We start from the raw sequence: 232,247 nt of genomic DNA on the forward strand, positions 1-232,247 counted from the left end.
CAAAATCACCAGCCTTTACCAGCATAAACCACAAAGGGGCAGCCAGGCTGATGAATAATATAAGACCATTGAAAGAGTAGCTAATGCAGAGTGTTAGACAAGGCCACTTCCACCACACACATTCAGCTTTAACAATTCACACACTTTCCTGTTATAAAGTCATTCTAGCCCTGTTTCAGACATAGTCACCTAGTCTTGTTCTCTGCCATATAATCATTTCTAACTCTCTTGTGAGGTGATCTCTTAGCTCCATATGATTGCATAGCAGTGGAACATAACAGTAAATTTCTTTCTAAAACGAACACAGTAAAAAATATGGTCTCTGTTAAATACCCATCTTGCAGTTCAGCATTACGGATTCTGGAAATGATCTTCATTTATTGCACCACTTGCTAGTAACAGTTCTTTTGCACTATTGTTTCCTGTAGCACCAAATATCAAATGAACAAGCTAATTTTTCTGCTCTAACAGTGTTAGAGAGGATATCAAGAGAGATTAGAAAAGTTATCACACATCCAGATCATAAATCAGTGCTGATTACAAAAATCCTTTGCAACACTGAAGACAGAAAGTTTTTTGTTCATGGAAAAAGCTGCCTTATGTTGTTAACACGTAACATCCAACCCCTGTAAAACTTCAAGTGTGCTTGTATATGTGAGCATTGTCGGCCTTAAAATTATCACTCTCTGAGCCTATGAAGAGATGGAGAAACTAATGACCAATTATCTGAAGCTTTCCATGTAGCCAAAGGAGACTGATAATGTCCATGGCGTCCCTCTACCTCTCTGGTGGTAATTGCCCTTATCACTGGAGCAAACCCGTGATAAAAAAAATCAATTTTTTAGAACAGAGACCAGAAAAATATACTCAAAGGGGTGGCAAGATCTTCCTAATGTCTACTGCTGGGAAACGGTACAGTGTGTAACCCCTTTCTTTTCCAACACAGGACAAAGATTTATGGAAAACATATGTCCCAGCAGCAATTCAAAAGTTAAGTCCATAATATAAACCTCTTTAAGCTGCACCAACAAAGCAATGTAAAGCCAGGTCTACAGTAGACCTTAAAGTCGATTGTAGTTATGCAATTCCAGCTACAGCAATTGCATATCTGGAATTGACTTATCTACAATCGACTTACCTGGCTGTTCTCACAGAGGGAGGCCGATGGGAGAAACTCTCCCCTTGACCTCCCCTACTCCTTGTGATAACAAGGAGTACAGAGGCCGACTGTCACCCCGATAGTTCGATTTCGTGTGTCTACTAGGTGTGTGAAATCGAATCCCGGAAGATTGACCCTGACAGGTCTGATCTTCCAGGTAGGGAAGGCATAAGAATGTTGAAAATATGTGACAGTTAGTTAGTTGTCTAATATCCCCAGCACTGCACCACAGCTCCCTGGGATAACTATTTGTTTCACAGCAGAACCCAGAGCTCCAGCCAGCATTCGAGCCCCACTGTGCTCCGAGCTGCACACGCACTTTGTCAGAGACAGGCACTCCCTGAAGAGCTCATCTATTTAGGCAAATAGGGGAAAGCATGGGAGAAAGACAATTTCATCTCATCCACTTGATGTCTAAAAGGCCTCTGCTGGAAAGGCATCATTAACAAAACACAGCAGCTGCTTTTGGTGGTGGTTCAAAGTCCAGTCAAGATGGGGATGAATACAAGTCAGTCCTCGTCCCTAAGAGAGTAAATAACTGACGAAATTTAACAGTTCTGAACCTTTTGTGCTGCTGGGAAAACTGACAGTCTAGCTGGATGCTCAGAGCAGGGCGCAAGGAGTGGGAGGGGTGGAAATTTCATTCAAATCCTTGTTTGCAGGAAGTAGCTTTGTAAAATATGTTTAAAAATCTGTTTTCAATGAAAAAAATCACAAAAAGTGTTGCTTTAAGTCAACCCTAGATGTATGCTAATTTCAGTTATGGACAGCAGCAACGTACCAGCGTGCACATACACCTAAAAGCCAGCCATGCGAGATACCCAGCTGATTTACTGTCTAACAAAAAAGCAATGAAAAGCGATCATGTTATACGGAACAACAACTCCAGGCTATAATTTTAATAAAATATGAAGACTGGGAATGTGTGACTGAAAACAGGACTAGTTATTTTGGAAGAAGCAATAAATGGGAGCATAAATTTAATGAAACCTAAACACAGGAAAAGTATTTATGTCATACAGGAAAACTTGTAGTCACAGTGGGGATTCCAATAGAGGAAGTGTAACTGTAGCATGTAATGTGCCGGAGAACTGTTGTGACAAAATCTTCACCAATGAGACAGTAAGAGTAGTGCAATGTGGTCACTGGGGAAGGGGTTAAGTCCTACCTGAGCTCTGGATACAGAGCTTACACCATCCAGCTCCTCTTCTGGAGCCACAGGTGATATTTCCCCCAAGCTCCGAAGGGGAGCTGAGCGCTGGCCTCACATGGACACTCCCAACACCAAGGTGTTCCAGAAAATCCCACCCTGAGCCATTAGAAAGCAGTGCTGGCTGAAGAAGTCCTGCCAAAGTGACCTGGCTCAGATTTCAAGACCAGTTTCAAACCTGTGTCAGATGTTGGATCTCTATATCAGCCCCTTCTGTTGATTGTCTCTCAAAGGCTGTGTCTACACAGCAACCTTATTTCCAAATAAACTATTCCAGAGAAGATTCTCCAGATTAGCTTATTTCAAAATAGCATAGCTACACACAAAGGCTATGTCTACACTAGCCCAAAGCTTCGAAATGGCCATACAAATGGCCATTTCGAAGATTACTAATGAGGTGCTGAAATACATATTCAGCACCTCATTAGCATGCCGGCAGCCGCGGCTCTTCGAAATAGCTGCATCTCGCTGTCATGCGGCTCATCCAGACGGGGGTCCTTTTCGAAAGGACCCTCCAACTTCAAAATCCCCGTGAACAGAAAGGAATAAGGAGATTTCGAGTTGGAATGTCCTTTCGAAAAGGACCCCCATCTGGACGAGTCACGCGACAGCAAGACGCAGCAATTTCGAAGAGCCGCGGCTGCCGGCATGCTAATGAGGTGCTGAATATGTATTTCAGCGTCTCATTAGTAATCTTCAAAATTGACATGGCCATTTCGAAGATTTGGGCTAGCGTAGACAGAGCCAAAGTGTGTTTTGAAATAGCTCTCAGCCTATTTTGAAATGGAGCCATCGAATGCACTTTGGCTTATTTTGAAATAGGCTGTTCTGAATCTAGAGTCTGTTATGGAATCTGGTATTCCCTGTCTACACAGCCCCTATTTCAAAATAAGCACTACTTCTTGTAGAATGATGTTTACCAATTTTGAAATAAGCTGGCCACTATTTAGAAATTATTTCAAAACAGTGGTTGCATTGGGTAGATGCTTGCAAAGTTATTCCAAAATAACTTTGCTGTGTAGATACACTGAAAAACTCCAGATTCATATCTGAAGCTTAGACATTTTTCTCTATGTATCATTCCTGCATTGTCTTAGAGGGTCAGGCATCTTCCTGCAATCTACACACACACACACACTGGTAAAGTTGTTCTGTTCAGTGTGACTAGTGCTGCCCCTTTCCAAGTTAGGCAGGAGGATGCTCTTGTAATGGAGTCTCTGGGAGAACAAAGGAGAGGCCCCAGACTCGACACTTCCCCTCTGCGCTCCTCAGACTTAACTTGAGGCTAATACCACCTTTCTCCCAGGGTTTGTCTTTCCTGTTTTTGAAGCCAGAAGGAGTCATTAGCTCCCTGCTCTGACCTGCATGCGACAGGCTGCTATATTTCACCCAAGTCCTCCTGCATTAAGCCCAGGCATTTGTGGGACTCAAGAAAGGCATATACAGCATGATCAAGAATCTCCTCGGCTGCATACCTCCACACTTTTGCAAACGCTCCTGTGAAGTTGTCCAGAAGACCCCAAAACTACAGGAGTGGTAAATAAAGAACAGAAGAGGTCCCTGAGCCAGGGCACTCGAGATCACTTGATGAACAGAGCACAAGAAATGCTATGCGTATTAATACAGCTCCATGTAAACACGTATATCTAGGAGCAAAGAAAGTCAGACACCCTTACAGGCCAGGGAGCAGGGACTTGGAACAAGACTGAGCGCTCATTGCGGAAGAGAAGCACCTGTGTGATGCTGTGGCCAAAGGGGCAAATGTGACCCTGGGATGCAGAAACACAGGAATCTCAGACAGGAGCAGAGAAGTTATGTCACTTTTGTATTTGGCGCTCAGGCCCACTGACGGGGAGGTGGAAGCGGGATGGGGAGAGGAGGCAGCTGCTTCAGGACCCGGGACTCCCAGCCTCCACCACGACTGCAGCAGCTACAGAGGCCAAAGCCCCAGGCCCTTTAAATCTCTACCGGACCCCTGTGCGTGTGCTCCAGGCGGCTCTCAGGGCTGACTGGAGGGTAGGGAACACCAGCGCACTGCGCTCCAGGTGGTGCTGAGGTCAGGCTGCCCCAGCCATGCCCCTTCCACTCAAAGCTCCACCTCTCTCACCTGAGGCCCCGCCTCTTCTGGAAGCGCAGAGCTGCCTCCTATCCCAACCCTCCCCTCCCCGCTACACGCACACCTTGCCCAGGAGCCCAGAAAGTCTGTCAGCCCTCTGTTGGCCCTGGTGCAACCACTCCTGGCATCCGCAATCCAAGAAGGATGTTGATAAAGTGGCCTGGGCTCAGAGAAGAGCCACAAAAACAATAAAATGATTAGAAACCCTGCCTTACAGTGAGAGGTTCAAAGAGTTCAAGCCATTTAACTTCACAAAGAGACAGCTAAGCCCTGGCTGGGTTGCAGTGCAAGTACCTATGTAAGGCACAAATATTTCACAACGGGCTCTTCAATCTAGCTGAGAAAGGTGGAAGACAATCTACTGGCTGGAAACTGAAGCTTGACTAATTCAGACAAGAAATAAGCTGTACATTTTTAACATGGACCCATTAACCACGAGTGATGAATTCTCCACCACTGACAATTTTAAAGCCAAGATTTAAAGAGGTTTCTCTAATAGCTCTGCTCTGGGAATATATGGGAGGGTGTTACGGCCTGCGCTTAGCAGGAGGTCGGTGACTGCAATGGTTCCTTCTGGGTTTAGGATCCATGAATTGAAATTGTTCCGACTGTACCTTAAGTCAAGTGTGCACAAAGTGGGGTGCGGGCCCCCTCAGGGAGGGTGTGAAATTTAGTAGGAAGGGGCACAGCATGATTGGCTGCTGGGTCTAAGGCTCATCCATCTCATTAAAATGTTGAAATATGTTGCTGTTTTTATGTCTGTGTAGTCACATTTACACACAGATTAATAAAGTTTTTACACTACAGACTTATTTTCGTACACATGCTGAAAGGGTTTTTGAGGGGTTTTTTTCGCTCACGTGACCATAACTGAAATGTGCGTTGCTTTGGATTACATTAGACAGCTTGTGGCGGGGGGGGGGAAGGTTGCTAATTGCAGGGACAAAAAGTGGGGCCTACATAAAAAGTTCTCTTACCCCTGCCTTGAGTCACTCCCTTGCTACCTATCCCTGGGCTGAGATTTACACATTCCCCAGCATGGTTAAGCATCTCCAGAACCCAATCTTTACATATTCAAGGCTGGGTTACTAGGCTCCTCAGATAAGGTCTGTGCATTCTGCCATTAGCATACCACAATGCCTTCTGGTTCATTTTCCAAGTGCCACTGCACTTACATCAGCTTCCTCTCTGGTGCCATTTTGTGTTTCGCTGTCTTGTCACGGCACGCTGCAACCTCGCTACTCTAGGAACTGAGCATTTGGAGAAAATAGATGGAGTTGGTCATTCCTCTCTGCACGCACCGCTGAGCTGAAGAGCACAGAGCAGAAATGATAAACCTGGAGGCTAGAGACAATACAGTAAAACTGCTACTACTGATTCAGTCAGGGGCCACTTAGTATAGGAAAAGCTTTACTAAATCATACCCTGAAGGCACAGTAGATCATTCATGCCAATGATCTAAATATGACCCAGACTAAGAAATCCTCAGTAGAATCTCACATTGGACTCCTGGGAGCCATTTTTCACACAATCCCCTAACTCCCAACAGTTCAATTCAATGACACATATTGGCCTGACAAGCTATTCACAGACTAGCAAAGGGTTCTGGGTTTGTTCATTGGTTTTACTTCTCAGGAAGGAACTGTTTTTTTGGTAATTCTATCGTATGCCTGATAAATTTCTCACCCTACTTCAGGTAAGAGCACCCAGGGTGATAAACCTCTGAGTGAGAAACTAATCATAGAATCTTATGGCTGGAAGAGACCTCAGGAGGTCATCAAATCCAGCTCCCTGCCTAAGGCAGGGCCAACCCCAACTAAATCATCCCAGCCAGAACTTTGTCAAGCAGGGACTTAAAAACCTCTAGGGATGGAAAGTAGAAACTAGATAATGCATTCCAGGCCTTTACCACCCGCCTGGTGAAATAGTTTTTCCTAATATCCAACCTATATTTCCCCCACTGTAACTTGTGACCATTGCTCCCTACTGAGAACAGCCTCTCTCCATCCTGTTTAGAGCCCCCTTTCAGGAGGTTGCAGGCTGCTATCAAGTCACCCCTCAGTTTTCTCTTCTGCAAATTAAATAAGCCCAAATCCATCAGCCTCTCCTCCTCGCTCACATGCTCCAGCCGCCTACTCATTTTGGTTGCCCTACACTGGGCCCTTTCCAATGCATCCACATCTTTTCTACACAGGGGTCCGAGAACTGGACACAAAACTCCAACATGTGGACTCACCAGTTCCTAAGAGGGAAATATCTTCTCTAGATCTGCTGAAAATGTCCCGCCTAATGCACCCCAGTATGCTGTTAGCCTTCTTGACTACAAGGGCACACTGTTAACTCATATCCAGCCTCTCATCCTTGGTAATTCCCAGCTCCTTTTCTGATGCACTGCTACTTAGCCAGTCAGTCCCCAAACAAAACTAAACAGAATGAACTCCAAACAAACTATGAATCACATCTCTGTGCCCACACTACTGCTTAAAAATTGAAAAAAGTAACTTCAAAACACAGGGAGCTGATCAGCTGATGTCTCTGAAATACAAACGTGTTTTGTTTCTAGAAGACAATCACTAAAGTAACATACTCCTCCATCCTCTCTCATAAATCACTCACACAAACACATGGTAAAGAGTCAAGTCTGCCCAGAGGAACCACAAGCTATTGTACAACCAGGACAGTGAATTCTCTTGCCAGCTCTTGGACAGGGCGGGATCTGCTCTTGCTGATTGGTTATCACGCACACCACAGCAGAGCCCTGTCTGGACTGGGACCACAGAACACAGTTGTAAATCTGACAAACAGCAGACGCAAAGAAGCCCAGAGATGACCATGTAGACGGCCACCCCTCCCATAGCATGGTGACTCAAGCAGCCCATAGGAGCCTGGGGCTGGTCTGAAACAGCTACTCAGTCAAACCTCTCAAGTGCCCATGCCCTGCAACAAATGATATTGAGTTCTACATGTTCCGGCACCTGAAAAATTACACCCAGCAGGGCCGGCCTGAGGGAAAATTGCACCTGGGTGGACTTATACGGGCACCCACATCAGCTCTGGTCACCAAGGGCTCCCAGGGCTTCTCCCACCGCAGCACCTCTGGGCCCTGCTGCCTGCCCCGGCACTAATTCTACTTGATAACAGTGGGTGCTGGCTGAGGGCCCAGCTCTAAAGGCAACACCAGCAGCAGCAGCGTAGAGCTAAGACTGGCCAGGTCTATGGCGTATTGTCAGCATTACTGTTGCACTGTGGCTTGTGCTTGGAGTTCAGTATGCTTGGGTCACTGGAGGGGCCTTTGCCGATTGAAGGGGGCAACATTTTGTCCTAATTCTAGAGGACACTTAAGCACTTGAAACTCTAGATGATGGGGTTTTGTTTTGTTCTCTTTTTCATTTTTCTTTTTTTTTTTGCAGATAACTTAGAAATTATTTCCATCAGTAATAACTGAACTTTACACATAAGGAAAGCAAGAAAAATGCTGCTTGTGAACTTGTTAGAGCCCAAATTCAGTGATCAAAACTCCCAAACTGGGCTGGTTACAAAGGGACTAATGAATCAATAGTTATATCAGCAAATCTTGCCTGGTTTTAGGCTAGCTATTCATTGGACCTAAAACAGCTGGGGAAAGAGACATGGTTTGGAAGACCCTTCCCCCACCAAGCATTCCTGCAGGTCTGTGGTGCTCCAAAGGCTGACCTCTCTCACCAACCGAAGTTGGTCTACAACCAAAAGATATTCCCTCACCCTGCTGGTCTCTGTGGTTTAACAGCTTGGACTCTTTGAGCCTCAGCTTCCAGAGTCACAAACAAATGATGTGACCTCCACCCAGAGGTCCCACGGCTGTGAAAATGAAAAATTCTAAAAATACAAAAAGGCTTTAAAATAAACAAGTTATACCACACATCCAAGCTATAAAACATACAAAGCACATTCTCCTAAGGCTGTTCATAAACCAGAGCAGCAGGGGTGAAGCGTGGGGAGTGAGGATGGGGCACAGCCTATACCCCCACTAGAGTTGTTGCTCAGCTTAAGGGGCATTATCCTCGGTTCCTCACACTACCACAGGAACCTCAGTGACTCTCAGTGGGGAATGAGGTTTGCAGGAAATGGGATTAAGCTGGAAGCAAAGAAAAGCCTTTCCTCGTTCTTAATCCTGCGCACATCTCCTTATTTCACCAATGCTGTGCCCAGCAGATTAGAACAGGCCCTTGTGCACTCCCTGCCTGGCTTTGGGACCAAGGGAGGGAAGCATATTAGTTCGGGTGCTGTTTGTTTACCACTCCCAGCTGGTTCCAGACTGCCTCCAGCAAGCAGGAGGGGAGGCGAGAGCGCTCAGCAGGCACACCCCGGCTGAACACTGGGCTGGGGCGCCTTGCGAGGCAGTGCAGGCCCCCAGCCCACGAGGGGCTCTCAGAGGTGGCCCAGATCTGCTCTATACAAACACACGCCCAGAGAGCAGGGCTGCTTCCGCCCCCCTGCCTCTACCCCCCCTTGCCAGAGCACAGACCAGCTGCACAGACATACTTCTCCCACCTCACCACCCACCTCAGTTGCCCAAACCTGCCCGTCCCCTCAGCCACCTGGCCCCGCCCCTTGCGTCAGCCACCCTACCCTTCCCCTTACCTCAGCTACCAGCCCCCCGCCTCCTGCGTCAGCCCCCCAGCCCCCACCTCGCCTGCTCCCCACGCAGCTTCGGTGTGGGCACTCTGTTCTGGGACAGCAAGCGCCACCCCAGGAACCCCCTGCTGCTGCCCCCCGAGGAGTTACCGGAGACAGCGCGTGCCCTGGCGATGCGTGTGTGTTTTCTCCCTGCCCCTGGCTGCAGAATCCCCTCTCCTTAAGCCCAGCCAGCTGCCCCAGGTAACATCACCTGGGCCGTATCAACTGTGCCCCCATCAGCACGTTGCCCTGGGCTACAGTCCAAGTCAGAGACCAATCGTGGACCCAGGGACTCTGGAACATGCCGGCTGACACGAGGACTCCAGTGCAATGCGTCCATCTCCAGGTTCGCTTGCAGAATTTGGGGAATCCCCCATTCCTCCACAAGCTGCTGCTGCTCCCAGACCCAAGTCCCTCCGGGTTCGGTGGCAGCAAGATCTGGCCCGCTTCAAGGACAGGGCACTATGCAGCACCAGCAGTGCCAGGTCTGGGGCTGCCTCATGAAGGCCCAGGCAGCGCCAGGGCATGCTCATTCTGCAGTGAGAGGGACAGGCAATGAGCCACACCAGCAGAGCAGTCACCTTAATTAGCCTCTGATTAAAATTAATGTGGCTTGTTCATGGAATGCTCTCCGATTTGCATTGGAGTCATTAGGATTTTTCACTCCATTTGCCTCACAGAATCCATTCAGACAAACAATGCAGTTATTAAATGCACAGCTGCACCGGCACTCACTGGAAATGTGATTTGGAAAACCATACTCCAGCCGAGAGAGAGGTGAACTAATGTATCCCTGCAACAAAGGCCGGCTGCAGGCAGTGCAGGGGGGTCAGCGGGCAGATCCTGGCTAGCGTGTGCTGGCTCTGAGGTGGAACAACGTCCCCGCCATTCACAGGTAATTCTGTAAAACTTCTTTCCCTTCCCAATGCATTGCTCTTTTGCCAGGCACAACCCACGGCAGATTTGCAGACAACTTGTTCAGGTGAATCAGGCCTCTCTTTGGTGGTGTTATTCGATGGTGCCCCGAAGCATGCAAAGGGACTTCCCAGAATTCAAAGAAAAAAAAATCCTGCCCCAAAGAGTTTCCAGTTCTAGAGCTCTGGCCTATGAGCACTTTGCTCTGGTGCCGGGAGGCCTTTCCCAGACCTAAGGAAGTGTTCTGTGTGGTTCCAAAACTTGTCTCCCTCACCCCCAGGCTTTGATCCAATGCAAGACAGATCCTCATCCACCTTGTTTTAATATGAACACTGAGGAACCAGAGGACATTTATTCAGGTCCCAATGAACCAGAACCTGCATTTTAGGTGTGACTGGGGACAGGATGACAAATGATCAGAAGTGAGCGTAGCTCCAAAGAAGAAGGGTTACAGCAGTATAAAATCATAAGCACCCCATACACTATCCTGATCTCATTTAGCTCGTTTAGGTTAGGTTTGATTGGTGTGTTAAATATGAAAGGAAGTGAGCTCAGAGCACAGTGTAGCACACATATCTGTGATTCCCTTATCGTGGGTACCACAGAAAGGCTGAGTCTTTGGGAAAGATTTCAGCAGGAAGACCGGAGAAGGGAGTGCATGTCACATCCCGGGAGTGGCATGACAAGGTAAAATGGGGTCTTGAGGATGCCATTATGAATGAGCTGAGTAAAGGGAGGGGCAGGATTGTGAAGGCAAAGACAGGAAGTTTACGTGTAAAGGCTGATGGAGAAGGAGGAGCCCAGCTCTGGTCCCCAGCACTTCCTGATGTAATGGCTACAGCTTGTATTGCAAACAATCTCGTTAACACACAGCCATCATCCAAAGCCCACCCTGCCCTGAGGGCTTGGTCCTGCAGTCACTTGATGTTAATGTTTACAAGAGCAGGAAGATTCTCAGCTGGCTGGCATCAGTTCATGGGACCAGATAGATTTGCAGGCCCTCACACCCGACCGCTTCCCTGCAGGGAAGTATTGAACCCTTGTGTTTGCCTAAGGAGGCACACTCCTGTGTCACAGAGTGGCGGGGAGCCTCTTACTCACATGAGCAGCTGTAGCCCAGCATTCGATCTGCTGTGCTCCCTTATAATTCAGAGGACGTTTTCCTGTGGTTTGTTTCTTCCAATCAGCTGTAGTATAACTGGGACAGTTTCACTCCTAACGTAGTGCCAATTGAATTCAGAGGAATTGCCCAAGAAATAATCTAGTCCCTTATGCAGGTCTGACTGTGGTTTTCCACCTGGTCTTAGCAGCTTTCTTGTTTGGAGTACTAATGAGGGGAGGTAAACAGTATTCACCATATAGATTCTTAAACCAAATCCATTGAAGTCGATAAGTCCAATGCAGAGCCCACTGATGCCAATGGGAACATTTCCATTGACTTCAATGGGCCTAGGATCAGGCCCATGTGCTGGTTTCAAGTGGCAGCAAAGGCTCATACAGAATAAAGAACAATGAGCAAAAAACCGGTCCATTCCTCCACAACTGTCCATACATCTGTTGTAGAAATTTTTGATGAAACAAAGCTGGAAACTGCTGATCTGAAAATAAATAAATAAATCAATCTCGTCTCTCCAGGGGGACCTGGGTATTTTTTTAAGTTAAAACTAATATTTTTCTTCTTAAGAGTTTGGTATATGGTTTTTCATATGAGTGGATTGTGTGCACCCACAAAGCAGAAAATCTGAGTGACATTTGAAAGAAGTGAACATTTGTTCCATTTTTTTGTCTAAATTACACAGAAGTCCTCACTGCCTTGATGTGGTTCACTTAAAAGATCATTACGCCTGCTGCTGAGTGGGTTGCAGGGTGATTCATGCCTACACAATCTTCTGTCTTTGATTGACAAGAAGAGAAGCCTTCCAAATCAATAAAGACATCTGCAGTTTTGTATGTACTTCAATTAACAGAGTAAACTTTTGATGCCTCAGATCTATATAAATCAAGACATTTGGAACTGAAGATATTTTTAAAATGCAGAATTAAGGCAAAAATTAAAGGCTTTAATTACAAATTTTAAACCCAGAAGACCAGCTACAGAACACCAGGGGATAATTTTAATAAGTTTATTAATTATAATATAGTTTAACCTTTCATAGTGCATTTACTACCTAGCACAATATGGTAGTTAAACCATCAAACTAAAATATTGCTTATCAAAACAATTTACTTTTTAACATGTCTTCTCTGCTTACCTGCTGTTTGACATCTCCAAAAAAAGTCATTTGATTCTCTGCCACACACACACACACACACACACACACACAGACAGAGAGAGAGAAAACTAATTGTACATTTTTCTTTGTTTAAAGCAGTTCAGAATAACAGTGGCCTGAACATGACAATAAACAAGTGATAGGAAAGAATGAAATAAAAACTCAAATAAAATCTCTTTCTATCCCAGAAAATTCCCACAAGGAATTTCTAAGACTTGAATTTGCTTCCTTCGTTATCTCCTGAAGGACAGTCTACGAAGTCTCCTAGTCCATTCTGATAAAGACATTGGAAAAGTGAGTGGATTTGTATCTCCAACAGATAGGGATTGCTTCCACTTTCCTGGGGTCTTAGTTATTGGCACGACTTTGCCAGATTGTAAGCAGTAATTATGGAAGGGAACAGGCTGGATATCATAGGAAAGCCTTTTTAAAACCTCCTTGCAACAAATAGGGCTTTATTCTCAATTTGCTGGGCACACGTCACACTCACTCTCCCATTAGGGCTTTCACGGCCAAATTGGGGTCAGATGTAGCCCAGGACAAGGTCTCAGGAAGTTGGTTTGCTACAATGACACGCGCCTCTGATTTAAGATTTCTGGTTGCAACTATCATTAACAACATGACTTCTTCTGACCTGCGATTATTGGCAGCCACACACAGTACCCTGGGCGCAAAGTGCTGAACACTGTGGCCTGATCCAGAAAAGCACTGACGTGTGCTTGATTTTAAGCAGACTAATTCACATACTTGCTGAAATGCTTTGCTGGGCCAGGAGAGAGTGGTCAGCATCCTGAAGGTTTGAATCCCATTTCCTTGGTGGGGGAAGTCAGTTGTCCTAATGGGACACCCTCATAAGTAACACCTAACCCAACCCAGGATAGTTCCCAGAACACTGTTCCAGGCCTCTCAGACCCAGCTGGTTGTCCCACTCTGAATACTGGGATAGGGCATGTACAGTTAATCCAACTGCCTTTTTCACAGGAGCACCAGCTATCAAGCTGACCGCTCAAAAGACTCCCACATTCGGGGCAGCCCTATTGCTGCACTGTGACAACCTGGGGTGCAGGGAGGCATTACCAATGGCTTTCTGGGTCTGGAGTGGTCTAGAACCAACAGCCTAACCTAGAACCTCTTTGAGGCACAAGTGAGTCCACACCAGGATCCTGCTTAAACATTTCGGGCCAGAGCCCCAGTTGGTGACCATCCCAAGCAGAGCAAGCTGGGACATAAATTTTATGTGACTGAGGCCCAGTAACTTTGGGTCCTTGTCCAAGGTGAAGTTTGAACTCATGGCCAGTGTTTAGTACCTTGGCAGCCCCAGCCATGGGACTGGGGGAGGAAGGGGAGGTGGCTGAGAACTCTCTCTCTTCCCCCCGTCCGTGTGTGTGTGTGTATTTGCCTCTTGGCTGTTCACACCAGTGGGTGCGGAACAGAGTTAACCGATGACTGTTACCGTGAAGGAATGTTTTACTTGTCAGTTATGGACTGGTGCATGTTTTCCCCAGGCAAAGCTGTGTGCCCTCCGTCCCCAATACAGGCTGACAATTAAATAATCACCTTCTCTAACTCCTACTAGAATTTTCTTTTTGTCAAACTTCTGCCAAGTCCTGCACTGATAGCGGAATGAATTCAGATTTGCTGCCAGCCACACTTGCTGAAATTGGAAATTACAGTTCTGCAGGTGCTGTGCTATATTCTGAGAAATAAGAACTATTTTTAAGATGCAGATCCACAGATTTTGAAGTTTATTAATGTTCTATAATGGTGGCTCTGAATTCCGCCTGATCAGCTAATTACGACAATCGCTTTGTGAAGCTCAACAAGCACAAATGGTGTTTGGCGCAGAGGCACTCAAGTGACGCAAGGCTGAGCTCTCCTCCCTGTTGCACCACTGAGGCTCTGACATAAGCTACGTCTGCTCTACCTGATAAATTTGAACTGAAGGCAGTTAGCTTGATTGGGCCATGTAACTGTCTTCCCTCAATTTAGGGAGCACCAATATCAATATTATAATATCATTGGTACCTCCTGGGTGTAGCATAAAATTCGAATTTAAAATTTCGAATGAAGGCGAATGTGGAAGCACCATGTCTTCCAATCAAATTCATGAGCCTCCAGAGGCTGACTGGCACTGCTGCACCTGGCTCCCCACCACTCGCAGGAGCCAGGAAACTGACCAGCATGACTTGCGGGGAGCCAGGAAACCAGCTGGCACTGCTGCAATTGGCTGCTGGCTACCATGAGCCAGATCATAGAATCATAGAACACTAGGACTGGAAGGGACCTCAAGAGGCCATCGAGTCCAGCCCCCTGCCCCAATGGCAGGACCAAGTACTGTCTAAACCATCCCTGATAGACATCTATCTAACCTGTTCTTAAATATCTCCAGGGATGGAGATTCCACAACATCCCTTGGCAATTTATTCCACTGTTTCACCACCCTGACAGTTAGGAACTTTTTCCTAATATCCAACCTAAACCTCCCTTGCTGCAGTTTAAGCCCGTTGCCTCTTGCTCTATCCTCAGAGGCCAAGAAGAACAAGTTTTCTCCCTCCTCCTTATGACTCCCTTTCAGATACCTGAAAACTGCTGTCATGTCTCCCCCCAGTCTAAACAAACCCAATTCTTTCAGCCTTTCTTCATAGCTCACATTCTCTAGACCTTTAATCATTCTTGTCGCTCTTTTCTGGACCCTCTCTAGTTTCTCCACATCTTTTTTGAACTGCGGTGCCCAGAACTGGACATAATACTCCACCTGAGGCCTAACCAGCACAGAGTAGAGCGGAAGAATGACTTCTCGTGTCTTGTTCACAACACACCTGTTAATGCATCCCAGACTCATGTTTGCTTTTTTTGCAACAGCATCACACTGTTGACTCATGTTTAGCTTGTGGTCCACTATAATTCCTAGAAACCTTTCTGCTGTACTCATTCCTAGACAGTCTCTCCCCATTCTGTATGTGTGACACTGATTGTTCCTTCCCAAGTGGAGCACTTTGCATTTGTCCTTATTAAACTTCATCCTGTTTACCTCAGACCTTTCCCCAGTTTATCCAAATCATTTTGAATTATGACCCTATCCTCCAAAGCAGTTGGAACCCCTCCCAGCTTCGTATCATCTGAAAACTTAATAAGCGTACTTTCTATGCCAATATCTGAATCGTTGATGAAGACATTGAACAGATGCAGCAGCTCTGGTCAGTTTCCCAGCTCCCCAGGAACCAGGCAGTAGGGTGAGGGCTGCCCGTGGCAAGGGGTGTAGCAGGGGCTGAGGGAAGGATGCAGAATGCAGGGCTGAGGGAACTGTGAGATAGATTCCCACAATGCACTGATGCAACAGTCAGTGTTTGGCCATTCAGTGTGGCAGCACTAACCTGACTGCATGCACTTTGTGGGGAAGTGAGGATACTCAAAATCCAATTGATAAAACCCAGCATTATAAAAATCATTTATCTGGTAGCGTAGATGTAGCCATAGTCCCTCTGGCCCCAATGGGCTTACACCTGGGAGACTGGGATCATTGTCTGGCCCACTGTGCACAAATTGCAGACTGGAGTGTGGAAATTCCAAGCTGTAAGAGCTCTGAATTATGTGACCCCAGAGCTGGGTTCATGGCAAAGAACTAGGAGAAGCCAAGGACAGACAAAGTGCTGTCAAGGGATGCTGGGAACTTTATGCCCATGTTAGTAATGACAGAAAAGTGCCAGCTAAAACAGCTGAAAGGCAGGTGTGCCAAGAGGGCTGTAGACTATAAATCTATTGGCTCCCTGTGCTGGACTCAGACCACAAGTCTACTGGTGCAATGTTAGCACTCACCAACATCTAATTTTATCTATAGCATAGCATCTACTTACACCTTTCCATCCGCATAGCGCAAAGTGGTTTATACGAGTCCACTGATGCATGGGATTATACCAGAAAGTGAGGAGTCACAGAAACACAAGATTGGCTCAGTAGTCTAGTACTTGTCCCTCTCTCTGAAAGGGGCCAGCATTAGCACTTTCTGCATAAGGTGTAAAGGGACCTTCTGTAATAAACTGCCCACAGGGATAGCTTTGCCATACTCCCAACAGCTGCCTTGTGCCTCAAAGCATGCAGCTCTTCTTTTGTCCAGAGTGCACACAACAAAAACAGATAAAAAAAAACACTACTCTTTCTAAAATGTTGCCAAAAGAACAAAACTTGATTTCTTGGAAGCCAGAACCCTGAACCACCACCATCCTCCACCTCCCCTCAAAAAAACAGAAAGTGACAAAGCAGGCTGCTCCCGCAGGCTCATCTTATCCCCCCAGGCCCTTTCCAGGCTGATCCCATGGACCTACATAAAACAAGATCTTTCAGAGCCCCCTATTTTCAATACACCACAGCTATGTACCCTTCTTTTTACCTTATGTTGTGCAACTGCAGATATTCCCTTTTTTAACCCCATATAAAACTCCAGTTCCTTTATAAATCTTCCCACAATGTGACAAGTTCTGTGCATTAAGCATATTTTGTGTAAATCCCGCGGCATTTCACTTTAATTGAATGTTCCCTTGTTCTTGTACTAGAGTTAGCAGGTGCATCACATTTATCTTCATTGTTCTACAAACCTCCATCAGATATTGCATGGTTCTTGTATGCCCCAAATGACAAATCTCAGTCTCTCTCAGGAAGGTGACTTCCAAGACTGTAGCAGTTATTGCCAGGAGACCTCCTCCCTTTCTATGGTCTCTCTCTGCAGAAAGGTGGCCAGATGTGGACAGGTTGGTAAAGATCAGAGCAGCCAACCACATCATACGCTGGCAGTTTAATACTCTCCGAACCATTGACTATCCTTTCCTATATGCTAATTTATTTTCAATGGATTGTCCCTCATGAAGTTCTGCTCTTTTCCCAAGGGATGACAGGCAGTTTAGGACACAGTAATATGTGCAAATGGTTCTAACAATTCCTCTCCTTGGGCTTGAGCTTGCACTTGTCACTACTTTCATCTGTCATCCTGCTGCCCATTAATCTACCTTGACTAGGTCCCAGGTGACTTCTTCAGCCATCTCTGATCTTCCTAAATCTACTTTATTTGGCATCATCTGTGTTACCAACTCACTGCCCTGCCTTATTAGTAAGGCTGTTAACCACCGGTGGGAGGCAAGTTTTCCTTCTCTTTTTTCAGGTGGGGAAACTGTGACACAACAGTTCTGTGATTTTCCCAAGAGTACACAGCCATAGCCATGCCAGAAACAGAGCCCAGGTCAATGAGGTCCCTGTCTCCCACTTGCACAACTGTTTCAATGTTTGGAGGGAGAGAAAAGATCTCCAGTAATTCTCTTCCATGTCTCCTGCCCCACAACTTACACACCCTGTCTGGGAAACCAGCCCTCCTGTGTTCACAGATACACTCATTAACAGGGAAAATGTTCCCTCCCCACCCAGCCGAAACATTTCAGACAGCCTCATGTCACATGCCGCACTCTGCTGCCCCAGGAGGTAATGCTCCAATGTGAGCCCAGCATCCTGCTCTCCCCTGACCTAAGCATGAGGGAGGCTGGAAAAGGAGCAGGGTAACAGCATGGATTAGACCCTCAGATGCACACACCCTATGTCTTCTAGCAGCTCAGAAACAAAGTGGGGAGAAATCTGGTCTGCAGGTCTGTCCTGCAATGCTACTCAAGTGTTTCCGTCTGCTCCGCCCTACACCTGAACTTGCGCCTGGGAGAGCTGCTGTCCAACACTGGCCGATCTGCTGGGCATTGCTCACGCAGGCGTTTGATAGGATTCTGTCCTTTAGAAGTACCAAACCCGCTCACCAGCATCCTCACTGCCTTGCAGCCCCTCCGGTTATTTTCTTCTTTCAGTGAAGCCACAGATTGTATCCATACTGTCAAATGCCAGCTAATGGCCTGTTTGTTTTCATAGCTAGTAAATAACACTGAGTGATGGAATTCGCTAGCAATTATAAAAACAAACTTGTGCCTCGGGGAACCACTCAAGTTATTTAGAATCCAACCAGAGTGACTTTGGGTCCTCTGCTTCCATGAATACCAAATGTGCCCAGAATACTCCATCCTGGGGAGGAAGTGCAAGCCTGCGGTCACGGTCTGGGCGTTCGCATTTTGAGCTAGCAGCCAGTGGCGGGGGGCGCGGCGTGGTTAGATAGCGAGGCATTAACAACCACAAAGTTAGAAAGAGCCGTTCACTGTGTCTGAGTGGGACGTCCCATTTGTGATTAAAAAAAAAAAAAAAATCACAGCTCTAAAAAAACTCATCCCCCTCCCTTCCCCAAAGTCGCTGTTGGATCTATGGCACCAGTTTAAGAGTAAGGCGTAAGGCTCCATAAACCCTAAGGATGGCCCCAGCTGGCTTAGGGCCAGGCTGAGGTTGCTGGCACCTTCTTCCCTCCCTGGCACAGCCAGGCAGGCTGTGGAGAGCTTTGATGTGGATGGCACCAGTTTGGAGGGACTTCCCCCCGCCCAAGGTTTCGGGCCCAAACACAGAGCTGCTCTGCCAGACGAGAGGCAGCACTTTAGGGCTGGGACCCTGGGGAGATGGACATTAGCTAAGGAGACAACAACTTTACAAAACGGCCCCTAGTTTTGGTAGTGCAAATCAATACCCCCTCCCTCTGCCCTGTCCCCATCAACGCCTGCTTTGCAGAAGTGCTGCTCACCCACACCCCAACCAGTCAGTCACAGTCCAACCCCTCCGCTGGGACACCCGAAAGAAGTGGTTGCTTTGGGAAAACAGAGGGAAAGCAGGGAGAAAAGTGGCTCTCCTGCGATCACAGCTACTGCAGACATCTAGTGCAGAGCACCCAGCATGCTCCTGCCTCCTCTGGAGCTGCCAGTAGGTGCTGCTCAAGATGTTTGGGAAAGACCCAATTGGGAGCCGAACCCTCGGATAACCTGCAGCTGAAGTCAGACACCATAACCTCTGTGCCCCTGACCCCGCCAAGGCACTTTTGGCTCGGCAAGCCTGCTGCCTACGCTGAATAGCGCAGCTCTGGCAGGCAGAACCAGGAGCATGTGAGGGGCCCTCAGCTGCTTTGGGTTGAAAGAGGAAGCAGTTGGCTTCGTTACTTCCCAATTGCCTGTTGCAGATGAGCAGCAGCTTTCTGAGCTGTTTTGCTGCCTGCAGGAGTGGGCAGGCGTCTCTCCAAGCAAACGGAGGACTCTGAGCAGCCTGTGTGGCACAAAACTGAAAACTACCCCAGTGCCTCACTCTGCCCGCCTAATCACAGCAAACCGCTTGTGACTGCTGCCTGGTCATCCACAGCACCACAGCCAGAAAGCCCAGACACAGGGAACACGAGCCCCTCATTTCAGCCAACCGCAGAGCTGTGTTTAGAGGCTGCAAGCAATGCTCCAGCCGTGTAATGGGCCTGGCGGCCGGGGTTCAGTGAATGGGAAAATGGAGACGCTTTTCTGCGGTTAGCCCATACAAGAACCATTACACACAGCCACAGACAGAGGGGACTGCAGAAAAGAGCAATGACCAAAACCAGCGCTGCCTGCACTGCATCATAGGAGCACACACAGGATTTGCAGAATATTGTACCACTGTCTCTGGTGGCCACGGAGCTGCATGAACAGCTCTTTCCCAGGACCCGGATTGGTGCTGTTACACTAAGTCGCTCTCCAGGATCAAGGCTCAGCAAAGAGCTCAGCACAAGACTGGACAACTGGAGGGAGGACCTGGTGCAGGACACCCCTGATACAACCTGCCCCAGTCAGTTCACTGGCTGGGAATAAGGGAGACCGAAGCTCTCCATTCCTTGAGTAGCATATAGGGCTGTGCAGTGAAAGCTGCTTCACTGGGCTGGGCTGTAAAAACCAGCAGGCCAACAAGGAGCTGCTACCCGTTAGATGCCAGATGTTACCTGACAAATTAAGACTTTTGTTCCTCTTGAATCATTAAAAGCTCAGCAGAGATCTGAGCCCCACTTCCCCCCATGCCAGCTGAGGGGCAGGTGCAGGACAGCTTGCGTATGCTCCTGCTGGGGGCAGCATGCCGGCTCTGCTAGCCACCCCCCCGCAGACAGCTCAGCACGCCAGGCGCAGATGGAGGAGAGGAGGCTGGCCGCCTGCAGGCAGATGCAACTGAATGCCCAGCATTTGCCTTCACACACCAGCATCTCCTGAGCGATGAGGCTGATGCTGCAGAACTGAATGCTCTGCTCAGCACAAGGCTTTCAGGCACTGACTCAACTCCCGTTGCCTGACTGGGTGGAGAGCGTGTGCTGGGATTGACACTCATGCTGCACTTACGGGCCAAAGTGCAGCATGGACCGGCCGTGCTTGGCGGGGATATTGGGTTGCAGCTCTCAACCCCTCAGGGGCCTATCTAAATCGCACGAGACCCCTGGGAGCTTCCAATGGGCCCCCCTGCAGCTTCTGCAAACTAGAGTGCTGCATCTCATCCACTCCCGGCTCTTGTGTCCCCAGCCCAGCCCGGGCCTGTCGGATACAACTCCTCTCTGCACAGCGGGGCCTTTCAGAGCCCTTTGCTCTGCCCCAGCTGTTGTGCAGGAGAGCAGGGAAAACGCTCCTCACAGCCACAGCGGCCTGGATGTGCAGCTGAGCTCCAGTCCTATTTGTGTGCATTAGAGTCGCACCTAAAGGCCCAGTGCTGGATGGGGTCCTTGTCCTAATCCAACCACAGCCTGAGGGGGCCGACGTGTGTGCACAGGCCTCAGCTAAGGAATGGGAAGAGCCAGCTCAGGTTCAAGCCCCGGCTGCCGAGAGGCTGGAACTGTGGCTCCTAGCTCAAGTGAAGACAGGACAATAGGGCCCCAGTCTCGGGCACCCTGGGTTTGAATCTGTGCAGCTAACCCACATTGCTGTGTCCTCCCAGCAATTGTAATACCCCTTTCTTTACAGTGTGGGCAGACACCCCCTGCCCTATCTTTTGCTTCTCACCTCCAGGGCTGTTGCCAATGCCTTGCAGGGTACTGACCCTGGGGCATCCTGCATACTGGGTGGGGAGGGGACATCTAAAGTCAGAGACAAAGAGGGTGAGATAAGTGGGTTTTTGTTTGTTTGTTTGTTTTTTAAATGGCCCAGCTTCTGCTGGTGAGACAGCAAATCTCTGGGGCTTTCCCAGAGCCCCTCAGGTCTGGGAATGCTACCCAGCATCACAGCCAGCCGCAGGGTGGAACAGATTGTTTAGCAGCATTAGTAGCTAACACATATTTTGAGGGACCATGCAGGGTGTAGTGGCTTGTTAACCCCGCTCCAGTCCCAGGAGAAAAGGGGGGGGGGGCACTACTAGGGAGGGGTTAGTGGGTTACAGCTCATGGTAACAACAAGAAGTCCTACGGCACCGGCTGGGGACATTTTGGAACAAAAAGCAGTCAAGTAGCACTTTAAAGACTAGCACAATAGTTTATTAGGTGAGCTTTCGTGGGACAGACCCACTTCTTCAGACCACAGCCAGAGCAGAACAGACTCAATATTTAAGACACAGAGAACCAAAGACAGTAAGCAAGGAGGACAAATCAGAAAAAGATAATCAAGGTGAGCAAATCAGAGAGTGGAGAGGTGGGGGTGGAAGGTCAAGAATTAGATTAAGCCAAGTATGCAGACGAGCCCCTACAGTGACTCAGAAAGTTCCCGTCCCGGTTTAAACCACGTGTTAATGTGCCAAATTTGAATATAAAAGCCAGCTCAGCCGCTTCTCTTTCCAAAACGGTGTGATAAGTCCTCTTCAGTAACACACGTACCTTTAGGTCATTGACGGAATGCCCCATTCCATTAAAATGTTGACTAACTGGTTTGTGGATCTGGAGTGTTTTGATGTCTATTTTGTGCCCGTTGACCCTTTGTCTAAGGGAGTTAGAAGTCTGTCCAATATACAAAGCATCTGGGCATTGTTGGCACATGATGGCATATATGATGTTAGTAGAGGAGCATGAGAAAGTGCCCGTGATTCTGTGAGTAACCTGGTTAGGTCCAGTGATGGTATTTCCAGAGAAGATATGTGGACAAAGCTGGCAGGAGGCTTTGTTGCAGGGAAAGGTTCCAGGACTGGTGTTCCTGGGATATAGACTGTGGCTGTTAGTGAGGATCCTCATGAGGTTGGGAGGTTGTCTGTAGGAGAGAACAGGCATGTCACCCAGGGCCTTCTGGAGTGTGGCATCCTGATTAAGAATAGGTTGTAGGTCTTTAATAATTCGTTGCAGTGGTCTGAGTTGGGGGCTGTAGGTGGTGAGCAGTGGTGTTCTGTTCTTGGCTTTTTTGGGCCGATCTTGGAGTAGCTGGTCTCTGGGTATTCGTCTGGCCCTGTCGATTCGTTTTTTTACTTCTCCTGGTGGGTAATTCAGGTTTATGAATATCTGGTAAAGTTCTTGTAGTTTTTGGTCTCTGTCAGTTGGATCAGAGCAAATGTGATTGTACATAAGAGCTTGACTGTAAACAATGGATCTAGTCACGTGTGCAGGATGGAAACTAGAAGGGTGTAGATAAGTATAGCGATCAGTAGGTTTTCGGTACAGCGTGGTACTGATCAGGCCATCCTTGATTAGTACTGTAGTGTCCAGGAAATGTATCTCTTGCATGTTGTAATTGAGGCATAAGTTGATGGTGGGGTGTAAATTGTTAAAGTCTCTGTGGAATTCTTCTAGAGCCTCTGTACCAGGGGTCCAAATCATAAAGATGTCATCAATGTATCTTAAGTAGAGGAGCGCATAAACTTTCGTGGGCAAAGACCTGCTTTGTCAGATGCATCTGATGAAGCAGGTCTTTGCCCACGAAAGCTTATGCTCCAAAATATCTGTTAGTCTATAAGGTGACACAGGACTTCTTGTTGTTCTCAAAGATACAGACTAACTCGGCTACCTCTCTGATACTTGAAATCACAGTAAGTCATGAATCCAGTCTCTGTTCTGTCCAGGAATTTTAGTACCAGCAAAGGGCTGAACTTAGGCTGTCAGGCTCCTCTTCCAAAGGAGCTGTGCTGGATCCTTTCAGGATGAGGATGTAGAGGTGAGATATGGATCCAGGCTCTCGGAGAGGTGCACATGCTCACGCACACACACGGAGCAGTCACTCACCCTTCCTACCCAGCAGACTAACAGTCCTTGTGAGCATCGCCAACCCGGTCTGGGAGAATCCTCTGCATTGGGTGTCTTACAGTTTCCTTGCTGCCCTTTCATTTCTTTATCTGTCTGTGCATGCTTCACTTACAAAGTAAGTAAGGGCAAGAGGACTTTTCATGGTCCTGTACTAATTCTTTTCACAGGGTTTAGGACGTGCACGTCTTCCTTAAAACAGAAAACTCCGGCACTGCCCCACAGCGCCCAGCCATGACTCCCTCCGTGCATGCCCCATCTAGTGCTCACGCCTCCATTTGTTGCTGCACAGCTTCAGGTGTAGGCACGAGGGCAAACCCAGGTTACTGGCATGAATGGGAAGCTACACAGGAAGCTGGGCTGATGCAAAGGGAAACGTTGCTTTGTGTGTACGTGGCTAGAAATTGCAGCCTGGTCTGTTTATTTGAACAGAAATGGGCTGTTTCCATATGTGTGGCAAAAGTAAACTTCCTTCCCTTTCTTCTGAGCTCATCCTATTAATACTAGATTTGACTAAAAGCCATTCTCAGCTTTTATCCAGCCTCAGACAATAAATAATTATCTATCTAGAATGTTTGATCAGAACCTGTTTCTGTGAATGATGTATTAATTACTAATACTGTCTAGTGCATGTAATTCTAGTAAATGTATTCATGCACTGCACCCCACCATCAACTTATGCCTCGATTCCTCCACGCGAGAGATACATTTCCTGGACACGACAGTACAAATCAAGGATGGCCTGATCAATACCACACTGTACCGGAAACCCACTGATCGCTACACTTCCCTACACGGTTCTAGCTTCCATCCTGCACACATAACTAGATCCATTGTTTACAGTCAAGCTCTTAGGTACAGTCGCATTTGCTCTGATCCTACTGACAGAGACCAAAAACTACAAGAGCTCTACCAAACATCCATAAACCTGAATTACCCACCAAGAGAAATAAGAAAAAAAAAAAAAAAGAAATGGACAGGGCCAGATGAATACCCAGAAACCAGCTATTTCAAGATAGGCCCAAAAAACAGCCAAGAACAGAACACCACTGCTCATCACCTACAGCCCCCAACTCAAACCAGTGCAATGAATTTTAAAGACCTACAACCTATCCTTAATCAGGATGCCACACTCCAAAAGGCCCTAGGTGACAGGCCTGTTCTCTCCTACAGACAACCTCCCAACCTTATGAGGATTCTCACCAACAGCCACAGTCTATAGCGCAGGAACACCAGTCCTGGGACTTTTCCTTGCAACAAAGCCCACTGCCAGCTTTGTCCACATATCTATTCTGGGGATACCATTACTGGACCTAACCAGGTTAGTCAGAGAATCACGGGCACATTTTCATGTTCCTCAACTAACTAATATTTATGCCATCATGTGCCAACAATGCCCAGATGCTTTGTATATTGGACAGACTTCAAACTCTCAGACAAAGAATTAATGGGCACAAAACACACACAAAAACTTCCCTGATCGACAAACCGGTCAAATGACATTTTAATGGAGTGGGCCATTCTGTTAATGACTTTAGAGTTTGCATGTTACTGAAGACGAATTTTCACACTACTTTGGAAAGAGAAGCTGCTGAATTCTCTTTTATATTCAAATTTGACACATTAACATGTGGTTTGAACCAGGATGTGAATTTTCTGGGTCATTATAGGGGCTCTTTTGCAAACTTGGCTTAATCTAATTCTTGACTCCCCCCTCACTCTCCGATTTGCTCACCTTGATAATTTTTTTTCTGATTTGTCAACCTTGATTACTATTTTTGGTTCTCTGTGCCTTAAATATTGAGTCTGTTCTGGTATGGCTATGGTCTGAAGAAGTGGGTCTGTCCCACGAAAAGCTCATTATCTAATAAATTATTTTGTTAGTCTTTGAAGTGCTACTGGACTGCTTTTTTATTTTGAACATCTGAAAGTGTTCATCCTGCTTTGAATATGCACCCTAGAGTGGTGACTGTGTCAGTTAGGCATGCATTGTTTGCACCCTGAATTGCAATATTCACAGAAAACGTGTATGTCTGGCCTTTCCTGTTAGTCCACGCTCTTGCTTAAGTACTCCTACTTTGTCCCTCTGAGGACTGTAGTATTCTCTAGAAAACCATGATTATTCTGATCCAATAGAGCAACAAAAGCTGTGGAAAATGAATCAAAAGGAACAAGAGGATCAGTTTATGGCTCAGTGATTGGAAGAAACAGCCAAAATGTGCTGTTTTGTTATTTACTTTGACAATGTAATGGCCAAAAAACCCCAGCTCTGACAGCTAGTGATGATAATATGCATGTATAAATTATAATGTGCATTGTATTATGTTCAGCCATGTATCATACTGACAATTATGTCCTCATTTTCTTTCAAATGCCTCTTGGAACTCCCCAAAGCAACTCTGACTGAGCCTGGTGCTGGCATGATTACATGTCAGTTGGAAATAACCTATATACTTCTTAAGTGGTCTAATTACCAGTCCATTTCTGCTTGGTTTCTTAACCTGTGCCTCTCCTTACGTCCCCCTAGGGCTCTTGTATGCACAGGAGCCAAGGACCCGGTAGAATTTGCTGGTTGAATTTCTCCAAGTCAGGCATTTCTTTTTCTTCCGGCGGCATGTCACTCCTGTAGAGTCCCTGTAGCCTGGGGAAGTGAATTTTGCTTTGTTTTTCCAGATGAGAGGCTAATTCAGGAAAACAAACTTTCTGAAGAGCTGTTGTATTAACAGGGAGCAGCAATTAGTCATTGTTAGACCCCAACACACCCTTCACAAAGAGGGCTGCTGCAGGGGCCACCTCCTCTATGCCTAGGCTTTGATCTTGGGTAGTTTTAAATATTATTCGCACATTTCTTTTTCTTCTCTCTCTCCTCTGGTTTTCTGACACATTTTTTAATCAGCTTAGCCATCCAAACATAAAAATCACGTTGCTGGCAGGGGAGAGTTTTTCCAGCTCCAGTAAGAGTGGAGCTGTGAAACCAAGTCAAGGATTCTGCAAAGTGCTGCTTGCTGTGACTGGATGTAGGGAAGACCAGACGATTCGAACGGATTTCAGGGTAAGCAGAAAGTAACTGCACCATTCACTAGACTTAGAGATGTTTTCTGAAGCATGGGACAGCTTCCACTTTGCCTAGTAATGAAAAACAATGCAGCTGAACTAGATGGACACCTGGTTACGTGCAGGTGCCGTATCTGTTAAATGGAGCAGCCTCAGGTGTCCTCATCTGCCCCTGCAAGAGCCACAGACAGACCTCCTATTGAGGATCCTTGCAAACAGGCCTGTTGGGTGGAATTTCAAAAGAACTGTTGGCTTTACAGAGGCACAGAGAAGAGGTGCTGGGTTCTGTTCCCTACAGTAGAGAACATTTTAGTAGAGATCCCACCACTGTTACCAGAAATGTAACTAGTCTCTTAATTACATGGTGTTAAATATGTCAGAAGCCATCAGAGCATCATCTAGATGGTGGCTCCCAGCCACGGCAGCACAATGGGATTTTGGCAAAAAAATTCCCTTCTGTAGACTGAGCTAGGGCTAGATACTGCAAGTCATCCACCAGAGTAACTGGCATCAGCCTGTCTCTCCACCATTCTGATGACAGTTGTTGTATTCCCGGTCAGGTTGATAAGCAGTCTGAATCTCTCATGGCAGCAGTCCAGGAACCACAAGTATCCCTCTCATAGAAAATCCATGTCGAGAACATTCAGCTAGCAGTTTGGCATCCAAGTCTTGTAACAGACCTATCAGCATGCTGGCTCATGGGAAACCTGGCTCTCCAATTCATCTGACATGGAGTAGCTGAAGGAGTCTCCTGAACTAGAAGTTCCTGTAGAACAGGAGAAGTTGCAAGAGGACAAGAGGAAGATGGATCCCTATCCCCCATTCCATAAGAACATCCATGATGAGGCAGAACACCTTACACACTACCCTGTCTTCTGACAGTGCCCAATGCAAGATGCCTCAGAGGGAATGAACACAACAGGGATCATCAAGTGATCCATCCCAGCACCCATTCACAGCTTCTGGAAGTCAGACATTTAGGAACTCCCAGCGCATGAGGCTGCATCCTTGACCATCTTGACTAACAGCCATAGATGGAACTATCCTCCACAAACAGGGGTCTGCAACCAAAATAGTGAGAAGAGCCATCTTTTCAAACTCGGTTTCAAAATCAATACTTCAAGAGCCACAATGGATGTGAATACGAGACAGTCCTTAATAAATAATGCCAACCCATACTTTTTGTCACCTATGTTTTTACAAACAGTGCACACACAATGATTTGTAATATGATCCGTGCAAATATTTAACCCTTTTCTGAGTCCTAGTAAGGTCCAAGATCAGTCCTGTCTAGTGACAATGACTACCAGAAATTAATTGGCAATCCAAAGGGAGCCAATTTAGAAGCACACAGTATAGCAGGGGTCAGCAAGCCTTTTTATGTCATGCCCCACTTTTTGCTCCTGCAGTTAGCAGAGCCCCTCCCCCCAGATTGTCCAATGCCCTGTAAGTTATGTGCCATGCTCCACTGGCAATGGCGGGGGTGAGGAGGGGAGCCAGCAGAGGCCCTGAGGGGGAGGCTGATTGCACTGTGCCCGTTATGAAATTTCATGCCCCCTGCCTATACTTAGAGCAGAAGCTGAGGCATCAGGAGATGAATTCTTTTTCCAGCATTTCATTGGTTCATCTTAAGCAGAAGTCCATGAGTGGCACACCAAAACAGAGTGGCTTTCCAAGGTGCATCTTCACCATGTTTACGCACATTTTGGAAATGAGATGCTGGCTTCTAACCCATCATTCCTCCCCTGAAGGGCAGGCCAGCATTCCCTTCCAGGCCTTCACAAACGTCCTGCTCAGTAGCTTGAGGGGAGGAGAGGTTTAGTTAAAAGATGTCCCAACCCCTCTTGATAACCATCGGTTTGTGTCTATGAACAGCTGCTGGTCCTGAACTAGGGCTTCTGGGAGCCTGGTGGTACAGATAAATAACTGAGAATATCAAAGCTGGGCCTGTTGTGTATTGATGAAGCTTTGCTGCAATTACTTGTTAAGCCACAGGAACACAGCTACAGCCAACACCGTTATCTGTAATGACACATTCACAAGCGAAGCACAGCGGCTATGATGAATATGTAAGTAAGACCTTTTCCCTGATAATTCACATACCTTGCTGGAGAGAGGACAGGAGTTAGGAGCAAGAGGCAGAAACCACTGGGTACATGTCTGCTGTAAGGCTGGGTCTACACTAGAGAGTTTTGTCGACAGAAGGGGTCTTCTGTTGACATGACCCAGGGAGCGTCCACACCCTTAAAGCATTTTGTCAACAGAACTCTGCACTTGCCTCGACAGAAGCATCCCTCAAAAATTTGAGGCATAATACTCTGTCACCAGAGCACAGTGCCACGCAGACGCTTCGGTCAACAGAAAGGGCTTCCAGTTGCCGGGCAGCCCTCTTTGAAGAGCTGACATTCTGTGTTCTGGCACCAGAGGGCAATGCAGTCTGGCAGTTCCCTGTCGACAGAGCAAGTTGGGTGCAGATGCAATCTGTTGACAGAGGTTCTGTAGAGATTTCCCTGCCGACAGATGCTTCTAGTGTAGACAAAGCCTAACAGTACAAAAAAGCAGTAAAGTAGCACTTTAAAGACTAACAAAATAAATTTATTATGTGAGCTTTTGTGGGACAGACCCACTTCTTCAGACCACAGCCAAACTAGAACAGACTCAATATTTAAGGCACAGAGAACCAAAAACAGTAATCAAGGTTGACAAATCAGAAAAAAAATTATCAAGGTGAGCAACAGTGAATCTGTAGAACCAGTGTAGTCTCAGTGCTCCCAACCTCAGAGCCCCCGTGCTCACTCCTGCTTGCGGACATCACATCTGAAACTTAAACACAAATCTAACTCCTCCCAGAAAACAAAGCAGCATTTGCAGGCAAGCAACTGGACAGCCTTTTGGGTTTGCACTGGCACAGGATGCTACCTGACTACACTGCTTTAACTGTATCTCAAAAGAACAAGAACTTAAAGGAGCAATTGAAAGTTTTGCAAACAAGGCCACAGAGGGAGGTGTTGCTGAGATATTTCTATGAGGTCCGTTAGCAGCTCTACATGAAGCCAGACAGATCCAGATCTCTCAGCAGTCCCAGGTTTTATGGGACGGCCCTGCTTTGACCCGCCAACCCTTCCACATCAGACTCAAATATAACACTTACCGCATTCAGCAGCTCTTGCATCTGTGTGCATGTTACACACGGTGCATGTCCATTGCCAGAGGCAGAGCTAGAGAGGGCAGCTGCCTCCAGGATGACCACACATGAAGTTATGCAGAAGGGACACATCCAGAGTCTTGGCTGAAGCACAAACTGCAGAGAGGAGTGTCTCTTAGCTGAGATGCCACAAGCTCCTTAAGATGCAGCACGCCTCATCCTGCACAGTGCAATGTTAATCCATCACCTGACTGCAGACATGCACACACTAGATAACAAAATGCCCACACAAGTCACAGAGCTAACAAGGTACACACACAGCCTCCCCTCCTCTGCCCACCTAGAGCACCAGGCCAAAAGGAACCGCCAGACCCATTAATTTGAACTCTGTGTAAGACAGGACATAGAATTTCGTCCAGTTAGACCTGGATGCAGCCTGATCACTTGTATTTATTTAGGCATTTTTTCTGTAAGCAGCAAATACTTTGTAGCATCAAGTCTAAAACCTCCCAGCAGCTTGACACTACCACCAACTGCCACGGCATTGCCTTCACCAGGTCTAAACGTGTCCAGCTGGCCACCTCCCATGAAATCTGGAGTTTAAATGCCAGTGTGATACCCCTGCTCCTCAGTGACAGAGGTACCCAGACACCGTAAAAGGACTAGAAACGAGAATATGGTTTCAGTGGCATGGCAGAGGATCTCCTGTTACAGAATTAAAGTAAAGGTCAATGTAAAATTAACAAGCTGCAACTTAGACTTGCTTCCTACCTAATGGGCTGATTTCATACTGTTAAAACAGTAACTGCCAGTAAGCAACGAATGCAGAACAGCAAGGGGCCCACCCAGCACCTGCTGTAGCTGTTTTCTTGGACATAGTGCCTGAGTAACTGGGCGTATCAAAGTCTGGCTTGCGGTGTTCCCTAAGCAATGATGATGGCACTCACACATCTCCAGCCCCTTATATTTCTGGCTCTGTCCCAGGAAGTGCCAATTAAGCAAGGTGTCACACGGTTGCACCAATATTTATGTTACCCACGTTCCAGGGCCAGAAGGGGAGAATGACTGCTGAGCTCCAAGTGAAAATCCACTAGCAGAGCTTTGCAATGACAACAGCAGTGACAAAAAGGGCTTCCAGGAGGGAAGGGATTGCACTATCAATGCAGGGCTCCTTAGGGTAGAAACGATCATCTCTTACAGTTGTGCAGCCCCTCGCACAATAGGGCACAACCAGGCTGTGCTCTTCAGGCCCTACGGCACTATAAATATTACATAGGAACTGATAACAGACTCACCTCGAGGGATTCTCAGCACTGGTTTTAGAATACCGTAGCATAGGAAGCTCTCAGCCTTCATGTATGTGTTACCGTACTCACACTGGCCATAATACAAATGTACAAGGTGCAAACACAACATCTCTTCCACACTGAGTGGGAGGAGAGGACAGACAACCTTTTCACAACCCACCAGCACACCTACAAAGGAGGCAGCCAGCCTGGTTTGCAAATGAGTCTGTAGCCAGCAGTGCCAATCACATTTATTAGCCTAGATGGGGACATGCTCTGCTCTCCCACCCTCAGGATAGCAGCAGGAATGAGATGGAGCATAAAATAGGCAGAGACCAAGATGTACCACTCATTAAGATTAAGCTCTTCAGGATGAGAATCATGTCTCCAAGTAATAGAGAGAAAGCTGTGCTAGCCTATATATTATCAAAACAAAAAAGCAGTAAAGTAGCACTTTAAAGACTAACAAAATAATATATTAGGTGAGCTTTCGTGGGACAGACCCACTTGGTAAAGTGCTACTTTACTGCTTTTTTGTTCTGATGTCTCCAAGTGTAACTACAGCACCCTACTCAGCCACTGGGAGCTTTGGGAACTACAAATTATAATTACCACTGCATGCAGTAGGATTAGACTACCACTCACCTGATCAGGATGGTGATGGTGAAATGCTAAGGGAGATTACTGAGTTTTCTATTTTTATAGCCTCTCTAATTGTGCAGGACTTCATCTATCCCCATAGTCACTAGGGTAGGGTAGGATAACCAGATGAAGCTTTAGACACCATTAATCAATACTGCTTCTCGGAACAGCTATTCCTGGAACCCAAAAGGGGAGAGACAATTCTTGACATAGTCCTAAGTGGAACACAGGGTCTGTTCCAAGTGACAAATATAGCTGAACAACTTGGTAATAGTGACTGCAGCACAATTACATTTAACATCTGGGGCAGAGGGACCATCAAAGAAGCCCATCATAGTAGCATTTAACTTCAGAAAGGGGAACTACACCTTACAGAAAGGCCAGGAGCTACTAATATGGTTCAAGGTCTGTGGAAAACTATGGTTGGTAGAAACAGGCTCAGAACTGGAGATTAGTGGCCAAAGGCTGGGATATCTGTTGGGCCTGATTGATGGATAGAATACTGTTTCCTTTGGTAGTGAGATGGCACTTCTTCTACTGCCCTTCATTGGTAAAGATGATCTACCTCCTACAGTCATGAGAAAATTTTGTCAGTCTCGGAAGAGCAGCCAGGAAAGTTGAGGAACTCTACACAGTAACCATAAAGATTTCTTGTACCAACCTATCTATTGTGATTGTCTCCCAACAGCATCAGCTGGCAGTGTGGGTTAACAAACAAACACTCATTGCATTCAGCTTCAGCTTCCTGGTGCTATCAGCCAGAGCTTCAGCTGGGGAATATAGAGTAACGACATCACCAGTATTGGGATGCTAGTCTCTCTGATGGAGAGACAGGAGTACAGAGACAGAATTTCAGTTTTCCTGCCTCGAAGGCAAATGCTGATATTTTAAAATACACAACAAGCCACAGATCTTGGAGGAATTCAAAGATGTTGGCATTTGCTCTCAGCACTGTTACTGCAAGCCGAATGGAGACCTTCTGTGTTATTAAGCAATGAATTTAACACAGAGAAAAATCTTATAATTGAACAACTACAAAATCTATTCACTGATAAAAGGCTATATTAAAAACCCCTCTCCCACCCCATGGCAAGTTTTAGAAGAAAAAACTTACCACAGCTTTAAAAATGCTACGCAGAGACAAAAAGGGGGCAATGTGCAAAATCAGTAATAAGCCAAGCACTGACACAGGACCATCTCTGCCAGTTAGTCTAACCCCAACGGACCTGTAACAGCCACTTGCAGAAACTCACTTGAAAAGACAGTCATGAAACTATGGAAAGCACGTCACTTTCAGCAGTATCTGACATATAAGCACATTACTTTGATTTATGTTAACTTGTGGAACAGTTTTCTTGAACCATTAAAATTACATAAAATATGTAACAAGAGAAGCTAGGTGTTGCTTCTGCCTACAAACTCTTGTCAGATACTTGTAAATGTACTCTTGTAAAGGAATTTAATAGCATTGCATACAGTCCTGGAAGTCATCTGCTTTGGTTCTTATAGCTACAGAATCTATGCCAGAAATATTTCACTTAAAACTCAGTTAAATGAAATGCAGTATTTGAATAATCACTGAAAAAAGTGAGATGTGTAACCCTATTCACTAGAAATTCACAAGCACCCAGAGGAAACTGTCCCTGTCAGTAAATATATAGGCCAAGAATGTGTTTGTGTGTACATATGTAGTGGGCAGGAGGGATGTCACCCTTATGTCTTGCATTGGTTTGATATTTCGAAGCCACATTTGAGAGGCAAATTTCTGAAAGTGTGTGTCAGGCAAAAAACACTAGGACAGATCTGTATTGTATAATACAGTCCCATCTACGGTAGAATTTCCGAGTTACTAACAGCAGAATTCCAAACTGGCCACTCAACTCCACACCTCATTTGGAACCAGAAGTACACAACCAAGCAGCAGACAATGAAGCTGTATGGTGTGCACACATTCACACAAGCAAATACCATGTAGCACTGCATTAAACGGAAACTACTACAAAAATGAAGGGAAAGTCACGCTTTTCTTCTTCACAGTTCAAAGCTGTGCTAAGTCAATATTCAGTTGTAAACTTTTGAAAGGCAACCAGAACATTTTGTTCAGAGTTACAAACTGTCTCCATGCCTAAAGGCTTTTGCAATGCTGAGGTTCTGCTGTAAAGGAGGTTATAGTAAAGATGCAAGCTGGGTCTTAGAGCAAAGGACTGAACCCTCGTCTCGCGCTACAGACTTCCTGGGCAATATTGGGCAAGTCACTTAGTCTGCATTTCCTGTCCTCAGAAAGGGATAATACTACGTCCCTCCTTTCATGCTGTATTATTATATATTGTATAGTACACTGTATATTACTATAGTGATGTATATTAGTAGATATATAGAGGCATATAAGATCATGTGTGTCCGTCACATTATCCAGGGCATTTTCACAGTGATATCCCAAAGATAAGGGTCATAACTGTTTCTATCTACTTTAAAACATTAACTGATGTACTGAACAGCACAGCATTGAACTTGAGTAAGCATCACTTTAAACTTGGTATCCAGCCGGCTTTGTTATGGCATGCCCACAGGATATTTGAAATAACCTCATCTTAAGACGTCATCTTTCCCACTCTGCACTTGTTGGCCTAGACTTTTCAGAAATCACCAGTGCATAATGTGGCTTACATGCATTACGTTGCCTGCCTATATACAGCTACTAACCAGACTGTGTTTATGTAGTGACGTATTTAGCCCCACAGCACAGAGGAAAGGGAAATGAACCTCAGACCTCACACAGGGGGCTGACATTTGCAAAGAACAGTTGAACAACGCCCTCTGAAAAGCCAGGCTCCTTTAAGATGCATCAAGTTCGGCATCCAAAGTCACTAGCTGCTTGTGAATATCTTGGCCATGATGGTAGTCACCGTCTATCTTAATGTACAAGGGATGCATCCAGAGAGTCTTATGCACTGCTTGTATCTGCAAGACTCACGCAGCAAGGACACTTTTCCAAAGAGCCCTTGTGCTTGGCCCGTGGAACCCTCGCTAGACTACACTGAAAAAACTCATTGTCGAAGTTTGCAAACACATGAATGCTCCGATACGTCTAGATCAGAAAGAACCACCAGCAGCTTCCAGGCCAACCAGAGATTGTGGGGGAAGGAAAAAAAACAAAAACCCCACAACAATGGTTGACTTCTGAAAAACAAAAAGCAGCAACAGATTTAGTATGATATCCAGGTCAAGAACCACAGAAGCAAAGACCAGCCATGCTTCTATTAAAAAAGCAAACTCCATCCCAGGCCTACTGCACACTGACAGCAAGTTGCCCAGCTCGGGTACACAGACATGACCTAGTGTGTTAAAAATAGCAGTGTTGACATTGTAGACTGGGGTAGAATTCAACATACAAGCCTGTCAGGCTCCATACTCGAGCTCTTGCCTAGGTTGCCACCAATGCTCCACCTGATTTTTTATTATCCATGTGCAAAATAAATGTTGTCACATACACTGACACACATGGATGTGCACCACCAGAAGAAACATGCTGCCGAAAGAAAAAGACGGGAACACGTATGATTCTTTCATTTTCCAAAGTTTGTTCCTATGAAAATACTGAGCTGCTACTTACCAGTAATGGTGTATTTAGTCCTTTCTAAATTAGGTAAGTAATTACATTTTTACAAATGCTGTTGCACCTTCCAGAACAGAAGACATAAAAGTATTGAGTGTATTATAAATATACAGAAGGTCGGACGTAACTCAAACAAGACTGACTGTCACTTGGATACAGGTTAACTTCTCCAAGCAAAGGACACTTCCCATATGAAATCAGTCACCGGGCTTGAACAAAGGGAAGACACAGTCAGTGGAATACAGGGTGCCTATTTAGAATAAGGTGGGAAGAAGGAACACAATCAATCAACTAGTAAGCATACATCTTCAAAAAGAACTTTCAGCTGTAAAGATAGGACAGCAACGGAATTTATCCACTGCACCAAATGAACTCCTTAATGGCCGTTGGACAATGGATATTTCTTAAGAGGCACATCTATTCAGCTGGGAAAGAAGAACCTCAAGAAAATTAATATATTAATGGTAACATTAAAACAAACAATGTAAGTCGCACAATCCTTTCCCATAAAAGACTAAGAAGGTACTACAAGTTAAAATGCACATTTAAAGTCTAACAGAATGTAATAAACAAGCCACTAATTTGTTGCTGCCACAAAACATTAGTGATGTGAATTGGTCAGTGAGAAATGTTTTAAAGGCACAAACAACAGAAGTAGCATATCAAAGATGCAAGACTAAAATTATCAAGACGAGCATCTTCATAAAACACGCACGGGCCTCTATGCCTCTAAAGAGTCTTCGGAAACTTCAGCTGCTCCAGAATGTGTCTGCTCGAGTTTTAACTAATACTCGTTATGCAGAGCACATTATGCCAGTGCTCTGGCAGATGCAATATTAACTTCCCTTGGCTGGGCAAATTCTCTCATTCAGCACCAGTCCGGTCCTGACAGTGTCGACTAGACAGGTTCAACCTGTGCTTAACTCATCAATGCGATACTGTACTGTTTCACAGATTTCTATAGGTCTACCACCCAGTCCCACTGTATAATCTGGGAAAGGGATTTTCATCACACATGATAACAGTGACTAAGCCACTAGTACCACAACTATTAACTAGGGCTGCTAAAGGCTACCACAACACAACATCCAACCAGCCAGTCAAATCAACACTGATATTTGGAATTTTTTCTTCCACTTCCCAGGCAGGATGGGAGATTTTTATTGCTTTTGCCGTGAGAAGGCTATGACCAAGACAAGATTCTTGTAGTTTGTCCTTTGAAAGCAGGGTGCTACAGAGTCGCTAATCTCTTGCGAAAGGGAACTCTTTGGGGCCAGCCAATGGAAGTTCTGTCTCAAGCAGTTATAAATTTCATGCTTGCAGCCGACAATTCCATTATCCTAAGTAACGCCATTGTTAAGAAATGTCATGGAACAGAGCTATATGCTGACACAGCTTAGCACCACCTATCAATGGCTTAGAAAATTAGGGCCAGAATAATAATTTCACTATGGTTTTCCATGGGGAAGGTGAGTAACTCAGGAGCACTGCAGGTGATCTTCTCCTGTTGCCTTATACTATGGGAAGGGTGCAGTAACTTGAAGCAGTTGGATTTATTTTAAGGCTGTTGTCTTTAGTATAGTAGGCAGTAGGCATCCTTCGATCCCGAGGGATCATGGGTTTGCGCCCCGGTTGGACTGATTCGAGCAGCATCTTCTGTGGCTGTGCAATCCAATCCAGGAGTGGCCGTCCTTTCCGCACTGTGAGCAGCAGTACACAGATGTCACTCTGGTATATCGGGCACGGATCTTCCTGAGGGCTCTCCTGTCTTCCGCTTCCTTCACCAAGGTAGTTTCATACATAACAAGAGCTTCCTTCACTCCCTGTTTCCAGGCATGCCTGTCTGAGGTGAGCGAATGCCAGGTGTTCACACTGATAGAGAGCGCGCTGAGGTCACGCTTGCACATGTCCTTGTAGCACAATTTATGTCGCCCTTTTGGCCTCTTTCCAGACGCCAGTTCACCGAAGAGGAGGTCCTTCGGTATTCAGCCATCCGTCATGCGTGAGACATGGCCCAGCCAGCGCATACGCCTCTGTTTGAGAAGGGTGAACATGGAGGCGGTGCCTGCCCTCTCAAGCACTGCGCTATTGGGGACCTTGTCCTGCCATGAGATACCGAGTATGCGCCTAAGGCAGCGCACGTGGAATGTGTTGAGCTGCTGCTCTTGTTTTGAGTGCAAAGTCCATGTTTCACTGGCGTACAGCAGTGTGCTCAAAGCACAGGCTGTGTAGACCTGCACCTTGGTGCGTACAGTTAGCTTATTGTTAGCCCATACTCTCTTTGTCAGCCTGGAGAACGTTGTGGTGGCTTTTCCAGTGCCTTTGTTGATCTCGCTATCAAGTGACAAGTTGTCCGAGATCGTCGAGCCTACGTACAAACACTCATGGACGACTTCCAGTTCGTAGTCTAGCACGTTGATAGATGGCTCGTTACCCACATTCTGGCCCATCACCTGGGTCTTCTTTAAGCTGATGTCTTTAGTATCTAGTGCACTGAAATAGTCAAGCCTGGAAGTCAAACATGTGGCATCCAAGAGGACAGCAACATTCTCCTGACCAACTGTAAATGGACAAAAGCAACAGCTGCTAAGAATGTTGTTTGGGAACCAAGAAAGGAGAGTTCAGGTGGACCCTGAGATTACAAACTGACTTAATGGTTGGAAGACAGATACCTCTGGCCTTTGAGGATTGGAGATTACCATGGCTCTTCCAGCTGTCTCCTTGACATCCCTTGTACCTTGCTGAGGGTTAAGAGTTAGCTTTGCATTCAGTTACTGCTCTTGCTTTGCACTGCGACAATTGGGAGATGATGCTATTAACATTTGATATAAAGGGGCTGGGCATCATCTGTGTACTGTGAGTGTTTAATGCCCAGATGGCTCACAACCTTTCCATGAAAGCAACCTTGCTAAAAGTGGAGGGTTAACATCCCTCTCCTGGAGCTAGCTTTCCATTATTCCTTCTAGAAAGGCTGAGGTTCTCTCAGGCTGTCATGAAAAGAGATGCAATCCCTACCAACTTATACAACTGCACAGCAGGAAAGAAAACAACTTGCCATTGAGTCTTTCGTTCTTCAATCCTGGTGAACTGATCTGAAATTATTTCATGTGCAGTGGAATTCTTTAGACATAAAAACAATAGTAAAAGAAATAAAAAAGAGAAGTGTTTTGTTTAAGCATAAATCTAATCCATTACCCATAGATATCCAGCTTTGGTGCAGAAATTCAGAACAAGCACATCACATTTAAGGAGCATAACTAAGATTATGCAATGAAAACGAATGCCTAAAGCTGAAAGTGTTACCAAGTGTTACCTGGCTGCTCTCAGTGACATGATGCTCCTAGATTGCCTTTCAATGATATTTTTCTGAAGATTTGAAGAGGGTCTTTCCACTATTAGCATCTTCAGTATGCAGAGCAAGTAGACCCTAATGATTCAGAAATCAAAGTCATATTTGAACAATCTGCAATGAGTTGCTGTTTCTTTTTGTAGGGGGAAAAATTACCTTTCTAGTGAGAAACAAAAGTGAATATAATAGACTTCCAGGTTTTTATATTCACTACACAGTTCATTCAGGTTGGCATGCAAGCTAAAAAAGACGTAAAGTGTACGTTAAATACCTGCATTAGTGATGCAATATTTTCCTCATCTTGTTTTCTGCGTGCAGAACAAACTATCTATACTCACTTGGACTTGGATAGGTCAAATATTTCCCAAGAGCAATCTTCCCCTCCTATACTGAAAAACCTGTGATAACTCAACAAAGTTGTCCACAGTTCAAACACATTTTAGGAAGAACAACTTGTGTTTTAAAAATAAAATATCAAAATATGAAACCTGTGATAACAGTACATTTCAATAATGAGTAAAGGACACTTGGCCAATTAAATTCCATCAGTGAAAAACAAATGCTAGCCATTAGAAGATCTGGTGGTCCAAACTCAATATTGTTGTAGTGGGAAAACAGGCTACTAAGACTTATCTTGTAACTCGTAGTAGACACCATAATAAAATAGGTTAAATAATATAAGCACCCATCTCCACATGCCTGTAAAAGCAAATAAAACAAATTCAGGTGTTCTCTTTATGATGGAAATCCAAAAAACAATAAGGATTCTGTGTTTATGTAATCAAAATTGACAAACATTTGTGATTATTTGCTCTTCATTTTAATTTAATTTGATTTAAAACCAGAACTTTAAAAAAAATCTATATTCCCAAGCAAATTACTATGCTGGAACCAATAGAGATCACTGCATAGTACATTTGTACTGCTGAACATTTTAAATATTAGCTCATTCTGTACACAAATTGTTCAGACATTATTTCCACATTTTTAGTCCTTAAAATTACAATAGAAAAGTATGTCCAAAATAGTTTCTTGAAAGTAGGTCAAAGTACTCATTTGCAACCACTTATTCATTAGTTTCCTAGCAAATTAATCTACCCACACAGATATACGCAATGGGTGTCCCTGGCAACAGTGAGGCTGAAGAATAAAATCCAAACAACATTAATGAGCATCTTAGGCTGAATAGTTGCAATTTAAAGTTTTATTGAACAAAAGAAGGTAAAACATGGTAGTCTGAGTTCACTGAGCAAAAAGCAGCTCTCCTGCTGAAGCTGCATTTTGTGCTAAATAACCTTATTAACCGAGACTGTACAGAGGACATGTAATATGTAAGTTGTCTCAACAGCAAAGGAGAAAAGTTAGATTAAATTTGATCTGAAAGAACAATCTGGTCAAATTCAGTGGCTTGAATTAACTTTTCTAGCCCTTATCTATATAACAGAGTACAGGCATACAACAGACCATACAACTGTACTGAATTCGCCCTTATTAATAGCTTATGCTCCCTTGCAAATGGAAGCCCATTCCTGGGGAAGGGGAACAGATCAAAACTTAAAAAGCCCAAACATTTTAAGTCTTCTGTTTGAACTGTCACTTAACTGAGCCAGGAAAAAAACCCTCTTGTTATTAAAAATGCTGGGCCTACACGGGTCCACCTCTTGTACAATGTTCTTTAAATTAATAATTTAATTTCTCCTATCTGCTTAAGAAACTCCATATGCTCTTAAAGCACCTACCCAGCGAGGTGGGTAGAGAGATATGTCAAAAATACTCTGTGAAAAGTGGGAGGTAGCTTAGGCCTGCTGGCAACCGTTTCTTATCACTCACTTGGGTGCAGGCTACCTCCCTTTAAAATCTGCAAAGATGAAAGGAAGAAAGACTTTCAGATCTGAAGGTTAGTGAACACAGTTACATGTTCACTATGGCCTCTTCCAATTTGACTTACTGGGCTTCCTAATGAAAGTTGTAAGGTACCTCACAAACCCAATACACAACATTAAAAACGTACCTAATTCATATATTTCATAGGCAAAGTCTTGTTTCTCACTTGTTAACATTTGGCTCTGCTGAGTACATTTTTCTGTATTCTTTATTAACCACTCGATAAACATTCCAGGCCAAACAAACAGCACAAGTAATGTCAAAGTCTTTTTTCCCCCTCCCTTAGTAACTGTACCAATTGCTGTAGGCTAAGCCTAACAGATACTACTGAAGAAAAATGACACACTCCATGATGCAGTGCAAAGGTATTACCACAACACCGTAAGTCAAAGGATTTTTAAGGTGCTGAAAGAGGTGACTCTCTAGAAGGTGACCCTGTATTGTCTTCTGGTGGGAAAACTGTAAGAGTGCAGGCGCGAATACCACCAAGCGATTCTGGGAGGTCAAAGACCTTGTGCCACTCATCCTTTTCCGGGTCATATTTCTGGACTATTTCCACCATACAACGATTATTCCAAGAGTACCCTCCAACAACATAGATTTTATTTTCGAAGACAGCTACCCCAACATCACTTTGGCCACGCAACATGGCAGCAATTGGAGTCCACTGGTCTAGGGTCGGTGAATAATATTCACAGCTTAGAACATCATCATAATCACTTGTTCCTCTGAAGTGATTTCCGCCAATAACATAAAGCTTGTCTCCAACAGTACACATGCAGTGCAACCCTCTGACTGTTGTCATTGGAGCCTTTTGTATCCATTTGTCTGTGTCAGGGTCAAAGCACATGAGTTCTTTTTGGAAAGTATCGTGGGTAATTCCACCTATAGAATGAAAAAAAAAAACAAAAACACAAAGTAGTATTGACCTTGGGGTAAACACAAGTCATGACCAGTGTTCTCTGTAAGCTGGCTACTTGTATGGCCACTCAGAAGAAATTCAAATGCTGCCCAGCTGACTAGCAGAGCACCCACAGCTAGGTTTTGTATTTCTATTTCACAGTGCACATTTGCACAGGTCTTGGTGCAGATAAAATATTTATTCTGCAAGTGGATAGAAAAAAATCCACACACAGATGGAAGACTAGAGGGAGCACTGGCCTTGACAAAAAAGGCAGCAGTATTTCAACCAACTCTAGAAGATCCCCAATGACAGGGGCTCTCAGCCGTCCTGGAATACTGTACTTCTTTCAAGAAGCTGATTTGCTTTCCATGCCCCAAGTTTCACTTCATTTAAAGACTATTTGCTTATAAAGTGACACATCGTTGTCAAACTCTTGCATACTTTGCCATTTTTACCATGTGTTTATAAAATAAATCAGCTGAAATATAAGCACGCTACTTACATTTCAGTATACAGAGAAATAAACATGTCACTGTGTGAAATTTAAGTTTGTACTGACTTTTTCCAATGATTTTTACTTAACCTATTCTAAAACCAGCTAAATACCTAGATGACTTGGCATACCTTCTGGAAGAACTCTGTGCACACCTGGGGTACAGGTGCACCTAGGTGGAAAACATAGCCCAAGGATATTGGGGACCAGAACCTTTTGTGTGGAGCGTGTGTATCTGCAACTGTGTTAGTAGGGGCACGCCCAAGGGTGACTGCACCTAGGAATTCTGGGGAATGGTTCAATCAAGAAAACAACATAGTCCAAGGTTGTATTCTCTTTTCTCAATAACCTCCATGGACCCATAAATGGCTCCATCTATTTCCTGTCTATTCCTTATTATGGAGCAGCAGTTTCCACCTCTTCCCCCAAAACAGAACTTGGATTCATGAAGAGGATTCTGAGGGGTCCTGGAGAGGGGAAAGAACTGTTCCTAGGAAGCGGCTGAGCCCTCCCTCTGAACTGCTGAGCTATACATGTGCAAAGTCCACCTTCCCCGCACTTCTCCCCCCAGCCCTATCCCCGCAGTTGTGGGTCTGAATGTGGAAACATGGCTCCAACTAATCCACAACTGAATCTTGGGAAAGAGAAAATAGTTGCATTGATTTCCCATTTTACATATTCATTTGGCAAATCTTCTGTCACTTTGATTTATTTCAAGAGCTTGAAATTAATGAACCAGCAAGAGTTCTGAGAAAACTCATGCCCTGCTCATGGTCCCAATCCAACTACTATTTACAAGTGCAAATTAGTGCCCCTTTTACCTGCTCAGTAGTGACAGACAATTGGCCAAGTGTGAGTAAGCTTCTGAAGTCTGCCCAGAATCGTTGGAGTGGTTGTAGAATATATATTGGATGCACACATTTCAGCCGCGCTATTGCTATGCAGAGGAAGTCTCCTTTGAAGTCAGTGGAAATTCTGAGCCAAGTGTTATTTAGAGCAAACACAAGGAAAAAATGTGGGCATGTAGCCTACTATATGCCGTTACTCATGGAAAAACTTGTGAGGTCAGCGCAGGCCAGGCAGGACCATTTAGTGCCTTGTCACAGAATTCCCTTCAAAGGAGAACAATTTTCTGGGAGATTGGAGAACTTGGGCTGCATCTACACAATGAGATAAATTCAAATTTAATTCAGTTAGTTGATATTACCCCGTGACTGTCTCCACTGTAAATACCATTAGCTCCATTTAGGGAGCACTATCTCGAGATTACAAAAATCGCAGTTGCCTGATGGGTGTAGTGTCAAGTTCGAATTCAGAAGTTTGATTAAAGGCCAGTGTGGAAGCAACATGTCTTAAAATTAAATTTATTCGCCTCCACAGGTATCCCCTATGTTACCCAAAATGCCCCTCAGTGCTCTGCTCTGGCCACTGCTCTCCTTTAACAGGAAGACCATGAATTTCCAAGTGGGAGCAGTGAGCCTTTATCTTTGGGCTCATGTTACTACAAGAGCCTTAGAAATGTCTGTCTGTCTTTGCTATTAGCACTGTGAGTGCATCTCCCAATCAAATAGCCTCTCCAGGGAGTTCATAGCTCTGTCTGTACATTGTTATTTTCTTCTGCACTGCTGGCGCCAGCCCGTGCCCTGCCGGCGCCAGCCTGCGCCCTGCCATACCACATGTCAACAAGGTTGTGCTGGGGGTCATGCTTGCATAACACGTCAAGAAACTTCATCACAGCAGTTTACCTTTGTGTGTGACCCCCCCACCCCACAGGCGCCACACAGTCTGGGTCTTTCCCACTCTGTGCCACATCACGTGGGTAGCCCCCACCCCAATGTAGTAAAAGGATGTGCCTGCTGTTCGGTGTCAACCATGCTGCCAGTCACACATTTAGGGCTCCAAGGACAGGAAAGATACTGGGGGTTTTGCTGCAGCAATGGGAAAGGACCACTTCAACTGCTCACCCCACCCTTTGCCCACACTGTACTTTCCTGCCGCCGAGGAAAAGTCTCCCACAGCAGCTACGTATCGGCATGGGAATGAGAAAAATGCAACATGGGAAGATGATGTCAAGACCAGCAAGCACACCCTGAATGCTACAGGGATGAGAGAACTGTGGGATAGCTTCCCACAATGCACTACTGCAACAGTCAATGTTAGCCAGTTTGCATGTGGCCGCAACAAATCAACTTTGTGGGGAGCATGTGGCAAATGAGGATGGTCAAATTCCAACTCAAATTCCAGAATTAGAAAATCAATATAAATAAATTTGAATTTCTCTCATAGTGTAGATGCAGCCTTGCTTTGTCAGAGTAATTGTGGCTCCTGATCTGAAAAGCACACATTAAATTATTGCTTTTCAGAGGCACAGAAGCAACCAAAGTTGCAGCAACAAAGAAGCAGTGAAAGCAGTAAAGACACCACTCACATACTGTGCTTAACCTTAATAAGCCTTCAAACTTTGTCTTATGTCAGTAGATAATTTTAAGTCAACATTTGGGGCATTAGCTAACCTTCCCAATCCTTAGTGAAGTAACTATTTATCTAAAGGCAAAATGACAAGTTCTGTTTGACTATACTATGTAAATGTTTGCGTTCATAAAAATGCAGCACCCACAGCTAAGATGTAGTAGAGAGTATAACAAATTAAAGATGTTTAAAGTAAGTACCTACCAACAGTGGTATTTTGATCTAAAATGGTTCTTTGAGAGAGAGTTTTTTCAAGTATGTTATTTGACTGTGTCTGAAGCCATGAGTCATTGATTGAAACAAGACATTTCATATCTAAAGTAAGAACTATTCTTTGAATCTTCCTTCACCCACCAGAATAAGAAAAAATGTGGCAGATTTTGTTCATAAATTTATTAGAGCAATTTACCTGAAATATACATTAATCCTCCATAGACAGTTCCAGCATGACCATAATGGGGCTCATTCATTTTTGCGACATAACTCCATTCATTCATTCTTGGATTGTAACATTCCACAGTGGCTGTTTTTTTTAAAAAAAAAAAAAAAAAAAAAAAAGTCCTTGAATTTAGTATAATTTGATTTTGAATACACTAGTACTGACATGAATACATTCATAAATAGACAATACAGCAATGAAAAATGTGATTCACATAAAGAAAGTTTCAATCATATATTCAGATATTCCATGTAGTTAAAAAGACATCGTGGAATAGCCTATAAGCTATCTGCCCCCTAGGAGCTGCAGGAAAAAACTCTTATACACCTGTTTCCACTAGTTCACATTCAATACAGTTGATGGTTAACCTGCCATAGCTTTCATTTATCTTGCTCTGTATACACTGTGGTGCACTCAAATGAAGCAAAAATGAAATTAGGTAATATCTGCTTTTCTAATTCTTCTCATAGAATGCTCCTGCATCTATTACAAAGTGACACAGAGCAAACTTTAAACAAGTCTAACAGGATGAAAGCATTAGGAAAGTCAGAGGAAAATGAGTTAGTTTCATTTCCTTAACGTGTCCCACCCAGACACATATGGATATAGAGAGAGTTCATGTTCCACCTACTGTATTAGAATCCTACCATACCACCCAAAGAAAGAAAACGAATTCTTGATTTGGGAATGGGATACCACTATTTGCAGTGACTGCCATTTACTATTATAAAGCACCAAAGAACCGTGTGTCACTTCACAAAAAAGGATAGGGGTCAAACCCAAAGTGTTTTCAGGAGCCACATCTGCAAAGAAAACTGAAGGGTGTTACTGGCTAAAAACAGGTCTGTGTAGGAACAGTGCTCTGTTCACACAAGTTTGTTTGGAAGACAGAGGACTAGAGTAGATAATTTAAAAAAAAATTCTTTTTAAAAATTAAACCTATTTAAAATTAAGACTGTGGTGACTGTGTTAAGGCCTAAACTTAATAAACTACAGTAAGATAATGTAAATAAAAATATTCAAGAACTATATTTTGTTGCTGAAGTTTTAAAGAAATTTAAAACCACTGAGTGGGAGGGAAGTCACTGGCCAAGGACCTAGAATCAGAAGCTGCTGAAGTGATAAAAACAAACCTTTGGTGGCGGCAGCAGCCTCTCTGCATTTGCAGTGGAAAATATTTGATTCATCTTAGTTTATTCAACTAGTTGAGTCAAATTATTAGTTCATTAACAGTCAAGGGGAAAAAAACTGAAAAAAAGCCTGAAAGCATGTTTCCTTTGACTAGGACTAAAATGAAGTGAGAGGATGAGCTCCAATATCTCTAAAATCTTTAATGACTTGTCTGTTTTACTAATTATTGACAATATTTCCGTTGTTTAATAAATCAGTTTAAAGGCAAAACATGTTTTCATAAACTCACTTTTTGCCTTATGTATCCAGTACATTTAGGATAATTTTAAATAAATACTTCAATATTTTTGCGCATTTTAACTGAATTTCAGTGTCCATCCAAATGCAGTTTGACACAAATTACAAATTTTTTTTTTCAAAAAGTCAGTCTAGGAGGAAATGCTTAATTCACTATTTTTTCACATAATGTAAAAATTACAATGGAATAAGAATGTACCAAGTTATACAACCGCTAACCTGTACCCTGCTGGTAAGCAAAAAGTAGCACCAAAATAAATAAAAACAAACAAACAAACCAATGAGAATCAACAAGTGTTTAAAAAAAATTAGTAAAATGACTAATGCATGGTGTAGTGAATTATAAATGCTGCTGTCCTGAAGGAAAATTAAGCCTCTCAAATAATCAAGTCAGGGTAGTAAAACTCTGTTTTCAGAGACTGAATCATCACATTTCATACACACTGACTACAAACGTCTTCAGTTTCCAGAGACTAAACATTACCCTGGGACTTGCTTTTACTCAGTCTTACACAAGAACTGAAACTCCCGCTAGTGTGACAGGCCAGGGTTAGTTTCCAAGTCTGTCATCTCCGACTGTCACCGTGACATACCAGTCAAACTGAAAAGCCATGAATTTTGACATTCTAAAGGTACAGCTGTTGCTTTGCTAGTAGTAATCCACTGCATAACTTGGTACCTTGGTACCATGACACACAGGCTATTTAATTCGATTATGATTTTTAAAACTAGCACACAGATTATTTTTAAGTGTCTCAGAAAACTCTTAAGGACAATTTCCATGGACAAGATAACCTGTAGCAGTAAATCGGAATCTGAGAGCACTTCCAAAGTGCACTTTAGGAGGGGGAATCCAGCAAAAAAGGACATCTCTGTATCACACAACTACATGCAGCACACACTGCAGCTCCCTAAGCAAAAACCCAACCCTACCTCTGCATTTATGACACTTCCAACACCACAGTACCCTGTGCAGCTGTAGCACAGCTGGTGTGGGATATTTGGCAGGGTCCCAAATTCATATGCGTGGATAATTATTAGGGGAGGGAGGATAGGAGGAATGGGGGGCCCTGTCGAGGGTAATGGATGGACCCTCTGGCCAGGGGCTCTCTGGGACCCCAGGATCACACTCAATTTTAGAGGATACACTGTTCCCCAGTGCACATGGCTCCTAGCTCCCTTCCAGTTCCATGCAGGAAAAGCCTACCTTTTTTAAAGACCTCCTCTTTCACTGCCAGCCAGCAGGTCACTCATTCCCCCACACCCCGACAGAATAACCACTAAGCCAACACAGGCCCCAGAAATATGGGCTCACATGTCCCCACCTGCTCCACCCACCAACTCCCACACCTCAACCCCATTCCTCGGCTGAAGTGCTGGATGGGTGGGCAAACAGAAAAGAACAAGTCCTCACACACTGACTGTGTTGCTCACTTGGCATGTCAGGCAGGCAGGCAGAGCAGAGCAAGCCCCCATACCTCAAACCTGCTCTCTCCCGTGAGCACCAGGTGGATGGAGCTGGGCAAGCCCCTCCAACAGAGCAGAGCCATAATGGGGAATGGCCACTGAACAATGGCTATAGTAGGAAATCAGAAGGAAAGTGCCAGCTCTTTATACCCACCCTAATCCCAGCTTCCATGGTAGCCTGGAATTTCCTTGGACACTTTTCACCCAAGTACCAGCCAAGCCAAGTCTGCATAATAGGTGAGGTCTAACAAGGCTATAGGGCAATAGGTTGCTGCTGCAGGACATAAGGACAAAATCTATCCTGCTTCCACTTCTTTCACAAGCTGTCCACTTAATTTATGGGTATAATTTTTGAGATAGTTTAATGTTTATGAACATAAAGAAATAAACAATTTTGACCTGAAATACACCTATTTTAAGATAAATCTCGTGAATAGATGCTGCCAGTTAAGCCAAATATTTCAGTGTCTTTGTGAAAAGTAGGCAAAAGATTAGCATAATTAATACTTAATTTATGAACTATAGTGCTTCACAATTTATTAAAAATTGTGATAAAGAACTGAATTAAGTGGCTTTTTGGATAGTTAAATAATATTTTGGTAAAGCCAAGTCTTTGAAATACACTGTCACCAATTATTAACAGATGCAGCAATACAGATGTTTTGTGTGCATGAAACTAAAGTGATAAAACTGTTTCTGGAACCAAAAATATTTTGGTTCTTTTACATTTACTTTTTGCTAAGGAGTTCCAAGCCTGGACGTGAAATATTGCAACTTCTTGATTCTTATGTAGGTAATTCCTCCTCCTACTTACTGCAAGGTAGACATCCTCCTGTTCTCCACAGGCAACAACAAGTTAATTTGCGGGAAGATAAAAATCAATTGCTTTTTAAAAACCAAATTTAAATCAGACTTTATTTAAATTAAATGCAACCTTCTCTCTAAAAAGAATAATTTTACTTAATTTAAAATTTGCAGTTGACACATCTGCATTAAGACTTAAACTTACTTAAATCATTAAAGTGACAATTCACATTAATAAAAAAAATTAAGTAGTACATTTTTTGCAACCAAAGTTTTAAAGAAAGTTGAACCACTGTATTGGTGGAAGCCCCTGGCTAAACACGTGGATCCAGACATTCCTGACACCCTACATCAGTTTTTGAGAGCAGAAATCTCATTGGCAGATTCAAGAATATTTTCATTTCAGTTCAATTATTGGTTCAATCACAGTTAAAAATTAATAGCAAGCTGGGGGAAAAAATTGGTGCAGCTTGTTTTCTTCTTTCAACCTGTGTTACTGTAGGTTCAACCTCACTAGTCTGGCATTCACTCGTTTGGCAACATCTGTAATCCAGCATGATTTTAGTTAGCTGGACAACCACTCATCATGGCCAAGATTCCAGTGGTCACCAGACAGTTTGTTTACAGCCATCAGTCCTGGCTCTCAGTGTTCTGTGCTTATTTATTTGTAGTTTATTCCTAAATGTCTGCTAAGAGCCCAGTAACCAGTGGACATGTTGGTAATGCTGCTAGACAATATTGACCACTGGTGGTCTAGTAAATTCGCTCATTTAGCATTGGCCAGACCCCTACGGTGCAGGGTTAGAGAGGCTTAACCTTTTCTAAAGCCTGGAAGTACAGGGCGACAAGAAAAAAAAAATCACTGATTCACTAACTGTAGATAATAATAATTCTTTTACATAAGAAATCAGTTTTAAACACAAAACATGTTTTGATCACCCTGCTTAACTTTTTTCTTATGCATCCAGGACATTTAAGGTTGTTTTATTTAATAACTATAACTTCAAAATGCAGTAAACTCTTTCATATCTAGCAGCCCCAGGACCGAGAGGTTACAAGATATTACAATATGACTGATATGTGCGAGGTTCCAATAAATGTTGGGTGCGGCACTGCATGGCATGGGGAGTCGCTTTGGGCAGCTTGTGTATCACTGCGAGCTGCTCAGGGCAGGGTGGGTTGCTGCATGGGGAACTACTCTGGATGGCTCATGCATGGCTGCTTCACATGGGGAGTCAGTCTGGGCAGCGGGCACTGGGCAAGAGAGAGCAGAGGAGTCACAAGCCGCATACACATGGGATAGAATGCCAGTTCAATGAGAACAAGAAGTCTTGTGGCACCTTATAGGCTAACAGATATTTTGGAGCATAAGCTTTTGTGGGCAGATACGCTTCATCAGATGCATGAGTGGGGGGTGGTTTCAAAGGGGTCTTTAAAGAGTGGGGTCCCAGTAAAAGGGAGGGCCAGAGCTGACAAGGTCTATTCAGCAAGGTGAAAATGGCCCAGTATCAATAGTACTTATCAAAAGAGGAAAAAACAAGTCAGATCAGACAGGGTTTGAAAGGGTGAGCCTGTGTCAGGGTCTAATGGGGAGACACTAACGCCCAGGGCAGAGAAGCTAGTTTTGTAAACCGCAAGCCACTCCCAGTCTCTGTTTAATCCTTGATTAATGGAGTCAAATTTGCAAATGAATTGCAGCTCAGAGAAGTCTAGTTGTTTGAAAACCATTTAAAACAGAGAGTTTACTGTACTGCGTTTTAATTGTGTATGAATTCCCACTCAAATAGAATTTGACATCATGCATAAGAATTAATCTAGTAAATTAGAAACGCATTATTTGCTATTTTCTAGCATAATGTGTAGAAATTAAGGATCTAAATAAATGAATTATGCTACATAACTACTTAAATAAAAGTCCATAGATACAGCAAATCTTCCTGGTTTCTAAAAAGCGACACCACGTCAGCATAAAGGCTATATTTAGTTGCAATGCAGCATGTTTTAATGGTTACCCCCAACGAGAATCATCTTTCTTTAGGAAAATAAGTACAAATGTAAAATATAATTAAAGCTGATTATTTAAATCAAGGCTTATTGCTTGCTGATTTAAATCATGATTAAAATAGGTGACAAATCACTGATTTAAATCAATTCACCCCTCTGTTAGTTTGACAATTTATTTCCTAGGAGTGGACCAGGACCAACAATCTCACAAGTCCAGCAATGTGAATATTTTGACAATATATGAAGCTCTCTCCTGGCAGCTCTTGGCGTTCAGAAAACACTCCAAAGTCACAGATCCATCAATCTGTGCTAGCAGCAGGCCTGCCAATGGGGAAGGCAAAGGGGGAAAATGTCCCAGAGCCTGTTTCTTCAAAAGGGCCTGGAGCTCTGGCCACCCCTGCTGCTACTTTGGAAGTGGCCACAGCAGTGGCCAGAGCTCTGAACCCCTTTGAAATACAGTGGCAGTCCAGCTGCGCCACTGCGTGCAGGTGTGAGGGAATGGGGAGTGGGGCAGCACTGGGGTCAGGGCAGTGTGAGGGCTAACTACCCCTTCAGCAGCACAGAGCCAGGCCCCCCTCCCACCTTGACCAAGGGCCTGTGGTGGCTGTCAGCCCTGCTGGCTTACAGCAACCAAAAGTCCAACTGATGGCAACTTCACTTTGTTCTTTCATCCCACACCAACAGGAGAGAGGCTCTGCAAATGAGGATTCATAGGCAAGCAAGAGCAGGCGACAACAGATACAGCAGGAGAAACTAGTGTATAATATTATGGCTCACATAAAGTTTTAATACAATTGCCTGTTTGAGAAAGGAGTATTGTCAGTTCCATATTCCTTACTCTTTGAACATCAGCTATGCAGCAGCAGAGCTAATTTTTTAGATGAATTCTATCATCCTGAAGATCACTATTTTGACTTAAAGTCTTGTGGATGCTACACTCACTATTAAACTTCTAAAATTATTAGACCCAAAAGAAGTAAGCTATTTTTCAGAATTTTTCACATTGCCTATAGTCAATTTCACAATTTTCCAGGAATAACTGGCCAGTTTCTCCCTCAATAACAAGTCCTATATAAACTCTCACTGGGGCATCAGAAAAAATATTTTTAAATAATTATAGCACCACTATTTAAAGGTGTTTGTCAAAACCAGGATTTTTTTTAACAAGTTAGTCTATCGACACTCTCCTTCCTCTCTCCCCTGTAAGATAACAGTCTCTTTTTAAAGCAAATATAGTATATACCAGACATGAGAGAACCTCTCAACTGTAGTTTATTACTGAGTCTGGTTCATTTTCAATAGAACGATAAGGTTCCCCTTTCAAGAGCATGAATGACCCCTGAAGACTCTGTTATATTGGGGCAGAACTTCTGCCCTGCACATATCCCATACAACAGCTCAGGAATACATACTTTGAAAAGCACACCTAGAGCAATCCCAAATTAAACAATTCTGCTTGTATTTTCACGTGTCCACCAGTGGTGGTGGTTTGTCACACGTGTCGACACTGATCAGTTTTGTCCCAAAAGCATCTATGAGTCTTGAGATGAATTACCATTGGTGACTTGTATTAGATGAGCCCCCAGAGCATGTCTACTGTGTATCTGGCAGCGAGATCCCCAGCCCAGAGCAAGAGTAGGGTCACTGGGACTCATGCTAGCATGCTAAAAATAGCTGTACAGACACTGCAGCTCAGGCTACAGTTCTTGTTCTCAAGTCTAGTGGTTTGTGTGAGACTAAGGCCAGGTCTACGCTAGACCTTAAAGTCAACTATAGATAAGCAATTCCAGCTATGGCAATTATGTAGCTGAAATCAACTTATCTACAGTTGACTTATCTGGCCGTTCTCACTGAGGGAGATTGATGGGAGAAACTTTCCTGTCAACCTCCCTTACTCCTCACAAGATTGAGGAGTACAGCTGATGTGATAGTTGGATTTTGTGCATGCTCAGTAGGTGCGCAAACTTGAACTGAGGAAGATCAACCCTTACACCAGGTCGATTTTCTGGGTAGTGAAGACATGCTCTCGGAGAGCAAAGTCCCTCCCAAGTCAAAACATGCACATTACCACTTTTAGCATATGGTCTGCTAGCATGAGTTGGTGGACCTCGGCAGGGAGGCTCATCCCTAGATGTACTATAGGCATACAGAGGTTGTTTATGGTTGGGCATTCCAGCACTGGAAAACTGAATTCTACTCTGTGCCAACTGTACATATGATCATGCAACAGAGAGGGGAGCATAAGGTTTGTTTTTATAAAGTGCTGCGTCTTTCCAACAAGCATAGTATAGTGATGGATCCCTTATAAATACTAGCAGACTGACAGGACTTGTCAGACAGCATTCTCACTGTACTAAAGTTACGGTCTCAGTCTGACACAGCCGGATATTTTATAGCTGTTACCACCATTTAGAAGTTTCACAAGGGCAATTCTGTGAACAAACAAATCTCTTCACTGTCACAGAGCTGGTTTTCTGTTTCTATTTTGGTGAATTATTTTATTTTTGTATGAATCTCTTTCATTAAACTAGGCTGTACTTTAATTTCCAATCTGCTCTAATATTCTCTAACAAAAATTCAATATTATTCACCCCCATGTGTTGTATCAAAACTTGATATCAATAAGAGATGTTTTATAATAGTTTACTTAAAATACAGAAGGAAGCACACAAGTTCCCACCTCACAAGACTACATCTAAAACGCGCTATTGGAGAACCTGGAATTTCTGTAGTTTTGGGTATGTTGAGATTGACCATTGAAATTTCAGATGTTTATGACCACTCCAAGCCCAGTAAGGCCACGCGAATCTCACAAACAACATCTTCTCTTCAACAAGCTATGACCAGGAAAGGGAGCCTACTATCAATATACCAGCACGTATTGTGATTGGAGATTGTCCATATACCTCTCATCCCCCAGGCTTTTCTGCAGGGCACTTCCCAGCTTGTCTTCCACGCCTTTCTTTAAGAGAGTCTCCCTTGTTCTCAGTCACCACCTCTGTTCAAACAGGCTAGCCCCCTGAAGAGTTCTCCTTTGATTCTGTATCCATTAACCATCCCCACTTAATCAGCCACATCTAATTTCCAACCACAACAGGGATAATTATGCGCTCAAATTAGATGTAAAACTGTTCAGAGCCCTGGACTTCTGATGTCTTGAAAATGAGGCCTTAAAGAAAACCATTACAATTTAGAATACACAAGATATTTGAGATCTTTGCAAAAGTCCAATTCTGATAATTTCCCTTGAAAGGTTTCAAATGGGTACTACTGTGCATTGTTAAATTACTCTTATTATCAAATCACTAGTGAAAAACAGACATTTTTATGGTGAAAAGTAATACTACACAGTTTTGATAAAATTAAAATATTTGAGAAGTGTTTTGGATACCCTGGCTGAAGGATCTCACAAAAGTATAAAATATTACCGATTAAAGGAGACTTTTAGTAATTTTGACCCTTAGATCTTGGTTTGCCTCAAATGGATGGCAAATTAATCTGAACAAATGAATTAACTAGAAGTAGTTTAACATCTAGATAGCCAGTATTTAAATCCAATCTCCTTGGAAACTTTTCAGAAATTGATAACTCATAAATATAACAACTATCAAGTTGAAATCAGTTTTGACTCCAACAAGGGCAAATTCTGCAATGGTTTTCCAAAGATGTTTAATCTGCTTTTGTATGTAAAGTTAGGATTTTTATTTGTGGTCGAGAGAGAGCTAAACTGGATTCTGTATCTCTACACTGCCTGTTTTTATTCAAGGAAAAATTAAAGTGAAACATGATTTGCATAGCAATCGGTGTGGGAGGAAAAAGGAGGGGTATTTCAGTCCCCAAACCAAAACCCTACACAGCCAGAGTCCCTAGCATTTATACAGAGCTTTTTACGCAGACAGACTGAAGTCACTTTGCCAGCTCAAAATTAAGGTCACTGCAGCCGTTTAACACTATCCTCCAAACAAAAGTTAAATACAATGTTTCTTCGTTTCCGGTCAAACCAACTGCAGAGAAATTTTTGACCAAAACACTGTTATTGCTTGACGTAGGTTGAGTGCTCTCCATATCTTCAAAGACTGGTTCACACATAAAATTTCATGAGTTTAACAGAAGATGTGATCCAATACTGGGCACACACAAAACTACTAAAAAACCCTGAACATTTGTCCTTAAGTAGGCTCAGAAGGGTAGTCGTGTTAGTCTGTAGCTTCACAAACAACAAACCATCCTGTAGCACCTTAAACACTAACACTTTTATGGATTGGGTAATGAACTTTTGTGGGTATTAGCCATGAAAGCGCATTACCGAATAAACTCCATCCCTTCCACACCACACCCTGTGCCACTGCATGGTGGCAGTAAGCGCGGGAGGCAGGAGAGAGGGAGCTACAGAGGAATCCGGGCATCATCGAGGTCAGGGCTTCAGACAAGGGGCTGTGCAAGGATGTTTGCTTTTGTGCAATCAGAAAGTTGTCAACCCCATTACAAAGGGAAAGGACACTTACAAACTCTTTAATCTGGGGTGGCAGAGAGAAAAATATTATACTACAGGAACAGCTAAGGAACTCCTTAAGCATCTGCTGGAACTCAAAGTCAGGGTTTAGGAACAGAAGAGACCATCAAGTCTGCCCTGTACGTAAACAGGCCATTAAGCACACACAGATATCCTGAACTCAGTCACATCAGTTAAACCAAGGCATACTAGCTACCACGAGACTTAACTGTTATATGCCACAGGCAGAGAACGAGAGAGTAAGGTGCTCCCCATCCACAAGTAACAAGCAGGATGGTTAAACCATTAACATAGGTCCTCCACTAAAGAGCAGGTGCTGTGACACTAGGTCCTACAAATGAATCTTGGTGAGTGTTAATTAATTAATTATAAAATAGATGCACTCACATGGCTTCATGTTGCACCATGAGGCAGAGGAAGTGAAAAAAGTTACCAATCATGACCTTTTTTTTTTTTTTTTTTTTTTTTTTTTTTTTTGCTACAAATGTATTTAGATATAAAATAATACAACCATTATAATTTCAGGTTGTTTCAAAAACACAACATATTATACCACCAAAAAGAACACACACACACACACACACACACACACACACACACACAATCCTATTACTAAGAACTCTCCTAAAAACTAAAAATCTACAACTGCAGCACTAAGTGCGTCACAAAAAAGCTACTGTAGATTATCTGAAGTTTGCAAATTTGTAGATGAACAAAACAGGTGAAGGAATCAAGTGCTATTTCACAGAATGATTAGTTCATTTTTTCTTATTAGTTTTAAGACAGTACGTCACTGTATACTTGCAAAATACTCTGCAGTATATTCACAAAAGTAATGAACAGGAGATTTCGCTACAAAGCCAGGTTTGCTGCCAAGTCTCTGCTGCGAATGTAGATGAGACAGAGACTGAAGCTTAAACAACATATCTGTGTATGCTTTTTGTGACTTACGTGACGTTATATTACATAGTAAGAAATGTGAAGTATAACTGTATCATTACTGTACACCCAATGTAAAGAGATAAAATTCTACAAATGGGTACATATTGTCAATTCTGTCTATACACTCTGACACAACCTGATGTAATCACCTTACATTTATGCTGGTTTGTGCTAAATTCAAAGCCACTGGCTACTGCCTATAGTAGGCTGCCTTCCCCGCCCCCATTCCTTCTAGTTTTTATTTAGCATTTCGGGGCTTTTGTCATGTAAAATGAATCACAATTTTTGGCAAAGAGGGAATTAAAGAAAGGAGGATCAATAGGGAGAAATACACTTAAGTATGAGATGCAGAGACTAAGGAGAACAAGTTATTTTTAATGACATGTGGAGAGTATGAAGTCCCAAAGACATTCTTATCCAAACACAAGTGAGTTAAATTATTTTGGCTCATGTAATAGCCAAAGTTACTACAATCCTGATGTATTTGAAAAGCAACTGTTCTATAAAGCCAGAACCGGAAAAGGTTAATCTATTTGAACGGAAACATTTCTTCAGCCCAAGTGTGAAGCTCATTCTAAATAAACTTTCAAACACTCCGTAGAATTTCCACAAGCATTTAAATAAATGGCAGAGAGTGTTTTTTAAAAGTAAGTTTGATGCTAAAGATGAAAACACTGTATGTTACATATCTAAAACAGTCAGCAACTTGTCACTTTGTTCTACAAGTTTATTTTTATCTTCCTTCATAAACATGTACCTGAAATCCACTGATAATGTCCAAATTAATTTCTCTAGATGGCGCCAGAAAAGAATAGTTTGGGAACAAATTACATTAGGATACTTCTTCCCCCCCCCCGCCCCCGCCTTTTCACAGAACGTCATTTTAACCCCAAAAACAAAAGAGAAAACAAGACAAAAACAAACAAAAAAACCCACCACATACTTCCAATCTAAAATATACTTACCTAGCTCACCCGCTGCATTTCGACCACCGACAGCATATAAATGTCCTTTGAGGGCACTTAGGTGGAAGAAGGTACGCTTTTCATTTAAAGATGCCACTTGCATCCACTTATTATAGCGAGGATCAAATCTGAAGACTGTGTCAACTGCTGTTTTTCCTTTTGTGTCATAATTGCTCTGCCCACCAACTACGTAAAGAAAGTTTCCAATCACAGCAATACCATGCTGATATCTTGGTGCATCCATGGGAGCTAATGATTTCCATTCATGTGCCTTTTCATCATACAGCCGTAATTCTTTGCTGACAACCAACTGCTGCCTTAACACTCCCCCCAATGTTACTAAGTGAGTATTATCTGATCGAATGGCAGTTCTCTCTGACTGCATGACCGGCTGCATATACGGCATCATTTGGTAATTGCTGGCTTCCAAAAGCAAATTCACACACGTATTGTCAGTTCTCATGAAATCCACTGTTTGTACATAATTAATAAGATCCTGGGGTGTCATCAGGGGAAATCGGATGTTCTTCATTAGTTTTGCAGCATACTCCATTCGAGGCTCCTCATACCTTAGCCAGCGACAAGCAGCCTTGAAGAGTTCAAGCTCAGTGCAGTGCTTAAGGCTATTGCTTGAAAGCACAAAGGCAAGACGTTCATAGGGGAGTTTCACAAACTCACCAGTACTTAATAACGCCGGAAAGTTCTTCAGGATGAAGTTATTAACATATTTATCCACTTCTGTGAGATTGTATGTATTGGCAATCCGCCCAACCTCAACACAATTTTCTAAAGAAACCTATTAAGTGAATAGAAAGAGGAATCAAAACACTTTTTCCCAATTTATTGTTCATTTAGCCACATTTGGATAATAGGCAATTTAAGAAATCCTATGGAACCAGCACTATTAGCCTCATTTTGCAATACCCATGGTGATATGCCCATATGAGCAAATAAATATTTGGTCAGATACGTATACTCATGATTGCAAGAAAAGAGCCAGTAAGATATTTGTTGTTCGAAGAAAGCAATAATTGTACTGGAGAACAGACTGCATATATTAATTATGTCAGATTTGCTATCATAAAATGATACAAAATGTGGCACGTTACCATCAAAGTTCTCTGCAAACATCCTAGTAATTTTGGAATGGGGAAAGTGTGGTAAGAAGACAGATGCATTGCTCTGTCAGAGTGACTTATGCAAACTCAGGTTTGTCTTTATATTCCTAACATACTCCCACACTTAAAGAGTTACACTATGACCCCCCTTCCAATTATTTTTTAACCACAAAGACATAGTATTTTGTGATCACTCTCCATAATCAGCACCCATACAACATATAATTTTTCACTATGCAAGATGTTCTCTAAGAAACATTCACTTGCACATGGCAGTACACTTATACAGAGCAACAGAACGAAAATAACTAAGAATAATGAATAAACCTGCCCAGAAATATCTCAACTTTCTTCAGGAGATTTTGAAGTATACAGTAGCAAAACCAGAAATGTTCGAAAGAAACACTACCTGCTTCTCCAATACTACATACTTCGTACAGTCAACCTTTACTCTGAATTTTTAGCTCCTTTGGTATGTTCTTTATAAAAGATTACTTGTGCATCAAAACCATGCCCTGAATGATTAGATTTTTATTGGTATATATGGATAAATGTCAAGTTTACCATGCAAAACTGTTATTGATGGAAATATTTTTCAAATCAAAATTTACTGAAACAGAGAAAAAAATACTGCTTGAAAGATCACTAGTGTTAAAGGATATTTATTACACATTTGACATGGGATGTAAACAGTGTGTATTTTAAAGTTACATGGCTTTAGCTTTTTGAATCTGCTGTTAAATAATCATCTGACCCCCTCCCAAACTTTTGTGCAACTGGCAATATTTAAATATTTTTAAAAAAAGCACATTAATACTATGCGTCAAAATTACCAAATAAAAACTGAACCCCACCAAACCCAAACATACCTAATATATAAAAAAGCTGCTAATTTTAAAGCTTTGTTTCAATAACGAGCAAGTGGTGTACTCAAAGGCTAATACACAGTGACTGGACATCCATGGCTGGGCTCTACCAGCTGATTTGGGCTCGCAAAGCTCAGGCTACAGACCCCAAGCACTATGGCCTAATGAGGGGAATCTCACTGTACTTGTTTTTCCTTTAAAAGTCCCAGCTCTGGGAGTCATGGGAATGTATTTGGAGTGTTTTTTAAGAAGGAAGTTTTTACACCTTTATAGTCATGACAAAAAGCTAGAAATCATCATCATCTGAGAACAGAAAGCAAAGAACTTTTGACATGTTGAAGCTTGACTCATGGCTGTTTAATGCTTGGACCTAGCAGTACTGCAATGCCCATTAGAACCTGAACACTTGGGTAAATTTCTAAGGACTCCATCCAAGGAAAGGGCAGATGTTTAGTTAGCAACATAAGCTGCCCTTTCAGTACTTGTTTGGGTTCATTACATGGAATCTTACCACTATCACATCACTGCATAACGCACCTAAGCATGGAACTGCCCTGCAACATCTGACCACTCTACAAATCAGTACAGCTTGTAATTTTGATGACTGTTCTTCTTCCTCAGGAACTTGGCCTAAGAACACTTACAGAGGCCACTGAAGAGCAACCAAACAACAACCCTCCTTCAAAGATGGCCTGCAGTACCCTCAAACAAGTGAGAGGTGAAAGGTTCCTTAGTCCACTGTTAATCTTCTGTAAAACCAAACCCCTGTAATTTTTTTTTAAAAAGACAAAGCAGGGGGGAACATTAACATGTAGCAGCTTATACACATCAGATACTTGGATTAATATAGTTTACAGCTGTTAGGAAAGGAGTGCAAAGCTGTTGATATCAAAAGATAGACAATGAATGAACTAATCGTCACTTAGAGTATTCTGTGAAACCTGACAAATTTTATTTTTCCTTTAAAATTTGTATTAACCGTATTTCTGTGTATTTTCTCATAAGCTTCATAATCACTGAAGTAAGTGGCAAACTGAGGTGAACTACGCACTAAATTATCACTAGTGTAATCGGGAGTAATCTCATTTCTAAATCCATTTCAAGTTATATCAAAAAATTAAACAAAACAAATGGGAGAACCATATTCTGTCTCTAATAAGCAGCCAATTCATGGAGTTCTGCAACTAAATTAACTGGTAACTACGGCAAGCGTTACTTATATTTAAAGGAATATGCTAAAAACACAGCTTTCCAAATGAGACAACTTGCATGCAAATAGAAAGATGCAGGATTATTTCCAAAGGAGGGCAGGGTAGAGAGAAAATGGTGCTATGTCAGGCTTCAATGGTATGGGAAACCCTTAAATCAAAGGCAAGGCAAAAAGAGCTAGAGGTAGGTATTCAGGGAATTTAAGTGGTACTGAAACATCCAAAGTACAATACATGTCTGTTAGAAAGGATTTGACATGTACATTTAAGACACTATATCTGTTTTGAAATGAGAATATTTAAATTGTGTGTCTGTGTTTGATCTAATAAATATCCAAATACACTTGCAACTTTCAGATATGAATTTTATCACAATTTTATCATCCATTTGCAAGTGGCTACTGTTTGTCCAATACTCTGCTAAACACTAACTGCAGATCTTATAGTCTATCTCAAATGTATTCTGAAAAATATTTACTTTTTAAATGTAAATAGCTGTAATGATTTAATTGATTACCTAAGCCAAATCTGACCTATTGCAACTTTATTGTGCATCACAGTCCTTTTAAGCATCAGCATCAGTTATTCTCCAGATGCATTAATGGGGCTGTGCCTGTTCTATGATTAACTTGATAAGAAATTAATTTCCATTAATATTTTAGTGAAAATCGAAGTTGTGTTTTCTTGCAAGACACCTTTCCACTAATCAAATGAGTAACTTTTGGTTGGCTTTACTAAGCACTAGACAGCTCCCAGGCTACATTATATTGTATAGACTAATCCTAGTTTGATTTACAATTATTTTTAAAATATGTATCTAATATATTTGGTTTTCAGCTGGGAAAACCCCTGACAAACAGCACAATGTCTAATAATCACTCTCACTGAAATAGTCAAGACTGGACAAGATACAGAATGCAGATACGATATTTTCCAAATACTGCTTAGCTACAGATCATCTTATTTTATGGAGTTTCTTTTACATAATAATTTAAGTTCCTTCTAATTTTCATGGTTTTTGTTGTAACACCTCTGGTAGATGCTGAAGCTGCCTCTACTGTATGGAGCCCAGGAATACAAAGTCTCATTAATAGGCAACAGAATGGCTCAATCTCCATAGCTGAAATGAATGGGAAAGCTTTATGACTTAAAGGAAGAGCCTAAGGCAAAATGTAAGATTTCTCTTGCAAAAAGGTTATGAAATATTTGCACAGTAAAGACATTTTATACACAAACAGACAAAGGCTATAAAATTGGACAAACATTAGCAAGTCTACCTACAGGAGCTCTGGGAAAGTTCATTCAAAGAAAGGATTTTTTTTTTACTTTGGGTGGTTTTGCTTAATTGGCAAAACAGTTTAGGATAATTCGCCCAACCAACCCCAAAGCTAAAACTTTTAACTGAAAGGATCAAATGAAGGGAGCAAACAGCTAGGTTGTGTCTACACAGACACAAATCTTCGAAATAGCCATGCTAATGGCTATTTCAAAGATTATGAATGAGGTGCTGAACTGAATATTCAGTGCCTCATTAGCTTTCGCAGTGCCGCAGCCGGAAGCGTCCTAATGCTAATGAGGTGCTGAATATTCAGTTCAGCGTCTCATTCATAATCTTTGAAATGGTCATTAGCATGGCTATCTCAAAGATTTGTGTCCGTGTAGACACAGCCCTAGAGAGCTGCAATATATTACTGAGAAGAGTGGTAAAAAAAATATCTTTTCCCACTGAAGCAATAAGAATTTCTTCTTTTCCAAGTTCCACAGCATGGAAAATGAATGGATGGCAGAAAGCGCCACAGAAAATTATTGAAAATAGAACAACAGAGTCAAAAATAAGTAATTGATGATAGCAATCCAAAAAAAAAAAACAAAAAACAAACCCCTAATGAAAAATGTAACATTGAGGGCTCTTAGGAGATCAAAGGATAATGACTTTACAGACACAACTTGTACAGAAAATCTTAATTCCTCAGTGCTGAACTTGGAAGCAAAAATCTTTTACCCACCTTTTGTCTGGGCTCCCATAAAAGGCAGATCATAATGCACATGCCTTTTTCAGGCCAGCTCAAAGTTGGACTGATCCACCTTAACCAGTTTTACAGCTGGGTGAACCCAGAAGGCACATTGGAGAGGTACTTCCCAATGAGCTACTAACCTCAGGAAACAGGATTTTTAGTGTGAGGCTTCTTAAGCAACTGTGCAACAGTTGGATATCACAGTCCCACCAAACCACTCAACATGCTTGTCATGCTTTGTACTGCTTTGGGCTTTCTCGCCAAGCGTTCTAGTTGTCATGAGAAGAGGTATGCTCTTAGGTAGCTTCCTGAGATCACTATTGCTGGAAAGTTATTCTAGCAATCCATAACATTTAAGAAGCACTCACTGCTCCTCCTCTCCCTCCCGCCCCCCAACACACACCCACGATATTCTCCCCTGATTTGGAGATACAGGGTCACATACTAACCAATTTCCCAGTCCACACTAAGGAACAACCATGAGACATGTAAACTATATCACAATTAGTAGCATGGCTGATACTTCATAGAATCGTAAGACCGGAAGGGACCTCAAGAAGTCACGTGGTCCAGTTCCCATGTCAGGACTAAGTATTACCTTGACCACTCCCGATATTTGTTTGCCTAACCTGCTCTTCCACCATCTGTTTATATGCGATTTATTCCAGTGTTTAACCCTCCCAGCAGTTAGGAAGCTTTTCTTAATGTCCAACCTAAGCCTATGTTGCTGAAATTTCAGCCCTTTCTTTCTTGCCTTCTCCTTAGACATTACAGACAAGTTTTTCTCCCACCTTCCTGTAACAATTGTTACGTACTTGACAATGGCTACCATATCCCCTTCTCAGTCTTCTCCTTCCCAGACTAAGCAAACCTCCTTTGTTCAGTCTTCCCTCACAGTTCATGTTTTCTAGACGCTTTAATCATTTTTGTTGTTCTTCTCTGGACAGTCTCCAATTTTTTGTCCATATCTTTCCTGAAATGTGCCTCGCAGAAATGGACACAACACTCTTTCCTAGACAGTCATTTCCCATTGTGTACATGTGTCTATGTTAGCCAGCTGCTTATGAAATCTACTTGTCTTATCCACATTAGGATTTTTAAACACATTAATACATGGAAGCAATTAAAAACAAAACATTTTCCCTAGAGTAGACATGGACAGTGCATTTTCCAAGATACTTAATTCTTCCACACACGTAGACACTGCTACACTGAGGAAAAGCATTTAAAATTGTGGTCACTGGTCACAGTCAATCCTAGGATTCCTTTCCTCCTCCTTTTTTACCACTCTTGTATATCCAGGTACACTGAGCACTCAGAAATGCTGTAAAATATGTGAGTTTTTCCAATTACTGGAAAAAAAACCTGCTTATACTACTGTAACAAACCCTTTACGCATTCTCTCAGGTTACAACTAAGTAATAAGCTTAAGATACTCAGAAGTTAAGTCTCTCCAGATCAACTACTGTGTATACTAGCACACATCTCCCTCACCTTGTAATGTTGTGATTTATTTCAAAAAACACCTTTCCTTTAGTAATGAAAACATATGCTCTGCTGTGTGGAACCTTACTTATGGCAACTCACAACCAAATAAGAACAGTGGGATAATTTTGCGAAGCCCTGTATTATATATGGTCTGCATTTTATATTAAAAATCTATAAAGGTGATCACGCTGTCCAGTTTTTAGACAAGCCTTTGTTAATGGGGGGGAGAGAATAGAGACTACTAACTGAGTTTTGTCCCTTACAAATCCTATTGAAGGGCTGTGTGATGAAACACTTAAAAATGACATTAAGTATATATTCAAGGTAATTTTGTTTATTTGTTTTGTGTACTGCAGACATAAACAGTAGTCACCATTAAAATCCTTGTAAATACCTTCTCACATAATTAACATTACTGATGCGTCCCCTGTATCCAAGTAAACTATACTTTGTTTAAAGAACATTATTGTAACCTCATCAACTCTACAATAAGAAGAAGTGAGAAATCCATAACGATCTAATGAATTGTGACACCAGTTTATTGGAATAAAATTTTCTAGTTTATGCAGTAATATTAAAAATTGCAACAACTTTTTACAGTTTTTAATGTACCATGATACTTAAGTCACAAGCTTAGTGTGATCAGAGTTAGGTACAGTAAATAAGATTTAATTTTATGTTTCTTTCGAAGCCAGAAGAACTTACTGTATGTGAACTAGTAACCAGAGTCATGCTGAAGTCCTTGCCTATGGATATTACACAATCACTATGCTTTCTTAAAAAAAGTCAGAATGTGAAACTCATATCAAAATACTTTACCCCAGATATCAGAAACACTTTACAGAAGTCCAAGACAGGTAAAATCTGCAAAAAGCTGGCAGCTTCTAGAGTGTCCTGCAGGTTGTCCATATTAAGAGAAAGCTTCGCAGTATAAATGAAATCAATAATCTTCTTTAGACCTATTTTGTTCACACCATGAAGCTTAATGCACATTAAATCTTGTTCCTTCATTCCACCTAAGAAAGAAATTTAAATAAATTAAGCGTTCAGTTGATTTGAAAAATTCACTCTAATCAAAAGTGTATTATTACACAACTACAAAGCTAATTCAATTTGCTCAAACTTTAATTTCAATTAAATAAATAATTTTGATTGTTTATGATAACGTGGAAGAAAGTGTTTGATCTAGTTCATATGTAAAAGTGACACTGAAAACATGCTTAAATGCAGCTTAATGACCAAATTTATTACAGAAACAAAAGCAATACCTGTGAACATAGCCTTGAAGTAATCACTAGCTGATGCCATCATAGCTCTGTGAACGGGAAATACTTCATCACCATCACCAGGTACTAGTGTAACGTCGCAAAGTAAACCTTCTATCCGTAGCTGGTCAAAACCCTACAACAAGATTGCAACTTGAACTGTTCAGTTACCTCAAAGTGGGAAGTAAAACTTGGTTTAGTTTTATTTAAGGAGCGGTAGTTATTTACTTTAGGATATCTATACTCCCTGACAATTGCTTGAAACTTAAGTGTGAGTAGTGGTCTTCAATCCCATAACAATCATGTGCTAGGACTTTAAAATATAATCAACTCATTCAAAAGCTTAAATAATCTCCATGAGTTACAGAGGAGTACGAAGTATAGTCTAAAGAAGTAAGTATTCTTAATCATAAGATGAAGATTTGTTCAGAAAGGGTGTAATTCTCCATTCTCCAGATGTAAAAGATTTTACGGAAGAACTAACATTTGCCTATTTGAATCAGAATTATTTCTCAGAAAATATACTAGCCCTGAACACATGTACAGGATATATTTATGTTCCATAATAGTCCTTCAAAGTACTCTGCATCTGGAAGGCTGAAAGATATTGAAACCTAAGGAAGAGCGTCACTGAACTACAAATTTTGTCAGTTACCAGTTTTGGCTTTGTAAAACGTTCCAGAAGGCTCATGTTGCATTATACTTATTATGTCATCTCCTCCTCCAAAGAAGTCTGAGGGCAAACAACAACCACCTGGGTTCAGATAACAATGGCTCTTTTAAAGAAAGGTTTGCATACAGGGAAAAGCCTACATTGGGAATATTTACAAAGAATGTCTCCTTTCAAGCACTACAAGAAGATGGGAAGAACTTGCATCAATTTAATTAGTCTTACAGGTCACCTAACCCATCATTACTGATAAGACTGGTTGGGGGATGTAAACAGCTGTACAGATTTAACACTTAGAGTGTCAGATCCAAATTCCAGAATTTACTATTCAACTATTGCTGCTGCTGCTGCTGCTGCTGCTGCTGCTGCTGCTGCTGCTGCTGCTATTAAAAGTAGGAAGCCTGGACTTTCAAGCTGTGGTGAACCAATACAGGGAAAACTCAAATTCATCCTAAAGAATGAACACAATCGGAATACTGAAAAAAGAACGAGTGGAAAGGCGTAACTACTGACATAGCTGAATTCACCATAAACCTTCATAACATCCTTTCAACAGACAACATCTTGACAGAGCCCAATTCTGAACCCCACACAGTTACACAGAGACAACAGACTCCTGCTTTGAACAAAAATTTACGGCTCCAGTTATAACCAATGTGGCTAGTCAGTGCCCTGGCAAACCTGATTACCACTGCACTGCACTTGGACGTCCACAGATGGCCTGTGCCACGTGATCTGGGCTCGTGAAGCTTGAACTGTGGAGCTGTCCAGGCATGGTGGAGACAATCTGACCAGGCTGCAGCTCAAGCTGTGGGACCCTCCCACCTTGCACATCCCTAGAGCTGTCCAAGAATGGACACATCTAAATAGCAATCAAACAGCCCCACAGGCCAGGCCAACACAGGTGGTCTAGACACAGGTTTTTAACTGTAGTGCAGACATACCCAAAGAGGGCAGTGCACTCCCCTATGTAGTCTATGTTTTGGACTACATAGAAATATGGGAACGTTCCCATCAAATCCAGACTCTGTCTAAGGACAGGACCAAATATTTGGCACCTAACTCTAGTTTAATTTTTTGATCATGTAATACAAATTCTATAAACCAATCCATCCACTCATTTTTAGCTACGCGCCAAAATGAAGCATTTCAGTTCAAAAGACCTCTGCTGGTGTATTTTAAGCAAGTCTTCTGAAACCAACCCTTATAAAAAAAGGAGATACCTACTAATCCTCCAATATATCTTGAAAAAATAGCTATTAACATGTTCAATGTCTATTTGCCACAGTCTTCCAACAGTGCTATTTGCTACTGTACTAGCTGCTAGGATGAAACATAAAGCAAAAACCTCTCCGCTGCAGTACTTACTGGAGTCACTTTCTGATAAGCTATGAACCGAACAGATGGCAACCAGCCACTGTTTTTTAGCTTCTGTGAAAGCACAGAATCTATTATATACCCATGGAAATCCTTGCAGCCTAAGAATTTACTATTCTGTGGGACAGTAATCAATTTATCCACACAGTGACCTTGGTTCTACCTTGAGGGAAATTTCTCCATAAGGTTAACTCCAGCTTTGCAAAGGCTGCAGGTCCAGACCATTTTCAAACATACAGAAAAAGAATCAGTGAAAAAGTTCCCAGCAAGGGAAGAAGTGCTCTGTGGGGACCTGGGAACAAAGCTCAACCTGTGATAAGATTTGGTGCAAGGGCACCATTTCAAGAGGGCAGGGTGGTCAGTGGCTCTGTACTTTCCCCTCGCTCCCTGACAATCAAGGGAACGAGAAGAAAACCCAGGTGCATCTCTGTACATAGGGCTGCTGCTGTCCCCCTCCCCCCCAAAATGGTACCCTTAATTTGGAGGAGAAGGAATACCAAGTAGATGCCCAAGAATTAGAAACTAGGAGACCACTAGTACTTTCACCCCAAGCTAAAGTTAGAAATAAAAAACTCTGCCTTGTTGCTATTCCGAAAACCCATTGTGACCCACTTAAGCTACAGTAGCAGCAAGTCTTAAGACTTAAATTTTAGAGAACCAACATTCTGTATAAGAAAACACGCTGAACTTCTGCGTAAACTCCTAGAAGGTGGTAACAAAAAGACTGTATAGGTTATAGGCTTGAATCCAGGAAGAATTCTATTCATGCCTACACAATTCAAACAGAAACTAGAACACAGAAGCACTAATTTTTCAAGTTTATAATGTTTTAAAGCTTCATGAGCTTCCGTGAGATGATGACATTGTAATCTGCCAGAAGAGAGCAATGTCACCTGACAGCATCCCACATAGATGCTGAAAAAGAGAACCTACTTCAGGATGGGCTAGATGATGATTTTGGAATATTATCACCAGCAGAATATAGAGATATGACTAGATGGTTTTGCCTTATGGAAAAAAGATGCAACAGAGAATATATACTAGGGGTTGCCAAACTATATATTTTTTAAATTCATCTGCACCCTTTAGCACATGTATAAACTTTGCCTCTTAATGACAGTTACTGTAGAGAAAAATTGATCAAGTAAAAAACACTCCTCTGCTTAAAAACTAATAGCTGCACAGCTTTGGTATATATTACAAACATAATATTTTGAAGAAAAAAGTGGCTTAATATGTTTCGAAATGTAGTTAGCTATATGAAAATACTGTACTCTGATCTTTTTTAAAAAAAAAAAAAAAAATCCAGAATATAGGCATCCTAATTTCTCTGATGAGAGATGCCCCAGCTATTGTAACCACAGGGAAAAGATTGGATGGTTCTTCCATCAGCCTCTGTGGGGGTGGGGTAGGGCTGAAGGTGAAGGTGAAGGACCATCTCCCTGGCAATTCAGCACATATCATCTGACCTTTTCTCTAGTGGGTTTTAGAAGATCGCCACTCTTAACAATAGCATTTGACTCATTTAAACTTACATGCACAGTGCTGCTGACCCTGACTGATTCCACGATTCAAAGCCCCCCACCACCGCATTCCACCGGCTGAAACAACAGAGGTGTAATTCTCTGATCTGTAGCTCTCTCTCTGCTGCAGGGAGCATAAACAGACATCTGCTGGCAGTGAGAACATTTTTTCAAGTTATACGTGTTGAGCTATAGTTACCAACCAGCTTTAGAAACCAATGACATCTATAACCATCTCTACTCTTTTCTGCTTTGGGTTTATTTTAAAAAAATCCCCCAAATTGTTAAAGTATTGGAACAATGATGTAAGTTTATCTTACAACAAGTATTTATGTACTTCTGAAAACCAGCTGGCAAGTTTAAGGTCAATGTGATAAGTGGTTTACATGAGCAAGTATTTGCAATAAAATAATCTTACATTTCAAGGTTTATATAGAATACTAGGACTGGAAGGGACCTCAAGAGGCCATCGAGTCCAGCCCCCTGCCCTCATGGCAGGACCAAGTCCTGTCTAAACCATCCTGATAGACATCTATCTAACCTGTTCTTAAATATCTCCAGAGATGGAGATTCCACAACCTTCCTCGGCAATTTATTCCACTGCTTCACCACCCTGACCGTTAGGAACTTTTTCCTAATGTCCAGCCTAAACCTCCCTTGCTGCAGTTTAAGTCCATTGCCTCTTGTTCTATCCTCATAGGCCAAGAAGAACAAGTTTTCTCCCTCCTCCTTATGACACCCTTTTAGGTGCCTGAAAACCGCTATCACGTCCCCCCTCAATCTTCTCTTTTCCAAACTAAACAAGCCCAGTTCTTTCAGCCTTTCTTCATAGGTCACATTCTCTAGACCTTTAATCATTCTTGTTGCTCTTTTCTTGTTCGCTTTAGATAGAAAGTATAGGAAACTGACAAGGTGAGGCCACCATTTTAGTATGCTTGAATTAAAATGGGAAAAATTATGAGAAAATACAATGTGAATGTTACTGTACAGTGATGCAGTTTTGCTGGGCTAACAGAGAGTCTCAGACCAAAAAAATCAGACTGCAACACCTACATGTGTAGTTGAGAAAACAAGGGTGAAGGTTTAAAGTAACGTTCTGCTTTCAACAATTACACTTCAAAAGCAGCCTTTGGAATTCTAAATTTGTCCCCCCACCTCATTTCACGTGTGTCCAGCTTACAAGCAAAAAAGATTTCTCCCTACCTGCTGGACCTTGCACCTGCATTCTCTCTATCCTGGACATCATCACTAGTGATAAAATACTCTATTCTTCATATTTGGTCTTCATTTACACTCGTGCACCTTCATTTACACACTTACCTATTTACTTACCTATTTATTCACCTGAAAAAGTTGCTTGACTGCATGAAATAGCAGTCCCTTACTTTAGCAAGCCTTATTTACCTATTTCAAGTTAATATCGAACAAGTCCATAATTAGAAAGGTCAAGTTTTTCAAATTGTTTCAAAATGTGATTTGAACATTTATCTTGGGGGGAAAAAGGTCTGATTTTCAAAGATGACTTAAGTTCTCCAAGAGAATAAAGAACACAAATAAACAAACACAAAGCCTGTTCAACAAGGGTATTGTCAACATGACACAAACAAATGTTTAATAAGGTCTTTGGGGTACTATTCCAGGTTTAAAAACTTCCTTATATACACATATGGTTCAATGCCTTAAAAATCTTCAGGTATGGCAGGCATAAAAATTATAAAACACTGTGTGAGATTACCTGTAATACCACAGAACTATGAGTGTTGCTGGTGAAAAATCGTGTGGTCCCTGTCTTTGAGGACTGTAGATGGGCAGACACGCCCATATCGCTTCCACCAAGAGATACTTTCATATGAGGATCTTCCTCTTCCACTAGAGATCTAAGAAACAGGAGAGAGGAAGAAAAAAGCAGTTCAGCACAGTTGTTTAAATTCATTATTAATAAACACTGAACCATAGTAATTTAGGCTCCAAGCCAACGAAGACATGAGGCTGTTTCATTGATTACAATGGAAGTTGCACTGGGTCCTGATTGCTTATCAGATTTACATAAGAGAAATGTGTTCATAATCAATTACAGTAACATTTCATGATTTTGAAATTTATCACTTTATTTTAGATTTTGGATTAAGTAGATCGGCACGGGGTTTGAAATAAGTGGTCTGAATAAAAGTCAGTCAATTCCATTTTCTTTAAAAAAAAATGGACACTTCCCTACAAATATTTGTACTTGTGTTTTCAATTATTTAAGATGCCTTTATTTTCTCAATTTCACAGTTAAGTGTCTTACCTACCTACTTACTAACACATCAGACATTAGGGAAAATGTGCTCTTAAAGTTACACAATTTCATTTGTACTGGTTATTGCAGTCTTCCTCCAGCATAAAATGAACACTGAAAGGGTGCCACAATTTGTTAGCACAAAAAATATTAGGGCGGGTTTAATTCCAAACAATTATTGCCCAGCTCTAATGGTGGAGCAACTTTAAGGAATGTTAATGTTTTCGGTTGCTACAATGTTGCTAGCTTACTTTTTTAATCTTGTGATGTAAAGTGCATTTAAACTATATGGGATGTCTAGAGCTCACATACAAATTAGGGATATAAAATCCTGTTTAACGAGTTAACTTAAACTTTTCACCAGTTAACTGATTAAATGGGGCAGGGCTCCCAACCTGACCTGCCATGGACAGGGGGTGCTTCAGGCCTGCTGTGGATGAGGGCTGCTCTGGCCCTGGTGCTGCAGCAGGCCATGCAGAACTAGAATCACCCCCTGCCTGCAGGGGTTGCTCCAGTCCCCACCAGTTAACCATAAGTGGTGAGCCTCATCTGTTTAGGGTGAGACTTACCCGTTAAATGTTAAACACCCCTCATGTAAATGTTACTTACTTCTATTTAAATAATAATAAAAAGATATGTATATACATGGCTTGATGACCGAACAAGAAAGTGACCATCTGTCCCATTTTCAGTGGGATGGTCCCGTATTCGGGATGCCAAAAAGGCATCCCGACTTATCTTATAAAAGGGAGTAACTGTCCTGTATTTGCTACGCAGGCGCAGCTGGCTGCCAGAGAGCACGTACTGTATGTCAGTCCATGCTCTCCGCAAGAGAGGGAGCCGGGAAGCTAGCTACTTTCCCCTTCCCCGAAGCTTGGGCTGCTCTGGCCCTGCTGCTTCCCCAGGCTCAAGGAAGGGGGATTGCACAGGCTACTCCATCCTGGCCGCTTCCCCAAGGCTCGGGGAAGGAGAGCGGGAGTGCCCGGGCTGCTCCAGCCCTGCTGCTTTCTGGACCCCTCACTCACCATGTCTCGTATGTGGCCTTGGGAGATATGGTCACCCTCCCTTACAAGGAAATTAGAGATTTCACAGATTTAGTTTTTAATCACCTGGATGCTAGGTCTCCATACAATTATTAATACTGATCAGTCACAGTAGTTACTGAATGCTGTAAGTACACATGCTGGCATGGTTCAACAGAGGCATCAACAAACATATTAAAAGCCCATGTACAGAACTGAAATTATCCACAAGAGTATTTGAGTAAAGCATTTATAAACACAACTAATTTGATACAACTCTCACACATCTAATACAGAAATAAGTCTCACCTACATTGTAACATGCAGGTATAAACATTGGCCCTCCTGACAAGTTTCAGAAATCACTTTAAAAATCACTGATAGAAGATAAATTGGAGATCAAAGTTGAATTTTCACACTGCACTTTTATTAAGTCCAATTTAAAATGTCAATTGCCTTTTGACCAGTGTTCCTTGCAAAATGTGTGTTTGTGTGGCCACTCAGGAGAAATTCAAATGCCAGCTCATTAATAGAGTGCACACAGCTAGGTTGTGTTTCTATTGGTGGTGCACATAAAATTTATTTCACAGATGAAAAGAAAAATCCTCATGGATGGAACACATTAGCAAGAACATTGCTTTTGACAATTTTTTTTCTTGGTATACACATTTGAAGTTGTCTAGTAAAAGCACTTTCTGAAACTTAAGAACTTTTCTGACAGGGTTAATATATTTTATATATTCAAACCCATGTTTTTTTTTAAATCAATTATAAAAACAAAAATTCAAAACAAACCAATTGATCACTCAATAATGCACATGGGTTTGACACAGTAAGGTTTTTATGTACAGGAGGTAACAGTAACACACAGTAAAGGAACAAGAGTATGCTTCAGAGGGTTGAATTCACATGTAAAATACTCAAGTTTGAACCAGCTGTAATAAATGAATATATTTTAGCCTATACCACAGCATATGCTGTTTACAATTAAACTTGTTGTATTGTTTTAATTTCTTTAAAATACGAATCAATAATTCACATTGTGTTTGCTAATCAGAAAGTAACTTTCTGTACTTTGTCTCTGGAAAACTGCCAAAACAACATTCAACAAAAGGTTAGATAAAAGCAGTTTCTGTAGTACATGACCCAAATGGTTTTGGTCCATTTGCTCTGCACTGTTTCGATTTTAAAATCTGAATATATCAAGTATACACTCTGATGTGATTGTAACGGATGCTTGCACCTTATGTTTACATGTCATTTTCAAAAAAGATTTATGTCAGAAAGAATTATTACAAACATGCTTTTAAAAACTTACATTGGTACTTTAAGGAAAGAATTCTTAATAAAAGTATCTATTCAGATACTCAATGAGGCAGTAAGTTTCAAAAAATGTTTTTTTTCTTTAACGCCAAGGACAACAAAGAAGGTTCTACTTCATACGTAACATGCACCAGATGGAAAAACAGGTAAATCTGTTTACCTGCCAAACTTTCACTGAGCTTTTAAGATTTCTACCATAATACAGGACAATTCCATACAATATGCATATATATTTAGCATGAATCTTAAAGATCTGAACCGAAGGTAAAGGCCTTGTATACACTAGACATTTATCCTCAAATTTTTCACTGGCAGAATTAAAGATGGAAGTGCTACTGTAGTCAACTCCACCAGTTTGAACACCAGGCTAGATGGAACTATGTTATTCAGGTTTCTTGAGAGGGTGGTTAAAGTGCCAGTGGATGCTAGTACTTTGATCATATGTACTGCAAGTAGAGCTGAACCACTGGCACTTTAGAAAAGCAAACCTTGTCAAAGATCCTCATCTAGAGTGTAGTGCTCACGGATTTCTGAACAGTTAGTGGCAGGGGGAGTATGTTCTCTTACTTGTCACTCACACATATTTAACAAACAAGTTTGTGCAGAGTTTTGTCATTTAACATCTCATGGCAACATCTGTAAACTAGAACCATTTAATTGCAACTGGCTATATTGCAAATTTAAATACGTGTGGTGCAGAATGGACTAATAGGAACAACCCTAGCACTACAAGACCCTTGGCATTTGCACTATACAGTTTAGGCTACATCTACACTATGAGATAAATTTGAATTTATTAAAATCGATTTTGTAATGCTGGGTTTTATAAATTCAAATTTTAGTATCCTCACCTCCCCACAAAGTTGACTTATTGCTTCCACAGTCAAATCGCCAAACATCGAGTGCTACAGCAGTGCATTGTGGGAACCTATCCCACAGTTCCCTCAGTCCCATAGCATTCTGGGTATTTTTGCTGCTGCAGCATGGGAAAAAAAATGCCCCACAAGTGGTTGTGGGTATACGATGTCTCCCCACATTGCACTGCCCTCTTTCGGAAAGCAAAAACGGCCATTTTTCCAGCAGGAAAAAAAAAGGAAGGAAAAATAGGGCATCTACAAAGATCACCAAATTAACTGAAATCTCTTACTTCTATAACTGTAGCTGTAACTGAATTATCAAAGATTTTACAAAAAGCAGCAGGTGTCAGTCTTCTCATCTGGCCCTCCAGCCACTTCCCCCACCCCTTGATTACATATGATCACTGAAAACAATACAGGAACAATGCAAAGCTTGAAGAAAAAGAGGAGGATAGAAAAGGTTTGGAAAAAAAGATTATGTGAGGCAGGGTTTTTGGCTTCCCAGTCCATCACACAGCTTCTGTGCCCTGGGATCACCCAGTAGTGTGTCTTCTCAACTGGCCCTCCACCCACTTTTTCCTTTCTTAAGGGGGCCAAAGCCAGAAGAAAGAGGACAGAAAAGGTTAAGAAAAATATTTTTGGCTTCCCACTCCACTAAACAGAGTTGTCCAGCCCAGGGGATGGAGCTCACCAGTCTTCAACAAGCAGTGGTACTCAGGTGGCAGGGAGGGTAGACCAGCACTGACCAGCTGTCAGGGTTCCAGACCTCCTCATCCCATGGCAGGGGCTGCGTGGACTGGAGGATGATAGGCCAGTTGAAATGCTCCCCGAAAATCTCTTTGGCCCGGGGGGTGGGGACTATGGCTGCAGAGCCAGTTGAAATGGTCTCCATGGCAGCTGCTAGCCTCTCAAAATACTTTTTGGTGGGGGGCGGGGGGGTATGTGAAGTCTGTGGCTGCAGAGCCGGTTGAAATGGTCCCCGGGAGGCAGCAAAGACCAGCAATTCTTAGTTGCCAGGGGAGACTCCCCCTGAAAATATTTAGTTGTGTGGGTGGGGGGCCAGCTGAAGCAGTCCCCCCCCAGGTGGCAGAAAGCCCCCCAAAATCTTAGCCACCAGAGGTGACTTCCCCAGGAACAGCCAGTACGAAAAAATCTTTCCTGCCCTTGAAGCCTTCACTGCACGCAAGCTGGGACATGGTGCTGCCTGGCAGCATGGTCCACAATGAACAGCAGACACGTCCTTCTATTGGGTCAGGGGGTAGCCAGGCAACATGGTTGGGTGTGGGAAAGACCCCAACTGCAAGGCACCTGTGTGGGGGGAGCCCTGCACAAATGTAAACAGAAGTTTCTCAGACTCTCTTTCATGCACAGCCCCCCGCTCCCCAGCAACAGCCTAGTTGCCACATGGTGTGGCGGGGCACAGGCTGGCGCCAGCACAGAAAAAATACTTCTTTTCAAGCTGAGCACTGAGTTGAGACAGAACCATGAACTCCATGTTGGGGCTAGTTTGAATGGGTAGATGTGCTCAATGCTGACTGCAAAGAAAGAAAGAAAGAAAAAGGTTTCTCAGCCCTTCATACAAGCATAACCCCACAGTCATGGGCTTCCTAGGGCCAAATCCAAATTTGCAGGCTTCCTGTTACCTAACTCTTGTGCACCTGGACAGCAGTAAGCATGCAAGTGTCCAGAGCGGAGCACTGTGGGATACAAACAGGACACCTCGGGAGTCCAATGAATTCAATTTTAAGACGTGGTGATTCCACCCTGGCCCTCATTCGGACTTTTAAATTGCAACTTGACTCTACACCCAGCTGGTTTTGACGATGTTATGATATCGATATTAGTGCTCCCTAAATTGAACTAATGGTATTTACAATGAAGACAGTGACCCTGTAGTATCAAGCTAACTGCCTTAAATTTGAATTTATCTTGTAATGTAGATGTAGCCTTAGTGGCCTACTAGCAGTAAACTGAATAAGTTCATGGATATCAAGATTTGTCTGAAGATAAAAGATATGGAAGCAACCATAACATTTTGATTTTTATGCTTCACAAAAAGTCAAGATTGTACTAAAGTTGTATCTCATTCAACATTTCTATTTTCACATTAAAACCAACTAACTTCTTAAACTTGACTTCTCTTTAATTTCATCATCATCAATGAAACAAAAAAGGGAAAAAATACTGGGCACAAGCTATGTCTAGATTTCAGGGATTGGAAACAGAAGCTTTGTCAAAAGGCATCTTCTGACAAAAGTTCATCAACAGATCGGGGCAACTTATCAAGCGGCTCCCAAGAGCGATCTGCTCTGTTGCCAGAGAGTAGCCAGACTGTCTGGGCACTCTCTCAACAAAATGGCCAACCAGAAGCACAGGAGACAGGGCTGCCTGTGTCTTGGAAGCCCTGTGTGTCGACAGAGTCTGGAATGTCCAGACCAGCTTTCTGTGGACAGATCTCTGTCTACAGAGGCATTATGCCTCATGGGGAGCCGGATAAAACTATCAACAAAAGTACTGCGTTCTGTCAATTTACTTACTGTCAACAGAACACCTTAGCAATATGGATGCTCCCCATGTTTTGTTGGCAAAACCCTGTAGTGTAGACATAGCTTCAGTGTCTTTTATGATCTCAAAATGCTTTAGAATGGGTAAGTTCTCTCTCCATTCTTCAGGCAATGAAAGTTACGATCAGAAGAATTTTAAGCAACTTGTCCAAGGGCACAAAGGAAGTCAGTAGTAGTATTTGTATATAGGAATCAGGAGACCAGAGTCCTATCTTTTTACACAGCCTCTACAACATACAGCCTCTCAAAACAAAGTTCTGATTTTCATGCTAATATTGTATCAATTACATGTATGCTATCACAGCAAATCTCTGCAAGACAAAGTGAAAATGCAGTATTCCCTGTATATTTTCAGTTACCTTGTCAGTTTATAAAATAGGAAAAGAGAGAGAGAGATGAGAGAGCAAGAAGGCCTGAAATTATTGCAATTAAGAACACAGCCTGCAAACAGAATTCAAATTTATCCGAAATTTCACTTACACTTTTAGGCCTTTAAAACAACATTTTTTCATAAAGTGATCCTTTATTGTTTATTCCTGGGAACAAATAGATTAATTCTATCAACTGATTTTTTTTTAAATGAAACATTAACAACTTTACAAATCCTTGCCATGTAAATATCAAACCACCATTACAACAGCTGGCTTTTCCTTAGAGAGACATTAAATACAAACATCGGCAGAACTCTCTGTTCAACAGATTATCAGATTCGAGCGGATGCCTTTACAATACTTACATAATTTCTGGTGATTTTATTAAATTGAGTGAAATCTCACAGACTTATCAACTGCTATTATTAAAAACAGACAGCTGTACTAGTTTTTTTCCCCCCCCACCAAGGGGAATATACTGTAAGTACTGAAAAAAAGGTAGACTAACATTTATTTTAGAGATGCATAGACAGACTATAGAATCATATACTATATATATACACATATAGAATTCTATATTCTATCATTGTAATTCCTCATGAATACAAAACAAGTACATCTATTTAGAATAGGCACTATTACCAAAGTCATATTATGTACATTTATCAATGTGATTTGCCAAACACTACAATTAATTAGTTAATAATGAATTTTAAATATACCGACTGGTGGTTTATAGTAAACATAGTATACATCACAATGCGACATATGTGCAAAAAAGAAAGTTAATTCATTTTCTAATATTTCTATTCTGATCACTAGGTCATAAAATAAAGCAGAAACATTTTAAATCAGAATAAAAAAAGCCTGATAAGGGTACAGCTTCAGAAACTACAATAGCAACAGAGAGGGAGCCGTGCTAGTCTATACACGATCAAAACAAAAAAGCAGTCAAGTAGCACTTTAAAGTGCTAAAGACTTTTGCTAGTCTTTAAAGTGCTGTTTGGCTGCTTTTTGTTTTGAGAAACTACAATAGTGTAAGATGAGAATTCACAAGGTGATGTAAATATGGTCGCTAACAATATTGTAGTCGGGGAAAGCACAGGGAAGCATAGGCCACAATTTTCTGTAGTAGCTTTATGACCAAATGAATACTGAGTTGGACATAAAATGAACACACAAATTTTCATACCAGATCAGACCAGTGGCCCACCTATTTCAATAACCTGCCTCACAGAGGCAAGCACCCTGGCTTCAGGGAAAGTTGCAGGAAGTTATTTAGTGAATTATAAAAACATCCAATGGTCTGGGCAAGCTTTCTCCTAACATGCACATGACTCAAGTACTATACGTGACGGCCACCTACATTATTTACAATTAATTATAACCAGTTCTGGAATACTTGCACTGAGTATGTCTTTGCTATTGTCCATGAATTTTATTATTCAAGAACTCTTAACAGAAACTCTTCTCCAAACATTCAGGGTTCTGCTTTTAACTCAGAGACTGAATACAACCTTGTATATATTGTTTCCTAAAAAGGGTTTGCAGATATATTCTGTATCCCATCACCATTCCCTGAGTCTTCATCATCCGTACCGTATAGCCTTTTTACTCTTCCTAGTTCTGATAACTCAATCCTTGCAACATGCTTCTTTCTTACTTGCATATGGTCTTTACTAACGTATAGCAACCTAACCAGGTTTTTCCCCGTTTTCTCCTTAACGATAACCAAACTGTTTTGAAAAGCAATTTTTTTTACCACTTTGTACAATATTGGATGACTTTGCATTAAGCCAGCTAAATGAAATACCCAACCTAACATATTTGCATCAACAGAATTTTTAACTTGATAGGACTAAATAATACAGGAAAAAAATCTTAGTGACAGAAATCGAGTACACGAGCAAAAACAGAGAGAAAGCCATGCTAGGCTATATACTATCAAAACAAAAAAGCAGTAAAGTAGCACTTTAAAGACTAACAAAATAATTTATTAGGTGAGCTTTCGTGGGACCAACCCACTTCTTCAGAACATAGCCATACCAGAACAGACTCAATATTTAAGGCATAGAGAATTAATTACTGGTTTTGGTTCTCTATGCCTTAAATATAGAGTCTGTTCTGGTATGGCTATGGTCTGAAGAAGTGGGTCTGTCCCACAAAAGCTCACCCAATAAATTATTTTGTTAGTCTTTAAAGTGCTACTTTACTGTTTTTTTTCTTTAAGAGCAAAAACAAATTGTTCATGAAATTCTCACTAAATGCTAACAAATACTAAATTGTTTTAGAAAGTTTTGAACCACCTTCCTTTGCTAAAGCAGAATATACCAGGCTTAAAATAACTCTTTGTCTGGCATCCATGACAACCAACTATCTCGTCTGAAAAAACCCTCAGCTACACATTGCCTGCTGCATAATGTGTTTAGTTAATCCTATATACTGACTGATCAGTGTGTCAGATTTAATAACGAAAATGCAAATTAGCTTGTCTCCAGTTTCCTTAAAGTCACCACCAGACCTTATGCCCCTAAATAACAAAAGATAGATATTCTTTAGTACATTATACCTAGCTGTATGTATATTTGGGAGTGTACATGGACAGTTACGTAAGGCTACATCTACACAGCAGTGTTACTTCGACATAATCCATTCCAGTATAGCTCTTTCAAAATAGCTTATTTTTGAAACAACACAGCTAAATAAAAGAACGCATTTCAAAGTAGCACTCAGCTATTTTGAAATAGTATGCCTGGACACATAAAACCTATTTTGAAATAGTGCCACTGGATGCCATCATAGCTTATTTCAAAATAGTGCTGTTATTCTGTGTCTTACTGCCTATTTCGAAACAGGCATTATTCCTCCTGCAATGATAATTGAAAATAACTCTCTACTTTGACACATCAATACCACAACAACTACATCACGCATTTATGAGGACTGTGTCCCTTCCTTTGGTGCTCGTAATTATCTCAGGCAAGACATTTAACATCCCCCACCCCCAGCCCACTCCTTCAGTGCTATGTACTTGATTTGTCAGTTTTTATGGCAATTTCTCTTTGGACCTCTGTATCTACAGATGTCAGTCTGTACTGAAAACACTATTGATCGGATGAAGTGGGTCTGTCCCACAAAAGCTCATCACAGAATAAATAATTTTGCTAGTCTTCCAAGTGCTACATAACTGCTGTTTTGTTTTGTTAGAATACAGACTAACACGGCTACCCCTCCGGTGCTACTTTGAGTTTATTTCAAAATAGCATGTGTGTAGTAAAATGCTCAAAGTTATTTTGAAACAACAGCTGTTAATTTGAAATAACTTTACTGTGTTGACATAGCTTAAGTATGTTCTCCTGCCCCCTCCTCAAGGCCCCAAAAGTACAGCATATTGTTCAATATCTGATATGCATTAGAGCCATGTCTTGCCACTAATGTTCAAATATGCCCATATTTATTCAAATTATAAAGCTTCTGAAGATCTTTTTCACATTCTAACAAGTCTCTATGCTAGTACAAAGATACATGTTCCCAAGATCTCGTCTAGTGGGAGCAGTCCATTGCACACAGCTCTTATAAGCATGCACCATCTCTGTGGGTGCTCCCAAGCTTGACTAAGGCTTTCTTGGAATTGCAGACCCCACGCCCCCAGCCACTGGTGACATTGCACACCACAACAGAAAGCAGCAAGACTAGAGTCTGTATGACTAGCAAACAAACGAGACACAATGGCGTCATTTGTTACACAACCCCGATTCATTATTTCCAGGGATCATCCATTCCATGTGCTAATTGTGGCTGAGTTCTGGGGGAAAAGACTGTATTTGATCATGCAATTAAATACTGTACCATAATGCATGTGCCCCTGAGAGCCAAATTAAGGTTACCCAAGTAAATTTAATTCTGGAATTTCTTAACCTCCTTGACTTTGATGTGTAATATGTGGAAATGAAACTTAACTTTCCCTTTAAATCTTAGCCTGCCGAGTAACCACGTGCAGCAGACAGTAGACTATTTAAAAACTGAGTAGGAATTCCTGAGAATAATTTCTTGTTGATTACTTATCACTTACTGTCAAAACAACAGTAAAACTATCTCCTGGTACATTGTTCTCACTATCAAATTATTCTACTCCCATACCAACAAAACTATCAAAACAAAAAAGCAGTCATGTAGCACTTTAAAGACCAACAAAACTACTATGGGAATGAATAACTGTATGACTCAAATTTAGGTAAATAAATCAAATTTGTTTGAAACATTTATAATTCATGATCTTCACACACAATATTGAATTCTCCTAACTTTTCTGCAGCACTATTTTCTTTATACCAAAGTACTTTACATATTTTCATGGGTTATTTTTAAAAATATGATTCTAAACATACTAAATTAAAAATTTACCAAAGCAAAAAGGTCCAGATAGTATATTGATAACTTTGTGTAGCTCAGCAGCTTGTTTCTTAAGGATTATAACCTTATTTTCATTGTCAAAAAATTCCCCAATGAACCATGATTGTAAGTGTTCCAGTAACTGGTAAGTGGCACCTTCAGAAATTACTCTTGGCATGCGCCATGATATTTATCAACCAGAAAGGAGCTAAATTTCAATTTCAAATTAAGATTATCCTATCTCATGACAAGTCATTACTATTTTATGATCTAACCAAAAAAACTCTGGTATATATGTGTGTAACCAAGCACATATTTAGCTAATGAAAATATTAACGTAATGAAAAGGCTGATTTAAATATAATGAAGCTTTCATGTATTATTAGAAAATACAGTAATGTTCATCCTTACCCAACCAAAAGCGATTTTTAAATATTAACTACCTTAATATTTTCTATTAAGAATAGATGTTCTAACTTTCTGACTAGTGATTTAAGAATCCTCTATAAATTAGTATCAGAGGGATAGCCGTGTTAGTCTGTATCTGCTAAAACCAATGAGAACTCCTGTGGCACCTTATAGATTAACTTTGCCCATGAAAGCTTATGCTCAAAAATACTGGTTAGTCTATAAGGTGTCACAGGACTTCTCGTTGTTTTTCTAATAAACTAGATGGTCAAGTAAGAGTTGAATAAGATGAACAGTGATAGCACTCTGTAAAGTGAATATTTTAGCACTCTGATAAAAATGAGGAGTCCCAGCATCTCAGAGACCAGCAGATTTATGAGGACATAAGCTTTCATGGGTAAAACCCACTTCACCAGACGAAAACAAAAAGCCGTCAAGTAGCACTTTAAAGACTTCTTCAGACCATAGCCAGACCAAGACAGGCTCAATATTTAAGGCACAGAGAACCAAAAACAGTAAGCAAGGAGGACAAATCAGAAAAAGATAATCAAGGTGAGCAAATCAGCTGCTTCCCTCTTATATTCAAATTCGGCACATTAACACATGGTTTAAATCGTGATGGGAACTTTCTGAGTCACTATAGGGGCTCCTCTGCTTACTTGGCTCAATCTAATTCTTGACCTTCCCCCCCACCCCTCCACTCTCTGATTTGCTCACCTTGATTATCTTTTTCTGATTTGTCCTCCTTGCTTACTGTTTTTGGTTCTCTGTGCCTTAAATATTGAGTCTGTTCTGGTCTGGCTATGGTCTGAAGAAGTGGGTCTGTCCCATGAAAGCTCACCTAATAAACTATTTTGCTTGTCTTTAAAGTGCTACGTAACTGCTTTTTGTTTTGATAGTGTATAGACTAGCACGGCTTCCTCTCTGTTACTATTCACCAAATGAATGGAGTTGAAAAACTAAGGCAGGTATATACACGTAAGAAAACTGCTGTAGAAGAAAGAAGCTACTATTCAAAGAAAGGTGATCAGTCAGGGTGACTCTGGAGAAAGCTTATGCCCTAATAAATCCATTAGGCTATAAAGTGCTACAGGACTATGTTATTCTCACAGATACAAACTAACATGGATACCCTTCTGAGGCTTACCATTTTGATGTTAGGGAATTTAATAATGTTATAGTATGCCATACCGATGATCCTAGTTACATAATGTATGGCTCTTCACATAAAACAAACAACACACACACACACACTTCTGCATCTTTTTCACCTGTGCAATTTAAGGAAGCAATTTAACTGGGGAAGAAGTTACCAAATCATACTTATATATTAGTAATTTATTCTTCTTGTCCTTCTCCAAAATAGCAAAAAGTTTGTCTTTTAGCTACTATTACTCAATAGTTTTTAAACACATATGTACCATTTAAACTACAATTTATAGTAGTAGCATTGTGATTTGCCAATGCCAACTATAATAGATACTTCTTATCAATTAGTACAATAAATAAATTTTTTTCTGGTACAAATATATGAGTGCAGTGGCAGCCTATCAGGTGCTACACGTGGCCCGTAGGACATTTCTTCATCATTGTCCACATGCAGGGTTGCAAGATGCCACTTGTTTACATCCATGTTATCTTCCCTACTGGTATTAATAAAGTGACAAACACTTAAAGAGACACATGAAGTGAGGTGTGTGCGCTAACTGCAAACAACAACACGGACTGTAAAAACCACGCACCTCCTGTACATCCAAGTAAAGCACTGCTACTGTTCAATTGGCACAGCCCCCAAATGGTAGGCTCGCAAGCGCAGTTAGCAGAACTACATTATCTTGGGAAACCACCTTGGTTACAGGTCTCAGAACAGTAGCCGTGTGAATCTGTTTCAGCAAAAGCAAGCAGTCTGGTGGCACTTTAAGACTAACAAGTTTATTAGGCTATTAAGGCATAAGCTTTTTTGAGATACAAACCCACTTCATCAGGTGTCAAATTAAAAACCACCAAGGATACAGAGATGGGCATGTGACATCAGTGCTAATAAAATCAGAGTGGATGCAGCTCATGTCCAACAGAAACAAGAAGTTCGGAGAACCTGAATGATATCGCACTCCCATCCCTGTATCTCTGTTTTCTCTTCAGTATCTGAGGAAATTAACTGTACCTCCCAAAAGCTTATGCCCTAAAACTTATGTTAGTTATGACAATCTGTGTCCCATTCATTAACCTAAGAGGCCCATTGCTGTATGGTTTCATCTGAGGTGGGGAGAGGAGAAACTAATTTTATGATATGGAAGAGTACTGACTCATTTTTAACAGATCAACTACAATATTTGGCAAATGAGCAATTTCATCTTTTTAGAAATTTTCATCTTTTTAGAACATACAGGTGCTGACTCACAATATAATAGGATACTATTCTCTGTGCCTCCTCTGCTGTGAAATACCCAGATTTAAAATGCAGGAAAGCATCACACTAGCAGAGATCTGTTAAGTGACCTCTGATACTTAAATAATAGCTAAAGCTTGCATTTCTACTTGGGAGGCTTTTCTGAGAAGCTGAATAGCACAAGCTATTCATGTGTCAGTGTCACACACACAGTTCCGGCTCAACAATTAAAAGGAAACATTAACTCCCCTTATTAGATTGTGAAGACTTACTAACCCTCACAACCACACACACATGCCATCACCAGAAGCTACATGGTGGAATAACTGGACCCTTTATTCATCAAATTACTGAAGCTAAATTTCTGCCTCCCTTCATCATTCTAGCCTCTCAACATGGTTCTCTTAGGCTGGTCCAAGTGCCCAGCAGCACTCTGAATAGCTACTAATTATCTCAAAGTCTTGAACAGAGAAACTCTATGGCTTAACTTCTTGGTCTGGAATCTTCTGAGCTATGAACGCAGGGCAGAAGTCCCATAGACCTGTGAATATGATTTGGGTGCCTAACTACTTTTAGAAGATCCCAGGTTTTGTTGTAAAGTAAAAATTGCTTGTAGAAAGTGTGATAGTCCCAAAACGCCAAGGTGCATAAATGCTGTGATTGTCTTAATTTGCTACGCCTTGGCGTTTTGGGACCATCAGACCAATTATTCACCTTTCTGTAACTGTTGTCCTTTGACATGCATTGCTCCTGCCTGTGCAATTATAGATGTGCACAGGCCCACAGGTATGGCTGCCCAAGACTTTTACCTTAACTGTACCTAAAGGACTGGCTATGATGCCCCTTAGAGTGCTACATTCATCCTGCAGTTTATCAGGTGACTCAGGCCCTGCACCCCTCTTGGTTTCTGTTTGCCAACAACTCCAACAGAAGAGGAGGAGGGCAGGTCATGGAATGCTCATGAGCAACACATTTAAAAAAATAGAACAGTTACAAAAAGGCAAGTAACCATTTTTTCTTCGTCAAGAGCTTGCCCATGCCAACTCCACTGTAGCTGATTCACAAGCAGAATCCCAACAGGTGGGCTCAAAGTTCACAGGATCAGCACATAAACGTGAGGCAAATGCGCAGACAAGTGACCAGCTCACAGCACAGCAGATTTCTTGGATCGGTACCTGAGTGAGGAAGGTTGCTGAAGATGCCTGCATCCTAGTGGAGTGGGGCATCACAAATCGGGGGGAAGGGGGAGGTCACCTTTGCCAGATCATAGGAGTAGCAGATGCAAGCCATGATCCAGGAAAATATCCTCAAAGTGGACACTGGACAACCCTTCATCCTGTCTGTGCCACAAACAGCTGCGTAGACTTACAGAACGGCTTTATCCTCTCCGTCTAAGGCCAGAGCCTGCTTAACACCCAGGGTGTGCAACCTCCATTCCTCATATGTCACAGGAGGCTTTGGGAAAACAACCAGAAGATATATGCCCTGACTCATATGGAACTGGGAGATGACCTTGGGCAGAAAGTCCTTATGCAGCCCTGACAGAAGATCATATATGGGAGCTCTGATGTGACTACCCCAATCTAAGACAGGCTATGGGCCGAAGTCATAGCAACCAAAAAGGAAACCTTCCAGGATAAAGCAGAAGGGAGCAGGAGGCCAAGGGCTCCAAAGGGGGCCCCGTGAGCCTGAAGAGCACAAGGTTTTGGTCCCAAGGTGGGACTGGGTCTCAAAACATGAGGGTAAAGGCACTCAAGACCCTTCAGAAACCATGCCAGCATGGAATGGGTGAAGACAGACTTGCCCTGAAACAAATGATGGGGAGCCAAAATGGCCACCAGGTACACCCTGACTGAGGACAGCAACAGGCCTAGGAGCTTTACTTGTGCAAATAGTCCAGGATGTCCTGCAGGGAAGCCTCTTTCACCTGGACAGGATGATCCCCAGCCCAACATGTAAGCTGCTTCCATTTTGCTCTGTAGGTAGTTCTAGTGGAAGCCTTGCTGTTGGCCAGCAAAACCTGCTGGCCATCAGCAGAACACTGCCACATCTCCCCACTCAGCCACACAGAAATACAGTTGCAAGGTGCAGTGCCCCACTGGGTTTGTTGCAGAATCATGGGAATTTGCTGCACGCAAAAGGTCTGGTCAAAGAGGCAGATACAAAAGGCTCAGGAGTATGGTGAACCAAATGCCAACACAGCCATGCCAGGGCTGTGGAGATGACTAGAGCTTTGTCTCCTTTGACCTTGAGTAGGGCCCTGTGAATCAGCAGCAGTTGGAGAAAGACAGACATGACAGCTTCCAAATACAAGAACAGGAAGCTCACATCCCCGTCTAGCAGAAAACAATACATGTGACACTTGCTGTTCTGCCTGGACATAAAACAAATCCATTCCAGGAGTCTCCCACCTCCAGAAATATAGGATGATTACCTCCAGCGGGGACAACCACTCCTGGTGACATGAGAAGGTCCTGCTGAGGCAATTCACCAGCATGTTCTTGCTACTAAGCTGGTGGGTGAACACCAAAATGAATGATGTCTCTCTCTCTCTCTCTCTCTCTCACACACACACACACACACAAAGTCCCAAAGGCTGAGCACTTCCCACAAGAGGGCCAAAAGATACTGCCCTACCTGTTGATATTGTACATTGTGGTAGTGTTATCTGTCAGGACCTGCACCACCTTGCCCTCCCCCTCCAGGCACGACAGAAAAGCCTGGCACACCAGGAGAAGCACTCTGGGCTCCCCGACACTGATATGAAGGGCTAGGTTGTGGGGTAACCAACAGCCCTTGAAGCTGAGATTGCCCAGATCCAATGCATCAAAGACGGAGGTGAGCGAGGGCAATGGTTCGTGAAAGGGATTCCCTGCAGTGCCAAACTGGAATACTGCCAGCAATCAAGAGACAATAAGGTGTGGCTCAGCTCTGCGACGATGCAGTCCAGAGGATGCTGGCTGGAAATGCAGATGGAGGCCAGCCATGTTTGTAGGGCCCTCAGGTGAAATTGGGAGTGGCTGACCACACAGGTGCATGCAGCCATGTGACCCATCAGTTGCAGGCATAGGTGGGCTATGCTGAGTGGTTGGTGCTGTATGTGATGATTAGCTACAACATGGCCTGAAACAGCACCTCTAGCAGGAATGCTCTGGCCCACCTGGAGTTGAGAATCATGCCAACAAACTCCACAGGCTGAACCGGTGATTACATGGATTTTTCTGTGATTATTACGAGACCCAGGTCACTGCAGGTGAAGCCCAGGCTCCTCTGGACCTTCCTCAGAAACCTGTCCTTGATGAGCCACTCAGCAAGATACAGAAAGATCTGGTTACCCTCAACGCCTCATGTAAGAGGCAGCCACAGGTGCCACATATTTTGTAACCACACCGGGGGCTGAAGAAAATACAGAAGGCAGTGCCAGAAATGGGAAGCAATGCCCTGCCACCACAGAGTGCAGGAAACGCTTGTGCTCCAGATGCTTCCCACCCATCCCCCACTGACTGTCTTTTTCCTTTCCACTAGGCCTCATCATGGGTTCTGTTGGACTTTCGGGTTCTGGACATGGTAGCATGCGGCCACAGCTGCAGTTTTTGGCCACTCCTCCTTCCTAGTCCCTCTTCAGGGATCCATATCACAAGCAACTTCTCGTGCAGGAGACAGTCTGCCTCCTGTATCTCAAGACCACGAAGCAGGTTGCACAGGACATGAAAGGAAAAGGATTCTACTTCCAGCTACTTCCTAATCACAAATGCAAAAGCGGGGCTCGGGCGTATTCTCGACCTGCAGTCTCAACAAGTCCCCAATGAAACTGATGTTCTGCAAGGTAACCCCTGGCGACAGTCAGCACCCTTTTGTGACCAGGAGCATGACCCCGGCTGGGGTGTCCATCTGCTCCTCCAGCTCGAGGCCCAAATTAGCTGCCACCCTGCAGAGCAAAGCCAGATGCTCATGGAAACCACCCATGGGGCTAGCTCTGGACAACCATGCCATTGCTTCTTCAGAGAGGAAGAGGATAACTGGAGGCTAGCATCTGCACCCACTAGAGAAGGAAAGCCTTGGGGCAGGTGCAGGCTCCTCACCCGAGGCAGTCCCTGGAATGTTCTGCACCAAGCCCAGTGACATAGGTATTGGGGCACTGCCTATGGTCTGTCTGATGTGGTGACAGAGGGCTGGTAGGAGCAGGGCACAGGCATGACAGGAACCAGTATACCCATGGGGATGACCATTGGCTTTACTGCCAGGTTGGAGCTGATGTGCGCTCCGGAGCCCACTCACATTGTCTGGGTGAGAGACTGAATTACACCTCCGAGCCCAAGAAATTGTCTTCCCCTAGCGATTCAGGTGAGGCTGTGCAGCAATGTTCCCTTCCATCTCTTCCGTCCGTGTGTGGATTTTTTTCCCTGTCCATGGGCAGAATAAATGCTCTGATGTGTACCAAGGCAGGAGTGAAAGTGAATCACCAGGAGAAACACAGAGCTAACTGTGGGCGCTCTGCTAATCAGCTGAGGGGGCGTCAATCTCTCCTGAATGGCTAGACAAGCGTGCAGCTTTCAAGAAACACTGCTGTGCAGGCTTGAGTCTGATGATGACAGGGAAAGGACTAAAGGGAGCAGCATCACCGTCAGGCGTGTCCTTGAGGTCTCTGCAATAATAAATGGTGGCAAGACAAGGACCAATACTGGGGTAGAGCAACAATGCCAGAACCAACTGCAGCATGATGAAGGGGATCAAGAGTGAAGCACTGGCGACTCACAGGAGTGACAGAGACCTGGGCCAAGGTGGAGACCCTGAATGTGGTGATGCAGCTCTTGGCTGGGGTGCCATCTTGTCTGGGTTCTTCTTCACCACTCATGACAGGAATAAGTGCCAGGAGGAGCCCATTCACAGAAGTGCACTACAGGCTGAGGAACAGGGAGCTAGTTTGGGCCACACCAGCTCTGCAACTGGGCAGAGGGCAGCCTGCATCAGAGGGGCCGTGAGGCAGACGTTGCATTCCCTCCAAGTCCATGGGCAAAAGTTCTGGCAGATACAACACAGATCCTTTATGTGCGTTTTCCTGAGCCACTGCAAACAACTCTGAGGCAGATCACTAACAGGCACAGGCCTGCTGCATGATGAGCAGGGCTTGAAACCTAGAGGTAGGGGCATGCCCCACCAGGGCACAACCACTATGCACTTAACGGATACCTAACTACTCACTAACAACAGGTAAAACTATTTAGAGAGAAGCACAAGACTAAAAACGGACTAGGCAAAATGCTGAGCACTAGCAAAGCTAGGGACACAGGTGCTCCAACGGACCATCATGGGCGATAGGAAGGAGCTGAGAAGGTGCAGGTCTGGTGGTGACTGAAACACTGCAGCAAAAGCACAGCACTCCAGCAGGAACTGCAGCTGGGTCCTAGGTGCTGCGAAGGCAAAAGTCTCTGACAGTTATGCACATGGCTGCATACACATGCACAATGCGATCTATACGAGCAAGCACTTAGTTTTGAGAGGTAAGAAGAGCTAGAGAATTGTTTCAATCGCAACAATCACTTCCAGAAAACACCATTAATTCACAGAGTTTTTGTCTGGTTAATACAAATACAGAGATAGTAGAGACAGCAAACAGACTGGGGAATCCTTTAATTGGGTAATAATTGACAAACCTGGAATGAACTTTTCAATGCCCCAAGTGTATGTGCATGGTGACTGTTTTTTACACGATGCTGCACTCTCACTTTTATGGCTTCTCTTGTCCTTTCTGATCCTGATTATACTAATGAGAGGAAAAGGTAAGACAACCAGCTGTACTAACATTTGCATTGAAGACCCAAAAATTGAGTTTGTAAATATGCTAAGAAAACATTCAAAAGATTGTGGAAAAATAAGTGCTGTGTAATCTTTATAAATTTAACAACCTAAAAAATTCAAAAAAAAATTTTTTTTAAAGAAAAGTGGTCTACAAAGAAAGGAAGTGAAGAAAGGGCCAGTAATGTGACAGAAAGAAGAAATAGTAGTTAAAGGTTACTACCACAGAGAGGGTTCTCGAGTTTATACAGTAACCTTTCATATCCAACATCTATTATCCAGAACTCTCAAACAAACAACATTTGAACCCTAAGCAAATTTTACTTATGTTTTCCATATGTACAGTATAGTGAAAGTAAATACAAATAAATACAGGAAATACAGTATAAATTTACAGTACACAATAATACTGTTGTTGGTAAATGAAGTACTCTGCATACATTTGTTTGTTTCTTAATATCTAATCTTGTTTTTGTTAGTGTTATGCATGGCTAGTTATACCTCTCTATTATCCAAAATATTTGAATTTCCAGCAACCTCCCGGTCCCAGGACTGCCAGATATGAAAGCATTTACTGTTTAGTGGATGCTACACTGAATAAGCCAATCGTGTTACCAGTGATAATGCTGAACTGAACTACAGTAATAGTCAAAAGCTTTGTGAAATATCCCAGGTAATTATCCCACTCTTCTTGGCACTTCCACAAGAAAGTAAAAGGTTAAAAAACTGCCACATACAACATAAGAAAATCTCAAGAAAAATAGCTCTTTTCAGTATAGTGAACAATTTTTTTTTTAATTTAAGATAAAGCTGTTTCTGTAAAGAACTGTATCAATTATTTCAGCCAAACAAGACAAAAGAAGGGTTTAAGGTACCATGGTGATATTTTACGGTAACTGTTTTGAAACTAATTTTATATGGACCTACTTAAAATTACTTTATTCTGAAGAGACTTAAAAATTGCTTAATTGGGCATTTGCTGCCCTTTCTCACTGAAAAAGGGGCGCTTATTTTCCCAGTAAGGAAACACTGTGCCAGATCTTAAAACAACTATAGCACTTGATGCTGATCAGGATGACTGGTCAGTGCTCTGCTCCCTTGACTGGCTCTCAGGCACAAAGAACACTGACTGAACTTGAGATCATTCCTCCTCTCTGCCCTAGCCATCTTGCAACCACCATCATCTCTACATAAGAGCTGAATAGACAACCCTTTGGTGCCCACACACAGAGTGGTAGGAAAGCAACTGCCAGCATCATGCTCAGAGCGGGGACTGGTGGAAAGCAAGAAGAGAGCTGTAGAGAATGTACACACACAAAGAATGCCACTGGCATGCAGGAGAGGGGACAGCCAGACCTATGGAGAAGAGTGATTTACCTGGCCCTAAAAAACAGAGGAATCACTGGGGAAAACATTATTGTAGTTCTTTTAAATTTGTTATCCTCATTTTACTAACATTTTGGCCATATTTAAACTCAAAATAGAAACTGCTAAGCGATGACACAAGCTGCCTTGGGAAGCTGTGGAGTCATCACTGGAGATAATCACGGCTACCCACTCATCAGGGATAGTTCAAGAATAATGAGATGCTCAGACAGCAATTATTCCAGTTTGGTGCCTGGCTGCTAGCAGGGTCAGGCCTATAGCAGATTACCTGAGAAGCAAGTGAACAACTTTCAGGGACTTACCCATTTCAAAAAAGTCTAGCTGCTCAGAACTGAGAGACTGACAGTTTCTTTAACAAACTGGGGACAAAGCTGAGTCTCCCAGTGACACCCCGGCAAAAGAATTCTGTAGTCAAGAAGTCATGCACAATGTGAATATGGGCTGAAATGGAGAAAGGACACCAGAGAATCTGGATTTCCCTTTTTTTTTTTTTTTTTTTTTGAAGACAGAGGAGCAAAGTAATTCCTGTATGACACTGCATGAATATCCCTGGTTCTTCGGCATCTGACCTCTTTATGTCATTACCAAAACCAATACAAAAGCATGAACCCAGCACTACTGGCTGAAAAAGCAATGCCCACTGAAGTGTGTGATGTACTCCTTCACAAACAATACTGCCAACCTGTCTGGGTGGGATCTCCAAGGATGAGAAGAAAGGATTTTCTTCCCTTCCCCATTTGCTCCTCACATTTCCCTCTATTTTAAAATGGTACTAAACCAGTGAAGGAGCCTGAGAATACAACCAAACAATCCAAGGTTTGCCTCAGATGCGACTTGTAGCCCACAGCCCTCACAAACCCTTACAAATACTTAATCCAAAAAGTCAAACTGAACCTGAAAAGAGGCTGAATAAACTGGAACCAAACCCAAATGGAAAACCTCTCCGCCTGACCTGCAATATAAAATTAAGTCAACTTAAGTACATTGCTTAGGGCTGTAAAGCATAGACAAGCAACCAGAAATATTGAACCCCAACCCAAAACTGAACCCAAAAAACAAAAACAAATCAAAGTAACCAGTTTAATAATCAGGTGGCCTCTCTCTTCTCCAATCTAGGAGGGAGTACCACTTCCTAGGAAGCACTGCAGGACATGGGAAGAGAGGGAGGAAGGGTAAAGGAAGCATTCAGGGCTTGGCAGTTCTCCAGGGTTAAAGTCAGCTAGTGGATAGCCCACTAAAGGAAACTGCAGTTCCCAGAATACCTCCCTCTGTGCTAATATCATTCTGTGCTTAAATAGCACTCTGCGTTTAAAAGGTAACTATACTATCTCGTATACAACTCTGTAACAAGGACTAGCAAATTTTAGTTCCTTAATAGAAATCTTTGGACTGCTTTACAATAGTCACTCTACAGAGCAGAATGTTAGTCTGTATTGAGTTCAAGGAAATGTCATGCCCGTGCAAAATGTCAAGAAGGACAAGGGCTATTTCCACTTGTAACTTTTGAAGATATAGTATGAGTTAGGGTTATGAGTTAACCCCAGCGTCCTCTACAGCACAAATGGAGACTTAGGAGAAAACACAAGAACATGTTCTGCATCACCAGCTGAAAACTAACTCTGAATTGCTCTTGGGGATTAGAGCTACTTCTACCTTTCTACATGGTAATGATATTCATTACTATACAGCAATTTCTTGACTCCAGCAAACAAAAAGGCTGACTCACAATAACTACTGTTTTGCACAACATTTGATAGCTAAGTATTTGAAGAATCTCTCAAAGTAGCTTATTTCTCCTAACATTTGCAACTTAGCTACCAATATCAAATTTAAAATTAATTCTTTAAAGCAAAAAACCAAATAATTATACAACCACAAATTTTTAAAAAATTAAGCATACTGCCTTAGCCTTTTTGAAAAACTTTTAAACAAGTGTAATGCTGACAGATTAGCTCACATAGTAAAGCGCAGGGCTTTAGACCCTATGCTTGCAGGTTCTATCCCTGGGGCCAGCAACCCTGGCCTGTTGGTGTTACAACTGGTGCAGTGGCTGAGAAGAACTGCTGGAAGCTCTCAGAAGCTTGGGACATGCTTCCTCAGCCCAGGGATGCATGTAGTACCCAGAGGCACTGAGACCTCATCTGGGGTGAGTGAAGTCTCTGCTCTACAGCCTCAGTTGAGAGCCACCTGGCCTTTAGCTCATATGGTAGAGTACAGGGCTTTAGACCCTATGTTGGCAGGTTCTACCCCTGTGACCCGCAACCCAGGTCTGGCAGCGTCACACAAGGCACACAGAAGACAATTACTCAACAGTGTTTATTTTCACATACACAAGTTGCAAGTCTTTCAGTGAGAAATCAAGATATAGGTGTTCAAGAAAAATGTGTTCAAAATATTTATTTGGTGCAAAACACACATTCTTCCCGATAGCCACTGTTGGACTTTGCTCTCATATTGTGCACGTGCAGAGATCCAGAAATGTCAATTGGAGATCTACACATGTCGGGAGAGCAGAATAAAAGTCACACTTTGAAGATCTGAGAGAATTTTTCGCCATTTCTTGTCAGTGATGCAACACCCCAAAAAATTCAGTGAACAAGACCAGCTAGCAACTCTGATACAGTACATCTCCTCTTATAAGACACTACTTTGGGGGCTGTCAGATCAAACTAGCAATGAATTGCTCCTACTCCTCCTCCAGGATAGTGCTTCCATACTGAAATAGATGTCTTTTACCCATTTTTATATAAATATTTTTATTGTGCTTCTCGGTGCGTATCTACAATAAATACACTTTTTTGCAAGACATATAATGGTCTCACTTTGCCTGTCTTTATTCTAGGGTACAGCAGACCCCCAAGACAGTTGTGCGTACCTCGGGTTAACACGACTGAGTGGCAGGGTGTTGTCATTTTCCCAGCTCCTGTCAGTGGCAGCAGAAACCACTCGTCAAGGGTGGCAGCCTGACTCTCCCTGCTCCTGTCAGTGGCAACAGCCAAGAGTCAGGCCCTCAGCTGTCACCACGGACAGGAGCAGGAAAACTGACCAGGGCTTTCCTGGCTCCAGTGAGATTTGAGCAGAGGCTGCTGCCCTGGTCAGTTTTTCGGCTGTGCAAGTGGAGGGGAACTGGGAGCCATGCTGCTGCCTAGTTCCCAATTCCCCTCCACTTGCTGGAGCCAGGAAAGTGACCAGGGCTGCTGCCCTGGTCTGTTTCCTGGCTCCCCAGAGCTGCCTTACAAGAATGCAACTTGCCTGACAAGAATTGCGAGAACACAATCCCCGCATAAGTCAGGCATCTACTGTACTCGTACTGGTAAACTGCACACATTACCATACAAACATTAACTAATGGACTACTTCCCACTGCAGTCAGTGTATAACAATTGAAATATGAATGTACAATTACCAATGAGATTACTTACTTATTTCAATAGCTCTAACCCTCAGATTTTAGAAGAGGAATCTATATCAGCTTTGGTCCTAAGACAGCAAGATTAGAGGGATGTTAGTGAAAGGTCATTTTTGGCAACAAACTCTCTCCCAGTACACTTATAATTGTTGTATTTGTGCAGAAAAGCTGAATGATAATTGCAAATATTTCTCATAGGCCAACATCCCCGTTCTCACCTCACCCAAGCATAACCAGGACAGGGTCTCATCAGAACACTTAAAAAGCAGAAACTATTTTGGAATAATTCAAAAAAATGCTTGTAGGTTTCACTCATCTATTCACCTAAATGAGTTTTGCCCTGCACTCTACAATTTTAAATTGTTACCTTTTGCAGATTTAGTATGAGCGTTTATGCAAATCATTGCACTCATTTTGCTTTTCTAGGGCAAGAAACTTCCTTTAAGGTCACAGTTACCACTACTCAACTGGCAGGCTTTCTGAAACTGGTGCTCTCTTTCCTTCCCACTATCAAGCAAGGGGAATCTCGCCTCTGAAGCCTTCTGCGGGCCAGTTAAAACACCAGTTTGCCTGAAAAGGCCAGAGTTCTACTGTGTACTATGCGATCGACTTAGGGGGAACAATAGCGTGTTCGCACACCAGCTATATACAGAGCTTTACCAGCAGAGGGCTCTCTTTTAAATTGATCTCTACACAATTCTTCTGTGCCCTTTCAGCTACAGCAAACCCTTTCATATTCGGCAGTCCCAGGTCTGTGAGGTTGCCAGATATTCAAATATTTTGGATAATAGAGAGATATACCTAGCAATGCATAACACTAAAGAAAAAACAAGATTAGATACTAGGAAACAAAGAAAAATGTATGCAGAGTACTTTATTTACCATCAGCAGTAGTACTGTACACTGTAAACTTATGTATTTGCTGTAGTTATTTGCGTTTAATTTCACTATATTGTACTTATGGAAAATGTAACTAAAATGTACTTAGCAATAAAATGCCAGTTATTTGAGAGTTCCAAATAATAGAATGTCAGATATGAAAGAGTTTACTGTAATAGCAAACTTTACATAAGAAAATCTTCTGTAAACACTCAGATGCATCTCTTACAGGGCTGTTCTAAGAAGCAATAAGTATTTAACGATGATAACCTAACACCTAACACCACAACTTTCATCACAGAAGCTTAGAATGCCTATATGTTAGACTCAGTACTGAGCTACACAATGAATATGGGTAATAAACCCAATTCACGTATGTGGAAACTGAGGCAGTGTTTTGCCCATAACACTACTCAGTAGACCGATCAAAAATAAAAAAAAAAATTTGGTCATTATTCAGAAACAAAAGTAGGAGTCAGGATACCTATCTAGTGGTTAGAACAGTACGTAGGAGGCAGTACTCTAAGTCCAGGCTAACTGTTCTAGAACAACTGAAATATGAGGAATTGCACCTCATCACGTAAAGAAATTAACAAAAAAAAACCACTTTACTAGTACAGTCATATTTATGGAGCTAATAAAAACTAGTATTATTTCACTATTTAGGAGGTACGAATTAACCTTAATCCCTGTCATTGGTTTTCTAATACTAGATGATGATGCAAATATTCCAAACTCTCTGAAGTATTAAACAATTGTAGCAATACAATAAAAAGTCATCTCTTAGTTTAGTTTTAGTTTTGTGGGATTGCTGGTTTTCTTAAACACATGCACACAAGTACTTCATGTGAAAGAAAAAAGCATGTATGAGTACAAATACCAATAGAGATATTTGCACACTTAATATATCAATCTTTCGAATGGAAATACTGAGTGTCTTATCTATTTTGCTCTTAAAACTAGCTCAGAAGGCTACTTGCCTAATCAAACTGGATCCATTTTGTAATTCTTCCCATTCAATATGTATGCATAAGATATGCATAATTTCAGTATTTAATAATCCAGCTAATACCAGGATTGTATATATCAATGACGAAATATGTCTGCTTAGAAACTAATCAGTGCCTGCAGTAGCACTATTTTTTTAAATTAAAACAGCTGTTCATATATTTTACATGCTGCAGATGTACCTAACATAAGAGAGTTAATGTGATCACTGAACTGTTCCATGTACATCAAATACATCAATATAAACCAATAACACAGCCAAATCAAAGATGCTAAAGCATGCAGACAACAAAAGGTAACAATTTAGAGATGGTGCATAAAATAAATTACATCTCAGCATGGCTTGTAGACAGACAAGAAAGGAATGGGACTTTTTTAAAAAAAAAATCTTAACTTTATTAAATCTTGTGATTTTAAACATCCACAAAAATGTATCAAATAGTACGAAGTCAATCATTTCCCCAGATAAATCTGAAGGCCTCAAACTCTTCTGACATACTACTGTTTTTATATTTGACCTTGTCTTATGTATTTTACCACACATTCGCATCTCTCATTTAGTAGAAATGCCTTCATGTTTTCTGGCAGCTTACAACTTGTTTAGCTAAGAACATGATTTGTGTTGCATTTGTGAAAACTAAATTTAAATAAAGGGCAAATATATTAGTAGGTCACATCTGAGAATATTCGCTTCTTAAGCATTAGGGTTTTTTTTTCCCCCACAACAAAAAACAAAGTGGAGTATGCACATGAGGTGCCTTATTTTGCTTTAAGCCTCCTGACAAATTATTATTAACCCCACAAGAGAAAAATACTTATGGAACCTGAAAGCAACTACGTATGGCATTGTGTCCTCGTAACAGAGGAAGCAGAAACTAGGTCCAACTACGCTGAGTAATGACATCTCTTATTTTACACAAGTATAAATCACAAGGCATTAATAATGCAGCTATTATACTAAAGAACACTGCTAAAAGTAACTTGTAAGCCCATTAATTTCTCTCCATGCCGTATGCTGTATGCTATATCAAATGTATTTAAATTGTTTATTTTTAATAATCTTCCAGATTCTTAAATAAGTCACATTAGCACTTAAGAACTGTGTGGACAAGCAAGATGTAGGTTTATTTCATACCGCTAAAAGGAAAACAAGCCACCTGTCTACACTAATACCAAAAACTTACAGCAGTAACCAGAATCTGACATACAAGCTTCACTAAGATTTGCCAAGATAAATACAAACATGCACAGTTTATGTATTTATTAATAATACACATGCACAATTTATCTAGATCACACTGTGAGTGGACAAACTGCATGAACAAATACATACGTATTTACATGCAAGTATTAAACACAATGAATGTTTTAATTCATGCTTTTAAGTATTTTTTTTAAAAGGAGCTGTTAAATTTTTATAGTATGACTGTAGAGGATAAAAGCAAAACTAAATGACAATATACCATCCCAAACTAAAATACACACAAAAGTGCACAACTATGTAGCAGGTAATTCTATATTCAACGTCTAGACAACAATCAGGGAGTTATTTATTCTTAGAATAAATGCCACAAACAAAAGCCTGCCAAGATGCTTAGACTCACTGATCTTTGATCTGCATTAGCAATCAATGATAGCATCAACTTTTCAAATAAAAATGTAAAAATATTTGTAAATAGGATTAAATCTGCACAATTTGTCTGCATTTCAACAAAGGAATGACTCAACACCACCTATCATGGAAACAATAAGAGGGTAACATTGGAGACTGTATATATAGAGAGACAAAGAAAAAATAAAGGTAAAATTTTGAGTGCCAATGTCATTAAATATACAAGAGGGTATTTTTGCCACAGGGTAGTCTCATGAAAGAAATCCCACCTTAGTTATCCTCATTTCTCTCACTTACATGTATGCTGGAGAAAGTGGCGATGACCTGGATGTTTTAAGCACAGGAACTGGGAATTTCCAGATAGCAGGAGAGCTCGTTTTCCATTTCAATGGCATGTTGTCACCACGGTACTACAATAACAGTAAACAGCGTTTCCATAACAGACTACCAACTAGGACTTCCATTCCACACACTACTGACACAGCAGTGGCTGCTGCTAAGAACAAGCAAGCGATTCTGCCAATGCCCTTAAACCAATGCTTCCATTCTGTAAAATAGGGCTGTGAGGCATCTCCTTTTAAATCCTGCTGTCCCCTGAAGCAGCATGATGATTCTATCATTCTAACCCAACAATAGTACCACCTCATTAGGAAAGCAGTGACTGCAGTATACGTTTAAAAAAAAAAAAAGAAAAGAAAAAGAAAAGAGAAAGAAAAAGAAAAGAGAAAGAAAGGGAAAGAATGACTGCACTGTGCAAACCAGCACAATGCAGCTTTGTTTAATTAAACCAGCTAAGATTTTTTTGAAAGCTACTGTAATGCTGTTGTTCTACCTTAACAGGGACACTGCAGTACGGTGCTTGCTGCTTGCTCTGTGCTTCATTCTGTTCCTATTAACCTGATTTCTGACCAATGGTAGCAGGAAAAAAAAAGGGTTTCATATGAAAACGAAACAACATACCTACTCAGAATACACTTGTCATCCTCTGAACAGTCTTCTTTTGAGCTGCAACAATACAAATGGGATAGGAACCTCAGCATAGCCTTAGGCTACGGCTAATAGAGATCAGTGGCTAAATTCAGCAGCCTGTTTTCCTCTTGTGCAAGCTCTGGCCAGACAATACAAAAATGCCATATAGAAAAAGCCCATTGCAAAAATACCAGTCCTTCTAATCCATAATTAGGGAGGCAAAATGTAAGAATAAATATAAATTACTGCAGATATCTGCATGCTCTTCTAATAGCTTCTCGTAAAAGTTGCTCTCATTTTCCTATTCTTATTTCCAAGGAGGATGAGCAAAATCTCATGCATTTTACAACATGCTGTGGGAACACGAGTACCACTCTGTCTTCTGCAGCAGAGAAGCACAGAATAGCATGCTGTTAATAGCAGCCTTTGTAGGGATTCTATCAACAGTCTAATTCAGTCCACCCTCCCCCACCCCCCAAACTGCTCACAAATTGCCTGAAATACTGACAAAGCAGCCGGTCATGCAGGTGTCCATCAGGGACCACTCTGCAGTTCTGTGGTCTGTTTGGTGCCCTCCAGGGGCTGTGACTTACAGAGAAGCTTCAAAGGTGAGCTGCTAAAACAGACATTAGACACTGTTTGAAAATTAAGGAGCTTATGTAGCTAGAAAATGCACAAATACAAAAACAATCTTATTTAACTGAAATCACTGTTCAAGGTACCACAGTGTTGCACCTTATTTCAATCAGTATTAGTGTGTTGGCAGGGTAGTCTAAGCCAGTACATTTAGAATACTGGCTGTAGAGACTTCAGAACAGTCTCTTCTACATGTGGCATCATGCTATTATGTCAAGCCAGTTACTCAGGTTACCAGCATGGCTTTATTCTGCCCTAGCAGAGAAACAGCGTCTTCAAATGTAATTGGAAAAGACAGGAACAATGCTAATGTTTACATTTATCACAACTATGCCTACCAGGCTCCTGTAAATTTCTTTAAAAAAAGAAAAGGTGCCAACACCCCTCCACCCCACCCCCACCAGCACCTGGAAGCAGTACAGGTTGCATCTCCTGAAACCATCACTCTCAGGTAACCAAATGAAATAAATAAATAAAGAGAACTTAAACCTGGGGAAGAGGTCAAGCTGGGACTGGCAGCCGCCAGCAGCACCGCAGGGGCAGTGCAGGTTGGAGCTCCCCACAGCACCGTGGGGTGAAGCCAGAATCCAGCCAACCCAGCAGCAGGGGGGTGAGGAGCCCAGGGAGCTCCCTGTAAACTACAAGGATTCATTTTAGCTGATGCAAGTCTGTCAAGTAAGGCACAAGCACAACAGGTCGTTTGTGGTTTCTGTATTTTTTTTTTGAAGCTATGTGTATGTTGTAGGGATGTTAATGTTAAACTGGTAAACCTGGACGTGGCTTACTGGTTACAGTTAACTGGTAGGGGCTGCAACAACCCCTCTCCCCGGCCAGAGCAGTCCCAGTCTGTGGCAGCTGCGGTGGTGGGGGCAGCTGCAGCCCTGCCCTTCAACTGGCTATACCTACCGTGTACCCAGTTAACCAGGATTTTCCATCCCCAGTGTGTAGCTGTATATATACAGGCTGTGCCCACACAGGAATCCGGCCTCAAAAAGGCAAAGCCGAAGGCCAGGAATCGACATCCCAGCGCTGGAAAGCGTACGACCACATGCAAAGGCAGCTCACAAGTCCGACCCCCCTTTCGACAATCTGTCCAGTCTTTTTGAAAGGGAGCGTCCACATGTGTCTGAGGTCACAAGGTCAGGGACAGGGTCACATGGCGGTCAAGCCCTTCCAGGGCCCGCAGCTAGCCACACTTTAAAGGGTCCTGTTTCCCCGCAACTCCCTCACCCCGCACGAGCCACGACCTGCCAAGCTGCCAGCAGTGATGCAGACCCCAGCGCAGCAACACCACTGTCAACACCCTCCTGCTCCTGGCACTGGATGCTGACATCGTAGTCACCGTTGCTCAACTTGCCTGCACAGTCTCCGCGGCCGTACCCACCTCCTTGGGAGATGGAGCAACACCCCCTGACCCAAGGACATGGACCCCTCCAGCCTGCATCCCACCCCCTGGCACTGGTGGAGCCACCCCAGCAGTACAGACTGGTGGGAACGACTGGTGCTGGGGCAATGGGATGATGCCACTTTGCCGCAGAACTTCCGCATGAGCCAGGACGACACCTTCCACGGGTGATGACGCTGGCTGGCACCTGCACTGAGGCACCAGGACACTGCCATGTGGCCCGCACTCCCCCTCGAGAAGTGGGTCGCAATCGCAATATGGAAACTGACCACCCCAGACTCCTACTGCTCAGTGGGTCACCAGTTTGGGGAGGGCAAGGCCACCATCAGAGCGGTGCTCATAGAGATAAGCTGGGCCCAGGACACATCCCAAGCATGGGGAGGGGGGCCCGGGGCACAGGGACCCCTGGGGGCTGCTGGCCAGGAGAGGGCATGGGGGTGGGGGGAGAGACGCTGGCTGGGAACACCATGCCACACCCTCAAGAGAGTGCATGGCCTCCCTCCCATGCACATTGTCCATGCCATAAATACGATGCTCCTGCATCGGGTCATCCGTGTTGGGGCTCTCTCCTTGCTGTGATTCCCAAATTGCTTTCATGCCCTGGATGGGACGATTGTCCCCATCTGCGCCCTGCCACACAGCGCCGGCCACTATACCAACTGGAAGGGCTACCACTCGCTAGTCCTCCAGGCCCTTGCAGACCACAAAGGCCAGTTCATGGACATCTGTGTGTGCTGGGCAGGGTGAACCCACAACACCAGGGTCTTCTGCAACTTCAACCTGTGCCAGCACATGGAGGCCAGCACCTTCATCCCCCACCAGGATATGCTGGTTGAGGACACAACCATGCGACTGTGCATGGTCACAGACGCCGTATACCCCAAGCTGCCACAGGCTGATGCAGCCCTATACTGTCCACCTCAACCCCAGCGAGGAGGCCTTCAACAACTGCCTCAACCAGGCCCGGCCTGTGGTCGAGCTGGCCTTTCAGCACCTCAAGGCGCGGTGGTGGTGCATCCTCGCCTGCCTCAAGGTTGGGTGTGCAACATAATGGAGGGCAAGGGGGACGCCTACATCCAGGGGTGGGTGGCTGAAGCCGCCACGGGGTTTGAGCAGCCAGACGCTATCACCAATCGCCAGGTGGACCATGATGGAGTCTGGATCCGGGACGCCCTCCAGGTGAGCCTCGCCCCTGGGCAGCACTGACTCCCTCACCGTACCCTCATGCACCCATCCCCCACCACATGTACCACCACCACGGCACCCATGCCTCCCCTCTCACAAAACCATAGGACAAAGACATTAGTGTGCAATAAACGTTTATCAACATGAACCACAACCCAGTGCCTGAGCGAATGTGGAGGGCGAGAGGCCAGCTATGTACACCATGGAGCGGGGAGGGGACCGAACGGGGATGGCCATGTGGGGACAGGGGTTGCAGGCTGAGAGCCTCATCAGCCCCGGGATCCCCTTCCTCCCAAGGTGTGAGCTCCACAGCAGGGCTATGATGGGGCAAGGAGCACCAAAAGGTAAGGGAGTTGGGGTACGTGAGCGGGAGCATCAGCATAGGGTGGAGCAGGGACCTCTGAGGGGTTGTGGGGTGAGCAGGAGCTGCAGGGGAGGGCTTGGCAGGGTGACCGGCAGGCAGGGGGGGAAGAAGCACTGTGCAGAGGGCCAGGAGCCAGGCTTCATTGCCCACGTGCTCCTGCAGGGTCCCATGGATGCCCTTCAGCTGGGACATAAGCCGGTCCCACGCCTCCCTCTGCCACACCAGGTTGGCCTCCTCCAGCCAGAGGCTCCACTCAGTCACCTCAGACTGGTGGAGGCTGGCGGTGTCGTCCCCTGTGCTCCACTGCAGTCTCTGGCTGTGTGCTCCCACTGCAGGCACCTTGCCCCTATCTGCTGCCTCCGGGGGGCTTACGGGGACCACCGAGGCCAATGGTTTGTGCAAGACCTCACTATCTGCACCTGGAAGCGTAGACGGATGGCATGTCAGTCCCGGAGCAGGACCCCATCCTCCCATCTCCTCTGGGGCCCCGGCGTGGTGGGCATGCCATACATGCAACATCAGGAGCACACACAGGTTCCTGCCCTAGGGTGGAACCATCCCTGGGTGCGGGCTGCCCTGCATGTGTCCTGCTGGGCATCTAGGTGTCCGGAGCTGTCCACAGGTCCGGGTGCTGGGTGGCACAGGCAAACACTGGGGTGTGCCACGGGCCACAGCCGGCTGGGGTGTCTGGCCCTGGGCCTCCGGGTCCATGTGTGGCCCACTGGCAGCCATGCTGCCCCTGCCCTGCCAGCCAGGGCGCCAGCCCCACCATGCACTTACCGGGGGGGTCCCACGATGACCTCTGGTGACGCCCGACTGCCCACGGCCCAGATGGATGACCGTGAGGGGACACCAATGACGGGGACATAGATGACAAGGTTGCACTCCTCACTGGACCAGTCCTGGGTGGTGTCTACCCCCGGCTTAGGCAGGCTGGCCCTGACTCCTACAGCCCCTCTGGATCGGGCTGGTCCACAGAGGTATCCAGGACCACTGGGGGCAGGGAGCCGTCCCAGGGCCCCAAGATGGAGCAGAGCTCCCGATAGTAGAGGCAGGTGGTGGGACTTGCCCCTGAGCACCCAGCTTCATCCCGGACCTGGGCACAGCCCTACCAAACCTCTGACTTTGCTCCGGACTTGATCAGGGGTCCGCTCCGGGTGGCCATGGTGGTCAGACCCTGGGCCAGCTCGGCAAAGGCTACGGCATTTCTTCGCTTGATCCCCCATCTCCCAAAGGATCTTTTCATCCTTCCATAGACCTAGGAGGTCTCAGAGTTCAGGGTCCATCCAGGAGGAGGCCCTTTTTTCCTTCGATGGGGCGGGCTCCTGGGCACCCTGCGGAGGGCTCTGAGGAGGGGCCTGGGGGTTTGGGAGGCTGCAGAGCACTGGCCATGGGGCCTCTGGAGTTGTCAGGGGCAGCTGAGCAGGCGTGCTGTTGGCAGCTTGTGCACTTGCAGCTCGCCTGCTCTCAGCTTCCTGCCCCAGGGTTTCTGGGCCCATGCAGCTTTAAGAGCAGCCAGATGTGAGGGTCACTGAGCCCTGCTCTGCAGGGCAGGGAGTCTCTGCACTCCAGCTGGGTGCCACCATGGAGGACTCCTCTTTTGAACAGAGCAGGCTGTGGAGCATCTACATGTGCTTTTTTTCAGACGGGGAGGCGCTCTTCCCACTATGGGACTGGGGTCCAGCTTGTGACATTTGGGCCGTGTTACTCCAGTTTCCAGTCAAAAAAAGCGCATGGCACATGTAAAAGCTCCCTCTGTTCTTTCGAAAGCAGGCCTGTCTTTTCAAAATCATGTGCACTTGTACACACACCCACAGAGCGACTTACCAGCCACACAGAAAATATTGATACACATACTTACAAATAGAATAGATCTTGACCTAACTGATACCATGTTCTAGCATTCTTTTATATTTTTTAAAAACATGATTGGATATTTGCTAACACAATCACATGGAAGGAACCAGACTTTTTTTTTTTTTTAAATAAAAACTCTACAGCAAAAAAACGTAATTGAACATATAAAGCTTTAAAACAGTGTCAGTGTTCTGAAGTCCCACTTTATGTTTAATGAACACAGTGGGTATGCTGTCCAAACGCAGAAAGGTCAGCTGTTCCTGCAATTTCCAAAAACAAGACGACTGAAGATGTTGTTTATGGATTAACTGGAGATATTAAAAGCCAAAACTTTTCTAAAAAAGCCTCAAGATAGCCTCGAGTATCTCACTCTGGCTCAGCTAGTATAAATGTACACATTAGCAGCAGCCCTAGGTGCAGGTCCAAATAAGCTAAGTTTTCAGCAGCAAAATGTAACTTTACCATCTGCTTACATACTGTAAACTACAGCAAGGCACACACTCCTATTTAATTTTCCTAGAAAAAAAGACTAAATGGAATTGGAACACACAGATTGCTAGCGAGGTGTCCAAGAACCCCAATATGTTGTCTGGCCACTTCAATGATGATGTCAAGACAAATGTCTGGTTCTGTCACAAATTTAAATATGGAGAAATAAGCAGCCTGATCTCACTGTGTGTGTGCACGCACGAGCGCAGAAGACTTTCACCTGCAGAGTAATGGAAATTACTCCTAGATAGGTGCCACAATGTGAATCATCCCACATTGACATCAATCACTACACAGAAAACTGAAAACACATTTTTGGAGTCTATTCCACTTATTACGTTTCCTGTCTTTCTTGCACCACCTTTTGTTTTCAAGATTTCCCCTGCTGTTTATGCCTCACTTAACAGCTAGGTTCTATTTCTGAGCTGAATCACTCAGGCACTTTTTGCACTATATTCAAATAATAACTAGGTAAGAAAAAATAAAAATTGCCTCTAACACCCTGTTTTCATGCAAATAGCCACAAGATACGTTAGGAAAAATAAACTGAAATTAAGTAATTGGGATTCTATCAATAATTGCGGGAGGACAGCACCCTGTGTTAAGCCATTAAGTGACATGCAAAGTGGCATCCCATAGCACAACTGACATGGAGTATCTGCACCAGCTGAACTTAGGCACAATGGGCAAAATCATAAACTGTCATTTCATGAAAGTCAAATTACAGATTAGTTATTGGTGAACAAGATATACTGTCCTTAATCAGGCCCACCACAGGAGGAGATAGGAGCAGATGGCACCATTAAAACCAAAAATGCCAGAAATCAGATCAACAGTGAACATGTGAGTTGTTAGACTTTTATTGCCCCTCTCAGCAATAGTTTATGCGAGATTGCTACTCACAAGTTAATGACATCTTGTTTTTTCTAATGACTTTCCTTAGTCTCTGAATTAAATCATATGGCAAACATTACATCCCTCAGGACTTGCCTTCTTTTCCTGTGTGACATCCTCCAGTGACACACGCCTACTATAAAATAAAAAGGTAGAGGCTTGGATAACAAAGGGTAAATATTTTAAATCATGAAAATAAAGGCATATAGCATTGGAGCTCCTCCTTGGGAGAAGCATCTACAATAAAAAAGTACCACAGCACAATTGAAGGAGAACAGGCTAATGTCACTCAATGCTAGGAGAACAACAAGAAGTCTTGTGGCACCTTATAGACTAACAGATATCTTGGAGCATAAGTTTTCATGGGCAAAGACCTGCTTCATCAGATGCATCTGACAAAGCGGGTCTTTGTCTACGAAAGCTTATGCTCCAAAATATCTGTTAGTCTATAAGATGCCACAAGACTTCTTGTTCTCAAAGCTACAGACTAACATGGCTACCCCTCTGATACTCAGTGCTGGATTTACTTCTGAGAACATGACCTCAGAATTACTTGTTTTTCTGTTTTTTCCAGCCAACTTCTCTCCTCTAAAAATGCGTGTGTATTTCAATCACCATTTTCCATTTTAAAATCTGTTTGGATATTTGAGTCAAGAGAACTTAAATACTTTGCTTTAAACTAAATTGAGAAACCCAACTTCAAATTTTTTTTTTTTTTTAAATATTGGGTGTGTTTTATTGCTATTAAAATATTGAGCTGACACGAACTCTCATGGAAAGCTATTTTAATAAAAAATTGAAGCAGAACTAAAGCTCAAAATGCATTTCCATCAAATACATGAAACTCAAATGTGATCTTCACAACCAGCATTTGAAATTTCAGTCTCAATATACAAGCCTAAAAACTGACCAAGACAAACACACATATTCAGAATCCCTAAAAGCTTTACAAAATGTTAGCATAACATTTGTTACTGTTCTTCGTTGACAGCTTGTTCCCCAGGCCTTTCCCCCTTCCTTCCTACAACTCATCTAAGCCCACCTTTGATTTCTAGAGAACTGCCCCTCTACCTTGACAATACTTGATTATATTACAGGTCAGCCAATAAACAGGATTTTTAAGGACATATTACTAAAAGAATTACTACCATTTGATTCTAGATAAGGTAAATTAACTCTGCTGTTAAGCCTGTGTATTACAGCATGATTTCAAGTCCTACTGAAGCCAATGGAAACGTGCACATTTTCACTGCAGTGATGCTAACAACATGCAGAAACACATTTAAAATATGAGAGAAGTAGGCAAGGAACAAACCAGTTCATCTGTTAAAAAGTCAGCATACAACAGGGTCTCTGCTCTACCTTAGGAGCAAAGTCTGTCCTTTAATTATTTTTTTAAATGAGAGAAGTAATAGAAAGCAAAGGCGCTGCACATTACTAAGAACTAAGCAATGCTATTTTGATTATATTTTGAACAGCTGAAGTTCCAGAAAAGTGCATTGGCAAAATAAATAAATAACCCCTCAAAGACAGTGAATGTAGGTGCCAATATATTATTAAAGCAGAGTGCTTCTTGAGGTCACTATCAAATATGCTCCTTGGGAGGTGAACATAATTTTATTAAAAATTACCTGAAAAGATGAGCAAAGCTTTCAGATATGTTTGGCCTATCTAAATAGGAACAAAGACATGAGGAACATTCAAGAGTGAAGAACAGGCTGAGAGTAATACAAAAGTTTGTTGTCGGCTCTGTGTTGCCAAAACATTCTGGGACAAGCTTCTGTTTCTATAGCAGAGTAAACTACTAAAAAAGGCAAAATACCAGATCTTTTACTATTAAAAGTGAAGCATCAGTCAGGCTTCCATTCCAGATATGCATCACGTTTAAACATGAAATTCTGAAGTTTTCATCCACACATTCAACAATTTTCCCACATAACCTAGAAACTTGCTAAAGAATTTGCTGCAGTAACATAAGGTGCATTATGTAGTGTTGCTGTAGCTGTGTCAGGCCCAGAATTAGAGAGGCACTGTGGGTGAGATAATATTTTTCACTGGATTTGTCTCCCTCACCAAGGCTACGTCTACGCTAGCCAAAAACTTTGAATGGCCATGCAAATGGCCATTTCGAAGTTTACTAATGAAGCGCTGAAATACATATTCAGCACCTCATTAGCATGCGGGCAGCCGCAGCACTTCGAAATTGATGCGGTTCGCCACCGCACAGCTCATCTAGACAGGGCTCGTTTTCGAAAGGCCCCTGGCTACAACCGAGTCCCCTTACTCCTATGAGCAGATGGGAATAAGGGGACTTCAAAGTAGCTGGGATCCTTTCGAAAAGGAGCCCCCTCTGGATGAGCCGTGTGGCGGTGAGCCGCGTCAATTTCGAAGTGCTGCGGCCGCCCGCATGCTAATGAGATGCTCAATATGTATTTCAGCACTTCATTAGTAAACTTCGAAATGCGAAGTTTTTGGCTAGGGTAGACATGGCCCAACAGATGTACTATCTCACCCACCATGTTTGTCTATGATGTACCATGTCAGAAAAAGTCTCAGAGGTAGCCATGTTAGTCTGCAGCCCCTGAAAGACTAAGAATTTTATGTATAAGTAATGAGCTTTCATGGGTAAGGCCCACTTTGCTCAGTTCTACTCCAGGATCTGAAAATCACAGAAATATAAAACAGGGAGTTGAGGGGCGGGGGGAGAGAAAGGAGGAGCAGGAGAAAGAAAAAAGGAGTAGAAAAGAAAAAAAAAAAGAGGGGAGTGTCATCTATCACTAAGAGGGCCTCTGGGAAGATTGCTCGCTTTGTCATGTGGGGTGGGGGGGAACTTTACAGGCACTTATTTAAAGTGGATTCCCTTTATCTGGTACGAAAATTTTACTTCAGAGGATATCGTCATTCCCCTCTCATCCCCAAAGCACTCACATCACTGGAGGAAAAAAAAAAAAAAAATATTTTCTTCATCTGTTTTTCAGATTAGCAAAACACATAACATCCAGCTCAGTGAACTGAGATAAACAGTTGTCTGGAAACTAACCAGGTTACCAAATAAGCTGCAGCAGTATCAGTGTGAGTATTATGTGGATTACATGTGTTTAAAAAATATATATTTTTCAATTGTAACAGCATGTTAGTAAGTCAAATATTTTACACTTTGATAGCTCCTGGAATGTCTGAATACACTGCTGGCAGCAACATCTTGATTGTAAAAAGATATATTTAATACAAGACAGAGATAACCTTTATACAAGCAAAAATAGGTTTCAAATCATATACCCAAATATCAGAAATGGTAAAGAAAACTAGTACTCTCAGGAGCTGGAGGAATTATTTGAACACATGTTCTGAATGTGTTAATAGAGGTTACTTTTTGCAATTATGCAAAATGATTAGAGAAGCTTTTTTTTCTAAGTGTTCCTCCCAATATGCATTTCCAGTTGAGAGAACATTTTGCTGCACCATCCAGGTCTGTCTTATTTTCTTAAATCCCTCGCTACTGCTTCGGTTTTGTTTTAAAATTTCAAACTTAACAATACACGTCTCAAAAACAAGGAGTCAGTGGCCAGGGTACATGGAGGAGAAAGGTTCTGAAAAATAAATCTAGGCTGCTAAATAAGAAACTGAAGTCACTCTGGGACCTCCAGGAGAGCTTTCACTACAATGCTTCCGGTTCCATGTTCAGGGCAGGGTAGCCAGGCAGAACTGCAGTCTCAATGAACAGATGAGGCAATGGTACAGGGAGACTGTTTTAGGCTCATCAAGAATTGGGGAACCTTTTGGGAAAGAAGGGGCTTACAGAGGAAGGATGGGCTCCACTTAACCCAAAAACAGAACCAGACTGATGGCTTGTAAAATTACAAAACGCCGCAGAGGAGTGTTTAGAATAAGGGCTAGAAAAATCCAGCAAAAATGGAGGGGAACACACTTCAGAGACCTCCTCTTAGGGAAGGATCTATTAACCAGGATTCTCCGCATCTCAGTTAGGAGAGGACAAAACACATGTAAAAACTGAAGAGAAATACTCAGACAAAAAAGGATCCCATTCACAATTACATCACAAAATGGCAGACAGCTAAAAAATAACTAATCTATAACTGTTTTTATAAAAATGCTACCAGTCTAACTACTAATATGGGTGAAGTTCCACAGCCACCCTGGGATCAGCACCCATTGGTGTCTGATGCCTCCCTCACTATTTCCTTCCACCTTGCCCTGTCCAGTGCAGAGTGGCTTAGTTTCTGTAGACAGCTCTGCACCAATCATCTACCCATTCTCTATGGAGCCTGCCTCTCCTATTCAAATAGTCCATTATGGTGAATACCAGGGTCTTGACTTTTCATTCATCATTCATTCTGCAGATATGCCCGAATAGTTGTAACTGCCATTATATAACCTTTTGCAGTTGTTTATCTTTCGGCTGTATCTTCCCACATAATTCCTGATTGGTGACCTTCTGCATCCATCCTATTCTCAGGATCTTTCTCCAACAACTCCTCTCGAATGCCAATATCCTTCTGTGAATCTTCGTTATCAGCCATGTCTCACATCCATACAACGTGCTGCTGAATATACACATTTTCAAGACATTCAGCTTTGTTCCTAAGCTAATCACTGCTTTTCCAGATCTTATTTGTCCCCCTTCTAACTCATTCTGACTTTCGCTATTCTAGTCACTATTTCCAGACACATGAACTTCTCTACCCTCTCTAGTTCAACCTCACCTATACTGATCTTCCTTCCTATTCCCTTATCTACAAATACCATTATTTTTGTTTGATCAATGCTCATAATCAGTCCATACTGCTTCCCTTCCACGTTTAGCACCTGCACCATTCTAGCTAGCTTCTTTTCATCTTCTTCAATGATAATTATATCATCCGCAAACCTCAAGTTGTTAATTCTCATCCTGTGCACAGACTTCCCTTCGACCTCTTCTCTGATCTTGTCCATAGCTCTTTCTAGGTGCACGAAGATACTCAGCAACATTGGATCTCCTTGTTTCGTACCTCTACTCATTCTAAACCAACTTTCCAACTCTCCGCACATTCTCACTGCTGCCTCCACATTGTTACTGATATCCAACAACCGTATGTCTGCTACAATTCCAACACTGACCAAGTCACTTTCTGATCTATACTGTTAAATGCCTTCTGAAAAATCGACAAAGCAATTGCAGATGTTCTTGTTCTTTCATTAAGCTTTCTCCACTACCAATCTTAGAGCCCATATCTACTGTATGGTACTTTATCTTTTCTGAATCCCACTTGGTTACCCACGAGGGCTACGTCTACACGTGCAGCCAACATCGAAATAGCTTATTTCGATGTTGCGACATCGAAATAGGCTATTTCGATGAATAACGTCTACACGTCCTCCAGGGCCGGCAATGTCGATGTTCAACTTCGACGTTGCTCAGCCCAACATCGAAATAGGCACAGCGAGGGAACGTCTACACGCCAAAGTAGCACACATCGAAATAAGGGAGCCAGGCACAGCTGCAGACAGGGTCACGGGGCGGACTCAACAGCAAGTCGCTCCCTTAAAGGGCCCCTCCCAGACACACTTTCATTAAACAGTGCAAGATACACAGAGCCAACAACTAGTTGCAGACCCTGTATATGCAGCACGGACCCCCAGCTGCAGCAGCAGCAGCCAGAAGCCCTGGGCTAAGGGCTGCTGCCCACGGTGACCACAGAGCCCCGCAAGGGCTGGAGAGAGAGTATCTCTCAACCCCCCAGCTGATGGCCGCCATGGAGGACCCCGCTATTTCGATGTTGCGGGACGCGGATCGTCTACACGTCCCTACTTCGATGTTGAACGTCGAAGTAGGGCGCTATTCCCATCCCCTCATGGGGTTAGCGACTTCGACGTCTCGCCGCCTAACGTCGATTTCAACTTCGAAATAGCACCCAACATGTGTAGACGTGACGGGCGCTATTTCGAAGTTACTGCCGCTACTTCGAAGTAGCGTGCACGTGTAGACGCAGCTTAGATGTTCTACCTGTAATCTCAGTCAGTATTATCAGCAGCACCTTGCCCAGATGACTTGTTAGAGCAATCATTCTGTAATCCTTGCATTGCAGGTCACTTCCCTTCTTGTGTATTGTCACTAGTATGGATCCTGTCCACTCCTTGGTGCATTCCCTTCCTTCCATTCTATATTACATAGTCAGTGTATTTCCTGAATCATATTTTCTCCACCGTATTTGATCATCTCTCCCATGATCTTGTTTCCAGGGCTCTTACGGTTCTTTAGTAGTTTCAGTGCTCTTTCTACCTTCTCCTTCCATATCGGTCTTGCTCTTAATGCTTGGCACAGTATCTCTTTCAGTTCTTCAATAGGTCTCTCAGAGACACTTGGGTCCAACTGTGCTTGGTACAGATTGCTGCAATATCTCATCCATCACTGCAAAACCTTCTCCTTGTTCATGAGCACCTTGGTCATTCATGTGTGTGCACCCACATCAAACAGTATGGAAGAAGAGATTGAGCTATTCTATAAAGACTTGACAAACATGATGGAGGAGATACCAAAGAGAGATGTGTTGAACAGAGGAGATTGGAACATGAAGGTCAAAACAGAAAATGAAGGTTGTCAGAGAGTCATGGGAAGGTTTGGATACAGAGAAAGAAACAAATGAGGTGAGAAACTACCAGAGTTTGCTATAAAGCACGAGATGGTGACCTGCAACATGAGATTCCAACAAAAGGACTATAAGAGTGGACATGGAGATTGAATGACAGGAAGTCCAAGAACATGATAGATATGATCTTGATAAGAAGATGCGTAACATCAGTGCAGCAGTGCCGCACTTTCCAAGAAGCGGATATAGACTAGGACCATGGTCTAATGATCGCAAACAAGATGAAACTCAAGAGAAAGTGTAAGATACAGTTTGAGAAAAGAAGATACATGGTAAGGAAGAAAGCGGGAATGCACAGAGAGCAGCAATCAAAGAGAAGATTAGGAATGCAGGCACAGAGAAAGACCTAGATAAGAGAGTCAAAGAGCTAGCCACGGCAACAGAAGAGGCAATTGAGCAGACTGTTCCAGAAGAAAAGAAGATCAAAAAGAAGCGGCTTATACAGGAGACACTGGTCCAAGAGAAGAGATGTTGAAAATCAGAAAGGATGTTTCTGAGAGAGCAGAGCAGCAATACAGAGTGAACTGGAGTGCCTACTATTAAATGAGAATACTGATGTAACAGCCATCACAGAAACTTGGTAGAACAACGATAGTCAATGGGACAGTAATAACAAGGTACAATACATATAGGAATGACATGCTGGTGGGGAAGTGGCACTATATGTCAAAAGCAAGCAAAGGCAAACATAGGAATAGATGTCTATCAGGGATGGTGTAGATAGTGGTCGGTCCTGCCGTCGGGGCAGGGGACTGGACTCGATGGCCTCTCGAGGCCCCTTCCGGTCCTAGTGTTCTATGATTCTATGATTCATCAAATAGCAACACAGAATCCCTATGGATACAGTTTCCATGCTTAAAATAATAAAAATATGGTTGATAAAGTTATACTATTGACTTCCTGGTGAGTCCAGGATTGTGCGGTGAAATGCACCAAAGGATTAGAGAAGCAATAAAAACAGAAAACTCACTAATAATGTTGGATTTCAGCAGTCCCTGTCCTGATTGGTTATGAATCCCTTCAGGGTGGCATGGAGAGATAAAGTTTCTAAACAACACTAATGACTTTCTTGGAGCAGCCAGTCCTGGAACGTGCAAGGGGAGAGGTGATTCTTGAATTAGTCGTAAACTGAGCACAGGATCTGGTCCAAGTGGTGAACCTAGCTGAACAGCTATCTATAGGTAGTATAACACAACTAAATGCAACATCAGTCTCGTGCGAGGAATACCAAAGCAGCCGATCAGTAGCATTTAACTGCAGAAAGGGGAACTATACAAAAATGAAAAAGCTAGCTAAATGGATATTATAGTCCTAAAGGTAAAAGACTCAAACTAAAGTATACCCAAAATTGAAAACTTAACTGGAGGAGTTTAAAAAAATGTCACCAGGGTTAAATAAAGTAAAAGGGCTTAGAGACAAAAAAGTATCCTTTAAAAATTGGAAGTTAGATCTACTATGGAAAACTGAAAAGAGCATGAACTTTGGCAAATATAAAATATAATAAGGAAGGCCAAAAAAGAACTTGACAAAGAGCTATTAAATACAAAAGCTAACATACAATCAGTACAGCCACTGGACAGTCCTGGTGCTAAAAGGACACAAGGAAGATTAGGTCATTTGAAGACACTACATGAACTCTTTGTATCAGTCTTCTCTGCAGGGGATGTGAGGGAGATTCCAACACCTGAGCTATTATCTTTACATGGCAAATCTGAGTCAGTGTCTTAGTCTCAGGCATCAGCAGAGGCAGCTTTGGAACAAACTGGTAAGTTACACAGTAGTAAGCACCCAGGACCAAATGGCGTTCACCCAAGAGTTCAGAAGGAACTCAAATATGAATTTGCAGAGTTTCAAATTGCTTTAATGTATCTTAAGACTTAAATCTGACCCATACCAAAATGACTGAAGGACAGCTAATGCAACAATTTAAAACAAACAAACCAATCAACCTCCAGAGGCAATCCTGGCAACAAAAAAAGGTACAGTGAAGGCCAACAAAAATTATTAAGGGCATGGAAGAGGTGGTGTATAGGAGATACATAAAAGTCTGAGTATGACTATTTTCATGTATTTACATCACAGGTACAAACAAAATGCAGTTTTACTTGGTTACAGTGCTTCTTACAGAAGAGCATTTGATAAAATAACTTCTCATTAAGTCACTTTATGTTACTTTTGTGTGAATCAGAGAAAATAAGCACATTCGTCCTACCCCTGCTTTTATTCTTAGTCCACCAACTATGCTGGTGAGCTGCAGCTCAGTAATAAATATTCTTGCTTTCAGTTAGCACTAAAAGTGTGCAGAGTACAGTGTTCATTTTCCAAAGCAACAGCATGCATATATTTAACAGTTTCCAAAGAACTCCTGAGCGCTCAGCACACATGCATGCCAGACAGATTGGCACTACTGCAAGTGAATGGCCCAAAAAAGTGTGTTTTATTAGAGCAATTTGTGAACTACAACAGATTGATATGAAAGTTACACTTTATCAACAGCTGTTACAGTCTATTGGCCAAGCAATCCTATTTATTAAAGCTTGCTTGAACACATTTTCTCAGTATACCAGAGAGATTTTAAATGGCTCTATGATTAAGATCGAGAAACAGGTGAATGTTGGTCAGCTGGATTTGGGAGGGTGTACTGCATCTGTTTTTTAAAAGTGAAGTCAGATTATAATGGATTATCAATTTTCCTCTTTAATCTTACTTGCTTTTGTCCAAACAGAATTTAGAGCAGAAATAGGATAACCAGGTCAAAAAAAAAAAAATCCACACCAGTGCTTACCTTACAATAGCTACATTGCTCTGGGATGTAGATATTTCATCCTGCTCACCACCACCCCCCCACACCACCCCCGTACCTCCTGCGTCCCATAGCTGTGTCAACATAGGTTTTAAATACAGACCATCACTAATCTTGTTTTTGCTAGTCAAGGTCATCCTGTGGCAAACATACATTAACGAACTATAACCTAAACCCAATCTCTTCTAACCTGGCAAATCTAGAACGGCTGCAGCCAATGTGATAACATCCTGGGCTATATCACTTAGAGTACCAAAAGTAACAACACAGCACTATCTATGATTTTCTAAAGATGACAGAAGAAGCTGCATCTGCCTGGATTTTGGCAGTCCTTTTTATAACTGATAAATGTTTAACAGACACAAGGTGGATGAGGCAATACCTTTTGCAAGCTTTTGAGTCAGTCTCTCACACCAACAGAAGTTAGTCCAAAAAAGAGATATAACCTCACCCTCCTTGCATCTCTACCATTCTGGGATGGACAAGAGTACAATTACACTGCATGCATCAAACACACGTGGACTGCTTCAGAACAGGACTGTAGCCAATGTACAGGTTAATTTAAGTGCCCAACGGATTTTGCAGTTAAGGGGGATTCTGAGGTCTATACAACTATTAGAGGACAAATTTTAGCTATAAATTAGGAATCCAGACCAGACCAACAGTACTGGTCACCAACTTATGAACAGATAATCAGCTCTTAATGTCTGAGAGTGGCTCGGAGAAACCTACCGAGTCCGCAGAAAGGCCTGGTAATTAATAAGTTTAACAAGGCAAACACAGTCCTCCAAAAGTACCAGGAAGCCCTGGTTCAAGGACATAACCCCTTCCATCTTTTACTGGTGGCATGCAGGTGGATCTACTACCAAAAACTGAAATTGTAGTCTAAGTTGTCTGAAAAGAGGGGAGAAGAACACAATACATGTGTGAAAGTGAAATGTAAAGTGAATTAAAATCCTGATATAATCTCAGATTGCTTCTCATTCCAACTCTTTTGTGTGTTGATATCTGAAAAATCTGAGGACATTCCTGCACATACCTCTCAATTCACTGATTGCTAGAAAGCAGCATTCTGCTCTCCTTCCCAAAAAGCCTCCTCCTTGCTATGGAGGCAGTAATGGGAGGATAGTCACTAATCAATCCTTTTATTTCACTTCTCCTCCTCAATGAGCAGCTTCGGTGACAACCTCCATATTGCTCATAAATATCTTAATTTTCAATCAATTTCACCACTCCCATAATTCCAGAAGCAACGCTGAAAACTGACAAAATGGTTAGTTTTCACAAGCTCATAGGGAAGCCATAAACTAGAGCAAAAGCACCAGAAGAGTCTGTAGATTTAAGATGATGTATACTCTCCTCTGATCTGGAAGATGACCTTTGCAACAATTTAAAAAAAATCCTTAAGATTCTGCAGAAGTTGAGGGTGGGTAATTTCTCAAACTTTATTGTAACTCCTACTGTAAGTTCCCATTACAGACAGACATTTTCCCAAAGAACAGATCCATGATCACCATAAGCAGAGTCATATCACTCTTGCAGACATTTGTCACTAGATTTTTAAGCATATTATTTCATTAAATTTTAATATCTAATTCTACTATCTAAATTTAATATTGATATCTAATATTAAATATTTAATTAAGAAACAAAATGCACTGAAAGTGCAACTGAAGGCTTTTGTTAGATGAATGTTTCATGTATATAAAATAGACTAACCAGTTTACTCTCAGTAAAAAGAAAATCTAGCAAATTTCACACTACATTTGTTGTACATGTGAAAAAGTTATGCCTTCACACAGAAATAAAATGGCTCAGTTTATTCTGAAATATGTACTCATGTTCCACACCAGAGCCATTTATTACGAAGGCTACGTCTACACTAGCCCAGAACTTCAAAATGGCCATTTTGAAGTTTACTAACGAAGCACTGAAATACGTATTCAGCATCTCATTAGAATGCCGGCAGCCGCGGCACTTCGAAATTGACGCAGCTCACCTCCGCGCGGCTCGTCCAGATGGGGCTCCTTTTCGAAAGGACCCCGGCAACTTCAAAATCCCCTTATTTCTAAGGGGATTTCGAAGTTGCCGGGGTCCTTTCGAAAAGGAGCCCCATCTGGACGAGCCGCGCGGAGGTGAGCTGCGTCAATTTCGAAGTGCCGCGGCTGCCGGCATTCTAATGAGGTGCTGAATACGTATTTCAGCGCTTTGTTAGTAAACTTCAAAATAGGCATTTGCATGGCCATTTTGAAGTTTTGGGCTAGTGCACACACGGCCCAAATGTCAAAAACCATTCTGGACAAAATATATTCAATTCAGTGAGTTGGGGGATGTTCCCCACCCACCCATCCACCACCCAGAGTGGTGCAGTCCAAGAATAGTGTGAGCAAGGAAGCCCACACTGCTCTCAGGCCACAGTGCTCTGGGGGAGAGCCAGGACAGCTCCCACACTCACCAGAAGTAGCACTGATGGTAGTTACAGGGGAGGGTGCCATTCTGGGGGTGCATGTGGCCCCCAGTGCAACTCCCTTCCACACATCACTTCTGGTAGTGAGCATGAACCCCTACACCCATTCAATTCACTGAGTCATTTTTCTATCTTTCAAAGCCTTGAGACCAAAGTTATTCTGATGTTGCCAAGAAAACATGGAAGCACAAAGCATGAAGCTGCAAACTCAAGTTTATGCAATGAACATACACAAAAAGCAGACCCTCCTAAGAACACTTACTGCCCTTTACGGATTATTTATCTTAAAGAATTTCATATACATTTACTTTTCATATGGCAGTACTGGTGTTATTAATGTACACTAGTTTTTAAAATTTAAAAAAGTGAATAGTGTACATAAAGTTAAGAAAGGTTGCTGTGATGTATGATGCTGGAAACGTTAACTCACTTTTATTTTCCAGAACATATTGATTTATTTTGATCTTATAATATGTAGGCTACCCCCATAAAACGCAGAGGAATAGCTTGCTTTTGGGCCCTTAATAATGTCCCTTTGAAAAACTGCCAACTCTACTCTACGTTTGGAGAAATGGTCTGAAGTAAACAGGATGAAGTTTAATAAAAACAAATGCAAAGTGCTCCACTTAGGAAGGAACAAATCAATTTCACACATACAGAATGGGAAGCGACTGTCTAGGAAGGAGTATGGCAGAAAGGGATCTAGGGGTTATAGTGGACCACAAGCTAAATATGAGTCAACAGTGCGATGCTGTTGCAAAAAAAGCAAACGTGATTCTGGGATGCATTAACAGTTGTGTTGTGAACAAGACACGAGAAGTCATTCTCCTGCTCTACTCTGCACTGGTTAGGCCTCAGCTGGAGTATTGTGTCCAGTTCTGGGTGCCGCATTTCAAGAAAGATGTGGAGAAATTAGAAAGGCTCCAGAAAAGAGCAACAAGAATGATCAAAGGTCTAGAGAACAGGACCTATGAAAAAAGGCTGAAAGAACTGGGATTGTTTAGTTTGGAAAAGAGAAGATTGAGGGGAGACATGACAGCAGTTTTCAGGTATCTAAAAGGGTGTCATAAGGAGGAGGGAGAAAACTTGTTCTTCTTGGCCTCTGAGGATAGAACAAGAAGCAATGGGCTTAAACTGCAGCAAGGGAGGTTTAGGTTGGACATTAGGAAAGAGTTCCTAACAGTCAGGGTGGTCAAACAGTGGAATAAATTGCCTAGGCAGGTTGTGGAATCTCCATCTCTGGAGATATTTAAGAACAGGTTAGATAAATGTCTATCAGGGATGGTCTAGACAGTACTTGGTCCTGCCATGAAGGCAAGGGGCTGGACTCTATGACCTCTCAAGGTCCCTTCCAGTCCTAGCATTCTATGATTCTATGAAAAATGTGCTTATTTCCATCTTATAATTTAAACAGAAATGCAAGTAAGTTATAAAAATAAATCTGAGTCCTGCTACAGAGTAAATCACATTTCAGACATGAGCAGAATATGTCTTTTTATAAACTGTCCCTTACATATAAAGGACAAGCTGGCATCACTTTCTTTAGAGTTAAGCTTTGAATGTTTGAATATGTTTACCTGTGCCAGACACTTGAATGCTAGTATCCACTGTATTTTCTGTTCACTCTAAAAACCTTTACAAAAATCAGGTATGCCACCCTCTGGCGACTACATGAACTGAGCTAAACAGCATATCTAATAGCAGTTGTCTCAGCAAACCTAACGTTCATTTCACAAGTCCCCATGTCAATCAGGAAGCTACAATACAAAGTCAGACTTGATTTTATAATATTGAGAAATGGTGCAACCCAACTAGTTTTTTCTTTTGTAGATCTGAACAAAGTTCACCAAATACAGTTCAATGAAGTTTACATATTTTCTAGCACTATACAAAGTGCACGCCACTATGCAGCTCTCTCCTGCATACTTCTTATGGAAAAGATCCTACAGCTAGGACCCCAGCAAATTTATTGTCATGAAAAACCTATCACAGACCATGACATCTGGTCTCCACCTGTGAAATCCAGGCTTGTGTGTACTTTTACCCTATACTACACAGATTTCATGGAGGAGACCAGTTTTCTCCAATTGGGGATTGTGACTCAAAAGGGAGTTGCAGAGAGGTCACAAGGTTATTGCCACCCTTACTTCTTTGCTGCCTTCAGAGCTGGGAAGCCAGAGAGTGACGGCTACTAACTGAGGGTCAGCTCCGCAGGCAGAAAACACCGAGGTAAAGGTGGAAATACCATCCCATCTCTCCTGCTGTGCTGTTGCAGTGGTGGCTCTGCCTTCAGATCCCAGCTAGGCACCCCTGTTCTCCAGCTACCCAGCTGTGATTGCAGCACCACTGCCAGTAGCAGCAACAAGGAAGTAAAGGTACTGTGTGTGCACATGTGCCTTTTTCTAATCAGGACCCATCCAATTAAAACACTGAAATGTCAGTTTTAAATAACTGAAATCATGAAATTTATTTTTTTTTTTAAATCACATGACTATGAAATTGACCAACATGGGCCATGAATTTGGTAAGGCTCTACCTATAGAGCATGCTGTCTGATTTTGCCCATAGTTAGCAGCGGTGTCCCCTTCAAGCTCAGCGCTTGGGCAGCCACCCAAGAGTTATTCAAATGGCACAGAACTCCCATAGCTGGCAGCATGTTTCTACCAGTGATGCACATCTGCAAATGCCTCGGTACATAAAAAAGTTTATTCTGTACGTATCTGGAAAAAAAATTAAAGGGAACACCAGTGAGGGGCCTTTCTGTTTGTTTTTGTTCCAAGGAAACTGTGGATGTGAGGTCAAGGTCTTTAATAACCCGAAGATCTGATTTAAAATTTTTAACAGAGCTCCTGTACTACCCCTTCATGACTGGTCAGCCCCACCTCCGTCCCCTCACTAAGGGTATGTCTACACAAAAAGTGATTTCAAAATAACAGCTGTCATTTCAAAATAAAACCATCCTACCACCTACCCAAGGCAGCCATTATTTCAAAATTGCACAAGGAACAGTGCCTATTTCCATTGAAGGGCTGCTTGGACAGGGAATACAGCTTCTTTAGAAATAAGCCATAGCTCTCTGGAGTCTCATGGCTCTATTTAGGACCAGGCTCTGTCTATGCTGTATTTGGAAATAGTGAAGTGCTATTTCGTAATGCACTGTGTGTGTAGCAGTGATATTTTGAAATAAGCTATTTCAGAATAACTCTTCTGGAATAGCTTCTTTTGGCGTAACCGTGCTGGGTAGATATAACCTCAGGCCCCAGCCTCCTTCCCTCTGTTGGTCATCCTCCCCCACCTTCACTCACTTTCTCTGGGCTGCAGCAGAGCTGCAAGGGCTCTGCCTGGGAGTGCAGGCTCAGGGTGAATCCAGGGGTGGGGGGGTGCCTTAGGCTGAGACTGAGGGATGAGGGCTGGGGAGGGTGGGGTGTAGGATCTGAGAGAGAGATGGGGTACCAATAGGGACTCTGGGCTGGGGCAGAGTGCTGGGGTGTGGGGTAAGAACTCCGACTGAGGGGGCAGGCTCAGGGGTTTAAAATGCAGGCAAGGGCTCAGAGCTGGGTTGGGGGGGAGGGGTATGCAAGCTCCGGGAGGGAGTCTGGCTGTGAGAGGGGACTCCAGGCTGGAACAGGAGGTTGCAGTCCAGAAGATGGTTCACGATGTCAACAGCACTTACCAAGGCTCCCAGAAAGCGGCTGTCATGTCCCTGCAGTCCTTGGGTGCACAGGTACCCAGTAAGACTCTACACACTGCCTTCACGGCCACAGGCACCATCCCCACAGCTCCCCGTTTGTGTTTCCTGCCCAATTGGAGCTGTGGAGCCAACACTCAGGCAGGGATAGCGTGTGAAACCTCCCAGGACCACCAATGTGTCAAGGGGCTGCACAGACCTGGCATTTGCTTCCAAGAAGTCACATGGAACCAGGACAGGTAAGCCTGCCTTAGCCACAGGCCCCAGGCGGTTGTGGAAGGGGTAGAGGCAGAGCTGGTCAGCAGGGCTCACAGACCCCAGTTTGAGAAACACAGGTCTAGGTCAATTTTACAGTCATCTGTTGTCTTTAGTGACATGTCAATTAAAATGACATTTCACATAGGATTGCAGTACAAAGGTAAGCGTCAATTAACATTTGTAACACTTTTTATGCTCTGCCCACTGCAGCCATACCTGGGCTCTACACGTACCACTGCAACTGACTCAGTGCTCTATTCAGATACAAACTGCTTCACTTCCTGATTATTAAATGGGGATAATAAAGTTAATCATTGTAAAGCATGTCGAGGTTTCCAGATGAAAAGTGTGAAGTGCACTTCTTCTGCTCCTCAAGGCATGGTTCAGCATTCATCTCAGCCCAGCCCAAGCCAGGCAAACTAATGATCCAACAAATGGACCAAACAGAGGGATGACTCCTGGTCACATGCCACCTGGGGCATGTTGCGCATACGCCAAGAAGATTATGCTCCCAAACTGACGCAGTTAAATTTAAGGATGAACATGGGTAGATTGTAGCAGATGCAGTCAAAGATCTGAGTCACAATCAAGCATAAATACTATACTAGAAAATATGGAAATACTGAAGTGTAAGGGAAATTGTAAACTGTAAATAACTTTGTGTCTAACATCCTGAGAGGTGCAAGCTAATGCTGAAATGTTTACCATAAACAGAAGAGTTACAATGAGTCAGAACAAAGGCCCAGCAGTTTTCTAGTTGTTTTCTCAGTTTCTGCAGAAGGCTAAACTTCCAGTTTTAAAGCAGGGGTGGTCCAATGCGTTCACCACTCTTCACGTGTGGTGAATAGGACACTGCGTTGTGGCAAAGGCAGCTCTGGAGCCTCATGTGGTTTCTGCTGAGAGTGGCATGCAGGGAATACCATCTGCCTGCTCCATCCAACTGCCTCATTGCTTGGTGGAAGAAGCCCATGACTTCAGATGCCTGGCTGCTCTGGTGAGTGGCCAGAAATGAATTAGAATGGGGCGGCTGGGAGTGCCCGGCTCTGGTGGAGGGAGAGGACATTTATTTAGAGCTGGGGAGTGAGAAATGTGGAAAGACAACACCTACCAATGTGACAATCTTAGAATTCCTATGGGACACCACTGGTTTAAAGCATTTTGTATCCACTATGTTCCTTAGATAATCTTTCAAATAAGGAACATGGTATGGAGTATTTAGCAATACTGCACAAAGTCTGAGATAAACTGCCCCATCTTCTTTCCAACCAATGTTACCTGAAGCCTATGTCCAAGTCTACACTGGTATGTTCATTAAATGATCACTTACGCATAAACTTCAGCAATTCCTGGATTTAAGAGGCAGAACAGAGCAGTGTTTGTTTAACTCGGAGACCTAAGAACACCAAACAATAACATTTTGATGCAGAACACCTATGAAAGTTTACTCCTCTCACTCATGGTGCTGGTTCCTCAGCAGCAGTATTTTTCACTCACTTCTGGCTGTTTTAAAAAGAAATATAAACTTACTCCGTTTACTCATATCAGGGGAAGTAATAAATTCAGTAAATCATCACATGCCACACACATTAGCTGACATCAAGCAGCTGACTCACAGCATTGCCACCATGCCAGTGTAGCGCATAGACCATGTGTTGTTGCTAGTTAATAAGCCGCTGTATAAGCAGGAAAAGATTACAGGAGAGCAGAGACTAGCACAACGTTACTCAACTTGGCTGTGTTGCCAGATTACTACTTCTCCTGTGGGCTGTAGAAATAAAATTTGTGCTTCAGAATTTTCCATTCTCGTTATCATTGTAAAACGTTGAATTATTTTTCCAAACACTCACAGCACACCTGCGAGTTGGTCTCAGAATACCAGTGTTCCGCAGAGTATAGTTTAAGAAATATTATCTTAAGAATAGTCACAGAGAGGCAGCTGTGTTGGTCTATCTTCACAAAACCAAAAAGCAGTCCTGTAGCACTTTAAAGACTAACAAAATGATTTATTGGGTGATGAGCTTTCATGGAACAGACCCACTTCTTCAGATCTGAAAATTCTGATAAAAGTAAACTGGCATGGTTAAATTCTTGTCATGCCAGTTTACTTTTATCAGAATTTTCAGATCTGAAGAAGTGGGTCTGTTCCATGAAAGCTCATCACCCAATAAATCATTTTGTTAGTCTTTAAAATGCTACAGGACTACTCTACTGGCTTAAGAGTACAAATTTTCCCATTCTGCCGTCCATATCGCATTCTGACCTCCAGTAAACTGGTTGTTTTTATCTACACAGATTTTTACTTTCACTGGGTTCATCATTGTATGTCAAGTCTACATTAGATAAATATGGCTAGATTACAATAAGATGTACCTATAAATTGTTTAAAATTGACAACTACTTGGCCACAGTCTGGCATGTACCTTTGCTGGTGAGAGCAACACAAGCACACCGATAAAAATCTGTCATGCTCTGATTTTTCTAGGAAATCATTTAGACTCATCCCAAAGTGGATTTCCACACTTTCCAATACACCTATCAGTCTCACTCTGCTCCTCCTCCCTCCACCAGTCAGTGGGACACTCAGTATCACATTTGTTGTAGAAACACCTGCTGGGTTTTCCAAGGAACTAAAAGCACAAATTGTTAAAGTGAAGGCAATCTTGAGGTTGAGATTTGCTTACACACACACACACACACACACACACACACACGTTACTCACCTGTGTAGTAACGATGGTTCTTCGAGATGTGTCCCCATGGGTGCTCCACAGTAGGTGTCGGGCTTGCCCCGGCACCACAGATCGGAAATCTTTAGCAGTCTCCGTTGGGTCGCGCATGCGCCGATGCACGCCAGCCCTTCGCATGCCTTCGGTCACATGCGCGATCCGGTCCCCACCGGTTCCTTGACCAACTGCCCCGGATGCTTCTGAAAAACACGAAAACAGAGCTCCGAAGCAGGGAGGATGGGCGGGTAGTGGAGCACCCACGGGGACACATCTCGAAGAACCATCGTTACTACACAGGTGAGTAACTTCTTTCTTCTTCGAGTGGTCCCCGTGGGTGCTCCACAGTAGGTGACTACCCAGCAGTGACCCCAATTAAGGAGGTGGATGTCCGCTTATGTGCAGCTTGCCCTTGATAGGACTGCTGTTGATAGGCGTGTATCCTCATCGAACACCCGGTGCATGGCATAATGCTTGGCAAAGGTGTCGTAAGATGACCAAGTCGCCGCTCTGCAGATGTCTTTTAATGCGATGCCTTTGAAGAAGGCCATCGACGTTGCCATTGCTCTGGTGGAGTGAGCCCTGGGTGGAACTAGCAGAGGGGTCTTACTGAGCTCACAGCACAGCCTTATACAGGATACGATGTGATTTGAAATTCTTTGTGAGGATAGGCCTTCCCCTTTCAACCTGGGTGCGAGAGATACCAGGAGTCTGTCCGTTTTCTGAAAGGGCTTAGTTCTGTCTCCTTACGTCCCATAGGTGCAGCCGCGCCTCTTTGCTGGAGTTGTGAGGCTTAGGATAAAATGAGGGTAATACTATTGGTTCGTTAACGTAGAACTCTGAGGAAACCTTTGGAAGGAAAGCCGGGTATAATTGTAAGATCACCACTTTTGAGAATACTGTGCAGGGTGGCGTTGCCATTATTGCTGCGAGTTCGCTCACCCTGCGGGTCGACGTGATGGTGAGAAGGAAGGTTGTGTTCAGGGTAAATAGCCGGAGGCGTACCGTGGCCAATGGTTCAAAGGGTGGTCCCGACAGCGTGTGGAGGACCAAGTCCAAATTCCATGACAGCGATAGTGGTTTCCAAGGAGGATACAGGTTTACCAGCCCCTTTAAGAACCATGTGACCATAGGATGGGCGAATATAGTTGGTCCTTCCTCTTTATGTTGAAACGCTGATATAGCTGCAAGATGGACTTTTAGAGAAGATAGGGAGAGTCCGTCTTGTTTTAGCTCCAGCAGGTAGTCTAGAATTGCAGTTACAGGGACGCCCTGAGGGGCCAACTGCTTGGAAGAGCACCAGGAGATGAATCATTTCCACTTTTGCGCGTAAGTCCTTCTGGTGGAAGTCCTTCGACTGGACTCCAAGACGTGTTTCACTCCCTCCAAACATGTGCTCTCTAAGGCGCTGAGCCATGGATTAGCCACGCCTGTAGGTGGAGTCTTTGAGGGCGTGGGTGCACTATGGACCCCTGAGCCTGCGTGAGAAGGTCCAGCACTACTGGTAGGGGGAGTGGCGGGTGGCATGACAAGCGCAGAAGTAGAGGAAACCACTGCTGTCGTTCCCAGGTTGGGACTATCAATATTATGCGTGCTCTCTCTTTTGGCTCTCTCTAGAACCTTGGGAATGAGTGACATGGGAGGGAATGCATAAAGTAGAGGGCCCTTCCATGGCACCGTGAAGGCGTCCCCCAAGGATCCCTGTCCTATGCCCGCTCTGGAGCAGTACTGAGGGCATTGTTTGTTGTTGTAAGTGGCAAACAGATCAATTTGGGGAACCCCCCATTTGTGAAAAACTTGTTGGAGCAGATCGGCACGGACCTGCCACTCGTGCGTAAGTGCAAATCACCTGCTTAGCTGGTCCGCCTTCACTTTGTGGACACTGGGTAGGTATGAGGCTTTCAGCGTTATATTGTTGGCAATGCACCAGTTCCACAACCAGACTGCCTCCACGCATAGCGCACGGGATCTGGCCCCTCCTTGCTGGTTGATATAAAACATGGTGCTGGTGTTGTCGGTATCTATCCCAACTACTTTGCCGTGCAGGTATTTCCGAAAACGTCTGCACATGTCGAACACTGCTCTGAGTTCTAATATGTGTATGTGCAATGTCTTTTCCATGGGGGACCATAGCCCCTGAGTTACTTCGTTGCCGATGTGTGCTCCCCATCCCATGTGGGATGCGTCCGTCATAAGAAAAAATTGCGATTTGTGGCTTGTGGAAGGGCATCCCTACTAGTAAGTTCTTGGGATCTGCCCACCATGCCAGAGACCTGCGCACTTCCGCTGTGGGCAATACTGCCCTGTGGATGGTATGGACTATTGGTTTGTAAATGCTCGCCAGCCAATGCTGCAGGCCCTACATGTGCAGCCTGGCATTCTGTACCACGAATGTGGTGGTTGCCATGTGCCCCAACAGTTGTAGACATGTTAAGATTGGCACTGTGGGGCTGTACGTCATCTCTTGTACCAGGGATTTGATGGCGCGGAAACAGGCCTCGGGCACGTACACTCGATGTAGTAGAGTCTATGCGTGCCTCTATGAACTCTATGTTCTGCGTAGGCTCGGTCTTTGATTTCGAGAGGTTGATAACTAGGCCCAACGAGGCGAATGTGTTTGTAGTGACGTGTATCATGCATAGGACCTCTGCCTTTGAGGCCCCTTTCAGTAGGCAGTCATCCAGGTATGGAAAAATGAACACACCCTGTCTGTGTAGGTAAGCTGATACTACCGCCAGTGTTTTGGTAAACACTCTGGGTGCTGACGAGAGACCGAATGGAAGAACTCTGTATTGAAGTGCTCCCTGCCTACTGTGAAGTGGAGGAAACGTCTGTGTGCTGGGTGAATAGTTATATGAAAATACGCGTCCTGCACGTCGAGGGCTGCAAACCAGTCTCCATCATCCAATGCCGTAAGTATGGAGGCAATTGTAATCATCCTGAAATGCTGTTTGCGCAGATGCTGGTTGAGGGCCCATAGGTCCAGGATTGGTCTCCACCCCCACCCTCTTCTTCTCTGTTAGGAACTACCGGGAGTAGAACCCTTTCCCTCGGAATTGTTTCAGAACTCTCCCCACTGCCCCTATGAACATGAGATGGTCCACCTCCTGTTTTAAATCTTGTCTCGTGGGAGGGCGTAGCCAGACAAAGTCTCCCCCTTACAAGCCAGCTTGCTCGCTGCCCCCCCCGCCGCCACTGAGGTGCCTCACAAGCACACAGGGCACGGAAACAGCTGCTGACAGCACAGTCTTTGATGTCTCTCATTGAGGCCCAGATGTGCTAGCTCATCGTGACCCTGAGAAACAGAAAGTACAGATAAAAGGCTAACAGGCCAAACTGTCAACAAGGGGGGGGACCTCAGGAAATCACTCCAGCTGGCATTGATGAATTTGATGCACACACACATACCATCCCAGAAGAGGAAATCTCTGCCCCTGCAAAAGAATGCCCTGCACTCCCAAATTGCTTATATCCTGTCTTACATGTGCAAATTAAGTAAGAATTGCCCTTGTAAAAACTGGCGTCACAAGAGACAGACCAGCACGATCTGGCACCATAGATAAGAGAGAGAATACGTAACCTAAGGGGGTATAAAGGTGGGCCCAGCAGAACTCTAACTCTGAGTGCATCTCCACCAACTACCTGCTGGTCGGGTCAGGTGATTGCCTCCTGAGGTCCGCAACTGGGGATGCCCAACCTCGCATTCGTCTTTCCGCGGAATTGAGTGACCGATCCAGCTTGGCTACGCTGGTATCGAGAGATGCAAGGAGGGTAAGATATACCCATGCTAAGGTCTCCTTTTTTTGGTGCACACAGTTAAAGAATTAGAGCTCTGTAACTAGATGTCGTATCAAGATATCATTGTGTTAGATGGTAACAGATATCTTTGTATTGGATTGTAACGTAACTTGTTAACACCTGTACTTTGTTAGCATATAAGAAGTAGACAATAGCCTTTTGTAACCGCACGCTTATAACTGTACCTTAAATAAACTTGTAACTAGTTAAGATCTAAGCCTGACTGCTGTTACTCTTTGTCACTGCAACACAGCCGGCACAATAAAAAGAACTTTAACCATTTGGTTACCACAGCCTGGCCATAGGTGAGTGCTAGGAGCTCCCTGCTCTAACAGTAAAAAACTAGGTTGTTTAGGACCCAGGGGAATCCGTCAGCGTGGCCTGGCTGCCCACAGCAACGAGCTCCGTGCTCTCGCAGTTTAAGACTCGTATGGTAACAAGGGCATAGTTGGTACCTCACCGCACATTACCCGGCCACCAGCTAACAGAGGGGTCCTTGAAGAAGGACTGGGCGGGCGGTTTTGGTGGAGGTAGTGATTGGAAGGGAATCGTGTATCCCATGGCTATAATCTCCAGTACCCATTTGTCTGTGACGATGTTTTGCCATTGAGAGTAGAACGGTTTGAGCCGATGGTGGAACATGTGTTGGGATTGGCATTGAGGGATGGTGTTGATATTGCAGTCCTTGACATACCCGTCAAACTTGCTTTCTCAAGGCTTGCCCTGAGGGTGCGTGACCCTGTTGGGGGCGTTGTCTGGGGGCCCTATCCTGTAGCTGCTGGTGGTGGCGCCCTTGGTCATAACTCCGTTGGTATTGTGTGCGCTGAGGTTGATAAGCGTAGAGCCTTTGATGGGGGGTAAAACTTCTTCCTCCTGTACAGAGGGGTATATATACCCAGGGTCCTAAGCATGGTTCTCGAGTCCTTGCTGGAGTCAGAGTCAGTCGAATCTGCGAATAACTTCTGTTTATCAAATGGAAGGTCTACAATTTTTGTTTGCAGATCTCTGGGAATGCCGGACGTCTGGAGCCACGATTCCCCACACATTACCACTGCTGTGTCTGTGGAGCGTGCTGCCGTGTCCGCCACGTCCAGGGCAATCTGGACGCCTGTTCGTGAGGCCTCGTAGCCCTCTTGGACGATCGCTTTTAGCACTGGTTTCTTATCCTCTGGAAGGAAATCCATGAGGGAAGTAAGTCTGGAATAATTGTCGAAGTTGTGGTTTGACAGGAGTGCTGCATAGTTTGCCATTCTGAGTAGTAAGGTAGAGGAGGAATAGACTTTCCTACCGAACGTGTCTAATTTCCTCGCATCTTTTTCTGATCCTCCTGATTTATATTGGGGTGTCTTGGATCTCTGCTGTGATGATTCGACTACCAGGGAATTTGGTTGGGGGTGGCTAAACAGGAATTCCATGCCCTTGGCTAGAACAAAGTATTTCTTATCCGCCCTCTTATCTGTGGGAGGGGTAGTGGCTGGAGTCTGCCATATGTTGGTGGCTGATTCCATAATCACTTCGTCTAGTGGGATAGCGATCTTAGATGAAGCCGGGGGTCTTAAATTTTTCAGGAGTTTATGATGTTTCTCCTGCACCTCCGCTATGTGAATGTCCTGTGTTTGTGATACCCTCTTGAATAGTTCTTGGAATTGCCTAAAGTCGGCCGGGGGGGGGGGGGGGGTGAAGAATATCCCCGGGGACAGTCCCCTCATCTGGGGAGGATGAAGAGGCGTCGCTATGATATACCTCCCCTAATTCCTCTGATTCCTGGATTTGTTCATATACTTGCCCTTCTGAGGATTCAGAGGGGAGGTCCAGGGCCTGAGGACTAACGTCCGCCTGGGGAGGCTGTGTCCTTCTCACGGGGTGAGACTGTGTGAAGGAGGGTTGGCGAGGTATGGGTGGGGATCTGGACCCCCTGTGCCGGTGTTCAGTATGGTAGGGACAGCCATAACAGCAGGAGCAAGGGCCTGGTGATGGGGATCTAGACCATGATCGGAAAACGTACGCATGGGGTCTAGATGAGCGTGACCTCCGTGATGACGCTGATAGTGGTGGGGATGCTCTCTGATAGTATTCATAGGGGTCCCTACTGGAGATTGGCGAAGGTTGTCTGAGCCAGGGGGGTGGTGGTTGAAGGAACGGGAATGGAGGTGTGAAGTAGGCCATTGGCGTTGCTGTCCGGTGTATTGCTGGGTGTGGGGGGAGCTAGGCCATAACGGCAACGCAGTAGCCTCCAGGGATGGGCTACGGTGCCGTGTTTTAGACTTTGCTTTTCCCCATCCCTGCGAAGCAGGTGCCGCCCCCTCCCGTGCCAGGGACCTCAGCGCCATTGTGGGTGCCGCGCTCGGTGCCCCTGTGCACGGCGCTGCATGGATAGCTTCCTCCAGCACTGCTGGGTCCCATGCCGGGCACCCCTGCTCCGGCGCAGTCAGTGCCCCAGGGCTTGGTGCCGTGGGAGTTAGTGCCACCGATGCTGGCGCCTGCGGTGCCCCCGGTGCCGACTGCTTAATGGTTGGAAGCTCCAGCGCAGCCGCATGCGGTACGGTCATCCTGCTTTGAGCAGCCCGCGGGTCAGAGGCCTGGGCTCCGCTCGTCCTGCTCGCAGGTGTTACCGGCGTGGATCAAGCCAGAGAAAACCTCCTTTTCTTTTGTATAGAGGAGGTTAGAGAAGCCACCTTCCTCTTGTGCGACCCTGAGGGCCCCTCCTTATGGGGCTTCTCCGATGGTTCAAGTTGGAGGGCCTTATCAAATAAAATCACTTTCAGCCTCATCTCCCTGTCTTTTCTGGCTCTGGCCGTGAGCTTGGAGCAGTGAGGACACTTTTGTGGAACGTGGGTCTCCCCAAGGCAACGAATGCACTCGCTATGCCCATCTGAGGCAGGCATGGCCTCGCAGCATGACACACATTTCTTAAACCCCAGCAAGGACATCTCAGCCTGGGCATTTAGTCTTTGAACGTTAATGGGACACTTAACAGCTAATCAGTCCTGGAATAAAACAACGTTTGCTGCTTTTAGAATAGCAGACCGCTTAAGGCAGCTGCCTCCGTTCTTCTTTCTCCCTTTTTTTTTTTTTTTTTAAACTATATCTACATTTAACGAAAACAACTTTAACAATGCTAACTAAAACTATCAGAATAATAACTATTAACAAGATAAACAAAATTAAGAGATAGTTTTATCTTTCTCAGGCGTTGGCTCCGGAGTGGAATCCGTCTGCAGCCGTTGGCAACTGAGAAGGAACTGGCGGGGACCAGATCGCACATGGCGGGGAAGGCGTGCGAAGGGCCGGCGCGCATCAGCGCATGCACGACCCAACAGAGACCACTAAAGATTTCCGATCTGCGGCGCCGGGGTGAGCCCGACACCTACTGTGGAGCACCCACGGGGACCACACGAAGAACCACCAATGTTTTGTTCAGGGAACAATTTTAACTGCCACACAGTGAAGGCAGAAAAGTTTTCACAACGTCAAGGGATATGGAAAAGAAGATCAAGTTGCAATTACAAAACACCTAATTTTCTATCGTTCTTAGATATAAACTACAGCTAAGTACTCAAATGACAACCAGTATCATAATCCACAGCATGTAATGTTGTTAACCCATTAACCAATTAAAGGAGGGACAGGTAGGGAGGCTACTCCAGCCCAGCCAGGCCGGAGTGACCTTCCCAGCCACCCACCTCTGCCCACAGCATGCTGCGGTCCAGGGGTGTTCCAGCCATGCTGGAGCACCCTCCCCATGGCATTCCCAGCACAGTCACAGTCCCAGTCCAAGGATGCGCTGCAGGATGGGGCACTCCACCCCATCTGGAGCAGCCCCTGTTCATGGGGGGGGCGGTGCTCCAGCATGGCTGGGTGGGGCCAACCTCCCCAGCACCCCCACAGGTATATGTGTATTCCAATTCCTGATGTCTGATTTATGTCCTTTCTTCCTCCAGCACAGGGACTGACCAGACTGTCCAATGTACAAGGCAGAGGGGTACTGCTGGCAATTAGAATCATAGAAGAGTAGGACTGGAAGGGACCTCGAGAAGCCATCGAGTCCAGCCCCCTGCCCTCACAGCAGGACCAAGCACTTTCTAGACCATCCCTGAAAGCCATCTAACCAACCTCTTCTTAAATATCTCCAGTGATGGAGATTCTACCACCTCTCTTGGCAATTCGTTCCAGTGTTTGATCACCCTGACAGTTAGGAACTTTTTCCTAATGTCCAACCTGAACCTCCCCTGCTGCAGTTTAAGTCCATTGCCTCTTGTTCTATCCTCAGAGGCAAGGAAGAACAAGTTCCCTCCCTCTGCCTTATGACACCCTTTTAGATACCTGAAAACTGCTATCATGTCCCCCCCCCCCGCAGTCTTCTCTTTTCCAAACTAAACAAGCCCAATTCTTTCAGCCTTTCTTCATAGGTCATGTTCTCTAGACCTTTGACCATTCTCGTTGCTCTCCTGTGGACCCTCTCCAATTTCTCCACATCCTTCCTGAACTGCAGTGCCCAAAACTGGACACAATACTCCAGCTGAGGCCTAACCAACGCAGAGTAGAGCAGGAGAATGACTTCTCCTGTCTTGTTCACAACACACCTGTTAATGCATCCTAGAATCACGTTTGCTTTTTTTGCAACAGCATCACACTGTTGACTCATATTTAGCTTGTGGTCCACTATAACCCCTAGATTCCCTTTTGCTGTACTCATTCCTAGGCAGTCCTTTCCCATTCTGTATGTGTGACACTGATTGTTCCTTCCTAAGTAGAGCACTTTGCATTTGTCCTTATTAAACTTCATCTTGTTTACCTCAGCCCATTTCTCCAGTTTATCCAGATCCTTTTGAATTATGACCCTATCCTCCAAAGCAGTTGCAACCCCTCCCAGCTTGGTATCATCTGCAAACTTAATAAGTGTACTTTCTATGTCAATATCTAAATCATTAATGAAGATATTGAACAGAACTGGTCCTAAAACAGACCCCTGCGGAACTCCGCTAGTTACACTTTTCCAGCAGGATTGAAAACCATTAATAACTACTCTCTGGGTACGGTTATCCAGCCAGTTGTTCACCCACCTTATAGTAGCCCCATCTAAGTTGTATTTGCGTAGTTTATTGATAAGTATATTATGTGAGACCGTGTCAAACGCTTTACTGAAGTCTAGGTATATCACATCCACTGCTTCTCCCTTATCCACAAGACTCGTTATTCTATCAAAGAAAGCTATTAGATTGGTTTGACATGATCTGTTTTTAACAAAACCATGCTGGCTGTTCCTTATCACCTTACCACCGTCCAAATGCTTGCAGATGATTTCTTTAATGACCTGCTCCATTATCTTTCCTGGCACAGAAGTTAAGCTGACTGGCCTGTGATTTCCCAGGTTATTCTTGTTCCCCTTTTTATAAATAGGTACTATATTTGCCCTTTTCCAGTCTTCTGGAATCTCTCCCATCTCCCACGATTTTCCAAAAATGATTGCTAAAGGCTCAGATACCTCTTCTATCAGCTCCTTCAGGATTCTAGGATGCATTTCATCAGGCCTTGGTGATTTGCAGACATCTAATTTTTCTAAGTAAATTTTAAATTTGTTCTTTTCTTATTTCAACTTCTAAACCTACCCCTTTTTCACTAGCATTCTCTCTGTCAGGCATTCCTTCAGATTTCTCAGTGAAGACCGAAACAAAGGATGGCGCACATCACATTAGTGGATATGCAGGTTTATGAGCCCGTGATGCTGCAGCAGATGTGGTTAGGTCCTGTCCCGGGGTGTCTAGTGTGGATTTGTGGACAGAGTTGGCAACAGAGTTTGTTGTAGGGATAGGTTCCTGGGTTAGTGTTTCTGTAGTACTGTGCGTGGCTGTTTGTGAGTATTTTCTTGAGGGGGGGGGGGGGTAGCTGCCTGTAGAAAGAACAGACCTAACACCCCTTGCCTAGGTCAGTGAAGGATCATGTTCCACTTGACAACACACGGTCAATAATGTGCTGGAGGGGTTTATGTCGAGGGCTATAGGTGATGACAAGTGGAGTTCTGTTGTCTACCTTCTTGGGCCTATTGTGAAGTATCTCGCCCCTGGATATTCATCTGGCCCTGTCACTGTTTCTTTATATCTCCTGATGGGTAGTTAAGTTTTACAAATGCTTGGTAAAGATCTTGAAGTTTTTTGTCTCTGTTGGTGGGACTGGAGTAGATATGGTTGTATCTTAGGGTTTGGCTGTGCAAACAACAGGACCGTGTGTTGTATCCTGGATGGAAGGAGGACCCATATAGGTAAGAGTAGCGGTCAGTGGATTTCTGGTATAAAGTGATATTAAATTTGACCATCATTGATTTCCACTTTGTAACCTTTCCCAGACATGAAAAATTCTGAGCAAGCTGGAAAGCTTGTTTCTCCCACCAACAGAAGTTGGTTCTAGAGAAGATATTAGCTCACCCAACTTGTATTTGTAATTCTGAGTAGGCATCATCTGACCATTGTAACTCAAAAAAATCACCAAAGCAGCATTGCCACATACAGAACAAGCTATAGTCAGCAGAAATGCTCTGCTATAAACCCTGTTTAGAGAAAGAGTTACAATAATCAAAGCCTTGTGACACGACTCATCTATTACCATTGTAAAAATCACTGCATTGTGCATGTACAGCTGTGTGTTTTCAGACATTCATAATGATCTGATAATTGCTTTTTTGCAGTTTAGCAAAGTGTCTACTATTCATTAGGGATTGCCATGCTAAATTCCAGGTTTCAAACCATAGGCAATAAATGACTCAGAGACAAGCTTGAATTGAGATATATATTCAGCATTTCCATGAGTCCAGATTCCCGAACTGCCTTCCAATACACCTTCAGAGGACATTCACAGGGACTACAGAAGGATGGCAGACATGCTAGTCAGTGCTCTGCCCAAGATCTGAATGCTCACGAAGATATCATGAAATTGCACAGCTGATAAACATACCCCTTAGTGACACAGAATAAAAGACTATTTGCCTAAGGGCTCATCTACACTACCACAGACGATCAGCCAGATCAGAGCCGATCTTCTGGGGTTCGATTTCATGCATCTAGTCTGGACATGCAAAGAATGGAGCTCTCAGAGGTTGCAGCTGACCCCTGTACTCCTCACAGGACGCAAGGAGCAAAGGAGGTTGATGGGAGAAACTCTCCCATCGACCTTCCCCTCTATGGGCAGAGCATAGATACGTCTATTTTAGCTGCACAATCTGGGGTCTTCGTCCTGTACCCATGTAGCCTCAGAAAGTGAGAGGAGATGGTCCTGCCCTCGAAGGAAGGAGGGCAGCTGAAGGAGGTGGGGGGAGTAGAGGCCCAGTTCAGGGACAGAGGCATGGCAAGGGTGACAGAAACAGTCTGAGTGAACTAAAAAAAAGGGAGAGAGCAAACAAAGACTGAGAGAAACTAAGAATACGTGGAGAGACTGGGGTTGAGGAGGACAGACGGATGTGCAGAGGAGGGTCTCTTCAGCCTACAGCTGGCTGGTTTGTCACTCCATGTTAGCTGGCATGCTCCTTAGCATATTTTGTTGTTCATTCCTGATCACATGTTCCAGTAGTCTCCTGTCATTGATTAATGCAGTCCCAGAGATCTGGAACGGGAGTACCCACAGTTCTTCCCATCCCAAGCTTGTGGGCTGGGCCAGATGCATCACTGGAGTCAAGTCCATCTTTTCAAGAAGTCACAAAAGGTGCACAGGTTTCAAAGTCTGGCTTAAGCCATGAGATAGCATCCAGGCCATGGCTACACTAGCCCTCTCTTTCAGAAGGGGCATGTAAATTACGGCCTTTCAAAAATGCAAATGAGGTGTTGATATGAATTCAGCACCTCATTTGCATAATGACAGCCACCTGGTCCATTGAAAGTGCTCATTTCAAAATAAAAATAACTGTGTAGCCTTCCAAAAGGTGCCCCAATTTCGAAAGCATCTTTCTTCCCAAAAAGTTTTCAAAAGACATTTGTAATTTTAAAAACTGAATTTGTCTCTCAAGGTTCTTGGGGAACCCGTTCTGGCAGTTTTGTTAATTGTCTGTGCATATTCTATTCTTTTAATGGCACGAATTCATAAAGGGGCTCAATGAACTCCACCCTCCATTCCATCATTCTTCTAGACCTACACACAGAAGGGTGAGTCTTGCATTTTCCACCCAGCATTAATATCATTTCTCCTAAATCATGCACAGCTGATGCATGTCTAGTCTAGCTTCAGATTAAAGCAAATGTAGGTGATGGCCTGTTCACATAACCCCACAGGAGAACCTTGCCAATCCACACTGGGCAGCTCACCCCTAATACATCTGCACCAACGAGAATTTTCAGTGTGCTGTAACACAGGCCAGCAAGGCTATGCTACTGTACCTAAAGCCAAGCCAGCAATTGAAGTCAGAGCAAGCTGTCCCAGCCCTACTAGCCAGCCCAGCTCTAAATAAAACAGGACTGGGGCTTTATTCCTAGCCAACCATGCCGGCCCTGTCAGATGAGGAAAACCAAGGCATGTATGTAGTGAAGTTGTGAGGGTGAATAGAAACCCAGCCAGCAGCCACAAAAAACAGGACAGACAGAAAAGTGGAGCTTTAAAAAGACACCCAGCAATTCTCCACCTCACTTCCCATGTTGTGTGCCTCACTGCATTCACATTCCTTACAGGCAAGCTTCAGAAAATAAGGGATAAACTTTAACAGTTCTGCTATTCTTTGTGCAGAAGAGGTATTGAGGGACCTGTCAGCCTTTTTCTGTATAGTCTCAAAGGCCGGCCTTTGAGACAACATAATCCAGAAGACTCAGAGGGCAGATAAGATTTAATTCACTCATCTCCTATGCATTTCCTCCTGCCAGCTCTTCTGCTATGTACACCTCAGGGTGCAAAAGGAACCCTGAAGTAAGGCAATGAAACAGTGGTACAAAGTGATGGCAATGGAAGTTAAAATTTTTCTTTTACAATAAGATATGATGAAGGAGATTAACAGCATATCCATGGAGGAGTCTGAGGAGTGGCCTTGGCCAGGCTCACATAACAATGCATCTAAGACTGAAACTAAAATAATCAGAGTAGCGTAAACAACACCTGCAGACAAACTTTGGTAGCAACATCATGTCCAAGAAGAAATTAGGTTCCTAAATGCAGAGCATTGTTCCTTGTACCAAACCAGTACATACTGCAGTTAAAATCATATATACGATCACCAAAGCAGTAAGACTTTGCTGTAGTTTATATTCAAGGAATTGACAGGATTGGTTTCTCTAGGGCCAGGATGAGCAAACTTTCTTTACAATCAGCCCTCCCACCTACCCCACCAAAATCCAAACCAACAGAAATTTTGGTTATGTTTATTTAAAAAAAAACCCTTTGGCATGTGCCAGTCTATGTGAAGCAGCAATATAAAACTGCAATGGTACAAGGACAATGCACATACTGGAAGAGATTTTAAAGACTAACAAAATAATTTATTAAGTGATGAGCTTTCATGGGACAGACCCACTTCTTCAGACCACAGCCATACCAGAACAGACTCAATATTTAAGGCACAGAATGGTTCTCTGTGCCTTAAATATTGAGTCTGTTCTGGTATGGCTGTGGTCTGAAGAAGTGGGTCTGTCCCATGAAAGCTCATCACCTAGCAAATTGTTTTGTCAGTCTTTAAAGTGCTACTGGACTGCTTTTTTTTTTTTTGATTGTATATAGACTAGCACAGCTTTCTCTCTGTTAGTGGGAAAGAGGATACTCACTATACAGATGGAGGCAAAGCAGGTCTGAAGAGCTCACCCTACTGTCTTCCCCAGCCCATCCAGGCAGCTATTAAAACAAAAAGTTCACTCTGAAGAGCCCTCCCAACTCAAACAGTACTAGGTCAGTCACCTTGCAGTTTTAAGAGATTAGGAGGAGCGCGCGCACGCGCACACACACACACACGCCCCCCCTCCCACCAACAGCTCCCTGTTTGAAGAGCCTTCTCCACCCCCACCCCGCTTAATCAGCCCTCCAGGGAAACCTTGTAAAAAGTAAAGTGAAAGAACTAAACAAAACATCAACATAATTGGACTTAAAAAAAAAAAACCTGGACTCTCTCAGGAAGCTGAAACAAGGGACCCTGGGGGTAAAAGCGGACATATTTTAGCTCCATTTAGATGCCTCTGCCAAATGGCAGTTGGAGGTGGGGGGCAGAAATTATGCTGGCCCTCTGCTGACAGCAGAGCGAGCGGAAGAAGGGAGGCAAGCAGTGCTGCACAGGGAAGATGAGCCAAGAGAGGCTGCAGGGAGGCAATAGAGGGCCTCCATGTGGGTGGGGGTACTGGAAATGAAGCTGGCTCTCTACTGATGGCAGAGACCAAGGGGGCAGGGTAGCATGCAGCACAACACATGACCACAGCACAGCTGTGCACAGAAGCTACAGGGAGGCAGTGAAGGGCACCCACAGGGGCAGGTGGGGTGGCCAATTGCACTGGGCCCCTCTCTTGAAATTTCACACCCCACCCCCCCAAAGTGGCATGCCCCCCAGTTGTTTGAATTTCTTCTCTTCAGAGTAAGATATTCCTGCAAAATGTTCAGATACCTAGACTAAACAATAAATAAGTAAACCCTTTCATCTAAAGTTTGCATTTCAGTTCACACAGAAAGTCACCGTTAATCTGATAGACCCCGTATGGCAAAACCTAATAGCCCATTTGTACAACAAAGGAACTTTTTTACTCAAGAAACACTATTGTATATTTCCAGCACAGACTCATATGTTTTATAGTCTACAACCTCTGCTACTCTGAACACTTGTCTTCTAATCATGAAGTGTGCCTTACTATGCATTCAGGTGAACTGCACACTAAATCTTAGACGACATCTCTTAAGTGTCTAAAAGCAATGGAGTCAACAGAAAGCTACTCTTAAAATAATACAGGCATACAGGGAGAAAAATATTCCTCAATGTTTCCCATAAGGTACAAGATTTTTAAGATTTCAGAGAAAATCTGTAGTTTAAACACTACCACACAGACAGTTATCTTGCTTTTGAAAAAGTTAGTCCACTATATTCTACCCTGGAATGGGGAATGTGATGCATCCCCTTGCAAAAGAGTATTCCCAGTGGATCAACATTAATCTAACTGTTCCATTTTCACCTTTATGGAAAACTAAGTCATGGTTAAAAGCTAGCTCCAAAAGACTATGTTCTGGGCATGATAAACAGGGACTTGTTCTGAGGTTTATCAACAGATGGTATTCTTAAACAGAGTACAGGAACATTTAAAGCTAGCATGTTCATTTTCACATTGTATCAAAGAGCATGTATTTTAGAAGAGCTCATTTAGATAATCAACAACTGCTGGCTAAAAACGTTTTAACTTCAGCTCATAAAATGTAGATAACTCCTAAATACACTGCAGCCTAAGCTCCACAGTAGAGCTATTCCTTTTTGGCCTAAAAATATGCATCTTAAACAGGCACAAAGACAGTAACAGTGCTGTATTTTTTTTTTTTGAGTTTACATTCTGTACAAACTAATCCAGCCTATATTCAAAAATAAGGTTTAAGAAAAACTGGTTATTGCATAAATTAAGTGTGTGAAGATAAGGTTTGAGTGATTTATGTGGACAAATTTTAAAAAGAATGTTTTTTGTTCCCTCTGTGAATAAAGTTCAACTGAAAATTTCAGATCCCAAAAGTTCCCCCCCGCCCCATCACAAAGCGTTTAAATATTTTGAGCAAAGGTAACTGCCATGATAAGCAAAAATAAAAAGAAAGATGATCACAACTACATTGACTACACTGAATTACAGAATACTTAAAGCCACAGTGTGTTCACTAGATACAAAAACAAGTACTGCCTACATAGCTCATACGTATACTTATCTGCAATATTATGAAACTTTAGTTATTAGGTATCTAGATACAAATTCATGCATGTTCAACAAAATGGATGGAATAGGAGAACAATAGGAAAAGAGAGTAGCTGGAGGGAGGCAGAGGCCAGTGCCTCCCCATAAGAAAGTTCAGCTCCTCCCACTGACCCCCCTCAGTGCCAGCTCCCCCAACTGTTTTCCCATTTACATTTTGTTGGGGACAGAGGGAGCCACGGGACAGGGCATGTGCCTCGCCACATGGTGCAGAGAGCTGCGAGGCAGGGTGAGCACCTGCCCACACAGCACGGAGAGAGCTGCATGTTGGGGCACGTGGCCCAGAGAACCCGACTGCCATCCTGCAGCCAACCCCCTGCATGTATGCTAGGGACCTGTGAGCACCCAAACTGGCACTGCTCTGCTTGGGGAAGGCTCAAACAACACCCCAGGACTGTCTGCGGGGTGGGGCTGGTCATGGCACAGGGTTTACTGGCGTTATGCTGGTTATCTGAGAGTTTCATTTGATCAAATACCAGAGAAACAAGAGTTTACTATATGTAACTTCAGTTTATTCAATGCTGCAGCTGACGTCCATTGCTTCTTGTCCTATCATCTGAGGCTAAGGAGACCTTGAGCTCATGGCCTCACAGAGGTTCTTGATGTACCAAGGACAATGGAGAAGCCCATGCCTCCAAGACCACTAACAATCTGGACCCCATCCCATGGGCTTGGTGGTATGCCACTCAGTGGCCAAGGCATCACAGGCAATGGTTGCCCTTACTCTTGTCATGCTGTGCCAGCTTCGCTTACGAGTCAAATGAAGACTCGGACTTTGGTGACTAAGCTGTTAGAGCATGATAGCACTGAGGTGATGGCAAATGGTGCTGCATTATAGCCAGCTTGCCCTTTGATAATAGTGCTTCTTTGTGGTGCTGGAGCCATTGCAAGGGACTGTATCATCACTATACTGTGCCTGGCTGCCTCACTGGTGTCAAACAGAGGAAAAGTGCAACTCCTGCACCTGACACTGGATTTTGCAAGAGCCAGACTCAATGGATCTTCCAGTGAGGCTGGAGTTGATGGTGCAGGTTAAGTTGGAGTCAGAGCAGGATGTTCCCAAGTAGCATCTCTTTGTTCCACTGCTTTTGTGGAGCGCGACATCTAGCAGTTGTCGTCGTCTTATATAGCAACAGCAAGAGAGAGCTGCACCAGGCAATCACACTGGAGAAGGTCTGGTGGTGCCAAGAGTCTCTGGAACCCAAATCCTCTCTCAGTGCCACAGTCTCTCTTACCTAGACCAGAGCACTCTACATCAAGGTGCTAGGCACGGGTCAGATGCCACCAGGGAACAGAAGGCTGACTCCCGGAGGAGCCATTTCAGTCTAAAGTCTCTCTTCTGATTCTTCGGCCAATTTACATTTAATCAGTCTGATGGACTTCCCCTAACGTGTAAAACAGGAGTTGTATGGGTCTTCTTTTGACATAGGCTTCAAACAGGATCCACCAATGTTTGAAACCTTAAGACTGATGTATACTAATACATGAAGATGACTGGAACATTTAAAAACCTCCTCATGGGTGGCTCTGTAGGAAATTTAGAAACATAGCAAACTGAACTACAAGTATTCCAAGTAAATGAAGCATTATATTATGAAGGATACGGCAATTGTAAATATAGTCCAGTCCATGGCTTTAAACAAAACAAAACAAAAAAAAAAACCATAAGGAGTTTTGTTTTTAGAAAAAAAAAAATGGTTATGAGACGAAAAAAGAGTCAAAAATTGTAGCTGTATGATTGGTATGTCCACTCATCAGTTAAATATCCCTCTAGAGCACAGAACTGTGTTTCCTGACTTAGTCTATGATTTCTCCAGAGGATTAAGTGATGGAAAAAAGGGCAAGACAAAGTGTCACTTACCACCATCTGATTATTTCCAAGTAAACTGAAATGGGATGAAGCTACTATTACAATCTGCTTCTATTCATGGCCTTTCCTACACGTTTCATACCCTGTTAATTGAACACTGATGTACAAGTATTTGGCACCTTATACATAAAATGAGCACATGAAATTTCAAACTGAAATTTCTCCTTTAGCTACCAGGAGTCTCATGGTAAAATAAAATGTACACCACATCCTTACTTCTTAAAGACACTCAATGGAAAAAGTTCTCTCTACACTGTGCCCAACTGTAACACGTTTGTTATTTGTAATCAATGTGGAGGACTGATCAAAACACAGCTTACATTTTAAAAAACTAGCTGAAGCAACATCAATACCCTTAGCAATTATCTTCACGAACTCACAACAATTGGGTTAGGTTTCAGAGGACTGGAGAAGGGCAAACATTGCATCCGTCTTCAAAACAGGAGAACAAAGAGAACTTGGAGAAGTAGAGGTCAGCCAAAAGTGGACAGATACATGGAAGGATACAGGAGCAAGTTATAAACTGATTATTTAGTAAGCACAGGGAGGATAATAGGATTCCAAGGACAAGACAAAAAACAAATCATGCCTAACTAAACTACCATCCTTTTCACACAGTGCCCAGTCAACCTGTGGAATGCCTTGCCAGAGGAGGCTGTGAAAGCTAGAACTATTAGGCTGTGTCTACACTGCAAAAATAACTTTAAAGTTGCTTATTTCTGCACACACCCTACTTTGAAGTAGGTCACCACTCCATTTCCAGGAATGGAATAAGGACTTTAAAGCGGGCTCCCTACTTCGAAAGTTAACTTTGAAATAAGGGAAAATGTGTGTAGACTCTCCGCTGGCTACTTCAATGTAGCACCTCACTTCGAAGTTAACTTCAAAGTTAGTTCCTAGTGTAGATGCATCTTAAGAGTTCAAAGAAGAGCTACATATATTCATGGAGGTTAGGTCCATAAAAGGCTATTAGCCAGGGGTAGGAATGGTGTCCCTGGTCTCTGTCTGTCAGAGGCTGGAGATGGACAGCAGGAGACAAGTCCTTTGATCATTGTCTTCGGACCACCCCCTCTGGAGCACCTGGCACTGGCCACTGTTGGCAGACCGACGGCTAGGCTAGAAGGACCTTTGCTCTGACCCAGTAATGGCCATTCTTGTGTTCTTATCCTTCTTTGTCAAGGTTACTGGCTTAGTGGATGGGTCGGGGCGGGGGGGAGGGGAAAAAAAATCAGTAAATATGACATACCTTGGTTTTAATAAAACTTTTGACACGATCTCACAACTTAGGAAAACGTGGCATAGTTGAAATTTAATTGCTGTGCACAATGGATTCAAAGCCCATACTCAACAACTAGTTATCAATTGTTCTCTGTCAAACTCAGACTGTGTCTAGTATAACCTGCAAGTGTCTGTCGTTGGTTCATTAGTAGTCAATATTTTCACTAATGACTTGGATGATGGAAGGGAGAGCATGCTTAAAAAATTGTGAATGACACCAAGTTGGAAAGCGTTGCAAGTGTTCTGGAGGATAGGATTAGTACTCAAAATGATACTAGCAAATTGAAGAATTAGTCTAAAATTAATGAGATGAGATTCTATAAAAGTGCTAAATATTTCACTTAGGAAGGAAATTCAAATTCCCAACTACAAAAAGGGGAACAAACAAGGTAGGCAACAGTACTGCTGAAAAGAATCTGTGGGTGGGAGTAGATCATATGACTCAACAATTAGATGCAACTGTGAAAAGGCTAATATTATGTAATATATTAACAGGTGTGTCAAATACAAGACATAGGAGGTAGCTGTCCTGCTGTAGTAGGCACTTCTGAGGCCTCAAGCTGGAGTGTGGTGTCCAATTCCAGATGTCACAATTTAGCAAAGATATGGACCAATTGAAGAAAGTCCAGAAAAGAGCAACACACAATTTAGAAAACCTGATTTATAAAGAAAGTTTTAAAAAAAAAAAAAAAAAAACAAACACACCACACCTAGTATATTTAGTCTTGAGAAAAGACTGCAACACCATCTGGCAAGTCCATAACAGCTCTTAATATATTCCCAAAAAGATGATAAAACAGTTCTGTGTCTACCAAAAGTAGAACAAGGACTAATGGGCTTAAATCAGCAGCAAGAGAGATTTAGGTCAAACATTAGGGAAAGCTATTTTATCACAAGAACACTTGTTCTGGAACAGGTTTCCAAAGGAGTATGTAGAATCCCCATCACTGAAGGTATCAAAATAGACTGCACAAACACCTTTCTTGAATGTTCAAAGTTTACATGGTTATTCCTCAGGGCTGGGGAGAGATGGTCTTGATGACCTCTCCAAGTGCCTTCCATTCCCACATTTCTAGGATTTTAACATAAGAGACTCTAGAATCATCCCAATTATATAAATCATGACTGAACCCAAAAATCGAGTCATAATCAAGTTCAAATCAGAAAGAAAACACTGAAATGCAGCTACTACAAGAGTCTGGAGTTTCTTCTCTTCTAGGATATATAGAAGAGTATCTAGATTTCTGACCTGAAACTTGTTTCTCCAGTAAGACTAGGTAAGAGTTAACTGCATCAATAATAGGAAGTTTAAAAAAAAAAAAAAAAAAAAGCAGGGTAGAATTTCTCCTCAGCCAACCCAGCAAACAAGCATCTTCAGCATATTCTAATTGTGCTCGTGATGAAGAGCAAGAGCAGATCCAAAAGACCAGTAGACTTAAATTGAATTATCTGCCCAGTATGTCTAACTGATTCCTTGCATTTAACTTACAGAAATGTAAGCTCTTCATTTTAGAAAATCGTGGGCTCATTGCCCAAGAAACAAAAACTAAATGCACTAAGAAGTATATTTCACATCGTTTTATTTCTCAAAAACTGTTTGTTGTGGGGCGGGAGCTTTTATCTTCTGTTTTGTTTGATAGGCAGATTTCTTTAAAGTTTTCCAGGAAAAAAAAAAAAAAAAAAGGGAATGTGTTTAAGGAAAGTGGCAGCCACCCGAATAATAAGCACTGAAGGCACCACCTGATTTTAGCTACTTATATAAAACATACCTGTCGAGAAGCACTGCTGACATCTCCCCTCTGAGCACAGAATGATCCATGCCGCCAAAGTTAGTAACTCCCCTGTTGACCAAATGAGATAAAATACAAGATGTCATTTAAAAAAGAGCAGCTACTCTAAACCATATTTAGCACGAGGGAATTAAAAATGCAGGTCACTGTGTTGGATTCATGGAGCCTGCCTATTGTTGGGTTCTAAAAAGTTGACTTTTGTTTTAAATATAAAGAAAAAGCACAACAGAAGACCACTGAATGAACAATAAGTTCATTATATAATTGATGTATTGCAGCACAGTGAAGTGAACCATTGCTTATTGCCATCAGACTGCCCCTATTTTAAAAACATATTTTTGAAACTGTTTAAGACTTAGAAATTATTTTCAGTATGTTGAAGGAAAAAAAGCCATTTTTCTATACCTCAAAACAGCTATTGCTACTTACTATTCATGAACTAAAATGTCTCAAGTGAACAAAAAGAAATATCCAAATAAGACTACAGAAATAAATCACCAATCTTGAACAGAAATTGCTATCCCCTTAATTAAATGCATTTTTTGGAATCATGCTCTCCTCATCTCATTCACGACAATATTTGAATGTACAGAAGAGACATTTAACCCGATTAGCACATTTTATTTTCGTAACACATTGTGCCCGAGTGTCACTGTGGCAAACATGAAATCAAAACAACTTTTTCCAAGTTATTGCATTTAGATCCTGTCTGTACAGCAGGAAAGGACTACTAAAAAACCAATTAACATGTTTGGTCACAATGAAGTAAAAATATTTTGGGGTCAATAATATATTGCCTCTTCTTAATATTAAAACAAAAAACACACCCCACACACACCAAGGATTAAAATCTACAAGTTGCAAATGGGGCATAATGTGGAAGTCATGTTATATGAACCTGTTTTAGAATATCCAATTATGAATTCTCTCCTAACCTTCTTGAGATACAGAAAGTTGTGAAAAAACAGGAAAGAGAGCCTATATTACTGCTACTGAACTTCAAAAGTTATTTCAGTTTAAACAGGGACTACAACTTTCAAGAACTGTAACTTTGATATCAGGACTGATAATCTAAACCACAATTATTTTTGTACCATTAAAACATTTACCTCTCTCAATTTTTACAGTGCCATTGAGGTGCTGGGGCACAAAAAGTATAGAATTTTATGTATAAACAAAAATTTTAGAAGGGGCCTCCGGAAGAAGGACTTCCTTCTGGAAGACCCCCCGGGGGCCACGCTTCTACACAGCATTTTGGAGTCCGGAAAAACAGTCTGTCGGACTCCAAATCACATGACATTATGCTAATGTGGCATGGAGAATTTGCATCCACGCCTCTTTAGCATATTTTAGGCCACATATTACCAGGCCACTTTCAAAGAAAGTGGCCTGCATAGAAACGGCCTATGTGTTTTGAAAAAAGTTGTTGGAAAGTAGATCAAATCATCAAATGCTAACTTTATTTTTATTTGGAATATAATTCCTTTCTTGTCCATATTCTGTACAAAGTGAATATGTGGGATACAACTCTAAGCATCAAGTTTCAATGCAAGAATACAAATGAAGACCCAATCGCTTGTAGAATATAAACTGGTAAACTATCAATGAAGGACAAACATTTTTACCCAAACCAAGGGATATCACTTTTTATCTAATGCCTTACACTGCACATTTAAAAATAATGTAACTAAACTTTGCAAATGCAAGTTTATAATGGAACAGCTAAATTTAATTTTAGCCATGACCTTATAGATTCTGATGCATGTAACTGGGACAGGAGTACCACTGAAATCACCAAGACTACTCACCTAGGTGTCTGTAGAACCAATCAGTACCATGACTAATTAACAAATGAGACAATGGAGTGACTATTTGCTTTTTGCAAGATAAGCAAATACACTGTAGAAGACTGAAAACTTCAAGGTTTGGGTAATTTTTAAAAGATTTAACATTAAAAGGAATACTCATTTCTAAATTTGGTTGCTAGCATAAGTCTATTTCAAAAACAAAACATACTATTAGGATATGTCTACACTATGCAACTTTTAGCGACAAAGCTGTGTCAACACAGCCCTGTCACTAAAAGTTAGTGTGCACACAGTCAGCACTTTTGTTGACACTAAATAGATTGCTATTACAGCTCACTTAGAGACCAACAATAAACCAAAATCCTTTTGTCACTTATTTGAAATGAACTATGAATATTTTCTCCATCATCCTTCCATGTTACGTTAGTCTCAAAGATGAAACTCTAAGTTACCATGAGGTAAGTGACTTACGTCAAGCCTGTGTCTAATTCTCAAAACTTGGGTACTCTTCAGTTTTGACAAGTGCCAAACACTCTTCATATGTCACTGAAAAACAATTGCGACTATCACAAAAAGCCATGCTGTGGTAAAAAATACCTTGCACTTTGTTCGTCACAACAAAAAAGCACTCCAGTAGCACATTAAAGCCTGGTGGCTTTTTTGTTTTGATAGACTATAGACTAACACAGCTCTCTCTCTATTTCTTAGTCACATTCCATCTGCTAGAACTTCTCTAGTTCTCTGGCGAAAATACCAATTTCTTTACTTGTTCATCACCCTTCAAAACTTGCTGCCTTCTATCTTATGTGACAGTGGTTTTCAACAACTGGGTCCAACAAACTGTGTGCAAGCGTACAACCTCTACTCAAAAATCTTTTTAGAAGCCCACAAATGAAAACTACTGTACTGCGATGCACTAAGCTGCTCTCCCCCAGTCTAGCTAACTTGCTAATCCTACCTCTGGACCAGTACTCCAAATTTATCCCCCTTGGCTGCCTGTCGCCTTTGAAACCATCACCCATGCTTTGCTTGAACTCTTGTCCTTCCTCATGGCTTTCACAACTGTCTCACTGGCGCTAATTGTTCCTTCAACCGTTTGTTCACATGCTTCTCCTTTCAGCTCCAGCTTTCAAGAGAGCCACCACAGAACCCTTCTTCTAATCTCCATGTGCTCTCCTTCAAGAACATGGTCTGAAATGCCTTCTTCATGACAGCGCCTCAGACTTATCTTTTACTGTCACTTGGGGTACAACCACCTTCCATATCACTCAGACCTAAAATTGGTGGCACAGCTTTGCCTGTATTTCTTCCTAATAGTTGAGGCAAGAGGCTCTACACTCATACTTCCTATCCCTCACCCAGTCTCTTGGATGGAGACCCCATTCCTCTGCCTCCTGACCAGGGTATTTCCAGGCTGAATAATTCCTTGACATCACTGTGTTATTCCCAGCAAAGGAATTCCCTCCCTTTTTAAGTGCCATGGGGCTTCTCTACTTTTGCCCCCAACTTCAGAGGGACATTAGCCTAATTTCCCCCCACAGTGACATCAAAGCGTCAAACTTTGAAGCATCAGTGTGTGCGTAGCCACAGGCACTTTGAAATGCCTGTGCTACTTCAAAGTTTATGCTTTGAAGTTGCTGTGGGGGAAAATTAGCCAAATGAAGTGCTGCGTATTCACCGTAGCACCTTATTAGTAAACTCCTGTCGCCCTGATTACCACACCCCCTTCAAAGTTGGGGGCAAGTATAAACCCAGCCTAGGAGAAGGGTGAGCTCTACAGTATTGTCCGAAGGTCACCAGATTCAGAGTGCCTGGGCTGGCAGAAGAGGAGCATGTTCCAGAGCTGTAGGGCCCTCACACAAACACCCAGTCTGTGACCTGTTCTTGCTTCTACCAACAGGACTCCAGCACAAGTGACTCTTCTCATTCTGCATTTTGACAGCAGACTGGCTATCAATTAGGTACATCATAAGCAAGTCTGGCCTTTAAAGATCAACCGGAACCATAAATATCACCCAGCCTGCAGAAAATGGGTTTAATACAATCAGAGCAGAGTATTTCATTCTTCGAGTAAGATGCTCAATACTCCACAAGCATTAAGGTGGCAGACTGCTATAGAGCACAGTTCCATAAAAAGCATGGTATATTACTTTGGCCATGAAGTAACACAACTCATAAGTAACATGGCAAGAGCCACACATCCAAGTCACGCCTCAGTCTTAGGCCACAGAGACATGCAAAGCTTTTGCTGGTATAGTAAAATTGGCTCCAGGTGCCATTTTTAAAATGTATTTATACCAGAAGTTTCCCTAGCTGCAGAGGCAGTTTCACAGGCAAAAAAGGAGTCTGGAGAATTCCATCCAGGGAACTAGCATAAACTGCATCTCCACACTAAGGTCATACTGGTGATAGCACAACTATATCTGTATTGCTGTAGTACTAAACCTTTTCTAGCACAGATTACACCTTAATGTTACTTCTTGTAGAGTACCTAGGGTTTCCAGATGTTCAGTTTTCAGCTAAAAAAATCTGGTCAAAAAGGGGACTTGGCAGCATCCAGTCAGATACACTGACCAGCTATCAAAAGTGCAGTTATCATGGGGCAGGTGGGGGAGAGGGAAGAGTCATCAACCCATGTCAGCTTCTGCTTAGCTGAGGCTACTTCCTACCCGCATCTCCTTGGTAGGCAGGCTGCAGCTTCCATCCTAACTTCAGAGCACAGGGAGCCCAACGGAGACTGAGGAAGAAAGAAGCTGTGGCCAGGGAAGGGAGAATGTGTGGGGAGAATGCCTTGGGAAGACATGAGGAAAGGCAAAGCAGGAGCAGAGTGTTGGGGGGAAGAGAGGAGAAGAAGGGGTTTCAGTTTTCAGAAATTGCCAAGTTGGCAACACCAAGATCTTCAAGAGTCATCTGTATTGTAATTCCACACAACTAAATTTGACCTTGGGTTGACCACTGAAACACCCTTCTGGGTCTGGGCAAATACCCCTTTGTCCACTTTGCCCTTAAATTCATTTAAACACTGGTGCAAACATCTTCCTGGACTGTCCTCTCATACATTTAAATCCTCATTCTGTATATCCCTTCACCGACTCCTCGTCTTCCATAAACATGAAGAATGAATTATTCGTAATCTGTATTTAATGCCCTTAGGGCTTAATCCTGCCTCATTTCTTACGTTACAGAATCATGTATGCCCTCTTCTGCAACACCAGGGATATCAATCTCTATTTTCCATTAGTCAAACTGTTCAACAAGCATTGCCATGTTTTCTCCAACACAGCCTCTTATATGTAGGAGGAGCGCACTTTAAAAAAAAAAAAAAAAAAAAAAGTGCATTATTTTTCCTTTACATCCAACCTTAACTCACCTAGGCTGTGATGCCTATTTACAAAACACTTAATAAAGGACTGGCAGCAGTGTGCGAGGATACACCTCAGGAATCTGTTTAGGAATGTCTGTGGCTTGTGATCTGAAGCCTTTTCGCATGCCAGGTCTCGCATCCATACAAAAGCACACACTTCACGTTTGTGTTAAAGATCCACAGTTTTGTCTTTGCAGATATTATTTGTGGACTCTATATGGGATGAAGAGTCTTGAATGCAGCTGTTGCTTTCCCTATCCTTACACTGACATCCTTGTCTGTTCCTCTGTCTGTGCCCATAATACTCCTTAAGTAGGTGAACTGCTCCACATCTTCCAGGTCATCCCCTCCCAGTGTGATGGTGGTGTCGTTGGACTGGTTGATCCTTACTGTCTTGGTCCTTCCCATGTTAATGCTCAGTCTATCATTGAGGAAGTTTTGTATAGCATTGCAACCTTTTCTTACATGCTTTCCTATTGGCATGAAATGGAGAGGACATTGTCAGCAAAACCAATGTCCTCTAGCTGTTTGGAAAGTGTCCACTGAATGTCCCGTTGATGGCCATCTGTTGTTCTGCTCATAATCTCATCAAATGGCAAGACTGACAAAAATGAGGAGTTTTGGAACAGAGAAGGACAAGAGAGAGAGAGACAGAAGTGCGTATGGCTAGGCCACACTCTCAGGAAAATCATCATCCAGCATAGCCTGTCAAGCTCTCAAATGGAACTCACAAGTAAAAGACAAAAGGAGGACGATCTCAGACAACGTGGAGATCTACTGACATTGAAGGACAACTGGGGTACTCCTGGAGTCAGCTACAAATTTTGTCTCAAGACAGAGTGAAGTGGAAGAGACCTGTAGATGACATTCTCCACTTGGGTACAGTAAAGCTTTGAAAAGCGCAATGCGAAATTGCACATAACTTGCATTAACGCGAGGTAAGCGCAACTCAAAATCCTGCCCCCCACCCCCAGCGCCACGTGGCCCTGGTTCAAACTAACACCCCCTCCCCCAGGCGTCCTGGCTCAAATCCCTCTCCCTTCCCTTCCCCCCCCCCCCCCCACAAGCTCTGGTTCAACTCCACCCCCACCCACCCCACCTGCAGCCCGAATGCATCCCAGGCTTAACCCCCCTGCCTGACTCCCTCCCATAGCCCCCACCCACCACCAGGCTTAACCCTCCTCAACTGCCCTCCCAACCCCAGGACTCACCTTACAAAAGGAGCTCCAGGTGCTCCTGTTGCCTCCCCATCTGCAGAATGTATATTCCAGCACGGAAAAAAGCCGCCCCCCCAACTTACGTGAAATTCCAGTTCTGTGAGCGTGTGTGGGAATGCAATCCTTGCGTAACTCGACAAACCCTTGTACAGTGATCCTTCAAATCAAGCAGTGTGCGTTATCACTGCTTGTTTCCAGCTATAGCTGGCTCCCCTCCCATCTCCATCTCTTATTTTATACTTGGTTAGTGACCACACCACATTCTTTTCCTTTTGTGTGCACCATGCCCATAAGAGCGGGACCCTGAAGTCCTCATGACATCTCTGAATGCTACCATAACTAAGCAATGGGGCTCACTTCAGGTTGAAAAATATTGCACTACATTGATGTATACTTTTTTCCGTTTAAGGGGTAGATAAACCCTCGAGATATGCTCCATCTAGCTGCGCGTCTCAGGTTAAAGCAACTGCAGTCCCAAAGGTAGCAGGGAAACTGCTCCTGTCAGGTGCAGCAGCTACTGCTGCCAAGGGCAGCAGCTGCGAGTCAGGCTGCCACCCCTGATAGGAGTGGTTTCCCAGTGTCCGGAGTGGTTGGGAGCTGGGAATCAAGTGGTATCCTGGATCCTGGTTCCCCTCCTCTTGCAGAGCCTGGAAACTGAACAAGGCTGCTGCCCTGATTAGTCTTCTGGCTCCAAGGAAACTGAACAAGCCCACTACCCCGCTCAGTTTTCCCTCTCTGCTACTGGAGGGGAGCAGGGAGCCAGGCTCCACCACTTGCAGGACCCAGGAAACTGACCAGTTGGTCAGCTTCCTGGGTCCCGCAAGTGGCAGGGAGATGGCAACCAGGCTGCCCCCTGTTCCCAGCTCCCTGACTCTCTGGGAGCCAGGAAACAGACCAGTCCTACTGGGCGGGTCAGTTTCCCAGCTCCTGCAAGTCCAGAAAAGCCATTAACCAGACTCCCCTCAACATGCACAAAAATTTGAGTTGCGCGGGGGCTGCAGAAAACGCAACATCCATGTAGCTTGATGGTTTACTGTATTCTAGTCTGCCTTTTAAAGAGTAGATGAACTCTAAGCGTCTTTCATCTTTAATGACAATGATCATTTAATTAACAACATTGATATCAAAGTTATAAATAAGAATAAAGTAAAGTGCTTTCTTGTATTAACATGGCTTTGTTCATTCTAAAAACACACCACAGGCAAAGATCCCAAACAAGGGCAAGCAGTAACTATTAACGTACAGGTCAAACCTCTCTAGTCTGGCAAGCCAAATTTGCCAAATCATAGTGTGTGCTATTCTCTAGCAACATTACCAACACTTCCACTGCTTACAGGGCTATTAGAAGAAATTTACATATAAATTGGAATTAAACAACACCACCACAAAAGCCAGGACTGGTGGCTGTAAACAAAATAGGGGAGCACAGGAAACTTGGCCACACCCATGTTAAGTGGACATCCAGCTAACTAAAAGCATTCCGGACCACAGATGCTGCCGTTTGAGAACGCGTCCCAGGCTACAGACGTTCAAACTGTAGAACTTTGTATGTCAAAACCCATTTATAAAATAATTGAAAACAAGTTCTTTACTACACAACAATCAAGGAAAAAAAGTAAGACAACAGTTGTAAGTTCATGGCTCAGCACTGACAGCCTGATAGTAGTTTATAAAACATGATCCTTATCTCTAAATGGAGGTTATTATGTTCTTAAAAAAAAAAAAAAATCACATGTAAGTTCTACACTGGATTATGATACTTACTATAGCAGGTCACTTATCACTTATTATAGACACATGAGATGCAAATATTTTCAGAGCAGTTTTACCAGCAGTTATAATCTTTGGAGGTTTTTCACTAACCCCTTTCTCCTTCAGGAAGAGGAGATGTAACATTACAATATAAGATCTTTAGGAACCCTTTTCTCAGGATTTTTGTACTCAAGATTCAAAAATACTGAAGAATGCTTCCCTCTGTGCTACACTAAGCCAAGGTCTACAGTTTAAGGAAGTGCCGGGTGTTCACTTACAAGCATCAGACTGCACAGTCCACAACGCATTCAGTTTCAACATTTAACATGTACTGTTGGGTCAGATTTCCTTTTTTAAAAAAAAACAGTGCTCAAAAGAGATCCTTCTCCTCAGGAAATAAAACGCTGAAAATTTTGTTCTTCTCCAATAGTCCATTGAACTGAGTTATGTCCTACAAAAACATTGTTAAGATGGTACATGCAATTTTTATTAAAAATTACAAATGTGGTTGCTGTAAGAGATCTTTTTGTTAAAGCAAATTTAAGCATCTGATTCATTAGCAGCTAAGTTGAATCAATACCTAAGACAAGAGTTGGCACGGACAAGCAAGACAGTAATATCAACAACAGACGTTTGTAACCCTTGTTGCCTGCCCCCTCTGCTCATTCTGTGACTTGAAAGCATCCAGCACAGTATCAAACATTCCGTAGTGCAAAAATCTTTATTTCACGGAAGATAGAGAAGTCTTATGTATTACAAAATAAGCCTCAAAAGCTGTTAAATAAAATAACCATATACTTTGCACTGACATAGAATAAAAAAAGCTTGAAATTGCTCTCGACAAATCCAGCTGCTATGCAGTATTGCATTTGGTCTGACAACATACTCCTGGGCTTTGGATTATTTCATTGTCTAAGTACGTAGGCGTCTGTACCCTAAAGGATCTTGGCTTTCAAGTCAATAGTTGGCTGAGAATCAGAGTGCATAATTTGAACTCTACAGCAGCAAGAGTCTGCCAACAAGAAAGAAGCAAACCTAGTAATTCTGCTCCTCTGGAGCAATTTTAAAGGAAGATTTATGCAAAATAGCAGTTTAAAATGAAAACTACCTGCTTATTCACATATCAACCGAGTGCTCAGCTGTAGTTGGACTCCACAGAAAAAGCATAATAGAACTTTTGTTTCACATTTTACTGTTTCACTCAAATAAATCAATATATCTGGGAGAGTGGGAAATACTCTGATCCTGACTTTATCTACTTTTTTAAAATGACTTCATTGCTTGCAAAGAAATTAGGTGCTGTTCCACTAACTTACATTTAAATTCAATTTTACAGGTTAGATTGCTTTCAAAATATAACTAATGATTTAAACTTGTACTGCAGAAAACTATCAATCACAAAACATCCCTACTTTAAGATTTTCTTGACAGTAGTTTTGAGACCATTTTTCTACTAACCTTCCAAACCAAGGCAAACAAAAAACAGAGGGAGTCACTTTATGCAAGTGTAAGAGGTGGGCAGAAGAAGGGTTTTATTAAATAATGCATTGCCTTACAAGCAGTATTGCCAAGAGGCCCCAATCAAAATCAGAACTGCTGCATTAGGCACTGCCTAGCCCAGTGTCCTGTCTCCGAACAGACAATTACTGAGTGATCCACCCCTTCTCATCCGAGCATAGCTTCTGGGAGTCAGAGGTTAAGTACATCCAGAGAATGGGGTTGCATGCCTGACTATCATGATTATACCCACTGAGGGCTCTCTTTTCCATAAACTTACTAGTTTTATTTGAATCCCATTATACTTTTGGCTTTGACAACCTTCCCTGGCAATGAGTTCTGCAGGTTGGCTGTGCCTTGTGTGACAAAAAACTTCATGTTTATTTAATATCCACTGCCTATTAATTTCTTTTGGATCCCTGGTTGTGTCAGGTGAAAGAATAAATTACACTTCCTATTCATGATTTTATTAGACCTCTATCACAACCCCCATTAGCTGTCCATTTTCTAAGATGAATGTTCCCAGCCTTTTTAATCTCTCTTCACACAGAAGCTGTTCCATGCCCTTAATCGTTTTTGTTGCTCTTCTCTGTACCTTTTTCCATTTCTAATATATCTTTTTTGGGGTCGGGGCAACCAGAAAGGCAGCCACTTTCAAGGTGAGAGCATACTATGGATTTAGATAGGGGCAGGATGTTACTTTCCTTATGGTTCTTAACGTTATTAGCTTTACTGACTTCTGCTGCAAACTGAGTGGATAGGTTCAGAGAACTATCCACAATGATTCCAAGACCTCTTTCTTAATGGGTAAAAGTTAACTTAGTCGCTATTGTTTCGTGTGCAGATTTGGGATTATATTTTCCAATATGTATTACTTTGCATTTAACACTGAATTTTATCTAAGGTGGATGAAAATGAATTGTTTTTTAAGAAGTAAAATATTTTATTTTTAAATCATAAGTGAAATACTAAACTTCTCATTTAAAAATAACAGCTACAATTAAACCTCATCAAAAACATGCTCCATGTGTGCACAGGAGTCAAGGTAGGGGATGGACGACGTGGTGGGGTGCAGGAGTCTGGGGGAGTGGAGGATTCAGCGCTGAGGGCTTACCAGGACCCCCAGAAACAACATTGGCACTGCCCCAACAGGGCACACCACCAACCACCCATGACAGCTCCTTGTGGCCAGCGCAGGGGGTGAGGGAGGGGAGGACGGGGCACCAGCTGCTCCTCACAGGGCTTGGGGCCACTTACCCATACCAGTGGTCAGCAATATGGAGGTCCCCAACCTGCCAGTCTCTTCCTAGTGCAGCCAGTGAGCTGTTTAACTGTCCCCCATGGTCACTGCCCCCAGCTGTCGTTGCAGAGCATGACTGTCCCTCCTATCAGATCCTTCCCTTTCCAGGATATGGATAGCAAATCGAATTCTAGGCACATCCCATTTTCCTGGCACAACCAAAAACTCTGACCTTACTTTAAATTATGAGATGAGGAAATATAGCAAATTTGGCGATCCTAGCTCTTACCATTTAGGAGTTCTTGAACAAATGAACTCAGCTGGGCAGATGGACAAGACAGAGGAATAAGCTCCCTAAAATATACGTATATTTTATTAAACTTAATCTTATAGATTTGAGAGAGAGAGAGAGAGAGAGAGAGAGAGTGTTCTAGTTCTTACTATTCCTGAAGTACACTACTGCATCGACAGCCTGACACAAGTGGCGAGTATTATGTACCGTTTCCTAGGTTAATAAAGATCAAGTTAAATAAAAATTACACAAAGATTACCTTCTTAGACATTGCAAAATGCTGTACTGAGTTGTAAATTAACATGTTTTAGTGATCAGATCCATTGGTTAAGAAATATGAGAAGACATGTCAGTAGGAAACTTGACTTAAATCAGGGGTCAGAAACCCCCAGCACAGGCGCCAAGAGTAGCATGTGAGCTGATTGTCATCAGCACACAAGGCAGGAGCTCAGCTGTATCCCTCCTCCCACATGCAGCTGGGAGCTTGCTCAAAGCCATACTGCCCATGGATTAACAATAGACCAGCTAATGCTACCAACAATTGATTATCATTATTCCATTAAATTTCTCTGGTGCCTACTATGCCAATATTCCCATTTAATAGCAGGTGCTCAAATTCACTCGTATTAGTACTTAAACTTTTTGTATTTGTACAAAAGTACTCATAAAAATGTGTCAATATTTAGTTGCCTGTATTCATTTGATGTAATCTCCCTGAAAGCATGTGTGTATTTTTATAAATTTAAGTATCGTACTTATGACTTATTAATGAATTCTTTGATAAGCAGTATTACAGATTTTGATTTATAAAACAGAGGAAGTTTATGGGGCAAGCTGCATGAAAATTTTAAACTCAATTCCAACTTTTTTTTGGTCTTGCCACTGATTATTTTAAAACAAAATGGTTTTTAAGATGTTTAATAGGAAATATGCTACAGAATATGAGGCGTGCACGCACGGGCACGGACGCACACATGCACACACACACACACACAGAGTACATTAAATGCTCTGTGGAAAACCTTTACTTTTCAACTCCCAGTCAGTCAAGAGCTATAATTATATGGGACAAAGGCCTAAAATGGATCCCACTGACAAAAGCATGATTAACAGACTAGTTCCTTTTTAAAAAAAGATATATTGCAGCAAAACCACAGATATGGTAAAAGGCTCAAAACAACATCATATCTGCTAATTCAAGGGAACTTAGATCTGGGTTATCTTATTGCCCAGAATGTCAGACAAACCAGTATTGATGAGCCACGTGCGAAGATATTTTAAGACAACACATATTTAAGGAGTTACTAATACTAGGAATAGCCAGAAGAACCTAATATTCCAGTCATCAGACTGAGTACTTAGACTATGCATGGCAATCGTGTTGCAGCCATACTGGCCCAGGATATTAGAGAGACAAGGAGTATGAAGCAATACCTGTTATTGCACATGCTTATGTCTCATACAACAAAAGTTTCTGAGTTTTACAATCCAACTTGTGTCACAACCTTCATCTACTGATTTCCGTTAGCCAAAGCTGTAATAAAGCATCAAGCAGCATTGTACAAATGAGTCTCGTAATTAGACATGGACAGGTATTAAAGGGAATGAGGAATTCCAATTCAGATGTCAAGATCAATGAGAAAATCAGGGCCATCGGAACAGAATGCAGCAATTAACAAAGGCTGTCAAATTAAGTACTGAAAAAGACTGTTGAAGGAGAAAATATTTATCACCACCACATACACTTTTAAACTATGTTCCTTTTCTTTCTTTAAATCCAAAATTGCAACTACATATTGCAGTGTGAACATCTTCATTTTTAAAACCCGTTTTTATTTCTCCAGCAATTCAGCCAGGCTGACGCTTGCTTGAAAGCTAAATATATTGACATCTCCACACCTCTGCAATTTAGATTTTACCAAAAATTTTATTTTCTCAAAATACGAGTGGTAATACGTATCCTTGGATAACATATCTGAAGGACTACATAAGTAACACCACTTTTGTACACCAGAAGTTAAACTCAAGTTACCTGATAAGTCAGCAACAGAAATGGGAAAACATCCCAGGTAGGCTGTCTCCCAACACTTGGCTCTAAATCAGCCTGATGCACCATTACCCCATATTTGTTTTATCCTTGTGCATCTTGACCCATAGCTATTTGCAAGAAAAGACAACAGTGTCACCTGGTAGTGCACCAGTTCATGCTGTCTGAAACACAATAGTCTTATGGCATGCACATCCAGACAAACTCTTCATGAAGGGTTTCCAAGTCTGTAATCCTTACCTGTTATATATTTCATCTTAAAAATCAGAGCAGAAATGATCTCACCATACGCCACCAACAACAGAAATTTAAATTACATTCTGTATTTAAAAAGAGACTTTAATTATGACCATCTATCATCTGGGTGCATCAAATGCGAGTATCACAAATAACTGACCCAAATGTTCCTATGTCAAGGCTTCAATTTCAACGCCCATTTCTGTGGCTGAAAATTACAATAGTTAAATGAAGCCAATATTTGTAAGTCGCACCGTTTCAGAGCTGTTCTTTTCATCAACATTTATTTTTATATCTTTACTCAAAGCAAAACTGTGGTTAGATAAAACTAGACTCCCCTGGTCATTAGAAAACACTTCAATCCAATCTTAATACACAAATTCCAACATGTGCAGGGCATTGGGACACTTTTTAATCTCAGTATACTTTTGATGATGCAATTTAATCAAACTTGAATTCTACTATACTTTTAACAGTCTTTAGAAATTCAAATTAGGAACTACTAGACACTAAACAGCAGTTACTTACCTTGTAACTGTTGTTCATGTCCATCCCATGTAGGTGTGTGCACACAGCATGCACGCATCAGACATTTTTCCCTTAGGAGTACCCAGCAGGCCAGCAGCAGATCCCCTTAGAGACACACTGGTATAACTGCACATACTTACTGGCCCTCCACCCCCTTGGTTCCTTTTCACCAGAATTCTGTGATTAAGAGACAGTGGGTGGGATTTGGAATGAATATTGGCAACACATCTCGAAGGACGACAGTTACAGGGTAAGTAAGCATTCTTCTTCTACTGCTTGCTCACATCCACTCCATGTATAGAGCACTCCAAAGCAGACATCCCAGGAGGCGGGATAGGAGTTCTAACTTTCCACCGACTGGAGGACAGCCTTTCACAGGGCAGCGTCCTCCCTGGCCTGATGTGTCAATGCATAGTGGTTGGTAAAGATGGAGAGAGAGGACCAACTGGCTGTCCTACACACGTCCAGGATCGGTACATGAGACACAAAGGCTGCTGCACTCTCATGGTTTGGGCCCTGAGGGGACGAGCTGGGACCCCTGCCAGCCCACAGCATTCCCTAATGCATGCCATGATCCAGGATGAGATCATCTGAGCAGAAACCTGCTCCCCTTTAACTTTTCTGCAATGGCAACACAGAGCTGGGGAGACTTGCAAAAGGACTTTGGTCTTTCCCAACAAAAGGCTAAAGCCCCTTCTAACATCTAAGGTGTGCAGAGCCTGTTCTTTACTGGACACATGAGGTTTGAGGTAAAAAGACTGGCAGGAAAATGTCCTGAGACATGACAATTCGACACCACCTTAGGCAAAAAGGCAGGGTGGGGGGAGTAACCTGATTTTATCTTTAAAGAAAATTGTACAAGGGGCCTTAGTAAGAGCCCTAAGTTCACATATCAGCCTGGCTGACATGACGGTCACCAATAGGGATACCTTGGAAGGCAGATGTAACAATGAACACATTGCCAGAGGTTCAAACAGAGGTCCCATGAGCTTAGATCCCACTGTAGAATGGGTTGTCACACATGCGGATGATGCTTGTCCAGGCCCTTCAAAAACCTGTTTACCATTGGATCCGCAAAAAAGTTCTTACCCTTGTGCCCCTGATGGAAAGAGCTGCTAGATGGACCTTAATTGAGGAAGAGGATAACCCCTGAAGCCTAAGGTCCAGAAGGTAATCTAGGATCAAAGGAACCAGACCATCTATAGGAGACGCCCACTTCTGGGTAGGCAAGATATAAAACTGCTTCCATTTGGCCAAATAAGTAGCCCTAGTGGAAGGTTTCCTGCTTCCCAGCACGTGGGCCAAACACTGGAGCTCTGCCATTGTCAGCCACAAAGCTTCCATGCCGTCAGGTGCAGGGACCGCAGGTCCAGGTGGTGGAACCTTCCAGAGTCCTGCGTGATCAGGTCAGGGACTAACAGGAGCATGATCAGCCTGTCGTATGACACTCAGGAGAGTAGAAAACCGGTGCTGCCCAGGCCACATGGGTGCAATGAGGATCAGAGAAGCCCTGAATTCCCAGACATACAAGAGCACCAGGGAAAGTTAGCAGGAATGGTGAAAATACATACAAGGGACTCTGCGGCCAGGGAGTTAATGACGCGTCTCCCAGAGAGCCCAGGCCCATGAGGGAAACAGAACCTCGTGGACTTCATGTTCTGCTGCATGACACACAGGTCGAGAAGGGGAACCCTTGCCTGCAGAAGACACCCAGGGCCATATCCCCAAAGGTCCACCTGTGGCCCAAGAAGAACCTGCTTAGTCAGTCCACCAAAATGTTCTGGGTGCCCAGAAGATAGAAGGCAACGTGGGGCATATCCATCCTGATGCAGAGTTCTCTCAGGTGATGTGAGGAGGCCCCGCCCTGCCTATTGATATATGAGATTGCCAACATGCTGTCAGACAGGATGAGGACCGACTTGCCCCTGAGCTGGGAGAGAAAGGCTACAGGGGTGAGGCAGACCACTTTCAACTCCCCAACACTGATATACATGGAAAAGTCACCCTTTGACCACATACCTTGCATCCATGTCTCTGAGATGGGCTCCCCAACTCGTGTGATGCATCTGCTATGAGCTGGAGGGCCAGCAGCTGTCTAGAAAACAGGACCCCAGCACACACCTTCCCTGCTCCTAACCTGAGCCCACCACTACAGGGAATGGAGAACATCAGGGGAACCACCAACACTCTGTTTCATGCGTGACAGGACAGTTTAGGAATCTGTGCCAGCCACATCTTCAGTGGGCACATGAGGAACCTGGCATGGTGACTTGCACAGGTGCATGCCACCATTAAGTCCAGAAGGTGCATGCAGGCCCTTGCCATCGTTATCAGGAATGTCAGCATGTCCCAGACTGAGGGCCTGATTACCAGGAAGCAGGATCAGAGGACACAAGCTTTGACCACCTTCGAACCCAAAGTTGTGTACATAAATTCTATTACTGGAATAGGCACCAGAATTGATTTGGGCATGTTCAGGACCAGGACCAGTTTCTGGAAGGGACCCTGTATTAGGGTGATGTGTGCCCGTACCTGGTTGGCAGAGTGTCCACACAGTAGCCAGTCATCCAGAGATGGGAACACCTGGACCCCCAACTTCCTGAGAGCAGTGGTGACAAACACTATGCACTTCATGAAGACCTGGAAAGCCTAAAGGGGAGGGCCATAAACTGATAGTAATCCCTGCCCACCATAAAACAGAAGAACCGCCGATGCTGGGGTATAAGAGATACATGGAAGTGTGCATCTTTTATATTGAGGGCAGCATACCAGTCTCCAGGAGCCAGAGTCACCATCTTGAAATTCTTCCTGACTATAAAGGCATTGAGGTCTCAGAGAGAGGATGAGATTAAACCCACTCTTTGCCTTGGGACCAGAAAACAACAGGAATAAAAAATCCATACCTATCACCAAGGGAACCACCTCTACTGCTCCCAGGACAAGGAGCTAAAGCACCTCCTGCAGGAGGATCTCCTGAGAGAGGTCTCTGAAGATGGATGGCATAGGAGGATACAGATAGGGTTCACCAACAGGGGCACTCTGGACCCAGAGAACACCGAGCTTGATCTAGAGGGGCCAGTGCCCTGACTTTGATAAGCACAAGGGGTCCAAAATGGCCACTGAGATGGGCTTGGAGCCTACAGAGGCCATGATTGCTGCAAAACCAGTACCGGGGCTGGCTGTGGCAACTGGTGCTGCCAGTGAGCAGATGACTCTGTTGATCAGGATATGGCTTTTGGTCTATCTGAATGGATGTTGGGCAGAACAGTGATGTACAATCACCTAGTTTTTGGCCCCTAATAAATTGTACAGTCTGCCAACTATGTCAAGTCCACTCAGGCCTTAGCCAAGAAGGGGCTCAAGAACACCACGTGACTGGATGCTGAAGTCTCTTGCATCAACAAAAGCAACACTCACTTCTCCCCACTCACGAGGGATGTTGGGGCAAACTGGGGCCTCAGAAAAAACAAAAAATGGCCAGCTATAGCCTTCAGGAACTGGCAAGCAGAACCAGTAAGGAGTCAACAAGAAGATGACAGGAAGCCAATACTTGACTGGCTACTTCTTGACTAAAACCAAAGGGAGTAACACCCAGGGTTCATACTGGCTGAAATCCATCCCCAAACTAGGAGGGGGGAAAAAAAACGGCCGGGCATTAATTTAAATTTAACCCTACTAACAATAATATCTGTTTTTTCCTATTAGTTATGGAACAGTAATCTGAATAACGATCTATGAAATTGTGCTTATAGTTCAAAGACGATGTCTAGGCACAAAATATACTGCTTAAGTCTGTTTTTTTTATTGAAGTCTGTCTTCTAGAAGAAAAGGCAGAATCACTATGGGAATCCAAAAATCACATGAAATGGGATCCAAACCAATTAAAACCTGATTAATCCATATATAAAAGTCTAGAATAATTATAATAAAAATAAGAGACTTGTTGATGAAAGTGAAATTCTGAGTGTGAAGTTCAATTCCTATGACTGCATTTAGCCAGTGGAAAAGGATGGAACTGAGGTGATGGAAGTGCACAAGGCCTCACAGTAACTGGCTGCAGATGCTCAGTGCCATTAAAGGGCACTCAAGACATCTCAAGACACTGATTTTTCTAGAATGTTCCCAGAACCCAACAGCACTTTCCCCACAACACAGCCTGGGTCAAACTGAGAAAAATTAACTAATGTCTCCAGTGGAAATATTCTGAAGCCATCTTAACCACAGTACATTTATAGCATATGAAAGCAAAATTAAGCAAATTATAGCACTGCTGCAAGGACACTCTTCTACTATAAAGTTTTAGAGTAATGTAGTAATACAGTCAAAAGTTCTTACACCAGGCTACAATAATATTACTGCCAAGGAACTCTGATAGAAATTGTTGGTTTGAAAAAAGGAATTGCCTGGCGGCACTAAGAAATAGCATACTGACAGAGTTAGTGTGTCAATACGGCACAGATCAAGGCCTTGAACACATGGAGGTTATCATCGGTTACTTAGAAATTTTCACAAGAATAAATGTTTTAGAAATATCACCAAATCTCTGGAGCTAAATTTAAGTAATTATATGGATAGTTCCTAGTACGTAGTAACTATATAGTAGTTTGTCTTCACTTCATTGCTGAACTGTGATGCAATACCTGTGTCCTATCATACTGCAACTGCATTGCAGGAGGCAGGTTGTCAATGAATGATATTACACAATTTTACTACACCCGCTTTGTGCTGCACAAGTCAGAGCCCTCTACTAGAATTAGAGAGACTTAATTCATGAATTGTCAAAGACATTTGCAATAGTGTAGAAAGCTCATCCTTAGGTGGTTAATTCAATTCTTCTACCATAGAACGCTGCCGCTGAAGATTATTGGAAAAGACTCTTAAAGGTATCTTGTTAATCCTACCAAAGAGCAGTTGCAGAAGACTCACAGGTTATACATTATTCATATCTATATGAAAAATTACATTGCATGGTTAACAATAAAGTTCATTGGTGCATTAGTCACCATGAACAGGTTACTGCCATGAATGGCTGTTTTAGCAAATAGTATAGACAACCTATTTTTAGTTCTACAGCTTTAAGAGACCACCTGAATATCTTAATTTTTTTTGTTTTTTTTTCTTCAAGGGTTGCATTTCAAATTCTTTTTTCCTGAGTTTAAATGATGATCTGAAGTATGATCAGGTGCCATAAATTGTAAGCAAATCTAATACAACATGGAATAAGGAAAATAAATCCAACTTCAACTTCATATCTGTTCTGACATGGCAACATTTTGTTTTTAAACACACACGGTTACTCACAACGAGTCTCTCCACATCATCCCTGTAAAGCAAAGTTATCTCCTGGGCTGTTCATGTACCTGCAGTTGAACACATATACACACACATACAAAAAAAGAGCATGGAGCAGAAAGTCACAGATTGACATCAAGATATAAATTGCAGATTCCCAGATCCCAGATATTCTAGCAAAGAAGGGCAAGATACGTCCCAATCATTCCTATACAATTGATTCTCCTCTTCTTTTTCACAACACTGATCTCACTGATACTTACACAAATTGTGGTGCACAATTTGCCTACCTTTTGCTGACAGTTCCCCCACAGTCTAAACAGCCTATCTCTGCCAACAGTTCTATTGGGAGAGGCTTTTCTAAAATTTGACCTGTCCACACAGGGGCAAATGTCAGAAAAACCCCCTCTGTCAACACATCCCTTCTTTCTCATTGAATGAGGTGTACAGGGATGTCGACAGATACTGCCAAACCCTGCTAGTAAGCGACCAGGGAGCTTTGCGACCGGGTGCTGGCAAACAGGGTGCGTGCTAACAGGAGGGAGTTTGGAGAGGCTCTCCTGGAGGAGGAGAAGGAAGGAGCAAACTAAAGCACCTTGGGGTAAGTGGCTGCTTATATTTGGAGGTTTTGGGCTTGTGTGTTTGTTTGGAGTTTGGAGTTTGTTTGTTTGGAGTGCTGAGCTGAGTGTGTGTTTGTTTGTTTGAAAGGCCGTGTGCTCAGGCAGGCAGGCAGGCAGGCAGGCAGTTGGAAGCTGATTAGGTTTGAATTGAAACACCGTGTGCTGATTGGCTGAGCTGTAGGCAGAGGGAGGAGCTATCAGGGAGGCTGAGCACTTAAACCCTGCTAGTAAGCGACCAGGGAGCTTTGCGACCGGGTGCTGGCAAACAGGGTGCGTGCTAACAGGAGGGAGTTTGGAGAGGCTCTCCTGGAGGAGGAGAAGGAAGGAGCAAACTAAAGCACCTTGGGGTAAGTGGCTGCTTATATTTGGAGGTTTTGGGCTTGTGTGTTTGTTTGGAGTTTGGAGTTTGTTTGTTTGGAGTGCTGAGCTGAGTGTGTGTTTGTTTGTTTGAAAGGCCGTGTGCTCAGGCAGGCAGGCAGGCAGGCAGGCAGTTGGAAGCTGATTAGGTTTGAATTGAAACACCGTGTGCTGATTGGCTGAGCTGTAGGCAGAGGGAGGAGCTATCAGGGAGGCTGAGCACTTAAACCCTGCTAGTAAGCGACCAGGGAGCTTTGCGACCGGGTGCTGGCAAACAGGGTGCGTGCTAACAGGAGGGAGTTTGGAGAGGGGAGTTGAGAGGGGGAGCTTGGAGGGAGCCAGTGACTTACTTCTGTTGCCCTTAAACTAAATCCTTTATAACAACCTCTATCTGAAACATTTAATTAACCCTCGTATATAACTAGAGTAGGAAATGGAGGCAGAAGCCCAGCAGCAGAGTGGGGGCTATCCTGTTTATTGTGTCGAGTGCAGTATGTATGACTACCTACCCTGTGGGCGGGTGGCGTATGTGTGCGCTCGATGCAAGGAGCTCCTGGCCCTCAGAGACCGAGTGCGTGCTTTGGAGGCCAGGGTGGCTGAACTGGAGGAGCTAAGGAAGGCAGAGGTGTTTGTGGATGAGACTTTCCGGGACATAGTAGGGCTGTCCCACCTCCAATCTGACAGTCCTGAGGCTGTTACGGAGGATGAAAGGCTCAGGGAAGGAGAGCAGTCAAGGGGAGCAGAGGGAAACCATCCCGTAGTTGGGACCCTCCTTCCAGAGGGTGGTGATGTATCCTCTCGTGCCGAGGATACTTCTCCGGGGGAGGGAGCGCCAGCTGTTAGGAAGAAGCAGGTTTTAGTAGTGGGGGATTCCATCATTAGAAATATAGATAGTTGGGTTTGTGATGACCGGGAGAACCGTATGGTGACTTGCCTGCCTGGTGCGAAGGTTGCGGATCTCTCGAGGCATCTAGACAGACTTATGGGCAGTGCTGGGGAGGAGCCGGTCGTCGTGGTACATGTTGGTACCAATGACATAGGGAAGGGTAGAAGAGATGTTCTGGAGGCCAAATTTAGGTTACTAGGAAGGAGACTGAAATCCAGAACATCTTTGGTGGCATTCTCTGAAATGCTTCCAGTTCCACGCGCAGGGCCAGATAGACAGGCAGAACTTCAGAGTCTCAATGCGTGGATGAGACGATGGTGTAGGGAAGAGGGGTTTAGATTTATTAGGAACTGGGGACACTTTTGGGGTAGGGGGAGCCTATACAGGAAGGATGGGCTCCACCTAAATCAAGGTGGATCCAGACTGCTGGCATTAAACATTAAAAAGGACATAGAGCAGTTTTTAAACTAAGAGGTGGGGGAAAGCCGATTGGTGCGGGGGAGCACCTGGATCGGACGGAGACTTCTCTTACACGAGGCTCCATAGACAGGGATTCCCTAGAAGTTAGTCAGATAGGGAACGTGGGAAATAATATATGGGCAAGATCAGATGTGAAACAATCGTGCATAAAAAAATCCACCACGTCTGTGAAAGGCGGACATATAAATAGTGGTAGTTTTCTAACATGCTTTTACACTAATGCTAGGAGTCTGTCTAATAAGATGGGTGAACTGGAGTACCTCATATCAAAGGAGGAAGTTGACATAATAGGCATCTCAGAAACATGGTGGAATGAGGACAATCAGTGGGACACTATCATACCGGGATATAAATTATATCGGAAAGACAGAACAGGTCGTGCGGGTGGCGGAGTGGTACTATATGTGAAGGATAATATAGAATCAAATGAAGTAAAAATCCTAAAGGAATCAAAATGTTCCATAGAATCATTATGGATAACAATTCATTCCTCTAATATGAATATGGCATTAGGAATATATTACCGACCACCTAACCAGGACAGTGATAGTGATGCTGAAATGTTAAGGGAGATTAGAGAGGCTATCAAAATAAAAAACACAGTAATAATAGGAGATTTCAATTATCCCCATATTGATTGGGTGCATGTCACCTCAGGACGGGATTCAGAGATTAAATTTCTTGATGCCTTAAATGACTGCTTCTTGGAGCAGCTAGTACAGGAACCCACAAGGGGAGAGTCGATTCTCGATCTAGTCTTGACTGGAACGCAGGATCTGGTCCAAGAGGTAACTGTTACTGGACCGCTTGGAAATAGTGACCACAATATAATAACTTTTAATATTCCTGTGTTGGGAAGAACACCGCAGCGGTCAAACACTCTGGCATTTAATTTCAAAAAGGGGAATTACACTAAAATGAGGAAGCTAGTTAAACAGAAACTAAAAGGTAGAGTAATTAAACTAAAATCCCTGGAAGCTGCATGGAAACTGTTTAAAGACACCATACTAGAGGCCCAACTTAAATGTATACCCCAAATAAAAAAACACAGTAAGAGACCTAACAAAGAACCACCATGGCTAAACAGCCATGTTAAAAAGGCAGTGAGAGAGAAAAGGGCAGCTTTTAAAAAGTGGAAGTCAAATCCTAGTGAGGAAAATAGAAAGGAACATAAACACTCCCAAATTAACTGTCATAATGTAGTAAGAAAAGCCAAAAAAGAGTTTGAGGAACAGCTAGCCAAAAATTCAAAAAACAATAGTAAAATGTTTTTTAAATACATTAGAAGCAGGAAGCCTGCTAAAAAAAGCAGTGGGGCCCTTGGATGATAAAGATATAAAAGGAGCGATCAAGGAAGACAGTGCCATTGCGGAGCGATTAAATGATTTCTTTGCTTCAGTCTTCACGGCTGAAGATGTTACAGAGGTTCCTAAATCTGAGCCAGCCTTTTTAGGCGACAAATCTGAGGAACTCACTCAGATTGAAGTGACATTAGAGGAGGTTTTGGAATTAATTGATAAGCTGAATAGTAACAAGTCTCCAGGACCAGATGGCATTCACCCAAGGGTTCTGAAAGAACTCAAATGTGAAATTGCGGAGTTATTAACAGTGGTTTGTAACCTATCCTTTAAATCCACTTTGGTACCAAATGACTGGAAGACGGCCAATATAACACCAATATTTAAAAAAGGCTCTAGAGGAGATCCTGGCAATTATAGACTGATAAGTTTAACATCAGTACCAGGCAAATTAGTAGAAACACTAGTAAAGAGTAAAATTGCAAGGCACATAGAAGAGCACGAATTGTTGGGCAAAAGTCAGCATGGTTTCTGCAGAGGGAAGTCGTGTCTGTCTAATCTATTAGAATTCTTTGAAGGGGTTAATAAACATGCGGACAAGGGGCACCCAGTGGACATAATATACCTAGATTTCCAGAAAGCCTTTGACACGGTCCCACACCAAAGGCTTTTATGTAAATTAGGTGGTCATGGGATAGGAGGAAAGGTCCTTTCATGGATCGGGAATTGGTTAAAAGACAGAAAACAAAGGGTGGGAATAAATGGTAAATTTTCACAATGGAGGGGGGTAACTAGTGGTGTTCCCCAGGGCTCAGTCCTGGGACCGATCCTGTTCAACTTGTTCATCAATGATCTGGAAAATGAGGTAAGCAGTGAGGTGGCAAAGTTTGCAGATGACACCAAGTTGTTCAGGACAGTCAAAACCAAAAGGGATTGTGAAGAACTACAAAAAGATCTCAGCAAACTGAGTGATTGGGCAGCAAAATGGCAAATGAAATTTAATGTGGGTAAGTGTAAGGTAATGCATGTTGGAAAAAATAACCCAAATTACACGTACTACATGATGGGGTCAAATTTAGCTACGACAGATCAGGAAAGGGATCTTGGAGTTATAGTGGATAGTTCTCTGAAGACATCCACGCAGTGTGCAGCGGCAGTTAGTAAGGCAAATAGGATGTTAGGAATTATTAAAAAAGGGATCGATAATAAGACAAAAGATATCATACTTCCCCTATATAAAACTATGGTACGCCCACATCTCGAGTACTGCGTGCAGATGTGGTCTCCTCACCTCAAAAAAGATATATTGGCATTAGAAAAGGTTCAGAAAAGGGCGACTAAGATGATTAGGGGCTTGGAAAGGGTCCCATATGGGGAGAGGCTAGAGAGACTGGGACTTTTCAGTTTGGAAAAGAGGCGATTGAGGGGCGATATGATAGAGGTATATAAAATCATGAATGGTGTGGAGAAAGTGAATATAGAAAAATTATTTACCTTTTCCCATAATACAAGAACTAGGGGACACCAAATGAAATTGATGGGTAGTGGGTTCAAAACTAATAAAAGGAAATTTTTCTTCACACAGCGCACAGTCAACCTGTGGAACTCCTTGCCCGAGGCGGCTGTGAAGGCCAGGACTCTATTAGGGTTTAAAAAAGAGCTTGATAAATTTTTGCAGGTCAGGTCCATAAATGGCTATTAGCCAGGGATAAAGTATGGTGCCCTAGCCTTCATAACAAGGGCAGGAGATGGATGGCAGGAGATAAATCACTTGTCTTCTGTTCTCCTTCTCTGGGGCGCCTGGCATTGGCCACCGTCGGCAGATGGGATGCTGGGCTTGATGGACCTTTGGTCTGACCCAGTATGGCCATTCTTATGTTCTTATGTTATGTTCTTATGACAGAATGCTCCCAACCAGCAGATCTCTTTGGAGCTATCTGCAGTCTTAACACATGCTCTGTTGATAAAACCTCTGTCGAGAGAAGTTTTGCTGAACAGAAGCCTTAGGGATAAAAGACATAGACATAAGCCTTAGGGGTAAAAGCATGAAAAACCAGAAAAAGCTTGTCTGCAGGCAAATATAAGGTGACTAATGCCAGGTTGCTGGAACAATTTGTATAGTGAGGTTCGGAAAGACACTGAACCAAATTGTAGACCCCGTGGACACGCCACTCTCTGTGCACTGATGACTACTGTTTCTGCTGTAGAAATGAGGATGAATTATGGAAACAAAATGAATAAAATATATCAAGTGAGCAGGGAAACTACAGGCCCTAGATTTTTCAAATTAATCTCACGGTTTAACCTACCTGTGCCTAGTCCTGCCCATCTATCCCATTCCCATGAACAGTTTACTAAAATGGAAACCACAACTCTTATCTTAGGAGTGCAGGGGAGAAACAGAATAAATTACCAATACATGATGAAATATGCACATTACCCTAAGAAAAAAGCTCTCAATTTGTATGAGCTATATTTTTAAATATATTGCAATCATTTAACCAATATTTATAGTAATACCCCCACTCCTCCATTCTCTAATGTTTAATTTTAAACATTTTTACAACAGTTAAGATATTGATTCCAATATTCAATCATAACTAAATATAAAATGTACAGATTTTGCTCAAGGCCAGACTGCTGCAAGTTTACTTAGACTATTTTCATTTCCAAGTGACACAGATTTGTAACTCATACAACTACTGCGAAGTATAGAGTATCATTTATTTACTCTTATTTTTATTCCCAACTTATTTACTTTCCTATTTTGTATTATGAGGAAGGCCAAGAAAGTGCAACCAAAAAGTTAGCTAAATGTATGGACATTTTTATTGTTTACTTTTATGAAAGCTGTTACATGGATTCTTCTAGTGTTAAAACACTTTTTTGAAAGAGCATTCTCTCATTTGCACCTATAGGTGTTAGCACTGCTTTTTTATTTCTTTAAAAGAAAAAAAAAAAAAAGTGCTGGAACTCAGATGGCTCTCTGCCACCTCCCCACAGCCTATCCCATGGCTGGGGCTACCAAATACCAGCAAGTATGCGCACAAAAAAAACAAAACAAAACAACAAAAACCACTAACACTGTGTGTTAATTAGCTGCATGAAGTGGAAAACACAGTAGGGCCTCAACATTTGTTCAGAATCCTTGCAAGTGTGTGTAGGGTGGGGGGCTCAGAGTCCTGGGGAAAGCCATGACTGCTGCTGGCACTCCCAACCTTGAAGCCCCAGGGGAAGCAAGGCCAATCGCGAATAACTTCATTTGTGAATGTGGCACTCACGAATGTGGAGAACCTACTGTAATTTCACCAAGAAGTTTAAACCACTGTAACATTTTATAAATATACAGAGCTCATAAAAAGAAAATAAGTTCATGGATTTCTGCAAATCCTTCAGGCACTCAGCCTCAGTTAACAACTAAAGCTCTCTATACAGATACCACCATGCAAACAAAAGCCTACACCAACTTAAAGAACTAGAAAACCTCCATCTGTTCAGGAGTAAGAGTCATGATAAATGCTAAATTAGACTCTTACCTAAATGGGAACTCTCAAATCAGACACGTGTTAAAAGTGAGTCGCAAAGTAACAATTATTTATTGCTTCATTGGCTACGTCTACACGTGAAGCCAACATCGAAATAGCTTATTTCGATGTAGCAACATCGAAATAGGCTATTTCGATGAATAACGTCTACACGTCCTCCAGGGCTGGCAAGGTCGATGTTCAACTTCGACATTGCGCGGCACCACATTGAAATAGGCGCTGCGAGGGAACGTCTACACACCAAAGTAGCACACATCGAAATAAGGGTGCCAGGCACAGCTGCAGACAGGGTCACAGGGCGGACTCAACAGCAAGCCGCTCCCTTAAAGGGCCCCTCCCAGACACAGTTGCACTAAACACCACAAGATCCACAGAGCCGACAACTGGTTGCAGACCCTGTGCATGCAGCATGGATCCCCAGCTGCCGGAGCAGCAGCCAGAAGCCCTGGGCTAAGGGCTGCTGCCCACGGTGACCATAGAGCCCCGCAGGGGCTGGAGAGAGAGCATCTCTCAACCCCCCAGCTGATGGCCGCCATGGAGGACCCGGCAATTTCGACGTTGCGGGACGCGGATCGTCTACACGGTCCCTACTTCGACGTTGAACGTCGAAGTAGGGCGTTATTCCAATCCCCTCATGAGGTTAGCGACTTCGACGTCTCGCCGCCTAACGTCGAAGTTAACTTCGAAATAGTGCCCGACGCATGTAGCCGCGACGGGCGCTATTTCGAAGTTAGTGCCGCTACTTCGACGTAGCGTGCACGTGTAGACACAGCTATTGTGTTCTGTGCAACACCTAGAGCACGGCATTATCAAAAATGGTAAAACATAAAAAATCCTTTAACAATCTCTAACTTGCCTGTTCTCACTTCTTTGTCGCCGCTGCTAGTAGAACAAAGTTGTTCCCTTCTTCTTCTGTTGCAGCTGCACCTCACGACATGCTATTGACTCAACTGAACTTCAGGTTTTCCTGTGTCAGAGAGAAGAAGGCCACTAAATAAAGTGACAAAAAAAAACAAAAGAAGCATTGCTGCCGAAGATCCCATTTTATCAATCTTCATCACCAAAACAAAGGCATTAATTCACTCAAGAAAACAAAAACACTCACCAGAATGATATTCTCCCAATTATAATTATAAAGCAAACATGGATGTGAAATCCTGTCTGCGTAACGAACATGAATAATCTAAACAGAATGGAGTTTGCTGCATGATAGCTGAATACATTCTAATATATTCCTCTGGCTGTTCCTGCAGCATTTACAGGCCTACACAGAGCTATTTACAAATATACCCAGCAGGGCAAGAAACCTAGACTGAAGTATGCAATCCATGGTTGAATGAGGCAGTGAACCCTTCTAAATATGTACATCTAAGGCTCCCCAAGAATAGCTGCTGACAAGGCATTACAGAGAGGAACAGAGGTTGGCTTCGTTTTGGGACAAACGGATTCCTATGAACTAGAATGAGTAGTATTAGAACCCTGCAAATCTGTAGAAAGCTATATATCATATTTTCATATCAGACAAGATCTGTATCCAAGCAGGGCTTTTTTTTTTTAAATAGTAAACACCAATCACTATAACCTACCTGGGAAAGACTAAATGGGTAACAGTTGAAGAAGCAGCACTTTAGTATTTGTTTTTCAAGTAACTGAAAACTCTAAAGACATACTTGAATGTTTATGAATCTCTTCGCAGAGAAAAACAAAAGATGGGAAGTTGATACTCTGTAGCAGACACCAAATAAATTACATGAGGAAATGTGTAAGGAGCCAGTCATACAACTATAACATGTAGGCAAAAAAGCTCCGTTACCATATGTGATTTAAAACTGAAAACATCTGCTGGAAGTCTCATGCAGCTAATAGTAAAACAGCTGTATTCAACGTGGGGGAAATTCTAAATTGGTCTGTGTGTCCGGAAACAGAAAGGAACTATCACAGAACTACACTTTAATGTCAAAACAAAAAAAGCAGTCAAGTAGTACTTTAAAGACTAACAAAATAATGTATTAAGTTTGTTAGTCTCTAGAGTGCTACTTGACTGCTTTTTTGTTTTGATAGTATATAGACTAGTTTAGTAAACACCACTAAAGTGTAGTAACAGAGAGAAGCCATGCTAAACATTTTGACTTGACTGCACATATAAAACAGAATATAGAGTCCAGACCAGAGACAGATACATACATGGCAAAGTGCATTACAAGTGGGGGCTTGTCCAGGACTTCACCAGAGACCTCTGGAGCTCAGTACATGAGCCTCTACCAGATAAGACAAAACACTAAGGCTATAGAGCAGACTCATTACTCCCTCTGTGAATGGTCTCTGGATGGAACAGTACCCCACACCCAAAAGGTGTGTGGGCCACATACAAAGCTCACTGGATCTCAAGCTAAGGCCATAGAACAGACTTCACTCCCCCTTGTCAGTGATCTCAGTGCTTCTGGGTTACATATTCCCCACAGCTGAAGTGCATCCCAAGCTTCTGAGACCTCCCATTTTTAATGCCAACAAGCAGACTCAAACCTGGGACCGCTAGAGCTTAAAACATGAGCCTCTACCACACAAGCTAAAAACCAGCTAAGAGTACGTAACCCACACTCCAATGACTGATCTGCTCTTTAAAGAGGCTCATTAGTTCCTCCACATACTTTCACAAAGGCCATTTCCAGGTCTCAAGGACCGGCCTTCCCAGAAATTCTGTCCTTCTCCATTGTATGGAACCCCCATGGTCCACAGACCGTTTCTCCTGGAGGACTCAGCCTGGACATGAAATGGAACCCTCAGATGGCAGCTACAAATACAGTAGCAGGGGAAGAGAACACTCTCCAGGGCCAACTGCACCCCTGCTGGATGTGGTGCCCTCCATCCACGACCCACAGGTAAGCAGAAGGGAAGACTACAGCTGAGCACCAGAATCAGAGATGCGAATGTCACTGCTGGCTGTTGAGATTCAGGTGCTGCCCCTCAGCTTCATTCTTCTCAGAGGATGAAATTCTCCCGAACTCCTTTAACACAGGGAATAGTTTGGGCTGCATCTTCAAACACCATTCCTGCCTAGCTCCATTCCTGTCCAGCAAAAGCAGGGAAGCAAACTGACCCAGGCTGGGTTGCGAGGGAAGCTGTCCAATCAGAGCCAGCAGAGCTGCCCAACAAGAATCTTAATGAAAAAGACCCATTGTAGTGGTTGGTCATCTCCAGCAAGCTTCTGAGAGTGAGTGGGGCTAGGAAAAGCCAGAGGCAAAACAAACACCTCAGAAAGCGAAGCAGAGCTATGGGGACCATCTACAAAAAAAAAAAAAAAAAAAAAAATCCAGACACAGTCCTGGGACATTGCTGGGAATTACATGGGCAAACTACTGAGCTGAACAGTTAACCAAAAACAAATATATCAATAAATAAATGTAAATGCAGTTTGGCATCTCCCTCAACAAATTTCTGCAGCAGCAGGGACCATGGGCACCTCCAACAACTGAGGAAGCAGAAAAAACACTTTTTAAAAAGCAAATCAATGTTTCTACCCCAGAGACGTTTTAAGAGCTACCATCAGAGCTCTTGTAACCAATCACTTAATATGCTTCATGTTACAGGTTCTCTCTCCCAGCACACAACTGTTGCATTTTCAGTATGGGATTTGTCCCTTTTCTTTATTGGTATTGTCACATCTTTCTAATGATGAAATATCTTTTTCTTACAGGCTAGTATATCAATGATCTCAACTTATTATCGCATACGTTAATTTGTTACCATGGCCCTTTTGTGATTAGGTATCACATTTGTTATTTCTGTCCTAACCAGTTATTTGGTTCTAAATTGTAGCGTGCCTGCTACATTCAAGAGGATATGAATTTCAGCAGGTCCCTCTGCCAACCTGCTTCAACGCATCAGATATGGACCTTATGCTTACGCTCATCACCATCTACGATGTGAACCTATGTGAGCCAACTTCGCTATCTGGGTGAAAGCCCCCAGACATACTTATGCTAACTTTGCCTTAACTCAACATACAGAATATAGCCTGTAAGCCCCTTATGTGACAGCCAAACTACTTTAATAAAATCAAATAAAAATAAATAAAACAAAAAATACAAAGAAATAAGAAATCCATACAGAAGAAGATTATATATAGGCTAACAAGAAGGCTAGCCCAATAAGCTACAAAATTCTACAGATCACTTTTTTGTGCAGTAGGAGGAAGGGATTGTTTGGCTTCTCTCATGAATTTTCTTTATGCAGCCAAAAGAAACTCACATTTTGGGGGTTTAAATGTGTACAGCAAGTATACATGCTTATAAAAAGCTAACATGTACATGGATTTCTACATAACATGTAACAGGTTTGCTATATGGAACATCTGTATTCTGTAAAACTGATTACAAACAAATGAAGACTAAGCATTTTTCAGGCAAGTTACAATGTTTTGTGCTTGTTCGGTTTATAGACTTAGAATGACAACATGTTGGTAATGTGTTTGTTCTTCCAGTGCATCTACTATAAATAGCTGTCTTAAGTTAGACAAAAAGGTGTACAGTTAGTCACAAATGGCAAAGCCTAAGACCCCACAGAACTTAATCCACCCCTTATTCTTAAGGCACTTGTTTTACCCTCTCTCAAAGGATCTAACACAGAAAAACACAAATAGTAACAGAGATAACCATACTAGTCTACATAATATCAAAACAAAAAAGCAGCCCAGTAGCACTTTAGAGACTAACAAAGTAATTTATTAGGTGATGAGCTTTTGTGGGACAGGCCCACTTCTTCAGATCACAGCCATACCATCTGAAGAAGATGGTATTACCCTTTTTGGCCACAGCAATGTACTGAGCGCTCATGTTCACCTGATTATCCCCTATGATAACTACCAAGTCTAGTTCAGAATTATCGCCTCTTACCAGAGCCCCCTGTAAATGTGACCTGATTCTACATGCACTTCATCACTGCCATCGTACTGAATCCACAGATAGCTCCAGTGCCTCTGCTGATGTTGAGTTTGGGCTTGTAGGGAGCAGGCGTGGCTACTCCCTGAGGCTGAAGGGGAAAAATCCCTTCCTGCACCTCGGGGAACGGAATTTAGCCCTGCTTCCCTACCTGCCCAGAAGGCAAGGGGCGGGACTACCAGTATAAAATACCCCAGCCACCAGGGAGGCTAGACTGAAGCTCTAAGCTCTTGGGTTGGGAATCCTTTGTTCCAAAAGGCTGAGGACTGGTCTGAACCAGAGGGACCTGTGCCAGAAGACCAGGAAGATGAACTACTCACTGTGGTACCTTGCTTGACCTAGAGAAGCTGATCAGCATTACACCAGGTATGAGAGGGGAGATATGAAGAGGCACAGGGGTCAGCATGCTTTGGTATGGAGCCCTGATGGCAGACCACTGCTGCCAACCGGGCCCTGGGCTGGGATGCAGTGGAGTGGGTGGGCTTGTGTCCCCCCCTACCACTCCTAATCTATGGGTGGCAGTCTCTCCCCTCTCACTAGTCCAGGCACATGCCTGAGTGGCTCTGCTCCTGCTGCTTGTGAGGATCTGGACCTGCCCTGTATATCACCTGTTTGTTTGCTGCCCTGCCCAAGGGCTTGGGCCATTTGGGACTAGAATAATTGTGGTGCTTGCCCAAGGAGCCAGGAGTTGGCCTATGGGGGGCCTGAAAAAAGGACCAAGCCACAGGACTAAATCATGTAGGGAACAGATGTGACCACTCCCTGAGGCAACTTGCCTACAGAGCTTTTTAAAAAAGTAACACTTACAGTGCTCTAATTAGCTTCAGAACTGCAGGGAGTAGCAAAACTAGCAAGAATCCTGCCTATTTAACCCTACTGCTGCTTGAGAAAGCTCTGATCATAAGCAAGTTCCACAGCTGTTGTTAAGAAAGGACCAGAAATCTTTGAGGAAACACTTCGATTCTTCTCATCAAGAAAAGATCAAGACTGCATCCATGCCAGCTTTTCGAGTACAATATTCACTGAAGGGTCTCAAGATCAGATCTCACAATGCAACACAAAGTACTGCTGAGAAACAATTAGTCCTGGAAGAATTCTGCAATTGTTGCATTCAGAGCCACAGTAAAACTGCAGAATGCTCCCAGGATGGAAGGATGCAGCTATTGAACACATAGTGCAGAAAATTCAATAGCCAGTAATACAAGCGAACAACCTAGTTGGTCTAGATTAGAACACTATTTAGAAGACTCAGCACTATCACACCTGAAACTAAAGCAGTAAGCTACTCTACCAAAGAATGTATGCCTTAAAGTACAAGTTCTTTTTAAATATTGTGCTAATTACTATATAGTGCAGCTAATCATAGCAAACTTTCTTAAGTGGAGGAACTTTCAGTTGTACTTTGAATCATACAAGTTGCTGCCAATATTAAAATGCATTTACAAAAAGTTGCAAGTAAGCAGGAGCATGCAAATAATAAAATGGATATATGCATGGTATATTGTCTTTGGTTGCCCTATACTCAATACCAGGCTTGTATCAGTTCATTTTGGTCATTCAAGTTATTGCACTTTGGCCAGCCTGATGTCAAATAAGCCAATCCAATACGCGTGCTGTTTTCACACAATGCTGGAACAAGTGGCAGCTTGACTTAAGAATCATCATAATGCAGGGTTAGTGTTTTGTTAGACAGTTTGCACATTAACAATTTAAAGAAGGACCATGTAACTTAAGTAGGTAAAGCTGGACTCTAACATCAATTAACACACTGGAGAATTCAAATTTTGGTTTCTGAAATTCATACTGGGTTCCTTAAATGACCTTTAAAAGAAGTGCAGATGAAGACAATGTAAAATATAATACAAGAGGCAAATTTGTGAACTGTCATGTGAAACAGCTTTTTGGGGACTTTGACAATAGTACCCATGCTGCTAACTTTAAAGTGTCTGTTACTATGCCAGTTAACTATAAAATTCCACTTCAATGAGAGGAGAAGTTCATGGTGTGTATATGTAAGTGTCATCTGAATGAACTAGTTTAAAATAACTTCTCTACTAAATAACTCAGAGGGTTAACAGTAGCTCTGTCTCCAAAACAGAAAAAGAAAATCTAACACTTATTTTCTCCCTACAATATTTTACTTTAACAATAACTTTTTTTTGGGTGGGAGGGGCAGAAGTGTCATTTTTCTATCTATGTATTCATACAGATAATACACAAGACTAGAATACTGGCACAGGAGAGTACAGCTTGCTGAGAGGTCAGGCAGAGAAAGTCAAATCTAGAACAGCCTTTGGAAACAAACAGAAGAATTTGTTCAGAATTTGAAAGTGGAAGACAGCCTAGGCATAAACAAAAAGATGAGCTGATGATAAAAGGCTATCGGCCGATCCCAAGGGTCACACATTTCAGCTAGGCAACTTGGGCCCCAGGCAACAGGGCTACAAAACCTGTCACTTAGTGCCCTCATCCTGGCCATGACTTATTAAAAAATACCCATGACAATTCTCATTCTTGAAACATGACTAAGGAAGGATATATTAAAAAAAAAAAAAGCACAACAAAGATAGTGGATTTCAAGAACACCGACAATGGTTGGGGCATTGGTATGCACAATCCAATGGAAAAATCAGGTCAAGACAGACAGCAGCTTTTCAAAAAGATGTGATTATAGGCACAAGCAGCATCCCCTCCAACTGTTTATATCCATGTGCAGAATTAGTGTGCTGATATGGACATTGTATGAGGTTGAGGCTGAGGGATTTAGTGTGGGACTGACTCAGGGCTGGGGCAGAGAGTTCAGGTGCAAGGGGGGTGAGGGCTAATGGAAGGGACTCAGGCATGGGGTGCAGGGATTGAGGGTTCCTACTAGGATGAAAACTCTGGAGTGGGACATGGGATGACTGACTTAGGGTGGAAGCTGCAGAGCTTTGGGATGCAAGGGGGTTGATGGGATACAGGTGGGGATGAGGGGCAGGCAGTTCAGACTGCAGCAGGGAGAGAGAAGTCCCCACAGCCTTATCACACTGCTGCAGCTCCAGCCAGGTCAGACTGGACTGGACAGGGCAAAGAGCACCTCTCCCCAGCCATATCAGCCCTGGCCAGGGCAGGGAAGGTGCTCGTCTCTAACGGCAGCTGCCCTTACCTGCTATGTGACTGCACAGCTTACAGGGAATTTAGGGCACAAGAACATGCATCCTGCAAAGCAGGACAGGTAAGCAGTATTGCAAGCAACTACCCTTGCTTAACCAGGAGATCTTCTCAATCATCTAAAACCCTAGAAAAATTACAAAGAAGGAATATAAACAAATCATCAGGATATAAAGTTAGAAAGACTCAAGCACAAAATGAGACTAACCTAGCTAAAGACGTAACAGGCAACAAGCAAATATCCTAGCAGTTGAACCTCTCTAATCTGGCACCATCTGTAATCCAGCATGATTTTAGTTGGCTGGACAATCAATTAAACGGTGTGGCTAAATTTCCTGTGGTCCTGTGAAGGTTGTTTACAGCCACCAATCCTGGCCCTCAATGTTCTGGGCTGTTTAGCCAGAATTTACCTCCTCATATCTAAGAGCCCAGTGAGCAGTGGAAGTGTTGGTAATGCTGCTAGACAATATTGACTTCCTGTGATCCTGCAATTTCCCTCATTCTTCAGGGGTCAGGTCCCAAGGGTGCTGAACTAGAGAGGCTCAACCTGCACAAGACTGACCGACTACCCTATGAGCAGAGAAACTATAACAGCATTTGACACTGACAACCTATGACTTTTTTTTCATTTGTTTTCACCAAAAAGTTTAGTAGCAATTAGGTATTCAATGCAGTGAACTGACAGTGAAAGTGAGGTAGAACGTAAAGCTAAAATGGGAAAATAAGTCAAATTCCTTAGACAAGGTAGATGTCTTCAGGTCACAATGGTCTGAAATGCATCTTAGAACAGTAGTTCTCAAACAGGGTTACGCATACCCCTGGAGGCACACAGATCTTCCAGCAGGAACAATCAACTCATCTAGATATTTACCTGGTTTTATGATAGCCCACAGTGCAAACTAAAATTTAGAAAAAACAAGGACATCTATGCTGCTCTATATCCTATACATTGAAAGAGCACTATTTATATTCCAACCAATTTATTAATTCTATACGGCAAAAAAAAACAACAAAAAAAACCAACCAACCGTCTCTGGCACATCTGTATTTTTATGTCTGACTTTGTAGCAATTAGTTTTTAAGATGATACTTGCAGTATGCAAGACAAATCAGACTCCTAAAAGAGCAGGCTAGAAAAGTTGTGAACCACTTTCCTTGACTACTCAAAGAGCTAAATGAGGAGGTTATTTGAGACATGAGTGATAATCTTTGAAGTCACAGACTGGAGAGTTTAGCGAGGACTAGAAAAAGGCTAATATAGTAACTGACAATAAATGGAAATAAGGACAACCAGAGAATGGTGGGGGGGGGAGGTTGGAGATTTATAGACTAGTCATCTTCAATACCCAGAAAGATAATGGACCAAATTAAGCAATATTTAGACTCCCTAGAAAACAGTAAGATAAGTAACGGGCAGCATGGATTTGTTAAAGACAAATCCTGTCAAGCCAACTGAATAGCTTTTTTTCCCCAACAGAGTAACAAGACTTGTGAATGGTGGGGAGGTGGGGTACGTGCACCTTGACTTTAGTAAGGCCTTTGACACAGTCTCATAACAATCAAGCAAATTGGGGAAATACAAACTAGAAAGAGCTCCCATAAGGTGGGTGCAAAACTCGTTGGAAACCCCTTCCCAGAAAGTAGTTATCAATGGTTCAGTCAGGCTAAAAAAGCATATGAAGTGGGAACATGCAGTTCTGTTTGGTATCGTTAGCCATTATTTTTATAAAGGCAGAGAATAACACTTACTCTGTGGCTTCATTATCTGGTCTAGCTTTAAAGTAATTCACCCCTCAGTGCTTTGAGTTTGACAGTCCTTAAATTTTCCAATAGCTAAACACATGCTTTCAAATGTGTTAAGAAAAAAAAAAACAGAATAGGAAACATGCAGAAGTCTGGTTCCAAAGAAATACTGGGAATTTACCCTCACTCATTTGAGCATAAACAGAAATGTCTCTTTAAACACTACAGTAAAACCAGCAATTATGGCTACCTGCTTCAGTAATTAAAATTAGCTCCCTATGTTTCCTCCACCCCAATGAACTCCATTGATTCCCAGACTGGCAGAAGGTCCCTCAGGGACCATTTGAGAGTTTTTCTAAGTTATACTTGGAAACAATTCAGCCATTTCACTTAGTGCTGGTGTACAACAGGAACTTACATTGGTATGTATAAGTCTCTCCTGGCTCTGTGTATATACTGAAAAAAATTAACAAAAATTCACCCCCTTTGAGAAGTAGCTATACTGACCAAATCCCCAGTGCAGACCACACTAGGTGAACAGATGGAATTATTTAGTCAATGTAACTACCATATCTTGGACACATGGATTACCTGCATAAGACAGGAGAACCCCAACCATTGAGACAGATATTACCTACGCTGAAGCATTGCAGCTGCACTGCCCTTCTGTATATTGATATAGCCCAACCCTCAGAACAAGGAAGAATTAAGTATTATGACCTAAAAATGTGTGTTCAGTGTCAGCCAAGAAAAAAAGGCCAGGACTGTAAACTAATGACTTTTCTCTGAAAAATGATTTGGTTAACAGTCTAAGAGGGGTAGCAGTGTTCTGTAGCTTAACAATCAGTTGTGTAGCACCTTCAAGACAAACTTATTTGGCTAGAAGCTTTCATGGGTAAGACCCACTTCTTTGGATGATGCCATTTAAGAGTTATTGTAACTGTCAAAGGGAATCCAGTGATAACTTAAAAACAAGCATCGCCATACACACAAGATTAAATAATGGGAATGGCCAGTCTTATTAAAGCAATTTTACTTGAATATGGAATACCCTCCTCACTAGAGTGGAGGGTTACAAAGAGTAGTAACATGTACACTCCTGATTCCAGAGTTCAGCTGTACATTTTAACTGGGTGAACTCTTACCATGGCAGCACAACTGAACAAGTCCCTAGCTTGGATTAAACCAGGCTCAGTAACTACAGATCCAGTTTTCTGAAGCAGAGAAACCAGACAGGTGTCATCCTTCATCCCCAGAGGTTTTTAAGTCCCGGCTTGACATAATCATGGCTGGGATGACTTAGTTAGGGTTGATCCTGCTTGAAGCAGGGGGCTGGACTCTGACCTCAAGGTCCCTTCTAGCCCTGTGATTCTGATTCATTTATAGCATACCAATTCATATTTTAGCTTGAATCTGGTGTTTACCATATCTGTAAACAAGTTATGTTTTTGAATAGTATTGATATAAATCTATTCCAGTGTAAGAACTGGAGCCATGTGACATCAAGAGAACCTAGATGCTTTTCGCCTAAATACAGAAATTGCAAAGCCCATGTTCTTTGTCTGACATGAAAGCTACTTAAGATCCTATATATTTTTGGACCAATGCCTTGTCAAAAATCAACTCAACTGTAGCTATTTAATTCTACACTTATCATAACAATGAAAATTAAAACTCATTGAAGAGAAGACTGAGTATGTTCCTTGAACATTCATTGTGCATCTAACGAAGGGGGTTGTCGCCCAGGAAAGCTTATGTGCCAATAAATCTAAGTCAATAAGGTACCACAGGACTTCTGAAACATTCAGTAACATTCTAGAGCAATCCTAACTCCAAAGGCATAAGACAGCACTACAGTAACATCATGGTGTAGTTATGTTCCTGAAAAATACTACTTAAAGTGAAATTTGTGTTAAGGTCCATAAGAATTAACATAAATAGGTGAATTAGGTTTCAGAGAAATATTTTTCAATAGACAAAAGGTGGCATATACATACAGTAAGTGTGAAACAATGATACTGTACACAGCAATGATTGTGAAGCTTGGCTGAGGTGGCTGAGTCAGAGGGTGGAATATTGCTTGGAAAAAATCTTGCTAATAAATGAACTAGCACTCAGCTGAACACATGAGGGTCACCATGCTGTTAATGTAGCCTCATGCTCTAGAGCAGGGGAGGCCAACCCACGGCTCTTTGATCAATTAAATGCATGCACCCAGACTGCTTACTGCCACTCTGCACTCACGCCCCAGCTCCTGGAGGGAGAAGTACCTGGTGGCAGTGGCAGCTCCAGCGAGTTCCAGGCATAATGAGCGCTGGGTTAGAGCTGGGGAGGCTTGGGCTGCCTGGCTCTAGGGGAGGGGAAGAGCATTGAGCCATGTATTACATATATTAGACAGCTAGATAAACAGTTAAAAACAAACATACAATGCATAGCTCTCTGCACTCTATCCACAGCTATTTTGCCTCCATCTCTAACTGGCTAGCCACCCCTGCTCTAGAGAAGGCATAAACTGAGGCAGGAGGAAGGAAATACAACAGATGCAGGGCAGTGGCTGCAAACACTTCACCGCAGAAAGTGCACATGAACCACTGTTTCCTCTGGACAACACGTACACAGCTGAACAGTGCCAAGGGCTACATGGATGGGTGAGACAAACACACAGTATAAGACATAACCACAATGGGTGTCTATGTCTGCACTAGAGTTTTGCTCACAAAACTCAGAGCAGCCACATTACAAATACATTCTATTGACAGAATGAGGCACTTTTATCAGTGTTCTGCCATTCCCCCAGGAGGCAGAACACCTTGGTCAAAGCAAGTGTGGACACTCAGGGGTCCTCTGTCAACAAAGGCGGCTTCTGGGTCACCAGGTAGCCCTGTCTGCTGTGCTTTTGGTTGGCCGTTGTGTTGAAAGAGTGGTCAGCCAGTCCAGCCACACACTGTCAGAGTAGATAGTTTTTCAATCTGCTTTGCTGTCTGGCTGCAAACTGTCAACAGAATTCTTGTAACTTCTGTTGACAAACTTCTGTAGTGTAGACACTGTGTGTGTGTGTGTGTCTAAGAGGCAGACAAATGTGAACTGCCCCTTTAAGTACAGCAAACCCCTTCAAGCTGCACATAACCTGCTTTAACATGCGTTAAGCACAACCTGAAGCTGCTCTGTGGCCGTCAGCCTGACAGCTGCACGTCTGGGGGAAGGCAGAAAGAAGGGGCTCTTAGTCTGCCTAGCTGCCCACAAGCTAACAGCATGACTGGGGGAAGGCAGGAAGAAGCAGCCCTGGTGGGCTGTTCAGTTTCCTGGATCTGGCAGGGAGCTGGGAACCAAGCAACAGCCTGGTTCCTGGCTCCCCACCCTGACTTCCATGGGAAAATTTTGAGTTACATCGGGGGGCGGGGGGGGGTGCAGTGCAGGAACACAACCCCTGCATAACTCAGGGTTTTACTGTATGCTGATTTCACTTAGTCTGTTGCCCTTGTAAGCTGATCAGCCAGTCCAGATACAGAATTCTGTAGCTTTGATAAAATGAGGCTCCCAATGTGGCATCAGAACCCCTCTTCCTCTCCCTCAACCCCTGCACAAAAAATACAAGGCTCCAGGGAGCAGCCTGGAAGTGGGAGTGCAGGGGGGAACTGAACTGAAAGAATATCTTCCAGGGAACTAAGCGGAGGTTCCAACCCACCCTGGTTCCAAACCCCCCACAAGGACAGGCTGCCTCCAGAAAATCCTGCAAGTAGTGGACTAAGCAAGCACCCAAATGAATTATAAAGAAAGGAGTGCACAACTTTAAATGTGGTCTAATTAGGGTTGCCAAACTCCCACAATCTGCAGAACAGTTCTGAATTTCCCCTGTCAAGTCCCACATCCCCATTTATGCAAATATGTCCTGCAAGCCATTTCTGCATAAATGGGGTACTGGTTCAGGAAAACTGCCTGCCCTGGCAGGGGTTCCAGGGGTTCTAGGGCTGCCGGTGAGGGCTCAGTGCCTATCCGGTTCCTGGCCATGAGTCTGGGGTCCCCTACATCCCAGGTAGGGATCCACCCATGAGCCAGCTCCCAGCTGCAGGGTCTCTCAACCCACTAGTCAGTGATCCTGTGACTGGGGCTGCCATCCCCCATAATGATTCTGGGAATCTGGCAACCCTAGTTCTAATCAACAAGCAAGTAACAAGGGAAAAACATTAACCAGGACAACATGCAGTGAGGAGTTACTATAAAAGCTGATTTATCCAATGTCACAAGAATATTAGCTTACACTGAAACAGATAACCTAGCATTACTTAATGACTTCAGTTGTGCTTCTGGAAAGAGAGTAGTCAGACTAAGAGATTATAGACTAAAGTGCCACAGGACTGCTTGTTTTTGCAGATACAGATTAATATGGCTATCCCTCTGATCCAGTAGTAGTTACCTTTATTTAATAAGAGCAAGGCTGCTAAAGTACACATTTCAATTGGTCTATTTCTTGCAAGAGCAAACCTCTCAAAACAGTTGACCAGAGATTAAGTATTATTCCAAAAGCCTTTAGGTAGAAACTGAAGGCTCTCTATTAAATGAATTAACGGTTGCCTAGTTTGACTAACTTTTAAAAGTAAATCTAAATTTTACTAAACTTCTTCACTGCTAAGAGGTATGCTTATCAGTGAATCACACTAAATGTGTATGTACTTATGTGTATGTACGTTAAATGGGCATTTTTAGTACCCCACTACATAGGTATAGGCACACATTACAGAAACTGTACAAGAACTCTTTTTCTGCCCTGTTATTTCAACAGCGGATCACCACCACTAATCAGATGGTCTTTGCCGATATTACTAATGTAGCATCTGATAAGAGCAGTTTTCATTAGTTTGCAAACATTCACTATGATCAGCAATTTTTGGGTGCTTCCACTTTTGGCTAGTCAACTGAAGACACCTTAAGAATACAAAATTTTTTTAAAGAAAGCAGATGCTCACGCTTTCTGAAAAGTCAGGCCCTTTTAACCATATCAGGCTTAAACTTCACAGGTATAAGACTCTAAAACCAAGCACATTTATTTTGCAACAAACTAAAGATATAGATTCTTGCAACAAAGTAAAGATGGAAAGGTGCAATATTCAAATGCTTCTAAGTTTAAGTACAAAGTGTCTGACTTTCAACAGGCTTTGAGCTCATAAGTCACTAAGTTACTTTGGAAAGTGGCACATGAAGCCAATTCTCTCAAATGCTGTAGATGGGGCAAGCATTTTAGGAATAGCATTTAACTCTAGAAGGTGACATGATTTAAACAATCAGTTTTATAATTTGCAGAAAGTGTTCAAATTATTTTCAAATATCAGTGTACCATGCAAACTTCCAATACCTCTCTCTTTCCAACTATTTCCTGAAATGCAAAAAAAGCTTTTATTGCTCTAATTCCCACCAGTGTTGACGTTCCATGTCAACAATCTCAAAGTCAAGTCTTCAATGAGACATCCTATGGCTTACGTTTCCCACATTCAGGACACCACTAGGTTCAGATACAGCATATAATAAATCATAGGAAAAAAGTCATTCTGAAATAGCTGCTTCCAGAGCCAGTGAAACTTAAAATGGTGGTGTTGATTTAATTATCAGCTAAGGGATTGGAGGCCCCTGCCCATAAGAAAATAATCCTTCTATACCTGTCTTTATAGGAAAAATATGTACACAGTATGCATTTCATTGAGTTGTCTACTGTACATATACTATAAAGACCAAAATGACAATATGTATATTGCACTTATACACCCTCCAGGGCTAACTTTGATACAGAGCTCTGCTTTATCAGTCCCACAAGTCCAGGATAACTTTGACAAAGAACAAAATTCAAGGAAGAAGGAAAGAAAATGCCACCACATAGCTGGTAAGCTGTTAATCAATGCAGATGTTATTTAAAGACTTCCAGGGTACAGAATTTCCAACACAATTAACCACTGACTCCTGCAGTTATTTATGTCTGATCTCCACTCTGAGTGGAAAAGTGGAACCTCCTAAGCCCTGAGGGAAAGTCAGCTTACCAAATGCAAGAGTGAGAATTTTTTAAAGTTCAATCTCTGAACAAACTAGACAACTAAAGATTTAAACTTGTATCTTTTAGGAGATGTTCTGGCACTAGTGTCAGTTTATTGTTTAACTACAGTTTTGTTAATTTGACTGAGTTTATTTGTGACCAAAATACACAATAAAATTTGCCTATACATCAGAAGTGATGAGACTTGTGCAGTAATCGTGCATTTACATATTATGCCTTTATAAGAAAGACTAGCATGCAAATAAGTAGCAAATATTCAAAGTACTCCTCAGTGGTGAGATTCCCTCGGCAAAAGCAGGGGCTTGAACTGGCACTTTCAGCAAACTGTAAGTCTTCATTTACCTGTTACAGTATGTAATGAGCTTCATATAAACACAAAACATTAGCCAAAGCAGTGTAGCCCTTTAAATCTGTAGGGATCTCAGTGCTTCCATTGCCACCCAACTTTCATAAAGAGAGCAGCTAAGGAGATTCTAGACACTATCAGCTTCTACTCTCAAACCTGGGGAAGTAGTGAAACTCCAGAATTATCTGTTGCACAATACAGTTGCTACTTTGAACAGATGGAGACAGGTGAGGGGCAGCAAAGCCTTCCTTCCTCACAGCTTCTGTGGGCAATGGCCTTGTGGGGTTTTCCTCCCCCCTCTGCAGAAAGGGACACCTGCTAACATTAAGTATCAGAGGGGTAGCCGTGTTAGTCTGGATCTGTAGAGCAACGAAGGGTCCTGTGGCACCTTATAGACTAACAGAAAAGTTTAGAGCATGAGCTTTCGTGAGTTAACTCACTTCTTCAGATGCTGGTCCTGGAAATCTGCAAGGCCAGGTATAAATAGGCCAGAGTAAGTCTGTCATCAATACATCAATATTGATGACAATACAACTTAGCCTGCCTGACTGAGCTAACCTCGTTATCCCCAGCCTTACTCTGGCCTATTTATACCTGGCCTTGCAGATTTCCAGGACCAGCATCTGAAGAAGTGAGTTAACTCACGAAAGCTCATGCTCTAAACTTTTCTGTTAGTCTATAAGGTGCCACAGGACCCTTCGCTGCTAACATGAAGTAAATAATGCCAGTTGATTTTCTGTTAACAGAAGTCTTTAAATCAAGACTTGAACACTTCAGTAACTCAGACAGAGATTATGGACCCACTGCAGGAGTGGTGGGAAAGGTTCTTCGGCCCCTGATGTGCAAGCGACCCTTTAAAAGCTAAGCAGCTAGGTAGGTTTGAAAGAACTAGAATAGTTGAAACCAAAACACCTCAGCGGCCAAGAAGAAAAGACAAAGCTCCGTCCAGCAACTGAATGTTGTGGAAATTTCCACACCACCACTTACCAAAGATGGGTCCATAAACAGATTGTTATAGTGCCACAATCTTAATCTCAGAAACGTCACCTTTGAAAGAAGCTGAGTTGATGGTGAGCTGGGCTTTTTCCCATGCTTTCCTTTGTTTCCCTCCATCATTCTCTAGCTAATAGATTTAGTCCTCCATGTTCACTATTATACAGCAAATCATTCAAGCTTTGACAAACAGCATGTTGACACGTTCTCAGAGAAGGAGAAATGAATCCTACACTGAGTTATTTCTCATCATAAATCCATTTGAATTTATGTTGAAGATAAAGATGGTGTATCAAACATATAATTTCGCTAAGTTGTTGCAACAGTCACACAAACTAGTTAATCAGCTATCACTGCTTGAGTTGGTAGTCTCCTACTAGGAAAAAGATAACCCAACCACTGAGGAATTATTCCAAAAAATGGAGGTTGCAGTTATTGAAAAACAATTACACAACTGGAAAAATAGAACAGGGAGATACTTAGATAGTTGGCTACCTTTTACTCATTCAAAGCACATTCACCCACCAAACAACCAAATATTTGATAGATACACCTGACCTGCTAAACATGTGCATGCCTGTGCATAAATATACAAGTCTATGGCAACTTCACTTAGTTTGACAGAATCATTTGAAAGAAGAAAGAGCTGTAATGATGCTCACTCTGTAGCATAACATGCTGTTAGAGATTCATTACTCAGCTTTTGTTTAAGGAGATAGTATACAAGAGTAAACTGTTGCAATCCCTTTTGATATTTACACAGCAAGCATTTATAAACTTGTCAGAACTTCCAACTTGAAAAACAGAAGTTATTCCATTTCTGAAAGTCTAACTTGGGTGACAGGAAAATATTCAGCACACTTAATGAACACTAGTGTTGTCAAGCAAGGCCAATTAACTGTCAAAACTGATAATCCTAAATGGAATGAAAGCAAAATAATATCAATGTGAAGAAAACAAACATTCACACATATAAAAAGATACCTTGAAATTCTTCACAGAACAAAAAAAAAAAAAAGCAGTCCTGTAGCATAATAACTACTAACGAAGTTATTAGGACCCACTGCAGATCTGGAGAATAACTGAAGTGGTTCTTTCCCCCAAAAGCTCATCACCTAAAAATATTTAGGTCATTAAAGTGCTATACATTTTTTTTTTGGTGGGGGGAGGCAGGGAGAGAAGATACAGACTAATACAGTACCTCTGACTTGAAATTCTTTTCAGGAATTATACATGCAATTTCTAGCTTTACTGGGACAAAAGCAACTCTACCAAACATTGTTATTGGAGCTTGGCTTACTGTTCTTTGAAAGTTACATATTACACTTCTCCCTTGTAATTCAGAAAATCCCATACTCTTGTCCCCAGTTCTTGTAAAGCCAGTCTGCAGCTGGTCAAAAGGAGAATTCAGCAAATTAACTCATTATGTTTCTCTCAGACTATCAAACCTTAGCCTTGGGATGCAGAACTTAAATTGTATATACTGTAAAATAGGTTTAATATTAGTTCATTTTTCCACACCAAGAACACTGAAGAACAATACACTTCATGATTTTTGATTCTTTACCTCCTTTCCACAAGACTAAGTAGCTTTATAGTTCAGACTTTCCTGAACAATTTCTATCTTGTGCAATTCCAGTCTAGTCTCTTACAAGTCTCTGCTTTTCATCAACCACTACACCACTAGGGAATATACCAATAACTGCTGCATAATTCACAATGAAGAACTTAAAACAAAAGCCACAAACAATCACGTGACTGTACTTTGTCATGACTATCTACAAAGCACTGCTGTTTCCCTGAAAGGAAATAAAATGCTCTGTTTCGTACAGCTGAGTTTAAACTAAACAGCTGAGCTTATAGCAAAAGGCAAAACTCTAGAAACATAGCTCATTTCCTCTAGAGACTTCATATACTCGATTTGATTTAAAAAAAAAATTGTGCTCTCAAAATGGGTAGGGAAAGCTAAATGTGTGCTAAACTCACAAGCTATCATGCTGACTAGTATTACCTCACTGCCTCCTAGTACTTCCCAATCTGTATTCATGTGGGCTGTGGCCACACTTGGCCAAAACTTCAAAATGGCCATGCTAATGGCCAAATCAGAGAACACTTTTCAAAAAGGACCCCCCATGTAGACAAGCCATGCACAATTGAAAGCAGCACTTTCCAAGTGCCCTGGCTGGCAGCATGCTAATGAGGCACTGAATATTCATTTCAGCACCTCACTAGTATCCTCTGATTTGGCCATTAGCATGGCCAATTCATAGTTTTGGCCAAGGGTGGCCACAGCTGTGGTGTTTCAGCATTTACACAGGTTAAGCCTCTCAAATCCAGAGCTCTGTCATCCAGCAAACTCCATAATCAGCATGATTTTAATGATCAAATGATCAGTTACACATGTGGCCAAGTTTCCCATGGTACTGTAAAGTTTGTTTACAGCACCAGTCATGTCTCTGTTCTGTGCTCTTATTTAGCTGTAATTTACCCCTAAATTCTTAGAGCCCAGTAAGCAGTGGAAGTATTGGTAATAGGCTAGAAAATATTGATCTCCCACAGCCCAGAAAATTCCTCATCCACCACCACTCAAGTCCCAAGGGTACTGGATGAGAGAGGTTCATGCTGTACTTACCTTATACTATTTGGGGTAGAAAGTCTTTGTTCTGTCCAGAGTACATAGCACAAGGGAGCACTGGTCCATGACCAGGACTCCAGGAACTAAGATAATACAAATAGCCTATTTCAACACCTTGAAACAGACATGCTGAGTTTCAGATGCCATTCCACATTTTTCCAGCAGAAATAAGCAACTCAGTTTTGATTAAATATCTAAATTTGTATCCATTTTTGTAAACTTTTTCCACTGTAATTCAAAGACACACTAACAGGGCACTTACTACTGCTCTCTGGTTTCCCAATAAGCCCACCAATTCAACTCTTCGAAGGTCAGAGCCCTTTGCCACTACCAACAAGTCTCACATACTGGATTAAATAGTCTCAGCATGCATGAAATCTGAATTCAGCTATAAGTTCAACCTCAGGAAGGTACTTTAGGCTGTGTCTTCAGTGCAATAAGTAGGTATCTCAATATAATGTCCTAGATAGATATGGGACAGGTAATTGTTAACCTGCTGTAGTTAGTCAAATCTACACACCCTACCTGTCATGCATCTTGAATAACTACATATAGTTAAAAGCTATTGTCTTTGCTCCACTGAGATGTTTACATCAATAACTATCAATCTGTAAACACCATTATTCAGTTACAACATAGCCCATGAAAAGATACTAAAAGCTAATTAGCACAGACACGTAAATTTTAAGATCTGTCTGTACTGGATCTTTCACTTAATTATTTGTCAGAAATACCAGAATAAAAAACTTCAAATCTTGATAAAACCAGTCTTCACCAGTGCAGCACAGTGAAGTCTTCAGAGTAGAAGCCACCTTGGGAGTAGAAGGGAGCTCATCCACAAGATCTAATCAATCTTAGATACCTATACCGAGACTCGTGAGCATGTCAGATGTGTTCATGACAGATAGTTTTTAGTGGACAACTGTTCAACAGACTCTAGACCAGGTGTGTCCAACCTGTGGCCCACGGGCCGCATGCAGTCCTGGACAGCTAGTAATGTGGCCCCACAAGATCGTAAACTTTTACTATTATGTGATTTATATACATTAACTATATTATATTTTTATATGCATCCCAAGACAATTCCTCTTCACTCAGTGTGGCCCAGGCAAGCCAAAAGGTTGGACACCAATGGTCTAGACTAAGGAAGCCCGAAACAGTCCATTCCCATAAGCCATTCAATAACCATGAGACTTACACAATTGACATGTGCTAATACTTAAACTTACCACCTTTCGTAGAGGTTGTTCTTAAAACAAAACAAAAGCTTCCAGTTTTTCAATTTATTTGTATAACTGACAGTCTACATAGCCATACCATACAGAGGTTCAAATCTATAAGTTTTGATCCATCAGAAGAGGGACATTTTAGCTCAGCTACTAGAAGCTCATGCTTTTAGAATCAAAGGTCCTGGCTTTGACTTCCACTGCCTGATACCTCCTAGGGATGTTCTGTTAATGTTTATAGGTACCCTACACTAGAAGTACTACAGTCTTGACATAGTTCATTTGTGGAAGATGCTCTGACAACAGGAAAGAGCTTGCCTGTCAACATAATCAAACCACTTCAACTCTCCTGCTGACACAGGGCTGTCCATGCCAGTGCTTAGGCCAACGTAACATACATCAACCAGATGTGTGGCTTATTCACATCCCTAAGAGACATAAGGTATACTGATATAGATAGGATGTACAAGCCCTCAAAGATAAAGCAGATCTTTCAAGTCTCTTACAGATTTTGCAAATGCAATATTACCTTCAATTACTGTACTTTTTTCACCTGCAACATCCACTCTGATTATGACTATTAAAGGGATCATGGAAAAATCCCTTTACTTAGCCAATTTCATTGTTGCCACAATGTAGTCAGTTACCCATTCTCACAGAGATCTCCAGGGGTTGCCCCTTGTACCCACTTAATGTTCCACAAGGATTTTCTGAGGGTACAGGGTTTTAACTTCAGATGTTGCTACATGACCAGAGATTTAGTCAACAATACTTTCCCTTTTGATTATGTGGGTCTTCTACTTAACTATAGGGAAAACTTAAAAAAAAATTCAAACAAAACTGGATGTAAAACTGCCAGGCAAGGCTACAGTTGCTTTATTCTTAGAAAGTGGCTTCAACCTGACAGCATCCCTATAAGTATTCTTGATGGGAATGCATGCACAGCAGCATGTTAATGTGCAATAGCGGTCCTCTGCAGTTTGTTTTTTATTCCTTAATATGCAAAGTTCAGCAGACTTTTTTTAAAAAACTCAATTATTTTGAAATGTGGGGATTAGTCTGAATTATCACCCAAAATGAATGTTAAAATCTGTAGTACACTTTACTACTATTAAATGGAATTATAAACTGATTTTTCTCTGAAAATGGAGAGTGACAAAGGTTTCAGATGATGAACATTAAATTCATCAACTAGCAGTGAGAATTCTGGAAGCTTCCCAGAGGCATCCAGTACAATATTTAGGCATAGGTCATCCCCCTAAATTATTTAACCGCAATCCTTTAGATGCTGGCTGCAGAGGTTCAGAAAGCTAGTACCAATTCCTAGTTAGTGCAGAGAACACCACTATACGCACACCCCTCTCCTCGACTGTGCTACACCGATAACTCACGCGCACGCCTGAGTTCGTGCACGGAGCTCAGAACGTTTCACCAGTGCACGTGTTCATTAGGACATCAAAAGCCATGAACAGCAGTGCCCGGGGACCAACAGAGCAGGGCCTAACTGCAGAGCGGGGAAGGAGACCAGCAAAGTCAATGACTCTCAGACATCTCCGCTGTGTCGTTCCCAGCGCGCCCCCCCCCCCTTACTGTGCACCTCGAGCACGAGGCCCCCGACTCCCTCCCCGCCACCGAAGTGAAACTGGAACCGAAAGGCGGCAGGGGCGGCCGGGCAGGGCAGCCGGGAGCGGGAACGAAGCCGCAGGGCGCTTGGGCCAAGTGGGGAAGGTGCGACGGACCCAGCTTCAGAAGCAAAGGAAGGAGAGAGCTGCACCAGGGACCCCCCCGCGCCCACAAGCACCACGTCCCCGCCCACCCCCTTGCACGCGCGCAGGGACCCCCCGCCGTGCACAGGGGCACCTCCTTCCTCCCCCCGCGCCATGTCCCCCGTCGATCACCGCCGCCCCCTCAGCCGCGCGGCCCGGTACCGGGCGTGCAGCGCCCCAGCCCCGCGCTCCCGCCTCACCCGCTGCCCGCCAGCCCCGGGCCGCCGCGCCGGGCAGAAGCAGGCGCCGCTCGGCTCGCTCCGGCCTCCAGCGGCGGCGCAGCGCTCGGCCTCCAGCCCCCGCTCCGGAGCTTTTCAAAAGTCCCGAGTCCGGACTGGGAGCCCCCCTCCCGGCCCCGCTCGGCCCCGCCCCGCCACGGCACGCCGCCAAGATGGCGGCCGCGCCAGTGCGCCTGCGCCGGACGGCGGCAAGGGAAGGCAGTGGGCAGCGGCGAGGTGCTGGGGGGGCGAGTCTGACGGGGGGGGGCTGTGATAGGGGTAGCGTGACACGGGGCTCTGGTTTGGCGGGGGGGGGAGGCTGTAGTGGGGGGGGGAGCCCAACACAGGGGTGGTGTGGGGGGAGCATGACACGGGGCTCTGGGTTGGCGGGGGGGGGAGGCTGTGTGGGGGGGAGCCCAACACAGGGGTGGTGTGGGGGGAGCATGACACGGGGCTCTGGGTTGGTGGGGGGGGGAGGCTGTGTGGGGGGGAGCCCAACACAGGGGTGGTGTGGGGGGAGCATGACACAGGGCTCTGGGTTGGTGGGGGGGGAGGCTGTGGTGGGGGGGAGCCCAACACAGGGGTGGTGTGGGGGGAGCATGACACAGGGCTCTGGGTTGGCAAGGGGGGGAGGCTGTGGTGGGGGGGAGCCCAACACAGGGGTGGTGTGGGGGGAGCATGACACGGGGCTCTGGGTTGGCAAGGGGGGGAGGCTGTGGTGGGGGGGAGCCCAACACAGGGGTGGTGTGGGGGGAGCATGACACGGGGCTCTGGGTTGGCAAGGGGGGAAGGCTGTGGGGGGGGGGGAGCCCAACACAGGGGTGGTGTGGGGGGAGCATGACACGGGGCTCTGGGTTGGCAAGGGGGGAAGGCTGTGGGGGGGGGGAGCCCAACACAGGGGTGGTGTGGGGGGAGCATGACACAGGGCTCTGGGTTGGCAAGGGGGGAAGGCTGTGGGGGGGGGGAGCCCAACACAGGGGTGGTGTGGGGGGAGCATGACACAGGGCTCTGGGTTGGCAAGGGGGGGAGGCTGTGGGGGGGGGGGAGCCCAACACAGGGGTGGTGTGGGGGGAGCATGACACAGGGCTCTGGGTTGGCAAGGGGGGGAGGCTGTGGTGGGGGGGAGCCCAACACAGGGGTGGTGTGGGGGGAGCATGACACGGGGCTCTGGGTTGGCAAGGGGGGAAGGCTGTGGGGGGGGGGGGAGCCCAACACAGGGGTGGTGTGGGGGGAGCATGACACAGGGCTCTGGGTTGGCAAGGGGGGAAGGCTGTGGGGGGGGGGGAGCCCAACACAGGGGTGGTGTGGGGGGAGCATGACACAGGGCTCTGGGTTGGCAAGGGGGGGATTGTGCTGTGGGGGAGAGCATGACATGGGAGCCCTGGGCTGTGGTGTGGGGAGCCTGACACAAGGATGTGGGGTGAGCCTGAGAGAAGTGCCTTGGGCGGGGGGAGCCTGACATGTGCCCTTGATTGCAGGCTCTGCTGGGCTGGGGATGAGGGGGGTTGTGGCAGCTCCCTGTTTTGCCAGTCCTGAATATCCAAAAACCATGCTTGTGCCTGGCCCTTAAGAACTCGTGGGTTGTGGAAAGCTTCCTTTGAACTCTAGCTTTTGTTTGGCTGTGGGCTCCCACCTGCACCTACCTTCTTCTCAGTCATGCTGGTGATGTCTCCATTTCCTAATCATGGGACTCCAGAGCTTGGGTGCTCCTGGGGGCACCAGCTCTCCTGAGAGGTGGGGTCTCTGCCCCCCAGTTCATCCGCAGACTCCGCAGGATTCCTTAATTTACAAAGGCCCATATGACTCTCATGCAGATATCACTATATTGAGGTAATTGCTCTTGGTCACATTTTGTGCCTCAGAATTTACTCTGTAACAGAACAGTGATACTGACTCATCCTGCCTGGGAGTCACTTGTTCTTCCCCTTGTGGCATATAAAGAGGAAGAAGTCATGCATGTGGCCTATCTGCTCAACTGTCTGTCTCAGCAAATTTAATTTTTGCAGCACCAGGTGTTCAGGTAATATCCAGGAGCAGCAGGACTGAGCCACATTCAGTGCCAAGAGTCAGGAAATGGCACAAAACAGTCAGATGCAAGCAGTACCACAACCTTAACCCGTGGCAACATTCCTTAGGCCTCTTATGGTCTCATCTTCTCTCACTCATGTTACTTCTAAGTCTTGATTCTGCTGTGAGTTCTTTGTGGCTATGTGGCAGGCATTTATTATGGAAGCTAGTCAGTGCAAACATTTGGATTTTACTGTCCTATAAAGTGCCATGAATACCTGTGATGCTTTACAAGACAGCATATGTTGCATAGATTACTTTGATTACATTAATGAGGCTTGCATAACTGACTGCATTTATAGTATGCATCTATGTTCTGTGTCTAATAAAACACCATACTGACTCTCCCTCCTGATAATCTGAGAAGTTGACAACCAGCTCCACTCCACAGGTGGTGAGAGAGGGGAGGTGATATAGTAATAGAGGAAACTTTAAAGATTAGAAGGAATAAGATTAGTGGCAGAAGAAAAGATAAAAGATTTTAGAGAATCTCCATTTATAAATTTCTTTTACTACATTTTTTAAATTCCTGTTCAGTCAAAGGAATTCTCTTCTTAAAACACTTTTTCTTTATCTACCATTTTATTGTCAAGTATCCCAACATATGGTGGAATCCATAGTACTATGTGCACACCCTAATATACTAAGTCTATTGTCAGTAGCAGTATTTCATTTATTAGCCCACTACTGCTTTCTAAGGTATCCCTTTCAATTGCCAGTGTACCTGATTATGAGTCTGAAAAAATAACAGTGAAGTAGACATTAAGTCCATTGTCTAGTTTAACCATGGGTGGCAGGTAATGAAGGCATTTCCTTCCCAAAATTGCCTACATTCTCCACCGCACAGCAAGGCTGGAGTGGTGGCACAGCAATCCAGCTCCCTGGCCACTGGGGAAGCCCAGGGCTATGGCACAGCAGTCCAGAACCCTGACTGCTCAGGAGGGCAGGAGCCACGGCACAGCAATCTGACTTCCCAGCCTCCTAGAAGGGAAGGTTGCGAAAGAAGTGGAGCCTCAGGGTGGAAGGGGAAGGGCTGAGGCTTGCTTTGCCCAGCTGCACCTTCATTCACCACCTACAAGTTTAAGGCTAACATTTCCCCCACCACTTCAACTGTCATAATGGCTACCAAATAAGGTACTTTGTTAGCTGTCTTAATTTACATCTCAGGGATGCAAAAGGCTGATCATTCACTCTATCAGCATTTTCACCTTTAAATTCATCAGTGTATTTTCAGCAGAAGAGACTATTTAGTACATGGATATGATTCTCTGTGGCCCTGTAGCTTCTGTAGTCTTTTACTGCAGTGCTGAGTGAGCACAGTGCAGTCCCTAATCAGAATGGTAACAGTTTACACCATCTTGCATGGATATTATTGGCTATGCAAAGAGTAGGAGAGAGAAGGGGGTCATTTCAATGATGTTCCCAATTTAACAGTATTTACTATTTAACTACTTAGTCAAGAAAACAAAATTAAAGCATAGCTGCCACCCCAAGCCCTAAAAGCAATGCATGATGTAAACTGAAGCCAGCTTAATTTAACAGATTTAAATCATAAACTACAATGTTACTTGTAATGCTCAACAAGAAGCTTTGTTAAATGAGAAGTAAAGCTTTTTTAAAACTTGGTTACCTGTAATTATGCTTAGGGTTCATTAAGAACACCATTTGAAACTGCTGATCTTACAAGCATTTATTCATGTGCTACAGTCAATGGGAGTGCTCACATGTTTTAAGTTAAGTGCATGCGTAAATGCAGACACGATCAGGGCCTTAATGCTCTCTGTTCTGAAAAACATTCTGTGCTGAATAGATGGACTCATTTATGGCATAGTGATAACTGAACTAAAGGAAAACAATTCTAGTGAAAGAAATCAGCTGTTTATTTGTAAATAGGTAAAAATGAAAAACATATTTTCTGATGAAAGGTCACTAATTTTAAGTACAGTAAACCCCCGAAATGCACGATTTTGAGTTGCGCTTAACTTGCATTAATGCAAGTTAAGTACAACTCAAGCCCATTCTGGGGCTGTCAACCCACCTAGTTCCTCCAGCTGGGGGAAGCCTGGCAGGCAGATGCCAGGGAGAAGCAGCACCACTACATCCCTTAGATGGGGGATGCCAGGGAGAAGCTGCAGCTGGCTCCCAGAGAGGTAGGGAGCCAGGAAACTGACCAGCCTTGGTTCTGGTCAGTTTCATGGCTTCCACTAGCAGAGGGAAGTGGAAGCCAGGCTGCCACCTGCTCCCTTCCCCTGGCAGGAGATGAGAAACTGACCAGCACTGGGCAGTTTCTTGTCATCTCTGAGCAGCAGGGAGCTGGAGCCTGACTTCCAGCTCCCGCCCCTCAAGGGAGACGGCTCCCCAGAGTTATGTGAAAATTCAGCTTACTCAGAGGTTGCCAAAAACACAATTTCCATGTAAGTCAGGGGTCTACTGTAGTTGCATTCTCATTTACAAAAGCACACATTCAAATGGTCAGCTAAAAAAATAGATGCCCTAGTCTGATGACCTTACCATTCTTCTAGTTGATGCATAGGTAGATACCGTCTGTAAAAAATTAATTTCAAATGGTAGAAAGTTATTTTCATCTCCCTAGACCCTGTGTTTCTATGACTCACTAGACTCCACTAGCCAATGCCATATTGCACATTCATATGCCTTTGTTCCCCTGTGACAAATGGTACTCCTTCCATATCACTCTTGGTCAGCTTTGAGAATATGAACTGTAACTTTTTAAAAATCCTGTTGCTCAAATACCTGAAAAGGCTTTTTCCTGTTGAAACACAAAACCGGTGTTATAGACACAAGCATGATGCTGGCCAGATATTTGCTCAGGGGAGGAGAGGGCATAAGGTGCATCCTTACATCTTAGCACATCTATTATGCCAATAGCAATGCAGGGTGGAGAAGACCCTTCTGTACGGCTGCCGTTGCCTTTTCTGTGCAGATGGATAGATATGGGCAAGAAGAGGGCAGAGCATCTTCCCCCAATGCACCTGCAAGTGCAGCTGAACCAGTGCACAGATGGGAGTAAGCTGTGCCAGGTATAGGGCAGGTGTAAATAATCCCCCCTTGGTGTAAGGGGGACCCCAGGGATGCTCAGTGAAACAAAATCAGGTTCCACACTGCCCTTTACTCAGGGCTTTAAGCAAAGCCACAGTGTAGTTCTGTGGTGCCCAAACTATGGGCCATGCCATGCTCAAATGGTATGGAGAAGTGTCCAAGGGGGTATATGGCAGGGCCCGGGCCTGAGGCAGGGCCCACAGTGGTCAGAAAGAGAGCACCTCCTAGTCTGGCTCTGTCCAAACCACTTCGCCCTCAGTAAAGCTTCAGTCCCAGCTACAATGTCATTCCACCCCCTACCCAGCTCACACCCCATCCAGATCTTTCACTGGCCCCAGCGCAGCTCTGTCCTCATTCCATCTCCTCCACTCCCAACCCAAGTTCCCTTGTTGAGCAATTTGGTCTGTAAAGGAGGAGGGGCACTGACAGAGTCTTTTAGTGGTGGGTGGGAAGATGCAACAGGGATAATTTGTGCACCACTGATCTAGCTCTTTGTGGCCGATTCTTTCTCCACTTAAGAAGGTGATGCAGGAACTCTTGTGTTTCCTTGTGCACTCGGATCAACAAACTGGAAACTCTGAGAATATTTATCAGTAGTAGTAGTAGTAGTAGGCATCCTTCAGTCTGCATAGACTATGGATCGCGCCCTTTAAAGTTTCAATTTAAGACTTCATTTACAGCGTCTATTGTGACTATAAAGACCCACACGAGAGTGACAGTCCTTGCTGCATCTCTTGCAGATGTAGTGGGTGTCTGGCAAGTCCTTATTGTGCTTTCTGTGCGCTCGCTTCTCCTCTGCTAGCTGTCTGATCTTCAACTCGCCCTCCTGAAGGCCCTTGTGTAACCCCTGCCTCCATCTGCCGCGGTCGTCTGCTAGTTCTTCCCAGTTGTCCAGCTCGATGTCTGCCTCTCTGAGGTCTCTCTTGCAGACATCTTTGTAACGCAACTGGGGGCGTCCGGGGGGTCTTTTGCCAGAGGCTAGCTCACCATACAGGATGTCTTTTGGAATCCTTCCATCGTTCATCCTGTGGACGTGGCCAAGCCAGCAGAGCCGACTCTGCCTGAGGAGGGTGTGCATGGTTGGGATTCCAGCTTGCTCGAGGACGGCTGTGTTGGTAACTCTGTTCTTCCATGATATTCCAAGGATGCGCCTGAGGCAGCGCAAGTGGAAGACGTTCAGCCTCTTTTCCTGGCGGGCATACAGGGTCCAAGTCTCGCTGCCATAAAGGAGGGTGCTGAGGATGCAGGCTCTGTAGACTTGCCTATTAGTGTGAGTGTACAGCTTGTTGTTATTCCACACTCTGTTGCTGAGTCTGGACAGAGTTGTGGCCGCTTTTCCGATCCTCCTATTTAGCTCAGTGTCCAACGACATAGTGTCAGTGATGGTGGACCCAAGGTAAACGAACTCGTTTACGACCTCTAACGTATAGTTGTCAATGCTGATTGATGGGGATTCAGCAACATCTTGACCAAGTACATTTGTCTTCTTTAGGCTGATGGTAAGCCCAAAGTCCTTGCACGCTTTGGAGAACCGATCCAGCAGTTTTTGAAGCTGGTCTTCTGTGTGAGACGCTACAGCAGCATCGTCTGCGAACAGCATGTCTCTGATGAGGACTTCTCGCACCTTAGTCTTAGCTCTCAGCCTTGCAAGGTTAAACAGTTTCCCATCAGATCTTGTGTGCAGTAAGATGCCCTCTGTTGAAGATCCAAAGGCGTGCTTCAGGAGGAGTGTGAAGAAGATCCCGAACAATGTCGGAGCAAGCACGCATCCTTGTTTGATGCCGCTCCTGATTCTGAAAGCATCCGATAATGCGCCGTCAGATTGGATGGTTCCTCTCATGTTTTCGTGGAACGACTGGATCATCTTGAGTAACCGTGGAGGACAGCCTATCTTGTGGAGCAGTTTGAACAGACCATCCCTGCTGACCAAGTCAAAAGCCAGTATTAATAAATTATCACATGGTATCAAATCAGGATAAAAATATTGCTAACTGTGACTTAAAATCATAAAGCACCTAGTAAGAATCAGACCCTGATTGCCTTATTCAAGCATTCCCATTGATTTCTATGTCCCTGGTCATGTGAATGAGGCAAGTAGCATTTGACCTAGATGTGGCAAGTTTGATTCCATACCACCCATTCGTGCTTGAGTGAAGGACCTGTTTGTCACTTTCCCAATGTCATAAGAGCAATATGGAAAAGTAGCTTCATATTCCTTCAGAACATTAGCTGATAATTGTGCCTCCTGCTGGCAATCCAGAGTTCTTATAGCCAAGCAGTCTGTCTGTCTAGTTCACCTACAATTAATATCATACTGAATACAAAATTATTATTGACTACTGCCAGGAAATACGTTACCAGATCCTTCTCCAAACAAGTACTGATTGATGGCTCCATGTGAACCAAATATAGTAAGTGCCAATGCTCTGGGGGTTTTTTATCAATCAGTTCTGGTTGATCCAATAGCAAAGGAGCTTAATATGCCCCATGCTGCTCATAACCCCGATCCTGGGGACAATAAGAACATATCCATTATGTCTGTTCTGGGCAAAGCTTTATCAGGAGGTACAAAATTCCACACTTCCTGTAAGACATAAGTAAGCAGTGCCTCATCCTGCTTGCCCTATGAGCAACATAGCACATATTAAGCTCATGACACAGAGTATCTCTCACAGACTGTGTCTACACTATAAGATAAAGTCAGATTTAAGGCAGTTAGTGTGATGTTACCACATGACTGGCTTCACTCTAAATGCCATTCGCTCAATTTTGGGAGCAGAAATATTGAGATTACACTCATCCCTCGGTAAATGGGTACTTTACTTACAAGTACTTGCTTAAACGAGGGACACATATATCTGCCTTTGTTCACTAGATGAGTGAACTCCCCCCAGTAATACGAGCCTAACCCCCTGCCTGTGGCTCCAACATGCCACAGTCTGACACACACACCCCCGCTGGCCCCACACACCCAACCTGTCAGCCCTGCAGCCCCAACCCGCTGCAGCCTGACCTCCCCACTCCCCTGCCCACCCCACAGACCTAACCGCCACAGCCTGACAACCCCACCAGTCCTGCACATCCAACTCAGCCTGGCCCCCGTGCCGGCCCTGCAGTGAGTCCACTTACGTGGGGCTCCTGGAGGAGCCACATATTCCTGCACCCCAACTCCACAGTCAGCAGTGACTTTCAGCCAGTGCTGCAAAATGGAAGATTTATTAGCTGACAGGGACACCGTGTAGAACAGGTCTTATGAGCACAGAAAACAGAAACATTCAGTCAAGTCCATCTTGGGGCGGGAGGGAGCCCAAAACCTGATTCTTGCCCTACCCTTGTGGCCCTAGTCAGCTGTTTCCAGCTGCCTGGTACCTTCCATGCCTCTGACTCCCCTTCCTGTCTTTGTCCTGATTCCCAGGCCAAGAGCCACATGGTCGGATCCCCCTCCTGAATCTCAGGTTCTGAAGGGGCAGGCCATAGAATACCTGCAGGCAGCTGGAGCAGCTCCCACAAAGTCACACACTCTTATTCCCACCACCTAGACGCTGATGCAGTACACAAGGAAATGGAGTGTCACAGGGTACTGATGCGAAACAGTCAGACTCACAAAACAACAAGGGAAAATCCCCACTTCGTCACAGTCTCATTTCTAGATGTGAATTTCCACTTAGATGGCAAGATTCATGTTGCTCCAAGTTTTGGCTGAAATTCCCAGCCGCCTGTGACACTCCTATCAAGGAGACACAATGAATTAGCACAGAGTGAGGGTTGTACAGCATTGGCCATCAGGATTGGCACAGTATGTGTAAGTGATTTGCAACACATCAACCAGTGAGGTGGATCAGGTCAATCACTTAGAAGCTCATTACTTAGCACTGATTGCAACTGTGTTGCCACCATGCCATCTTAAAATATCACTTTTTAAATAATGAGATGCATGGCACAGTGAAATCCTTTTGCTACTGTGCATGCTATGTGGGCCTTAAATGCAGGAAAAAACACCTTAAATGTGCAATTAGTGGTAACATGGGTAGGATGGCAGAGCCTATTTGTTTCTTCTTCACTTTGTCTGGGCCACTGCGGTTTTCAAATACAGAGCAAAAGTTTCTAAAAATCTCTGCGAGAACTAATAGCTGTGCTGCAGCTGTATTTGCGTTACTGAAAAACTGAGTAGCCTTCACAATTACAAGAATTAGCAAAGGCAGTGTTGTGTACTGGGAAGGGACATGGCCCAACTCAGCAGTGTGGCCCCTAGGTGCGATACCGGGACCATACGGCTATTTATACTCATGATAGCTTAATGAGAGTAGCCCAAGTACATCCACATGATCCAGGGAACAAACCACTCCTTTAACTCGTAGTGTAGACATAGTCTTAGGCTTGGTCTACGCTAGAAAGTTAAGTCAATTGCAAATATGCAATTCTAGCTACAGCAATTGGGATAGCAAAGAGTACACGGGTTGACTGCTGAGCCCTAATAGGTCCATTTCGCACATCTCCACCAGGCACACAAAATTGAACCCTGGAAGTTTGACCTTAAGCGAGTCGATCTTCTGGGTACTGTAGACGTGGTGTTAGAAGCAAATCCAACCTCAATAGCAGTATAGAGAAAGAAAGAGAGAAGATAAAGGTAATATTTTTGAGTTGCAGGGGGAAAGAATAGGAATCTGTTTGGAGAAAAATTCCATCCTGTTTTTTGTCCATCCTCCTGCCTTGTTATTGGGCTGTGATGCTGTATGATTGTCACATGACAAAGAGCAACTTTCTGCTCATACCGAATGGAGAACTTTTATCAGTGAAAGAGAGTCACCCATATCCATAAAGCTGGGCCTTCACAACTCAACTTCTGCTTAGATCAGGAGTCAGCAACCTTTCCAAGGTGGAGTGCCAAAATCTAAATATGGCTGGAGTACTGGTGTTACTTTTTAATTCACTAATAATCCTGCTTACAACAGATTCATTAATAAATAAACAAAGATGCAGAGCTTTACCATTGATGGTGGTGATTGGTAGCATTAGCTGCTCTTTTGTTAACCCACAGGTGGCATGGCTTTGAGCAAGCTCCCAGCCGCATGGGGGAGGCAGCGGTGGGGCTGAGATGCCACCTTGTGTGACAACAAAAATCAGCTCACATGCCACTCTTGGCACCCATGCTGAGAGGTTGTTGACCCCCGGCTAAGAGCCTTCTCCAGCCCTTTGCCTAGTATCCTTCCACAGACTTAGGCTGCGTCTACACGTGCACGCTACTTCGAAGTAGCGGCAGTAACTTCAAAATAGCGCCCGTCACGTCTACACGTGTTGGGCGCTATTTCGAAGTTGAAATCGACGTTAGGCGGCGAGACGTCGAAGTCGCTAACCCCATGAGCGGATGGGAATAGCGCCCTACTTCGACGTTCAACATCGAAGTAGGGACGTGTAGATGATCCGCGTCCTGCAACATCGAAATAGCGGGGTCCTCCATGGCGGCCATCAGCTGGGGGGTTGAGAGATACTCTCTCTCCAGCCCTTGCGGGGCTCTGTGGTCACCGTGGGCAGCAGCCCTTAGCCCAGGGCTTCTGGCTGCTGCTGCTGCAGCTGGGGGTCCGTGCTGCATATACAGGGTCTGCAACTAGTTGTTGGCTCTGTGTATCTTGCACTGTTTAATGAAAGTGTGTCTGGGAGGGGCCCTTTAAGGGAGCGACTTGCTGTTGAGTCCGCCCCGTGACCCTGTCTGCAGCTGTGCCTGGCTCCCTTATTTCGATGTGTGCTACTTTGGCGTGTAGACGTTCCCTCGCTGTGCCTATTTCGATGTTGGGCTGAGCAACGTCGAAGTTGAACATCGACGTTGCCAGCCCTGGAGGACGTGTAGACGTTATTCATCGAAATAGCCTATTTCGATGTCGCAACATCGAAATAAGCTATTTCGAAGTTGGGTGCACGTGTAGACGTAGCCTTAAAGTACCCGTTCATGTGCACTGCCCTTGGTACTGAGCCCAGACTCCACATGCATACCCCCTGCAGCTCTGTTCTCTCTGCCACCTGCACAGGTGCTCAGTGGCAGAGATGTGCTTGGGCAAGGAAGGCAGAGGAGGAGGAGAGTATGGCCAGGGAAGGCTTAAGCCTCAGCCATTCTGTAGCTATTGCAACAGGGTACGAGTCAGAATAACCGTTTGATCTGCTCTAGCCCACAGAGAGAACTGGAATGAACCCTGCCCCTTTTCTGCCCACTTGGAGCAGCTAGTCCCAAGAGAGGGCTCTCAGGAGTGGGAAGGATCCAGTGTTACCTAGCTCCAGTTCCCTCCTACACCAACACACAGCTGGCTGAACTTGACCCTTTCACACCATGGCTGGTGGGAGGTAAACCTTTGGGGCGGGGTCTTCAGCACAGACTTCTGCATGCTGACATCTGAACCCAGGGTTTCTTCTTCTGCTCATGAGTGTGAATCTGTTTATAAGAAAAGAACAAAAAATGTGCTAATAACTATGGGTTCCTGAGCATGCACCACACTCTTTGATCTGATGTTATGGTGACTAAACTTACTTTTTCCAGTTGCTTCCACAGCCTTTTGAATTTAAAAAGTAGGTTCAAACATACTGAAGTTCTATGGTAAACACTTTAGTGGGAGTACCAAAGCTACCCTTGTAAGGAATCACTCAGATATTGCACCTTTTATTTCTTTGCCATATTTGTTATGCAGCATTGCCAACTGTTGTGGGCATTTTATCCTAAGTGCTAGAGTATTTGGTATTTTTCTTAAGGCCTGAACTGCTCGAGTCATATGTTTGTGAAAACCTCTGCTTTCATTTTTAAAAAAATCAGTTCTTAGCCCTCAGAGTTACAGAGAAAAGCTTAAAAATCTGAAACCTAAAGACTCAAAATCCAGAAGGCAAATAAAAAGTCCCACAATTTTTAAATGTCGTGATATACAAGCTAATCTCATGATGTGAAAGTGGCAGACTTGACTGATAGCTTTTGGATGCTTAGAGCTGGTAATATTGTGTGTTACTAAATTCAGATGAAATTGCTGTTACCAGCGACTACATAAATTAAACTAGTAAAATCTCTTGGAGTGAACAAGCTGTGGTTTTGGGTATTGATTTGTACACTGTGTGCTGACCCCACTGGCAACAGAATTGTTAGACTTGGCTGCAGCTTGTCAAACATTTCTCTATGATTATTGTGTTTTGTGGTAGCTTTCACACTCCTGTGTGTTTTATAAATGCAAAGGATTACTGCGCCTGTTTCTACTGACCACACTTGCTGGTTAACAGCTCATTTTTAAAATAATCAATTGTCCTTTGAAGAGAGAGAAAAATCATTGGGAAATCTCAAATATTTTTTGATCAAGAAGCCCAGGGTTTAAAAACACACGTTTCTGACTCTGCAAAAATGTTTCACTGATGTGCCCCATCCTATTGGCAAATGGCCTGAAAAGATAAATTACTCCTGCTGCAGCACTGCAGCTCCTGTACTTTCTGGGGTTGCTGCTGACTTTCAGAGTGCCAGGCAGGTGTTGTGGAGGCCGTTTTCTCTTTATTATGCAGCTCAGAAGAGTTGGAGGAGGGGAAGGACTTGCACTTTAACATAGCAGATCTGAATTTTGATTGATTTTTAGCCTGCAGGAAGGTGGAAAGATATTAAAAATCAAACACTGGGATCTGATTTGTTTTATGTGCTGCTGTCCCTAACTCATAGTAGCTGAAACAGCAGAATATCTTTCTACCAAATGAACTGTTGTTCACTTCAGTTTGTCTCTTTGCAAACTGATAAGAGTATATATTTATCTGTTGGGTTTACACAGCTCTAACTATTGCTTCCGTTTGGTTTTTCTTTCAGATCGTCAGCAAATACCCTCAGGAAGATGGTGGCAACATTAAAGGTTCTGGTAACATTTTGACTCCGAATAACGGGATCTTCTCCGCCTGCAAGCCATATGGCCTGTTGCTGCATTGTGATACATGTGAATGGGCAGGACAGATACACTTGGATAAGGTGGCAGTGCTCTTTGCTCAGCCTGTTCCAGAAGGGAGAGTGGGTGGGTGCAGGCCAGGATGGCACACCAGCAAGAAAGTGGCAGTTGGTACAGCCTGGTACACAGCTGACAAAATAGCTGCCAAGGACCATCCTTTCAGGACTGCTGATGGGGAGGAGGGGGGTGAGGAAGGGGCAGCTGCCCTGGGCCCCAGTGATTTAAAAGAGCCTAGTGTTCTTGGCGGCTGCTGCTGCTGCTACTACAGCAGTGGCCAGAACGCCAGGCTCTTTAAAGCACCATCGGAGCCCCAGGCAGTGCAGTATGGGGAGCGCTGAACAGCTGGCTGGGAGTGGCTGGTCCCCAGCCTCACTCCCTCCACCCGAGCAGGGCTGGGGACACCTTTTGCTGAGACCTGCACAATGTGGCTGCAGGCCCCTGGAAAGGGGGCAGGGCTGGGGCAGTCAGCTTGTTGTGCAGCCTGGACTGCACCATATGGGGATCCAGCTGTGATTTAAAGGGCAGCAGCTTCAGCCTGGGACCGCAGGCCTTTTAAATTACCGGGTCCCAGGGAAGTTGCCCCCTTTGTCCCCACCATTGGCAGCCTGTGCCCAAGGCTCTGCCCCTTCCAGGACCCCAGAGCTGGGCCCCCATAATAAGACTGCTAAGTTACTTTCCTGGTCTATTCCCCCCAGTATGGCTGCTGAAAGAGTGCTTTCATTTACCATTCATAGAATATTTTAACATGATTTACTCTTGGGGCCAATGTCGAGGGAGCATAGCCTTGCCAGAGGGTTATAAGAACCCTAGAAAAGAATCCATAGCAACTTCCATTTGTTTGGAACACTCCAGCAGACACAATCCACAGCTGGGCCTAAAGCCCCAGGTAAATCATGAGAGACTCGAAAATAAAGCTGTCCTACAGAGATGAAATATTTATTTAATAATAGGGCCCTGTCTCTCCCTTTCCTTCCTGAGATCCATGGTACTACTCCTCAAGAGCCTCCAGTCCCAAGTGGGAATGTGCTTGGGAAGGAAGGGGAGACACCTCACCAAGCTAAGTGGCTGTATGATGTCAGTCCCCTGCGATCCTAGGGCATTGGGTCAGAAAAGTTATACCACCAGGACGAGTTCCATGGAGCCTCTCACAGCTACCTTATTCCCACTCATACCCATCCTGGTGCTCCTCACTGTGGCTGTGGTGAGGAGACTCCAGTCTTGTGCCTCCCATGGGTCTGGGAGAGACAGGCTAGAACCAATCCAAAAGTGCCGCGCCCCATCTGGATGACTCCAGTGGGATGCCCAATCCCAGGAAGTCAAAAATCATGAGTCAGGCCTCTAAAACATACAAAATTGGCTTTAAAATAATGAGGGGTTTTTATGTAACAAAAGTGGGGTAATTAGATGCCTCCTTTCTGAGCCTCTAGGAGTCACTATTCAAGTTCTTCTCTGTAACCAAGAAGGCCAAAAATTACCTTTTAAAAAATACAAGGTGAGTGTTTAAAGTAATTCACATGACTCCAGGACCTGGAGCCTTAAGAAAAAACACGAGCTACTACAAGTGTTAGCAATGCTCTCTGGCCTTCTGCAGATCCCCCGAGCTGGGTGTTCCATGTACTCCCAGAGAATATCTTTATACAGCCTTCCTCACTGAGATTTCCTCCCTTGGAGCCTCCTCCTAGGCTTCCAATGGGTGTCTGCAGAGTAAAGGAAGGATGAGTGGATCATGCATGGAGAACAGTCTTTCCCCATTTCGCTGCTCCCCAAAAAGCAGTAAAGACCTCTGTCCACTTCACCCAGTCGAGAAGCTGCTGGCCTGTTGTCATTATTCATGATAGTAGCACCTAAGACATCCAGCCAGGGGTCAGGGACCCGTTGTATTAGAAGATGCTGTACAGACCTGTAAAAAGAAAATAATTTTTCTCCCAGAGAGCTCACAGTGTAGGTGTCAGACAGGATACAACAGGTGGACATAACAGGGGATGGAGGATTGTTTGGGAGAACAAGGTAACCAAAAGACTAACAATTTTCCCCATGATGTTTCCCCTCTCTTATCAAACTCCCATAGATCTCTTCCGTATATATTCCGTATCTCTCTCTTCCCACAGAGTAAATTCTGACTCTCCCTCTATCCCGTAAAGTGACAGACAGTGTCTGCACTTTGTCCTGGGTGCTACATTTTGGAAGAAATTGCCATTGGCAAAGACAGCTCAGCACATTTCTACAAGCAAGTCCAGTGGTGTGAAAAGTTAAACAATGCTGGGTATATAGGAATATGTGATGCTTGGCATTCTTAATAATACTGGGACTCAGTCAGTGCTTCAATTAGTGGCAGAGGTAAATATGTGCAATTTTTATATGCACTTGTCTGCTCAGTTCATCATCTTTCTGGTCTCTAATGTGTTTCCTTCTAGGTACTTTAAAATAAAAGTTAAATTTAAGAGAGAGGAAAAGTACTGGAAATTATTGGCCCCATTCCCCATTGCTAACATTTTTCCAGTATTGCCCCTCTGCCTCACCCCGGAGGCTGTGAGGCTGGCACAGATTGTTCTCTGCAATTCTGTAGACACCTGACTTTAAATGCTCCTACAACAGCCCCTGTTCTCATCCTGTAACTAGACTTTGGATATGGAGCAGTAGTTTATGCATGATTTAATTTTCACTTCAAAGCGCAGTGGTTCTCAGTTAAAATATGTATACGTATGTATGAGTCAAAATGAGAGAAAAGTGGATGAGGGGCAGGACAGAAAAGACTATTTTAATCTGAACTCAGGGAAAGGATTTAATAATTCTAGTCCCTTAGAAATACACATAACTCAGTGAATACAAATAAATTCATAGAATCCTAGGGCTGGAAAGGACCTCAGGAAGTCACTGAGTCCAGCCTCTTGCCCAAAGTAGGATCAACGCTAACTAAATCATCCCAACCAGGACTTTGTCAAGCCTGGATTTAAAAACCTCTAAGAGTGGAGATTCCACCATCTCTCTAGTGCTGCACCACCCTCCTGGTGAAACCCAACCTACACCTCCTGCTCCATACATTGAGACCATTGCTCCTTGTTCTGCCCTCTGTCATTCCTAAGAACAGCCTCTCTCCATCCTCTTTAGAGCCCCCTTCAGGACACTGAAGGCTGCTATCAAATAATCCCTCAGTCTTCTCTTGTGCAAACTAAAGCCCAGTCCCTCAGCCTCTTTTTGTAGGTCATGTGCTCCAGCCTCCTCCTCGTTTTGATTGCCCTATGCTGGACCTCTCTAATGCATCCACATCCATTCTATGCCAGGGGACCCAGAATTGGACACCATACTCCAGATGTGGCCTCACCAGCACTGAATAGAGGGGAATAATAACTTCTCTAGATCTGCTGGAAATGCTCCTCCTAATGCACACCAATATGCTATTAGCCTTCTTGGCTACAAGGGCACACTGTTGACTGGCTCACATCCAGCCTCTCATCCACTGTACTCCCCAGGTCCTTTTCTACTGCCCTGCTACTTAGCCAGTCAGTCCCCAGCCTACAACAATGCTTGGGATTCTTTTGTCCCTAGTGCAGGACTCTGCACTTGTTCTTGTTGAACCTCATCAGATTTCTTTTGACCCAATCATCCAATTTACCTACAACACTCTGGACCCTATCTCTACTCTTCAACATATTTACCTGCCTCCCTAGCTTAGCATCATCCACAAATTTGCTGAGGATGTAATCCATCCCCTGATCCAGGCCATTAATGAAGATGTTGAATAGTACTGGCCCTAGAAATGATCCTTAGGGCACTCCAGTTGATGCTGGGTGCCAACCAGACATAGAGCCATTGATTACTATCTGTTGGGCGCAATCATCTAGCCAGCTTTCTATCCACCTTGCAAGTCCATTTATCCAATCCATACTTCCTTAATTTGCAGGCAATAATATTATGAGAGATGGTATCAAAGCTTTGTCTGATCCTTTCCTCCAGCAACTTTGGCTTGATAAATAATAGAATATACAAACCTAAGAAATCAATTTACTCTGAAGTAATGTCTATCCATTTAGTTTTTAAAGGGGACAGGTAGCTGGGAGGCCAGGATTTCTCAATCACCGTTGGAAAGGGAAGAAGAAATGTGTGTGGAAATGATTCAGAGACAAAGAGGTAGGAGTAGCAGAATTGAAGGGATGGGCTCTTCCCTAAACCTATGAGAAAGGTAGGGAAGGTGGATAGAGAAAAAGAGAACATTGAACATTCCAGACAGTGTGACCATAGAAGAGCACAGTCTATGTGGGATGGAGCGAGAGAGGCAAAGGAAAAGAAGTAGACAGAGCAGAATGGGCATGGGAGGAGAGACAGGAACAATAGGGGAGACGGGAAACAAAACAATGGGAAGAGTAGAGAAACAGTTTAAGAAGGGGAAGATTAAATGTCAGTGCCTGGCCTGGGCATGGTTGCTGAACCCAGCTGGGACTTAAGTGGAAGCAGCTTCTACTGTCACAAACCCCACTCAAAATCTCTTTAATATCAGAGATCTCATTTATTTGCATAAGTGACTCCAGGAGTTCAACAATTGGTCCATATTTTGCTGCACTGCTACTACAGAAGTCACCCAGAAGGTCTTTTATTTAGTCAGTTCATCTCACAGGACCCATCTTCCCTCAGCTAAATCTATGGCTAACACCAGGACTAAGCCATTCCATTTGTATGACAAAAAGGCTAAGTCCATAGCATTCTTCTGGTATTTTATATGTTAGGCCTTTTTGTGTGTGCAATATTGCTACCTTTTGTGCTGCTTTTGTGCTATTCACTGCAGTAAAAACAGTCTGAAATTAAAGAACTTATCTCCCTGGTCATCTTAGCTGGAACAGACTTCAGCTTAGCCTCCAGTGTTGCCTCTTTGGCATTGTTTTACAATAACCCACTTAAAATTATATAATATTTCATGACTAATTTCATTTTCATGGCATACATGAACTGCTAAAACTTCATAGGCCTGTTCTTCAAAGCACTCTGGCTTTAGAATATAAATACATATATTTAAATAAAATGCCAAGAAGCATCCTTTAGAGGTTAATGACCACTTTTTAGTGATAACACGAGGTAGCAACAAGCGAGTCCATTGTCACCCATAAGTCTGGTCCCTGTAGGAGTAAGGAGTGATTTAAACTGTGCTTCCACTGAAGGCTAGTTGTGTAGGAAAAAATTACTTCATGTTTCACGGTGGCTTTTTCCCCTCTATTACAAATTCCCCTCTTCTTCCCATTCTCCAGTGTGGGCTACTGAGTGGTAGTCAATGACCTAATATAAGATTAGAATTCAGAAGTGATCTTGACAGTGCACCTGCCCTGTGCACAGACAGGACTTCATTGCTTGGGGAAGCTGGGAACAGGAGGTCTCCAAAAATGAGATGGAAAAAATATAGAAAGAATAAAAGGTAGGAAATCAAACCCTCATTTCTGGTCATCTGGGAGATGAAGCTTTAATGTCTCCCTAGAACCTTTGTCTCAAATTGAGATTGATGACTGTGCCTGTTCGCATGCATTGGGAGTCTCATGTGAACTGACAGATTCCCTCCTCTTCGCTGGTTTCCAGCTCCTCAGCCAGTGATATGAAGCTGATTTTAAACTAGCTAGAGGCTGTTGTCTGTGCATAAAAGAGCTTAAATGAAAGAGGTGAGGCATGCTGAGCTTTGTAATCATTCCTAAACTGCTACAATAACTTAAATTAAATATAAAGTGTTAATCAACACACAAGACTCAAAGCCTGAACATCAGTCAAAGCAGCTGTCAAAATGATGGCATTTTTATTGATTGATGACATAGGCACCTTTCATCTGAAAGGGCTTTATACACAACAGGCTCAATCCTGCCCAGTGCAGCATGTTCTGAACTTCCACTGACATCAGCAGGAGTTGAAAGTACTCAGAATCTCTCGTGCGCTGGCTCCAGATACACAAAGGTATTTTCTCACCTTGATGCAAGTAGCATCGTTTAGCAGATTGGTCACTGAGATCATGGTCAGGTTCTATTTAGGGTTCTGGGAAGCTGAATTTCCACTCTGAGAATACCTTGGGGTGTTGGAAGGAGGGGGAGTCATCCTAAATAAAGATGAAGATAGAACCTCAATGGGAATCAAAATCCCAAAATATTTTGATTAGGAAACACCGACACATGACATTACCAAAATAATATATGCTCTGTGGGATCCCGGACAGCTCAGACTGATGGGATTTTTGTCTATTTCACTGCTACCCCCACCAAGCAGAAGCAATGAGACAGACCAGTTCTATTTCTGGCTCTGCTACTGACCTGCTGCAGGATCTTCAGCAAATCATTCCACTTCATGTGACTCTTTCCCCTCCCATCTGCTGTCTCTCACGTACTTTAGACTGTAAGCTCGTTATGGGAAGGTCTGGATGTCACTATCAGCTTATATCACCTTGCTGCAAAGTCCCTGGCTTGGACTGGGTTCTCTCTGTGCAACTGTAATACACAGAGTAATGATAACATGGAAGTGCAGCGTCTTTGGGACATTGGAGGAAAGAAAGGGGTAGCAATAGGCAGACATCCTAATGCTGTACTGGGGAAGGATGCAGCCAAAGGAATGGCAGCAACACCCTTCACTCTGGGTATATCGGAATGACTTAACTGACGTTGGTTTGTTACAAATGGCTGAAGCTGTACTTCAGCGTTAGTATTGGGAAATTATTCACGTGCTTTGTTGTACTCAGCAGCAGTCCCATAATGCAGCATTAGCAAGTTGTCTGAAGAATAATTTATTACTAGAGGTAGACAGACACTGACCTTGGTTTAGGAGAAACTATGACCAATAGCAGTGGTAACTGAAGTGAGTTCCAGGTGGTAGTGGCCACTTAATCTAGTGGGGTGGGATGTTTGTTTCTTGGCAAGTTGATCTTTTGATAATCTTTGAGCCTCACCTTGGTAAAGTCAGCCTTTTTTCCTCTGGAGCAGGATGATGCCTATGCTCATAACGTGTGTACAGAACAAATGTGCCAGGCTTTTCTTGTATTTATACCTCTGCTGTATGGCAGCATGGTCTATATGTCCTTAGGCTTCTGCATGCAGTATTACAGATGTACATCTATGTTGTTTACTTGTCTTGTTTTAGGGAGATCTGCTGGTCCCTCTTGAACCGTATGCAGGGTACAAAGATAACAGCTGTCTTCAAAATCCTTTTCTGATTTCCTTCCCCAAACTTGAGGAACTCTGGGTGTTTTGAATGCTTGTACCATCCGCCAACAGAAAATGGTCCAATGAAAGCTATTACCTTATCTCTCTCCTGTTCTGGGACCAGCACAGCTACATCTACACTGCAAACAACTGTAACTGCTTGGAAGCCAGCCGTTATCCTTGCTGTGTAAGGTCTCAGTCCTGCTGGCAAGAATCCGGTCATGATCACTGTTGCTAGGCAGCAGTTGAAGAAATGGAAAAGGAAAGCAATGTGGTAGATCAAAGATTGCTGTAAGTCTCTGTGTTTTTCCTGTCTTCTGGAGTTTGTTAGTGGCATTTGTATTGGCATTATCCACTCTGGTTTAGCCAGGAAAGCATTCGCATCAAAAGGTGTTACCACCTGGGCAGAGGAAAGGAAAACCTAAAACAAGGTGTTTTCTTGCAGTTCCCTTCATTATTGGGAAATGATGAAAACAAGAGACAGTGAAAAATGAGGAAAACAGTTCCAATTATAGGAGGGAAAATGTAAATCAAGTAAATCTCCAATGGGAGATGCACAAATTTCAGGGCATGCGGGGATCCTAGTACTTTATGACAATTTCTGGGAGCAATCCAGCAACCAGATAAACTGAAACAGGCACAAAAGGTCAAAACTGTACTTTAAAATGTAGGGCAATAAAGCGTGCAGTGAGAGAGGAACACACAGAGGAAACGCAGCTGCATTCAAAGCCTGACATAAAGTCAGCTATTACACGTTTTGCCTAGCACTCAACAGGGACCACTTCCTATCACACTGACCTCATGTGATGCGAGATAATGGCAGAATGACTCAGCTGCGATAAACTTCACATGGATGGGTCTGTTAACTTGTAAGATGTGCTGGAGTATGAGTGTCAGGTAGAGATTTTTGCCTTTGACAGCCTCAGCATCCATTGACACATTTGCTGGGGTGTCTTCTGTACCAGCTGTAATCTTTTCAGAGAAAAAATAAGTTCTACGCTATTTTAATAGCACCTTGCAAAACCACAAACAGCTTCTAGTACCAGCTCCGCAGCATTTGGATCTAGAGCTATGGGGTCTTGCTGTGTTCAGGCTAGGTGCTCTAATGTAGTATAAAACTATGTCAGTTATATGTCAAGTTTACCTGTACCTGATACTGAACTCAGATTGTAAAAGGAACCAGAATAGTTTTAATACTACACTAAGACCCACCCGTGGTATTTGTATTAAAACAGAGAAAACACACAACCCGAAATATGTCCAATGAAGAGTGGAGGCGGTAGACAAAACAGCCACCGGGGAAATAAACTCAGAGAGAAGAAGGAGGACTGAAGTCACCATAATAAACCAGCACCACATTGCCTCTCTGAGTGATTTGCAGTGGTCCGGGTTAAACTTCCGGAGGAGGCTCTGGCTGCTCCTTCCCACCCAGTGTTACTGAAAGGCAAGCAGCCCATGCAGCCTAGCACAACCAAAGGCCAAAATCCTGCAGGCAACTTCTCACCCCTCTGCACAGTTCCCGTGAAGTCACTGAGACTCCAAGTGGACGTAAGGTCCTGCCAGCCTGGATGGAACAGCGCAACCTTGGCCTGTCAATCAACAACAGAAGGCAGAGATTATGTCCTCTTGTCCTGCACTAATGCTGCTATTCTGCACTGCTGTGGCATGCTGCATGCCTATAACTCATGCATCATCTGCCAATGCGTAGGCTGTGAGGGTCTCTGGCCACAAGGCTTCTGCCTAGCCTTGTGCTCTTTAGTCCTTTCTGTAATTGGGAGAGAGAGCTACTAACCTGATTTGAGAGAAGAAGGGATGAGTTTGAGACTTTGATCCTGAACCTCATGACAGCAAGCAGACCTGAACAGGCACAACCAGCCAGTTCCAGCAGAGCTCCAGCAGTGGAGGCTGAGCATCGAGTAGGGTGAAATCTTTTGACTGAAACATTTTTTTGTATATGTCAAAAATGCAAAGTGAGGTCGACCGAAACGTTCTGTGAATTTGTGTCAAGGTCGCTGGCTTGTCTCAATCACAAAAAAGCCTGGAAGAAACCTGACTGTTTCGTTGCCACATTTTTGCAACAAAGCATTTTGATTGTTCAGCTCGATTTAGCTTGACATTTGGAAATTTCCTTCAATTTTATTTTTTTTAAATGTGACTTTTTGAAAAGCTCAACATTTTGGGGGGAAACAGAATGTTTTATTTGATCTGACATTAATTTTTTGTTTTTTGAAACTGCCAAACATCAGTTGTTCCCCTAGCACTAGCCTAGAGGCTGTGTCATTTACTGGCCATCTGTTTGGAGGCTAGTTAAAGTACAAACTGCTGACTATGGTTCTGTGGCACAGCCAAGTCTTGTCGCTCTCGACAGAGCTACTAACTTATTACGTTTGGTCCCAGGGCTGCTTTCTGTTCTCTCCATTTCTCTCCCTCTCTATTTTTTAAGTAGCAGCTTCCAAAAAGTGAACATGCAGTTGGAATCCCACCCTGCTTCTCCAACTGTGCAAACACCTGGCTGCTCATTTGTACTGCCGAGCGTGAGCGATAACTGAACGTTTGCGCCTTTGTGTGCACTAAATGGGCCCAGCTATGTCAGTCCCACAGTGGGAGGTGGTCTGTAGCTAAAAGCATAAACAGAATCTTTGGAGCAACAAAATTATGCTGGGCCAAAAGGATGCCAAGTTCAGGCTCCTTCTGAGCAAGTTCTCATTGTTTGTGAGTACCAGAGACTGCCCTTGGCTTTAGCCTGGGGTACATTTGGACATCCACCTGTAGCTGTAGAGTTCCATTGTATTTATGGGCTGGAAGGCACCTCTTCTCAGATTTGCCTATTATTTCAGTGGCTTGTGCTCACTCAGGCTACGTCTACACGTGCACCCAACTTCGAAATAGCTTATTTCGATGTTGAGACATCGAAATAGGCTATTTCGATGAATAACGTCTACACGTCCTCCAGGGCTGGCAACGTCGATGTTCAACTTCGACGTTGCTCAGCCCAACATCGAAATAGGCACAGCGAGGGAACGTCTACACGCCAAAGTAGCACACATCGAAATAAGGGAGCCAGGCACAGCTGCAGACAGGGTCACGGGGCGGACTCAACAGCAAGTCGCTCCCTTAAAGGGCCCCTCCCAGACACACTTTCATTAAACAGTGCAAGATACACAGAGCCAACAACTAGTTGCAGACCCTGTATATGCAGCACGGACCCCCAGCTGCAGCAGCAGCAGCCAGAAGCCCTGGGCTAAGGGCTGCTGCCCACGGTGACCACAGAGCCCCGCAAGGGCTGGAGAGAGAGTATCTCTCAACCCCCCAGCTGATGGCCGCCATGGAGGACCCCGCTATTTCGATGTTGCGGGACGCGGATCGTCTACACGTCCCTACTTCGATGTTGAACGTCGAAGTAGGGCGCTATTCCCATCCCCTCATGGGGTTAGCGACTTCGACGTCTCGCCGCCTAACGTCGATTTCAACTTCGAAATAGCGCCCAACATGTGTAGACGTGACGGGCGCTATTTCGAAGTTACTGCCACTACTTCGAAGTAGCGTGCACGTGTAGACGCAGCTTCAGTGTGATATTATTGACTTCACTATAGAAGAGGCAAAGCTCTTGTTACTCTCTCTGCCTCAGTCATTTCTACCTGGTAGTGCTAAGCAGCGTTTCCTCCACCAAGAAGGGAATGTGTCTCTTGAACAATGTGAACGTGCAGGAGAGACCCCTTCCATGTTGTGTCTCGGGTCTGGACTCACAGCTCCATGTAAACTCCTGCTGACATAGCTGAATTGCTGCTAATTCACACCCTCAGTTGCTATGGTCCAAATCAGTGTGCGGATGCCCTTATAATAAGTGAGTCTGCTTAAAGTAATTCAAAAACAGACATGAGCAGTGGCACATTAATCCAGGGGTTCTGGCCAATTTGGGAGCCTCGCAGAAGCACTAGAATCTGAGAAGAAATGTTGGGGACAGCTCACAGGTCCCTTGCTTGAGGCCTGGTCCCTTGCTTCTTCTCTCCCCTCTGGGACCCTACCCCCGATCAGGCCAGAAGTCAGAGCCAGGCCATAGTAAGAGCCCCTTGGGAGTCCATGCTACTCTGAGGAGCCCTGGGTAGAGGGCTGGAGACCTGAGAGCAATGCACTTCTTTTGTCCATGTCCCTTGTGGTGCACCACAGAGTGCAGGTAGAGGGCCAGGGCTCTCCATAGTGGCCCAGGCTCCCTGAGCACCTCTTACCACAGCCAAGCTCTGGCTTCTGGCCTGCCTCAGCCCCATGGCTGTAGGGATGTGGAGGCTCAAAGATTCGTTGTGCCCAGGGTTCCAATAAATCTTAATCTGCCTCTGGGTCTGGTAATCTGAAATGAGAGTGTCCTCACACAGACATGCATCAGATTTACTAAATCAGTTTAACTCACCTGGCCCTTCGAGGACCAGCCAGTACTGTTAGATTATCAGAGCTGGCTGTGAAGGGGGCCCATGTATTCTGTAAAGGGCAAAGAGAGCTCTGTTGGAAGGGAGCTCCAGGAAAGAGAGGAGCCCCTGCCGTAGGTTCTGAAGTGGGAAGTGAAGGGGCAGGAACATTTTTATTTCAGCACGAAGAGAGGCAACGGCAGAAACTTCTGTGAGCTGATGCCCAGGATAGGCAGAGGGACTGTGAGTTTGCTTTTTGGGGGGTGGGGGGCATGTTTGATGTTCTGCCTAAGTTTTATGTTTGAAGCTGTCCGCTAGGCTGGACAAGCATGGTGTCCTCAGCCTCTATTTGTCAGAAGCTGGGAATGGGTGACAGGAGAGAGATCACTTGATGATTACCTGCTTGGTTCATTCCTCTGGGGCACCTGGCATTGACCACTGTCAGAAGACAGGATCCCGGTCTAGATGGACCTTTGGTCTGACCCAGCATGGCCACTCTTATGTTTTCTGTTGCTTTGCTCCCAGTTATGGGCATAACAGGCAGAGTATATTAAACTTCCAGCTGCAGTGTCAGCCAGAATTACCCAGATGTGGTCAGAAGGCAGAGAAGGGAAACAGCAACAGCGTTGTTGGGCAAGGGGTCTCTAGACTGGAATCCAGAGTAGTGGATGGACCTGGATCCTCTTACTGGCCACTGCCATGGTCTGGACTGTGGCACTGAAGACTGCCAGGGACATTCATTCCTGAGAGACTTTGAAACCTCTGTAAGGGGGTCCACCCTCTTGCGAGCACTGCTCTGTAGCAAAGAGATGCCATGTGAGATCTTAGCCTGGTCATCTGAGATGTGATTTTTGACAGTTCATGAGCTGATGGCTTCACTGGCTACTCCCACACAGAGTGGGGCGGAGGGGGAGTGCTTGGTCCAAGAATATGCCTGTATCTGTGTTCCAACCTTGCCATCTAATCCAACTTCACATGGGCCGGAGCCTCAGCTCTTCCCTAGGAAAGAGCCCCAGCCTGCAGTGGACAGCAGTCACCAGACCCCACCTGAATCTCTCTTCATATGGTGTCAGTTTCAAACCCCTCTTCATTTTCATTGCCCTTTTCTGGGCCCTGTCCAATGCCAAGATAAGTGTTTTGAGACATCAGTTTCAAACTTTTGCAGGATGTCAACCGTTCCCTCAGGCTGTTAGAAACCAGCACACACTGTCCACTAACCCTTCCCCTCCGACCCCCACCAAAACCCTTTCCGTTCAATTTCAAACTCAAATGCTTTGGCCAGCTCTGCACAGATGGTCCAGGTCTGACCAAGTGCAGCTCGTGGACCAGTGTGGCTGCTAGTGCTTGGGGCAGTCCATTCCTGTGGGAAGAAAGTCAGTGGCTGCACCTCTGTCTTCTCCAGGGGGGCCCTTTTTAATTCCAGGTGGGATCCCATCATGGCCCTGCCAGTGTATCTCCTGGCTCTCCCTGGGCCAGCACCAGCCCTTTCTGGCTCACTAGCTGACAGAGTACTGCCAGTATTCTGTGTCTCTCCAACCCCCTGCTGGCTGGACTTTTTGCCATCAACATTCCTGCTATGTCAGAGCAGCCAACTTCTAAATCTGGTCCATTGTGTCTGTAGAAAGCAATACAGCCCTCTAGTCTGAAAAGACCATTGTTGATGATGGTGGGTTAGATGGGGAACCTGTCCTTGTGGAATACAGGTCACCCCAGTGCAAGGCCATTCTGGTTTGATAGCAGAAGAAAACCCTGTGTGGCTCCTCAATATTGAGGTTAATTTCCCTTGGGGAGTGGGTCAGAACTGCGGCATGGCTCAGTAGCTGAGAGCAGCATTTTCTTGTGCAGTGTCAATAACATGAATAACTAAATACCCCAATGGAGGGGATTGAGCTGCTTCAAAGCAGCCTAATCCTAGCAGCACTTTTTGTAACTGCAGATAATATCCATGGGCCAGGAGAAAGAAATGTGTGCCAGAGTTTGGCCCTCACTCCTCCAACTGGCTAACTTTCTGGGGTCCCTCTTTCTTCTTACTCTGGATAGAAATTCAGCCTCTGTGGCCAGTTGTTAAAAGGTCAGTGGAATCATACTCAGCTCAGAAAAGAAAACCCTAAGTTCTGAACTGAATTCATCTTATTTGGCCTTAAAAAAAGGTCATAAAATATCAAAATTTGCACATTCTCAAGTGACTCAATTAAATACCAGGCAAGGAAGAAATTATATTGCATGGGGGCATGGGTGAGAAGTAGCCAGATCACATAAGCCAGTCAGAGCTGCTGGAGCCAGATGTGCAGTGTGTGCCCCAACACCCCCTGGCTTGAAGTTATTTCCATTATATCCAGGGTTTCCAGTTTGATTCATCAGCTCTCAGCACCCCAACTCTAAAAATTGTTCTCACACCCCTGTGATCCTGCACTGAACCCCACCGGAGCATTACTCATGTGCCATTCATTGCAGGATCAGGACTTTTGTTTGTAACCAGGTTTACTCAAGAAAGAGCAATAAAGAAAAGAAATGTGGCTCACTGGGAATGGTGAATAAATCACCTAGACACAATTAGCCAAAGTCTGGCTTGGCTTGTTCCAGTGTTGCCTCAAACTAAGGTGTCTGAGACGAGTGCTGTGAGTCTTTTTATTTGAAGTTTGTGTAGCGTTTAGCAAATTGCAACTTCTAACTATTTCCCTGAGCAAGGTAAAAAGGGGCCAAGCACAGGAAATTCACCAGTAATTTCATGCCTCGTTCTCCCTTTCTGGAAAGTGTGTGTGTGTTTGTAGAAATGGGGCTGACTCAGAGGAGAACTTAAGAGAGGGTGAAGTAGCCTCAGGAAGCAGAGGTTACCCAGAGGTGGTCAGAAGGCAGAGAAGGGAAACAGCAACAGGGTTGTTGGGCAGGGTATCCCTAGACAGGAATCCAGAGTAGAGGGTGGGCCTGGATCCTCTTACTGACCAGTGCCATGGTCTGGACTGTGGATCTGAAGACTGCCTGGGATTCTTACTCCTGAGAGACTTGGATACCCCTGTAATGGGGTCCACCCTCTTGCGAGCACTGCTCTGTAGCAAAACAATGCCATGTAAGATCTTTGGCTGGTCATCTGGCACTTTCCCTGCTCCCTGGGTTACTTCCCCTGGATGCTGTGTTGTCTGGTGGTCTTCAAGATTCTGAGGCTAGGAGCTGACTAGCCCTGTCCATGGTGCTGTTGGTTCTTGTGTTAGGCTTATGGCCAATCTTCAGCCACTGGACCCAGGTCTAAGTTCAGCTCACACTCAGAGCTGTCCCTATTACTGCTGGTCTACCAGTCAGGATATAGCCCTACCTGAGTCAAGCTCCTGTCAGGAACTGCCAGGTCCTACCCCAGCAGTTTCTTTTATACCAGCCTGCTGTGTCCTGATTGGTTGCCACAGAGACAGCCACTCTATCCTGCCTGCAGGACCTCTTTTCTGCTCCACTGGCTGGGATGTGATGTGGCAAGGTTTCCAGCCTCCTGTAGGGGAATCGGGGCTTAGTCCACCCCATCACAGCCCCAAGTGGGAAAACTACCATGGCTTGGCTGGAGGCCAAGCCACAAAGAGGGAGTCCCTTAAATTGAGAGAGAGAGAGAGAGAGAGAGAGAGGGAGCAACCAAAGGAGGGGGCATCAGACCAACTGAAAGCTAATCCCCAGGTGAGCCTCAAGGAGGTGCCCCAGCACAGAGCCCTGTGACGTTCTAATTTGAAAGTCTACAAATGCTAAAGAAGATGGGATTTTTTACATGAATCCACAGAAAAAGGATCTGCTCATTTCTACCTCTAGTGGGGAGATTTCAGCATGCAAACGACTGTCCTTTCTCCAGGAAGTACTGTGCATTAAGCTATTGTCTGTGCCAAGGATGTAGCTGGTGCCTAAAGAGAGCGATGCATTTTGTTGCACTGTATCTGTGCCCACCTGGAGGTAAAATCAAATTACTGAGTACTTGAAGGCCTAAGTGTCTGTGATGACATTCTCAGAAACACACTTTTCTGCATGTAAGCACCTGGAGTAAGTGGCTGTAATGTCATCCCCTGCAGATAACTGTTCTGATGCATCTCAGGGAGAGGGAATATTCATGAGTGAACCAACCCTGGGAGAGAGGATCAACTAATCTAATTTTTTAAAAAATAGTGGGGTGACTCAAAATAATCACACTGGCCTCTGGTTTATAGAACTCCCAGATTAACGTACTATGCTAACCAGCGCTACACAAAGGCTCCACGTTTCTCTTTTTTTTAAACCTTTCTATGGTTTTATAATTAATAAACCCTAACAAAGAAACAAAAAAACATCCAAATATACCATGTGCATCCAACATTCCACCACAGTGTAGGACACCCAAAATTGTTCTTCATTCGAGCAGAGTATATTCTAGTAGAACAGAATCAGTACACTAAGCAGGTGTTTATTGCTGTATCAGTTTATACCAGCTGATTGTCCAGTCCAATATACAGGATTCAAGGCATTGTAGGTACAGCTGTATAAATAACCGATTTTTTGTCTCACTGTTTCAGGAATAAGGCCCTTGGCTGCCCCTGCTCAGTGCCCCTGACACTCTCATAAGCCAGCTAAGCTGCTTGACCCAAGAGGAGGAAGCCAGGGAGCCTGTTTTAAAACTCAGCAGCAGCTCCTCACTGGCTGCTCAGTGCATTTTCCCATGGACTCCTGGCCTCCCTGTACTGTCTCCCCAAGCCCTCTTCCTCCTTTGCTCCTTCACAGCTCCTGCCTAGAGCCTGCCCTGCACACAGCCTTGTTCTCACCTGGTACCAGCCTTGCCCCAGACCTGCTTCTGCCTTCCCTGACAGTGGGTCATCTGGTTCCAGCCCTCAGCTCTCACTCCTGAGTCACACTCTGTCTCAATCCTTGGCTTTGGCACTTGGGCTCTGACCACTAGGCCTTACTCCTGGTCTGACCACTAGGCATGAGCACCCATGAGCTGGCCCCCACAACACATGGGTAGAACCCCCCAAACATCAGGAAAAAATTGTTTCTGGTTGATCCAAAATTAAAATTTGTCATTTTTTTCAGCAAATCTAAAAACATCCCCTTTAAAGTCAAACAAAGCACTTGGTTTGAGCTACAGCATTTTGTTTGTTTTTTAAAGCAGAATCCAGGGACATTCTGGAAAGAAATGCTTTTCCAAATTGAAAATCCCAAATTTTTCATCATTGGAAATGCAGAAATGAATTGTTTTGACATTTATACAACAAATTGTGGCTTAAGCATTTTGCCAAAATCTACCCAAATGCATAAACTGTTTTGATTGACACAAATCTGTAAGTTTTTTCTTCAGCAAAAAAGCATTTTGCTCTACTCAAAATAAATGTCCCAGACATGCACACGTTATTGTTTTGATATTTTCTTTTGAATTCTTACAGGCAGAAAATGACAAAAGAAATTCACATCTCTTAGCTTTTATTAACATTTCTCTCAATGCTTTCTAAGATTCCCCAGACAAGAATGAGCATAGGAAGATCATTTGTTTTATAACATCCTTGAAACAAGCCACCTCTACTTAACTGACATGACTGTGTTTCTGTTCGTAAAGCTTAACTTCAAACAGCTTTATTTTTAAAGGCTAAAAAGAAATCTAGCTCTATTTCATTGTTTGTATTTCCCTGTTGCTTATCAGCCTTAGTCACTGTGCTAACTGCTGCACAATCACAGACAAAAAAGAAAATTTTTTCGCCAAGAGTTTACAATCTAGCATAATACAAGAGATAGAGACAGAGAATCGGCAGCATGTTACCAGATTCTCAGTGACAAAACAAACTGAAGGTACAAAAGTTATTTATTTCTACCGTTTTTTGCTGGTTTAGCCAGTCCCAACAATCGGCGGGAGGGTCAGGTGGGAGGTGATAAAGAGAGCAACTGCCCCAGGGCCTGGTGATTCAAAATGGCCCGGGGCTCCCGGTTGTCAACTCTGCTATAGCAGCTGCAGCGGCTGCACCCAGAGTCCTGAGCCCTTTAAATTGCCACCAGAGCAAGTGGCACACTCCAGGTGGCTCTGAGGGCTGCCTGGGGAGTGGGATGAAAGCCAGGAGGTGACACACTCTTGGTGATGCTGAGGGCTGGCTGCCACCAGCCCCGCCTCTTCTGCCTGAAGCCCCACCCCAAGAAGTGTGTTGCCCCCCGTGGTTTTACCAATGTCTTTTTTTAGCATCTTTCCATAATAACAAATGTAATCTAATCAAATCCAGAGGCTCTCAAGTTTGCCAGACTCCTGTGCCCCTTTCAGGAGGCTGATTTATCTTGTGTGCCCCCAGGTTTCATGTCACTGAAAAACCACTTGCTTTTAAAAATCAAATATGAAATGCAAAATGTCCCAGCCCCACTGCTGCTGAAAAACTGGCTGTCTTTCTCACTTTTACAGTACAGCTATAAAATAAATCACTTGGAATATAAATATGGTGCTTGCATTTAAGCATGCAGTATATAGAGCAATATAAAGTCATTATCTAAAACATTATCAAAACAAAAAGCAGTCAAGTAGCACTTTAAAGACCAGCAAAATAGTTTATTAGGTGAGCTTTTGTGGGACAGACCCACTTCTTCAGACCATAGCCAGACCAGAGTCTGTTCTGGTCTGGCTATGGTCTGAAGAAGTGGGTCTGTCCCACAAAAGCTCACCTAATAAACTATTTTGCTAGTCTTTAAAGTGCTACTTGACTGCTTTTTGTTTTGATAGTGTATAGACTAGCACGGCTTCCTCTCTGTTACTACCTAAAACGTTAGTTTGTACTGACTTTACTAGTGCTTTTATGCAGCCTGTTGTAAAAGTCATCAAGTATCTAGGTGACTTGAGCCTTCACCTGAAAGACCTCTTCATTCCCCCAGCGGAACATATGCCCCTGATTCAGAACCACTGATCTAGTGGTTTGAGCATTGGACTGTGAATCTGATGAAGAGAGGTCTGTTGCTACCACTAGTCTGCTGCGTAATTTGGGCTTAAAATTCCCATTCATAAAACCATTAATGCCCAATCTTGCAAAGACTTATATAATACTTTGCCCTATGCAACATGACTATGTCTACATTAGCACCCCCCTTTCAAAAGGGGGATGCTAATCAGACACTTCAGGATATGCTAATGAAGGGCTGCAATGAATATGCAGCACCTCATTAGCATAATGGTGGCTGCGGCACTTTGAAAGTGCCGCTTTTGATCATGCGTGGCTTATCTACACAGGGTCCTTTTCAAAAAGAGCCTGCAGACTTCAAAATCCCCTTATTCCTATTTGGTTATAGGAATAGGGGGATTTTGAAGTGTGCAGGATCCTTTAGAAGAGGACCCTGTGTAGACGAGCCATGTGCAATCCAAAGCGGCACTTTCAAAGTGCTATGGCCACCGTTATGTAAATGAGGTGCTGCATATTCACTGCAGTGCCTCATTAGCATATCCCGAAGTATCTCATTAGTATCCCCCTTTTGAAAGGGGGTGCTAGTGTAGACATAGCCTATGAGTGGAAGTTTTGACCTTTATGGGTCTGCCCATAATGTATAGCTGTATGCCCATGCATATAAAATTGCACCATCTGGGTCTGTTGTTGTCAGTACACCTCATAATACAGTAACCCCACAAGATTCAGTTGTGTGAGGCTGAATTTAAGTTACAAGGTGCTCTGAGAAACAGCAATGAAAAACAGAATAGGCGTTCAAATAACAGCATAAACTAGAAATCTGACCCCCTTTCTGCAAGCTACTCTTACAATGTTTTCTGTCCTGTATCAGGTTCATTGTGCAAGCTGTTGTGTTTTGGCATTCAGAATTTTTGGGTAGTCATCCGATGCACCCACCTGTGGAGAGAAGATAAGTTTAAAGGAAGACCTGCTAGCCAGGAAGACACAGTGCAGCCTTCAAGATAGAGATGAATCATCCACCTTCAGAACAACAGTTCTCAAGTTACCATCCAGACTCTTTTTTTCAAAATAATGTTGCTCTTTGTTTGACGTTGTGTCATGAATCACACAATGCAAGAGCAAGTGAAATAGCCTCAGTCTTTTCTGAGTGATGGTGTCCTGAGCTTTTGAGTAACTGCCCGTGAATAGCAATAAAGACACTGATCCTCCCATGGCTGACTGGAGCAGATCAGGAAATTTCCACTGAAAGTTTCTCTCAGCAGAAAATGTTGATTCTTCTCCATTGGAATTTCCAGTGGAAAATTTCAACTGTGCTGAAATTATTCAATTTTCCAGCAGGAAATAAAAAGCTTCTCACAAGTTGGGTTGTCCTGGAAGTACTTTTTTAAAATGGAACCTCCCCAGAACATTGTATTGTGTGGTCTCCCCTGTGTCAGAACTACAGGGCAAGTCACAGGAGTGCCAGGACTCTTGTACATTCAGGCAATGTACACTAGCCAAGATGCTTGAGCCATGGAGAAGGGGCATGAGATACTCAAAGGACATGTACCGGGAGCATTGCTGCAGTGTAGACAGAGGCAATTCAATGCTGAGCCAACCTAAAACTCAGTGGAATTTATCAATGTTTTAGTCATCGGAAAAAAGTGATGGTTTGTCCTCTTGTCCTGATTCAGACCAAAATCAAGTGTTGACGTATGGACACAGTGACCTTTGAGCAGCTCTGCAACTGTAGAGTTGTAAAACTTGTATAGTTCTCAAACTATCCCCCCACTCCTCCCCAGTCGGATGTGTTGTGTACACTTCCTTCCTTCCCTCTCCATCTGTTTCCTTTCTACACAATTATTTTCAAACAGGGCAATACAGCTATTTGCTAGAACCAGCTTGTCTTCTCTTTATTTAGAGACAATTTTCTGAAGGTATTTTTTAATTTGTTTAGGTTTTTTAGTGCTTTGGTTTAACAGTGGAAATAAGCCCCAAAAAGCCACATTGACATTTTCCCCATCATGTTCCTTTTGCAAGCCAGAATCTTTTGTGTTTTCTGTATACACGCAGCAGCAAGCCCGCATATCAGACCTGCAATGCCCTTTGATTGCAGGTGTCACATTGTAATTGGGCTGCCTGCCTTCAGCTCGGGAAGGCCTGGTATTCTCTTTATCAAAATGTCCACAAGGATGTGAATTCAGGCACTTTTCAGCTTCGGGGTAGTTCAGATGAGAACTCAAAGCAGATTTCCCTAGTTCACGTCCATGACTAGTTTAATGTCCATATAAAACAGACTAAATTGGAGGAGGAGTGTGAGGGTGAGCCAGTAGGGTTGCTCTTTAGATCTAATACGTTACAATAGGGGGAAATAAAATAATCATTATTGGCTGAATAGGAAATCAGAGGCAAGTGGTTTATATTACAGTGGGTTTAAAATTTCAATAGGCTGAGGGCCAGATGCATCCTTCAGAACTGTACACAGAGTATTTCCTAAAGTTCCTCTCTTCCTGGCACCTGTCTACGTTACACAATGCGGAGAAATCCAGCCTGGCCCCATGCATGTTCCAGTTTAGCCCAGATCCACTGCTCAGCTGGTGTCCTACTCAATGCTCACATTGGTCCTGATGTAGAACTACAAGCCAGTGCCAGCAGTAGAGGAACAGGTGCTGCAGTGGGTAGTTCAATGAAGTGGGGCTCAAGAAGACCTGGGTTTTCATCCTGGCTCTGCCACTGGCCTGGTATATCCTTAGGCAGGTCGTTACACCGCCCTGCATGCATTTCTCTCTCTGGAAAATTGTGATCTCCTTTGTAAAGTAGAGTGAGAACTGCTGATGAGAAGACCTATGGATTATCTATTCTTGTTAGTACTAGAAGATGCCCCTGGCTCTGCTCAAAGTCCTTCAGAGTTGGGAGTGTGGGGGGTGCCAGAGTCAAGGCAGGGGCTTGCGGACGTAGGGGGGCTCAGGTTAGGAAGCAGCGGGGTGAGATCCAGGAGTCAGGGTTGGGGCTGAGGCAGGGCAGGGGGTGGGCCACACAAGAGGCAGGGCAGGGGGTTGGGAGGCTTGGAAGGGCTCAGGGCAGTGGGGTGGGAGCAGCTGCTGGCTTCTTGCAGGGTTGACCCAAGGTGGTGGAGGCCACACAGCCTGCTTGCTGACTGCTTCCCAGGGCTGGCCCAAGGCGGCAGGAGGCACATGGCCCAGCTGGGGGCTACTCCCTGGAGCTGGCCTAGGGCAGCAGGGATCATGCTGGCTGTCCGGAAGCTCCTCCCTGGGGCAGGTCTGGGTGGCTGGGGCCATGCTGCCAGCCAGAAGCTGCTCTCTGGGGCTGGGAAGCTTGTGTTCTCCCTGTGGTCATTTTGCTGTCTAACTGTCTGCTGTGCTTGCTGTCGCCTTGTGGGCGTGCATGAGTATAACTGTCCCTGCTCTCACACTGCTCCTTTTTCATTTGATAAGTAACAATTGCATCCCACACACATTCTATTGTCTTGGTCAAACCACCCTCTGACCTGGCCTTAAGTCAGAGTGAGAGGAAACTGCAGACCAAGGTTTGTGGTCTTAGCTCATATCATCGAGAAGTTCTCAAATAAATGGACTCACAGGCGGGCAGATGAACACGCAGACAGATGTGTGCACAAACTGCCTCAAACAGGTAGCAGATTATCACCTGGATAATGGCCCATGAAACTGTTCATTGACAAGGTATCAGTGGAAAATGATTTGATGGACATCAGAGTTCAATTCTGGATTGCAAATGTGCTCGGCCAAAAGAGTGTGTGACTTTAAGGGGTGGACCATGCAGCAGCTGTCCTTGCCTGTGTCACTCCGGGACTGACTCGCTGCAGTGTTTCTGGGTGGAGCTACTCCAGATATCCAGTTGATGCAGAATGCAAAAGTCTGCTAACAGGGGTCTCTCGCCCTGAGCATGTGTCACCTTTCCCCCAGTTCATCACTCCGGATGCTGATTGCCTGTAGTGGTTGGGAACCAGAGTATCTCCAGACCTGCTTCTCCCCTTGTCTTCCATCCCAGCCTCTGAGGTCAGCTGAGATGCACACTTGAGAATGCATAGACTAGCCCATCTGCACTGGGATCAAGGTGTCACTGGTGGAGCACCCTCATGTCACCCTCCCACCCTGGGCTGAGAAAGCCAGAGTATGTTGCCTTTGGGGGCATTCTGAAGGATTCTTGAGTTAGCCAGACTTTTTCCAGAGGGTTGTTTCCTGGGCACTGGGGAGGAGAAATTTATGTGTGTGTTTGCACTGGTCTATCCCGACACCCAGTGGTTCTAGTTGGCTGCAGATGTCCTCGGAGGTGCACTGATAACTACTTACAAAAGGAATATAGTTTCAGCTCTGCTTCTAGCAGAAGTGTTGCCACTTACAGCAGGGCTGACTTGGTTCAAGCCCAAACTTTGTTACAAGTATGGAGGCTGGGCCCTCTGAGCCACCTCCTCGAACAATCCCTGCCCTTGCATACCCCATGTGGTTCCATTGAACTCAGCTGTGCCGCACACTTGTGTGCCATATGAGTAATACATGTGATAACAAGTCCTGGCTCGGTTCTGAGTGAGGAGCAGGCAAGGCTTGGTTTGAATTAAGTACATCTGCTTGCTCTGTGGTGGCGATGAACTCAGCGCTGGTGAAAGCAAGCTATTTACAGGGCTAGCGGGAGGCAGGCGGAGCACAGGCTGGTGAAGTGTGAACTGCTGCCTGCTGTGCAGCCCAGCAAGAGCTCCAATACCTCTTTTCTTCCAGGTCAGCAGGGACCTTTTGGGACTCAAGACTTGCTCCGCCAGGCTTGTATAGCAATTTTTTGTACTACAGCTGGAACAGCCCAAACCTGTCCCTGTAGGCACACCATTGATTTCAGCCTATTTGCACCAGGCAAAATGTGACATGGTGTCCTCAGGGAAGTCAGAGAGGTCAGTGGCAGCAAGTTCATTTTCTCATGTTATCCACACAAGCCAGGTGTTCTGGGGGCTGACTTACCCCTGCCCTGCACCACATTATGGTTTAACCCTTTACCCCTTCCAGGGCCAAGTGTCTGGGGCCTGTCAGCCCTGCTCCATTATCAGAGCCAGCTGGATAGAGGGCAGGTGACACCCTCATGGCTGTGAGAGCTTTCAGCTGGAGGGCAGCTGAGTGCTGCAATGGGTCCTGGAGCAGACAAGAGGGCCCAGAGTGAAAGGCCTCTGGGCCCTGCAGCTGGTGCTGGGCAGGGGAATGATTTGGGTGTGGGTTTCTCTGGGAAGTTTTCAGGTGAATCCATAAGCTGTGCTGAGAGAAGTGGGAAAGGATCTGAGCTTTCTGAGGCTGTTGAGGGAACCCAGCAGCTCACACTGGTACCTAGATGGGGCAAACAGTGGAGGGTTATTAAACCTTCATGATCCCCTAGTCACACAGAAGCCCCCCAGGGCAAAGAGTGGGCTTCTGCTCAGACAAGCTAGTCCTTCAAGGTCTAAACTCTTGGGGGAGGCAAGCAGCTGGAGTGGGAACGAAGGCCTGAAAAAGAAGGAACTGAGGGGACCCTCACAGAGATGAAGGAAGCCTGGAATTGCAGGTTATGCTCCCTCTGGGGAGGGATCTCTAAGGGCAGGACCAGCTGAGCAAGAAAGTAACAGAGGAGAGAGACTACAAGCTTTGGAAGAGAAAGCGTAGGGTCAGTGGGAGAGAGTGGTCCTGAACAGGCTCTGACCCAACCCCAAAGGATTGGTGTTGTGTTGTCTGGGTCTGTGTCACCCTTGTGCTGTCTAGAAGGATGAGTACTTGGGTTTTGAGAACCTTTCCAAGTCTGTATGCTGGCAAATCTCTCTGTTCCTGGTCATCGAATCACAGACTCACATAATACTAGAACTGGAAAGGACCTCAGGAGGTCATCCAGTCCAGTTCCTGGCCCTCACGGCAGGACCGAGTGCCATCTATATCATCCCTGTTCAATTTTTATCTAACCTGTTCTCAAATATCTCCTGTGGTGAGGATTCTACAACCACCCTCAGCAGGTTTATTCCAGTGCTTAGCCACCCTGACAGCAAGTTTTTCCTAGTGTCCAACCTAAGTCTCCCAGGCTTCAGTTTAAGCCCATTGCTTCTTGTCCTATCCTCAGAGGCCAAGGAAAATAATTTTTCTCCCTCTTCCTTGTAACACTCTTTTAGGTACTTGTAAACCACTATCATGTCCCCTCTCAGTCTTCTCTTTTGTAAAATAAACAAGCCCAATTCTTTCAGTCTTCCCTCATAGCTCATGGTTTCTAGACCT

General features: G+C 43.7%; 1 protein-coding gene and 1 long non-coding RNA gene across 12 annotated transcripts; one reads left to right on the forward strand and one right to left on the reverse strand.

Annotated features, from left to right (window-relative positions):
- Positions 1 to 39,435: 39,435 nt before the first annotated feature.
- KLHL13 (kelch like family member 13) lies at positions 39,436 to 194,636 on the reverse strand. Of its 9 annotated transcripts, none has more exons than XM_075007527.1 (10): positions 194,504 to 194,636; positions 172,324 to 172,434; positions 164,291 to 164,349; positions 144,987 to 145,058; positions 70,043 to 70,184; positions 64,741 to 64,873; positions 64,292 to 64,488; positions 56,778 to 57,573; positions 44,625 to 44,738; positions 39,436 to 41,234 (listed from the first exon to the last, which is right to left on the reverse strand). In XM_075007527.1, exons 3-10 carry the CDS (start codon positions 164,308 to 164,310, stop codon positions 40,747 to 40,749), a joined length of 1,962 nt encoding a protein of 653 aa, XP_074863628.1. In that variant the 5' UTR covers positions 164,311 to 164,349; positions 172,324 to 172,434; positions 194,504 to 194,636; the 3' UTR covers positions 39,436 to 40,746. The 9 variants fall into 9 exon arrangements, with proteins under 9 accessions (XP_074863628.1, XP_074863626.1, XP_074863630.1 ...); XM_075007525.1 differs by lacking the exons at positions 164,291 to 164,349; positions 172,324 to 172,434; positions 194,504 to 194,636 and adding exons at positions 98,299 to 98,411; positions 98,962 to 99,006; positions 123,393 to 123,428 and having other exon boundaries at positions 144,987 to 145,027; XM_075007529.1 differs by lacking the exon at positions 164,291 to 164,349.
- A 63-nt stretch (positions 194,637 to 194,699) lies between these two features.
- On the forward strand, positions 194,700 to 217,674 carry LOC142020129 (uncharacterized). Of its 3 annotated transcripts, XR_012647284.1 has the most exons (6): positions 194,700 to 194,758; positions 196,000 to 196,351; positions 207,462 to 207,617; positions 209,703 to 209,931; positions 214,690 to 215,042; positions 215,987 to 217,674. It is a non-coding gene; the product is annotated as an uncharacterized LOC142020129 (long non-coding RNA). The 3 variants fall into 3 exon arrangements; XR_012647283.1 differs by lacking the exon at positions 194,700 to 194,758 and having other exon boundaries at positions 195,915 to 196,351; XR_012647285.1 differs by lacking the exons at positions 194,700 to 194,758; positions 209,703 to 209,931 and having other exon boundaries at positions 195,915 to 196,351.
- The last annotated feature ends 14,573 nt before the right edge of the window (positions 217,675 to 232,247 follow it).

The sequence above is a fragment of the Carettochelys insculpta genome, chromosome 13, assembly GCF_033958435.1.
Source record: "Carettochelys insculpta isolate YL-2023 chromosome 13, ASM3395843v1, whole genome shotgun sequence".
Taxonomy (NCBI): domain Eukaryota; kingdom Metazoa; phylum Chordata; order Testudines; family Carettochelyidae; genus Carettochelys; species Carettochelys insculpta.

Excerpts from the sequence above, each read along its gene's own strand:
- KLHL13 (XM_075007526.1), bottom strand. The coding sequence starts at position 98,396 with ATGCCATTGAAATGGAAAACGAGCTCTCCTGCTATCTGGAAATTCCCA. Across the intron at positions 57,574-64,291 it reads AAGTGTTTCTGATATCTGGG|GTTTCTTTAGAAAATTGTGT; the intron begins GTAAAGTATTTT and ends TTCACTTAATAG. Across the intron at positions 44,739-56,777 it reads AAATGCAGCGGGTGAGCTAG|CCACTGTGGAATGTTACAAT; the intron begins GTAAGTATATTT and ends TAAAAAAAACAG.